Source organism: Strigops habroptila, chromosome 2, assembly GCF_004027225.2.
Source record: "Strigops habroptila isolate Jane chromosome 2, bStrHab1.2.pri, whole genome shotgun sequence".
NCBI lineage: Eukaryota > Metazoa > Chordata > Aves > Psittaciformes > Psittacidae > Strigops > Strigops habroptila.
The window spans coordinates 82,114,663-82,403,020 of NC_044278.2; the positions used below are offsets into that span (position 1 = coordinate 82,114,663).

A 288,358-nucleotide genomic window follows, 5' to 3' on the forward strand; every position below is an offset into this window, starting at 1 on the left:
TCAGAAGGTTCTTGTTGACCCAATTTCCAGCCTGTTGAGGTCAGTCTCAGACCCTGTTCTCCAGCATATAGACTACTCCCCTAAATTTGGTATTGCTTATGAACTTGCCAAGGGATGCTACTATTCTCCAGTTGCCAGCTGGACTTTGCATTGCTGCTCACATTTCCTTGAGCTTGGTGCGTGAGCCAATTTTCCACTCACCTGGTAGTCCATATTTCACCAATTTGTCTATAAGAATACTAAAGGTGAACAAATTGTGAGTACTTCAGATACCAACTAGTATCTTGCCTAAAATAGCTGACAGTCCTTCTACATAATACAATTTACTAATTATTGGGTTATAACAAACAGGAGTCTGCGAAGTTAAACTAGGGACTGTGAATCATATAAAGTATCTATTACAAACTACAAAATCACTATCTGCATATGGGAGCTGTTTCACATGAAAAGAAGTTAATGATTCTATTCACATAAAAATACAAGTTAGATAAAACCCTAGACTTCAGGAAACCAAAGTTTATTCAGGAATGTCTGTACAGGTAGATTTGTGAGCCCAAAGGTTTGTCTATTTTTTCCCCAATGAACATCAGTTAGTCTAGTAAAAGATACTACTTCTGTCTATGCACTTGGCCTCCCTCCTTCACACAGTGCTAATTTTAAACCTGTGATGTGCATTTTTACCTCACTCTCAGAATTAGAAAAAAAAACCCAATAAAGAAACTGAAGTTTACCTGGAGCAGAGGAAGTATTGCTGTGTGTCGAACTGCTGTTTGGAAAACGAAGAAAAGTGTATCTAGGAATCATAAGCTTGATAATATTAAGCTTAGTATTACATAGGAAATAATTGTTTGTGTCCAGGTAGGAACAATGAATCAGTTGAAGAGATACTGTCAGGGAAAAAGGAGGTGAGAAAAAGGAGCCTCCTCTTAAATGAAATCTGAGCAATATTTTCAGTGTACAGTCACTTAAACAATATCTTCTATATTTATGTTATATAAAGAAAGGTACCATATGCAGACAAAAGTGCTTTAAAATATGAGAGACATTTTCTATAGTCTAAATAGATGGTGGAGTGGAATAAATAAGTAGACTGTATTCTTGGAAGATGGGGCTTATTTTCATAATAAAATATGCCAAGTTATCCATTTCACCATTGCATGCTATAATAATCATACATCATTGCCTATTTTTATTATTACACTGATGCAACTATACCAGAGCAAGTGTATCTAGCCCATGAAGAATCAGTGCTGATAATTAAGATGTATTTATTGCTTCTTTAGAATTTTTAAGGCCTGTTTGGTAGAACAAATTAAATAAAATAACAAATTATACAAATTAAGGCTGATGAGAAATTATTTTTTTTTTCACCTGACATGAATTTCCTTCATAGAAAGTAGGATATAGTCTGATGCTAACTCATGTATATATTTTAAATTTTTATGAGCCAGAATAGTTGCAAGGAATGTGGCATGAAACAGAGAGTCCAAGAAAAACAATATAAAAAAGCCGAAACATGCATTAATTTGAACACTCTAAATAACACATCCTTTAAATGTGTACAATATGCTAGTGTTTATTTATCTTTTAAAATTCAAATACATGCTAGTAAAATCATTTTATGTATTATTTCCACACACTTTATTCACATGACAGATCTAAAAATTATTTTATGAAGCATAAGATCATTTGACAGGTATAAAAGAACAGTTAAAACCAAAACAGTTGTTTGCTTCTATGGTAAAAAGGGCATCATTATGGTGAAAAGAACTTTCTTCCAAGAAAATATCCCCGAAGGATTATTTTGAGTAATTTTTGAAAAATGCTATGGTGATGTTTTCTTCTGCAGTTTCTTGTACCATACAGGTGCCTCTTTATTTGTCTGTAAAATAAAGAAAGTTTCAATTGTGAGACAGTGAACGTCAGAAGAAAAACATGCCACCTACACTAAAGTCTCCTTCCGATGTATTTCAGTGATAAGAGAGTTCTTTGCTTAAATACAAATAAATTGTAAACAAGACTATGCATTTAAGGTTATTATTGCTATATATCTGTATTAAACCCTCCCTATTTCTAGTTTATAAAAAGCAGATTATACAGTAAGAAGTAAATGATTTGTTTTAAAATATCTATCAAAATGAAAACATACATCAACTGTGCCATAAATAGATTTCATTTGAAATAGCATCATCTGACTTTCCCAGTTGAGAAGAGGATGGGACTTAAAAAAGAGATCTTATGTGTGCTGTAATTGACCAACACTTTATGCAGAAACATAGTTCTTAAAAATTACACCAAAAAATACAAGAATTCAGCAGTTTTCTGACAGTGTAGAAAGTATTTTAATTGCAGAGAATTATCTGTGAACAACTTTTCTTTGCCTTCATAATCCTATGGGCCATTGCTACACAGTCAGTATTGCTTGATATTCTTTGGCAAATTCAGTGTTTGCTTGTATACAGAAATAAAACTAAAGAAGTGGAGATGGAACAAGGTAAGGACTATTCTGCTGTCAGGGTTGGGTATAATCTCTTGCGTTAGTGAGTACTGTCTCTTTTGTCCGTTGTCCCTAAACCTGTCCCTTTCTAGTTCCATTTTCTGTCTGCTCTCTATTTGTTCTTTCCTCCAAGGCTTAAGATTTAATAACCATTCAGTTGAAAAAACAATTTAATTCAGCTGGCCTTCTGGTGGGGATTCTCGTCACATTTTAATCTCCATCTTTCTCTCATTTTGGAGGTTTCAGTTACAAAAATAAATCTTCCGTATTTGTGCAGGCTTTTAAAATTCTAGAAATTGACCTAAATTGGCAGGATTTTCACAGGACTTATAACTTCTTTCTCCATCTAAGAAGAAACCCTGCCATCTGCCTGTTCTTGGTTCCCTACTCCAACGTCTGAAAAGAATTTTTCAAAGAGAAATTGATCACTCCGTTTCTATATCTCTATGTAAGACAGGACAGATTAAACACTGAAACCCTGGATCATCTACACAACCTAACTGTTAGCTTACATTTTGGCTCTGTTTTGGATCACTGAATAGCTCCATAAAAAACAAAGTTTGGGCAGTATGATTTAGCACTACCAAAAGGATTGTGGATGAGACAACGCTGGGTATGCCTGTGTTTAGTCTCATAACACTATCCAAGCAAGTTTTGAACCCCTGAAATCCCCAAAAGCCCTGATATCACGTCGAAGAGAAGCAACCATTTCCTACATTTTGTATGATAGAAACAGTATCTGATGTGCTGCAATACAAACCTTGTATTGTTTAACACACCGAATTTTAAAGTTTCTGCCGGGGTGGGGGGGGGGGGGAAGCATAGATGTATATCTGGACCAAAAGAGCACGTATGCTATGCTGTAGTGTGGATACAACCAGTCTACCCTGGTAGCCTCAAGAAATGTAAGACAGAGTCATGATTTGTTATGTGACTCAACATTGCAACTTAGCTCTCTTGAATTTATCAGTTCAGACACAGTCATAATGAAAAACTTCTAAACCATTTTCATGAAGCTTTTAAATACTAGGGGCACTATATCTGAAGCAGGCCACTTGAAGTATTTAAAGTCAAGTATTTAGCTTCTAAAGGAGTAAACCAGCATTTTATAGTATCAGGTATGCTTAGTAACAGAAGTGATATCGACACTGGGCATGTATTTTTTATATATATTTAGATATACACATGTACACTTTAATATACATGTATACATGAATATAACTATACATAAATACACCTATTTCCCCCTTCTACTCAATACATATATACACACACACACACGTTCAACTCATACATGATCAGTGTAGATTTAAAATTGTATACATACTCTGTGGATCCCTTTGGCTATCAAAATTTTGCTAACCACTCTTAATATTGTAATATTATAATGGAATTAAAAAAAAAAAATCTAGTTTGCTGTGAACTTAAAATGTAGAAAGAAATGCAAAAACTACCAAATAGCTAACTAACATCATAATCAGTAATTTATCTCTGCAACATTGACCATTCCCATAAAAAGATGCAAGTATTCAGCTGAATTAATTATACATCTCCTTGAAGTATGAACCCACATTTTTCTTTTTAAAAAGTGAGGAGAATTATCAAAAAAACTTACGGCACTTATAGTACTTACAAATAATGTTGGCTTAGGTGTAAATATATTTTCTTCTTCATGTTCTGGCAGCTGTTTTACTGAAGGGCTTGATTTGATTTTTGCAGTCACACTTTTTACATCCGTATGAGACTGACGTTCATAGTGTTTACCATGTAGACTAATTAGAATCTGTTTCATTGTGGCTAGTTCCTATAAAACCACAAAAGAACAATGCTAAGTTATTCAGTAAAATTACATTTGATCCTATTAAATATTTATTTGTTAATAATATATTTATATGCACCAAACTAAATGTGTAAGTGGATGAGTAAATCTAAAAAGCATGAACATACACTTGCCATAATTAATAAGATTACTAACTGGACACAAGTAAAAGTAAGAAAATAAAAAAGGCACATAGGATTTATACAACTCAAATTTTGTATTGCTTAAAGACTGTAAAAGAGAACATTTACAGTGTAATAAGGACCCCAGTATCTCTTTTAACCTAAGCTTCTTTGTTTTGTCAGGCCAAAGGAGTTTACAAATCTAATTTGAATGACTGTGACAAATTGTACTTTGGAGTGCTAGATGTTGCACAGAAGTCTTATAAATACATTACTAGAAATATATATGTGTCTTTCTATCCAGATCAGATAAGGAAAATCAATGAAAAATCCTTAAGTGGACCTATGGCAAAAATGGGATCAGATTGAGAAAGAAATTTTGTGAAAAATGAAAGATCCAAAATGGGAAAAGGAAACCAGAAGTATATAGAAATGCAGACTTTTTTTGATACTCTAACAATTTGCTTTGTAAATAATTTGAATTAATTAAAAAAGTAATCTTTTTTTACTACTTAGCTGAACAAAACAGATTATTCAAAATGTAGAGAAAGGAAAAAAACCCCTAATATTTTGTCACTTTAACTGGACATCTTCTTTTGTCATCTTACATCACCTAGTACCTAATGTTCTTCCCCCCCCCATAATGGATTCAATTGCTAGAAAACAATTGACTGAATTTAAAACACTTATTATTATTAGTAGTAGTAATTGTCCTCTTATTTAGAGCATTCATTATTGCAGAACTAGAACAGCAAGGTTAGTAGAAAAGCCTTTCAAAGTAAATTTTATGACAATTTTATATATTTTTTAAACTATTAATGGTTTTGTTTGCTTGCTTTTTATAAATGCTGTTTTCTTCAGTAAGCAATACTGTTAGTGTATTACCATTCTATATAATTAACATTCTATCTTATCTTTCAGCCAGAACAGGGTGGTAACTCATATTTATAGCTGAATGAAAAACATTTGTTATATCTTACCTATTTCTCAATACTTGTCAGAAAATTGCATTGGTGCACATTCTATTTTCATTGCATTATTATTAACGAGTTAAAAACCCCCTCAGCCTTTTAAAACATTCCTGCCATATACCTTCTCTCTGTCCACTGCTGCCTTTAATACAAGATAGAAAGTCAAAAGAATCATGTTGTTGCCTTTAAATTGTCCCACACTAACCCGGTTATATGAATGAATGTTACACTCCACAGATCAGCTATATCGAGTGTACAAATTGTTCTTGTATCTCCGTCATTTAATATTAACTATTTGCATAATTCAGCCATGTGTGGTGGCATGTTGAAACAGCATGACTGCAGAGCAGCTGTTTAAAAGGACTGCATAGCTGATGCCAACATGTTTTTCAAAGTTGTAAACTCTGCAAAGATGTTGCCAAAGCGACACATAGACAGAATTTCTTGATGAAAATAACTCAAGCAAGTATACAGCAAATAAATACACCATCACAGGAGATTAAATTGTACATAAACAATGTTTTGACATTAACAAGTGTTGTTCCTATACTTAAACTGCGTTATGCTGTGGACCAAATAGCTGCACATTTAAACAAGGCAAACCCCAAAAACTGTCATGCAGCTTTATTTCAGAAACAGAGTTGAAACCTGTGTGTGTAGGGTCAGATTCTCTTGTGTCAAGATCCACTTGGCAGTCTAAGGTCTTCTCTACTTCACAGAATCTGTCCTGTGCTTGGCAACCCTGTCTGTTTTCAGACTTGGAATAGGCTCTGGAGAGCCAGCTCTCACAAGAGCTTCCCCTGTGGCAGGAGAATTCTCTAATGTGAAGCTATGCAAAGGAATGACAGGGAGTGGGGATGACAAATTAGCCCACAACAAAAAAATTATTTTGGCATTACAGCCAAATTTATCATGAGAATTTAGCTAAAGTTGCCTTAGTATTTGTTCTAAAATTCTTCCACATTTAGTGAGAAAGACCTTAACAAGCTTGGCAAAACAGCACAGGAAACACTGACTCCAGTAGAATCACTGGTATGTGTACTGCTGAACAAGAAAAGAAAATTGGCCCAATAAACACATTTGCAAGAGGTTTGCTTTCAACCAAGGAAATACTGTAAACAAAGTTCTGTCTTGAACTCCAATAATTTTACCCATCTCTTTAGATTTCTCTGCTCCAGAACACAATCTTAGTTCTTAGCTTTACTTTAAAGTTCTAAGCAAAGGGTCATTAGCACTACCTGCTACTGTTAGTGTGCTACCATGATTCATCAATATTTTCCAATCCTAAAAATTGGCAAGTTGGCCTAGAAAGCTAGCAAGAAAAAAGCAGCTCTGGAGATTGAGCTTAGCAGAAGTATGTGAACTTGTACAGTGTGAACAGGAACTTGAGAAAAAAGGGGAGGTAAGTATAGGGTTCAAAATAGATGGGAAGAATCTTTTGTGTAGAAGGACATGTATTAGTTTCAGGATAAGCTACGTAAAGGAAGATGTAAAGAAAAATGGATGATTAAAATTTTTATACATTTCTGCTGTAGCATGGTGCTATGTCCAGGCAGAGTGATGCAAATTGTTTGCTTACAGTATTCACTTCAGTTAGTGCACTGTAGAAACAGTGTTGCTAAAACTCTGCATTTCCCAATTTCTCTGTTCAGGTATTTGGTTCTTGCCACGCTGGCTCCTGGATGTCTAAGCAAGCGATGTGTCACTGTGTTGAGGCTTCCAGGTCTGAGGGCTTTGGCGAGCTGGGCAGCAATCCTTCTTGGGAGGACTGTAAGCACTAACACCTCTGAATGGATTCACCCAGGTCTTCTCTGCTCTGGCTTTACAGCTTTGGTCTCCCTGTCCCAAGCTTTGGGAACACAAGCACCTGCTCCCCGCTTACACAATATTCTGTGGGGATGTGGCAGTGCAGACACATGGAAAACAATGCAGTTAACAAGAAAAGGTGGGTTACAACGAAACAAAGAAAAATGCAAGTATGCAGCTGGCACAAAACCACTGTTTATTGTAGAATGACAGAATGGTTTGGGTTGGAAGGGACCTTAAAGATCATTTAGTTCCATCCCCCCTGCCATGGGCAGGGACACCTTCCATTAGACCAGGTTGCTTAAAGCCCCATCCAACCTCGCCTTGAACACTGCCAGGGATGGGGCAGCCGCAGCTTCTCTGGGCAACCTGTGCCAGTGTCTCACCACCCTCATAGTAAAGAAATTCTTCCTGTACATTAGGAATAATGTACAATGAATGTCACCCATACAAACAAGTGCCAGGGCTATACTCTATTATTAAATACTTTGAAAGTCTGTCCACAGAAACCTGTTGAATTTTTTTAAGGATGCTAACCTGCTCTGCCTACCTGCACAAATGCCAAAAAAAAAGTAAAGAGCTGTATGACACATAAAGTGCGATTTAATTCAAGCTTATAACACCTAAATTTATGTGTCTAAACTTAACTATCTACACATGAGCTAGGAATCCAGTTTTCCATTACAGACAGTGTAGCTTGGCAAGTGATTAAACTCATTCAGAAGTGGACATCTATTGGTGTGCCAGCTGAATTGTGCTGTCGTAACATTAGCCATATTGACTAGGCTGCTTACCTCACCACAGATACCTCCATTTAGATACATAAATTTAGTTGTCATAAGCTAAATCTATTTCTCACCTCACTCTCCTTATCATTTACTTTTCTCAGCCTTCTACTTCACCTAAACCAACTTTCATCCAGAACAGCCAAGGTGCAATCATAATTCCCCTTGCACACATATTAGAAGTATTGAATTGCTGCATGAAAAAGAACTGCTCTTTCAGAACAGGCATTCACTCCATAGATCATGTAAGTCTTCCTAAACATACACAGGTTCATAGAATCACAGTATAGTTAGGGTTGGAAAGGACCTTAAGATCATCTAGTTCCAACCCCCTTGCCATGGGTAGGGACACCTTGCACTAAACCATGTGGCCCAAGGCTCCGTCCAACCTGGCCTTGAACACTGCCAAGGATGGAGCATTCATAGCTTCCTTGGGCAACCCATTCCAGTGCCTCACCACCCTCACTGTAAAGAACTTCTTCCTTATATCTAATCTAAACTTCCCCTGTTTAAGTTTGAATCCATTATCGCTTGTCCTACCACTACAGTCCCTAAGGAAGAGTCCCTCCCCAGCATCCTTACAGGCCCCCTTCAGATACTGGGAGGCTGCTATGAGGTCTCCACGCAGCCTTCTCTTCTCCAGGCTGAACAGCCCCAACTTTCTCAGCCTGTCTTCATACGGGAGGTGCTCCAGCCCTCTCATCATCCTCGTGGCCCTCCTCTGGACTCACTCTAACAGCTCCATGTCCTTTTTATGTTGAGGACACCAGAACTGTACACAGTACTCCAAGTGAGGTCTCACGAGAGCAGAGTAGAGGGGCAGGATCACCTCCTTTGACCTGCTGGTCACGCTTCTTTTGATGCAGCCCAGGATACGGTTGGCTTTCTGGGCTGCAAGCGCACACTGAAGCCGGCTCACGTTAAGCTTCTCGTCAACCAACACCCCCAAGTCCTTTTCTGCAGGGCTGCTCTGAATCTCTTCTCCTCCCAACCTGTAGCTGTGCCTGGGATTGCCCCGACCCAGGTGTAGGACCTTGCACTTGGCTTGGTTAAACTTCATAAGGTTGGCATCGGCCCACCTCGCAAGCATGTCAAGGTCCCTCTGGATGGCATCCCTTTAGAACAATCTAACGTCCTGTATTCCACTTACTTATGTATATCATATTAATTCACATTTAATGAAGATTACTTGAACTATAAAAGAATCATTGAAACTTTTGCATACATAACCAGAAAGTAGCTGAAATTCGAGATAAGTGAATGGGCTGAGAACAATGAGAGTGATGTAGCAGGAGGTGAGGTCAGGTAACATGCATTGCATTGTAAATATTATCAGAAGGACGTACTTGCTTATTTCCATTTATTTTTGGCACTGTGATGTATGACCACCTTACTTAAAAACAGCAAAGGTGTTTTTGTGTGCCAATACACAAACAGAGAAGGAAATATTTAGGTGCAGACAAAGGACAGGTACCAATCTTTTCCATGATGTTCATTAATTAAAAACTTTTCTGTTTTGGGATTTTTATTAGGCTGAATGCCATCGGTGTGTTTTTGTGGAACTCTTACAGCCTGCAAAAACTGTATGTCATATTAACATCATCAAGCTTTAAAAGTGTTAAAGGAACCAAGCCAAAGAAGTGTCAATCATATTTAAAAGGTAAAGTAGAAAAGGCAAAATAGTTAGATGCTATCTGCTCATATTACTCATATTTCAGAAGAATCTGAGATTCTTATGACGATGTTTGATCTTGAAGCAAGTAAAAATAAGTTATATTTTATTTACAATTGGTTTTACCTGTTTATTATGGATAATTGAAACAGAACCTAGGAAAATGAAAACTGAAGATCAGTTTGGGAATATGAAGGATAAAATTTGATTCCTTCAGCTAGCAATGCAACTAGAAGATAGAGACAAGCAAATGCAAAAATAAGAGATGCAGCAATATAAAATATAAATGTATTTTGAGTTACAAATACTATAAAGTGATCTCTATTAACATTGTTTTTGTTGCCTTGATAAACACTCAAACATACATGTACCAGAAAGGCATCTTACATTTTCCTGATTAAGTACTACAAACATTCAGAGTTAGTATAATATTAAATATTATAACAAAATCATAACTTACATAAAATGAAAAAGAAGGATACGGAAAATGACTGAGGCATAAAAAGGAATGCTGTTTTATCAAGTAAATAATTGATGAAACATATGAAAAATATCGCCTACATTAAGCACAGCAGGTATTTATCAATGTAGTAATTCCATTTCTTTTAAGTGGATTGTCAACAAGTATAAAGATTTTTCTTCTAACTGTCTCTGTCACGTAACTATAATTAAAGCAAGAAAGAATCCTCTCCATGCACTCAAAAGCTTGCAAAGGCACTTAACATTATATATGTGTCTATAATTATAATAAGTAAATTTATGTAAGCAGTTATATATTTATATATCTGCTCTGCAAGCAGATGCAAAATAACAGTCTCAAGAAAAAAACAACTGAGTTACAGGAATCAATTACATAAATGTCAATTCTTACGTTCTTATGGCAGGGATGTCTTGCACCTTCAAATAATCTCCATACTATGATCTTAAAAAGAAACTACACAGATCAAACTGAACAGCTGGAAATGATCAGTAGGAAGAGACATATACCGTTCTGGTCTGAAGATAATTCATCCTGATGGTAAATTTAGTGGTTTTTTTATGTCACTAGAATCATCACAGAAGAAGCCAACGGGTGTCAAGACCATCTGATTCCTTCCCCACGCAGTAAACCCCCTGGTTATTGCACTCAGATAAGTACCCTGTAAAGCAAAAGTGACCCTAACAATAGCATGTGTAGCTAAAAAAACCTTTACCATGACAAACAGTATTCTACTTTTAGCTTTACACACAGAATTTATGATTGCAAACTTCACCTTGGATTAGAACTCCATTTTGAAGGACAGAACTTGTATTGTGGAAGCTGAACAAGAAATTTCTGTCCTAGAAAATATATCCGGTTCTGGCAGAACCGCTGAATTTTGATGACTGACAAGTGTTCCCAGAGAAGAAAACAGTATAAATTCCCAGTAAAAGAAAGGGAATACAGAAAAGGCACTAAATACTATGATCTTTAAACAAGAAAAGCAATTCTGCTGAAAAAAAAACCCCAGAAAATTCAGCTGAAGGAGGGATAAAACCAGAGGTTTGCTTCCCTTAGAGATGCTGATCAAAACTTAAGTTCTCTTAGAATTTGTGAACCAAGCACTAAGATCATTTTAGATGTGTGTCCCCACCCCCATTCTGTAAGTCTTCTGCACTGTTAGAGTAAAGCATGTATGTTCAAGACCTCATTTGGAATGCTTATATTCCTCACTTTAACTGCCATATGGTCCCCATGTGGTTAAATTACAACTCAAAATAAAAACATGTATTTAGTTTGGAGAAACTCGAGAGATTATAGCACTGTCTTTAGGACCAAGAACAGCTGACTATACGACTCCTCTTGAATAGAGGGGACCAGGCAAAAAATGGCTTCATGAGAGACTTAGTGCACTACACCTTGAGTCCAAAGACTGGAATCTTCTCTATGTGGAAGCCAAATAGTAGGTTTGAGTTTAGCAATCTAGTGACTATTCTGGCTATATTAACTTCTAAAATAACAACAACAACAATGAAAACAATAGCTATAATAGAACATGCAGGTTAGGGAAGACAGCAGTACTGAGATGAAAAACATGTTTGTACTAAATCAGTGCAATCTGTCTTCACATGCACATATCCTCCCATTTAGGCAGCTATTGTAGTCTTCAAACAACAAGTCAGCACAGGGAAAAGCAGAGTTCAGAAAATGAGGTTATGGGTATGCTAAAGAATACTGATTTCAGAAACCTAAACTAGCATTTACGAATGCTATATCCATTTGGTAGTGTTTTGTAAAGAGCACATTTCAGAAATGATTTCTCAGTCTCTCAAGAATTAAAAGTTTGTGTTCAATATCCCCCAATTGTTGGGAGGATTCAGAGGGAAAAAAAATCATTTGATACTTCCTATAATTCCTTCTTCAGAGAAACTAATCTCTTTCTGGAAAAGGGCAGGTTCAGAAGGAACTGTCTTCAGAGTGGTCTGTCTCAGAGTGTTCAGTAGAGTCAAGCTTGATAGGCATATAAGATGATGTATTGTTCTCTATGAAGTCTGTGCATTTTCTTACTTGGATCCCTCTTAGACTCCTGCTGTGATTTTCTGTGAAAGTAAAGGTGTGTTAAAAATTAAGTTCTATCATTTAATAGCTGATCCTAAGATGGAGAGGCATCTTTGTGAGAACTGTTTGCACTTCGGCTTTGGAACATGTGACTGGCTATCTCCAGTAACATTTCAACCTAGGCAGAGTAGCTTGTCTGATTCCTCTATATAGCTGTTGGTGAGAATTTCATGGGTTACAATCAATTTTGCTGATTGCAGATGAGGATATGGTAAATCACACCATAATAGTGCCTGCTTTTCTTTCCTGACTATAAATCCTTATTTGATTTTCAGATGTAGATGTCTAAACTACAGATTTTTAAAATTAGGTGAGATCTATCTCTGCTACTTTCTCACTTAACAAAGAACTTCTCAGAGCATCTTTACATTGGCAGTACTCTTAAATATCATTGGAGTTCACCAGTTAAAATGGAGTAAACAAATGAAGCCTTCTGTACAGATTGTTGCAATAGAACACCAAGTCACTGACATAATTCTGGAGAACAGACCAGAGGACTGAAATAGCACCTGGTTCCACCTTTGAATATATGCAATGACTTGCATACAGCTCTTTGAAGAAAAAGTTTGAGTATGGTACTCCAACTTTGGAATGCAAAGAGAAAAAAGATGTGTCATTATCAAGGAATGAGACTCTCAAGTAAAAAGTCTTAGCTAGAATATCTCCTCTTTAGAAGTACTGACGATTCACACAGAGAATTATTTTAGTACTGTTCTTCATGGGTTTTGTTTCTGCTGAAGGGCTACACCTATAACCTGCAATGAATCATTTGTCTCCTTTTTTTGGCTCAAAGTGGAAAAAAGACCAACACTTAGCACAGAATAAACATCACTGGACATTAACATTAATGATGACAAAGTTTGAAATAGTAGAAAGACACTATAGAAGCTCCATTTTGATGTGACAGCAAAATGAAACAAGTGGTAAGTCAGTCCATTCTACTATTTATGACTGCACATGGACAGGATGCAGTGGCACAAATGGTGCAAATTCAGCTTCAGCTGGGCTTGTGCCTATCAGGAGTAGAACCTACATGTATAACAGAGCTCAAAGAAGATTTTAACAACAACTTATGCAATTAAGAAAACATCACAAGTCATGGTTTAATCCCTCACATAAGGCAGAATGTATTTGACATAGCTGCATCCTTAATTGCAACTGTACTGGAAATACAAGAAGTCAGCAAGAATTCTGGTGTGAGATTTGCACATATGGTCATCATAGGCACATGGATACACACTGTAAAGCTGGAAACTGGAAGACAGTATGAAATGTCCTGATCAAACAAATGAACCTGGTAACTGGATGGTGGAAAGATGCCAGACTATATGCAGGATGTTGATAGTTTCTCTGTACTACACCTAATTCAGGAGTTCTCTATATCCCAGTGCATATAAAAACTTAAAATGAACTGACAGATCTGTGACTATATGGATCTATACACTGCTTCTAGTTTTACAAGGTGAATGCATTAGAACTGTGGCAAAACCAGAATGGCCCAGTCATTGCAGTGAACAGCTTCTGTCTTTTTAGATACCTAAAAATCTATTTCACCCTATTTCAGCTGTATCTTAAATTTGTTCTTAACTGTTAAATCTTTCTAACTTCCTGAGAAGAATAAGAAACAATTTGTCTCATAATTCAGAACATGCATGGCAAATTCTGGAAGTTTTGTTTTTTTTACTGTTTATATTGAAGATCAGAACTGTATTTGCAATTATAACTAGGACTAAATCCCCCAATACTTTTTAATCTGAGCCATTGTGACATTCATTTACTCAAATTTAAGTTTAATAAAAAGTACAATTTCTTGAGTAAATTCTACTTACAGGAAACAGATGCTAATAATGCTATTATGTCAAAACAGCTTTACTCAGACAAATTATTATGTAGAAGTTCCTGTATTTTCTGAGAAAGTAACATTTAAGTTTAATTCTTCCTGGCTTTGGTGTTTCTTAGAGAGTATTCAAATTCACTTTTCACTTGGTAATATTCAAATACTACCATAAAGAGAACAAAAAAATTCTTTTTACACAGCTGGATAAGCAGCAGAGTGTAAGGGAAGTATTCATAGCCAATACAGGAAAAACAAACATAACAGAACATCAGTAAAATGTTCAGAAAATCTGAAGAATTTCAGATTGTCCACAGCCAACAACTTCTTGTTTATATGTTTATTACTTTAACTGATGCTGGCTCTCACAAAAACATATAATTTAAAATATACATGCCACTTCCATCTCATAATCATAAATAAGTTGCATTTTACCTATGCAATTTTCCATTTTTGAGAGCAAAAATTTGTTCATATTTGACTTATATTAAATGACATTACTAAACCCTGTGTTATTATCATGATCTCTAAGATTCTAAAAAAAATCCAAACCAAAAAGCAAGCCCAAACCCCAAAAAACCTTGCTGAGTAGACATCACTATCTAGTACACAACTGTTAAGTGTATACCACTGTGAATGGAAAGATAATTCTTTAAAGAATATATATGAAAACCAGTAAGGCATTCTGAATAATACAGCTCCAAGAAAAGAATGAATGTACCCAACTGTGAAGTCTTTCCTCTTCCTAAATTCATTACTATTTGGAATTCAAGTTTTATTAAAGCTTGACAGCAACAAAATAGATAACAAAAATGAGGAATACTGCTTAGAAGCATATTTTTCCTTGTAAAAATGAGCCAGAAACTTCTCTACACTCATTTAGCAATGTAAATGTCACTTAGTTTCTCCCAGCTTTAAGCTGAGAATAGCTCCAGGGCTTACTTGTGATGCAGAAATGTCCCTGTAATCTACTTAGAAAACATGCAGAACATTAATAGAAACTAGAATCTTGGAACATAAACGTAGCATAAGAAAAATGATAATTACTCTGTGGCTTAACATTTAAAAAGAGAGCTAAGCATTGTACATCAGCATTTTTTTTTTATTATCTAAAACAAGTTGCAACACATAGATGAGCAGGAAGTCATTCACTTTAGAAACACAAATAGTTTTGACTTTATCGTGTACAATCTTTTACACTGAAAAGAGGGAAAAGAGGCAGAGCTAGAGACTGTTTGAAGGCATGTGTTACCAATCACTTCTTTTTAGTCATCTCTTCCCAACCCCTGCAGATACCCCTTCCTTCCCCTCTCTCCCAACAAAGCAGTGTTCTCCTTTTATCCACTAAGCTTCCATCCCTGATTAAACACGTACTGCCCTCCCCCTTATGACTCCAAAGCTTTTTACGAGCCTCTGAACTTCTCTCTACCTCTGTTTTTTGCAGACGGCAGCTGTTGCTACTCTCCAGGTTCTCAAATCCAACACATTGGCTTTCTGTCCTAGGTTACTTCTAGTCAATCTTTTTCAGCATAACTTCATTACAGCTAAGGATAACATTAGCCATACTTTAAAGTATGACTAATAATGAAACGCTGAAAACTCATCTGGAATCCTCAAGGTCATTGCTGAGAAGGAATGAAACTCTAGGCAGAGAGAATATAGCAGTGAGGGGCATTCACCAAGGGGAATACAAAAGAAAGATAAACATGAGAATATGGGAGTAACTGGTGCAAGCACAGATACTTCAGGAGATCTTTCTTCTCCTCAGAAGAGGAAAAGAAGAATAAATGTATTTGTCTTTTCTTCCATTTTTGTGGGCTAGGTAATGGGTAGCTGTTGAGAAGTATCAGGTATTTGTGTAGGATGCTGACTTGAGATGAGTATGTGCAAGCACAGACTGCTACATTCTCAGACACTGGAAACATGAAAATTTTGGAACAAGGTCACAGAATTGCAAATGCTTCTGATAATTCACATGGCCATGTTTAAAGTCTAACATTCATCAAGATTTATATGATCTTCAGGAACCTTAGCCTGATCATTTATAGAAGCTCTCTGAAAAATTCTTATAGCCATTAACAAACTATGCATATCCTAATAGGACTAATTAGTAGCTGTTCCTCCTGCTCGGTTACATGGATTCTCTCCAATCTTACATACACTTAGAAAATATATTTGGCAACCATTTCTCAAAAACAAAAAAAGAAGTCAGATTTCTACATTTGAAAGATGATGAAGTAACTATTTTCTGTTCTTAACATCATTTTTCTCTCTCCTTTGTTCTGTCTTTTTCTCTGTTCTTACTTATTACCAAATAATGCTGCCTTATGTTTATCTCCTTTTCTTGCTCCCCATCAGATCCTCTGTTTTCTTGGACAAAATAAGCTACACTTCTAATCTCATTCACATAAGAGCTCCAGCCTGCTGTGAATTTTCTTCTCTCTTCCCAGAAAATGTAATATAAAAAATATAAAATATTAATGCTATAGTTAAAAAAAAAAATAATTAGATTTAATTTTTTTAAAGAAACTCAGTACTTCGGAAAGTGCCCTTTTTCAGGAGAGATGGATGAAAAAATTAATGTAAATACAAATTCTCAGAATGATGCAAGATGAAAACATAACTTATTTGTGAAACTACTTCCAAATTACAATCAAGAAGATGACTTAGAGAAAAGATAAGATGACTTAGAGAAATATATAAGAAGATGACTTAGAGAAAAGAGTTGATTTGTGTCTAGTTAGGAAAAATAAACACTAAGGAGATTTTCTTTTGGGGCTTTTGAACTGAAACATGTAAGAAGCATGGCTGTGATTAAGATACTGCATTAGGACACATGAACTCTTAACCTCTACCACAAACTCTGGGGAGTTTTGGGTAAACCACCATTTCTTTCATTGTGGTTGTTGCTTCTGCAAAACAGGAGTAGTGACACTTTTCTGCTTGAAGTTGTGAGGATAATATTTGTGAGGTGTTCGGTTACTGTGGTGAAGGCCAGAGAAATATTCAGTTACTAAACAGGATTATTTTGACATATTGTTAAGAAACCATGAAAACCTGGAAGGGGAAAAAGATACATAGTAGTAAAAGAAAAACATTACATTTGCTCATAAATTGTGAATTATACATCAGATTTGGAAAGCTTCTGACTTGCCAATTGGAAAATAAGTTCAACATAATAGTTGCTTAGGCAATTAGCATTTTAATATTAACCTGCTAGACTGTTCTCTGCGTGAACAGCTTAGTAAGAGGTTTTTATATTTTAATACGTTTTAAAAAGAATAGGAGCTTGCAATGGCTAACCTAAATAAATTTTAACCTGGTCTAGTTGAAGATTTGTACCAATTCAGGTACACATTTAGATAGATATAGCACTCGCTTCGAGTGACACAACAGCTTACTGACATAAGCTAACTGGTTTTAAGTAAACAAATAGCAATCAAACCCCATGTGTCTGTATCCATTTAACTGATTGATATCAAAAAAGGTTTATTTGAACTACTACTACATGTTTTCTACTTTGTTCCACAGCAGATAGCCAGAGCCTGGTTTCTGGTTGCTAGCTTCACTTGAAGAGCTTTGGCACAGTAACACGTGAATGTGTCAATAAGGCAGGTGACTAGTTCAGCAAGTTTACATTCTATCACTTGTATGCATAGCTGCTAATCTACCACAAGTGCACAGATGTGTAAAGGAGATAAAATATCAGCACATATTCGTATCTTTTTAACCAGTATAATATTCATGTGCTGATAACTAATCATGTCTGCATAAACAATTGTGTTACAGGAAATTAATGAGTATCATAAACAGCCGTAAGTCGCACTGTTTATATCAAATTTTAGCCTTTTATTTCTTACTACAATAGTTTCACAATATTAGCTTTACTTTTATGGATTAAAGAGTACTGTAATTGCCAGGCTGCATTGCACACAAGCAGTTTAAAAAAAGGTAGTGTAAATTAATTCACTTATATTCATATAAACTGAAACTGATCTTAGCACTTAGAGGAATACCTATTTAAAGCCTTCTATTGATGTCTCTTACACCACAGTCTCATTTTTGTTTCTTTTCATGCCTCCTAGAATATTTCTATTTAAAACATAGGAATGCTTCCACTTGTTATACTTGTTGTTCTCAACCCCACCCCCAAGAACAATGGATTATCCACATTAAAAATATAAACAACAGTTTGTTAATTTTCAAGATTTTAGAAGTAATTTTCTACACTCTGCACTTTGGTTTGGAAAAGTTAAAATAAATAGATTTAATTGTGCATATTATTGGTTTTCTTTCTATGATACATCTGCATCTTAAATACCAAAGTAGTACAATGCCATACATCAAAGCATAGCAAATTTACAACCTCTTAAATGTAACCTCAGAAAATGATTACTAAAACTTCTTGCCAAACATCTGAGTGCTGACAGGCTGCCCTTCCAGGTTTTCATCTGAAGTTTGCAAGCCAATGGATAAAGTCTAAAATTGCACTTCTTATGTTCCAAAATACTAACAACTGCATCAAGAATGAAAGGCAATGCAAGTACCAAGATCACAGAGACCACAGTAAATATTTCTTTTAGTGAAAGGCTGACTGCTGGAAGAGAAGGAGAAAAATCCCCAAACTGGATAAAAGGAAACATGGATCAAGAATTTCAGCTAATAAGATTTAGAGGATTCATCCCACTTAACTTTAGCACTCAAGAGAACTGCACTTTGGTGCCTTTAACTTATAGATTCCCATTATATGCACAAAAGGATAAAGTTTGGATGTAGATAAAAGATGGCACAGAAGTTTGGTGAGCTATACTCAAAAGTTTTGGACACAAAATGCCCTCTTTTTCACAGGTAAGTAATACTGACATATAAATATTTTTACTTGCTCTTTTTCTTGCTGGACCCTTTCCAAAGGTGATTCAAACTGCTAACCTAACAGATAGCAATTCACCTTTGTGGTTTTCCTTTTTTTTTTTGGTCAGGTTAGGTTTCTGCTTAGTGATTTGAATGGTCCCAGTGCAGCACTAGAGATGTGCCGGAGCTGGTGCAACAGGAGGAGAGAGAAGGAGAATCAGGAGCAACAAGATAAAGCAGTGTTAAAAGGTATTGCATCGACTTGGGCACAATGTATAAAGGAACATCATTTTTACTTGTGCTCCACTGACTACATAAAGACACAAGGGCAACAAGGGTCCACATGTGGGGGAAAGTGCTGAAGTTAGAGTGGGAAGAATCAAAACTACAGGTCTTCTTTTTTTGTGTGTGGTTTGGTTACCTGCAGTTAAAAGATAGAGGGTCAAAAATGCAAAGTTCAGCTGATTAAAAAGAGAACACAGACACAAACAATACTGAAAAAAAAAAAATAAAATCTGGATTTGAAATATCCTTTTTTTTTAAAAAAAAGAACACTGTTTACTAGAAGGTTATTAACGGGAGCCCCCATTTTTCTTCCAAACAATGTTTTATGCTTTTCTGATGAAGCTGGAAAAACAATTAAACCTTCTATTGGTTATCTTGACAAAACATATAAAATTTCTTAGTCTGAAACCAGCTGAAAAATTTGGCTGTACTAGCTGTACTTGTTTTCATGCATTGAGGGCTTTACAAATGGCATCGCAACACTGCGTACCCCAGTTCCTTCTGACAGCTCAAAGAGGGCAGCAGCACTGTGAAAGCTTTAATATGAACCCCTAAGAACATAATCTCAGCATGATCCTGGATACTGATTGTTCACGATAATGCCATTGAACTCCCTCTCAAATAGTGAAGTTTGCATTTATACATATTAAGAAATTTTGTTGTACCAGCCAATTCTCAATGATCTAAATGAGAAGCTATATTAAAAAGTTTCCCATATTCATTTACTAATTCAAAAAAAAAAAAAAAAAAAAAAGGAAAGGCAATAGCAGGCCAAGAAACAACAAGGAATTTGGGCCAAGAATATAGCCTAAGGAAAAAAAAGAAAGCTTCAATTTTTCTCCTTCATGAATGGACCCAACCTTTTAAGGATGTGTATAGTCAGATGACCAGTTTTCACTGTAATTTCCCACAGCAAAATATAATAATCATCATCAAATTAGCTGTCTACATAATTTGAAATAATGAACTACTTTATTGCATGAATAGCTAGTGTCATTTTTTCCTGTAATAAAAGAGCTCATGTAAAAGCCCTGTATAAATTCTTCCAAGAGTCAGATTTTAAATATTAAACTTTTTTCTACCAAAATTAAAATATGTGGAAAAGGGAATAAGATTAAGCATGAATGCAAGTTCTTTATTTAGAAAGTGTATAAAATGCTATAATTACCTCCAAAGCAAGCATTATGAATCCAGCTGATATCACAAGGAGATAAAAATGAAAAAACCCAACCCCTCAAACTCTAACATTTCATTAAAAAGAGTTAATACAATCTGAGACCACACAGGCTGGAATACCTTAAGTCAAAACTCTATACTTATTGAAACATGTCACTGTAAGATAGCACTAACGTTGTTTTGGAATTTTGCTTGTACTTTTAACATACCTAAACTTCATTTTATGTTAACTACGGATATCTTGGATTTATCTATTCAAGAATTCCAATGTTTTTACTTGCAAACATGAGGGTAACAAGGTAATTCCTAACAAGACATGACAGTTTAGTGTGTATAATGACTAAACAAGACTGATTGTAATCAATGATAGCATGTACAGAACATATAAGCCCATAATACATATTTTCAAATTGCATAAATCTGTATTTAGAGATTGCATGTTACTTTTATTTAAAAGCACAATACCTTGTCTAAATGAAGTCTATAACTAGAAAATTTGGATTTTCTTTTTTTCCATTAGCAGGGATAGTTATTGTGAAATGGTGATGTTACTGCATATTTAACCTTTTCCTTAAGATGGCAAAAAAAATTTAGTTGAAGACTAACGCGCTGTAAATTAAGTTGTCCTATTGTGTACAAAGATTTCAATACATGAGATAATTGCCTTTTCGAGAAATCCATAAACTGTAAAACTATTGGAAGAGGTCTGCATTAAAAGTAAAAAGTAAAAGGCTGCATTAGGAACAAACAGAAATGACAAATCTAAAACACACACACAAGCCAACACACACACAACACAAATGTGTTGTTTTCACACATTTTCCTAAACCAACTTTACCTTATTTTTGTGTTTCTTAGTGTTTTTTTGTGCATTGTACAGGCATTTCATAATTTTCTTCCCCCAAACACACAACTTCTAATATTTCTTTTTCAGTATTTATATCATTTTCTGTATAGTTGACTTTAAAAGCTGCTATCATTGTTACACAGGTAAAACAATATGACTAATATGGCTTATTTTTAATAGATATAAAAAGAATTTTGACAAAACAGTAATAATTGTGGAAAAAATTTGCTCAATTTCTTAACATCCAGGGTATGAGGAACATTCAAGATGCAGTCTGTTTTAGACTTCAGTATTTGTTTTCTTTTATATAAAGCCTGCCTCACTCAGCCTTGCTTGAGTTATTTGCCAGAGTCTGAAAATTTTACGTGGTCAAATGACACAACATGGGAATAGGCATCAGAAATAAGAGCTATCGAATGATTACTTCTGATGCACCCCCAGATGATCCTGCCAGGTCAATGACACCTGCAGGTTGGGGAAGCATGTTCAATTACTCTTTTCTGTATTTTAATCTCTATGCATGGAACTTCACAAGCACTACAATTCAGAGAGTTAAATGCAAAAAACTATTCTAGAAGGAACCTGCATCAGATAAACATGCAGTTCGATTCAGCATAGAAAGTAAACAACTGAAGAACTTTCTTTTTACTTTTAAGGTGATTGCTTCACATTTCAGATCTGCACTAAGGGAACATAATACAGTTTTTACTTAAGGCTTGCTTAGACTCAGCTGTCAATGAAATTATTTTGGTTTGGTTCTAAGAAAAAATGGTTTTGTAACTGGTCAGCAGAGACAAACTGGTTTGGACCATTACATGGGTTTTGGTTTCCTGATCTAAGAAGAGAATTTGGGGGAATAGCAAGGAAAGGAGATGGAGAACAATTTTGAAGGCGGAGTGAAAGGACTTCAAGAGGTGCATGGACAGTCAGTTTTCTATGGAAATATTGGCATTAGAATGAATGATAATGCAATCTCTGAAAGGATATTTTAGGGGAGTTGTAGAATCTCCCTCCACAATTCTTGTCTCTTCCCAGTCAGAAAATTGAAAGGACATTTTCAGAGAAGTATTGATATGACTCTGATGATATTTCTGAACAGGTAACTGGCTATTTAGGTCCCATCACTGCCAGTATAAAACTTGGGTTGTTTTTCCTCACATTCATAATTTTTGATTCATTAATGTTGTATCTTCTCTGCAAATCCTTGTCAAATCATTTAGCAGCTCTAGGAGATCATTTAAGAGCTTCTCATGATCCACTTTTGGGTTTGTATCTTCAGTATTCTACAGCTTCAGCAACTTTCCATATTACTATTCACGCTTTTTCAGATCATTTGCATATGGGACTCCTTCAGTAAACTTTATTTATTTCTATCCTTTGTTTCAGACATTTAATCTGCAGAAAGGTTTTCTCTCATATTCCATGACATGTTAGTCTCTTAAGATTGTTTAGAGAGAAATCTTGACAAAAGCCTTTTAGGAATCCCCATATAGAGGATTTATCTCTAAATGGCAAGATTTTGCATAGTTTCAGATTTGAGAGTGCATTCTAGTAGCATCCCGACTCCTTGCTTGGATGAAACACATGAAAGTACATAAAGAAGTACCCTGACTTTTGTCTGGATGAAACCTGTGTGACTACCATCCTGTTTCCTCTCCCCATATTTTATTTTGGAGTTGAAAAGAAACTCAGATATGTGTACTGGAAATGAATCGGACAATGCTTTGTCCAGGTTTTTGCGCTCAATGACCAGGGAGTAGGGAGAGACCTAGGCCGTACTGTGGCACATGCAGGCCTTGCAGGTTACATGTGTTATCAATTTCACTACCTTTACATAAATACTCATTAAATGTTTGCAAACGCTGAATACTTTGCAAGGCACATCTGTTGTATGCAGAAGAAAAGAAAGAACAGCGAGACTAAGTCATCAAAAAGAATCCAGCAACTGAGAGTATAACTCAGAGTACAACTGAGAGCCTCTTGAGTGCCCGACAGACATGATTACCTGTGTTTCTGAAAATGACACAGACAAAACCCCAGGAATTCAAACCAAAGTAAACCAACTTTTTCCCATGGTTTAAGGCTGAGGGAAGAAAAACCACACTGATGGTAAACCAAGAAGATTACCTCACGGTGATTTAGAAGTCTCTCCAAATCTGTTGCCATTTGATTCTTGACACGCAGCAAAGCTGTCTTTTCTTTATTTAAAAGACTGGGAGAAAGAGGATAGGAAATGAAGTAATAGCAACAGATAATCTCTTTTAATCTTGTATTCTGGCTGAAACATGCATTTTCTAGAGCTAAATACTGGCAACAAGGAAAATCTGCTCAAGTAATTGTATCAAATGATCCTTCTCTATGTTCAAGCATTGGAATTTTTACATATGGGCCTGAATGTACTGATACATACAAAACCTTATTTTAGTCGAACAGAAATACTATTCAAAATCTTTATAAAATATGGGGGTGAGGGTGGTGTTGATTCTCTGAAGGGTAATTTAAATTATCAGAATCTTCTATCATTATCTTGGTTTCTTCTAGGCAAAATGAGCTCATTTTATAAACAAAGTAAGGCTCTGTATATCTACACTTCTATATCAAAATGTGGATTTCTTTGTTGCATGCATCACTAATAGCAGCACACACTATTCTCTCAGTATCACCTCTTTTTATACTACTGTATTGAGGATTTTGAAAATAACAACTACAAGGAAGAAAAACATCCAGCTCTCCCTTTTAGCTGTGTAGATTCTGCAGAATTTGTAAATTTTTTTCACCCTTTTTTTTTGTTTTATATTCCTGGACAATGCATGGGGTCAAGTTTATCCTGTAAACCAAGCATGAAAACTGTTTTAGCATGAAGGCATGCTTTTATAGCACAATGTCAAGTTTAACTTTAATTGTTCTTTGTTTTCTCAGTTACAGAACACGAACATTTGATGTGTTTAGCATACACATTCTGATTCCAGGCAGCAATTCCAATATAATTAAATGTATTTTTGTATTTAGCCCCAACATCGGTTTCTAACAATAAACGTCAGACTAATGCATGCATAATGCCAGTATATAATCTAGTTTGTTAAAACAACCACAGAGATTTTCTTGGAAGACCAATGTTATATTTGCCATTATCAGGATGTCAGTAAATAGGTTGTACAACATAAATTATAACATAAATGAACAAGTATGCAAAATACAATTCTGCATATGGAATGCAAATATGCAATACTGAATACAGGTCAGGAGTTCAAAAGCAAATGTATTAAAATTTTATAAATGCAATAGAACAATTACATATGTTACAAACACAAATTATTTAATACTCCCAGTATTTAATCCAGAAATGATCAAGAAAATAAATCAACCTTTTCTTTAACTGGCTGTTATCATCCGCTTGCTTCAAATAGGCAACATCATCCTTTGCCCCAGAAATTTTCTGGCAGTTTCTTGCAAGCTCTGTATTGTAAATTACAACTGTCAATTCCTTCTAGGCATTCATTAATTCTCAGAAAACTTGTATGTTTTGGCAAAATTGTTCAGTTGTCTGAGTTATTTAAAAGCAAAGTAGTAACGTTCATGAAAAACTAGAAAAATAGTTTAATATTTTCAAGAGTTTTATTTTCTGTGACATTTTTAATCATGATGAAATTGCAGTACTATTCCCCTGGGTTCATGTGTTGTAACTTACTGATACGTCATTTTTTCTTGGATTTCTGTACTTCCTAATAGCATAAACCAATCCTCTCAGAGACTCACAAACTTATTAGAGAAGCAATAATAGAAGTTCCTTTATGCCTTAAATAGTGTACTGAATAAGCATGAACATTAGTGTTCATGGCTAAACCAGAAGTCCACGTTCAAGGTTCAATTTCATCTACGGAACAGAACCTATTCTAGTTATACCTTCTGAAACAGCATGACATGACTGATCCATGTGGAGCAGTTGTAGTTTTCTTTGCTTATGGTCAAATACAGAAAATAGACTGCTATATGATTCAGTAGCACTCGATGTGTCTTCTGCCATACATATGAATATAGAATTACCAAAGAGTTTACAGACTTCAGATTTAGTAGTTCTGCAATTGCAGAGAGAGGGAAATAAATGCTTCTGAAAGAATACTGCAAAAGAGGCATATATAAACAGAGCAAGAAAGCAGTTACTAGACATCACAAAGTAAATTCACACCTATAATGACCAAGTAAAGCAGAAATACCTTCAAAAGTTCACTTCAGGGAAGAAGACTGACTATTTCAGTCCCTGTTATGAAAACATACTGAACAGGCAGCTTGGGTATCTGCAGTTCTACTTGATTCAGTCAACGAGGTTCTAGCTTTAAACTACCCTACACTTCATTAAACAATAGTTTAACCTAATCCAGTTTTAACTGGCAGTGTAGCAAATCAGAGAGCAGCTTTACTGTTTGTTTTAGCTGACCTAAGTGAAAACTGTTGCTGAAAAATCATCCTTCCCTAATCACATACTGGTAACCTGCTCTTTGTGTTGGTACTTGAAAATTTGTTACCATGTAAGCAGGTCACTTCACTGGAAGCTGGAGTCTTTTTATTTTTCACATGGATCACCAAAACAACTTGATTTACCATGTACAGTGGAAACACACAGCCGAAAGTAAGGATGAAACTGTTCCATTTGGTAACTGAGTGCCTTAACTGTCTTACTGTGATTCTGAAACCACAGTCTCTAAGTCTAGACAAACCAACTTCTCACACCTGAGCTCAAGTGTTACAACTTTCATCTTAAAAGACAAGATCTTCTTGACCATCTTTAACTGACCATACTTGAAAGTTTTCATGATACAGAGATGTATTAATGTACTAGAGTACTAATCATTAAAAGAAATCTTCCAATGACTTGCTCTGGGGTGAAACCATGTAAACACTTGGGAAAAATGGACTGTGTTGAAATGATCCAATATCCCTGGAGCTATTTAACAGCACAAACACCTGTTTTCACACTGCAGGGCATGTGTAGACTAGGCTATGCTCCACAGTCCTGGTCACTGACTGCTCCATCCTGAATGTGGAGAAGGTGGCCTTTGTGATACATCACATAACCAGGGCTTTCAATGTCCAGGTTGGGGAATTAACTGAAAAGCAGTGCAGCTCCTGCTTTCTCTTGTGTGCCTTGGTTTCCAGAAGAAACCAAATGTCTGGGAGGAGATTCAGTTTCATTCCATCATGCTTTCAAAACCTAACCAGGTATGAATCCAGGTGCCAGGAATGCAGGACTTACCATGGAATAGAATACACTTGTCATATACATACACATTGTTCATAGCAACCACTGGCTTGTTTTGTTTTGCTTTACTCAGGATCTAAAGCCAAGGTAGCTTGGATATCATAAGACAGACATTTTTAGGTGACCTGATTTTTTTTTTTTTTTCAGAATGGAGACTAACATTTCCCAGCCTCAGACTGTTAAAACCTTTTGAATTTGGGCAATTAGCCCAAATCTCTGCTCTAAGTATACTAGCTACTATCCTGTTCAAAAACTTCTATTATTCGGTATTCTGGATAATATGCTTATGTTGGACACACTAAATAAACATGGGTTTACATATTACTGGGTTTTATTATTACTTCTATTCAGTTTGAAGAAAACAAGTACGTTTCTTTTTCAGTTAATTGTGTACCCTAAATGCTGTAAGAAATAGGGCCTTTCTGTTAATTTCACATTACAGCAAGATGAAAGTGAAAACAGAAGTCCAATCTTGAGGGCTTTTCTTTTTTTTTTTTTACATTTTATGTTCATATACAAATATGACCATAAAAAAATAAAACAGAAACAGTAGATGTGAAGACTTTGTACATAAAACTGAATATATAATATTGGCATATAGTACAGCTATCCCTTCTCTGCAGAGATGACTACCTCGAGTACTAGATTTTAAAGTCTAAGTCAAATTTTCTTTTTAAATCATGTAGTTAGAGAAGGAAGTATAAAAAATTCTGCAAATAAAAGTTCTTTAGAAGAGAGAATACATAAATTTGTGATCTCTCATTGTGTGGCTAACTAACCACAGATCAGATTTTTAAAGGCATTTAGGAGAGTATTGCTTAATAATGTTAAATAGAAATGCTTGAGATGGCTTAAAAACTCATCCGTGTAGTGTCCAAATTGAAAAGAAATTCCTTTTACAAATTGTAGAAAAAAACCCCCAACAACAAACAACTTTTTAAAAGTTGTAATACAGGTCAGAAAACATTCATTTGTAGAAAAAAATAAATATATTTCTACAAATTTTGTTTGGAGCATTTCTCAGGTAAACTGGAGTAGTGTCGGAATAGATGATGCATATTTCACAGAATGGTAGTGTTCTCATAAAAGCTCATTGCCCATTCTGGGATGGGAAAAACTCATTTAACACTGTATGCTGAGCTTTGTGATGTTTGGATGGCAATTAGAGAACCCAAAATGTTTAAGTAAGGAACATTTCAGTACATAGCTTCTTAGTGAGCAAAATCCTTGTACTGCTTCTGGATTTGCCACACAGTTAGACTTTTGAGGAGTGCTTTTGGGTAAGTGAACCACTTTTAAAACCAGCCATCAGTACTGAGAAATTTGAGTAACTGCATTTAAAATAAATACCCTCTCTTTATGAATGAAGTCCTGTTTAATGTCTCCAGTTATTTATAAACCTAGATGTTTTTAGCAGAAAATTATGTACTAAAACTACAATTACTTCACTACACACATAAGAATGAAGTTCAGAGATTTGTTTTCCCATAGCATGACATAGTTAAAAGGCATTTCTTTTCAAAAGCAGTGCTAAATGTGATGTTTTCATTTCTGGTTAAAGAACTGTATGCTAGAGAGATTTCTTTATAGTAATAAGGAGTCATCCTCATACATACCACCGCTCATATTAAGCATCGCTATTTACTTTTATTAACAAGAATGCTGTGTGGGCTAACATAAACAAGAGGTTACTTAACAGAATATTCTGAGATATGCAGACCACCTATAAATTCACCCTGCAGATGTCCTGTCACTCAAGACCAGAGGTTTTGTTTCCAAACTGTATCTGTAGGTGCATGGCTCAGTGCACATGCAGTGTTCTGCTCCCAAGGCCACCTCGATTCTCCCCATAGCCAAGTGCCAGCACAGCCTGCGGCCTGCCTGGGAGAATTCTAAGGGGAATGGAAGGAGGGTGGTAGTGAACATACATGTGGGTAAGATCTGATAGAACTTAGATTACTCCTAAACAAGCTCTCTTTTTGGGTGGTAATACACTTGTGCCTTCACACTTGAATCTAAGCAGTTACGTCACACACCTGTAATAACCTGGAGATGGGTCCTCAAGTTGTTTATGCAAATAACTAACAACAGTTATAATGACAGCTGCTCAGCTAAACATTTACCACAATACCTTGCAGTTCTTAGTGAAGGTATGGCTAAAGATCCACAGAGATGTGTAAAAGATGTCTAGAACTGACACACTTCTCAGCAAGCCACTGAAGTATCTCCAGCTCTGCTGAAATATACTACTTCAAGACCTTGATTCAGTCTTTTGACTATTCCTCTCCTTTCAAAGAGAGGTTGGCCAGGGCTTTGAGCCACCTAATCTAGTAGAAGATGTCTTTATCCATGGCAGGGTGTTGGAACTATACAATCCGATCTTTAAAGGTCCCTTCCAATCCAAACCACTCTGTGATTATTCTACGATTCAGTTTGACAGCTACTGACACAAGCAACTCCGAGTACTACTTGAATAGTCCTTCCAAGTGAAGAAGTCATTTTGATACAGAGGGTCTGAACAACACCTTTAGCTCTAGAGGTACGATGCTTAAGGATGAAGGCATGTAAGCTGCTCTGGTTATAGTGAACTTTGAAGGTCATGTTGGAAGGAATACAGGACATTGTCCGAGAAGCTAGGGATCAAGTCAGGAAAGCTAAGGCCCAGTTAGAACTGAGTCTTGCCAGGGATGTCAAAGGTGACAGGAAGGGCTTCTATAGGTATGTTGCAAACAAAAGACAGACTAGGGATAATGTGGGCTCTCTCTGGAAGCTATCGGGAGAACTGGCTACCCTGGATTTGGGGAAGGCTGAGATTCTGAATGACTTCTTTGCCTCAGTCTTCACTGGCAAGTGCTCTGACCACATCACCCAAGACTTGGAAGGCAGATGCAGGGACCATGAGAATGAAGACCTTAGGCCCACTGTAGGAGATAAACAAGTTCGAGATCATCTTAGGAACCTGAATGTGTACAAGTCCATGGGACCTGATGAATTCTATCCATGGGTCCTGAAGGAGCTGGCGAATGAAGTTGCTAAGCCACTGTCCATCATATTTGAAAAATCCTGGCAGTCAGGTGAAGTTCCCAGTGACTGGAAAAAGGGAAATATAACCCCCATTTTCAAGAAGCGGAAAATGGCAGATCCAGGGAACTACAGACAAGTCAGTCTCACCTCTGTGCCTGACAGGATCATGGAGCAGATTCTCCTGGAAACCATGGTAGGGCACATGAAAAACAATGAGGTGGCTGGTGATAGCCAACATGGCTTCACGAAGGGCAAATCATGCCTGACCAATTTGGTGGCCTTCTATGATGGGGCTATAGAACTGATGGATAAGGGCAGAGCAGTTGACGTCATCTACCTGAACTTCTGCAAAGTTTTTGACACTGTCCCGCATGACGTCCTTGTCTCTAAACAAGGTTCAGGTTAGATACAAAGAAGAAGGTCTTTACTGTGAGGGTGGTGAGGCACTGGAACAGGTTGCCCAAAGAAGTGGTAAATGCTCCATCCCTGGCAGGGTTCAAGGCCAGGTTGGACAGAGCCTTGGGCGACATGGTCTAGTGTGAGGCATCCGTGCCCATGGCAGGGGGGTCGTAACTAGATGATCTTAAGGTCCTTTCCAACCCAAATCATTTTATGATTCTATGTGTCTGCAGGACTTCTCAAGAGTATTATATCAAAATGATCTGCCTGAATCTGTCCCACTCCGCCTGGAAATAACTGCTGTCAGAAATGACACTTTCATAGAGTGATGCAGTGTGGGGAATCCTGAACACATCTGTTGCCTGTCAAGGGACCACATTATAAGTTGCTTTAGGCCATTTTGTGAAAAATCAGTAAAAATATGGCACAAGAAAATTCACAAGGAGATTGCTGTCACAGAGAGCCATCCTTCATTGCCTTCCTCTTGTGCTGATTTCATTAAGACTGTCTATTTCATCACAAAATCAAAACCACATCCAGCAGCAACCAACAGCTTTTTCAATAGACAAGGAAATACAAAGCACTTATAAGATTGCAAGAAAATGCTGACTCATCATTCTGAGAAATCTGCTGGAATCTAACCACCCTAGGAGTATGTTCTTAAAGATCCTTGACCCTCATCACTGTGCACAGAAGCCCATTATGGATTAAGTCTAAAAAATTAAATTCACGTGGAAATTAGTTCTTGCTGATCCCTCCACACTCAAGTTAAGTGAGAGATGATAAAGAACACTGGCACTGATAACACAGATGCGACTGCTCCACTTAGAGAATCCATGACTTGCATAATGCAGAACCACCTCTCCAGATACGCAGATGGATAAAAACACAACACGAAAAGAACATTCCTCTACCACAGATTCTGCACACCAAACACGAAGGAAGTAAAAGCATGATCACACACTGGGCAGCCATGAGGGTAAAACTAAGTATTCAGTCCTGATTGTCAGGGTGCAGGCATATCAACATTATCTTAATTTTTCTACAATCTGGTACTCATATATAAGATTAAAAAAATAATAAATTAAAAATTTGCTAGTATTTTAAAGGTCTGTCTCAAAACAAGAAGTTGAACACTATTTTTCTTTAGCTGCTACATGTGAAATTGCTTTTTAGAAATAAAATGAATGAAGGTATTGTATGTAAAATTTAAGAAAAAATAATGTGCTTTGTGTAACTGTAGTATAAATTAAAACTGTAGTATTAACTATTAATTATAGGCAATGGCTGAAAAAAACATTTCATTTTGAAATGGCTTTACAAATATTAATTTTTTCCCTTAGTTCTGAGTTAGAGAGAAACCAGGCTTCATAAACTGTGTTTAGTGTTTTCATTGTTACTTTTCTAATAGCACCAACATTACCTGCAGAATTTAGGGCCCTCCTTGAGGAGCATTAATTCTCTGACCTCATCCTCTCAAAAATACTTGACACACAAACCAACAAAGTGCTGTTTAATAAACTAAGACGGATAGGAATAGTGGGCTAAATCTTTTGATCCAGTAGAGCTTCACTTGGCATATATTTAGTAAGGATTATCATTAATTTACTGAAATCCCATTCTGATTCAGTTCTGGAATAGCTGGGAGCTAGACTGGTCCACAAAGTAATCTGAAATCACGTAAGGGATATTTTAATTTAAAACTGTCATCAGCAGATTCCTCATGACAAAAGTGTTATGGAATGTGACGGTTCTCTGTTTAGAAATCCCTTCCTCTAACCGTCTTCTCACTTACAGGAAAGCAAAGGACCAACATTATCAATTTTATACCAGATTACAATTTCTCCTCTACTCCAGGGAATGTAAGTTAACAATTTAGGACATTTGTTTTAAATGTGGAGTTATGAATAGAAACATTTGGGACTACTTTTATGTACCAAAAGCCCTGAGATATTAGGCTGTTTCCAAGAAATTTACTGGCCCATGAAACTACAGCAAAGTTCAGGCAACCTTGTGATAAAGAAAGAGTAGTTATTTTTAGTTTACAAGGAATATTGGAAACTACAGGAAAAAACTTCACCAAAACATTTGATGTGCAACGTAAATGTTACTTTTTTGCTACAAAACCATTAAGGATAAAAATACTTTTTTGCCAGACCACACTTTCATTTACAGAAACATGGACTAGTGGTGAGCACACCCCAGCTCACCACAGTAGAGTACTGCTGGTATGTTTACCACGAATGCTCTCGCTGTGGTGCAGATCCATTTTCTTCCTTAACCTCAGGCACGTTAAGATGCCAAAAATTCCCTTTACAGTTAATGGAGAGTAACAGGCATCTCTAGCAAATGACTCACTCCATCCAAAATCTGAATTGCTTTTTAGAGATGCCACTTCCTCTGTGAACTACTAAGGAAAGCTGATCTAACTAAGTTCCTAATTTAGGTGCCTTAATTTGTATCCTAAATTTAGGAAGACTATCTGGGCATACAGATTATTTGTAATGAACCATAAAAAATCAAGGGAATAAGTGCTAATAAAGCATTTAGGCTCTTATATATTTTAAACAGAAATGACCTCATCTGTTTACTCCCTTTTTTTTCCTAGCTTTTGAGAAGACTTTTGGGCCACTATGTGAATAATGAAAGATGTTTTCATGTTACCATAACCTAAAAATTTAATTTGCTAGTGACCAATTCTTTGATGACTTTTTTTCACAACTGAAAAGTCAGAAACTGCATATATAGAGAGAACATTGTGATTTTTCATCTGCAAAAATACAATTTACCATTGAATTTTTTCTTATATCAAGTCTAGGAAAATATTAAAAAACACTTGATTCTGGAATAAAAAAGGACCTATTCTTACTGAATCAAAGTTAAGTCTTGTGAAAGATATCTTGTCAGGAAGTATGAATGAATATTTCAGTTTATTTCTAAATGTATTGATTTATGTGTAGATTTACTTTGACAATAAGCATTTTCAGGTATTCCTCAATGGATAATGAATACTATCCCAAACTATCAAAACACTCTGAATAGACACATATGTAAGACAGTATGTAGGGTATTTAGCTGAGTCCTAGTTTTTCTATTTTTATTGCTTCAGCGGATTTGTTGGAAAAAACCCTGTATTTTTCATATAATTGCTTCATAATACAATCACATTAATGCTTCATACTTGTTACTGTATGCATGTCCTAAACCAATATACCACATAAACATCTTACTAGTTAAAATGCTAATTCTTCTGCAGTACAGTGCAGCTATTGACTTCCTTGAAAATCAAAGGGCAGATTATAACAGTTCACTTGGGAACCACATGTTAAACAGTTTATGAAGTTGTATGATGGTAGAAAGATGCTCAGTGGTCAGAGAATTCTGACAGCTATATATAACACCAAATCAGAGTCTCCAATAGACGAAGTCTGCTTGAGTTTTTCCCAAAATACCCTTTGCTGGTGGAATAGTCTATTATTTTTCTCTGACTTTATTTCTTTATTTTTACTTTTGTACATCTGGTGTGTCATTCTTTCCTTCTACTCTTCTGAGCTTTCCTCTATTTCATGAGACCTCTTCTCAACTTCAAACTCACTGTAAACCTGACTGTCATTGCTGCTTTTCCAAACTTAAAGCCTCTTTTTTCTGACAGTATGAGAGAAGTCAGAGATGCTAGAATTACAGCATAAAGACCCAACTTAATGATGGAGTTTCAACATCTCCTACTTCATGACCAATAAAATAATTGTTTTCTAATGATAAACACATAAGTGATTTTACTTTCAGTTTAAAAATAAAGATACAGTGATTTTAATTACCTGACATCTTTTTCAAGTTGTGTAATATGTTCTTTCTGTAGACTTATTTGAGAATCTCTCTGTTGCACAGTTTCAATGAGGTATTTGTATGGTTGTTGTACTTGATTCAATAAAGAATTTGCTCTGCCAAGCTGCCGAAAAAAGAAGTATTACTACTATAATTGTTATAATTTATAAAGCACAATTACTTGATTATTGCATATGATTGATTATTACCAATTGCATAATAACATAGAACCCAAACCTGTTATTTAACAACATTACCCTCAAATTACTATTTAATACAGTATCCTCTTACTTTTCAGTTGTAATTATACAGTATTTTCAATGCAATCATGCTACCACTTTCTACACTTCCCTAATCTGCATTTTCTAGAGTTTTAACATAACAACTTCGACTGATGAAAAATGTTAGTATAGACAAGGCCTCTGTTTGTTCACCTTATTGACTACAAGTGACTTTTTAAAAACAGTATACTATTACAATGGAATTTTCAGCTTGGAAATTGAACAGAAATTGAATTGAAAAAACCCACAGTAATACTGGAAGTCCCCTCTCCTTTAATCAATTACTGTATATGAACAATGAAACCCAACAGAATGTTTACAAGAGTAGTATAAAATAGCTGTCATACCCATAAGTAGGAAATAAATTTTACTAGCTCTATTCCCTGAGCAAATTAGGACCACTAGGTTTAAAAAGCTTGCAGGATATGGCTGGCATCTTGAGCAATATAACAAGATCATTCCTTAAAATATGTAGAGAATTAAGATCACACATCAAGATTTAGCAGTTTCAGCAGCTAGAGTGCATAAAAGTCAAGACTACCTACAAGATTCCTTAAAAAATAAAAATATTTCAAAGTTTAGATACAAAAATGTCTAATAGAATGAATTAAATGGAAAATGGTTAAGCTTTCCACTTAGTTTATAAAATTTCTCAATAGATAAATGATCTGCATTTGCCAAGTCAGACTCAGGAACCAGCTGTCCTATTTTGTTTTGTTCCAAACAAGCAGGGGAAAAAACCCACCCCTCCAATAGAACTAGCCCATTTAATATTTTAGGACTTTTCCTAAAATCAGATTTTTCTCCTATTCACAATTCTCAAAACATGAGATTGTGTTTCCTTCTTTCTCTAACTGCATTATCTTTTTAGTGCAGTTTTACCTCTGCCGTGTATACTCATCAAATATGCAATGAACTTACAAAGCAGTGGTTCACATTTATTAAAAAACAAAATATAGACAAAACTTTGCTTGCTCACCTTACTGGCCTTACTAAAAGGGAAGTTAACTCCACCTCATGTTTTAAAAAGTGAAATAAGAGTAATATTGCACTTCTTCAAATTAATGCAAAACCGTAGGTATTATTTAAATACATTATTTCCTTCAGTAAATACCTATTCTAGTGCACAGTGAAATTCCAAGTTTATTTTACAGAAATAAAAAAAAAAAGAGGCAATCACCTTCTTCAAGAACTTAAATATCTTCATTGATAAGTAATTAAAAAGTTCATATTTTTCTAAGAGTACAAACTATCAAAAAAGATAGGAAGGAAGACAATAGAGAGTCTTTAAGTGACAAACAGGTAATTCCAAGACATTGGAATTCCAATTCCAGTCTCTAGGATGGTCTAAAAATTGCAGAGTCAAATCTTGAGGCTGTCATAATAGGAGAAAATTTATCCAACTCATCTCGTTTGGAATCCTGTTCTTGACAGCATAAGAACTTTCAAAGTTCCTCATTGTTCTCACTTATAAGAATTAAAGTACTTCACAGTGGGAAAGGACAAGCGAGGTGGTGTAAGCTTGGTTTGATGCTGCTAATCATCTGTTAACTTCTAACTTCACCAGCTAAAAGCCATGCTGCTGTAATGTAAAAAGGCTATCCCTTCCCGCTCCATGGTCATGCTTCACTGCCTGTTTGACTTTATAAACTTAAAAGAGGCTGTCAATAAATTGTAATCAATTAAGCGTTAAATGAATTTAATGGATCAATTTTACTTATACACACATATGCATATAATCTAAACATTATCCTTGAGCAAAAGCATTATTTTTTGTAAGCAACTTTGATTTCTTTCTGCCTTAATTTATAAGATTTCCTTAAGCACTTCTGTGTCATTCTTTTAAGTGATAAATCTAATACCTTGCAACTGGACATGTATTATTTATCCCTGAATGGTCATCTCTATCAAGCTGAAGGATTTCATCATTGTTCAGCTTGATCTATACTCTCTCATTCAGAGTGAGATGTAAAGTGCTTTTGGTAAAAGTGTTTCAATTGAGGCATACAAAAAGCACAAATACAATGTCATGATGAAGGCTCAAAAAAGTAATTCAACGGCAAGCCAAATATATCAGCTTAGTAAATTTCTTTATTTAGGATATCACTTTTAGTGCATACTGACTCAGTATTTGCTTTTGAAGTCAGCCAAAGAACATATTAGCCTTCTAGGCACAAGAGACTGTCTATCCATCAGTTCTGGCACTGTGTTCAAAAGCTCTGCAAAGTGAATTCATTCCAAAATTTAGATTGGACACTAAATGTAGTAATTGCAGATCACTACTTTGCAGAAGTTGATATATAGTCTTCTACTTACTTAAACTGAGGGTAACATTAAATGAACTGCAGAAGCAATAATCTGATTATCAGTAGATGAGGATCTTTCTTGGATCAGGTAATGAGAATTCCTTTATTCTGTTTATCCTAGACATGGTTAACAATCCTTATGTAGCATGAAGTAAGTCTCAATACCTACTGTAACATTGCAGGCCATTGTTATACAAAGCAACGGAAAGAGGACTTTAAGGGAAATTTCTTTTCTAATGCTGTATCATGATCTGAAAATAGATAGGATCCTGCAGTTAAATAAAGCCTGACAAAATATAATGGGACTGGCAAATTTTTTTCAGCAGCTGAGTTTCCACAGGGTTCCAGCTTTGTATCAGGTTCCACATTGTATCAGACTTCCATCAAACGAATGAAATTAAAGAGAAGTCAGTATCTTCTTCATGGTAATACTGGACTTTCCCAGAAGATCAATATGATTTCTTTCTATAAAGCTCAACAGCAATTGGTTATGGACCGTCCAAAAAAAGAATCTCAGAAAAAGCATCCATTGTAGTTATTGCAATCTCTTTCTTTTCCTCCCTTCTTTAAAGGGCTTAAATAAAAGTTGTATCATAAATACTGCAGTGAAATAGCAGTAAATGCAATTTAAAAAGAATCATAGAATAGTTAGGCTTGGAAAGGACCTTAAGATCATCTAGTTCCAACCCCCCTGCCATGGGCAGGGACGCCTCACACCAGACCATGTTGCCCAAGGCTCTGCCCAACCTGGTCTTGAACACTGCCAGGAATGGAGCATTTACCACTTTTTTGGGCAGCCTGTTCCAGTGCCTCACCACCCTCATAGAATAAAGAAAAGTTGGTCCAATCACCCTGGTATCAGCTTTCAATCCATGTTCTAGATTTCATCCAAATGACTGAACAAACTGTTAATCAACAAATAATAATGGGCTACCTGAGCAAGCTGTAGTCTACAGGATCTCTGTTTTGCTCTTTAAAAAAAAAAAAGAGACAGATGATAGCTTAGAGTAAAAGTCTGTCTTAGCTCAGGGGATGCAGTAAAGACAGCAAAGAGAAGTTTCAGAACTTTGACTGTATAAAGAAAGATAACAGATAGCAATCAGTATAAAATATGAAATACAGAAAATTTACAAGAGGAGCTACAATTCAAGGGGAAAGTTGGTACGTGCAGGCATAAAACTGGAAAAGGAAAAAATATGGGAGCAAAAAAGGAAAAAAATGCAAAAGGAAGAAAATGGGAGCAAATAAATCCTACGAACAGTACAGCTCATTATGTAGAGATATGCTAAAACTATATATAATGCTGAAGACAATTCAGAAGTTTTCAATACAATTTTTTGCGCTCTGTTTGAAAAGAAGTCAGACGATGGGCTTGTATAATGTGAGAATTATGAGCTATATTCCAAGTCCATTAAAAAGAAGTGTAAACTCTTTTTGCGCATATTGAAGGATGGCAAGCAGAATAGCTTAAGTAATTGCTATAAAATAAAATGGCCTATAATCATATGGAAAATTAGAAAAAGGAAGAAAGAAATCTTATGAAGCATTCAGACCTGGATGCCAGACATGAGTTTAATAGAAAGCAGGTCTTAAAAAGATTTTACTTAACCATAGGAGTTTGATGTTAATAGACTTAGTAGCTGTGCATTAGCTATCTACAAGACATTTAACTGAATGATTCTGATTTAAACTATACAATTATATAATAAAAGATCAAGAAAGGGCTACATGACATCTTATGGGAAAATGAAAATGAGGTGAAGATGTTCTAGTGGAATTTTGCAGGAATTTGAATTAAGGTCACTTGTACTGACTCTTTCATCAGTGACCTAGAAGCAAATATAAAACCACTGTAAGAAGAAATGTATTGAAGTGGAAACCAGCAGATTTAAGTGGGAATAAAGCATCAATTTTTATTAACAATAGTGAAAGAACAGTGATAGAGAAGAATACCAAGAATAACATTGGATTCACAAATATCTGATGTCTTCAAGTCAAGAAGATTTGAAAGATATGTTTTAGTCATATATAAATTACTAGGATATACCTAAGAAGAATCCATAAAAAATTGGCTGAAAAACCCCAAAACATTAAAAAATGTCACTTGTTCATGTACCTTTCACTGAAATAATATATATAATCATATATATACACATATAAAATATTTACATTTACATATATTTTATATATGTGGAAACTGACAGTATTTGCACTGTGAACTACTGAATGTAGTTATCCTAATCTATAATTACCATGGCTTTAAAAATCAAACTGTTAACTGCATTCCTGAAACAGTCAGCCTACAAATTCCATAGCAAATAGAAATTCTAATAGCAAATCTAAAAGTTCTCTGGTTCTTAGGAGAAACTTAGAAGAAAATTTAAAAATATTTAAAAAAATAAGTTCACCCTAATTCTGGGAGATTTCAAGCTGAGTTTTGTTTAGCGTTTGTTTTCCATGTCAATGCACCATGTGATTTCAGGTATTATACACAGAATTTTAAAAGATAATGAAATTAAACTCATTGTAACAAAGTAAAAAAAAAAAAAAAAGATTTTAGCTTTTTAAAAAAGCAGCTTATGTTAAATATTCCCTAGATTTGTATATTCAAAAGATTCAAGAACTGCACAACGTAGAAAAGGATTTACAGAAATACCTTCAAAAGTGATTTAGGAGAGGAGCTGTGTAAAAAGTAATGACGTATTCATTGAACGACTAACTATCGAACAGAGCAAACTAGTCTGGCTAGCTGGTATTCTGTTCAGAAATCAGAACACTGTTTGTCTGGCTTACATTCTTGTTTAGCCTGTAAAGTAATCCCTCTTTCAATCTTCATTTCAACATATAAATATAAATTACTTTGAAAACTTCTAACATAGAGTTAAGGTTAATTATGATGCCACTTTTTGACATCAAATAGACAATAAACACGGTTTAGAAAATATTTAATTTTATGAACAGCTGTTCTGCAATGTTTACAGTCTCTACAGATTTGATTTTTTTTGTAGCAGTAATTTACCTCTTGTGAAATCTGTGTTACTTGTTCCTTCTGATGTTCCAGATCTTTTACAAGCAATGAGTTTTGCTTTTCTAGCTGCAGTAACCTCCTTGCCAAGTGAACGCTGTGCCAATAAAAAGCAAACTCAAGTTGATTTTGTTCCAAAATATGCAAGAGAAATTCTCACATTTATACTTGACTGCCTTAATTTTTTCATCAGTGCTTAAATACTAATATATATAAACTACATAGTGAAACATACAGAATGGTCAAAGTTAGAGAACAATGAAAATATTACAAATTTTAACAGCACTGAAATAGCATTCCCACAGTTATGCCATTGTGATAGTTTTTACAAAGTAATTGACTGTATAATTTTTACTATACTACACAATTGCAGAAATCATGTCAAAATGTTTCAACTAATTATAAGCATTTATTTTTTAGCAACTTTAGGGAATCACTGTAATTGGCTTCTCCTTAAATAATTTTTAAAAAAGCACATTAATATACATTTTGTATATTTTGTAGTGGAACACAAACACAAACCAAAGGCAAAATTGTTTTGTCTGACATTTATTATGCTAAATAATTAAATGTTATTGTCATTTTTTAAAAATAATCTCCGATGGAGATCCACAAATTAACTTACAAGTCAAGAGAAAGGATTAGTGAGTTACTTAAACACCCTAGTTAAAAAATTAGACCCTCAATCTCTTGCATGTTTCATGCCCAAATTCAAAAGCGTTTATCATCAATTCCACAGCATAGTTCCATAGGCAGCAATGGAAAGAGTCAGCATGCAATTGCAGAGCCTATTTCCAGACATCTAACCTAGTCTTTCAGCCTGTTACTAATCATTGAGTCAATATGGCATGTAGAGCCTGACTATATTCCACTGAAATGGACTCCTGGATGATGAAGTGGAATGTACTCCAAACTCCACTGACTATACTGATTAGAATTAAACCAGTTATAATGGGAGGTTAGGTGTCTAATCTCCATGTTAAACCTATGATTAGATGTCTAAATTTATGTATTCTGTCATGAATCCTGCATCTATGTAGGATTCAGCAGCTTGGTGGCTTATTATAAAAATTTTATCTAAAGAATTTATCCCTGTAACCCTCCATGTTTAGGTACTTTAGTCACCAATTTATTTCACAACATGGGAAATTCAGAGCTCTAAAAGGAGGAAGATATACAGGGCTAATACCATTATTTAGTGTGCCTTAACCACTGGACTAATGGCTCTCTACAACAATCTATCCTTCCAGTCAAATGTGTGCCATTTTTCAGGAACTTGTATATTGAAGAAAGGGAGAAGTCACTCCAGTGCAGATCTTAGACTCTCAATGCATACCGTCCATAAACTGAAAATGTAAGACTGTTGATCTCCAAATAATGGCTAGGAAAGTGTTAACCAGTTCTTGACCATGATACAGTATTTATAAGAGTGTAAGTGGTCTAAAGCAGACCAACAGAGAGATTCTATTTACCCTTAAGGTGAGGTCTAGAGTGTGTAAAGCTAGATGAGCGTACAAACTTTCTCTGAAAATTTGACCAGTCATAACCTCCATCTTCTCCTCAGTAAAAGGGAATACACTTTCAGATTTGGCAGAAGTCTTAACATTCACCTCTGTTATAAACCTACCCTTTCATAAAATCTTTTACTTTCGCTTTATACGAGAGCAATCCTTAAATTCTCAATAGACTACACTATGAGGCTGGTTTCTAAGTTCCTCCTACAAGGAGCATTAGACTATGTAAACAATGTAGTAGACTATGTAAACAATAACTGAGAAAAAGAAACCAATTCTCCAAACAAATTGTTTGGATTTTTATTTAGGAGATACGAGACGTGTGTTAAGAGTCCATCTAGTGAAAAAGAGAAATGAAACACTTCTCTAACTAGTTAGGGATCTTATACGTTAGCTATTAGAGTGTGAGGGGAAACTTGGATACCTTCCCATGACAACGTTAGGAATGTAGCCTGTCATAATTTTCCCAGCTACAACTATTCAGTGAACTTGACTTGAATTTGCAAGTATTTAAACACAAGTATGTCTTTCAAGTATGCTTGTCAATATGTTTTTTGACTAGTTTAAATTACAAGCGAAGGGACAAAGGAACTGATCTGCAAAGACATGTTATTCTGGAAACTTTGATTCTGACTATACTAGAAAATTATGCAGTGCTCAATAATGTGATAATTTATTGTTAGCAAACCACTAGAGTGCCCCTGGTAGTATTCTGTCATTTACTCATTAACACTCTTGCAAACAGTTCCTAAGCATAGCTGAAGAGTTAGCGTGGGCAAGTAAATCATTGCCAATACATAGTTCACATGCAGCTAACCTACACTGAGATTTTAGTTTTATGGAAGTGGGCCATTTGGTCTGGATGCTTCAGAATGGTCCCAGGCATATGACTACATGTGTACGGTACCTACATCCAAAGTAATTAAATAGTTGTTTCTGGCAAGTATGCAGAGGTATAGACCCCACAATATACTATGCTTGAATAGGTTTTGTACAGAGTTCCAGAGACTGAAGTGCATTCTGTGAACTTACAAGAGCTCTTCATTTAGGATGCCATTATGTCTGGAATTAAAGAGGAGATAATGGACTTCAGAAGAAGATTATTCACATTTGTAACAGATTCTCTTTCCTTAAGCAGAGAGTAGAAAACATATCTGTTTCTTTTATGGCTCTAAACATAAAAGTTGGTGTCACAGAGACTTTGCTTTAAAGCTTAGGGAGCCAAAGGCATCACACACATTTTCTACATGGCAGTTTTCCTTGAGTCAGAACAACAGCAGGTAAACCATACACAGACTTTTACAGCTTTTTTAATCTTTTTAATTTTAAAAGATAAAATATATCATATTATAGAGCCACTCCTAAGCTCAGAAAGTATCTTCCAAGCACATCTGAAATCCTGGCTTATTGATCATCAGATTCACCATTCAAAAGTGATTTAGCAGAATTCTTTTGTATGCAAATGATCTAAACTGAATCTAATAAGGTGAGGATCTAACTGAAACTCAGAAAAGTTCCCAAACTACTGACAGAGGAGGAAGGAACTGAAGTTTTAGGAAATGATGCTATAGAACTCTCAACAGTCTCCTAAAAGAGACTTGCAACAGGGTCACGGAGGATTTTTTTGGTGCCCTGCCCCCCTTTTTGTTTTCTTCAATTTTAAACAATATAAAAAGAAATCTTACAAGGAAATAATCTGAAGACGCTTAAGGATATGAAAAAAATTAAGCCATGGCAACGTTAAGAACTACATAAAATCTTTATGATTTTTGTCAGCAATATGTAACTCAGTGCACAACAGGTCTAATCTGACTGACAATCATATTGACAGCACTTACTTAAAAAACAAATATAAAGGACAGAAGAAAGAGTATGTGGCCTATAAATCTTTGTTGCAAACATGAACAGACCATCATTTGCCCTTAATTCTCATCAGTAACTTTTTATAGAATAATAGAATGGCTAGAGTTGGAAGGGACCTTAAAGATCACTGGGTTCCAACCCCTCTGCCATGGGCAGGGACACCTTCCACTAGATGACGTTGCTCAAAGCCCCATCCAACCTGACCTTGAACACTTCCAGGGGTGGGACATCCACAACTTCTCTGGGCAATGAGGGCAGCCTCACCACCCTCACAGTAAAGAATTTCCTCCCAATATCCAATCTAAATCTACTCTCTTACAGTTTAAAACCATTCCCCCTTGCCTTATCACTACTTGCTCTTATAAAAAGTCCTTCTCCACCTTCTCTGTAGGCCCCCGTTGGGTACTGGAAGGCCGCTACAAGGTCTCCCTTGAGCCTTCTTTTCATGTTACACCTTCTTTGTCATGGAGAAGGTGGGGATTAAGAGGACAAAACCAACTAAACAAACTAATACTTGTAAAAAATAGCCACACATGACAAGAACTGCACTTCCAGCTCCTGAATGCTAGAGATGTGCACTGTGAAGCTATGGTACATGTTCACCCTGTCTTTATACTCTTCTTTGTGTGTCTGCCAATGATGGTGGAGTTTCTCATTTTGGTAGAAGACAGTGTGGCCAAAGGCTACCACTACCGCAAATTATGCAGTTGACTTTCCTGAATCCTAGGTTATGTTTTCTTTTTATACTATCTATACATACGTTTAACAACAACAACAAAAGTTTTGTTGTGGTCACAGTTTAAAAATACTATACATAAATCCACATTCCCAGTGTTCCCAGTGAGCCATTCAAATATCACTATTATTTCTTAAAGACACTGCATAATATAAATTTATTATTTAAAAATTACTATGATCAAGAGGTATGTTACTCAGCCTACACATCATTTTCATCTATTTATCAAATGGTATAGGTAAACTGAATAAATATAATTGGAATCAGATCCTGTATTTGTAAAGATGAAATACTGGTGCTCTGAAACCCTGGCCTTCCTAATTTCCTGACAGATGTGGTTTTGTTACAATTACATACAATTATTTTTAGGATATTAAAAACTTATTTGACATATTATTATATAAATGTAAACAATGTAACTAGTCTGTTTTTACAGCTGTTTAGTTTTATACAATTAAAATTCATCTTTCTGAAAGGCAATGAAAAAAAATCTTTACATGACCTAGAAAAGTATGTATATTGCTCATTTATATGCATATGCCACATTAACAGGTCCTAGTCTTCATTCTATTCCTGCAAACTTAAGTCATTAAAAAACCTCTTTATGTTTATTAAACTAGCTGGATTCTAAGACAAAACATAATGCATCTATTTTCATTTACTTTATCTTGAACAAGTAAATTCAGGAGGCACTTTTACCTTTGTTTTAGTCGTCTTTTGGCTGTTGTAGGAACATTAGCGCCATACCCGTATGAGAAGAGAACCCTTTCAGCTTCAACTTCATCTTCCACTGTAAAAAAATTTGCAGAAAGGTACTATTGAAGAACGTAATTACAGCGCAAGAACTTAAAAACATATGAGCAATTCTATTTATAATTATATACACGGACAAACATTTTTCTAGAAGCTAGATTTTCAGTTGGTGTAACCTGGACTTGAGTGGAACAATTTTGTTCACAGTTAGCATCAATACAGTGCCATACATAAATTTCTTACAACAGTGGCAGGCTTTTCACTTTTTTTTTTTTCTGATTAATGTAAGACTTACTCAATATGAAAGTAAAAGACAAGTGTCCTTGAATAGTCATTCTATTGGTATAGTCACAAAATACATACTAATAGCATAGGTTTCATTCAGCAGTACAGGGTTAGGTTGCTTAGGACTTTTTCTCCTAAATCCTTTTTCTGTGCATACATGCAGAAGTAGAAGAAGATAAAATTAGGGAGTGCTTAAGCCGACTGGACGTAAACAAGTCCATGGGACCAGAAGGGACACACCCACATCTGAGGTTGCTGAGGGAGCTGATATCACTGTGAGGCTGCTCACTTTAATATATGAAATACTGTGGTACTGAAATACTGATAACCTGAAGGAAACAAATGCCATATCCATCTTCAGAGAAAGGCAATGAGAATCTTATGTTTATGCAAAGTAAAAGCATTCAATATAATGTCTCCCTCCACAGATGACTGATTTCTGAAAACATATTTCTAAGGATTTAAAACACATAGGGACTGCTTTGAAAAGAAATCCCAGCAGCAGCAAGATTCAAACATGTACAGATTTTAGTATTTCAGCTTGTGTAATTCAGGTTTCCTCTCTCGTAAGATAAAGTGGACAAGAGGAAAAAAAAAAAGAAAAAACAAAGTGTGTATGTGAAGTAGGCCGGGGCAGAGAGAGGGGGACAGAGAAGAGGGGAAAAGGGGAATAAGAAGAAGGGGACAGCGGCAGGGCTGTAAGTGAGGGAGCATAAGGGAGCACCAGCCCAGGCACCACAAAACAGCTTTGATGAATCAAGTAGTTGGGAACAGGAGAAACAAATTTAGGAACTGACGTGATAGTCCTGACTCATCCTTCCTAATGCTCAAGTGCCTCAAAATCAGAAATCCCTTCTCTCAACAACCTGCACAACGCTATAGCTTCCTCACTTGTCTAATACTCTTTTAATGCTATTTTAAACAAAGATTCTTAAAAAACATTTAGAAAGAAAAAAGCCTCTAGTAGAGCACTTGTAATAAGTCACATCTCCAGTTACAGAAAAAACAATTCCAGCAAATATGACAGGAAAAAGTTTACTGATGTGGCAGTACAAAAGCACCAGAACTTCAGATTTTCAAGGCTTAGTTATAATGGGGAATTCTCCAGTGTCTTCAACACCTCTGGTTCAGAAAAACATAAAAAATAGTTTAACCTGCCTTTGTCTTCTTTTTGGTTATAAATTCAGTGTTGTGTGCCTCAAAAATGTCAGTAAGATTCTGCCCTATAAATTCATATCTGTCAGTAGTGTCCACGTAAATGTCAGATCATGAAGACAAACACAAAGAAATTTGGAAATGTTGAAGATATCAAGCCAAAGTAATGTTCTGCATCAGCATGTGCTTCTTTTATGTCTTTCCAGGCTCTTCGCCTGACTTTGTGATGTAAAATACACATTTTACAAGTTAGGGGACACTTATTAACAACAGTTTTTTACACTACTTAGCAGGAAAAAATAACATTATATAGTTCAACTCCCTTTTCACACCAACAAAATGAGAAAATAAAGTCGCATTTTAACAGAAAGTACATTTGGAAACTCTTAATTTAAGTCATGTTCTGTAGCATAGAATATAAATTGTAATTAAAATACATACTTAAGAAGAAATTAAGAACAATTTAGTTCTGTAAAAAACTTTACTGACGTCCTGCGATACATAAGAAAACGTAAATCAGTATAAATAAAAATTCTGCATTCTGAACTCTACCTCCTCCTTGGAAAAAATTAAGGTGAGGTCCAAAAATTCTGTATTAATACATAAATACTCTTTAGGCAAGTTTATGTATACAATACTTCAAAGAACACGTTACCAACTAGAACATAAACATGCATATAGCAAACATGCTTATGGTCAGACTGAAACCTTTGGGTAGTTATGCTATTCTAACAAGTATAAGCTGCAGTGTACAAAATTAATAAAGTATGTGCAGTCTACTTACTAATGATACCCAGACATCACTGCATCCCAGTAATACATACTTTGCTCTACACTACTGTTTATATACAGAGCTTATTCAATTATCTTCTACTTGGAAAACATTATTTACAATTTTTCTTTTTCTTTTTTTTTTTTTTTTGATGAGCAAAGAAACAGAAAGGGACAAGAAGATATATGAATTAGTTTGAAATCTTAAAATGTTCTACCCTGTTTACACACAGGTTAAAAGACTTGAAGATTAGAGTCTTAGTTTCAAATCAGAAATTACTTGCTTTGTGGATTTATTTAGGCTGAAAATCAAACGAATAGAGATTTCACAGAAATTCTGCCAACCAGAGAAAAAAATTTTCAAGAGTAATCAGGCCTGAATTTAATCCAGGGTTTAATCCATCTGACACAAGCAACTACTCAATGTCTAATTATTATTAATTCAACACAAGGAAGAGCTTTTTTTCTCCCTAATTCATTCAAAAATTCATATTAATCACTGCACTGTATTATGAAGCCTGTAATTGTCAACAAAGAGGGTTTCCTGATATTTAAAATATATTTAAATAGTAGGGGAATTCTAAAAACCATATCTAATTATAACGGATTATTTGAATAAGGAAATGAGAAATGAGGAAAAAAGAAAGTCTAGGATGATTTTTAATATCTATATTTCTTCATTCAGATTTAATACATATTTACAAATCCATTTAGAAACCCACCATTAATATTTTCCATCAAAGTAGTCACTGCATCTTAATTTTCAGGCATAAGGAGGGAGAATGACAGGCACTGTAATACTTTCCAAATGCCATGAGAAACAAGACAACTTGTCATAATGCCAGAAACACCTACAGATACAACATAATCTGTGACAGAACTTACTTTCTGCTGTCTGCAATATTATCTCATCAAGCTCTTTTTCAAGTTTTTCGTAAGTATCGAGCCTTGCTTGAAACTCAGAATTCTGTGTCTGAAGCTCAGTAATTCGTGTTTCACTAGAAGACTGAAGACTATAAAATTCTTTAGTAAGCACCTGTCAGAATGAACAATGGATAGATCAGGGAGTCAGTATTACAGCTATTTATGAAAGAGGCAAAATATAATACATGTAAAATGCTTAGCAGTACGATACTAAATATTTGATGAAACTTTTGCACAGGAAAGATTTAAATATTTAAAAAAACAGTTATTTTTTTAACTGTATTATCTTGCACTTAGTACACTCTCAGGTCATAACACTTATGCCTACCTCCTAAGGCCTTAGTAATTCTAATGATCTCTCTCTTAAAGAAGCTACAAGAATTTTAAAGGAGAATTAGGAAAAGCACTGTAGCAGCAGTCAAACAGTGGAAATGCATTTATTCTTGTTGCTTTAAATAGATTCACATATCAGTTATCTATTTAAAAAAAAGAAGAGTCCTTTACAGAATGGTAAATACATGAATATCAAAATTTGGTATTTAAGATATACAAGATTCTTATTATTTATTTATAATTCTTTATTTTCTTATAATTCAATAATATTACTTATTACTGAAAGGTAATATGTTTTATTGCTATTAAGATTTAGGACTAATGCTATTAAGATTCAGGACTAATGTAAATAGTAATCCACTAAGCTTAAACAAAAAAAGCACATATTCAGAAATAGAAGTTATGAAGGTCTTTATAAGAACTAAAGCTTGATATAGTGCTTGAAAATAGAAAACAGCATTGACAACAAAAATATTAGAAAACCAACTGGAATAAGAAAATTCTTGGTAAGTAAGTGATCTATACACTTTGCAGAAAAATTCCTAACAGAACACGTAAAGTAATAACTAAGTAGTACTGTAGCTACATTTAATACTAACTTCCCAAATGTAAATCCCTAACATTCAAGATGACAGTTGAATATAGATCTTGAGATATAGAAATATACGCACAGTGTATACAGCAGTAATACCGGATTCTCTGTCAAAACCACCAAAGAATGCACAATGCTTAAAGAATCAAGCCACTCAAATATAAAAAGATTAGTGTAGTGTCACAGAAGAATACATGTATAGGTTAAAATCTGACAACATATAAATTATCTGTTTCCTAGTTTTACCATGCATAAGAAGAGAAACTATGCTGAAATTGAAATAAAACCAAGAGTTGCTTCACAAAGCCACTGTGGCTGAGCCACAAGATACTCGTAACTACACTATTAAGATCAATATCCTATAAGAAGAGTAAGAAAAATCTTCTTAGTACATTGATACTATATATAAGAAAGGAAATTTTAAAATTAAGAGTTCAGTCAAAAGGAGCAAAAGTAAAAGCTTCAGACACCAAATACTTAAATTCTGCAAGAACATTTCTTAATGAAAGAGCACTGGTTTCAAAGCTTTTTCTCTTTAGAGAAAAGAAGTGCCAGAAGTGTTAGTAGAATTGAATGCCAAATATTCAAGATGTAACAAGATCAAATAAAGATCCAGAAAGAAAATGGAAATATAACTCAGATTTAACTATCTTATCAAAGTTTAGACATGCCTGTGCAATTAAAAATTTGTTTAGCAACCTCAAAGTCTAGCAAAACTGGCACTCCTAGTGCTCATGACAACTAACCTCATCAGCCAGGATCTGAATGTCCCAATACAGACAAAACAAGAAATTACATTTTATCTAAAACTCTCTAATTGTTTTCACTTTAGTTCCTTTTCATAAACACCATAGGCAGGTTCAGCACTAGAAATGCAGGGACTTGAAGAACAGCATCCTTCTGCAAAAAATGAAGACTGCCACAACTGGCATTTGGAAAAAAAGGATTTTATTCTGTCCTGTCCAGTTTGTACCCTGACATTTGTTTTAGACATGCATACTGCCAATCTCATTTAAATCTCACAAACTGGACTCAGTGATATGATTTTGGGACTAACTTTGCACAGGTGAAGTATTTGTTTTTAAAGTAAGTTTGCTCTGCTAAATAGAATCATAGAATCATAGAATAGTAAGGGTTGGAAAGGACCTTAAGATCATCTAGTTCCAACCCCCCTGCCATGGGCAGGGACACCTCACACTAAACCATGTGGCCCAAGGCTCTGTCCAACCTGGCCTTGAACACCGCCATGTATGTTCTTTGCCACTTTTTCCCCAAGCTTTTCTATTTTACATTCTAATTGAAAACAACTATGTAATGGCCCTTAAAGTGTCTCTTTACATAACATACCTCCAGCTTTCTCTGATATTTCTCACATTCCATTTGGCACTGTGAAAGATTCTTAGCTGTTTCTTGTTGCATGAGTTGTACATGTTCAGTTTCAAAGGACTTTAACTTACTTTGGTGAAGAAGTTCAGCTACTTTGCTTTCTGTGGCAAGCTGCATTTGTCTATATCTAAAATTTAAAAAAAAAAAATAAAAAAGAAGTTTTGATGATTCAAAAAACCAAGCTTAGAATACATGCTAGTTCTGCTCATTACAGGTATAAATTTCAGACGTTAATACAGCATTTCTAAGACTTTAATAGGTGTTAGTATGCTTATCTATGTACCTATTGTAACCTGTATTTGAAACATCATTAGGAAAAATCAATACTATTATACAAACAAAACACAGTACGTGGAAAATTCAGTCCATGACTTTTCTGAATATGTGGTTAATGCACAATGAAATGGCAATGACCTTACATTATACCTTATTTTTAAAAAATGTTAGATTAATGTGAGTCTCTTTCTTGGTGCACAAATGTATGCACATGAAGTCTTTTCATTGGAGAGATACTAAGGAGATGCTGTCTCCTGTCTTCACCATCATGTGTTACACGTGATAGGGAGAAGTGATATTAGGCACCAGTGCTATCAATGGTGCATCCCTTGGGATTTCCCTTTGGGATACCACACACGCCAGCTACACTGCTTTTTCCCATACACAAAGATATGAAGAAACGTCAGACCTCATTGGTGTATTAATTTCCACAGAACCACAGGTCCTTCTCAAAAAGCAAAGATTAAGTATATTTTCGAGAATATCACTATCATCAGGTAATTATAGATGAAAGAAAAAATAATCCACTTAGAAGAGGACTTCATTCATTCTACTCATTACAGTTAACAGGCAATCTCAAACAAGAGTGGTAAAAAAGTTTGTTGATAGAATACTAAATTACTGGACAGTAGAAAATGAGGCTGATGTGAAGAAAAGTAGAAAACCTTATGAATCTTAGCATTAAATAATTCAAAGGAGATATATGCAAAGTAAATCATAGGTTGCAAAAACGATCCTAACCACACGCATACAAGGATGAACTCCTAGCTGACTGTTCTCATTCGCAAGTGAGATCCTGGGGTTATGCTAGATAAACCCATGAAAACTTTTGGCTCAGTTTTAAATAACAGTCAAACCCAATATTTTGCAAATTAATGTGAAAGCAATAGAAAAAATACAGAAATCAGCACATCACAGTTCCATGCTGTTGCCTACACACTGAATGCTGATGACCATACTAGTATCTCATCTCACAAGGAATTTAATAGAACTGGGTAAAGCATCAGAGAAGGGTAACAAGGATTACCTTTGTCAACCAGCAAAAGCATGCACTTCTGCAGTTGCACTGTGTAGATGAAATTACTTAAGCAAGCTAAGGCTCTACAACTTGGAAAAGAGATGGCGTAAGGAAAAGGAAGAAGAGAGGCCTGTAACATCATCATGAGGGGCATGAAAAATAAGAATAGGAATCAACTTTATTTTCCAGTAGATGAATGAGAAGGCATATAATAAAGCTAGCAGATGCAGAATGAAAACAAATAGAAGTCATTCTCCAAATATGAAAGCTGTGAAATTCCTTATCGTAAGATGCTGTGGCTGCTAAAAATTAACACTTACTCAGGAGGATACTTAACAAACTCGTAGCAGTGAAATCCTTTGACAACTATTAAATGCGAGACTGTACTTCTCACATAGAAGTCACTTAACTACAGATTGTTAGAATCGCAGATAAACCTTTACTCTAACCCAGCACGGCTGTTATGTTAGCTGTCATTTGTCAAATAGCAGTTGCAACAACCACAATTCCATCCTATTTAGTACCTGATCTCTAGGTGGGATTGAGAGTGTTTAACAAAAGCAAAGGGATTACTTCAAATATTTTCCCTGAGGATTTCAGATGTAGGAATGTTTCTAAGGCACAATGAGGAAGCAATTTTCACTGGAATTAACTGGAACGGAACAAACAGGTGTCATTATGATGCCCTTTATACTCACTCTGTAGACATCCGTGTATGAGTAAACAGTCCAATGCATGAATGAGATCGTTCCCACACAGGCTGCATGAGCTGAGCAGACATTGGAAATTCTGCCTACTGAGCTCAGGAAAAAGCCGCTCTTTTTACAACAGTTTTATTTTCCAATATTTGTTTTCAAACAGTTACTGCACCCAAACTGCTAAATGCCAATTATCTATCTGGTTATCGACTACTGCTGTCAATTTTGCTTGAGGATGCTTTTCAAGTGCTGATACTTAAAGTATCACTGCTCCCTGACTGTATGTTCTCATTTTCATTTTACCACACAAAAATAGTTTCAGCACTCTCACATTCTCCACACTCTGTAGATGATTGGCTGCAGACATGACACTAAATCTGTTCTGCTGTGCACATTGTTTACAATCCTGGGAAGACTGTTCTGCTCCAAAATGAATAAGTCCTCACAAAGATACATGTCATCCAGTCAACTGATGTGCAGTGCCACACACAAACAAAATTTATCTAAAAGTCATATTTATTGACTGTCAACAACATATTCATATCTTCAGCCTTTACACAAAATAAACAGCAATGCCTTCCTGTACACAGCTTCAGACCTTAAGTTAGTCTGAGGTTCAATCGTCTGTTCTGTACAGAGCTTACACACTGGACACATGCATAAACATAAGCCAATCATGCTTCTCTGGACCTATTTTCTACACTTTCTGCAAGAGTCCATAGTTCTCTGATGATTCTGTAAGTCTACTCAATCAGCTGGGTGTTTCCAAAGTGAGCTTATCAATCCAATCACGAACAGTAACTTCAGAAAGCTTCGTGTACTTTATTTTGGAAATTTGAAGTAGCTTACATGTGCATGATCTGTTTTGTACGGGTAAGGTTATGAAGGGTCAGTTTTCTTTTGACTTAAGTACACTGTTGAGCTCACTAGTAACTCCTCCAGTGTAGTACCATTCATAGTTTCTGTGTCATATTTGCTTTTACTTGGCCAGATAGCATCTCTGATTTCTTGTCTACTATTTCAGCACAAATGTGTGTGCATGTGTGTACAGAGTCATGTAAAACAATGTCAAAATACATTCCTTAATCTGCCTAGATGGTCTCTAAGGGAAAACAAAAGAAAACAAAACCACCCCATGCTTTAATACTACTATTATGGGGAAAAAAAAAAAAAGGGAAAAAAAAAAGTGGAATGCAGGTATGCAGGATTTTTCTCCACCAAGGAATTTTAGCAAGCTTGACATAGTGAGAGAGTAGAGGCTTTTGTCTCACAGAAGAATGAGGGTTCTGACTGAAAGAGAAATTACAGATTGAGCTAATGAAAAAAATGGAAAAAACCCTACATGTAAGAATCAGCTGGAATGAGGTCTCAATTTTGTTATGTCACTGTGCCGTTAGGATGACCAGTCGATAATACCTGAAGTTTGCTAGAACAGAGCAGCCCAATAGTTACCAAAAAGGTTATTTCTGAAGTAGAAGAGAAAATATTCAGAGAGGAACTTAAACTCTGGTTTGCAAGGATGGTTTTAAGATTTATTTCAATCAGAGCAATCTGTTTTTGCAAATGGTAGAAACGATATAATAACTTTTCAAAATGTGCATACGGTGAGAGTAAACTGAAAGATTTCATGGTAAAATCATCTATTAATCTGTATACTGAAGTATGGCAGCCAAATGTTTTTTTGAATGGAATAATTACAAAACACATCCAGCACAGCATAATCTAATATTGATATTCAAAGATTTTTATCATATGTGTGTAAAGTGTGATTTACATAACATTTTCAACTTTTTATAAGCATCCCATAAGTACTGAGATAATAACCCTAATCCATTTTTACCTAACAGAAATAGACTCTCTTTTCTTACCATTGTCTATCCCATTGACAAAACCTGAGCAGTAGTCCTCAATAGTATAACTGAACAATAAAGTACATTAGAAGACAATAAATTTGTAAAAGTAAGCATTCAAGCTTATGTAAGCATTCAAGCTTTCAAGCAGCAGAAAATCCTACTATTAAGCTTATTAATAGGAAAGAATGCCAAGCAGTAAATACAAATAACATCTCCCGAAGGAAATCCTACCAAAAATATAAAAAACACCACCCCTTTTTCATTTTGCAAACTTGATTATATCAACCTAAAGCTCTTTCATATATACTTTAAACATTATTTTCAAATTTAAAAATGGAAAAAACCCCCTAAGTTGTGAAATCATCCTGACTCTACAGATGGGTCAGTTCCAGATCTAAGATATTTAGAGTAATTACAATATACTCTCCTATTTGTATAAATGTCTCTGCTTTGGTTCAGTGCCAAACTTGCAGAAAAATCCAAATGCTACAGACATTTCCTCCCTAACCTGTCCTATTGCAAACCTCCCACTTCTAGCCCCAACATGTCCTCTAATGTTCCTGCCCTCCTCCCTCTCTGTTCCCAGCGCCAGACCAAATTTCTGTTTTCATTCCTTCTACTCAGGGCATCTGTCTTTCTTCTCACCTGTATTCCTAGCCTGTTCAGCTTCCATTCCTATCTTATAGCCCTACTCTCCATCTCCTGGTTTTCTTTCTTTCTGTTCCTATATCACTCTCATAGTTGGGCATCCTTCATCAAATCCTACCCATGCTTCTTTCCATATGAGGCTCAAATCCCAGTTTAGCTTCCTCACCTTTTGCAACTGAGTCTGGCTGTTAAGGCTCCCTTACTTCCCAACAGCCCAAAACTAAGCATGAAAGTACTTTACTCTTCATTGTGCTACTTGGAGTCACCGGAGGAGTAACAGCAGTCGGGATAGACCTAAATTAAAATCAGGCATATTGCAGACTGTGCATGCCCCATCCACACATGTAGCAAACTGTGAGACTCCAGTTCAAACATGAGCACTCAAAGGATCTTGTTTTCACTGGTTCTATTTTTGATCCTCAGCACTAAAAGCTGGTTGGCCTGTTTCTGAGCAATCAAAACTTTCCCATGAATTGAGTTCACACACTACCCACTACATAACTGAAAACGTAGGAACTCTGATCCTTAGCTTCAAACCCTTTCATTGCTCATCTTCTGAAACACTGAACATAAGTCTGATGAGTCATAGATCTGGCTGGTTTCATAAACTGAAAATCTGTTCTAATATTTACTACAAAATGGGTAAAAAAGCTGTTGTTCTTCAATTAAATACACATATTTTATGGAGATTGTTACACTAACTTTATGACCATTTTCAGTCTTTTTTATCATTTATTGTTTCATGAATGTCTATCAAATATGTTAAATTATTTCTAATATGGACTAAAATAAAAGATTGCTTAGTAACAACAAATCTAAATACCTCCAACAAAAAAAAAAAAAAAAGCTCTGAGGATAATGATTAAACAGAAGATGAAGTGTGCCATCTATAAATTGTTTAAACAATGAAAAATTAGTTTGCTGAAATAGTTTAACTTAAAATTTGTCTTCCTCAAATGACATGCTGAGATTTTTTTCAGCACAGTATTCCTGTTTTAGATTGTTATTAAAAAAATTCCAGAAACATATACTTCAAATTCTAAGGGTAAACATGACTTAACATGCAAGTTCTTGCCAGATGTTGCATTTGCTTCGTATCAAGTAATTAAACATACAGTACTTTTGCATGTGGTTTAGTAAAATCTGTTTGAGAGAGAAAGCTTAGAAGCTTTGTTTAAAGCTGCTTGCTTCAATGCAGATTTTTGTGTTTTGCAGCATTTTAAGCATTTGTTATGTATTGGCCTCTGATCCTCATTCTGTCAAAACAGCTTCCTTGGTGGCAACACTTCCACATACTGTTTTGCAGTCTGTAGGAAGTGCTAGTGCCAAACATCCTGATTCGGCAAGATAAACAGCTGTTTTACACAACCTGTACTTTCAGGACACCTAAACCCAAAATTACCTATGCAGTAAGTGGAGCTCTTCAGTATGTAGAAGCCATGTATTCTTTCTGCCCTAACCAGACTAATGCCCAGTGTACACTGGATGGGACACTCTTCCCTGCAGTCTCCAACGAGAACATGCAGACTTCCCATATATCTTTGTGCCTTATGCCAGAGAAAGATAGAAGTTAGTGGTTGCGCAGATCTCACTAACTTGTAACATGACTGGTAAAGAGCAAAGTTAAAGGTGGGGTTGTAGGATATACATATGAAAGGTACATCTTGATGAATTACTATAAAGGTAGCTGCTTATCTTTGTGTTTTTTTCCACTAGTACAGTGACCTAATTACCATAACGGGTGTTCCATCTCCTTTAAGAATCGGAAGAATGAACATTACAAAAGATGAGTCTGCTTTAGATATATCTGCTAAATCATGCTGATGGCAGTGACGGAAAGACATCTTTGTTTCCTTGTCTCTGGACTATGCAATTGTGCTTCCTTTTATTTGACTCTGACTCTGTGAAATTTAAGATTTGCTCCTGCACCGAGACACAGCTTCAACAGTAATGGTAAAGATGGCTTCAGCCTAGTCTAGCCTAGCCTATTGCTTGGGAGTTATATTTCAGTCATGAGAACTTCATAATAAACTTTCTGTTAATCCTGGAGCTCTGAATCCAGCCTTCCACTTCCAGAAAGTGCTCGCTTACTTTTGGGCTACTGTAGAGAACATGAGCAACTCCTGTCATGCTTTTTTTTTTTTTTTTTTTTTTTTTAAATGAAACAGGATGTGGTTGCTACTCTGTCTTAATTCAACGCTGCTGACACATGCTCAGTTTGCTCATAGTCACTTGCCTAGACTGTTATTACGTGGTTAAAGTAATCAGCATCTTGACTGAGTTAACTCTTTTGTTATTTGATTCAATGAAATATATTCAAATAATTTAACTGAACTTTATCAGTATAGAGCTATTAATTACAGCATCCTTAAGGAAAAAAAAAAAAAGGATCTGAAGAAACTAATAAGCATATAATAAGGAATGGAAGATAATTCCTGTTTCCTCCTCAAAAACTGGGTTTTTTTAGATACATAAATAGAAGACCAGAGTAACCCCAGTAATTTTTCAGATTCTAATGGTAGCTGCTTTTCTCTTTGCCTATACATCTTAGTCAAAATACATAACCTTTTATTCTCATTTATGTTTCTGAGGATGATGAATTCTAAATCTAGGAAAAACTGTACAAACATGATACATAGAAATCATCAGCATTGGTCAGAGAATACCTCTCGGATCATTTTTTTTCAGGAGATGTAGGCACAGAGATAGCTAGTTTGTTAATCAAAAAAAAGGAAATTATCACCTCACAACATCCTTTGAATAAAACTTCAAAAGAAAGATTCCTCTTTTTCAAACAGAAAGGCAATATATTAAATAAGTTCTCTGAAACCTAGTGAAGATATACCAAAGGAAATAATTTCGTAGAATTCTCCTAAGTACAGGACAACAATCTAAGAGAGAAACATAGCCAAGCTAAAGGACGCAAACAAAAGCAGCTCTACCTCAAGCCAAAAGCAGTCAGAAGAAGCTGCACAGTTCTATTGTTTCTGGCACAGCCCCAATACACTGCACAAAGCTATCTCTGGCATCGGTGTGCACTAGCACATAAAATGTCCAATCTTGAAAGTATGAGAAACATGCTGAACTGAGGTGGAACACACGCGGACAAGCAGCAGAATAAAGATGATTAGATGTCTCATTGCCTAAATGACATCTTTGCTCAAATAGATTAATGCTCCAATTTTTTAAAAAACTTCACTTTGAGGTGATAGATTGAAAAGGATCCCTGCTCTGCAATATGGTTTTGTCTATTACACAATCCAAGAGAAAACCCCACAAAGTATATTTATTAAAACCTCATTATGTCTTTAGTCGCACTTTCTGTGCACACTATGGCATCTCAAACCACCAACTTTATTAAAACAGTATTTTTATTTCATGGTTTACTTCAGTCCTTGCAAAAATTGCCATGTTAACAGAGCTGAATTTTGTACTAAATCAACAAAAAGTCAGGAATAGTAGACAGACTTATTCCCTAATAATGTATATTGGTTGGTATAGAAAATAATGTGAATTTTAATTGTGAGAGGTTTTGATATGAGGAATATATAACACTGAATTACCTGAATGAAGAAAATGCCAGCAATTTCCTTGGTATAAATACTCAAAAAACCCCAAAGCTGAAACAAAAGTAAGACTGATAATCAAATAAACTTGACATAACTATAACTAAACTATCAAATTTTCGTGACATTTTTGAGGTAAACAGTTTATATTCCCAATATGCTGTAGATCCTCTCCAGGGAATAGACTTTTTTCTTTTTCTTTAATTAATCAATCCACACTAGTGCCGTCACCATGAAAAAGAATACTGCATCCAAATACACATGTGCATGCGTAGGTATACACACATACACACAAAATCCAAACTGAATTCATAAAACCATCCTTGCTAAAGCTAGGAGATGTTTTGACTACTACTTTTTTTTTATAAATATCTTAAGTCACAAACGTTAAACCTCTGCAGATACTGAAAAGAAGCTACTGAAAACTTCTGATATACACATATTGGTAAAATTAAAACCATAAACGAACACAGGGAAGATGATTCAAGGAAATAAACTGTTCATGTTGACAAATTTTGTTACCTATTCTACAACATTAACAATACTGAAATGTCTCTTTCCTTTTAACAAAATCTAAAAAGTACTAAAACCACAGGCAGCTACAAGCAGAAGATGTTTGGAATGCCATGTACCTCCTTAAAACAGTCAGAAATGAACATACAAATATTTAAGGTCTTAATTCCACAAATTTCACTCGTATGTAATTAGTAATATCAAACCTAAAATTCTATTCTATATAGTTATGAAAACAAGGAGGTTTTTTTGATGACCAGCAAGGAAAAAATAAAAAAAGAAAATGTCATCACTGAAGCTTCCCAGAAAATGACAGGAAGAGAAATAAGAAAGCAGGGACAAATCTTTCGAGATAGGACAAAGTGGAAGACCATCAAACAAAGCTCCTCTGACATCTGAAAAAGAAAGATATGTGCAACTACTGTATGAACAGCTCCCCCTCCATTTTCCCCACTGAAAGTCTGGCAGAGGAGGTCATAAGGTTAGGGTTCAAACTGCCATAATTTAGCAAATGATTGGTATGTCCTTTATATCACACATAACAGGTTTGATCTCCTGATAAGCTGAGTTCAAAGTACAGGCATACCTTGTTATCTGTCAAGGATATATTCCTAAACATGCTACAGTTAGCAATGATGGACAGCAAAGCAACTTTTCCCCTAAGAATTAATGTAATGGAGGGCCTTGGTGTTTGCAGTAACTTATGAAATAAACAAAATCTAGATACAAGAGGCCAGCATATTGCTCCATATTTTTCCATTTATTCCCCAGCAAAATTACCCCTTAAAATGAGATCTCAACAATGCAAATGCAAAACAACATTATTGAATAATTCATGTTGGAAAGGATTTCAGGGGGTATCTAGTACAATATACTGCTCAGAGCAAGTTCAGCTATGAAATCAGACTAGGTTGTCCCAGAGACCAGACTGAACAAACGCCCTCCTCAGCCTGTCCTCATGGGGCAAGTGTTCCACCATTCTGGTGGTTCTCCACTAAATTCAATCCAGTTTATCATTATGTTACTTGTATTGGATGTCCTCAGACTGGACATCCCTTGATATCTTGACTATTCTGCTGCTAATACAGCAGGAGTCAGCCAGGAGTCAGCCCAGGATGCTGTCAGGGTACACTGCTGGCTCATACTGAGCTTGCTGTTTACAAAAAGACAAGGATGATGTGTAGCTACACAACTTGCATTTCCTTATTAGAATTTGAATGCTACATAAAAGGTATTTAAATATTAAAAACCATGTACCAAAGACTACTATAACTGTACTTTCAGCAGCTGTTTTATAAGTATGATACTAAAAAAATACATGGATTTCCATCTGTCTTTCAGAACGTAAAGGAACTTCCATTAAGCAGCCTGCAGGCCATCAGGCATGTTTCAGTGCAACCGGGCAGCTTGGGGAAATTTTTGTTAGAAGAGCAAAGGACGGAAAGACGTGATAACAGCTAGCAGAGATGGGTCTTACATAATCACAGGATACTATAGTGACTGACAGTCAAGCAGTGGGTAGGGGCAGCATTACTGGATCTGTCTTCTTTCAAGTCTAAGATATGCAGTGATAACAACTGGGACTCCATTAACATTACCATTAATGGGAAAAAAAAAGGAGATAGCGTGAAGAACTCTCTTCATTTATATGACTTAAAAATCAAGCTCAGCAACTGCAGTTCACCTTTAGAGACAGCTATCAAATAATAAAATATTGTATACTAGCTGGGTTGTTTCAGGTCCTACGATGTAGATATCTGTGTGTATCATTAATCCAGAAATGAAATGGTACAAGTCCTTCAAATCCATCAGAGAATCTTTCGAAGATATTGTAAGAACAATAAACACACTTAGAAAACAGCATCAATAATGTAAGAGAATATGGAAGATACTCTTACAGCCCAAAACAAAAGGAAGGAGCTACAGTCACAATCTGCACACTCTTAAAAGCTTCAAGAAGAGTAATAAATGAGTCCTGAACAGATACATCACTAAGCTGTTTATGACACTAATGAAACACTCTCATTTCTCTTCATTTCTGAGCAGGAAAAGGTCGAATGAATCGAAGTGTTCTTTCTATAAAGCAACCTATCCCAATAAATTCTTCAGTTATCAAATTATCCTATATTACCTGCTGAGGCATGTGAAAAATTAAAATACTTCAAAAATGCAGTAACTATTTTGAAAAATAATCAGTTAACTCCAAGCTGTCTCCACTTTTGAGCACTTTCACAACATACTTTTCTGTATTTTATCAGTTGTCTGACAAGTTTAACAATATTTTTAGACAGACACAACTTTGCTTTTATACAGCTTTTCTACTTTTACTACTCCTGAATTTCTTAATTTGAGAAGAGTAGCACTGTGGGAAGCAGTTAAAAAAAGAGAAAAAATTCCAGGCTTGAAAAGAAGAAAAGAAAGTCAGAATTGACGAATTAGAGGGTACATTAACAGGCTTTGCAATACAAGTTTCAAGCATACCTTCTAACAAGTCTTAGATGTGATATAAACATCACCTGGCTCCTGAGAGATCACAACAAAAAGCACTGAAATTTATTTTAGTGAACGTATAATTCTTAGAATAATCGAGTTTTCTGTTTCTCTGCTTCTTCTAATTATGCCCAGCTCTCTTCTCCCTCCCTACATATTTTTGTATTTGTTTTTGTACTTTCCTCCCGTTTTCTCCATTCCCTCTCACCATTTAAACAATTATTTCTTCAGCTTAAGTATCACAATTCCTGCAATAACCACATCTGAGAAATAATTTCCCTTCTTCTTCTTGTAGTGGACTGTAGAACAAATGTCTCTTCTTCTGGGTTTTTTCCCCTAATGGGACTGGTAGACAAGACACTCCTGATCCTCAAATATTCCGTTCCAACTGAGTATCTGGCGACTATAACCTTTTCTTTTTAACTTTCAGATTATAGTGCATCATATTTTCACTGTGGAATAGAAAGATGAAGCTCCTACTACCCTGCGTATTCAGTGCTTGTATCATTTCATCCCTGACAACATCCATTCTTTCTGCTAGGAGCCTTAGAGTCTACATCTACCACGCAACCAATGAAGCAAATGAAGATGCAATTCTTGTACTCACTGGAAGAGTTCCCTCTAGCATAGCCATATTGTTAACATTAACCCCGTCGATAAAAAGGAACCCATTCACTGAACAGTATGTTAAACCATTGCTTTAACCCTTTGTATTCTTATGGTTTACAAGAAAGACTTCTGTTGAATGGGGACTTAGATGTAGATAGGAAAAGCTTATTTCCCTTTAAACTTAGAAGAATGAACTGTTGCACTTCAGTCTGACCATGCCAGTTACCAGGTTTGTGTGAATACTTAGGTCATGGCTGAAAAACAGTTGTACTTCAGTTACCCTTATTTTGTGTGATGTGCAATTCTTTTGCCTCTTTTATTACAAGATTGTTTTAAGTAGGTGGAGGTGTTTAATATTTTTCCACAGTATTTTAAACTCTGTTCCACACTGAGCTCCATTTTCAGAATTCCATTCCTCCACTGTTAGAAGTCTGAACCAAGTTGGAAGCAGACTCTAAGCTCAATCTAAAACCACTTAATAGGCTAATAGTTCAACTTGCCTTAAGTCAAAATGGAGTCAGTCTCTCAGAAAACAAGAAAATCTGCTTACTGTCAGCTGTTCTTGAAGACGCAGTGTTTGCAGGTACATGACACTGAAGAATGCTTGTCTTAGCAATGCTAATGGGGCACACAGTCTAATACTTTGCTGTTATATAAAGGGGGTGGAGTTTGGCTCATATTTTCACTTCTTCCCAATCTCAGAATTCCTGATAACCATAAATGGGAATTCAAAGGCAAGCAATAAAGGGGGCGCACTGCAAACATGCATATAGAAAAAAATACCTTAAAGAACAGTTACAGGTAAATTTGATTGCTGCTTCAGGACACCCACAACATTAGTGACTCCAGGCTGTATTCCCCACAAAATCACCATGAGTACGGCTAGGGAATCTTCAGTAACAACTGCAGAATTACCATGCTGCAAGCAACCCTTGCTAAAAGCAAGGGTTTCAGAAGTTACATCAGTACAAATCTAACCACATTACCCCAAAAAAGGGCCAGTGACATAGCGATAAAAGAAGTTAAGAAGCTGAACCCAGGACACAGACACTCACACGTTAACAAGTACTTTCTCATCAGGCTACCCAATGCCTGTGATGAGTAAAGAAAACTCTACTTCTGACAATCTAGCAGTACTCCTGATAGGGATCTGCAGCTTACATGACAAGACCCAATTTCAGAGCAAAACTTTCAAGAATACTAGCAGTCTCCTCATCTTCTATGTAGAAAGTCTTATTATAAGAACTTTACTAGTTATATTTCCATTAGCAGAATCCCCACTGTTACAGGTGTCGGGGATTTACCACACAGATGATTCTGGTCACCAAAAGCAACACAGCAAAAATACTCAGCAGCTTTCATAGCTAGGAAATAAAAAAAAAAGCCCTTCTCAAATTCATTCCTAATTCATCCAAATTTGAAGAGAAAGATTTACACCTACAACTTCCTGTTGGTGTCTAAGTTAAGATGACCAGTCTTGTGTTGCCTCCAAGTTCTTTGAAAAGAGCTCTTAAATTATCACTCCTCACTTCATCTACCTGGGAACAAGCAATTCTATTTGCTAATGTGTTCAAGACTCCTGTCAGTTGATGAACCAACTCCATTTGATCAGTTATTCCTAAGTGAGAAGATCTCATTTTGATATTTGTTAGTAAATGATATAAAAACAGTCACCCCATAATTATTCATATAATGATACTGAACTTACAGGCAGGGGACTTTGTGAATATTTTTCCTATTCTTAAGTTCCAGGGATAGGAAAGTGTAAACTGTCCTCCAGAGTGAAGCTTAAGCCTTACATCAGCAGATTACTGGAATGAAGTCCTTAGATGAGGTAAAAGGTCTCTGTCATGGGAGTGAAGATCTTAAGAAATGAAGATCAAAACCCAGGACACCTATCCAAGTTTCCTGTTTTTCTCAAGGAGCTCACAGACTCTTTCAGAAGAGACATTCTGGAATTTTTAATAACAGCTCTTTTTTGTCAATGTTTTTGACCTTGCACAAAATGTCCATTTTCTCTCTTTAAGGCAGAGCAAGCAAAAAACATGAGTGACAAATATGAGAAAGTTACCTTCAATAAGAAAGCTACAGTTGGAGGTGACACCCCTGGAGAAGTGAAGAAAAAGCAGAAACCACAGTATAGTTCCAGACCTGCACCAGTGCAGCTCTGTATCCTCAGCTTTGTGTTGAAAGGGACTAAGTATGAGAATGTAGGACTGTTGATTATAGATGACATGCATCAATACTGATAAACAAACGGAAGTGTCCTTAGACTTGAGTGTATAAATGTGCGCATGTGGAGACAAATACCTAAGGCAATCAGTATTTCATTAAAAAGGTGTTACTTCTGGATGAATGTTGCTAAGATTTGCAATTCGCTTGGCCACAGCAGGTTTTTGAAGATATCTGGACTTTCAATAATAGAGAGCATTTTTCAAGACTCCAGTCAATACAGAAGTTAAGCAGAACAGTAAATCAGTCTTCACTTAGCTTTGTGATGAAACTAATAACAGTGTATGAGTTATTCAAAACCACAGTGAACTGTGTATACACAGCCTTAGATAAAGCTAAAGGTAACCACAGAGTAACCACAGCTTGTTTGACCCAGGTAAAACACAGGACTTTCCTGAATTAATTCTTGTTTGAATTAAAACATGTTGGTAAGAGTAAAGAACATCTATGTTGAGAGAAACAATTTTTAGATACGTGTCAAATTCTGAACAGGGATTATCTGAAGTGGTCCACAGCTTAAACTTTAGCAATTCAAGGGAACTTCTCCCATTCAGAGTAATAAATATCAAGCTAATTCAACTAACATTGGGGAGAAACAGAATATTTAGCATTTTATCCCATCTTAAAATTGCTTCCTCAAAATAAAAGAATTGTTCCCTAGCCACAGAACGTAACATAATTCAACTTGTTTACGTAAAATATAATCTCTTTTCAAAGCCAAATGAGTTATTGGTTATTTGCCACCTTCCACCACACAAAACATTATAAATTGATCAAAGAATAAAACTTGTTATAACTGCAGAATCATGCCTGTTTAACCCATTATGGATGTTTCGACTTTTTTGTTGTCAGTGACAAGGAATACCCTTCTCAAGTTTCATTGCTGGACTGTAAAGAATTACTTGTAGGTTTATAAAGTCAGTGACTTTGACAGATATCAGATGTTGTTACTTCAATGCCACATTTAGGGGCTTGGAAAAAAGAAAAATATTCAGAACAACTATTTTACTTATTGAGATAAAGATGTACACATTTTTAGTACTGGAGAACTAAAATTGTCATCACTTAAGTGCAATAATGTGTGCCAGGATTTTTGGTACATTAAGTGCTGCAACGTTGAGTCTGTGCCATCACGTCTCTTGTGCTCCTACAGTAGTGTGTATTAATACTAGACATGGAATTATTACATATGATGTCACATAATTCAGTACTTTTGTCTTATTAATATTTTTCCTTTACTTTTCAGATTTCCGTTTACTCTATGACATTATATTCTTGCTAAAAATGACAAACTCTCGTGAATTCTCTATAGCACATGGAATGAATTTAAAGGCTCTAGATGATCATGTCAACATTAAAATAGGACAAATATGTTGCTTTGGCACAGTAAAGTCAAATCCAGTCCACAAAAGTTTGGATTATGTACAGACAACTCCCCTCTTCACCATTCCGTGGTATGCTAGCATTTACACATACTCTACAATATGAAAATAGAAACAATGAAAAAAAAAATCTTGCAAATACATTTACTTAAACTGAGGAATAAAAACAAAAAAAAAAGCAAATTTAAAAAATTTAAATTAATAAAAGCAGAAATTAGAACTATTTCTTTCATTTGAATATTGCAGATTTACTGAATTGGAACATAATCCTTAATAGTTTGTACAACCAACATCTACACCTCAAGTACCTTTAACTAGTCTAGCTTAAGGCAATATTAAATTAATTTCTTTCTACTTTGACCTAAGTTTACTACCGTTTGAGTGTTTTCCTACATTTCTCAGCTGTAACAGCATCTGTCATTCTTGGCTTGGAAGCAAGCTCTTGTATGAATGCGAGCAATCTTTTTTTGCTTCTTTAGAAATGCAGGGTATGTTTAACAACTGTACTACGGATCTATAGGAATCTAAAGCATGTGTTTAAAGTAATTCAGTGCATCTCAGATCATGATCAAATACAGCATGCACTATGATTGATAAAATAAACAGCACACTGCATTATTTAGTACTCTTACTAAGATAGAAAATAGGACCACAAACTTTGCAAGAGGAAAGTAAGTAAAATATACAGTAGGAGAATTATAACTTGCATATTCATTTATTTTTATGGATTTTATGAAAAAAGTCTATTGCTCTTGCAAATATTTTAATCAGATTTCATAACTTATTTTGTTATAACAATAAAAGTAACAATACTTAGTGCTCTGCTACTATTCTCCTGTGAATTCCAGTTTCCACAGCTCTAATGGCATGTGCAGTTTCCATTCTGCATTTTTCACTGACTTCTAATTACGCAGCTTAAAAAAAAAAAAAAAAAAAGGAAACGTAGAGGTTGGGCCTGTGCAAAAGAATGCCAAAGAGCAAAACAGATCTTAAAAAAAACCCAAACCAGACCATTTGACATTGAAAGTGACTCAAGAAGATAAAAGAAACCTTTCTAAAGTACTATTTAAAATGTTCCTTTCACTTTCTGTGATTGACAAAATGTGCTGCCATGTTTTGCCACTAAATTTCAATAATAAAATTGTATGCATGGTTTTGGGTTGTATTAAAAATACTTTTTTCTCAAGGCCTTCTCAAAGTATTATTACTTCTATAAGTATTATTAGTTCTCAAAGTATTATCATTATTAGCATGCAATAATGATGAAGTTTCTGAAATTGTAATATGAAAAAACCGACAAAAATAACAAAAGGAAGAGATCTTGAGCACAATTTAGTTGGTAGGGCTAGAACTCAGATTTTCATAAAGATCTAGAAAATCATTTATATGCATCAGTGTTGTATGGCAAAACTATTCTTCTTTCATTTGGTACAATCACATTTCCATTATATTTAGATTTTTTTTTTTCTATTTTAGGAGATTCTCCATTATATTCCCTCCACAGATACACAAACTTAATTTTTATTTTGAAAAACATACAATGGTTCTAATTTTCAAACAAATTTTATTTAGTATTTCAGAAGATTGTTTTTAAACGGTTTTAGCATTAATGTGGGAGTAACAGAAAATGACTGCTTTCTAACCATATTTAAACATCACTGAATTGGTATGAAATGCGCACACATTCAAGATCAACACAATCTTTTTCAGTGATCATACATTTACATGTAATATTTAGATATAAATTTATCCGACTGTCATTTCATAGGAATGTACTAGTACACCAATAAATGCTCTAAGTGTTTGTAGTATGAATCATACGTTACAATTTGTACTGCTGGCATCTTGGCATCAATTTGAATATACAAAGATTTATTTGTAGGGTGGTAAGTGGAGTAGGAAGGCCAAGACAAGTACAAAAACTGCTGGAACTGCAAACATTAAGGAAGAATAATAAGCACTAATATCATAAGAAAGAATTCAAGAATATAAGAAGTGATGCTTAAACCGTCTATTCATTTCACTGACTAGCTCTAATAAGTATTAAAAATATTAAAGTGTAGGCAAGTGAAAGGTAAAAGGTAAACATATTGTTTGACCTGTAACATAATTTAAATTACCCTCTTCCTAGACCTCAGAGTGTATTAAAAAGGCATTCTTACCAATCAAACGTTTTCTGTTTAATAGGACACAAAAGGATAGTCCATATAACAAGTAATTACCAAAACAAATGTGATTAAAACCTACATGTTTCTAAAAGTAATATTAGTCCACATTTTCCATAACCATTAAATCTGGCAGCTGCTAAACAGAAGGTACAGAAGAACTAAAATTTATGCAATTACAAAATTACAGAGAAACTGGTGTAATTTGTGTTGTGCTTTTTCAAGACTAATACAGAAAAGAAAATGCCCTGACAGGTTTGTGTGAATTGTTGAATGATAAAAACAATTACAATTACAGTATTTGCACTTTTCAGAAATGTTATTCTTCCCTGCCCCACCTCAGTAATGCAAGGTCACATTGGTAAGTATCATACACCAGAGCTAAAATTGTAATTTTTGAGACCTAGTTCATTTCTTTTTTTAGGCATTTAAATTTTTACATGATGTTGACACATCATCAAATAGCTGAAGATTTAGGAAAAAAAGTATTAAAAATATAGATTAAAAACATGCTTCAGGAATTGTTGCTTAGGCGGACATATCACATCTCAGTCTAGGGAACAGTGGAAAAGAAAGATGGGATAGGAAAACAGAAATAAAACCTCTTCACAGCCAATCTACTCTTATCACACTAATAAGCTTGGTTTGTATTTCACATCAACTAAATTTTGCTAAATCCAATTCTAAAATGCTTCAGAAGCTTCCTTTATGAAACTGCTGTAGGGCTTAAGTTTGTCAAGATTCCTTGACATTCATGTGACTATCTTTTATTGTATCATTATCCTACCACCTATAGCTTCTATCTTGAAGACTCCATTGTTTACTTAGATGATACAGTTCACTACTACATCAGCTGTGTACATTTAAGACCACTAAGGTGCAGAGAGGGCAGAGCCAAGCTTTTTTCAGTGGTGCCTACTGACAGGAACAGAAGCAAAAGGCACAAACTGAAACAAAGGAGGTTCCATTTGAACATCAGGAAACACTTTTTTTTAAACTGTGAGGGTAACTGAGTACTGGAACAGGTTACCCGAAGAGGTTGCTGAGTCTTCATCCTTGGAGATACTCAAAAGACATCTGGACATGATCCTGCACAACCTAGGCTCTCGGTGGCCCTGCCTGAGTGGGGTGGTTGGACCAGATGACCTTCAGAGGTCCATTCCAAACTCAACCAATCTGTGATTTTTTTTTAAACTATGTTTAGAAAGGCTTAGGCATCTACCTGTAAGTTGTGTCCCCAGTATGAGTGATAGAAATGTAGTCACTGCAGTCAAAGGGTTATAAAGAGAACCCTTTGCAGTTCTGAGGCAGCAACCTTGATTTGGTCAGCTGAATGGCTCTCCAAACCCACTGATTGTGCTTAATAAGTTTTCACTTACTTTAATGATATCTTAGATGTTTGCAACTCCTTTGTAGTACCCATGCTAAGTACACAAGTTTAGGTGAGCTGTGTCTCATGTTGAATACGTAGAGCAAAAAGATTTCACATCTTCCAAGGTGATGTGCCTCTCTGATACATTGGAGAGCATGATTATTATTGCTACATTAGAAGAATAATCACAAAACCAAATAAAAATGTATATACAAACAGGAGTTAAGAGTAGGGCTAGAAAACTTAAAATGGTGGCTGTTTTCATCAGACACTTAGAAGACAGGACAGACTGAGGAAAAGGATCTAGGTTCATTACATGATATCAGGATAACTAAACTGCTAACATGATCCAGCTATGCAAAAGACAGATAGTTCCAGGAATCACTAAGACACATCTAGTGGAAATGATGGTGTCATACAAGACAGAGCAGAAAATTATCTGAAACACTGTTCAGAATTCCAATTATTCCAGTTGAAGGAAGGTCAAGATTAAAAGAAATGGTAGTCAGATGTTCAAGAGAACAAGGAATCTATCCCAGGAGAAGTCAAATAAGCTACAATCTAGGAAAACAAAGTCTGACTAAGATTTTAAGAGGGCAAACCAACAGATGTTTAAGTACTAATGCTAGTACCAGAACTCCTTGTTATAAACCAGGAGAAAGTAATCTTAGAAATTAAAACTCCATCTGAACATAACAACTAGAATAGAATCATAGAATAGTTAGGGTTTGAAAGGACCTTAAGATCATCTAGTTCCAACCCCCCTGCCATGGGCAGGGACACCTTGCACTAAACCATGTTGCCCAAGGCTCTGTCCAAGCTGGCCTTGAACACTGCCAGGGATGGAGCATTCACAAATTCCTTAAGCAACCTGTTCCTGTGCCTCACCACCCTCACAGTAAAGAACTTCTTCCTTATATCTACCCTGAACTTCCCCTGTTTAAGTTTTAACCCATTCCCCCTTGTCCTATCGCTACAGTCCCTGATGAAGAGTCCCTCTCTGGCATACTTGTAGGCCCCCTTCAGACACTGGAAGGCTGCTATGAGGTCTCCACGCAGCCTTCTCTTCTCCTGGCTGAACAGCCCCAACTTTCTCAACCTGTCTTCAAATGGGAGATGCTCCAGCTCCCTTATGATCCTGGAATAGCTTCCACTAGGAACAGTAGAGATCAGAGGTTAACATATGAAAAGACGGTTACATGCAATGACAAAAGAATCAATGATCCAAAAGGCTTATTCTCAAAATTATGTTTATAAACCTTATAGGTAACTACTTTCCTGTCAATATCCACATTTGTAAGTTTGTTTGCTAGTTTGTTGGGTTTGGTTTTGTTTTTTTTTTTGTTTGGTTGTTTTTTTTTTTTTTTAATAAAGGAAAAAGAAACGCAAAAAGGCAATCAACATAGCTTTAAAAAGTCTAGAAGTTGTATTTTAATTGCATTTTCATAATTTTTTTGAGGATTTGTATGAACAGCATTCACAAAACTAATCCCCCAAATTAGTTTATATTTCCTCTTTTGTGGCATTTTGCTTGACTTGTGCATTATGTATATTAACACACTTGTTGCCAATAATTCTGGGTAAAAAACTTCCAGGTAACACCAAAACTTGTTTAAATAATTAGGGAGACTGAGAGGGAAAGGACCAAGGTCTTGAACTTCCTGAGCAAGTGCTCAAAGCATGTTACGAAAGAGGCAAGCTTAGCCATTACCTCCTCTTCTAACAGTGTACTGGAGTGAACTCAGTGCTTTTGAATGAGTTAGCCATGACCTAATAAAAACAGGCCCTTCAGGGACTTGAACAGAGTTCAAGTACCTCCTTACCCATATCAAAATAAACACTTAACTTTCCAAACCAGGAGACTTCCGAGCATGCACAGGAACCTCTACCTAGATGTGCTCCAATTTGGAATGCAGACTGATTTTAAGTGCCTCTGAGGTTAGGTGGTGCTTGAGAACAGGAGGCATTGGTAAGACTTCAGTGGAATCTAGTCAATGAAAATCTGCCCCGAGATATCACTATGACAACCAGCTGGAAAGCCATTAGTATGTGCAAGACCTGTACTTACCAAACATATCAAACCAGTACACTGTGGTGGATTGACCCTGGCTGCACGCCAGGTGCCCACCAAAGCTGCTCTATCACTCACCTCCTCAGCTGGACAGGGAAGAGAAAATACAATGAAAGGCTCATGAGTTGAGACAAAGGCAAGGAGAGATCATTCGCCTATTACCATCACGGGCAAAACAGGGGAAAATGAATTTAGTTCATTACCAATCAAATCAGAGTAGGATAATGAGAAAATAAAAACTAAATCTTAAAACACCTTCCCCCCACCTCTCCCTTCTTCCCAGGCTTGCTTCACTCCCAAAGGACTCAACAAGAATGATGGTAACGCACAAAAGCTCCAAACCCCATGAATTTGTAATGAAGCTATGCTGAACTCACTGAACTCAGAAAAGACAGGTGGGACTCACCTCACCTTGCTTCAAGTGTTTACAAAGTGGGTATCCACATCTGAACCTGTCATGTAAACTCCCTTTATAAGTCAGTGGAAAGGAACAAGTACCTTATGGACATGATTTCATCCTGGCATAGGCATTTAGACAAGACTGATACCAGCCACAGTAAAAGCTGTGCTGAAGTCCATGTAGCATTTACTTTCTTTTCTCAGAAACTAATGTTTGGACTCTTTTGCCTATCACCAATCTTCTGCAAGTTTCACAACAACTTAGACATAATGGAAGGAGAAAAATGTACTTATATTTGTCTGACAAAATGATTAAGACTCTCTATCCCCTAAACTAACTTCTCCCTCTCCTTTTTTTGATTTCTCCTTGATGAATATATTTAAGACCAACTGGAGGAGTAGAGGAAGGGTTTTTAAATAGGTTTCCTTTATATGTTATACGATACAACTAAGAGAAAAAGGATTCCACAATATCTTGAAATGAAAGGCATAGAAATAAAGTTTTAAATGTTTTCCCCATCTTCTGAGTCTAATAAACAGCTAAAGAAATTTTTAAGGATGGTCATTTCAGTAAGAGCTTGCTGATAATATGGTGTTTCATTGTGGACAACAGATGGTTAAAGCTGGGACAGAGAACAATCAAAGTTATCCCTAACATGCATATTAAATTGACATGACAAATGCTGCCAACTGGAAAAAATTTAGGGTGGTATTCAAATCCAGGCTGCAGAAATGTAAGTGTGTCTTAGCATAGGTATCAATATGTGAGCAAAGTATCTAAGATCCCAGATACCAGGAAGATAGGACAAGGAAGTTAAAATAAGAGATATTTTTTAAGTAAGAGATAAATGAAAATAAACTGTCTCACCAATGGAACACTGGTGACTGTTAGCTGGTCTTTTTTTTTGTTTGTCTGTTTGTTGTTTTTGTTTTGATTTTGCCTGGTCTCCCTCTCCATTTTCCCCCCACTCTACCCTCATTCATTACTCCTAAGTCCCTTTTAAGCATATTATTTAATCTTAAGTTCTTTTCTAATATTTGAACTGTCAAGGTAACATATAAAGAAACACATTAAAGTGTGGAATGGCATATATAACCTTAAACAATATAATATTAAAATGGCACTAGATTTATTTTGAAAGTTGTAAAATTGAGAAACTGTAAAATAAAATAGCACGAAATGTTGCAAAATTCAGTCAATATATCTGAAGAAAGCTATCACTTGCCTGGCTAAAGCGTTCCATTTACAACACTTTGCTTGTAACTCTTAAAGCATTTTCACCAAAGTATTCTCTATATTTTACAGAATGGTGAAACCAAAACATGCTAAAGGTGACAAAAGCAAAACAGAAATAAGACCTCTGCAAATGCTTTTAGGCTTATCACAAAGGACACTTCTGCATTCTGAAAGGTCTATTCACAGTCATCATGTTAGTAAAATATTATTTGGAAGCAGTTTCTAAAACTGGATGTAACATTCATTTACATGTATCTGCCAAGTTTTAAAATGTTTTAAAGCTAAACTAAAACATGTTGAAAATGACTCATTGTGGTACCAGAATATGCACTGTAGGAAATAAGAACTCATTTACAAGTGGGAGAAATACACTCACACTTCATCTGTGGGAATTCACTAGACTTCCCTTCCAGTAAACATTATATTTTAGAACAACCATGGAAAATGTTTCTTTTAACTGAGGTTTATGAAAAGATTTAGACAGCTGGCATAACAATAGAGACTTACAAAGATAAATGTAAAAAATATCTTTAAAAATAATTCACAAATAATTCTGCCAAAAGATATCAATTTAGCAATAAAAAGGTTGCAATTATTTTTGGTTATTCTAATGGTCAAACTAAAATTGTTTAATACAGTTGTTCTGTATAAACAGATAACCACTGGAGATGAAGGACAAAAGGAAGATTTGATTATCTTACTAAAACAGAACCCTGGCATGCAAACAAATTACCATAAGGTAGTTCTTTTCTAACTTGTAGCATGTCAACCACTTTCTGCTCATCTGCACACTTCAATAATGCAAGTGCCTCGCAGCAAATGCATTACTTCGAAATTTTTTTTTCTTTCTTTGATAAAAGGCATTCATCTGGCACCAAGAAAATAAACTCAAAATGTACCCCATTTATCTATGTGTATAGAATACTTTGAAAAAAGACCAGAACTTTGTCATAACACAGAAATTAGACCCAGATTTCACAACTTGTGACTGGGAACAATGTCATAAGGGACAAATTTAAAACTAAAAAGTTCAGCCTCACTAGCTTAAAAAAAAAAAAAAAAAAAAAAAAGAGTAAGAGTCTTAAATGAACATGCAACAGACAAAAAAGATGCAATATTTCCTCACATGGTTTTACGTCTAAAAATCTTAGAATTAAGGTATCAGTCAAGGCCTCACTCCACCTATTTCTGGGCATTTCACAGGAGCATGGGATTTACATCAGTCACAGTCACATTGTGTTCATCCTCTACTCTTTAGAGAAACAATCTGTACTGAGTACATTCAGAGATTCAAGAGTCAGTTAATTGCCTGAAGTGAGAGGCATACGAAAACAAGTGAAGGACTAGGATTTCTCATTACTTTAATCTACTTAGAGCACCATTTTTGTGCAAAATGGTACTCTAAGTACCATTAAAAAAAACCCTAAAATTTTCTCTCCTTCCTGCAGAGTTTTGTGTAGGACAAATTCTTCCTCTCTCAACAACCCACAACCAATTCTAATGACCCCAAAAATGTATCCAAGGTAATATAGGAAGAGGTAACTTTTTGAAGCACCTTGATACTTAAGATCTATATATTTCTGGAAAGGGAAAGGTTAAGATCTCAGAGGAATCAGAGTAAACATTAATCAAAATTTCAGAAGGGATGAATCAGTGCGCTTCTATATCTGTTTACCCATGGCAACGAACACTTTCCATGAAACAATTAGAATATCCACAAAAACAATTCCAGATGACAAGTTCCACACCAAAGCTTAAACTAGATTATATACATACGCATGCAGTAGTATTTATGTTAAAATATCAGCCAAGCGTTGCAGCATTTTGACAATATATCCAGTATTTAAATTTGAGAAGAGATATACAAGTAGGCTTGTAAGTGCAAGTGCATACATTTACATTTTATGTGCTTGTTATAAAATCTAACATTTTATGAAAAGATTAAATGACAGACAGGTATAAGCATTTTACATAATGCCCAAGCTTCATCTCAAAGAAACCTGAATTATATTTTAAGTACACTTATTTCTACAACCACACTGCTACTTGATGGAAAAAGTTTACTTCCCTTTAAGAGAAAGTTTCTCATATTATGCTGTTTATATGCATATTTATTCTGTGGGTAATAAGCTGGCATAAGGTGTTGCAATTGGAACTTGTGGCAAATTGGGTACCTGTCAGGGGCACACATACACACAATCCCTACCGTCTCTATGCTGCACGAGAGGAGTTTGCATGGTGATCTGTGCAACATCGTCTTCAGTAGTCCACATTAGCTTCCTTTCAAGTACAAACCCCTGCTATTAAACAGGGCTTATAAGAAAGGGTTGGCCAGTATATGCTCATATTAGCAACATCGTCAAGAATTCTACCTAGTGGTAAAAACTACAGAAGCTCTTTATTACTTGTAGTAAAGCCCCTTGATTTATTCTTTTATATGCACCCTTCCACTCCCTTTCTGTTGGGTTTCTTCACTTCCCAGGTTCTGTCCTTACTGCTTCTCACCACACTCCTCCTAACACAGAATTACAAATCCTCTCACTAATCATCACCAGCTACCATCAGCAACAGTCCAGCATATCTACTCCTCTGAGGGGAGCACTACATAGTGCTCTCCTGAGAGGCCTATCAAGAGCAAATGTTCCCGTCTCACTTCAGTCTTGCTAAAGTTCTGCTTATAAGTAACTTTTTTAAAATTTGTTTAAATATAAAACCAGTTCACACCTGTATACTGACTGATATCTTCACTAACTCAAAGTAGTACCACCCTTTTGGTATCCTCACGAGTCAAATGCCATGTCACATATAAGTGCCACTATGGCTATATGATGTTTGGTAAAACTGCTGTTAACCTGTCACGTTACCAGCCCCACAGCTATCCAGGATCAAGGTATTCCTTAGCAAGCTCTTGAACTCTGGTTAACTATACATTCAACATTAATTGCACATTCATTTTGCTGGTTTCACAGAATAGTCTTACAGAGTTACCCAGATAGCCACATCATAGACACAATTGTGCCTTTAGATTATTTAGCTAGAAACACAAAGCTGTAAAAATTATCTATACAGCTTTGCACTGAGTAAACTAAAGAACATGCCCTTTCCACTATCCAATACGTGATGCAATACTTCAGTGCTGCAGGCATGTAGTTTCAAAAAAAAATTACTGGTCTCCCTGAATGTAAACAACTCTCTGAGCCAACCTTGACAAAGTCTGGGATACATTCTTGAGGAAATCTTATCTAGAAACAAGACCATACAAAGGGAAGTCAGCTCTCCAACCACGGTCTTTCCACTCTTTCCTCATCAAGAAACTGGTCACCAGACAAGCCAATCTCATGCAGAGAAAAAGCAGCAAACAGGCTGCCATGGACTCACATAGTTGTTCCATCAGTTGTGAATGGTGGTTTCCTCAGTTGGGAGCAATACATGTAAATATCGTATGTCATCTTTTGGGAAGTCCTCAATATGATTAATTAGTCACATTCAATGCTGGATGGACTACTGCCCAAGGCAAACAGCTCCCTGTGGCTTACCACCTGAAACTACCTTGGGCTCACCAATATACATTGTTTTGGTAGCATGTTCATGAACAGAGTATGAAGGTCCTTTGTTTACTTGTATTCCTTCATTTATTCATTTATAAATGGACTAGCTACCCTCAATTCCAGAACAATATGCTAACATTTTCCTTATTTGTGAAAATTACTTATATGAAATAGGTATCACCACCATGCAAGTGAGGACCAAGCTGAGAGCAGTAGAGTTAGGCGTCCAGTTATACCTAACATTTTCTCAGCACTTTGAATGTGATTCTGCAAAAGAAAAGCTCTGGCCAAAACCCAGCCCAAAGTTCACTCTCATAAATGTTAGTGCTGCTGACTAACATTTCTGAGTTTCCCGTAAGTTTACTATGAGGTCCGTAAGATTACAGAGCTGTAACTTCCTTTTCAAGCCATGAAAACACCTATTTGGACAGACTGTTCTTCAACAGTTCATTATCCAGGTACAAGCATAGCATCACATCCTTTTCCAGAGGGTATCAGAATGTAACCACAGACTCTGAATGTAATTCTAGAAGATAATTACTATTAAAAGAAAACTTTTATGGTTTTATTAGACTGAAATATAATATTACATATTTAGCCATCATTTGAATATCAAATTTTTTATATAGCCATGCAAAAAATACAATATTCCTGTGTTGAAGAATTTAGCTTTTAAATAGGTGCTACAATTCACAGTTTTGTTAGACATATGCAACTAACAATCACTGCATGCATTTATGGTCATGTGGTTATCTGTGACTTGTTTTTCTTCTGTATTCTAAAATCCAGGTACTTGGAGTTTCCTATAAACAGGTTCTTCTCTGATATGCCATTGAAGTGTTAATGTTTTGGGCTACCAAATGCTGCTAGGGGCTTCACACACAAATTGAATCCTTCAAGCTAAGATAGCTAGACACATTCCAGAAGAAATATTATTTGCATAGACAACCTAATGTGTATATATCTAAATCTTTAAAAAATAAAAATAAAATCACATTAACTTCATCTTCAGATAAGTGCTTTCATTTATATCTTGTCATTACCTCCAGCCTAGACTTTTCAAAGGGACACAAAGCAAACATACAGGTTAAGATGTCTCAGTGTTTCATAGCTTCTGTTCTGTTCTACATAGAATAGCTGTACATAGACTAGTTATAGTGTATCAGACGCAAGGTCTAGGTAGCCTCATAATTCTGTCTCCAATTATAGCCAAAAGTGTGTGTTTTGAGATGAGCCAGAAAAACTTCTGCAGAGATTATATTTCTCCCTAATCCTCTGCCACTAGCATTCAACAATTTCTAGCTCAAGGATTTCCTGAATTGGATGTGGTTTCTACTTGTTCAATAATTCTCAAATTAATCTCTGAGCTTTTTCAGTCTCCTTTTGAACCCATGTAAACTTAGCACCTGAAACATCATTTGGTAATGAGTTCCCCTATTTGCTCATCCTGTCAGTGCCCATCTTTAATGAGAAGCTGTATGCAGTGAATCACAAAAATGTGTATACACGAGGGATACTAACAAACATCGTAAAATCATGGACTGCAGTGGAAGTTTCAACCCTGTAATTCAAGAACTATATGAAGTCTAAGCAGCAGCATCCTTATAACACAGGATGCGTCTTTGAAGGAATTTATAACTCTTCTCAATTTTGTTCTCAAAAGGACACTGATATATTTTCAACCTTTCCAGGTTGACAAAAACACTAAGGACTTAAAAGAATTAATAGTTTCTTAGGTACTCAGCGTAATAGCCCTCACAGAATTTTAACATTTTGCCTTCACTGATCTTCATGTTTCAAGATTAAGGCATTTTTGCTAGTAGCAAATGAACAGGTAAAACAAGAATGTCAAGGCTTAAGGAAAATCTTTATGATATCAGGATATGTTCATATTACTACCTTCCCAAAGCATCCTTCAGAAGCTAATAATATTTTGTGAGAATTATTTCTTAGGAGCTGGGGCAAGGGGAACTAAAATAAAAAGATTTCTAAAGCTATAAATATAATCACTGAACATTCTTTGCACAGTAAGAGAACAAACTTCAAAGCCTGCACTCCAGATGTAATGAAGCTCAGAAAGGTCAGCCATCAGACTAACTTATCATTCCTATGAGTCTTGACATTAAGACATTAAGACAGTTACAGTTATGAGGTAACTGGTTACAGGGCTTAAAGCATTCACTCTGGAGAAACACAATCTTAGCTACAAATATAAAATTTTGAGATCATTATTAGGTATCTAACAACTCAAGACAATGAGGCATGTCCCAGCAAGCGTGCAGTCTTTCTAACATTAATATTTGGTCAAATCAGTTAATTAGGTTTTCTCCTTCCATTTATTAAAATGCAGTTTAATCATCTATTAAGATGTAAACTCCAAATAAATATATCCTTAGAAGGGAAAAAGAGTGGAAGCCTTCCTAGTCATTTCAGTAGAAATATAGGATGCATAGAATTGTTTTTGTTATGGACTTCAGTGCTGCTTCTATAGCTTGGAAACAAATTAGACCCAGTCCCCTGGGAAATGGACTTTTTCTCTGCTTCTCCATCATATTGTCAGTCCTGGTCTTTTACACTGCTGCCTTTGCATTGCTGAAAGACATCCTCTTGGAAGTTCAGAATCAATTTCCATGACATTCACAGCATTTCAGTGTGTTTTAATATAAGGTTACAGCAGCTTTGGCAAAGAAATATTTTGGCCAGAAGTTTTCAGCATGGATTTTTTTTTAATTATTTAAATCTTACTTTTATACAAATACTCTTTAAGAGATAATAGACCCTTGTTTAAATATTAGCAATTAGTCCAGCACAAAAATACACTGACTTAATCATTTTAAGATTGGAATTCTGTCATTGCAGTCAGCAACATCTGGATAAAAACATGTTAATAGAAGGGGCGAATAATTAATTTTAATGTTTCCATTAACAATGAATGTATAATGTAATAAATGCTAATCTAATAATCAAATTCCTGCATACTCAGCAGAGATTCTAATTGCAAAGTAGAGCAGTTATTTATTCAGTAAATTTCCTGAATTATCTTCTTATCTAAGATAATCCTCTAGGCTTGTCTGCAATTAATAAGAAGATATAGGGATCTTAATTTCATCTAATTTAAACACCCACTTTATGAGCAGGATTGATCACCTTTCTACATCACCTACAAAGTTTAAGACAGATGACTAAAATCAGATAGAATTAATCTCACCCCCAAATAAATTCTAAAAAGCACCACAATTGCAAAGAACAAAACAGGGGGAAAAGAACTTCAAATTATAAAGATTAATGGAGAGACTAGCAGAAATCTTCAAAATGTATACATGGCTTGCAGCTAACTGGAAAGCATTAAGTAAGCAAACAAACATACAGAGAACTTTTTGCATACATTTTTAAAACCTATGAAACATAGACAATTGCTATCAAGAAATGTCAATGAATGACTTTTATTCTATTTTGCTTTTTATTTGAGAAAGGCATTTCTGAATAGAAACACTAAAAATACTGCTAAAGGTATTTTTACCTCCAGCAGATGGTTAGTTACAAATCTAATAGTTTTAAATAGCTGAGCTACATACATCAATCCAGAAAGGTTTAAATAAAAATACAAAATCTTTTGAAATCTTTATGAAACAAACCTAAGGCTCTAAACTGCTTTTTGTAGCACTCTTCCTGACTTTACTCAGCCCAACTATAAAAATATTGTTTAAAAATGCTCTTGCGTCATCTATGCATATTAAAATAAGAAAGGAAAAAAAAGTACATACTTCAAAGTAGCCTATTAACTGACAGACAAAGGCAGGAACTTAAACCTCCCTTTAGCTTTTAAAAAACTGAGTTTTTTTCTAAATAATACCCAATGTAAAGCTGAAGGAATAGTACTGCCACACACAATTTTCTTGATTATTTTTCTTCTGTTTACTGCATACCTGTTTGATTTCTCTTTGTTTCTCTACACTTCTCATTTTATCATTACAAAGACAGGAAAAGAAAAATCACCTTGAGTACATCACGTAAGCAACAATCAACTGTAACAGAGAACATTTTTTTTTTTTTTTGGTTTTTTTTTTTTTTTGTTACTAAGAAGATTTTGTAAAATCTCACCAACTATGGATATCCCCTGTGTTCTCAGTAATTCTGGAATTTTTCACCCAGTTTCCATGGATAGAGCTGAGCTATATGGTCTCAGAAAAAGAAATTATACTCCTTAAGATTTAAAGGAAGTGAACAATCAAAGCCAAGAGATGGCTCTTGTAAGCATCCCCTGAGGTGAAGTGCACTTGTATGACCTCATCCCATATTAGACCTTAGAGTCCACTTTGAACAATGGAAACATTTCAGTTTGATGTTGCACATTATATGAAACTAGAAAACTTCACCAGTAGGAAAAAACCAAAAAGATAGGAAACCAGGATGCATTTGTTCTACTTTTTGATGCTGTTTTGCAAGAAGTGAATGACAGATAGACAGTCAATAGTTTGAAAGTAACACTCCAGGAATATTCAAGAGAAAGAAAAGTTGGAACATATTTAGTATCTATGCTTTATTATGTAGTAGATGATGGAGCTTTTACAGAATTGCTCTCTTCATTCAACTCCTAGATACTTTCAACTGAGACAATATAGCTTTAAAATTATAAAAAAGTCCTACTCACCTTACCACAAGTTTAAAACAAGGTGAAAATGTTTCCACTTGGTCACCACATTTTAGAACATGTGTGACACTGACCTCAGTTTAATCCAAAACACCAAGTCAGTTAAGTTTTTTTCATTGTCGCAGATAAACAAAACATGGATTCTCACATGGAACATACAGCTGTAACAAAACTTACATCCTGACATTATAGTGGTCTATTCTGAGGTTGAAACAGCAGATTCTCAATATAACTCTTTCATGGATATTATCACTTTGGTATTTTCTTGGCATATGTAAACAGCTGTTTATAAAAAGCTATCACAAACATCAGTAAGAAAAATGAAAATAACTGCTTGACTAGAATATTGGGTATTAGTTACACTTCTGATCATAAGATTTGCCAGGGGCTTTATTTAACCACCATTCAGGCCAGTCAACATTCCACATACTTCTGAAGCTTTCAAACATGTTTGTTTATACAGATTATGATACCAGTGGTAACTACGATGAGTCACCTTGTTTTCACTAAAGTAGAACGAGCTGTTAGAATCACTTAAATAGAGAATTGAACAACACAGGTATTCATTTTTATCTTAGGGCTTTCTGGTGATACTAGAAAATTTCTTTGTTACAGAACTGTCACATGTCAATCCACAGTAAATTCAGGATTTGGGGTCTTTTAAGTTAAGGCATTTATTCCATCTCATCATGCCAGTGTGTTACTTTGCAGGTCATTTAGGTAGGTGAACTGGAATGTGGAAAAAGTCATGGTCTTAAATCCTGTACCGTGGTTAGAAGTGAGGTAGTTTTAAAGAGAGACACCTACATTTTAAAGAAGGGAAGTATGGGGTTTTCCATTTTCCCAAGCAGAAGTTTTTTTCTCTGAAAAGCATAATCTTCTGATGAATGATCTACTTCTTTGAAGTACAAAAAAAAAAAGTATTAATCATCTTATTAATTTTTGATATCAAGGAAGGGAGAATTTACTTAATTGGAGAGATTATTACTAGAAAAAGCTACAGGAGGAGAAGCATGAGTGTATCAAACAAGATGACAACAAATGGTATATTATTATCATTCTTTTTTTTCCCCTTTTTTTCCATTTGAAAATCTTGTTTCTGATTGTGGGGGAACTTCTCTCCTCAAAAAATAAAAAAAAAAGCAGCAATATGAAAAAAAAAAAGACGTTATATGACTGGGAATACAGCAGAACAAAGAAGTATTTTCTCCATGGTTCTAAAGTTTAAAAATAAATACAGTAAGAATTACAAAGTTGATATTTCCATTAAAAACAACCAAGTTTCATACTCAAATTATCTTACGCCAGCCCTATTTTCCACCAGAGCTTCCAGTTAGATATGAACTCCCCACATGTCATACTCTTATCACAATAAAAGGTGGCAGTCTCATCAGAAAGAAACATATGGTTGGCTCACATAAGCATTTTATTTTGACTCAGGAGATCAGTTTTGAACTAAGTTTCCTGGTTGTCCCCAGTTAACCAGCTTTGATTTGCACATTTTGACTTGCACTGGGGAGCCATCATCTCAGAGTTTGCTAACTGAATTCCTTTTTGAGAATCCGAGAACGCCCACAATGTACTCTACCCAGTAAAAGGCATTCGACACCCTTGGGCCCATCCAGCCCAAACTAGATTACTCTGAAGCCAAACCCCTGAAACTGAGTAGATATCAAGTCCTCTGACCCATCTCGTTCACTCTAGAACTACTCCTACTGCTTCACACGACAAAAAGCAATGACTTTTTTTCAGTCCTTAGGCAATGCTGTTTCTTCAGCAGTATCACCACTGCAATTTGGGAGTTCTACATAAAAATGAAAAGCTTCAATTAATTTGTGCCTATGCTTAAGTTAGCAACATTTTAATGGATTACTGCTTGGAATTAAAAACAATTTCAAGTAAAAAAAAAGTTCACATCTAGTACTTTCTTTGAGTAGATGACTAGGTAGCACAGTTAATGAACTGATCTTTTCACCTTAGAAAAAAGGATGTGGATTAAACAGTGAATCGAGTCCAAAATTTATGACACATAACAAACTTACCTTGAACAGTTTTATTACTATCAAAAGCTTTAAATTACCTCATAATTTACCATAACTAATATTCTAAATTTACAAAAAGATGCTGCAGAACAGGATAGCAAGACTGCTTGTAAACAATCAGAAAAACCAAAGTTTCCTTCTCCATATGAATAGAATAGTATGTTTGTATAGACAATATCTTTGATATTGTGGAATATCAAAGACTGAGAATTCATGGAATATGAAAGACTGAGAAGAGGCAGCAGTAAGAAAAGAAGCATGTAGCAAGTATAAATGTTCATGACTGCTGCTCTCTATCAACACTTTACAAAAACTATTCATTGAAGTCCTCATCCAAGATAATTTTCTGTTTTCAACTAAAGAAAAAACCCAACAGGTTCAGAGTTTGACCACTGCTACTGTACAGTATAAAATCCACATTCTTGCTATGACATGCCTAACTATGTTTGTTTGTCTTTACAAGATTGTAGGAGAAGAATCAAACTTCCATATTGTTACTGTACTGGTAAAAGAAAAAAAAATGTACTACTAAAATTAAATCTGTAATTTCCTTTAAACAAAATGCGTGTAATTCCATTTCTTCTTTATAGGCAGAAAGTCTAAGCAGCCATTCCTCCTAAAGCTCCTGAGATATAAATACCGTTACACCTTTGTATTTTTTAAAGATACTTACTGTTCTAAGAGTTGATCATGTTTTCTTAAAGCATCCTTTTCAGCAATAACTGCTCTTTCTTTTTCAGCAACAGCATTATCTCTCGCTTCTCTCAAATTTCTGAAGGAAAGAAAAGTTATTCTGTCAAGAATCTGTTCGAAAAAAGACTGTTTTGCTGCATGAATTATACTGACTGATCTGCACTTCAATACTACCTTCTTCAATTCTCACAGAATGATATAGGAGTCTATCTAGATGCCTATTCATTATAGAGGCTTTTCTTCAGATTATTTTCATATATACCAGCAAAGTTTCCAGTTCTGAAATTCTAAAAACAATGATCAAACCACCTATGTAGAAATATATTAAAAAGTGCAGAATATTAAAACTACAAATTACTTTATTTTTGTAGGCATCAAGTAAATGCCAACAATTTTGATACTTGATACTTCACTAATAAATAGGGGAATGCTGTCCTCCTAGCTGAGATGATTCACAACTTTTCTGACAGAGCAGGAAAAGATTAGCTAGGCATAGAAATCCTACTTCCACATACAACTAATTGGCTAATTAGTTGGATATATATAGGTTACTGCATGTCATTGCTGTCTTCTTCTGGTTTCTATTGCTAGCATTGTTTTTGATCTGCACAGAACCATAAAATAACACAAGCATTTTATTGCAATCAATCTATACTTTTCCAATTTTTTAATCAAGAATCAGTCAGGACTTTCAAATTAACTATTATTTCACTGACACAAATGAGAATAGTGTGATATGAAGAATAATACATATACTACTTATGTTAAAAAGTTATACAGGTATTAATAGCCTGTTAATCTGGAGTCTGCATGTAGCATAACACTGTAATAAACTGTACTAAGTGGAAGTACTGCTTAGATAGTGCTTATAAACTGTATCTCCATTATCTAGTGCAACACATAACAGCCAATTCGCAGAGGCTGTTGAGGGCCAGACACCTACATTACAACCATTTTTGAGGATACTCCCAGTTTTCTCCTGTTACTTGAACACTCATTAGTGTTTGGAATATATTAAATGATCTTAAAGATTCCTTTCAATTTCATTTCATTTAAGAGGAATCCTGTTCATATGCTACAAATGTGAGCAGAATACCATAAATCCAAGCACAAACTGTGAGGCAATTAAAAACATTGCAAGCATCAATGAGTAGAGGGTTTCCCTTGTCATTGCAAGCAGCAATGACTAAGATGACAAGCAGCAAAGACTAGGGGGTTTCACTTCAAAACTACACTCTTCACCTAAACTAAACTGTTAATGTAGATACAACCACGCTCTTCCTACTGAAGCTATTTGTTCCCCTCTCCTCCACAGGAACTTTTTGAATTAAAGCAAAGTGGAATTACAGTCTCGGGCAAATTTTGAAAAGATAGAAGTTAAGATACAGAAGTAAATGGAAAATTATTAAGCCCATGTAAATGTTATCCTAGGTTGTTTTACTTACACTAAAGGTATCTAATTCTTGGATGAAAGACTACGTTCTAGATGAAGGAAATGTTATCAATGGTATATTTCTGAACTCAAGTAATTCATATGAATAGGAAATAGTTACTTATGAAGAACCAACATCAGAATTATGTAACAGTTAACTGGCTATGAAACAAAGAAAACAAGATTTTCCTTAAAAAATTAGTTACTGGGCTACAGAATTTACTGATGAAATTCAGGGACTGATCTTCAGAGCAGATTCTTTAAAACTGACTCACACCAAAATATAAGAACATTGTAATTATTTTTGTTGACGGCACTAAGATCAAGCATATTATGACTCGGAGAGGAGTACAATATTGTATCCTTCAGGGGAAGCAGAAGCACAAGGGTATCTATATTAGCTTTTGAAATAAACCTCTTGAAATAAACTGCCGTTTATTGCACTTCAGTTCACACCCCTAAACTATTCCAGAGTGCACAAATTGGATTCCAGTCAGCCTGAACAAGTCAGAAGATGTGCTCAGGGACAGCATCTAACATGCTCAAAACTACTAAATCATGTTTGATCTGTAGGAAAAGACTGCAGCTAATCCAAAGTCAAACCTCATGCAGACATTCAAGCGCCCTTTGAATTCGCTCATGCTTGCTAATGCAAACATAGCCAATGCTTAGTACAACCAAGCAAGTGAAACTGATCCCAAATAAATTAAGAACGAAAGCATCACCCTATTATAGATTTGTCATCTCCCTCCCATTTTAGCTTCTTGAACTGAATCATCCAAGTGTAAAATAAGTGCCAGTAAATTCAAGGGAAACATCAAGCTCATCAGGCTTGGCAAAGTGGTAAGGAGCAAGAGCAATTAATATTAGATTAGCTTAGCTGTACTACCATTCCATGCTTCAAGCCTGAAGAGGAAACCAGCATCTTAGCTTTATTTTCAGTCAAAATCAGCATCTTATCACATCACACATTCACTGCAAACTGATTTGCTCACAATTTGGGGTTGCATTTGTCTCGCCATTAAGGGGCACCTCAGATTGGGAAGCATTGTCTCATGGTGGATTTTTTTAGTATTCTGTAGAAAGAGCATATGCTAAAAATTCTTTTTTTGAAAAATATGAAATCAAATCTAAGGGATTTACATTTCAGAAGTAATTATTTCAAAATGAGGAACAAAACTTCTGTAAATTGGTTCCAGATACAAATGAAATGTCTTTCAGCAGTTTTCTCAATGGTATACAGACGCTTGTCAAATCTCCCTGAACAGCGAAGGTTTAAATTCGTAATTTGTAATTCAAAATAGATTTGCATACAGGAAGTGGTGTGGATGTATGTGTATGTGTGTAATATATATATTTTAATCACCCTTGCAAAACTACACAATGAGGTAATTTTTTTAATTAGAACCTTTCAGTTGACTGGAAGACAGACAGCAGGAGTCATGTTCTTTTTTCACTCTTCCGAGCAGTAACAAAACTACCTATTAGAGGAACAGATGCTGATGCCACAAATATCTTTTTACTACAGTCATTTCCTTCTCCACATAAGACACTTTGAGGACATCTGCAATGAAGTTATAATGAATTATTGAATGCTCCTTCCATTTTAAAGGAATAAAAGGGGCAAAAAGCAAGCTCAAAAAGAAATGCAGTACTAAGAGTCCCAATCCTTAGATCCCTAAAGGCTTATGTATGTGCCTAACTCTGCATGTAATTCCATGGAATTCAACAAGATGACACACATACAAAATTCAATATGCAGGTCTCTGCAGGACTAGGATTGTCTTCAAAAGAGATTTTATAATAATTTACAGAAAATCAATGCTTTCTTGAATCGTAATGCTGTAAATCTCAGATAGATTTGTTTTATAAAAACATAAATCTTATTAGTTTCCCTTTTTTTTTTCTGCTTTAATTTCTGCATCAGCACTTTCTCTTCTGGTTTCCTGGCTCAGTTTCAAGATTGCCCATACAGCATGACAGGTAAACCAACACATTTTGTGTTCATTAACTAAAAGTATACATCTGAACAAACTTTTAACCACTCATGTTTATCTACAACATGAATTTTAATAATCATAAAGTCATAGAATGGTTTGGGTTGGAAGGTTATCTAGTCCAACCCCTTGCAAAAAGCAGGGACATCTTCAACTAGACCAGGTTGTCCAGAACCACATCCAGCCTGGCCCTGAATGTCTCCAGGGACGGTGCATCTACCGCCTCTTTGGGCAACCTGTATCAATATTTTACCACCCTTGTTGTAAAAAATTTCTTGCTCACATCCAGTCTGAATCTCTCCTCTTATAGTTTAAAACCATCACCCCTCGTCCTGTCACAACAGGCCCTGCTAAAAAGTCTCTCCCCATCTTTCTTATAGGCCCCTTTTAAGAACTGAAAGGCTGCAATAAGGTCTCCCTGGAGCCCTCCCTTCTCCAGGCTGAACAACCCCAACTCTCAGCATTTCCTCATAGGAGAGGTGTTCCATCCCTCTGACTGATAATACTTTTCATTGACAATGTTGAATATCCATAACAATAATAAATATAACACAATATATTTACAAGCGTACAAGTCTAATTTCATTTTAGTTTTTACAAGATTCTCATCAGTTTTATAACTGAACTTACATTCTCACCTTTTGTTTACCTCTCAACGAGCCAGTCAACTAGAATTATACCTAAGCACATAATAGTATTTGGTCATTTTTGCCCTAATTAGGTTATTGCCTGCATGTTATCTACCTGTTTTCACGTTCATACATCTCTTTTGAAGCACTTCTTAGCTGCTCAATTTCTTGATTTGTTTTCAACCTTATTTGTTCCAACTCTTCATGCAGTCTCTTTTCATATTCTGTTTTATAGTGATCTCTGTAAATAAACAAATACCCAACATGGAAATTGAAAATTAATTGCAATCACCAAAATATCAAAGCTTCAGATACAGCTGTACAAGTAAAGCAAAGCACTTCTTGATTTTACATTTTATTTTTATTTTTACTAATTTTCCTCCCAAACTACTTGAAATACATTTTAGCCTATGTTGTTATGCAAACTGAGCAGAAATTCATCAGGAATAAATAATATTTAATTGGGAATAAACAAAAGCTTTCTGCATACTGTTTAAATTTGTTATAAGTAATTTGACACCGCTTAATCATGCAACATTATGCTTAAGATTATTCCAGAAATTCTTTGTCAGCCTCTACATGAGTGTTTATATTAACTAACCACTTAAACCCCCCAAATTAATTCCTCGCTTTCTGAAGTTTTCTACCGTCTCCATCACTGGGTAAGCATTTATTAACTTGCTAGCTTACGATACTGCCATGCTACTCTAAGACTTCGTTGTGTACTATCTGCACCTCATTTAGGGAAAATACATCACAAGAAACATTGAAGATTACATGCTGTGGAGATTTGTGAAGTCGAAAAACCCCAAGATTTGGAAATCTATCCTGTCAATGTGACATAAAAACTTAAGTATGATTTTTAATTAATTTATAAGCAGCAGGTATCAGAAGATTCCAGGATAAAAGAATTTCATTTCAGAGTAATACTGACATGTTTTTGTGACTTTGGAAGCCCATGGCAGACTATAGGGAATCCTTTAATGAATTTCTCCTACAAAACTATAAGAAACCCAAACTTAAATTCTAAGTACTTAACAGCTAAGGAATGTTAAAATTTTATAGTTAATGTTCAAGGATAATCAATCAGCAATGAAGCAACTGGTAGAAATTACAGGTTTGGAAATAAAAGCATTTTTATGAAGAAATGTGCATTTATAACTGTAGAAGGTTTCAGATTTCTTCCAATTTCCAATTGTCTGATAGCCCATAAGTTTTAGAAATCAGTACTTGAGCTGGCCAAAAACTCCTGCAAGTTAACTAAAAGCCCCAAAATATTTAAATGGCAGAAGGCTTGCTGTCCAGGTTTTCCTGTTTTTTTTGTATTGAGGCACTGAATTTCAGTTGACCCTTTACATTTATCTCCTCTCCTTCCTCAGTTATGCCACACCACAGTAAAATATTTCATGAATATCTCTGACACAATGAAGAAGTTTATAATAAAAGAACCAGAACAAACCCCCAAAACACCCTGTACCACAATGTAAGGTCCCCATTAGAAACTGTTCCTTCTCTTTATGTATTATTTATATGGCTCAACATGTAGAGAAAAAAAGACTGGAAGATCAAGACCTTAGGATACAATTCCTTCGTGCAGAATCAATGAGCATTACCATTTTCTCCACTTTCTTACACATTTGCTATCGCCATTACTACTCACCAAAAAAAACCAAAATAAAAAAACCTAAAAAAATAAATAAATAAAAAATTCTGTCATTGCAGCAATTCCACCTTCCCTCCCATGGCAAGGCTGGTAAGAGTCAGGAAGGTTCCGTGAAAAATTTGAAGAATCTGGAAAAGTCTTAAACACCCGCAGTGATGTCACCAGGAGATAGTTCAAAGGGACACTTATCTTTACGATGACTAAAATAAACAAATGGTATAGTAAAGGGCATATTCCGAGTATAGAGCTTAACTGCCCTGCCAGTGCCTTTTAATAAACACCGAGTTGCTGCTGGAGCAAAGCCCTATCATTTGCAATTTTTATTCCTGCCCTGCTGTTACAGTCTTTTGCTTGAGCAGTAATTAAAAATGTTTTTGCCTTATCAGGTTGTTTCTTCTTCTTCAAGCTGCAGGCTTTAATGAGCTTCTTTCGTAAGGCTTTATACTGTGAATAAACGAAACGTGATCTGAGCATCTCAATGCAACTATGGATTGTGTTTTAAGATTAAACATACAAAGGGAAATCTTTGTTGGTCTGTGCTTAGACATAGATTCCCAAGAACAGTAGCTATGAGCTGCTGCCACTCATCTTGCCACAATCTCAAACTATTCTGTCTCTTTTAAATTTTGGCGGGTTAATCCCTCAAGTCCTAAATTCTGTAATTTTCTAACTACAGTACCCCAACGCCAGGAGTTCTGATGGGAGACCAGAAGGTGAATTATTCTTTACACCTAAAGACAGGTACTTGGGTTTGTTTTCGTAATCTTTATTCCTGAACTACAGCATCGGAAAGAGATCCAGATGTAAAGTGAGTATTAAAAAAGCCTCAAATTCTTCAAACAGTAGCAAATAGAAGCTCATTACCCAAACCGATGTTACTTCCAGGTAGCACTGAGTACTGTAGAATGTCCATCAGTTGTTACAGTTTTCTCCTGCTTTGCTTTTCTACCTCTTTAATTTATCTAACAAATAAATAGGATTCTGTAGAGCTCTCTGTAAGAAACCTAATTCTGTAGATATTTCACCTGACAATGGATGGTTTAAATTGCTGAATGGACAGGAATTCCTACTATGGGACGCAGCCTCACAAGATGCACACAAACCGTGTACATGTGTGTGGGAAATGTAAAGAAGGGACAGCTTCTGCAATATTGCAGATCACAGGCAGGCTTTAGAGCACTTTACAAAAGGATACTATTACCCCCATTTTACAAAAGAAAACTTACATTAACAGTTTTACGTTTTACATCGGATTTTTACATTATGAAATGACTTATTCAAGGTTTGTCAGCAGCAGAATCTTGAATAAAACCTAGGCTGCCCAAGTTGCAGAGCAGTCCTACAAATGCTGCTCAGTACCCTCCACTGTCTTCTCTGCTATGCTATAGTGTCCTTGCAAAAGACAATAATGGTCACTAGAGGACAGCAGACATGCCTGCATTATTCATTACAGTCAATATCTGTCTTACAAAAATTAGCACCATGAAGACAAGTCACCAATACCAATGATATCATGAGAGAGATTTGGTAATAGTACGGAATCCCAATGACAGTATCGAGATCTCTAAAAGCGAAGTAAGGGTCACAGAATTTCTCCTTAGTTGGCATCAAAATACAAGAGACAGAGACCTCTGATGTTCCAGAGGACAGAAAAGCAGGCTTGCACAGTATCCCAAACTGTGATAGAGGTAAGTTACATATGTCTCTTTCTGGGTTACTTAAATGGAGACAGCTCTGTGTAAAAATGCCTCTACATCATTATTACAGGATAAGGATTTCACAGCGGTTTTCTAGAAATAGAAATTTAGCTACCAGAGTCACTGCTTGCAAGCACATTTCTAGAGGAAGACTGTTCAGATCTATGTGATTTTTTTAAATCCCATTTAAAAGCAAGTCTTAAAAATGTATTTAAAATGCAGAACTTCCACGTGAACACAGTTCTGAGATATACACATATAAAACAAAAAATGTTTAAGCGACTGCACTGAAAGGAAAAATAGAATTAAAAGCACTTCTGATATGGGCTGGAACTCCGTAGCTGATAATTTCAGTAGAGTGCTCTTCTATTTCCGTTTAGATAACAATTTGTCTCTTCGTTGTATTACTGGGAAGTCATATTAGCACACCTCATCTTAGTTATACAAGAACATAAGATTTATAAATACTGTTTGCAGTTCCATCTTACTGATTCAAAGAGAAGGAAGTAGCTGAAGAGAAGCTGAACCTAAGGCTTATTCATTCAATCCACAGGTGTTTTTTTTTTTTTTAAGGACACTACCAATCAAAAAAGGGGTTTATATTCATTAATGAAGTATGTACGAGCAAATATTTGATGTTATGTTGGGATATATATTGAAATATTTTTGGCATCTAGATGTAGGGAAAGAACATGAACTGGATAAGCTTGAATTCCTAACAAGAAAAAACTAAATGTGGTTTGAAACTGGACAATGTTCTTAGTCATATAATTTCAGGTAATACTGTGAGAAGCAGAAAGTAGGACTCGATGCTCCTTATGGGTCCCTTCTAACTTGAGATATTCTACGAAATTTTGTGGTATAGCATTACATAGGTAGCAAGATACGTAGCTGAATAGCATAAAGCTTCCTGTTCAACATCCCATACATATCTATCTATACCAATTCAAATAGCATAAGGATTTGACACTATTTACCAGCGTGGCTAGTATACAATGATCAATCTATTTCTCAATGCTACATTTACTCAAGCTGTATTCAAACTTGAGATATGAATGACTGATAACTCTACCAGCTGATATGAAACACGTTGTATCCTATTTTAAACAGCTGTGAAAATTAAATGTATTTTATTCTGCAATAATATCTTAGATTATCTTTCAAATATTGTTTTTAATAAAGGTCATTTGGGGCTTAAATTCCTATATACACCAAGTTGCCATAAACTTTCAATGCTGACATCTTCACTATTATGGTCTAATATCAAAGGTTTAAAAAAAATTTCCTGATACACATTAAGACTCAACAAAAGTCTTCTGTTTCTAGTTTCACAAATACAGACGAGCTTTCTGAAAGCTAAATTATATTTAGTTAAACAGGATTTGTGCAACAAAAAAGGAAAAACAGTCAAATAACTTGTCTACTAATAGAAGTGCACACACAGTAACTTACCTGGATGCAACATATTTTTCATACATTTCTTCCCTAGCTTTTTTGGCATCCTCTAGTTGAATTTGAAGTCTTTCAAGGCGATCTTCCTCATGTGCACAGCGAACACTAAGCTCCATGTTCTGGCGGTTAAGATAATCTTTATCTTTTTGCAACAAATTGAGGGATTGTTGTATGGTTGCCAGCTATAAAAGGCATTAAAAAGTACACTTTAATATGAACTTCAAGATAAGTATTTCACCTATGTACACATATTTTTGATTTCATTTTAATTCTCTTCTGTGAAATTAGCTGAACCAGAAGACTCTATTTACACTTACGTTTAATGTAAGGTGGTAAAGCTTTATGCTGAAAAAGGACTTTAATAAAATTACAATTTTATGAGTTCTTATTATTTATTTCTGGTAGTTGCCACCTGAAAAAGAGGTGAAGTGTCCCTTAATTTACCTCAGTATCTAAGTAGTACTGAAGTACTGAATAGTGATAGTACTGAATAGCACTATGCCAGAAATACTGACGTCAAGTCTTGGTGCCAATCTGTCATCATACTGGCTACACCATTCTCAGAAACAGAAGTGAAAAGTTTAAGGACACCAGAGAGATTATTGCTCCATAAACAAATGGTAAAACTACTAGTTCTGGGGCTGAAGTACGTTATTATTATGTATTATATAATGACATATAATTAATTAATTAATAACTTCCCAGAAATATGACCCCCAAAGCTATAAAAACATTGTGTACATGTTTCAGGTAGAACTTAGCCTTCCTGAGTCATAAAAGGACTAAAGGTTACCTAAGGGAGATACTCAAGTCAAAGGCATGGAGCAACTAGTTAAGCAGATGAAAATTCATACATAAAAAAAAGCAGCTCTTTGAGACATGCTTCTCCATCTGCCCACTTGCTGAGCACCACAGGGGGCAAGGTATAAATGCCTGTCCTATACTTTATTTTATTTAAGAAAAAACCCCACAACTGTCCTCTCTCTGCAAACAACAGGTTATGTACACATCCACAGTGAACACAGACATCTTGGATTACTACATGAACAAAGAAATCTAGGAGTTACTACCCCTCTAACTCCTCCTCCCCTGGAATAAATATTGTGTAAACACAATTGTATGCTCTTCCCATCCAGAACTTGTGATACTGTATGAGCATACACAAAAACCATCACAGACTTTGCAGGAGATTCAAGTAATCACAGTATGAAGTGGTATTTTAGTTTAAATCAGTGCTACTTTTATTCCCTCTCAGATCAATTTAGTATAAAGTTAATGAAAAAACCCATCATTGCTGTTACACTGCAGTATTTGATGCATACATACAAGCTTGATGTACATGACAATATTTTTTTGGCCATTGTTATATGCTGAGAACAAACCTGTATTTTAACATCCTCTTACAATGCTAGAACACTGATGAATAAGCAGCCTAACAATGCCTTCAGACCAATATCAAAAACAAGAATATAAAAAATATTTTCTAATAGAAACTGTTTCTTCCCTAATGTCTCAGAGAATCTCTGTGGCTAGCTGTAAAATTAGCCAGAGGACTACTATCTTTAAAGTGGTAGTTATAGCCACTAATTTATCTGTAACACTGTTATACAGAGATACTAAGGAACACAATCTCCCCTGAATTCTCTCAGGTGTAATTGGTCTCATCTATTCAGCTGCCAAAGTGTTAACACATAAAGATCCTTCAATTGATGCCTGCATGGACCAATACAGAGTCAAGAACAACCTGCTCATGCAGTACCTCCTTCACATCACATGAACACATAAATTCACAAATTAATTCAAAACAGCTAATCAATTATTTTGCTATTGTTTTGTTTTCTGAAAAGATCTCTATACAGAAACACAGCTTAAAAATAGTCTTATTTTTGCATCAAAGTTGCACTGAGCTACAAACTATCAATAATAATACCAAGCTGAAAAAGTTTCTTTCTTGAGATTCAGTAAAAGCCGCTTCTCCCTCCCAAAAAGCTGTTGCAAAGTTACACTGACATCAGATGAAGGAAAAGATACCTTAATGACTTGATAGTTTCAGATGATTTTATCCTACCTGCTTACTTAAGGTGAATAATTAATCCTGGAGGTTCAATGCAGCAATCCTCCCTACGAACAGTTTAGATGCAGAAATAGTGAAAAAGGGTACTCAGTAATGTAAACTTGTACAAAAGTCACATAGATCAAGGCAATGGACTTTGAAACATTCTCTACATATATTACTCTTTGAGTCCCTTGACCCAAAAGTTATCATACATGCTCAGTAAGGGAGCCATCACTGAAGACATTTTGTGACTCCTGGATGAATGAATTACTGAATAGAGAAGCAGCAAGGGACATTTCTCTTGACCTGACACATCTCTGGCTCTTGGAGCAGCAGAAACACACTCCCCTGTGCAAGACTAGTGCTACCAGAACGGCTGTGACTGAGATCCATCACCCTAGTGGACAGCCCTGCCCAAAAGGGAAGCAGCACTGGAATTCCTCGTCAATATGCAGTATCACAGAAAGAAGATGTCCAAGATAGCAATCTCTCTATTCACTACACAGAACTAACTTCTATAAAGGGAAACTGAAGGAAACTTCGTGCAACTGAACTATTACTTTACTAGAGTCACAAAGAAGAAAAACTATGTATTCTATGCAGCTGACATCATCTACCTTGACTTGTGCAAAGCGTTTGATGCTGTCCCACATGACATCCTTGTCTCTAAATTGGAGAGACATCAATTTGATGGATGGACCACTCGGTGGATAAAAAACTGGCTCGATGGCCGCATGCAAAGAGTTGTGGTCAATGGCTCAATGTCCAGTTGAAGACCAGTAACAAGTGGTTGTCCCTCAGGGACTGGTGTTGGGACCGATCTTGTTCAACATCTTTGTCGACGACATGGACAGTGGGATTGAGTGCACCCTCAGCAAGTTTGCCGACGACACCAAGCTGTGTGGTTCGGTTGATAAGCTGGAGGGAAGGAATGCCATCCAGAGGGACCTTGACGCGCTTGTGGGGTGGGCCGACGCCAACCTTATGAAGTTTAACCAAGCCAAGTGCAAGGTCCTACACCTGCAGTCGGGGCAATCCCAGGCACAGCTACAGGTTGGGCAGAGAAGAGATTCAGAGCAGCCCTGCGGAGGACTTGGGGGTGTTGGTTGATGAGAAGCTTAACATGAGCCGGCTTCAGTGTGCGCTTGCAGCCCAGAAAGCCAACCGTATCCTGGGCTGCATCAAAAGAAGTGTGACCAGCAGGTCAAAGGAGGTGATCCTGCCCCTCTACTCTGCTCTTGTGAGACCTCACTTGGAGTACTGCGTACAGTTCTGGTGTCCTCAACATAAAAAGGACATGGAGCTGTTGGAGTGAGTCCAGAGGAGGGCCATGGGGATGATAAGGGGGCTCAACCACCTTCCGCATGAAGACAGGCTGAGAAAGTTGGGGCTGTTCAGCCTGGAGAAGAGAAGGCTGCGTGGAGACCTCATAGCAGCCTTCCAGTAACTGAAAGGGGCCTGTAAGGATGCTGGGGAGGGACTCTTCATCAGGGACTGTAGTGATAGAACAAGGGGTAGTGGGTTCCAACTTAAACAGGGGAAGTTCAGGGTAGATATAAGGAAGAAGTTCTTTACAGTGAGGGTGGTGAGGCACTGGCATAGGTTGCCCAAAGAAGTGGTAAATGCTCCAGCCCTGGCAGTGTTCAAGGTCAGGCTGGACAGAGCCTTGAGTGATATGGTCTTGTGCAAGGCACCCCTGCCCAGGGCAGGGGGGTTGGAACTAGATAATCTTAAGGTCCTTTCCAACCCTAACCATTCTATTACTCTATGATTCTATTGATGTCTAGAAAAAATCATACACAACAAAACATAAGCCATATAGTAGCTCTGCCCTGCTGTCACTATTGATCAGAAAGAGTTAAAGCAAGTTATAATTAGTTCTGTACCTTTTGAGGGATAGAACATACTCACAAGCATTCAGCCTTCACTGGTAAATTTTGCCCTTGGGCCTCCCAGGTTCCTGAACTTATTGCCAGAGTTCAGCAAGCTGAAGCAAACAAAGACTAAGCTAGAGACTGAGAAAAATGGCATGTACGTAATGCCTAAGGAAAAATGAAAAGCACTTGACCAATGTTGAGGGAGATAGCCAATGCTGTTGTGAGCTTGGCCAGCTGTTTGAAAGATCATAGCAAGTGAGCAGGGCTTCTGATGACCAGAATCCACCTTCAAGAAGGAAGACCCAGGGAACTGTGGGTTGCTGAATCTAACCTCAGTCTCTGCAAAGGTTAGATTGTAGGAGGAAACAAATCCACCTGCAAGCAATATCCATGCATACTGAAGGATAAGGTGACTGAAAACAACTAGCACAGATTTACCAAGGCCAAACTGTGCCTAGCAAACCTGACAAGTAAGTTGGCTCTATGGATGGGGGGACAGCTGTTCATGTCACGTAAACTTTTGCATGGCTTTTAGCCATCTCCCGTAACACCTCTATGGAAAAATGGGCAAAATATGGACTGGATAGGCAAACATCAGTGGAGCAAACTAAACACGAGCCAGAAGTGCGCCCTGACAGCAAAGGTGGCCAAGTGCCTACTAGGCTATATTAGCAACAATGAAGAAAATAGTCTCAAGAAAATTATTATTATCCTGTGTTCAATACTTGTGAAACTGTACTTGGTGTACCATGTCCCATTCTGAATTCCTCCCGAAGACACACATTAACATACTGGAGCAAGACCAGAATTGCTCTGCCAAGATGGTCATGGACTGCAGTGCATGATGTACAAGGGTTTGAGAGAAATGGTTTTCTTCAGCCTTCAGAAACGAAATCTGGCTGGGGAAAAATCTTGTTATCTTAACCTATCTAACTGGAATGCATAGAAAGAGCCAGGCTCTTGGAAGTGCATAGTGACAGGATAAGGCAGCAACAGAAAAAACCTGCAACAGCACTGATTAGATTTTACGAAAACATTTTCACAAAGAGGGTGGATAAACACTGGAACAGATTGTCCAGAAAGGCTGTGGAACCTCCATCCTTGGAGGTATTCAAAACCTGACAAAAACCCTAAGTAACCTGACCTAAGCTGGCTCTGCACTGCACGGGAAGGTTGGATCAGCTGGTCTCCTTAGAATCATTCTAATCTAAATTATTCCATGATCCTACAGGCGACCCTGACAGACTTGATTAGACAAAGAATCAAATTCCTGAGGTGAAGAAATAGACAATTACTGAAATAAGAACTTTACCTCTTTTGATAAGTCATTTCTTTCTTTAGCTTGTGCTTTGTGTGACACCTCTAATATTTCATATTTTCTTCCGAGTTCTGACAATTCATGTTCAAATGCATCACGTTCACTGTTAAAATAAAGTGAAACTATTAGATGAATAAAGCGTAACAAACAAGATTCCTGTGCATTTGTAATCCCTCAGCCTTTCAGTTCATGATACTGACTTCTTCCAACCAGTCACTCACAGGGCAACTAGTGATAATCTTACCTTTGCAAGTTATTAACACCTGCAACAGTACCTTATTATATGAAAGAATTTTCTTCATTTCTAAGTATTTAAAAAATAATCCTAAATTATAACACAATAATCATGAATTCCCATCATAAATTATTTCATTCTTCTCTGATAATTATTCCTCAGTGCCACTTTGGGCTATACATTTCTCTTAGCAATGAACTGTAAGTACCCTTGTCCATCCTTTTAGCTTGATGATACTTCCCACAACATGCTCTTGAATCTTTTGCAGCCATCGAAATCTGATGAAAAAGTAAATCTACTTCCTTCCTATCTTCCTAATCAAACAGAAAACAATGTATACTTATTCTTGGTTGCTACTCTCCCTTATATACAGTCTCTTGACACGAGAGGAGGTTGTACTACTCTTTTCATGTTTAAAATATACATGACACAGCTGCAAAAATTACGTTGGTTTCCTGAATAAGAGTGCTTTCCATATGCACAAAGGAGCAGCTCTGTCTCCACTCTATCTGACCCTGTCAGAACAGTGAAATGAATGAGCCAGTATGAGCTTGCAGTTTGGAAAAAAGCTAACCAGTTTTATATTAAGCATAGCATAGTTTTAAAACTGAGATAACTTGTAGTACACCAGAACTAGAAGATTTGACATGGCACTTTTAAAGACAGAAACAAGCCTGGAAGTGATTAACTCCTGCAACGCTCCCAAATATCCTCATGCAGTCATGCCAACAGTGCTCTCCCCTCCCCTTCGTCTGTGCCTACCCAGATGAATACAACCTACTCTCTCAAATATAGTTTTGGCACATTCATTCATACCTTTTTTCAACTCAAGACTATTTTAAATGTACACTCTTAAACACTGGGGCCATTCACATCAACATTATTACAGTTCACTTATTAAGATGCAGTTACACACAGGAAGCAAACCATAGCATCAATCCATCCTATTTGCAAAAAGCTTCCAGGTAGATTCCGAGGTTGTTTTAGTACATGTCTCTGTGAACAGTTATCCAGAATAAAGACTCTCCTTCAAATGATTTAGTGGCAAAGTCATTTGTGTCAGTAACTATGACTGAGTTCATTCAGTGTGAACAACTAAGGAGCTGACAGGGTGTTTTCTATTCGTAATCTCAATTTTTTAATCCATTCCCCAACAAATGTGCCAAAGGCCAGATTTCATGTACTGGCAAGCACATTAAATAAGCCATTTGGGAGCTGGACTGTGAAGTATACATCTATGAATGTATTTATAGAAAGTCAATTTTCATTATTTCGCAGTTGTTTACAAGATGCACATTCAAAGCACAGGCTAGAACTGTAAAATCTGTATTTTAAAAATGAAGATACACTGAAACCTTCTGCAGTTAAACCAATTCACTAAAGTAACCCTACGACAGAGGGTTACTTTACAGTAACAGACTCTGAGTTCTTATAACAGCTTTTTCAAATTCGTGGTTACAAGGCTATCTTAAGTTATAAATATTAATTCCTAAGGTCCTGAACTCTTAATTTGCTGTGTAGTCACCACACAGTAGAGCACAGGGCCTTTTGTTAGATCATTGTTTTTATTCTAGGAGAAAAAGAGTACTTGTTCTAAGCTGCTTGGCATCAGCAGCTCTCATTTCTTTGGTTGCAATGTGACTGGTAGGCTCTTCTGAAAACACAGTAAATCCCTAAATATTAACTTTCAGGGAGATAATTTGGTGCATCAGATTTCAACAGGTTGTTCATCTTATGACTGTAATATACTACAGGAGCTAATTGAACCAGCAGTGGATTGAGGTAAGGAAAAATATCTGTGGTGTACATAAGCCAAAAAATCAAATTAAAAACTCTAGTCAATCAAGGTTGAAGTTTTTCTCTTAACATTTGTATGTAAGTAGAACATTTGAATTATAGATACCTACCATTTTACTTTATCATAGTTCTCTTGTCTGTAATCGCCTTGCTGAATCATTTGCTTGGTATCAGCCAGTTCCAGTGTTAAACGCTGGCATCTAACCTCAAGTTCTGACCGAGTCCTCCTCTCATCTTCATAGGTCTAGAAGGTAAGACATTTTGAAACTATCAAAGCTACACTGATATTTACTTAAAGCAATCACCAACTAAGTTTTGTGAAGACCTCTTATGAACATTCAAGTAGTACTATTTGTATTTGGAAATCCAGCAGGTATCACAAAGTAACCAGCTGTACTGATACTCAACTTGTTTTTATCTTATTCTAAATAGCTGATTAACGTACCTATATTTTCTAACACATCTGTCCACTGGCACAACTTCCAAGACCAGTAAACCTCATATATACAGCTGGTGGTCTACAAACCTATCATAGGAGCACAAAAGTCACACTTGCTTTACAATACTTTCAAACAAGTTTCCCTGTGAAGATACATGCTAGTCAAGTCGGAAATCTCAGCAACTTCTCTCATTACATAGAAAATTTCAGTTACTTCCAAACTGTATCTGGAAACTTATGTTTGCTGAAGCATATTAGAATCATAGAACAGTTAGGGTTGGAAAGGACCTTAAGATCATATAGTTCCAACCCCCCTGCCCTGGGCAGGGGTGCCTTGCACAAGGCCATATCACTCAAGGCTCTGTCCAGCCTGACCTTGAACACTGCCAGGGCTGAAGCATTTACCACTTCTTTGGGCAACCTACGCCAGTGCCTCACCACCCTCACTGTAAAGAACTTCTTCCTTATATCTACCCTGAACTTCCCCTGTTTAAGTTGGAACCCATTACCCCTTGTTCTATCACTACAGTCCCTGATGAAGAGTCCCTCCCCAGCATCCTTACAGGCCCCTTTCAGATACTGGAAGGCTGCTATGAGGTCTCCACGCAGCCTTCTCTTCTCCAGGCTGAACAGCCCCAACTTTCTCAGCCTGTCTTCATGCGGAAGGTGGTTGAGCCCCCTTATCATCCTCATGGCCCTCCTCTGGACTCACTCCAACAAAATATTATCCAAAGCTTTGGTGGAGGAAGTAAAAAAAGGAAAAAGAAAAAGGTGTTTATTTGCTTATTTAATGGTCTATCAGCCTTAATTTCCATTTTCCCTTCTTTGCCCTCCTCATATACTTTGAGAGACTACTATGCAAACTAGAAAAAAGGACCAAAGCAAGACAACACATATAAAGCATCTGTCTTTTAAAACACTGGTTATTCTTTTTGAAGATAACCAGATTTCCTAATTATTATACTCCTCTCTCCCACCCCCCACAGGAATAGAAGACGTCTGTACCTTAATCCCCGATCTATACTCCATTTCTCAGATTTTTCTACAAAGTAGGCATTTATTTTCACAAATTTATCTTATTTGCTTGTCCTAAATGATGTACTACTTGGCAATTTCTTCACAAAACCAATGAAAAAATAATTCTCAGCCACCTTGCTAGGGAAAACCGATGGACAGCACAAAGAATTGCCTGTTAAAACCTTGAGAATATCTTCTGGACATCTAGATTTTTTTTCCATCTTCTGTTTCTCAGAATGCTGCTGAGTTCTGTTTTTTTTCTGCTATGGTTTATACATTGCAAGCTCGATAATGGATTCTTGATAAACAAAAACTCCATCTGGTTTTATCGAATGGACATCACAATATTATTCGTTAAGGTGAACACTGCTTTAAGATGTGATTATTGAACTAACCATTTAGCAACTGCAAATTAAATTTATTTTGCAATGAGGGACATTGTATGAGTGCATAATTTTTTAACATAAACTGAGCGCTATGCTTTATACATTATGAGAGAGGACAGTAATTGTGTCTAGCTGGTGTTTCATAGACAAGAAAAGTTTAGGACAGCAGCATATACATAATGGATGACTCCTAAACACAGCTTTGTAGGAGGAATGAACACAAGGATAATACTCTGGGATAGGGATGGAAACACACAAAGAACACTGACTAAATTCACAGACACCATAAACTGAAAGTCTGACAGAATGCCTTCTTGAAAAAATACACCGAAATTCCCGTAAGACACTACAGAAAAGCTCCCTGAGCTACTAAACATACTGTAAGTATCCTATTGATAAATAAGAATTTTTTGGTCTATATTTTACAAATCACATTAGATGACAACACTGAGAAAGTCTTCATGAGGATTTTGGATGGCATATCATTAAGAACATGTCATCTAAAGACACAACTGTTCATCATCCTAACCTACTGGTATATATGGCTTATTTTTATGTTTACCCTAGTTTATATACATTACGCAAACCAACACTATAGAACAGTTTCTTCTTAAACCAATTACCATGCCACCATTTATGAAAATGGCATTATCATAATGGTAAAGCCTCCATCTGATGTCTTTAAAAGTGTTGTCTACAAGTTAGCTAGAATTTCAAATACATAACACAAGTGCAAGCGTGCAGTACAAGCATGACTCGTCTTGCAATAGGAAATGGGGGTAAGGACACTTAACTTTTAAATGTAAATTGAAAGATTAAGTTTGGATACAATTAGTCTGCAGATATCCTGTGCCATTCTGCTGCTAATACCATGCTGAAATTCATACACCTTTCACAGAAGATCCTACAGTATTACACATTTAACAACTAGAAGACAACAACCAGAAGTACAAAATTAAACTGGTTAACCTCTGGACAAATTTGTCATAAACAGCTCTAAAGCACCAATTTACAGAACAGTGAAATATCTACAAAACCAATGCCTTTTAACACCTGAGACCTAAACAAGTTTTGAATTTTATTTAACAAATCAGTTGCTAATATCATGGTAATGTCATATAACAATATGCTAACTCCAAGGAAGGAGAGAGAAGTTAAATGCTACTTTTGAAAAGTGATACTAAGACATAACTAAAGCATCAAACTGTTAAACAGATAATTAAAGAGGGGATGTTTTGGTTTATTTGTTTTTTAAAGATTTACTGTAATTCTTGAAGAAATACTACACAGGTCATTGTTTTCCAACTATCTAATCTCTTAGGTATCAAAGCTTTATATTAATCACAGGAAGAAATACACAATGCAAGCTCATAAACAGCGTACAGGTTAACACACAAAACCCCCTATATGGTAAGCATATCTCCAGGTAGCAGATACACAAGCTTCTGGACTTCTATAGCAATACATCTTAAAGACATACAATCAAGCTGCCTGTGCTTAGGAAGAATAAGCCTTGCTTTGCATGTAGTGAAGTTAATTAAGTTTATAACAATGTCCATATGCCCTGAACTGATTTTAAGATCTCTGCAAAGGAACAGCATTATCTTTCAATTTATCTTCAAGCGATAACTTGGAAGTCATGATGAACAGCTTTGTCCTGCTGAAGCAAAAAGGGGCTTTTAAAAGGATCAAGATATAGATCACTTTCAAGGACATGAATGAGGTCCTAGAAATAACACCAATAAATAAAAATAACTTAAGCCAGCCCACAAATGTGGAGGAAAAAAAAAAGGGGGGGGGCAAATAGTACTTCCTCACATGGAACACAACTGTGATGATCCTGCCAAAGAGTAACTTTTCTTCAGCTTCTTATTAATTTTTGCTACTACAGAGTAGCAACTCAGATGAGGTGGTTAAAACAAACGAATCTGTCATATGTGAGATGGGTAGGCAAACATTGCCTAAAGAAATTCTTAACAGAGCTGTCCAAGAGACCCAGTATTAACCAGTGAAGGTTGTTTCTGCAGAACACATGAAGCAGTCCCTACCAAGAATCGTTTCCATTTGGTTTACAAACACTGCCAACAGATGGATGTTCTGAGCAAGAAGATTCTGAGCTTGCCAAATGTACGCTATTTAAAAACCAAACTGGTAGAGAAACTAAAGATCTAAGGACAGACCTCAGTTTTATGTTATCCTCCATCTGGAACGAACAGCAGCTTATAGCACATCACTTGAATGAACATCTCTCTAACTTCCAAGTACAAAATTTGGGTGACATACTTTTTGAACAAAGTTAGTGACACGTAATACATGGTAGGGATTAGCTGATCTTTCAAAAAGTCTTTGGGGATAAGAAGATAAACAACAGAATTGCGGGGAAAAGATTAATCAGCCAATCAAGCAGAAGTAGGATGACTTCTTCACACTGTCTACAGATGAGCCTGTGGAAGACAGTGATCCTGCTTTTAAAAAGCTTATTTAAAAGAACTTCATCTTTGAAGGATCACTTACACAAGCCAGCACTTTCTGTTTGTATCCTAAGGTACCTAAAGGTCCTAGGCAAATGTAAAGCTACTATACTATTGTAATGTGAAAAACAATTGCCTCAAGTTATTTGGATGAAGTGTTGCTACTTAGTAAAGATAACATTTTGCTTCAATCTGTTTACACAGTATGTATTCAAAAATTATTGGTCAATACATTATTTATTTGAATACAACTGCCCAGATATCAGGAAGAAGTTACACATAACTGGATGTCGTGGTTTAAGCCAGGACACTGGATAAGACATCTCTTCTAGTATATCTAGAGATGTCTTATGTTGATACGAAATTGGCAATCTGTCAAGGCACTCCTTGCCACTAAAAATTATAAATAAAATGTCAAGCTACTTCCAAAATAGGGAAGCTCTGCAAGAAAGATAGGAAAGAAAAGCTTTGGCACAAGTGCCAAAGAAAGTGGTATATAAAAAGTATATAAAAAGCTCTTTCTCTCTCTGGGTCTGAGCTGTCCAGAATCTTCAGTGAAATATTTTCAGGTGAAAAGCATCTTTGAGATCATTGCATTAGACACTGGAATTAAGCCATTTGGTACTTCTGAATAACAACTAGCAGTCTATATGAGCCATTGGTATACATCAAGAGGTAGAAAGATACCGGGCAGAAAAGGAGCTTTCATAGATACATAAGTTTTCTTGAGACTTAGAAATGTTAAACTGCTGCCCCAAGATAACAGTTATTGGTAGAATTTTTTTATTTGCAGTTTTTTTCATGAACAAGGTAAATATTAACAATAATGAAGGCAAGAAGGCACGTATCCCACCTCAGACTGAGGCCTCATCTGTCCTTTCTAGAGAGAGATGTGAAGACCAAGTAAGCAAAGCACTCCTTGAAAGAATTGGTGTCAGGGGACTGGGGAAGGGTTTTTAAGTGCAGTGTTGAATTACAGATGTGCAAACTTCAGAAGGGATCTTAGGGAACATAGTCCTTCTGGAGTAGCAATGGTAGTCTCAATTTTATAACATTCAGATACATCTAGTGGTGACTGATCCTTTGAGTCAGACTGATCCTTTGAGCAATAGCTTAGTTCACTCTTTGAAGACCATAGAAATATTTTTCCTCCAGCTGGGAAACATTATCACAGAGAAAATTGTTAGGTATGCCTAGCTAAACCTGACAGCTACTAATCCTGATTCAGAGACAAGGTCTTGGAAAGGATCTTTGTCCTACATACATCCAGCTTTGTCTTTAGGCTAACCATAGCTTTTAGATAACTGTCATACTATAAATTTGATTGCAAGTCCTAAAGGCAACTTTACAGGGAAAAAAAAAAAAAACCCAAAAAAAAAAACCCTAAAGAAAGGAAACCTTGATAAAACTGTATCAAGACAGAATTCCAGGAAAACATTGCCAGAAACTCACAGCCAGAGAAGAAAGCAATACTTAATCTTCTAGACCTACAAAGAAAAGCAGAATTTCCTTCGTAGACTCTCTCCCAGTCTTGAGAGAAACACATAAGTAGTAAATTACATCTGTTTGAGGGAAGGTTCTAACCACTTTAGAAGCAAACAACTCTGAAAATAGTACACTGATGTTGACCATGGGAACACACATCAGAAGCTGGTTTTGCTTCTGGGAAGCTCCTGGTAATACAACGCTACAGCTGGACTTCCCTCTATCTGTATCTCTGAAGGTGGTGGTGCCAACATTATTTATACTTCAAGTACTGAGTGCTGTAAAAGAAGGACCAAAACAAGCCTAGTGGAAGGCGTCCCTGCCCATGTCGGGGGGGTGGAACAAGATGATCGTTAATATCCCTTCCAACCCAAACCAGTCTATGATTTGGTAACAGATCAGTCAGCACTGCAATACGAGAACACGGCTTTTACCAGTTCCAAAGCCTCCTCCCCAGTCTGTTGTTGCTGCACCTAGAATAAAAGGAGCTGCACTGGTCTAAGTCATGGATGGAATCGCTGTGTATAGAGCGCCATTAACTCTGTGGTAGTACTGCAGAATCACTTAGACTGACCACTTTAAAAACAGAAAGTGGTGACAGAGATCTTTTCACACTAGCTGTGTTTATCAGATTATGTTCCAGTGCTAGAAATCAGTCTTCACGCTGTTCTCTGCTACCAGTTGTCAGAAACAGCTCCCTATCCTCCTGGGTCTGTTACAGATTCAGCAGGCTTTGATTAAGTGCTAACTCAGAGCAGCAACAGACAATCAACAAGAGAACTTTGTTACCAAGTTGTAAAGTTTTAGTGGTCTTACTCCTAGGATACTAAGAATTAAATGAGTGCTGACAGAGGCTGATACACACTTAGGACCTTCTACCCCTTCTGAACAAACAAAACATATTTTCATATACCTAGAATACAAATACAGGTGATAAAGATTTGAAAGATGTCTTTCATGTCCTAAAGTCAGCAGTTTTGCCTACTACAAATGAATTAATGAGTCGCCTAGAGATAAGAACATGAGGATTTGTCAAGTCTTAGAAACTTAGTTTCAACAAGGCTACAGTGACAATTCAATTTTTAGAGAATGAAGCTTTCTAGCTGATACAGCTGGATGCCTATAAACTCAGTTGGCTGAGAGGCCACAATGCCAGGCCACTGCACTCGCTTTCATGCCAGGTGAGGTCTGTTGTGCCACGAATGAGTTTCTCTTGGTGGGTGTCCCCTCATGCCCCCCCCCCCCCCAAAAAAAAAAGGCAGCATGTAGCAAAAAAAGATTTGGTGGGTTCAAAGACCTTATTTTATATAACCAGTAGTCAGACATATTGGCTCATCATAGTAACATCCAGACAATAGAACTGTGCTACTCTTCTTTCTCACAATACAGTATATAAGGGCTCATGAGCAAAGAAAACAAAATAATGTGCCTTACGTTCATACTCCAAAACAAGAACAGTGAAATTAGAGCTCATTTCCTTTGACCAAATTAAAGGACTACAGCCACCCTGTCACAAAATAACAGAGCTGAAACTAGGCAATGGCTGTCTGATGAATTCATTTCACATTTAAATTTTCCTAGAGTTGGCTTAATATATTAGACAAGTTTGAATTTTCCTTCAAACTTTTTCAGTTCTTTGTTGGCTAGACTTTCCTGAGTCTATGCCCAATTGTCTCGTATTTCTCATTAGCTTATTTCTAGGCGAATATCTACACATATGAAACTTACTCAAACCTAATCTGTCAGCAACGAACAACCAGAAAAGCCCCAAGCCATTAGTAGTTTATCGAAAGATTTGGTCTAAGCATGTATTTTAGTTCCTTTCTATATTCCACAAAGAAGAAAAAAAAACCCAGCATGTTGAAACTCATTAGGAAGAGCGTTAATTATCTGCAATAGTAGGAAGAAAAAAAAATGCTTATTGTAGGAAGTGGTTTATTCTCACAGACAGAAGAAAAAAAAAAAGAAATAGATTGTCTTAACTTCAGTGATGACTGCATTTCAGATATCTGTATTAGTAGTTTCCGAAAGAAGTTTTAAACCCAGAACAGACACGTTGTTAATAAATAATGTAGAGAACAGAAATGTTGCAACTGTTGGAGAAAACTTAAGGAATATTGGATGGGAAATCAGAGAAAGGATATGAAGAGTGTAAGTTCTTTAAAAACAGGAAAGAAGCTTCAGCAACTGTTTCATGTGTCTGGTAATAAAGAATGACTGGAGTACCACAAAAGCAGTAAAACAAGAGTATAAGAGCTTAAGTGACTCTGAATGAAACTGTGCTTTATTTCCTACTGATAAATTCCTTGCAATAAAGCCTAACCTTATTGAAGGAACCCAAATAAGTAAGTTACCCTGAGAGTACACCTTGAAACCACTTCTTCGTAAACTGCAAGAGATGCATACGTACATTAGATTTAGTGTACTAAGCACATTAGAGATTCTGAAGTACCCTCTCGTATTGGTGATATTCCTTATTATCTGAAGCAGTCTGAGGTACCTTGTTACATTGTCACTAGGTCAAATCTGAACTTGTCAGAAGCAAAACAGAGACTTTTAAGTCTCTCTGTACATAAAATACCTCATCTCAGGTCACATACACATCACCTCTGCATAATGGATATGGTGAAGGCTTGGGTGTGGGGAAGTGTTACATATGGAAAAACTGTAGTAAGTGAACTTACCCAAAACCTAAGAATCCTAAGGAGTAATTGTTATTAACAACTGTAAGCCCTATTTTTAACTTGCGACATTTCAACACCTGGATCTCTTCCCTGATTGGTTTTGCTTGGTTTTGGTTGGAGTTTTTCCTTTAAAATGAGGTATTCTTTCTCACTAATTGTCTCTCATTTTAAGCATGATTATGGAAACAGGGTATAAGCATTCAAAGAACCGCCTCAGTTCAACACAGTCAACATTCTAGTGCTTTCTCATCAGCATCAAAAGCATAGTAAACGTCAAACTTTGAAAAATAAGATCAGTAGGAAAGGTGGATACTGCCACCATGTGGTATAAAAGAACAAAATTGTAAGTTTCTATATTAAAGGCCAATGTACCAAGAAAATTGTTTCTAGCAAAACTTTGATTATTGTTATCTACTATGCTGTTACGCTGCTGTATCAAAAATTAACACAGATGTCAGTCAAATCTCAGAAGGCTGAAATCCTTCTGTAGAATTTTATTCAATCAAAGCACATTAAAAGTACAATGAAGGAAAATGCTCAGGTAAATCAGTTAACAGGATTAATTTAATCTCAATTATGGCTAGAGATGATGACACAAAATAATGCTGAAGCACATAAATGCACAAATTTTATTGACTACTTTTAATTCAATCAAAAAGAGAAATGAAAATATTATGAATTTCACAAAGATAATCCCGTATAATTAATTTCTCTTTACAGCTGATTATTCCATAAGTAAATTCTGAAGAAAACAAAAAAAAGCTGTAACTAAAGAATAAGGTCAGAAGTAGTAAACCGACAGTGGCATTCAAGTCCCTGCTAGCCACGACTTGGATAAATACACACTAGGTACCCGAAACTGTCTTATCATAACTCCAGATTTATGCAGAACTAAGCTAAAATACAACTCTTCCTAGCTGTATACGCACTAAGAATTCTATAAATATTCATAAATACCTTAAAAATTATGTTCTTCGTATACTGTTTCAACTCCTTTGCTCTTTGAAAATAAAAATTAAATATATTTAGATAATTTGTTTCTCTACTTCTGGCATCTATACCTTACCTGAAATTATCTTTTTCTTTACTATAGAAATAAATAGGAAATTCAAATGTATAACAAGTTGAAAAGCAAAAGAGAAGATGCAACTCCAAAGAATTCTTTAAAAATGCATTTTTATGTTATCTAAAACTAAAGGTGCAGCAACTCACTACTACTAAGACATCATCATCTTGAAAACTGTACACTGAACCACCACTCTCTATCTACTGCTGGGTGGATCTCCAGTCTCAGCTTCCCTGACTTGAACCTTGCCCTCAGAAAGCACAACATAGCTGGTAAGAGTCTATCCTTAACATTACCATGAGCAAATCTTACAGGGTAGCTGTAATGCAAAATTAGCTGTTATACGAGGACATCTATAGCATGCTTTTCCTTTCCCTCCCACCTCAGCTCTCCTACCCCTACTAATTTTTATACAGCAAAAAAATCTTTTATATCTTAAACATCAATAATGATTTGGAGAATGAGGTTTTTGCAATATACATATATTTATACAGTTTCTTCATTGAAATAATTAAGATGCACAGACCTCTGTCAGATACTTCAGTTGTGATTTGTACCCACTTAGTTCTTCTGTTAGGCTCTCTTTTTTCATCTGTAGATCACTTAACTCTTTTCTTAAGGAATGGACTACTTCATAGAATCGGATCTAGAACAAGACATATATTCAAAATTGAGACTAGCAAAATTGCAATCGCAAAGCCACAATTAAAAAACAAAACAAAACAAACCCCAGCCTAACATTTTATGGCAATAATTCACCAAATCATTTCCAGTGCAAATGAGGAACCTGGTTGGGGCTGGGGAAATGTTAAAGCAAAGACAATGTCTTTCTTTAAGAGATTGACAGCAGTAGCAAAGAAATAATCAGTTTGTGTTTGGCACTGAATAAAAAAAGGAGGAATAAAGGCAAAGATATACATGTCTGTTCAACTAAGGCAGCTCTCAGTCAGGCTGCCCGATTAAAAACCTGCTAATGGACCACATGTTCCCACCTTCTTACTTGTGCCAACCTTAGGGCCTATTTGCGTAACTCTGTAAAAAGGTTAAAAAAAAAAAACTAACATAAAACTCCAGCCTATTTAGCAATAAACCAACTTAACCTGCCAACTGCTCCCAAGCCAATATAAATTTTTATGGGGTGTGTAGAAAGGGAGGGAGATTAGTTTTGTTTTCTGACAGTTCTGTGCGCTGATTCCACAGCAAAATGCAAGAGCAAGCACGGGAAGCGGGAACAGCCCATGATCAAGAAAAACCATGACGCCCCCCCCCCACACACACATACACACACTCTCAGCAGTGACAGGCTGCTGCACGGGTTCAGCTGCATCGTGCAACTACACCTCTGAAAGACTCTGCTAAATTAACACTGGGGAAAAAAAAAAAAAAGGCCGTGTAAAAGGATTTAAAAAAGAAAAGAAATAAAAAAATTCCTGTAACAGATACTCCTCACTCTTCCCCCACTCCACTCACAGGCATAGTCTCAGACAAGTAAGTCTCAAATCCATAGAACTTTTCCAGAACGTTTCTACTGAACAATAAAAAATACTAGTAAAACACAGTAGTAAAACCATACAGCCAGTAGTAAAAACCAAACCCAAAACCCCCAAAACAAAAAGACAAAAGAGACAAAGAAGAAAGAGCTTTTTTTGATATACACCCACACACATGTACACAGATGTTATTACTCCTAGATTAACTTGATACCTTATAATGTTTGTTTTGGGGGATGAAAAGAAAAGAATAGATAATTCAGCACTATTTTCATGCAAAAGCTTCTCCATGCCCCCCTATCATTAATGTTTTGTTTGATATATGATTAAAGAAGAAATACAAGCAAGAAAGCACAGATAAAGTATTCAAGAGCAAGCTGTACTACACTTCCATGCAGAAGACAAATCTGTTTTGCTACCTGTAAACAGTAGAAGACAAAGAAAAGTCCCAGGTATATTCCATATAATTGACAGCATACAGTTCTAAAAAACACAGAAGCCATGGAAATTTGCGATGTAAAGATAGGTGTAGTTCGCTTTAGACAACAAAGCAAGTGTGCAACATGACTGGAAAACTAATAGTAAGGCAGAAAAAGTGAAATTTTCTAAAAAGTGGGTTTTGGGTTTTTTTTGGTTTTGTTTCCAAGTTTTTCCAAATACTGTGCTTGTTGAAAGTTGCAGTTGCTTGGATTTATTGTACTAAACAAGAGAGCTGCACTTTTCATCCTTACCTTTAGATGCAAACCAAACACAAGCTAAAGTAAGACATATGCTATAAATTTGAAGTAACTTTTTATTGAAAAAATGAAAGCTTTCCCAAAACATAGCTGTTATTTTTAAGATGGTAACAAGGGATTTTCAATTCATTATGTCTAAGTTTACACACCAAATGAAATTTAAAGATGTTTTTTAAAACTACAATTCATTGAAAACCAAAACAAGGTATGATCACTTTTGTCCATGTTCTGAAAATTCTGAATGACAAGTCGAACCATCAGATGCTACAGCACAGCTAAAAGTAGAAATTGAGAAAATAGAAATTTTCTATTCTGAAAAGTGAACTAACTGCATATTATTGCTTTTACTGCTTCATTACGATTTTTTTCTTGCATTACTCCAATATTTAAGGAGTTTTTTCATGTCCATCTCTGAAATTCCATTGCTTCTAATGGGTTTGCATGAAAACAAACAGCGAAGTTAGTTTTGTGGCTTCTTTCTAACTTTCTAACTACTACAACAGGCTTCAGCTACTTCAAAGGAGTAATTTTTTTGTCTCTTATCTACAGCTTCCACTGACTACAGTTTTCGTCTGTGTGGACGAAAACTGTGGACTCTTTAAGAACTTGTCTGATTCCATCTGAAACCAAGCAATTGAATTTTAATCAAATCCTCTTTCCTCCCTCAAAAAATATTACTTTTTTTTTTTTTCTTTAAAAATAACCTTGATTGTCATTAATTGGTAATTATTTAAAACATCGTGGGTTTTTTAAACCACACATACCTTTTCCCTTTTCCCCTTAAGTTCTTGTCTTTTTATTGTGATTTCCCTAGGAAACCTAACTTATACCATCATGCCACATTTACTTCCCAAACTGCAACAACCTTAAAACAGATTACCCAGTATCAAACCAGGATGTCATGGGATATAGGTATCCAAATACGTGTATCTGCACAGCCTTCCTGAGAAAAGATCAATCCATGGTAATAAGCAAGTGCAAAGGCATGCAGAGATGAGGGGAAGGTTGTAGTAGAAGTTCAACTGTTATTTAACTTGTCTGATGGCAAATAAACATTCATGTAACTCAGCAGTCAAAGCAAACACATTACCTCTTGTCAAGTTAATATAGCAGCAACAAAGATTAATGGGATTTCAGAAACAACTGCATATCTTAAAAAATACAAATTTATATTCATGTGCTGTAAGGAAAAGGTTATCACTTTCCATGCAATTTTTAAAAAACCTCTTAGCATGTGCCCACCACTTTTTATGGAAAACTAGACTTAAGCTAAAAATGGGTGGTGCAGAGGATGAGGAAGTTGGCTCCTGTTAAATGAAGTCATGTGAAAGTAGTTGCATCAGTTAACCGCCTTCTTAAACAAAGGGCAAATCAGCTGTAGTTAGTAAAATGAGGCCACTGAAAGACATAGCGATTGAAATCGGATTAAACAGAATTCACAGATGCCATTTTTAAACAACTTGGTGAAAAAACTTTAGGAGTACACGAGGCTCACTTTACTGAAGAAATTAAGTGATTCAGCTGCCAAGCAGCAGTTCAATGACCTGAAATGCTTTAAAATTTTGAACATACTGTTTCTAAAAAATCATTCTTATAAACAGTAAAAAAACCTAAATTTTTACATACAAGTTAAAAAAAGTGTGATTTTTAAGAGAAAGATGTTCAAAACATCATTTTTCTTTTATCATCATTATTGGAACTAGATGATCTTTAGGGTCTCTTCCAACCCAAATCATTCTATGATTAACATTAAACAATTGCCTAGTCTTTGCTCTATCATGCACTATTGCACCCCTTTGTGGAAGAACAGTGAAAAACATCTCATTTGTTTTAATTCCATGTCCTGTTTGTCTATACTGCAATATCTCTATATACAGGAATCTGTATTTAAGCACTACCTGCTGTTTGTCCAGTAGACCAGGTTTCAAATAAAGTATAAGCATTATACACACATTTGCTTCTATCCTGGAGAATTGTAAAGCAGTATTTTATAATTGATAAACAGAAAAAAGTCTGGAAATTTCTTGCTCAACTATTCTCTAAGCAAAACTCTTTCTCACCAAGGAGAATTTTACTCTAGTATCAGTAGACTACACTGTTAGTCTGCCCATAGATCTGGAGCCAGAGATTTTATCTGCCTGAGAAATGCACAATTACTCCTTAGGTAAGTAAAGCAGAAAACAGCATCAGAAAAATTACTTTTTCCCTTCCACATCCTTTTACTAGCTTTCTGAAGCCAAATGGATGCATATACAGGCTATACAAAACTATTCTGTAGCTTCTCAGCATCTGTATCAGCTGAATAACTCAAAGTAATGATAAACAATCACTAAGCTTAACCGATATGCTCATGTTCACACTGATACTGTCGCCAAAATAAGTTGGGAGAAGAAGCAGAAAACAGCATCTTACTACAGCAAGATGCTGTTATGTCTTTGTTAAAATGTCTTCTCAAGCAAAAAAAAAAATAAATTTGACCAAAAAAAGGTCAAATTTTTTCAGTCCTTAAGTCCTTTCCAAAGACAGTGACACGTGTAAAGAGGAAAGCAGCTTCACTGAACATGTAAGTAGTGGAGTTTGTGTCACAGACAAAAGTAGAATTTACTGGTTGAATGCAAGAGGAAAAGAAAGGTAGATTAGAGGTAGAAGGTGGCTGTTACCTCTCCCACTTCACATCCTTTTTAGAGCCCCTTTCTATTCACAATTACAGTCTAAGCACTCTAACTGTGCTGTGACACCTTCACTTAGCGCAGCTGGCAGAGTTACTAACTCCGGTATCTGTCCTGCCCAGCTACGCACTCTTTTGCACTGACTGCCAATCAACTCCCAAAGTCCTGTAGCTTCCTGCATGCCAATTTCAAGCAAGCTGACACAGATTTCAGTTCGTGTTAAAAATTTGCTTTTTCAACCATGATGGTGCAGGAATCAACAAAACCCCTCAAATACTTCCGCAGAGGGAAGGGTACAGTAGGCAGCTAGGGGGTAATGACCTCAGAGGCTCCAGCTAAGTGATCTTATTATTCATACAGAGCCTTAAAATTTTCCCAGTACTTTCAAAAGTCCAGTTTTAGAACTTTTAAGAAGATGTTTCCAAGAACATCCTTTAGATAAGAACAAGTTACACATCTCTCTATATATTTAGAGCACAGTATACCATGACTTTCATCCAGCAAGAGAACTCATTCATGTAGCATTTATACCTCAACAAATGCACTAAGCTTTTTAACATGGTATTATTTACAGCTTCTTCAATAACTAGCTCTATAAGTAAATAAAATGCTAATACTTTGGTGGATTAAGGTTTATATGTCCAAATCCTCTTCATTCCCAGAAGGGAACCAGGATGCTCTGGACATGTCCCACAGTCCGTGAAGGCATTGTCTTTTTATTGCAAGCAGAAACCCCCCTGTCCCTCTATCTACCCTTAAGCCACAATTAATAAACTTCTTAAGAAAATGAGTCTTACAGTACTCTTTAAGGTACACTTTATCTCCTGCATTTAGTCAGACAGGAAAGGGCCAGATGGAAAGCATAAGGGAAAGGTAAGAGATGTTTGCAAGAACCACCTTGACTTGTGGTTCTGGCAAGCCAAGTTTCAAATTCCTGTTGAGCCTGCTGTATTTCAGATCATCAGCATGTACCCACCATTTAACTGTAACACCCCATCTGCTTAACCTGCTTAAAATACATCAGCAGTTCTACTCCCTTCAAGACATCAGAGTCTGGGATTAAAAGGTTCCCCTCTTTACTGGAATCCTGTCATAACAGACAGATCCAAAAGCACATCTGCCTCTGAAGTTCCTTCATTTCTAGTTGGGGAAGAGTAAGAATTCTAGGAGTATAGACTGGCTTCTAGTATATGCAGATACCTTTAATTCTAAACAACAGCAATTTATAGCTTGTGGTGGGTTGCCCCTGTCCAGCAGCCAAACACCCATATTGGCTGCCTCCAATGGGAGCAGGACAGAGGAGTGTGAACAACAAAAGCAAGGAAATTCAGGTGTCGAGTTTTCTCAACAGTTTAATTAGTGAAGGAAAGAGAGAAAATCATAGAATACTGGCTGGAAGGGACCTCAAGGATCATCTGGTCCAAACTTCCTTGGCAAAGCATAACCTAGACTAGATGTCTGAGCACCCTGTCCAGCCAAATCTTAAGTGTCCAACACTGAGGAGTCCACCACTTCCCTGGGGAGATTGTTCCAATGGCCATGCAAATACAACCACTCACCACCTCTTGCAAGGAGACGGATGCCCAGCCAGTCTCTGAGCAACAAGCACCTTGGAGGCCGCTCCCCACCCCATCTTTCTTCCTCTACTTCCAGTTTATATTGCTGAGCATGATGTTAGATGGTATGTAATATTCCTTTGGCTGATTCAAGCCAGCTATTCAGCTGTGTCCCCTTCTCAATCTCATGACTACCCCTCGCTTGCTGGGGACAGGGGGAGAAGAGTAAGCCTTGATGCTGTGCAAGCACTGTCCAGCAATAGCCATAACATTGGTGTGTTGCAAACACTGTTTTAGCCAAGCACAAGCAAAGCACAAGAAGATTCAGGCTGCTATGCAGAAAGTTAACTCCATCCTAGGCAAACTGAGGATACAGCTATATTTTAAACCAATACAAAACTCAGTACTCACAGAAACATATTCAGGGATAGAAAGCTGATCTTCAGGAAGAGACTTTAGCTGCTTATAGCAATCATCTGTCAATTCCAAGTCTCGCAAGCTACGACGGATATCTCCAGCCCTCTCCCTTAACTGATGATTTGTTTCCTCCAGTTGCTTCTGTCTCAATAAAATAGTTTCCATTTCTTGTTTCATTAGAGCCTGGTGTTTTCTTTAAGATTGATTTGAAAACAGAAGACATTAAGTAGCAAGTAACACAAGTGACAAACCTTCACAATACCCTGGCAAGGCAGTGAGTTATGCTCACTGTAGCGGGGAAAATTTACAGAGATTAGGTAATTAGCACAACAGTGTATACCAGCAGGATTACACCATCATATTAAATACTGTATCTATAAAAAGCCGGAAACTTCATAGACATTGACAATACAAGGCTGAATCTGAGAAATGTCAATTAGTCTCCATATGCGCTGACTTGAATTGGTAAATTAAGACTAATTTATAAATTCAAAACATTAAAAGCATGAAAAAGCTGACTGTATTTCCACTCAAAACCCAAGGAACTAGTAAATCACCAAACAAAGCAATAGTAACTTCAATTTGTGTCTTACCAAGTTTCAGCACATACATGCTTATGGCCTATTCCACACACAACCCTTCATTTTCTACCCAGTGTAAAATACAAAATTGGGGTCCATTTAAAAAAAACCCCAAAACCACAAAGCACACACCACAAAGATCACTATGCTTAAATAAGCAGCCTTACTGCCAGCCTTAAAATACTACCATTACTATTATCACCAGAGATAAGGTATTATGCAACAAGAGAAAATGTACATCACTTCAAGATGTTTCAAAGTGTTCATTTTATTTAAATCAAATGTAACTGACCTACTTTTTAAGAGGTTTTAGCCATGACTCTTGAAGAAATATTCAAATTAAATCATTCTTCAAAACAAAATGCACCAATTCCTACATTATTTAAAAAGTAATATTAAAAATACTAGCTAGTACTACAAGGCAATGTCTGTCCCACTGGTTTCAAAAAGACAAGAGTCTATTTTCAGCTATAGGTTAACTCAAAATGTTTCAGAAAAGCAAGATGAAAAGTAAGTTTCTACATCATCAACTGAAAGCATTTCTGACCAATAAGCAATCCTAACTGGAAGTGCTAAACATTATCCCCTTACCTTTCCCAAGTCACCAAGGCTGCAGAGTTATTCAAAATTCTGTTTGATTTGATGCAAAATCTGCCACCTCTACCTACTCCTTTTACTCTTTACTAGTTTTAAGAATGTTCTTACTCCCAGTTCCTATTCAGTTTTGAATCCAGGTAACAATAAAACTTCAGTGAGTGAAAGCTGAATTCAAATGTATGCATATGTAAATTAAAGACATAAATTCCATTTTTACAATGCAAAAGAAATCCTATTCCTGCAATTCATAATCATCAGTTTCCATTAACCGACCATGAATTAATTTTAATTCATATTAATAAAATATTAAAGATGAAGTTCTTAGTTTTACTCCCATCGTACCTGGCATCTTCTTGCTGTAATGCCAGCTGACTATCCAGTCGTAAAGACAAGAGCTGCTTTTGATGGACTGCATCATTAAGCTTCTCTTCTAGCTCTTCAATCTAAATACGAAGAATATAAGTATAAAAGGAAGACCAGAATTTACCTTGGTAATTAAAAAAACTGTATAAAAAGGGGGAGAGCCAATGCCCTGGGAAATGCAACAGTGATTGTTTAACAAGACTTCTAAATATGCCAAATAATAAATATCATAAAATACGATACGGATTTAGCCCTAATGAACTAAAAGTAAAAAAGACCTAGTTCTAAGCCTTATTGTTTTCAGCCAAATAGCTACTTGTTCAACTAATTTCAAACCAGGCTTAAACACAGAGCAGCAAGCCTGTGAAAGCCACAATTAGTATATAGCAGGTTGTAAATGTGGACTGCACACAGATGTGGCAAAGCTTTAACAATCTTTCTTAGTTTCATGCACCTTAGTGGGAACTATACACAATCAAATCCCCTCCTATTAGCATGTTGGTATATTCTAGCCATGTCCTCATTAACAAATCATTGAATAGTATTCAGATTACTTTTTCTAGTATTCCAAAGTTAAAAGCCCTATTAAGCTACTTTTATCTGTGACAAAAATATTCCAGAAGAAAATAGGTCTTTCTCCTTTGTTTTTAGAAAAGGAGAAACTAATTCAATCCCACCTCATTCATTTGAAAGTATAATGACTTGTTCAAGTCAGCTAAATTTTCCATATCTTTGTTTCCCTCTTTTCTCATCGAACCAACCCAACAAACAAAAAAACCACCAAAAAACCCTTCAAAAAACAACTAAGTAGGCTTTCAGCATGCAATTCAGAGAAATTTTTAGCAGAACGTAAGTTTCTATCATACCCTAAAAGCACCAGAAACAAGAAAAGATTATACATGAAAGGAACATTTCTTACCTTGGTCAGATATTCTACTTTCAAGTTGTCAATCATCAAGTTTTTCTGAGATAATTCTATTTTAAGCAGCTGAAGATTATGGAGCAACTCTTTCCGTTCAATCAGCTGCTTAGTGATTTTAACAGTACCATCTCTCTCTTCAGAAGAAGAAATATCATCAGTTGGTATTGTGGTTTCTAAGCTAATATCTTCAGACTCCAAAGAGCTAGAAATGTTTACTTTCCTCATTTCCTTAGAGCTCTTAAGTGACATTTTCTTTCACTACTTGAAAGCTTTTTTACATCGTAGTTTGAGATGAGCCCCCAAAGAATCAACTGCAAGAATCCAAACAATTAAGTGAAAGGCATTATGAAAAATTAACCAGTTAAACAAGATCACTAAGCAATACCTCCCAGCATCACATGAATGTATTTTTTTATTTACCCAAGAAAAACATTTTAAGAAGCTCAAGAAGTTGCCCAAGGACTCCGTCGCTGAAGTAATTGTTAGGAAGGGGTTTGACTGCAGTAAGCTATGTACCGGTGTGAATCAAGCTCACTGGTAAGATGTTACAGGTAAATCAGGATGTGCAACCGCCATACCCACTATCAGAAGAACATGCACCAAAAACTCACAAGACCCATGAGCCATACACATAGTATCAGAGAACATCCAATAACGAGCATTAACAAGACTTGCTAGAGAAAACAGTAAAGGAACAGCCTGATGGCCGCTTTTGTCTTCTCTGAAGTAGCAGCTCCGTTATTCTTACCAGGCTAACCTACTCAACAGCCACACGTACTTTACAACCGCTCTGTACAGACCATGGCTTTTAATGAAGAGGTGCACAGACTAACGCACGCTGTTCAAAGCCTTGTAGGGAAAAACAGTGCTGCACTAACACCAGGGTCGCGGAGCCCGCCGGGGCTGGTTCTCCGGGCCACTGCTCCTTCCCTACGGCGGGGCAGCTCAATGGAGGATACGCTGGATGCCCAACCCAGCGGAAGACAAAAGACAAGAGCGGCGGGGCGCGTGAGAGCTAGAGAAAGCTGACCCGCCGGGCGAGGAGGATCCCGCACGGCAACGGCAGCCCCGGCGCAGCGCTCACTCACCTCAGGCGGCGACGGCGGCGGCACGCGCGCGCCCTTCCGCCTTCCCTCAGGGCGGCCTGAAGCGGGACTGCGCGACGCCATCACCACGGCGACCGGGGCGCCGCCGCGCGCCGCTTCCCGCGCGCTCGGCCGCGGTGCGTGCCGGGAGGAAGCGGCGGCGGCGGGGAGAAGGGGCGGTGTTCCTGGCGGCGGCGCGCGCCATGCAGACCTCGCGGACGTTCGTGAAGCGCACGCGGGCGGGCGCCGTGGTGAAGGTGGTGCGCGAGCACTACCTGCGCGACGACATCCCGTGCGGCGCGGCCGCCTGCCGCCTCTGCCCGCCCCGCACCGGCGCGACCGCCGCCGGCCTCCAGGCGCAACCCCGCGGCGCCGCCAGCAGCCTCTGCCCCGGTCCGCACTACCTCCTGCCCGACACCAACGTCCTCCTTCACCAGGTGAGCCGCGGGTGTGCCTCTGGGCCTGGTCGTGCTCCCTGTGGAGCTCTGCTTCAGCCTCGGTTAAAGCGGCTGCGTGTGAGGGGTCCCCTCAAGCGTCGGGTCCGGGCATCGCTCCTGGAGAGGCGCGGTTAGCGTCAGCAGTGAGTACGCCGCCGGCCTCGGGCCTTCTCGTCGTTGCTGATATCCCGCCGGCCCCGGAACGGGCTGTCTTTTCTCTGCCTGCATGCTACTGAGGAGGCCTTCAGCATCGTCGAATCTAGTCTGGTCTTAGACTATAGTCCGGCTTTACATTTTGCTGCCTGAACAGTAGGAATAAATAACAGTACTTGTTCCAGAGGATCACAGAATTCTGGTTGGAAGGAACCTCGGGGATCATCTGGTCCAATCTTGGCAATGCATGACCTAGATGGGATGCCCCAGCACTCTGTCCAGTCAAATCTTAAAAGTATCCAACCATAGGGGATTTGTCTCTTCCCTGGGGAGATTATTCCAATGGCTAATTGTTCTCATCGTGAAAACTTTTCCGATGTTTCCAACCAGAATCTCCTCAGAAGTAACTTACACCCATTACCCTTTTCCATTTGACTCCTGGTGAAAAGGCAGTCTCCATCTTCTTTGTAGCCACCCTTTAAATACTGAACAGTATTTATTTCTTTGCTGTTTGTAGTCTGATATAGGATTGGAAATCAGGCCAGAAGGGTGAATAGACTCTGAAGCAGCATCAGGATCTTCAGGTGGTTACTGCATTTTCGTGGAAACCTGCTCAGTTTTTCAGACCTGTTGTAGGCTTGAGTTCTCCATACTGTGATGCTGATTTCAGGTAATGAATAGAGGCTGCAAAATCATCCCATGTACAACTCTGGAAGCATGGGGTGAACTTTATTCTGCAGCCCATCACTAATTGTGCAAAGGCTTGAGTATGGGCAATGCAGACAGTAAAATTCCAGGCTGGGAGGTACTGAATTCCCGATGTCGATGATTTGCTGTGGGGTTTTTTTGATTGCTTTGGAATGCATCTGTAGAAAGTAGAATAGCCCTGTGCAGACATTGGAGACTGGAAATAATTCATGAATCCTAACATGGATTACCCTGGAGAGGGGCACAACACTCACACGCTTCAACTGTTGCCCATCCCAAAAGTTGTAAGGAATTTTTTCTCAAAACAGCAAATCAAGGGATGCTTTCAGCCTGTTACCCACAGACTTCTTGGTGTCTGTTGGCAAAGTTTGTATATACGTAATGTAGAGCACTCTTAAGAATGTGCCAGAGTACGCTGCCATGAACTGGAGCAGCGGGATTAGAAAGTCTTGGTAACAGCAGGAAGAGGTTTTACCCAGCAGCTGGGGCATGATTGCAACAGTAAGACTTGGCCTGGTAATTCATCTTATACGTAGAATAATACTCGATAACTTGCCTTAGGAACATGGCTCAAAATCTATTAGGTCATTTAAACATCAGATGAAGAGGAGCTTGGTTTGTCATGGCTTTTAATTCTTTTAGCCATGCCCTCTGGAGCCTTATTGCTGTCTTGTGCCTTGGCAGGGGGTTTGGGCTAGGTGATCTCCAGACGTCCCTTCCAAACCTAACGATTATGTGATTCTCTGATTCTGTCTCATTTTGGAGATGGATTTGTACAGTTCCTTGCTACAAGCTTAGGAAATGAAGCTCACATCTTTTTCTCCTGGCGGGGTGCACTGACGTTTGGTGTAGATTTCTCTCTGTTGCACGTCATGGCTGTCAGGAGTTGGCAAAGAAAAGTGCTGAAAATTTTTAAACACATTTCCTCAAAAAAATAGGTCTTTGAAAAGGTGAAGAGCAGCTAACAGAATTCCTGGTGAGTTGAATCTGCAGAAATGAAAACTGGAGTGCAACAGTGGGATTGGTTTTGGAGAACTTAAGCCAACACATGCCACAGGCATGTCTGTGTTAGCTGTGTAACAGTGGTCAGGTACTATTTTATGGTTTGCATTGCTCACAAAGACATATGCCAGAAAGCATTTAAATTATGTTGGATTACCATCAGATTGTGTATAGATGTATTTGGTTTACAAAGGTAATAATTTACAAGAACCCATCCTATGTAAACCAGATTTCTAGTGTACATGTGGCCTTAGATTTGACTGGAGCACACATTGAGGCTGAATTTGGTGGAAGTCAGAATAAGCCTTCCTCTTCATTCCAGCAAAATTCAGGTTACAAAGAGGCTGGAAAATCCTATTTGAACTGTTTAAGTCCTGTTACTGGATAAAATTAAACAACAATTTTTATTCATTTCCATTTTGTTCCTCAGATTGATATACTTGAAGATCCTGTTATTAAGAATGTCATTGTGCTACAGACAGTCTTACAAGAAGTCAGGAATCGGAGTGTACCAGTATACAAGCGAATCAGGGACGTGATTCAAACCCCTGAAAAACATTTCTATTCTTTCACCAATGAACATCATAGGTAAGGTGTGGAATAGGATGTGACAAAGTTGCACTGTTAGCCAGTGGAAGAACTGCAACAACACTGCAACATTTGAACTAGGTAAAAAAATTAGAAAGGGGGGCATAGAATTGTATACTTGTAAGGAATCCTTCTGGGAAACAGGTACATGTTCCAGGAACGTGGTCTGTAATTAGTATAAGCATACATAAATTATGAAAAGGTGTTTACAATAATGGATGAGACTTATAGACAAAACTGTTGCCCTGAGATATGGAATACTGATTTTCCATTTTGGTGTCCTTTTTAAACATATTCCAATTCTTTATTAATATTGCCAGCTCAGTCTGTAGCAGAATTAAAAAAATGGTTAGTTACTGACAGAAAGCTCTAAGAAATAAACATGCAATTAATTTGCCGTTTTTTGCCCTCACAAGCAGTTTCCAATACTGCAATATCGTAGTTCTAGGAATCTTGAATCCATAGTTGTAGCATCTTGAATGCAGTTCTCTTCAATTGTCAGAGCGAAGGTTGTGTTAGAAATTAACACTTCCTTCCTATTTTTCTTTACCCTTCTGTCTCCTGACCTTCAGTGGCCTATAGAGTATTACACATACAAAAATTGGTACAGCAGTGATTCTTTTGGCCTCACAATTTTGTTGCTTCTGAATAGTTTTTGTAAGTATAGATAGATCTTGGGATTTGTTTTGTTTTGTTGTAACCCCCTTCTTTTTGTTTACGTGTTTGTTTATGTGTGTTTGTATGTGTTCATTTATTTAGAGAAACATACATAGAGCAGAAGAAAGGAGAAACTTCTAATGACCGCAATGACAGAGCCATTCGGGTAGCGGTAAAATGGTACAGCGAGCACTTGAAGAAAATAGACGATGAGGAGAAGACTGAAGTTATCTTTTTAACAAATGACAGAATTAATAAGGAGAAAGCTCTAGAGGAAGGGATAACTGCTTATACATGTAAGTAAAGTGACACGTATGTTTAGTTTATTGCTCAGATAAACAATGTCAGCAGACTCTTCATACCTAAATCCAGTGCATCTCTTGCATAAATATTTGTGTGTGCTTTTGTAGGTGAGGAGTATATAAAAAGCTTGGTAGCTAATCCTGACCTTGTAGATCGTCTTGCTTGTGTATCTGATGAAGGGGTATGTTTTTATTTTTTTTTATAAAGTCAATTAATCACAAATGGTTTGCAATATATTATTGGACACTTTATATCAGGCTACTAGCATCAGTTTAGAATATGAGGACTCTGGACTTAGTACCATTTTGGCAATACAACCTTTTGACAACTGAAAAGAAAAAGAGAAATATTGCAGCTGTTTTTACTGCTGCTTATGTGCCTATGAGTAGTTTTCTAGTTATTTGTAAAAGGCTACTTGGCTTTAGGTAACTGGTGTAAAGATGAGAATAATAACGGTTAAAGAAAATGTATAAATATTTAAAAAAATGGAAACGAAATGAAAAGTGGGTATTGCAAACCATTTCAGCCTTTGCTTTGTGTCTGTTACTTGAAAGTTTATGTTAACTTACTGATCAAGTTCTATCAGAAGCTCTGATTTTTGTGGTCAGTTAGGTTGACATAAGTGCAGGCTGCAGCTCAGAGATGAGCTACATCCTCTTTTATTTCCTTGTGCTTTGTGTTTATCAGAATCAAGACGTGTATTTTCACGTAAGACTGATACAACTAACACCAAAAAATGGGACGGTTAATGTTGTCAGAGGTAGTCCCGTCAGAACGGGGTGGGACAGGCAAGAATGGGAAGAAAGTGGAGGGCTTAGTTGATCTTCTCAGCAGTTCATTGTCTGACTGCTCCAAAGTTTTAGTCATAGTAATATATTTTCATAATATTTTATATCGCTTATATTATATGCTTGTACCGCGTGCCATACTCTTTACCATGTAATGCTAGTATATGCAAGTCAGCATGAAAGTGTATGTCACTTGGGCAGTATCTTTTTAAGTAACTGCAGGCAAACAGGAGAAGAAAAGGAGGCATTCCTGGAATTGCCACGTTTCTATGTTTATGCTTTTTATACTTAACTAGAAAAATTACTGCTTAATAATAGGTTTTTATTATTGTGTATATTCATATCTACGCATAGTCATGATTTTGGAGTTTGTTAGCTTGAGTGTCATGTTCCTGAGCTTGGTTTTGGAATAATCATGAGTACAAAAGACTGAAAATTTCTTCTTCTTGTTTTTTGTTGCTGGTTTTTTTTTGTTTGTTTGGTTTGGTTTGCTTTGGTTTTTTGGTTTTGGTTTTGGGTTTGTTTTTTTTTTTGTTGTTGTTGTTTTTTTTTTTTTTGTTTTGTTTTTTTTTTTTAATAAATAAATAGAAAGTGGAAAAATAATTTTCCCAGAACATATTCCTCTTAGCAAATTGCAGCAAGGGATAAAATCTGGTAACTACCTCCAAGGAACTTACAGGGCAAGCAGAGATAATTATCTTGAAGCTACCGTTTGGGTTCATGGAGATGTTGAAGAAAAAGAGGTAAGTTTTTCATTCTGCCTTCATGCTGTGAACTTTAGCCTCAGTAATGACTTAAAATGCAGTTCTTTCATAGTGACATAATGTTAAAATGAGCACTATAGTAATTTTTCCTTTTCTGATGTTTTTTCTGACTTTTTTCTGATGCTTTACTTTGTATGGATATAGGCTACTGAAATGCTGACTGTGCTGTTAATACTTTTTCAATTGACTCACTTTTTTTTTAATTAGTTTGAAATATATGATAAAAGACAGAGACACAAGTTTGGAGGAGGATTTTCAGAGAAACTGTGATGAGCCCTTGTGAGGCTCTTCTGCTTTGTTTCCCCTAATGTTTTCATACCTGATGATGAGTGGATGGACTCTTTCCCTCCAAGCAGTTAACCCACCTGTTTGCCTACTGTTGGTACAGCTGTACTGTTTCAAGCAGCAGCAGTTGCCTCCTTTCTCCCTATTTGTGGTGGCAGCTGGAGATGCTTCTCTGGCTCTCCGTTCCTTTTATTCCTATTTCCCAGTAGTATATGGAGTTCCCTAGCCTGTAAGGATAGAAGGATTGTATGATTATAAACAAAACAAAACATCTATGGAAAACACATTATTTTTGTAGAGGCAATTGGAATCCTGAAATAATATCGTGAGTACTGAAAGAAACCAAGGCAGAGGAAAAAAAATGCATCACAAACGTACCTTAAAATGTCCTTTAGAGTGCAGAGCCTGTTCACATGTATACTCTTCTGATATACTGCTTTGATATGGGTCTTCTGTTGCTATCATTGTGAATGTTTGCATTTTCATTTTGTTTTCTAAAAAAATTCCAGATAATTATACAAGGATTGAAACATTTAAACCGAGCAGTTCATGAAGATATTGTAGCTGTGGAGCTGTTGCCAAAAAATGACTGGGTGGCACTGTCCTCAGTGGTCTTGCAAGATGATGGCCAAAACGATGATGACATTGAAACTGAAGAGGAGAAAGAAAACATTGTATGAAATGAATTACTTTTCACTTCACTCCTGTGTTAAGAGGGAGATTAAATCTGCGTTACCTTGACAGTGCTAGGCTTTAGATGTACACATCCTATTTATACTATTGTGAATATGTAAATTATGAAACTTAATTGTAGTCGTGCAGTTGCATTAATTATATGATGATGTCTAAAATGGATACTTTCTAATTAATCCCAATCAGAAATTGCCATGTTACTTTGTTAAACTTTAGTAACTCCAAAAGTTCCTGGGTGGTACTCAGGTAATAATATAAAGCTATCTACTATGTGCACATTAGGATTTGCTAGAATTAGGAGCAGGTGTTGTGTCATGATGACAGTCAGCTTCTATAGGCAGTGTGTACATTTGGAACCAGCTGTGAAATCTTACGCTTCTTGCAGTAGTCCCGTTTAATGTCCGTGCAGTACACAAACGTATACCCTGTCCAGTAAATACTTACATTTCTTTAAAAACGTGATCTTCCCACTGAATTCTGTGCGTATGTTTTTTAATTACCATGTTTAGATTTACTGCAGAATTTTCAAGCAACATAAGAGGGTTCCTGAAAATTAATAGGTTGTAAAAGAAAACAGAGATAGTTATGGAATAAGCAGAAACAGTGGGACAGGATAGCATTTCTTCACAAGTTTTTCTGCTGTTCCATGATTTTCTGCAATGATGTCCATTAAAAAAACCCACAACTACAATAGTGTAGTCAGGTCACATACTAAAAATATTAAAAGTCATGCAAAGCACAGGGCAGCATATTTTTGCTTATGAAGTCATAATAGAATTTACAGCATTATAGTGACACATGAGATGTTAACCACCAAGGTTTGAGATACATGTTGTAGTCAAGCATGTTAACATGAGTTCAAAGATTTTTGTGTTTTTAACCCTTGTGTGTTCTACCAGCTGAAGGCCTCTGTTATCAAGGACATGCTGAGACCTACAGGAAAAGTAGTGGGCATTATAAAACGAAACTGGCGACCGCTTTGTGGCATGCTTTCCAAATCAGAGATCAAAGAGGTAAGGAAATAATCCAGTTATTGTAAGTGCAGATATTTGGGTTTTTTTTCTTTAACTGGAAATGAATTGTTCCCTTTTCTGGCTGTTAATAGGCACGGCGCCATTTGTTCACACCAGCTGATCGCAGAATTCCTCGCATTCGAATAGAAACAAGACAAGCAGATAAATTGGAAGGACAAAGAATAATTGTTGCTATTGATGGGTGGCCCAGGAATTCCAGGTATCCTAATGTAAGTTTAAGCATTTTCTTATGAACTCTTTTCTGTCTGATTTTTTTGTGTTACTAGGTAAGGTGTTTATTGTCTGCAATGCTGAGTAACCTCAAAAAGTGTTGATGTGAATTTTGAGCACCATTTGATGGTGCAAATTAAGGAAGTCCCTAAATTATTTAGTTCGTTCTTACCCCAAAAAAAGATACGAGTGTATCATACTTGAAAAGCTCACTCCTCCAGTTCTGCAGTGAACATACATGTGCTAACTAAGGTGCTTTATTTAGACTAACCAGGGACCACCTTGTTTTGGTCTGAGTTCCTAGAAATGTGAACCTTTTGCTGTGACTTTGCTCATCCACAGACTGATCACTGTCCTAGCAAGTAGTTTTAAACACCTTGGCCAAATTCAGTCGAATTGACAGTGGGGCTGAGTTACAGGTAATGAAGTTCTTGAAAGATCTTTGTAAATACATAGGAGGCTGTAAGAGAAAATGAGGACTAGCTTTAATTTGCATTGAAAACAAAGTAGGTTTTAAAGAGTCTTCCATTGGCTTGTGTAGGAATGCATAGCTTGTAATGAATGAGAGCACAGGTGTCTCAAATTTAGAGAAATGAAGGAAACTTGGAATATATGGAATGACTGCTAAGACAAAAACAGCATTACTGCAGAGGATGAGATGTGACAGATGTGAGGAAGGAAATAGAGCTGATATGGTATTAGGGAGTGGGCACAACACAAACCCAGAGAAATTAGACCTTACTAGTTTTGCTGCTTATGCAGCAGTGTTTATTCTTAACTGCAAAACTGAATTGCCATGTTTACAATTTTGCAGTCTTTAACTGTGGAAAATTTATTGCCATTCAAGGAAAAGAGGGGAATGTACACAGTTCAGACTTACCGAATCAATTAAATGTTTGAAATTAAATTTCTGTCTTTAAGATGAGACAGCTAGCTGAAGAAAGAAAGATTATTCATACTATGTAGTTTAATATACTAATAACCTATGGAATAATGGTCTCCAAATACTTCTGAGTATTTGAAGAATACTGTTCTGAGCTAACAGCATCGCTTGAGGTGCATGTGTATGTACATTTGTACGTGTGCATATTGTCTCTCAGGGTCATTTTGTAAAGAACTTGGGAAGTGCTGGAGATAAAGAGACTGAGACAGAAGTTCTTCTGCTTGAACATGATGTCCCTCATCAGCCTTTTTCCCAGGCTGTCCTTAGTTGCCTACCAAAAATGCCATGGAGCATTACAGAACAGGTAATAATTTCTAAATTACTGTAATAATATCTATGTCTTCTACTTCAAATCAAATTGTGATGTTCTTGGATATCCCAGTGCACCAGAAATAGAGGAGAAACGTTGTGCAGAACCATTTTGTCTCTCTGTAAATTTTCATCTGGATTTCCTATGGAGACAAAGCCTCTGCAAGTTTGGGGGGGTTGGCTAAAACTGTTTGTTACGGATAGACATTTTAAGATAAAAAGCACATTATAGGTTTCATTAAGAAATAAAAATGTAAAAAAGCTTTTTCAAAGAACAGAGACTACAATTCAGATAACTGTAAGATTACCCCTAAGAGTTTTTCTGTTTTGCTAAATAGCTTTGTAACCAAATGTGGCAGCGTGTGTCATCAATAAAATAATCTGAGGAGAGGAGACTTCAGTATATTCCTGCTATAATCCAGTAAAGTAATTGGAGAGGCTAATGTTTTCAGAATTGCTTATTTTAAATGTAATTAGTGAATTTCGGGTTCTCCCCAGTAGCTTAAGTATGGAGAATGGTTGCTTTAGAACGTATGGAAAAATGTCATCAGGGAACAATTTGAGCATGATATGGTTTTGGGTTGGGCTGGGCTGTTGTTTGGGTTTTGGGGTTTTTTGTTTGTTTGGGCTGGTGTGGGCTGTGGTTTTGTTTGTGCATTTTGTGTATTTTAATTTCTTTGAGGTGGATGGATTTTATTATAATTTATTATCTACTTCTTTTTTGTTGAAAGAGGGTTCTTTGTAAATTAGCTCTCTAAAAGTCAGTTGTCTAGTCTAAGATACCTGAGGTCTTTCTGTAGCCATCTTACAAAGGTAAATATTTCCAAAGTGTGCAGTTCCTTTCAACTGTTGAGACAGCTAAGCCTTAAAAAGCTAGAATTGAGAGCAGGCATATCCTAAATAAATTGCCCAGTGGGACATCAGTCAAAATGTCACTTAAATCTTGATTCCTGGTCCTGCTGATTCTAAGATCATGAGATGATTGTGGTTGTATTAAGTTTGTCTTCTGGTTTGCTGTAAAACAAACAAATTTAAGTATTTGATCATCTCTGACTTACTTTTTCTGTCACTGGAGTTTCTGCGTATCTGTTTTGATCTTATAAATAAATACTATTACAAATCTTGTCCTAAAACAAACAAAAAAAGCACTCTGAAAATACTTGGTTGCTTTGGAAAATCTTATGTGAAGTGCCTTTCCCAAGGGATTATTTTTACTTTGATATGGAAAGTGTTCTTGAAAACAACTTTTTTTTTTTTGTTTTGTTTAATTTCAGGATATGAAATACAGGGAGGACTTAAGGCATCTGTGTATTTGTAGTGTTGATCCTCCTGGCTGTACAGATATTGATGATGCATTACATTGTAGAGAAATAGAAAATGGAAATATAGAGGTATTGTCTCTCTCTCTTATTATCGGGTCATTTATTTACTTTTTCCTTTATTTTACAAACAGTGCAGTAGTGGTAATAGTAAATGACATGAGCAAAGCAAAGCTCCAGATCTGTTGTAAAAGAAATGAATAGTGTTTGCACAACTGCAAGATGGTGATAAAGAAAGGGGACTGATTTGAATTACATCAGTGTCAGAAGTGGGAATTTAATGTCTTCTAAATTCACCCTGCTTTCTGCTCATTTGGCATGGGAAATGAACATAAAACTTAATGACTGCTTTAGCTAAGTATAAACATGGGTATCTACAGCTAGAATAAGGAACTATCAGTGGAATAAGTGAAGCTACTGTTGTAATGCCTAAGGAATTATTATTTTTTGTAAAAAAAAAAGAGCATTAAAAAGCTACAGGCTTAACACCAACACTCTGTCCCTTTATATCTGATTTAGTCAGGTTTTCTTTATAAATTCATTTGTAACTGAATGTTACAGGGTGTGCCAAAATGGAAGGTCTAGCAAACAGAAAACCAAAACCAAGTTTTCGGTGAGCCTTCGAGAAAATGAAAGAGGTTATCTGAGTCCCCAGGCAGGAAGGGTTGCATTAGTAATGAATGTAACTTTCCACTAAATGTACGAACACCCTTATTTTATGTAATTGCTGCAACTATTCATTTTTTTAGTATCGGTACGATAGATTTTTAACTATTCCTATTACTAGATATAGGAGCTGCTGAAGGGAACTGGCAATGGGTAAACTGGGTTGTAAATAAAAACTTGAGAGTTCCTTTCATGATAATCATGAACTATTTCTGTTTTCTGTGATGCTGTTTTTTAGGTTGGTGTACATATTGCAGATGTCAGCCATTTTATTCGCCCAGGAAATGCTTTGGATGAGGAGTCAGTAAAAAGAGGAACAACAGTATATCTGTGTGAAAAAGTAATTGTTTTCTATTGGTTTTTGTGCAACTAAGCAGTTGGGTTTTCATTGCTTTCCTCCTGTAATTCTTGGGAATGTTCTCTAAACTAAATAAAAAAATAAAGTAGGCTCCTTTAGGCTGCATGTAATTTGCCCAAGAGTATCAAAATGGAGGTACTTTCTGTCATTTGGCTTGCACAGCAAGAGGGAGAAACTGGAGTACTGTTGTAATACCAATCTGAAACTGCAGAAGTGGCCTGGTTTGGCTTTTCAATTATTTTTTCTTGTGATAGCTAAATCTTTGTTTTTTTGTATATCTATCTGTCTATATGTTTCTTATGATTTGTATTCATTACAGCTGTAGTCCTGTTTATTTTAACTTCTTACAGACCACAATTTCTTTTCAGAAGTAACTGTTACTAAAAAACTGATGATAAAAATGGATCTTGGAATGAATTTGCACTAAGTAGGTCACTTTTCTCCTGGAAATCTGAGCTTTCTTAGCAAAAAAAAAAAAAATTTCCAAGCATTTAGTACAGTGAAAATTGGGAAATTAAAATATGTTTGTAATGAGTCATGATTTTTATTCTTTACTTTGCAGAGGATTGATATGGTTCCAGAGTTACTTAGTTCCAATTTATGCTCCCTGAGATCTGATGTGGACAGGTATATGTATATGATCCACACTTTGATCTTGATGAGAAACTCCAGATGTTCGTATGTGGATTTTAGCAGATTTTTCTCCCTTTTCCCTCTCATAGGCTGGCATTTTCATGTATATGGGAGATGAACCATAAGGCTGAAATTTTAAAAACCAGATTTACAAAAAGTATTATCAAATCCAAGGTTAGTCACATAAATATTATTATACTTCAGAAAAAAAGCTTGAGACCTTTTTATAAAAACTATGATCAACAGACTTAAAGTTTTCTTCTTGCTATTTATTGATTTTTCTACGTTTTTCTGATGATCCTTGAGGTCCCTTCCAACCTGGTAATCTGATTTTCTTAGAATTAGGAAATGATACTTAAATCCTAGAGAGAGAGAAAATGTTTGATTCTGCCCTGTTCTTTTAAACCTCTATGGCTACAGTGTTTTTTGTACAGTTACTTGGTTCTGGTATTTCATTTAAAAAGTATAAATGTATTCAGATACCTATAGATATACAGAAGTATATATGAAATGGTTGGTATATACCAGCTGCTGATAATTTTCAGTTAAATTCAGTGGATTCTGTAGGTGTTTAATACATTTCTGAAAATTAGACCTCAGATGTATAAAATACACCTGTGATCAGCATAAAAAACCACTGTGAATGCCTAGTATTTCTTGATGTCTTGCATAGATCTGTCCTGTTTTGACCATTATTATTTGGGAATTATATTCAACACCTAAATGAATGTCAAGCTTTGTATTTTTGAACCAACTTTGACAGCAAACTGCAGTTTCTGCAAGACAGAACTATATTTTTCTTTTCCTTCTATTACATATCATGTGTCTCTTTTTTAACCTCTTCAAGGCTTCTCTTACATATGCTGAAGCACAGATGAGAATTGATTCAGCAACTATGAACGATGATATTACTACCAGCCTACGAGAACTAAACAAATTAGCAAAAATTCTGAAGAAGAAAAGAATTGATAATGGGTAAACTGTGCAGTGTCCTTGTTCTCTTTTTTCCCCGGTTTCTTTGGTTGCTTGGTTTTGTTTTGTGTTTTTCCTGGCTGTTTTTTGATGTCAAACTGTATAATGGTCCTCTGTGTCCATTTTTCCAATGAAAATTTTTTTGAAAAGAAGTACTTGCCATTTTGATTTGCATAAAAATGCCTGTCTTCATTTCCCCAAAAATATTAACCTGGGGTGTTAACAAAATCCGTCAATATGGATCTCTTACAGTTGTTATAAAAAGACAATTGGAGGAGCAGCATTTGAAATATTAGGAGCTACTGCTGATGTGTGTCAGCATTATAATCTTGGCTAATTTGAACATTAATTTCCCAATTCTACTTTTAATTCCTGCCCTTTTTTTTTTTTTTAATTTTATTTCTGCTGATTTTTAAATTATGTTTTCATGATAAACCCACATGTTGTGTACAGCCTTGCAACTGAGCTGTTGTGTCTGCTTTACTGCAATTTGCTAATACCTCTTCCTGTCTTCCAGAGCCTTGACACTTTCCTCACCAGAAGTTCGTTTCCACATGGACAGTGAAACTCATGATCCTATTGATCTGCAGACTAAGGAGCTAAAGTATGTGTTTTATTTTCCTCAGTTAGTTAATTCAGGGCAGGGATGGAATTAAAGACATGTTTAAGTAGTAACATCAATAGTATACAGAGTTCATATAATAGTGCAGGACAGTCATAGAATTATAAAATTACTTGGGTTGGAAGGGACCTTTAAAGATCATCTAGTACAAAGCCTCCTGCCTTGGGCAGGGACACCTTCCACTAGATCAGGTTGCTCAAAGCCTCATCCAGCCTGGCCTTGAACACTGCCAGGGATGGGGCAGCTTCCTGGAGAAGCTGACCCTAGAAGAGAGAATTCCTCTGTATTTTACTGTGCTATTTATGAAGCAAGTTTTGAGCTGTACACTTCATATATGAACCTAAGTCTTCACTACTGATTTAATGGAGCACTAAGGTCCAAACTTTCTATACCACACTGGCTTCTCTGTGATGCCCTTCTACTGGTATTAACAAAGGAAAGTAGAACTTGGAGTTATGGATTACGGAAACCTTAACAAAAACAGAGCACTTATTGCACGTTATTGCAGAGTGATACAATCTTACTGAGGAGTTCTAGAAATAGAGCTACTAATTCAATTTCTAAAGATAGTTACTTTCTCTCATACTACTACTTAGTGTCTGTGCTAAAATCTACACTTAGTTATGTAAACTGTCACACCTATGGTGTGCAACATGGTGCTTTCAAACTTCTATGTACAATATTAGAACAGTACTCTTAGGAAGAAATCAAAAACTTATCTGTTGGTATTTTGAGGCGTTTTTAAAGAGCATTTTTCTTGAATATAATTTGTAATTTTAGAATAGGTGTTTTTGTTCTGACTCAGTATCTGAAACTTAATAAATGTTAATGTTTTTAGTCTCTAAAATGTTTGCCTAATTGTATAAATGATTAAAACAACCAGCCTTGGACCACGTGGTTTAGGGCAAGGTGTCCCTGCCTATGGCAGGGGGGTTGGAACTAGATGATCTTAAGGTCCTTTCCAATCCTTACGATTCTATGATTCTATGAATGTTACATAATACTGTTTAGGATGGTGGAATGTCTCTTAATTAGGCACTCAAGTAAATACATAATTTAATGCTTTTCTAACAATATAAAATATTTTATGTTGATAGAGAAACAAATTCCATGGTTGAAGAGTTCATGTTGCTTGCCAATATTTCTGTAGCACAAAAAATTCACAGTGAGTTCCCAGAGTTTGCCTTGCTCCGGAAACATCCTGCTCCTCCCCCATCAAATTATGACATCCTTGTGAAGGCTGCAAAGTCCAAGGCAAGTTTATACCATGCTAATTAAGTGAATTAATTAAAAGAAGCTGTGGGTTTTTTCTCTGGTTGGCCACTTACCCAAGAATAAGGGTTGGAAAATGGTATTTTGAAGGTGTATCAGCTGCACTTTGAAATTGCTGGTACTTGTAGCAAGATTTGGTGTACCTCTAGATGAAAGGAAGAATTTTGTGCTTTTAAAGCCCTTTCTTCAGTAAAGAAAGCAAATCACTCTGGAAGTCTTTCCTATTGTTACTCTTGTGTGCTGTAAGTATTTCTCCAAGCCACATGCAATTTTTGAGCCAGTTTTTGGCTTTGGATCACATACATTATTGATGTACTTATGAATTGGTCAATCATATCAAATAATATGTCTCTCTTAAAGAGTGAGGAAATAAGAAAATGTGTCCATATGTGTTTATAGTTTCCATCCTCTCCTTAGATCAGCTAGAGGTTAATTTAGCCTGAAACAAGTCTTATTTAGTAAGTCTGAACTGAAAAATGACTTTTCCAGTTTCAGGGGTCTTTTATTTGAGCTAATCGTTCTAACTTTCTAGACATTGTGATGTGCAGTCATATTTCCTTTCCCTTCAACTATTCACACATATGCACACCCGTGTGTTTTTTCTAGAAGCAAGAGAGAAACTCCCAAATTCTATCAGTGCAAGATCAATGGATGAGCCAAAACCCAGCCCATTTCATTTTCCTCTGCTATAAAACTGGAATAGTGATAATGATTTCATTTGTACTCTGAAACTTATTTTTAAACTACTATTTTATTTGGAAAGCTAAATTCCTATGCATAGACAAACGTTCTTTTAGTAAACCAAAGTGGCTGTTCACTATGATGCACCATCATGATTAGATATTAATATGCTATATTTTTGTTACACTTTTAAAAATAAATATGTAATTATTTTACCATAATTTGATCTCTAGACCCTGCTTTGTTTTCAGTGGCGTACATAAAGGAAAGAACATTCAACTGATCTTACGATGTGTGACTGGAAATAAAATGCATTCTCTATTTTCTACCTACCTGAATTTTTATCAGTGAACACTGGCAAACAGCAAACAAAATGTCATACAGTTGGTTTTACAAATTACTTTTCCAAGTATAAATTTTAATAACTGTGGAATACGTACAACAAGGTTGATTACTGCTTAATCCTATTCAATAAGGGGATGGAAAAATCAAATCAAAGGAAATAAAATTGTTAATATTAACATAAAATATTTCTTAGTTCTGGATGGATTTCTTTTCTGAATTGCTAGGCTACTGACTTAACTTCTCGTATTTTGCATAGAGTACTAGTAATGATGAGGGAGGGACCTGTGCATGTGTGGATTTATCTGTATATTTATTTGTTGGTAACAGTGGCATTCCGTGAGGTTATTCGGTGTTATAACTGTGCCAGCTGCTAAATTTAGCATGGATGTGGCTGTTACACTTCTGCTTATACTCTGCTAATATTTGCTAGTAATAGCTGACCTTTTTCTATTTTTTTTCCTTCCTTCCAGAACTTGGAAATTAAGACAGACTCAGCAAAGGCTTTAGCTGAATCATTGGACAAAGCTGAATCTCCTACATTCCCATATCTAAATACACTGCTCCGAATTTTGACCACTCGCTGCATGATGCAAGCTGTTTATTTCTGCTCTGGAATGGATAATGATTTTCATCACTATGGTTTAGCCTCACCTATTTATACCCACTTTACCTCACCCATTAGAAGGTATTTTTATTTTAGGAACCTTTCAGGGAACAAAAAGAAATTTTTTATTTGTGAATAAATTCTATTTTACATTGTGGTGTTGTCTGTTTAAAAGAAGATACTGTTTCTGTTCAGCTTTAGATCTCAGTTGAAACAGTGGTGGCTTTAGATGATGATCAGTCTTCACACAAGCTCCCAGGTTCACTGCCTGTGACTCCTAAGATCAAATAAAATCTTTAAAAAACTCAGAAGTACATCCCTAATGCATATCTCTGGCATAAAAACGCACTTTGGGATCAGTTAGCATTATGTAAGTCGACCAAAGACTGAGGCAGAGTTTGGTCTGTCATTTTTCAGATGTAAGCCGTGTTTAAATTTTGAGGAGACTGCATTTTACGTATAAAAGCATTGCTGATTTGAAACTTGCATTGTAATCAAATCATACACCTTGGAAAATTAGAGGTTTTTTCTTCTTTTTACCAAGAAGTATTCAAGGAAAATAATTGTCATATTTTGTTCCTCAGAAAGCTTTCAAGTGAAATCTCTTACAGGAGGATTAAAATTCCTGTGCATTTGTATGGATAATTTGTGGAGCTTCTAGGAGTCTTAATAGTAAATTTTGGTTGCTTGGAGATGTGTTAAAAAGTTCCTGGTTGAAGTTCTATTAGAAGTTATGTACCAAGATGTTAAAGTGTGATTATGCTTCGCAGATGAATGGTATTGAAACACCGTTCTATACTAACTATTTAGTTAGTATAGTTAGTATAGTTCTAACCTATAGAACGGTTAGGTCATATACTGTTGAGTACAGGCTGTTGGTACAAAGAAGCAGCAAAGTACAGGCTCTACTGGTAGAATATAGTAAAGAATTTATGTTAGAAAACAGTACAGTTCATTCTGGCTTTGCAGAGTGTATCTTCGGTCAACGAAAAGAGTGATCTTGGATTAATACAGGGAGTTTTCAGTACACCATCATTATTACAAAAATGTTTTGATCTATAAGAGTCACAAAACCAAAATGATATATATTTGTTTCTTTTTTTAAGTGTGTTTTAATCATTTAATCTCATCTTTGCAGGTATGCTGACATTATAGTACATCGACTTTTGGCAGTGGCCATAGGAGCAGACGATACTTACCCGGAACTTAGAGATAAACACAAACTAGCGGATATGTGTAAAAATCTCAATTACCGACATAAAATGGCTCAATACGCACAAAGAGCATCTGTTGCATTCCATACACAGGTAAGGAGTTCTGAGATGTGAGGATTAACTGTGCACTATTTATGTTGATTTTAAAGGCAGAGAGGGAACATTGAGTTGTGCTTTGTAGAGCAAAACTAAGCGAGTCTGCAGGAACGAGTAAGAACAAAGGCTGCTGCTTTGAGGAAAAGCTTCAACATTGCGTTGCTGGCTCTGAAAGATTTAGAGTAATGGCATCTTGAGGATTCTTTTTACTTTGTGTTTTATATAAATATGATGAATGCTTAATACTACAGTAATTTTATAAACAGTTTATGGGATTTCTTTATTCTGCTTTCAATATGTGGTGTGTAATAATCACTAAGTACAGATTTGTATTTGAATGTTTTCATTTTTTTAAGCCAGTATATATGTAATACAGAAGAGAATGTTCTAGTCTTTTATTCTTATTCATGTATTTTACTTTTGTTACAGCTGTTCTTCAAAAGCAAAGGAGTAGTGAATGAAGATGCATATATATTATTTGTAAGAAAAAATGCAATTGTGGTTCTGATTCCCAAGTATGGGCTAGAAGGAACAGTCTTCTTTGAAGAAAAAGGTAAACCAACACCAAAACTGGATTACAACAATGAGGTATGTTAAATACCTTTATTTTTTTTTATTTGGTAAGTGAGCAGAATGACTAAAATCTAGTTGGTTTTAGAAGAGTAAGAGAGACTTTTCTAAGCCTCTGAACATTCAGGAGTAATTTGTGTTTATTAATGTTATGTGTGAATATAAATTATTTCCTACAAAAATATTTATCTGTAAAAAAACATAAGACATTGTAAGCTGTGAGTATTTATACAATATTTGAACTTTCAGGTACCGTCACTGACTGTGGAAGACACAACATTATGTGTATTTGATAAAGTTAAAGTGAACATTATGTTAGATGCTTCCAACATCCAACATCAGAAAATTCGGATGGTTTTGGTAGAACCAAAGGTAAGGCACAACATTTGCAATTCACAGAAATCATATTACCCTCAGTAATCTTAAAAAATCAGCGTATGCTAAAATTGAAGTTTAAACCAGAAGAAAAAAAAAACCACTTAGCAGCAGATTGTAGCGATTGCTTTGCATCCACTCTCGAGAAGACACAGGTCTGCTTTCACTGGCTGTTGGAAAGAATAAAGGGCTCTAAATTAAATTTCCCTTCTGCGCCCATCAGGGTTATTTCCACTGATGGGAAAGATGATGATTTGCTGAAGTAGTATCTTTTGAATTTCATGCTTCTGTAATCAAATCTCCCTTCTGAAAACCTGCCAAAACTCAGTAAGATCACCTTTGTTCCAGTAAATTACCGTGTAACTGCAATGGGCGGCTCAGAAGGAAACTCTATAACTGCTGGCTGTAAATGGCAGTCCTCTCTTAAAACCGCCACAATATAAAAATTCCCCCTTGATAATGTGGTAAGAACTGTAGTGTCCTATTAACTGTGTCTCTGGTCTTCAGACTTCCCAATTCTAGCTTCATAGTACATCTGGGACATGGGTTTTCACCTGGTCTCACATCTCAGGTCTGATGAGTATTTTGCATGCCATTGAGTACTTTCATTAAGTTACATGTGACTGGGTAAACAGATGGTGCAGTAATTAAGTATCCATAATCATGGAGGAAAAAGAAAATCCAAAATAAGCAAGAGGTCCTTGTTTTTGCAGTCGAACATTATCATTTCTCTTTTTTTTTTTTTTTGCTGAGAAATTATCTGTTTTCAAATGCATCTAAATATGCTTATCGTGGAGCTGTTGTATAGGCTTGAGTTGAAGGCAGTCCTCATGATTTCAAAAAGTGGGAGGTAGATAATGCAAGAAAGAAACCTTGCATCCTGCTGTGCATTCACACGCTGAGCTGCCCACTGCTTATGCTCACCAGTCAGGGTTTGTCTGAGCTGCTTCTGAGGAACACGCTTTGTTCGTTAAAAATGGACACAAATTAAGGCTAATGAAAGCTGGCTTCCCTTCTACTTCTTGTACTAATTCCTGTGAAGGTCCCTTTTTCTACAACAAACCAAATACTATAATTTTAGCTTTTCCCTTGATACAGGAATGGCCATACTAGTTAAGCCAAAATACTTTGTCATCCTGACCATCAGTTACTAGGCCCCCTTCCTTGTAAGGAGCAAGTACAAGAGTCAGATGCACATACAGTGATCATTCCCTTTGTGTCCATTCCAAGCTTCCACAAATTACAACTTAAATACTGTCTCACCCAGATGCACATCTCTGTGTTCAGTAGGATGGAGTCTGTTCTGTGAATTTGTTTTATTCCCAGCTTACACTTTTGACTGCCACAGTATCTTGTAACAGTGAGTTACACAGCTCAGCTTGTATGAAAAAGTGATTGACCTTTCATTTGTTTAAAGCCTGATGCCTCATACTGTTACTTGATGACATACTGTATTTCCTACGCTGTGAAAAATAGTCTGTTATTCCCATTTACTACTCCCATGTGGCCCAATTCTATATACTTCTGTTAGCTCCTGCTTTACCAGAAACCTCCACATCTTTGATCTTCCTCATTGCTTTTATGTTGTTATAGTTCTCTTACGTGATTTTATTTGAGCTAGGAGCAGCTGCACATATGACTCTTGTTTGTGAGCACACCACACATCCATACAGGATCACATCCATACAGAGATTAGGTGCAGGATTGTCTGTGTTGTATGGTGTTATGTGGGAACACTTTGCATCTTTCATTCCTTCTAGTACCAAGACCAGTTTTAAGCAACGAGTTTACGCGCACCAACAGTTGCTAGCTGACAGTTTTACACTTACTTTTAGAAATCTTGGATGGACTGTACCTAGTCCTGGCACTAAAGGAACACTTTCCTCTTACCCACTTTGTTCTAAACTTTTTTTTTTTTTTTTTTGGATAGTAATTTGTCACAGTTTTCTTGATGTTGGTCTTAGTTTTCTTGAGTGCTTCAAATATACTTTCATTACCTGCTTTAGGCTTCTATTATCATCCAGCTAGCCACTGATGGAGGAGCAAGGAGGAATTTCCTGCCTCTCACTTTTTTATTAGTTCTCAATCTTTTTTGCTTGCCTGTTTATTTTAATTTTGTATTTATTTCTTCATTTGGACAAGATCTTCACTTCTTGAAGGATGTCTGTTGACTTGTAATGCTAGTCACTCTACCAACTTCTTTAACCGTTCTCTTGAAATTCTATTGATAAATGGCATGTTCTTCCTCCAAGCCATTTTTAAATTCCATTTCACCCCTGAAAGCATTTTGCCTTTTTGCAACCCCCTTTAATAAAACCTTTATTAAATTCCTTATTGTTGCTCATGTAATGCATTTTAAGGTTTGAGGTTTTTATCACTATTACAGGGATGGTTCTGTGGGTAACCTCCTAAGCAGGTCCTCAGGCATCAGTTGTTTCTCTCTGTTCATGGGTTCTCTGACCAGTTGCCCCAACAAACAGGCCTTTATGACACCTAGAAACGTAGACCCTGTCTTGAGCCTTCTTATGATGCTTACTCATTGAAGGTAATTTATTGTTACTATCTGTTCTCACAGCCTCTCCAATACTCTTTAGCATGTCATCCTAGTTGCCATCCTAACTAGCTGACCAAAACCATAGCCTTCAGCTTATGGCAGTGGTTTTAATGCCAGCATAGGAGTCTGTGACATGCTCATACAATTAAATGACTATTCCTTCTACTGATATATGCTGTTGTCACTTCCACATGATTTATAACCTGGTATTGAAGTCCTAGTGATTGGCTTCCTTGCATCAAGCTTCAGGAGCGCCTGTTACCTTTTCTCATTGGACATTACAGTTTGCCCAGAGACCTAAGTGTAGAGGAGCACACGTATGTCTGGTCTTGGTCCAGCTGTTTTATGGACCTTAATTAAATGAACTGTTACTTCATCACACCTTGCTTTTCTTTCCTCTCCTTGAACACCGCACATGTCCATACTCTCAAAGAAAGCATAGCGTGCTTCCTGATGACCTCTTTAAAGTACAAATAATTCTCTTATCAGCGTACAGGCTTTCCTCTATTTCTGTTGCTCCTTGCTTTAGAACTGGTTTCCATTTATTTCCAAAGTTTTTCCCATTTCTGCCAAAGCTAAATGCCTTCTTGCAGTGCAGTGTTCTGAGCCTGACAGGCGCAGCACTGCAGGAAACACGGCAGTGGTGACTTTTAAAAGCAAAATGGAAATTGTGAGGTTAAGGTCCCTTCTCCCCTCTCACTCATGCCCCTGCCAGTCTGGGCAGCAGAGGTGGTGCTGCTGCCCTTTCCCCGAGCTCTTCCTAGCTTTTCCTTCAGCCGAGTGTTTCTGCTGCGAGTGTTGTATGATGGTAGACCCTCTTTTAGGGGACTAACAACAGAGTTTCTGATGTTGATACAGTGTTTGTAAAAGGTCTGTACAAGTGAACTCAAGTTTCATCATGATGTTATGAGCTAAAATTGAGTTAAAAGTGTTCTGACTTCCAATGCTGTTCTTACTGTAGATACAAGGAAATGAGGTGCCTGCAGATCTATCTACAGAGACAAGCAGCAACGATGAACCAGAGAAGAAGAAAAGGAAGCTACAAAAATAGCTGGATATTAAAGTTAATAGGAAGTCACGCATGAATTCTTTGTATTTACGTATTTTTTCCCCATGGGCAAAATGCTAGAAACAGATTCTGTTTACTTTTAAATATACATTTTAATAATTTGTAAAATTGACTTTTTAAAGAAAAAACTTTTTAATGAATATGTATGTATGCAGCAGAACAATAGTTTTAAAACCATGTATATCTATAGTTTTGTCCTGTGGGTGAAAATAAATGCTTCTGCCAAGTGAAGGAATAGTTGTATTTTATTTTTTAACAGCCTTAAGGCTATTCCAAGAGCCTGACAAAAGTCAGTTTTTTCAATCTGCTAACAGAACTTACTCTTGAATGATGAAGTCCGTAGACTCATGCTGGCAAGTTACAATTATTAGTTAGTTAGAATTCTTATTTTGTGCCTTGAACCTCATGGTTACAGCCCAGCTCCATCTCCTGACTATGTAGTCATAAAGCATGTTTATGTGCTGTGAGGCCTGATGTAGTTTGAGTGAGTGTGCTCCTGGGCTCAGCTCTGAACTCCCCAACCACAGGGACACCAAGGTGGCTGTTACTGAATTCTGCATGTTTGTTTCAGTGAAACTGTAACTCCAAAGCACCTGGGAGTTCCAAGCTCTCAAAGCCAAGAAACTGCAGTCCCACATACTGCAAGTGTTCCTCAGAGATCTTCGGAGAGTTACAGCTCACAAACTTCTATACTAGTCACTTGGTGCTTTCCTTGGTTAATGAGCAGGCCACAGCTGATCAATATGTGGTTGTCACCTGTCCATGCTTATGCAGCTCCCCCAGTGCTGTCATTGTAAAGGACTGAATCAGGTTTATAAAGTACGTATTTACAGAAAGCACCAAAAGAAGACAACTGACTCCAACAACAGAAACACATCCCCCCCAAATGCGATGTTTGAATCCTAGTACAGTTTGGGTACAAGAGACCTTAAAGCTCATCCAGTTCCAGCCCCCCTGCCATGGGTAGGGACACCTTCCACTAGACCAGATTGCTCAAAGCTTCATCAAACCCAGCCTTGCCAGGGATGGGGCAGCCACAACTTCTCTGTTCCACTGTCTCGGCACCCTCACAGTAAAGAGCTGCTTCCTAATATCTACTCTAAGTCTACCCTCCTGTCACCACTACTCTAAAAAGCTTCAGAAACTTTAAAAATAAAAATGAGCTTCACGACAGATGTGCAGAGCACGGGCTCTCTCACTGATACCATGTGTTACAATAACCGAAACCGGTTTTTACCTGTGCATATGAGAGCAAAAGCTCACTGAGCTCCTTCCCTGACCTCCTACCTCTGCTCCCCAACGGCCCCCACCCAAACAATGCATACACATGCGTGTTACTGGCAGCATCAAAGGAAAGATGCTGCAAAATGTAGCAAAGAAATAAATACCAGCTAGGTGTGAAAGAGATGTCTTTATTCTGTTTCACTATTCAATGTATAATTAATACATTTATGTTAAAGGACTTTCCTTAAAACTGTAATTAATTTAATGTAAACAATGACCGTTTTGTGCAACGTGTGCCAACCAACGTGTGAAGTACAACCAGAGAAACAGAATGGTCAAACGATTTCCATGGTAATTTGCACAGCAGGTTTCTTATACAAAGCAGTTACACAAACAACATTAAAACACACGCACGCTTTCATAAAATAAATAATTCCCATCCAATTGAAGACTATAAAACAAGACAGAAAATACAGGCAACTTATTTGGGGGGATCCTTAATTACTTCTCACATTCACTCGTTTCTGCTGTTACATTTCTCTTACCCTTAAGAAAACACTTCTACAGGGTGCAGTTAAATAGCTTAGTGATTGCTTTTTTTATTTGCAAATACTCTGAAAGCCTCTGATCATTGAACACATCAAGAATCAAAAATTTTAATTAAAAAAATAAAACCTAATCTTAAGTACAGCTGTTATGGTGAACAGTTCAGAAACAGATCATCATTTGGACCACCCTGCTTCTCATCTTCCCCTTTAACATTATTCCTACCTTTAGTAATCACACTTGCAAAAATAAATCCTTTGTACAGTCTGGAGATCTGAAATTCACCCTTTTAGTTGATTATTGTTAAAAGGATGCAAAGTCATAACTAACTTTTAAACCTCAGACAAGTTGTGCCTTGCTTTGGAGATAGATACAAACCTTACAAGCTAAAGCTAAGGACGTTATGAAGGCCCTATTCAATAAATTCATCTTGCAGAAGTCCAAGCTCATTCTCTACTTCAACAAAATTCATCCCCTAAAAGTTACCAGTTCAGTGCATTTCCACCTTGTAGGAGGGCACTGCTTCAAGGTGGTGAAACAGATACTTCGGGACATTAGGTTCAATTACTATCGATCCCATATGCATTACTGAAATACTGATTAAACTGCTATGGAGGTAAAACCACTGCATGTCCATGTCTGCTGGTTAGGAATCTAAAGTGATTTTCTTAATTACTACTTTTGCAATGTGAGAACTAAACCCAAGCGATGCTTAGTTGATGGCACAGGAGTTTCCCTTTAAATGTATTTTTCAGAAAGCCTTCCCTGGTGAATTCTTAATGAAACCATTTCAAGAGCTGTTCTATCCATGCGCCACTTGCACAAGTCTCGGGCCTGAGGCATTTGGTTTTAATGCTACACAATTCTTGCACCTCCCCTTTTGAGATTTTCAGAAAACGTCATCACCTTCAAATTTAGGTCTGACCTGTGAACTGTTTTGGGCTTTGGTACAAGCTTTTCTGTGGGCTGCAGAATAGAACAGGAACCCAAACTTCCACCCAGAACCCTGGGACTGGGTGCCCTTGCTACAGACAGCGTGAAAGGCTCCTTCACCTGGGGAGCACCTACTGGAATGGACTTTTGTCTTTGATTAATGCAATAAAGTTCACTCCAGAGCTGTACAAACACAAACCTCAGGATTTCCCTTATCTCCTCTTCCTAGTCACTAGGTCTACAACATTACCATATGGATTCCCTCCCCGCCTCCACATTCACATATAGAACTTCCAGAAGGTTCTTTTAAACAAATCAAATTTAATCAAATCTGATTTGATTAGGCAAAGGGAGTTCTGGCCTTCCAGACCCTCCTCATTCCAGTACTTTTGTTCATCAGTGGTTTTCTTGAAAGTATCACGACTTTTATATTAATACTTTTTGCAGTAAGTGCCATACAACAGTTAATTATATTTCTAAATGTTTATCTATTAAATATTTTGGCAATTTCTGTAAGCAACCTAACAGTTGCTTACAGTATAGTAAGTAGTATTGGGAATTAAACATAAAAGGGAAGTAAGAGTGTAATGGTTTACAAATAGGAAGGCTGCACCACTCTCTTAATGATGTACTGAGACCAACTAACCTTCTCGCACCTTCTTACATTCCCTCAACAGGGTACCAGAGCATCAGTTTGGACAAAGTGCTCTTAGGAGGCACTGGTGGAGTCAGGTGATCCACTTCAAGATTAGTGGGCTTCTTTGGGCATAAACTTTATTTCTAATAAAATTCAACTTCAGGGGTTTGGTTTTTTTTGTAATTGTGGAAAAGTACAAAACTTCCATAACTAGAATGGAGTTGTCATGCAGCTGTTCACAAGGAAAATCTAATTAAAAGAACTAGCCTGGTATTAAAATCAAAGCCCCTGTTTTTAACAGTTTGCAGTCTACTATAAAAATATATATACATTCCAGGGACTCGTTTCTGGGCCATTAGTTTTATTGCTTCCTCATGAAGTCAGAGCCGAGTTCCACCACTACTCCTTTAGACTGACGCTGATGCTCAGCCCAGCCCTGCTCTCCTCACACTCCCAGCAGTTCACTCCTGTCCAGCGACTCTTTCTTGGCACCACTGCTAGCATTCCTGAAGCCACACAATAGATCTGGTCAGGGAAAAAGCAATCGAACAAAAACTAAACGCTCCTTTTTCTCTGCCCCCCTGCAAAAAATTTCCCTCATGCCTTTTTAAGTTGTGCCTTAAAATGTAGGTAGTTTTGCAGTTACACTGGCTCCGATGCAAGTTACCTCAGGTTTGCTCAGCCTATCCGAAATATTCCTATTCAAGCTCAAGTTAGGTCCAACCTTTCAAAACAAGGCTCCTCATGGAATCTATCCTAATCACAGAAAGAACACAATTCGAAAAACCAAACCTATTGTGGTTTCCTTATACCAAGTCTAGCTGCCTTAATTTTCAAAAGGGTTGCTGAATGATACCAGTACATTTGTTCATAAAACCTGATGAACCCCACATTATTTAAAAACCCCCTTAATACATACCAGACAATTTATTACATTTGCATTAAAAAAACCAAATAGTATGTATAATCCAGGTAACTGAGGTCATAAACATAAAAATTTATTAGACAACACAATTTAAACTTCTCCATCACAGAACTACATATTGCTTTTGTGAAATCCCTGAACTTGATTTTCATTTTGATGTTTCCAGGCAGAAATGTTGCAAGTTGCATTTTGACCAAATACTGTACAATGTGGTTTTGCTTTTTGGAAGCAGGATTGCTTCTCTGGAGATTTTGCTCTCAGCAACTGATTGTCCTTATGGTTTAAAACAGAAAACTCCTAGGTTAATAAGGAAAAGTTAATTTTAAAACCATTTTCACAAAAATTCCCCTGAAGAAACAAGATCCAAACTTTCTATTGGAAAATTTCTAATTATAATTAATACCTTAACCTCCCATCTCTCCCCTTATGAAATGAAAAAGAAATGAAAGATGTTTTCTCTGCACGAATCTTTGCTGTCAGCAAGAACCATCTCCTGCCAGAGCACACATGCTCTGAATGAGCCAGACTGGATTCTTTCAGCCAGCAATGCCCATGCTTTTTGGGTTTTATATTCTCTGTAGGTTCTCTGTTGTGAGAGTTGAATGAAATACTTAATGCCACTGCACTTAAATCCTATTCCAAAATGCAAAGTTGGGCTTAGTCAGGATCTAGCAACTGAAAGCCTAGCAGTAGGAAAAGAGAGCTGCATGACATTTGCAAGTCTCTAGGACGGGTTTGAGACTAGGCAACTGATTTTGGTAAGTACCTTCAAATGTATAATCCATGTCCAACAGGGTGACTGGGGCAAGACCTCAGAGTAGGTGGGTACTTCTAGAAGTTTAAGATAAAATAGCCCATCTATTCTTCCTGCAAGGGCACATTTATCCTAATCTTAAATGAGCAGAGTTCAAAATTTCATAGAATCATAGAATAGTTTGGGTTGGAAGGGACCTTAAAGATCATCTAGTTCCAACCCCCCTGCCACAGGCAGGGACACCTTCCACTAGACCAGGTTGCTCAAAGCCCCATCCAATGTGACCATGAACACTGCCAGGGATGGGGCAGCCACAACTTCTCTGGGCAAATGGACATTTGATGTCAATGGTCTATCAGGCACCATCAGTCTGCTCTTTACCTCAGCAGCGCAGTGGCTATTAGCATGTCAGCTACAGAAGTGAAGTCAGGACTGAATGGGCTTACTTGAGGCTTTTCATAATCTGGTACTACTAGTCAGTACTGTCTCTCCTTTAAGGACTGTAAATGATGCTACATAGTAGACCATAAGCTACTAAGTTTATAAGACCACAATTACTAAGTGAGAGGAGATGATCTTTGCTCTCTCCTCCAAAGAAACTAACCTTGCTTCCCACTGTCTAGAAGTAGAACACTTTCCCATCACTCACCAGAGCTTGGGAGCCTTGCTAAGTATGTGCTGTCTTTTGTAATTTATTTAGTTTTAAGACAGGTCAAAGGGCTTGTAATTAAAAGACTGTACTCAAGCAGAAAGTTCCCCACCAAGTCAGCATTGACAGGTATGGACTAGGAAACTCAAGGCTGGTTTATGAAAACAAGTAGCAGAGAAATATTCCCCTAAAATGCGCTTCTCCAAAAGCACACATCTAAAAATTTTGCAATAAAAAAAGCAGCAAGAACAACAGAAACAAGAGACTACGATACTTCAGAAGCCATGAGCAGCCTCACAACTACCTCTCATGCATATACCTCACTTTCCTCTGAAACTACCTCTGCCTTTGTCATAGAACACATTAATTCTACTGCTAGTTTGTCCTGCACTTACTCCTTGTTTTCAGCATAATACTTGAAATGTTACATTAACACAGTCTCTATAACCACCTGACGGTCTCTCGCCTCAGGCTTCCCAAAACTGAGTAAAACAAGGAACAGATGGTTCAGGTGGGAAGCCTGTCACTTCTGTATCACAATTTAACTCCTACCTTTGTTCTAAGCAGCTGAGATTTATTCTGAAACATGTTAGTGTTCACATCATTTTCTCTGCAACTGTTTTGGGCCCCCGCAGTATCCATAATGCTGCTTCCACAAGTCTGTGTACTATAACCACTGTCCACCTGAAATCAAGAAGCAGGGCTTTAAAAATGTACCACAATTTAACACCAATAAACCCCTCATAATCAAATGCAAGCCCTATCAGGTAACAGAACTTAGTCCCACAAACCAACTATCACCAGGTAATAACAAAAGCAAATTGTAAACAGGTCTGTCAGAATTATAGAATCATAGAACAGATCGGGTTGGAAGGGACCTTCAAAGGTCAGTTAGTCCAACTCTCTGCAGCAAGCAGGGACATCTTGAACTAGATCAGAATTACCTTGGATTAAATGTATTACTGTATATAGTAACAAAAATTGCTATGATGACTCCACTGCAAGAGGAAAAAGGGAACGGGGATAAAGGATAAAAGTCACAAATAACCACCTGCATGCCACATCCATTAAGAGAAAAATAGACAATTACTTCCAGAAGAGCATACATATTAGAAGCGATTATGTTGAGCTCAGTTTTAACGATTTTTATGTTTACCTGAATACTACTGTTGTCACATGGAATTGCACTGCTTTCTGCAAGAGGTGACATGTACATGCGAGAGTTTTCAATACTGAAAGTAATCCCTGTCATAAAGCTGGTCATTGGTGCATTGCTATTGCCAATTGTTTCTTTTATCCAAGTGTTTTCCTCTGACACTTCAGCTATGTCAGCCATATCTACAGTATTATTTTCCTTGGAGCCTTCTATATCCTGAAACGATGACAGCCTTTGATGACAAGCTTCTGAGTGATCTGGTGCAATAGACACAGTTGCTACCACAAGATGTGTGCCGTGTGTAAAAGTATCCCCATCTTGCTGGCGTAAGGTTATTCCATTATCCATTTCTGGGAACCGAACTTCTGCTGAAGCAGCATTCTCCTTGTCTTCCCCATCCTCACCGTGGTTCTCAACTGCAATCGGTAACCTAATGACGGAAGTCTGAAACTGGGTAGCTCTTCTGCATGCTCCAAGCCTCATAGGAGAAGACTTTTGAATTGGAGAACAACCATCTATATAAGGACTTTTTGTAGCTGGGGGTGTCATTTTATTTGAGGAAGAAGGAATATCTGGAGAACAAAATGTAAATTTTCTTTGGTCTGTAAAAAACAAAGTTATTCTGTGAGATACCAGGTGGAGATAAAGTCATCATCCTCAAAGCCCTAGGGTCCTTTGAATCATTACAGCCAACCACAGAGTATTTGACTGACTGCTGTCTCCCGGCTCCAAGGCCTGCTTAAATAAATAAATAAATAAATAAATAATAACCAAGCAACAAAAATCCCCAAAACCAAACAAACCAACAAAAGCCCCTAAACAAAAACACACCAGCACATTTAAACTATCATGGTAATGGCAAGTTTTTACCCAATTTTACCACCAAATCTGTTTCCAATGACATGGTTTGCTGTACTGGAAGCCTCACATTTTCGAATGTCAATACTATACAAAAGAAAATGTGTGAAGGCTGGTTCTGTGGCTTTTTTCAGAACAAATATCAATACACATGTTCTGTATGCATTTAAAAAAGAAAAACGATGGGCCAACAGTAAAGTTTTCAAGAAAATCAAACAAGTGAGAAAACACCTGTGTAATCTCCACATGAAATGGTGTTGAAATACCCCAAGGCTCACCAGAGTAAAACAATGTATAAACATGGCATTAAGCCTTACCAGGTAATGGACAGAACAGGAAATGCTGACATCTTTTAGAGCAATGAGGACACAAAATGTTTATAATTTCTTCACTAGTCAGTTTCCTTTCAAATAATCTTCACAGTCACACGATTTGAAAACTCGAGATAAACATTCTGTGTCCAATTAAAATGCTTCAGGTTGGGCCAAATCAGATTATGACCTGACTTTGTTCAGGCATTTAAACCCCCTCCTCAGATTAATCCTTTAAAGGCTGGGGGTTTTTTTCGTTCCTATTTGGTCTCAATTCCTTCTTCAAGGATACTTTGCCTAGTTGATTTTTTGCAAGCAGATAGATTTCACTGTTTCACATCATTAAGGTTTTTCATGGCTAAACAGCAAATGTGTCATATAGGAGGCGACTGCTACTCACTCACAGTAACACTCTCTGAACAGCGAACAGTTCCAGTAAGAATGCAGCAGTTTTTATAATAAAAATATGTAAATCAAGAAAGAAAGCATAACACATACACAGTTAAACCATACCTGACAGTGGTGTCTTTCTTATGTGAAAAGCAATCGGTGAAAAAGCAGGAGAACCATTAGGTGCAGGAGACCCTTGTGGAAACGTGGGACTGGTTATACTTCCCAGACTGTAAATACTTGCTCCTCCCTGAATGGGACTTGATGAAATCTGACCCTTCAGTTTGAGAGAGAGAAGGGGGGAAAAAAAAAAGAAAGAAGGCATATTTTCATAATGTAAATTTTGACTAATCTGTAAATAGAAAAACCATTCTAACTAAAAAGCTTAATATGGCAGCACTGAGGAAAACTAATCCTGTACAATTGCAATCTCTATCATTAGTTTATCTTAAATATTCCAGTTGTAGCTCTTCACTTGTACTTTATGCCTCCACAATAGGAAAAGAGCAATGGACTTAAACTGGCACATAATACCAACTAAAACTGTAACATCCATTGTAATTAAGAACTATGAGAAGCCTTAACAGGGAATTAATGCTATCTGTGTATACAGTCAAGTATTTAATCCCAATTTCTTACTCATACCAATGCAGATGGAGGCCAACCACTATATACATTCTAATGGAATCAGTGTTATCTGAATTTAACTCAGCAGCAGACAAAATACTTCTCCTTAAGAAGAAAGAATAGTGGTTGTGATCTTGCTTAAGAGTATGGTGCAAGAAGTCACTTGAGTAGTGCTGTAGGAACACTGTAGGAATGGTTTACTCGGTTACTACAGTGAAGACTTTCTTTAAGCCACACTCTAGCTCAGGTAGTCTTTTTTTCCACCCACTTCAGCTGTCAAACAGAAGAAACTGTACCACCTAAACCAGTTTAGCTGTGACACTTCCACCTGGGAATAAGATTCATCTGACTTAATTTAAAAAACAGACATTATGTTCTGTGTTCTAATAAATGTCTCTTCATCTGAAATCTCTGGCCAATGGAAAAGAAAAAGGCATATTTAGCACTGCATTCAAAGATCCACAAGTCATTTCCTCCACTACAAATGAGTTTAGGAGTTATAAGGGAAATAATTACATCACCTGTTCATATCAGCTAGTATCTTAGACAGCAGTTCACGGATTTAAACAGGTCTTTTGCTGTATACACATTTTATATATATATAAGAAAGGTTTCAACATGCTTTCAGCAAATCTTGTATATGTATTGATTCCTACTTCCTTTTCGTAAAATTAAAGCATAATTCTTTCTGTACAAGAGAATAGCATCCCAACATAATAGTTTGATATAATAAGAAGTCAGTGATAAATTATTTCAAAACTTTTCTTCACGTTTTTTCCAACTATTGGAATTTGGAGGGGGAAAAAACCAACAAAACCCAACTCACAAAACACACACTACCAAAACCCAAGCCACAAAAGCACCCTTTGGCCTAACACCTACGCTCTCATAAAACAGTTGCAGCTTATTAAAAAGATGACTGTTTCCCTTGTGAAGTCTGTTAGAACACAGAGTCAGGCTGCTGCAAGAACTACTCCTGTGCCAAGCCAGCCACATCCCACCCAGCACCCAAACCAGGTTACTTACTGAACTAGGTGTTTCTAGAGGGCTTCTGCACCGAACTGGAGAGATGTCTATTGAACAAAGCACTCCAAGTGGCTGACTACCACATGGACTATGTGGAGAAATCGACAAACACTCAGACACACTTCCATTTTCTTCTAAAAACAGCTTTCTTCTGAGTGACGAAGAGCTCAGATTTCCCTGAGACTGATCTGAAAATTCATCAGTTCTGATATATTCACCTAGAAATGTCGGGTACAAGTCATTTCCAGTAAGAATGCAAGAAAAAATTCTATTACAGAGACATATATAACTAAATTAAAATATTTAATCCAATCTACCATCAAATAATCGATCTAATTTAGGCACCTATCCCAAACGATCATTTATCATCATTACAAAGAGTCCACTGTGTCTACTAAGGTTCCACTTCTGCCTATTATGATTTAATACTAAAGTCTGCATTTAAAAAAAATACATAAATACTGGCTAACATCTACTTAATGGCCTTTTCACATCTGTGTATTATTCTTCACATCCAACTTGTGAAAAAGGGATTACTATACTACCCAAGCAAAACTAGACCTTTTTTCAGGTCTCCCATATGATTTGATCATAATCATGATACATCGTCCAAAGGCAAACCAGTCAACTCGAAGTCAAGGCAAAAAGCACACCGATGTTAACAAAGACCCATTAAAATACGCTACGATTTACCGTATCAGTTTTTTGCTTTTACTCTATTCTAAATGGATATTCCTTGTAGAATAATTTTTTCCTGAATTCACAAACTATGCATTGATGGAAGCATTCGTTAAGATGACATATGATAGCAATCAATATGGTTCTGATTTTCTGTTTTAATTTTGATGGCCCACAATCACGGCTGCCAATACAGGAACAGGAATGTGCAGCCAAAAACCTCTGAGCTAGCTATACCCGCTATTCCCACACAGAAGCCCCTTGCCTGAGAAGCTGGCAGCAATTGCTTGATAAAGCAGTTACAATCAGACAATTAATTTGGACTCTTGCCTCCCCACTCAGCGGTCACAGCTTTTTTGCCACCACACAACTTCCAGTCATCACCATGGCTTCAGTTCTATGAAAGACACAGACTTATAGCATTGCTTTGCTCGAGGCAAAGTTGGGCTATGAGCCTCGTAGCCAGCAATGTGAAGTTGAACAGATGTAAGTTACGTAAAGGCTCTATTTGGGGGAGGCAGGGCATGCCTTCTGCTTCCTACCTTTTTTGCATTCAGAATCATTAATCACTTTGCAATTGTTCTCCATATCCCTCCTCTTTTATCTTTATGTCTACACTCAAAGCATATCATTTAAGTCAGCTGTCCCATGAAATACGCAGTAACTGTTTATTTAGACCACGGACTTAAAACTTTCACTCATACATTAAGTTTTCAATACTTCATAAGACAAGAAGACCCCAACAAACAATACAAGTTTTCTATTTAGACATTCATAATTAAATTTAGATATGACACAACATACCTAGTATTTTCTCTAAATTAAAATCCACTGGCAAAGACAGTACTGTCTGACAAGCAGCTGCAATGAATAAAACCAACAAAATTAGCTTTCAGTGTCCTTTGACTGAAGCTGTAGAAACAAAAATCCACTTTCAAATTGCATTGCAATTAAGCCGTTTAAGTCACAGTTGCAATAAGGAAAAGAATTAGTTAAAGCTAGGATTCTGATTTGAGAACAACTATGTGCAGCACACTCAGTCCTAGAGGTAAACAAAACAAGGGTTGTAACATAAAAGCCTCTAGAGGGGCATTCTGAACTGAAGAGAGATGTCTCTGAAGAAAAGGATTCAAAAGGAAATGGGAGAAAAGTCATCAAAATACCCTGGGGAAAAGCACTGTTTATTTCTCTAAAATGAAACAGTTTAAAAAGATTTCTGCTATTTATGTGGAAGAGAAAATAATCAAGATTCTCTAACCCGAAACGATCCAACACATTAAAGGCTTCTTAAAACTGTAATTTACCCATAAACCTGAGGCTTAGATTCACTTTTTAATTCAGAAAAGATGCATGCATTGAGTTGAAAAAAATGCACTCCACACTCTACAGATGACTTCAGTTTTTACTTTGGAAAAAATATGAAAGATTGTTATAGAATTAAATTACTATGAGAAACGGATATTAAAAGTAATAGTACCATACACTACAATAAAAAAAAGTATTTCTACAGGAATATTAACAAAAAAATTACTGCCTTTTGAAATCAAATAGCCATTAAAAAAATGGGTGGTTTGCTTCAGAAAAAGCCTGTAATTTCAGACATTGTCTTTTACCCACCATTGCTTTTCCCAGGCTGCAAAGTTAGTTGTCTTCCAATTGGAGAAAGGTTATTTAGATCTATGGCTGTAAAACAGATGATAAGAACTTAAATTTAAGCATGCATTGCATACAGTTTTGAAACCAAGCAGCAGTAAGTTAGAGTATTTAACACAACCAAAGTAGGGAGTACTGAAAAAGGTTACCATTATAGCTGATTAAGAGAATTTCAGCACCTTTCTATCCAAAAAAAGCTTAGCGAAATAGCATCAACTTTGCCTAAATCTTTGTCTCCTGCAGCCTCCTCTACATTGCAGATATTTAAAACAAACTCAAGTTTGTGCTTAGCCAAACAGGCTGTGTTCAAGTAAAACACATTTCCAGAAAATCATGCAGTTTGAACATGAAGACAAAGATGAAGAATCTACTATTCCGGGCTTTTTTTTACACAGCTAAGGAACACATTATACCATCTTTTTTCAGCACGCACTTTCCCTAGGTCTAGGACCATCGCTTATGTTCTCTGCCAAAGAAGTGATGATCATACAGTTGACAATTAAAAATACACTATCCACAAGCTGCATTTCCTTGATAAAAAATTTTAAGTTTAGCCTCTTCCAAATCTTGCAAAAATCCCCACTTACTTCAGAATCTCCTACCAAACAATATTGAGTGCAAACAGCTGACATTTGTCCAACCTGTAATGTATTTACTATGTATTCTATTGGTTATATAGAAACTTTAATAACAGCAGCATTAATAATAAAATCTAATAATGGTATAAACAAAATAAATAGAACACCCACACTACATAACAGTGACAGTGAGCTAGCAGGACACAAAGAGGACAACAGGAATTTTACACAGCAAGTAAGGGTCAAAAAATACAGAACTCAGTTTCCCATATATTTATATTGGCAGGAAAGCAGTCCGAATAATTCAGAGGTGCAGCTATCAGAAGAGTGAAGTAGAAGACTTGGCTATTACCAGTGCTGACGCTGCAAAGTTTTGAGCTTGAAGACAAGTTATGAAAGGAAAAAAACATAAGAACAGGAACCAAAAATAACAAAAAAGAAAATTGTAGAAGATTCTGGATTAAAAAATAATTTTTAAACAAAGAAAGCACTCTGAGAGAACAGCTAAAAATCTACCAGTTGTGCCATCTTTTATCATTGGTTCTTAGAATTTAAATCAAGGTTGAAAAAAAATCATGCTTGATGATTTCTCCAAAAGCTAGGCTAATTGTGGGTGACACACAGAAGCAACTTACATTTACCTGAATTAAACTGTGAAACTTGCTTGCCTTCATGTTCAGTCCAAGGAGAAGGAACTATGAGCCTCTTTGTGAAAAACTAGAGTAGAATAGAAACAAACCATCTTAGCATTTTTAAAAACTGAAGACACTCAAATTTAGCTTAGTACCCTGAACAAGAAAAAATTAAGTCATACCTTTTGCAACTCACAGATCTGTATTTTAAGAATTTTAACTCTTCCTTCCCCAAAACCTAAATCCATTATACCCCAAAAGGTAACCCCGAAGTTCTTTACAACACATACCACCCCAGATCTTTTGAGCCTGCAGAGTGAAAATTGTGCAACAGTTTCATTTAACACTGACTACTCATTTCGAAAAGGGAATTGTCTCTACCATACTTACTGAACAGTAGTTTAACATAATTATTTTAAATTTTTCAGTTTGTTGATTTTGACAATTAAGGCATTTTGCAGAACTGCTGAAGAGACAGTGAAAGGAAGAGGGCAACGAAGGCTTATGGCAACCTTATCGAGTGTATTTGGCTAAAACAGGTTAGCAGCGAAACATTTATCAGTACTGGCACTAAAGTCTCTTTCTTTGAACCAGAAACTATTATCTGCTGTGACAGTCACACTCCAGAACACACTAATGCTGAGGAGATGAACACTATTACATAGCTTCATGAAATACATGGTAAATCCTGCTCTCACAATAAAAGACTCAAAACAAATGAAAACGAAACAGCTTGAAACACCCAACTACTAAAGGCATAATTTTTACCAGTCATGGTTTTAAGCTGTTCAGCTGCATAATTCATTAGTTTATACCTAAAGAAGAATAAATATCCCTTTTAACGCAGATTTAGAACAAAAGAGCATGTTTGCTGCAGGTCAACTACCTAGCACCTTTATCGAATCATAAATCATTTTTTCTTGTTAGAGACAGAAACTCCTAACGGCATGACACAATATAAAAAGGTCAATAACACTATCAAAACCATATTTTAATTGAAATAGCACTGAAGATTTGAAACACTTTTCCTCCTCTGCTAGACAAATTGATGGTAAAAAATAAAACGAAAAGCAAACAGAAAGAATTACAAGCTATAAGAAGAAAGTCTTGCCTCCAACTAAGCAGACTTCGGAAGAAACAAAAAAAATCAAGGTTCTGTTGTATTTTTAAAAACGTAATAAAAGAAATTATGCTATCTCACACCAACAGTTACTGTAAACCCTAAAATACCCAATTTTTAAACTAGAATTAAATATTTTTAAGGATTATCTTACTGCTACATTCCCACAAGCCAAGCAACACAAAAGAAACAAAATCTGCTGATTTGACCTACTGGTGTGTGAAACAAGATGGGAAGAAAAAGACCATGTGGGTTCCAACTACATCTGCAAGTGATGAGGACAGAATATTGCTTTCTTACTGACCAGTCAAATATAATAGGATTCTGGGTTTTGAAATCCTATAATACATGTGGATCTTTTTTGCAGGTATGTAGCTAAAGCAAATAAATACTTGATAGCATAAGAAGTTTTATTACCTCCTCAATGGCTTTTTGCCTTCTGTCTTCTGTCTCCTTATCAATTCTAAGTGACAAATGAAAAACAACTCAATTATTAAAACCACTACATAACTGGGAAAAAAAGTCCAACCATGTAATCTTTACAGATGCTTAAGAGAAACATTATAAATGAAATTGCACTAAACAATAAATCTTACTTTTTACTATCATGTGCAATAATCTCATGCTATAAATACAGAAATATGAATGCATTTCTCTGTTACTCCTGTTCATTTGAAAGATCTGTACCATTTGTAAGTACATATTTGTAAGTCTTCTATTTATTTCTTGTATCGTCAAGTATTTTTGCCTGGACAAAAACTGGACAAAAAAAAAATCATAACAGGTCTTCCAAAATAATCATAGAATCACAGAATGGTTCCGGTTGGAACGGACCTTAAAGATCATCTAGTTCCAACCCCACTGCCAGAGGCAGGGACACCTTCCACTAGACCAGACCTCAAAGCCATGTCCAGCCTGGCCTTGAACACTGCCAGGGATGGGGCAGCCACGGCTTCTCTGTGCAACCTGTTCCAGTGCCTCACCACCCTCACGTTAAGTCTAACCTATACCTTTCAAAGAGTACTGGCTTACCTAGCTAGCTTTCTCAGCTCTACCCTTCTGCAGGAGTCCCGAAGACCAAAGAAGCCTACACTTCATAGGTCTTGGTATGGAACACTCCGAGAAGATAAATTGTGTTGTGACAAGGAGCATAAAAGGTAGCTTGGTAACAATCACTGGCAAGACATTTTCTTGCTTCTGTTGATTGCTTTTATCTGGCTGTCTTCCAAACTGCAGTTAGAGCAGATCAGCAATTCTTAACATTAAAAAGAGTGACACAGAGGCAGCCTCATCTAAATATTATATCTACATTAGGGACACATGAAAATCTATGCTAAAAGATTTGAATAAAATGTCTTCAATGCTGCGCTGAAATGTCAATAAAGCAGAAGAACAGTGTTCTAGTATTCAAGCAAGGTAACTGCATAAAAACAGACTGTAAGTTACCTATCATGACTCAAATACATTGCTTGGCGTTGAACATCTTCCAAGTCAATTTCCACAGGATTTATTACAGCAAGCTGATCAATAGACCATCTAAATTTTCCTGGTGTCTAAAAAAAAAAAACAAAAAAAAAAACCGACATGAACATTTTAGTGCTTGCTTGTCTCAAAAGATAAAAATAAAACCACAGGACAAATCTCAATGGAACAATGCAATCATAACTTCCATATAGTTTCTGTCAGAGACTATCAAAAGTTTCCATTTGAATTATCTATTAAAAGAGTAAGTCAATCCAGCTTCTTTATCCTGGTAGTGGTATTACAATGATTTACAAGATAATATAAAGTGGAAGGCTACAGCTAAAATTTACAAACTGAAGTGTCAAATTCTTTTCAATTTCTGAGGATGGATGTACTAAAGATAGAGAACTTGGGATAAAATTTAGTCACTTCTAGATTGCCACAATCAAAATTGAGGTCCCATGAAAACCCAGTGTCCGCACCTAACCCAAATTATCCAAATAATAGAGCAGCCTTCCTTTCACCTTGCAGTTCCAAGAAGACTTAGGAGTTGCAACCCCATATGCATCTTGCAAAGTCTCCCTTGTAATGCCATGCACAGCACACAACAAAATGCAATTCAGAAATGAAGTAGCTTCATCCCTTTATTTAACATTTAATTACAAAACACTGTCAAATATCTGTTTGAAAAATTATCTACCAAGTCTTGGTAGATCACTCATTAGCACAGCATCATCTCTACTGCTTGTCAGGAAGTAATTCCAACTGCAAACCAGCATATGATCTGCAACTAAAAAATGTTGTATATACACAAAATCATCAACGTGATTCTGTGAATATGCAAACAGCTCATAACAGAAGTGAAATTATGTTTTACTTGCATCCAGCCTGCTTAGCATGTTAGTAGGAACTGGAGTATTTTTCAACTTCAGGTAGGACAAGAGCACCACATCCAACAACTGTTCTTTACCTACTTTGAACTGGTTTTAGCACTTAGCAGATAGAAGGAAGACTGACAATGTTAGTATTCAAAGCAGCATACTCCTGTAATCAGAAGAAATACCAAATGCCACCAAAAATCTTTGGCTTAGCATATACATTAAAAGTACGCTAAATAAAATATACTTTTTAATGCATTTCAAAATATTAGCACTACATCTGTAGAGCTACACAACTAAAAACTAGATCTTACGGGTGAGGGTTTTGTTGATTTAAAGATTGAAGGACTGGAAACAATCTGTTCCTGAAGAGTATAATAATCACTGGGACTTTCAAAAGGATTCAGGATGGTAACTCGCCCTGGAGTTTCTGGCGTTATCTGCATTTTAGTGTCTTTTGTATCACCCATAACACTAAGAGATACCTGGAAAAGAAAGAGGGAGAGAAAAAATGTAAGAAAAAAAAAAAAGGGCAATCATAATTTTGACTTTCTAGGGTCATCCTGAAGGTTTTGGGAAGAGATGATCAATCGTTTTTAAAGAGCCAGAAACATTTATCAGACTAACAAGACCAAAGCTAGCTTTGACATGTGAAGCTAATAAATATGGCTGACAAGAACAACTAAAAATAAATAGAACCTACAAAAAGGAGACAGGAAAGAGCACCGAAAAGGCGATTTAAAATAAACAAAACCAAACCAAAACACAAAACCAAACAAACAAGCCCCCTGAAACAAACAAACAAAAACACCAGAAAAAGCAAAAAAGCGTTGAAGCCAAATACATTCCCGGAGGGCAGGTCACATACACCTAACCCTGGCGCTCAAGAGCTTCAGAAATAAGCCAGGTTGGACGGAGCTTTCAGCGACCTGCTCTAGTGGAAGGTGTCCCCAGAGAGGCTGGAACTAGATGATCTTTCAGGTCCCTTTCAACGCAAACCATTCTATGATTTTAAGATTACTAGAACGGGGGTAGCACGGGGTCGGTCTCCCCTCGGTGCTAGCCCCGCGTTGCCCAGAAGCTGAGCAGCCAGCACAGAAGCAAATGGAGAACCACAACGGCTGCCGGCCACCAACCTGCCCTGCTGGTCTACACCGGCCAACCCCTGAAGCTTCTGGCTGCAGGCAGCTAACCCCGGGCGGCGGGGGGGGGGGAGGGGGGGGCAACAGCGCCCTCAGAAAAGTCCCGCTTCGCTCAGGCGCTAAAACCACCAACCCACCCCAAAGCGCAAAGGGCCAACTCCGGAGTGGCTGCGGGCAGCGCTACCGTTCCCTCCCGCGGCGGAAGGAAGAAGGACGGGCGGGACTGCTGCTGCGCCCCCACCCCATCCCCACAGCCCTCCCGTCAAGCCGTGCCCCAGTAGCTCCTTCACCTGAGGGGGCAAAGGGCTCCCCCAAGGGCAGCCTCTTCTCCTCCCTCCCCCCAGGACGGTGTCACCGAGCCTCGCACCAAACCGCTCTCCCGCACGCCAGCAGCTAGTGCGGGGCTGAGACCCCCAGAGCAGGTACCTGCCGCCGTTACCCGCACACTCATGCTCGCCTCGGATCACTGCGCCCGCCTTCGCCGCACCGGGCGGCTCTTTAACTAGCCCCGCCCCCTCCTGGCCCTCTGTCCAATCAACGCGCGCGGTCTCCTCTGCCTCACCAATAGCAGGGCTCCCCGGTTCTCGAACGGACCAATCGCCAGGGGAGCCGCTGCACAAATTCGAAATCCCGCCCTTTTTCTTCCCGCTGTTGAGGGAGCGGGTTCCGTTTGGAGCGTCACGTGGCGCGGGAGTGTCAATGAACGGGAGGGAGGGAGCGGGAAGCGGCGCGGGGTGTTCCTTCCGCTTCCGGGTGGGAGGAGAGGAGTCGCCATGGCGAGCAACGCCGCCAGCCTGAACGCGGTGCGGGAGACCATGGACGGTGCGTGGCACAGCCGGGGGAAGCGAGCCCTGAACTGCGCTCGCCTCAGCCTCCTGTTCTCGCCTCTCTCCTCGCGCTGCGGGGCCTTGAGGCGGGTCCTGCCAGCACAAGCGGCTCTCGTGTGTGTGAAGAGGATCATGGTTTGCTGAAGGATTTAGCACATGGCAATTTCTTTTTATTTCCTGTTAGGCGTACCGCCTAACACACTTCAAATGTCCATGTATTGCTAGTATCTTTGGGCCTTGTGGGACTTGTCTTTACATTGTATATAGCTGTGAAGTATTTAACTTAGAATAACGTTTTCAATATTTATAAATATATACGTTTTCTATTCTTTCTCATTATTTCACGTGGTTAATGCAAATTATGTTATCTGTTTCTATGCATCTTGGATTTAATCTGGGGGGGAAGGAAGTGCATGGAAAAGAGAGGAAGGACCAACCCTGTGGTGCTGTGAGTGGCAGCACGTGAACTGTGGATGCCTCATGTTAGAAAACCAACATAAAAACAAACAAACAAAACAAAAAAAAAAAACCAAACATACTGAAAAAGTTTTGAGGAGGGCAGTTGATGTTACAGAATTAGAGTAGTTTCTGGTACACAAAAAAAAATCATGCTGTTGTAGGATGGGGAATCATAGGTTCACCTAGGTTGGAAAAGACCTTTATGATCATCAAGTCCAACTTACCCAGGGCTGTCAAGTCCACCACTAAACCATGTCAGTAATGTGAGAGAAGTGTCACTGGGAGTAGCAGGAGATATGCCAGAGATCTATAAGCCAGGAGAAATGTGAGCAGAGTGACTAAAGATCAGGTGTTCACTTTCTCTTCCAGCCTGACTAGGAGGAGTTGAAGCTGACAGGTTCAGAAGGTGTTTCTTAGCAGTGTGTAGTGGGAAACTCTGGAATTCCTTGGAATGGCTATGCCAGAAAGCTTACATGGATTTCGGGCAGAGTGGAAAGCTGCCAGGAAGTCACCTGAGCATCGTTAAATACGAAGACTTTCCCCAGAAATGCCCTGATGAGAGACCAGAGGCTAGGGAGAGTGTTCGGGGGGTATTGCTTTGTGTTTGTTATTTTCTTATGATCTTACCTTGTATTCCAGTTCTGGCTCCTGTTACATAAGGACTCCATAACAAAGACCTTCATGAGTTAAACTGGTGTAAAAATGGGTTTTCCAGCCACTCACCTATTCCCTCTGACCTGCTGCGGGAGGCAAGGCAAGACTAGCAGGGTTATTATGGCTGCTCTGATGCTCCAAGAGAATAAGATCATTCTGTATGGGTGGAGAGAGATTTGGTCGGGAAGGACAGTGATTGTAAGTTCTTGTAACTGTTCTTGACACCTACATTCTCTGCACTTCTGCAGGAATGTTTTAGGTAGGAGGGACAATATGCAGATGTAAGGACAAAGTAGGGCTTTTGAGAACTGCTATGGAAAGTGTACTAGCCTTGAGATTTAGGAGACCAGGCTTCCTGTGTAGCAGTGTGTGTATTTTATTTAGGATAGATGTTCATAATGTAATCTCTTCCTGAGGTCAGGTGTTTTTAGAAGAAAACAAATATCCATAACTTAAACATGCACTTGATCTTTAAATATTTTCTTAGAAAGAGCCTTAGAAACGCCCTCATGTTTGAACTTTCACTGCTCTCCATAAATAAATTGGCTTGGTTTTTTACTGTCAAAATAACAATAATCTTTTGAAATTTGCATTATAAGAATACATATTTAAAGCGGTTTGGTGGAGTAACTTAAAATGTAAAGCACTGACAGCTGTATCCATGTAATTAGATTTTTCTTGATGAGGGCCCATCATAACGAATAGAAAAAATATTTGTAGGATAATTTTTTTTTTTTTTTTTTTTTTTTTTTTACTTTTTAAGTAGAATATGAAACCTGTGTTGTGTCTTAACTTGCTGGATAACAAACAAGCACTGAATGGAAGTAAATGGCTTGGTACTAAAAAAATGTTTTTTTGTAACTTTAGTAACTTAGAAAAGTAAAGTGCTTAATCTAGAATGTCAGATATAAATATTTAGCAGCTGTCTTCTGCAGAATTGTTAAGAGTTCAGATTTTTTGTGGAGAAGCTGCTACATCTCTCTGCCAAACATGCTGCCTCAACACCCAATATTTTCTTTTAGAAACTAGTGACCACAACTCTTGCTGACACAGGAAATAGGAACTAATCTTTAGTTAGATTTACTGCTCTGCCTTCAAATACATCGCATGCTTAGTAAATTTTATGATAAATATTAAGTGGTTAAGAGAGTAAGAACTGTTTATTTCTGGGAAGCTGTCAGTCTTAGGTCTGTAGCTCCTAGTGTTCAATGGCATTTTTATTGCAAATGAATCAATTTGTTGTTGCTTTATCTGGCTGTTGAAGATGCTTTTGTGCAGACAGGATGCACATACGTATTGTGTTTGGAATGGTTGGCTTTCAAGTCAGTGGGAAGAGAAAGCCTTGCTGGGGAGAAGAACGCTTCACTTGTGGCGTGTAGCTAGGGCTTTGGTCTGACAAACTGCTTTCATGTCTTAAACTTATGCATATTGTTAATCCAACCTACTTGTGTGGGCTAGGTGTTATCACACCTAGAGGGGTTTTTTCATAGCATCTGACATTTCTCTCTGACTTCAGTGCAATTGGCTGGATACATTAGGCCTTTGTTATCTTGGCCTCGGTAAGTGTTACTGAGGGTTGCTGCAGTATGTCTTTGGTACACCAAAGTAGAATATTTTCATAGCTGTCAAGTGGACAGTAGTCACCATGCTGCTTTTACGTGGTGAGAAAGACCTACTTCACTTTCTTCTAGCTTGGGTGAGGTTTGATTGCAGAAACCATGAATAACATCTGTACAAAATCAACCTGTATTGCTAGGGGCTTAGCCTCAGGATGGAGCTTACTGGCGCAAACAGAGATAAAACCTCCATGAGTTGTTCTGCTACTTACGTACAAACTGTTTATGAGAATGAAACAAAAGGGGCCTTCCAGGAAAGGTTTGGAAGGGGAGAGAGAAGTCTTTGTTTCTGCACAAAACTAACTGGAATCTCTCCCCCAGAAGGTGTCATGCTGACATGTAGCTGTTCTTGATATCATGTAAAAATCAAATAGTTTTGCTTATCCTTAAACAGTGCTAATATCAGACCTAAAGCAAGGTTTAGTTATGGAAAGAGGTGGCTAGAAAACTCCTGACATGCTCTGTAAAAGCTTTAAGAATGCTGTCCAGTCCATTTTAGTAGGACGTCATCAGTATCTGGAGTTCAAAGCCACGGATTATTCTTATAGCCTACTTCTTACATAACTGGCAAGAATGTTAATTATTGAATTCTTATTTTTGTTTTTAAAACCCATTATCCAGCATTAAGTTTGCTGAACCAGAAAAGCATGGTATTTGTGTTAGAAGCTTTGGCTTCTTGCTTGTGCTGGTAAACTGAACATGAATGTTGTTACTGAGGTTCAGACTGAAAGAGCTTTCCACAACTGCTATGTTCACAGACTCTACTGTAGAAATTAAATTTTGAATAACGTTTTCGATCATTGAAATTTCATAGTCTGTAGGGACTAACGTGCTTTCATTTTTTGTCTGTCGCAGTTCTGTTTGAGATTTCAAGGATATTAAACACTGGCTTGGATATGGAGACGTTGTCTATTTGTGTGCGGCTTTGTGAACAGGGGATAAATCCAGAAGCATTATCATCTGTCATTAAAGAACTGCGTAAGGCTACAGAAGCTCTAAAGGTAATGCTTTTTATAAAAGCTTATAAATTTGTTTTTAAGAGTCAGATGTATGTTCAACTTGCTATCCTTCAATTTGTAAATTGTACTGAGATATGACTCATTTTTACATCAAAGAAAATAACTGTTCCATAGGAAAGGCAATGAATACAACTGAATGGAACATGAAGCAAGAAATGGAGTAAATAAAATCTTTTCAATAATAGCCAGATTAACTCTTTCGGAGGAAAAAAAGACCAAACAGCCAAAATCCACATATTTTTATTCTGGCCATTTGTAGCAACTATTTGCCCCCTTATCTGCATCATATCATAGTTTGCTACTTTCTACTTTAACCCATATCACCTTATTTCTACAACCTCAGGCCTAATAGTATGCAGCAGTACTCGTAAACAGGTACATGCAGCTTGCTAATGTAATCTTCACATACAGCTTTTACCACATTAACCTCTGCTTTCAGTCTCTCCAAAGACAGACAAGAGGGGATGTATGTATATATAGGGCTTTTCAGAATTTAGCATTTACCTGTTTGGCTAGTGGAGAGGGTAACTATGGTTCAAAAAAAAAACCCAAACAAAAAAAACCCAAAAAAGAATCCTCACTTGCCTTTTAAAGGATTTTTATTCTTTACTGACTACCTAAACATCATGATTTCTTTCCCCCTGTACCTTTTATTTGTTTATTTCTGGGAAGGTGGAGGGGAAACCTCTGACTAGTCTGCCTATTCCTGTTCTGCAAGACTGCATTTTGATTCTTAGAAAATGCAAGTTACAGATATTTTTAGTAAAGGCATGCAAGTCAGGGCTATTTTTCACCCGTTTTCAAATGTTTTATCTCATTTTTAACTTAACATTTTTCTATGCTCATGCATATTTTATATTTGTGTACATGCTTAAATGTGTGCATGCATATGTGTTTAACTCTGCATATAAATAATTGAGGGCTGTTTTTACTGCTTCCTTTGCTTTTATTGGTTTATCATCCCCATTGCTGTCCTCTGCCTGTTTGTCCCATAACTGGCTTAAAATCTACCAGTGTCAGTCTCCAACAACTGTACGTTGCTGGCTGGGTTGAGTTATTCGGTAACAAAAATACTTAGTGATGACCTTAATCAAAAAATTGGCAGTGTGATTAATGCAGTTATGATTAGTGGCATTCCTCTAAGTTTTATGTCAATTTATCTGTATGGGTGGGAATAATAAATACTATAAATTGTATAAAGAAATAAACTCCAAAGGAAAAAAAAAAAATCATGCATTTGAGTACTTCTTGAAAGCATTAGGGTAAAATGTACAGAATACAAGCTGCTCACATACAGGATATACAATTTAACACAAGCAAATAGTAATGGCAATGTCAGTAAATGTTAAGCAGTTGACAGCATTTTTTAATTACTTTTTTTTAGAAATAAAAAGTATTCATGAGAGAACAAGACTACATATCTTATAATTTTCCTAAGTAGCTTATTTTTAGACTTTTAGGTTCTCTAGATAAATTAAAATAGTCACAAGACAGGAGTAAGTTTAATCCACATGGTGCCTACTTTTGGTGACTTGTTATAAAGGTTTTTTCTGTTTCTAGGTCGCTGAAAATATGACAGGCTGACACAGGAGGAGATTTCTACGTGAGAAGAATGCCAGGTCAAAGTTAACAGAGGCCTTGAAGATTGCCACTGTTCAGAAAATAAGTGGAAAAGGTGTGTGTGTGAGAAGGTTTCGGAATATTTCTGTAATCTTCTTGAAAAGGATGATGTATAGTATAACTTTGAAAAGTTTTTTAATGAGATAAGTTCATGTGTAAACTCATTACTTGGTATTTTTGTGAACTACTTGTGACTACAGTGCGATTGCTTGTACATCTGCTGAACTTACTAGTGTGTAGCAACAAATATTGTATAATGAGCATAGCTTGTTAGTGCATCCTTTCAAAGTGCTAATATATCCTGGGTTTTATCTCTTGCTTTGAGGAAAAACTACATATACAATTTTAGTTTCATGTTATGGACCAGATAGGAATGAAGTCCATCCTGACTGTATTTTAGTTAGAGTGAGGGTAGTGATTTAAGTCTTAACCTTAAAGTAAGAAATAAAGCACTTTTGATAATGTAGGTAATGAATGGTCCTTTTGATTCAGATTGCTGGGAAAAGTGTTGCGGGAGGGGTTTTTTGGGTTTGTTTGGTTTGGTTTGGTTTGGTTTTTAACTTGGATAACAAAGGAACTTCAGTCATCCATGCAGAAATGTATGTAAATTTAAATGCTAGATTACATGGAATATTTTATGGAGTTGAGAGGATACATTTGTTACACTTGTTCTGACTACTAGACTTCAAAATATTACAGCCGTATTGCTACTGCGTAGTCAGAGCGTACATGAGAAGCATCAGATTTCGCTGATGGGAATCAATGAGTCTTCAACAGTCATTTGGTATAGGAATGTCTTCTCATTCAGCACTAGGAATCTTCACTGATGCTGAAACAAGTGTTTATAGTATATACAGTGAACTGTTTTATTGTGTTACTTACCAGTAAATATCCTTGCATCCAGGAGTTCTACTTCATAAGAAAATGGGTTTTTGTTGATTCTTCATCTGCTACTATTTAAGCTTTTTTTATTTTTTTGTTTTGTTTTTGCTAGCATGGTTTCAAGATGCAGCGTTAATGGGACCTAACTTCCAAGGTTAATAGTTTGGAGCACATTTGGAAATGAATCTGGAATCTTAGTTAAGCAAAACATTATATTTGTGCAGAGAAAAAGAAGCTCTTTCTGCTTTAAGAGTTTCCATTGCATGCAGTCTAGGTCATAGCTCTACAAAAAGTGATCAAAGGGGCTAAATGCTTCAAGTTGCTGGCAGAGAGAATAGAAAAATAGTTATGTTACACTGAATCATTTACCATTATTTCCGGTTAGGCTGGCCAAAAAATCATTCCAGGAAGATGATGTGAAAACTTCTGGGAAGTGGTAGAGTCACCATTCCTGGAAGTATGTAAAAGATGTGTAGATGTGGCACTTAGGGACATGGTTTAGTGGCGGACTTGGCAGTGTTGGGTTAACAGTTGGACTTGATAATCTTAAACATCTTTTCCAACCTAAATGATTCTATAACCAAGCTGGAAACTTCAAATGTTCACGAGTGAGCAAAATGATACCACTTAAAAATCCTGTGTACACTGGTGATGTAACTTCAGATTTATAACACTTCAGATTTAGAATATTGGGTGTAACGGTTTTTGAAAATGCTCAGGTATCCCTAGTATGAAAAGATATAAGCAGTGAAATTTATCGTAGGGAATCTGAAAAGTCATTAAAACATCATGAAAACGCCAGGTCAGATCAACACAAATTATCAATTATCTTTTACACTTAATTTTATCTAGACTCAGTTCTGCATGTCAAAAATGAGAAAAGACTGGGGAGCATTCTTGCTGTTTTCAGGCATCATGTCTAAGCCTGTGAGTTCTCACTTGTGAAACCTAGACTCCAAAAGTTTTGTGTAAACTATTGCAAATGTGCCCAAAATAATTATGATACCTTACTAGAGTGCATGTTTCTGCTGGTGCTTTTCCTTCATTGCCAGATCTTTGGGCAGTACAGGAATTCTCATGACTTTCCTTGAATGTCATTCTATTGATTACTTTGCTTTTATGTATTTCCAGGGTTTTTTCTAACTTACTAGCTTGATTTTAGTTTTGATTCTGTGTCCTTGAAATGCTTAAAACCGGCATGCAAATGCAATATGAGAACATTTTAGATATATTTCTTGATGTTTCTAGTAAGTCGCATTTCACCATCAATAAGCTTACTGTTTTTACGTACTTAGACATTTGCTGGTAGACCTTTTGCCGTGCAGAATTATAGAAGCAGGTCATGGTTTTGACATTCAGAATCCCAAGTTGACATACATAAAACAATGCATTGTTTCCATTATTACATGGAGCTAAATGGTAACAATGGTTATATTTAATAGTTCATTTACAAAAATGCAATCCTGAAGGTTGAATATTTAATGTGTTTGGGCTAAAAGCAGGGAGGATGTTGTTTCTTAAAACTGGCAGAGCTGAGGTTACCTAGAAAGTTTATATACTTTTCCTCAGTGTGCTTGGTGAAGTTTCTTTCAAAATACTGCATGGAACAAATGTGCTTAGGAATTGGTGTAACAGAACTCAACGTTTGTTTTTGATTTGGTGTAGCATCTGCAACAAACACAAGTAATATATTTTTTCTTCCTCCTGGTAAGAAAAAAAGAAGAAAATCCCTGTAGCAGGGAGTTTCATACTGGAAATGTTTCTCTGCTTTAAAATAAGTCTATCACTTTGTTAGCATCCCAGCTATGTGAACATGAGCATTGGTGGTTGAGAAGCCTTGGCTGCATTTGTAACACACACTGCCTTCTACTACATTTAACTAAGCAGCTAAGCAAACAGCACATGCTTTTCCTCTGGGCTCCTTACTTACATGCTCTTGGAACTCTTGAAAAGATAAACATATGAATAGCTATACAGGTCTCAACCAAAAGTTTTTCTAACACAATAGCCTGTCTTTTAGTCAAAAGCAGCTGCCTGAGGAAGGAGAAGAACAATGCAAGCACATTTGGTTCTTTTCCTTCTGTGTTCTCCTGGCTTCCAAGTGTCTTCTATTCCAGGCTTTCCTGCACATCATATGGTTTGTCTATTTAGTAATCCCCAATGCTTCTTTTTCCAGTACTTGTCCGGTTTCCCTTGGACTGTATGTGCTTCCTGAATAACAGCAGCCTTCATCAGTTGATGTCTGTTTCATAAAGAATTGCTGTTACTTGTTTATTTTGAACCTGATTTTCACTAGCTTAGCTTAATGTTCCCTGCACAGTAAACTCTTACCTACCATGCTTGTGCCAGTCATGGTTCTGCAGATACATAACATTCACGTTTAAATTTCCTCTTCTAAACTGAAATGCATTAGTTAAGAGATTCGTTGGCTAATCGAAGGCATGGAGTAGCTTCTGTATTTACTATCCTTTGAAATTTTTCTGGGTCTCATATATTATTTTCTGAGAGGGGAACCAGAACTGCACACAGCATTAGGCATGTAGTTAAGTACTGGCCTGTTTGTTTACTTTCTTCTTCTTTATTCATTTCCTAGTAGTTCCTCATACTTGAGTTTTTAAATTTGAGCTGAGCACCAAGCTGTATTTATGGCATTATCTATTGTAGCCACAGGATCTTACTCTTAAGCAGTAATGATAAGCTCAGAGGCTGTTGATTCGTAGGTGAAAGTACGGTTGTTTATCTCCGTGTATATAATTTTTATTTATCTTTGTTGAATTACATCTGCCATTTTATTTCCTAATCAGTCTTATGTGTCTTTCTGCAGTTCTTCACAGTTTGCTAGTAGTCTTACTACCCTCCCTAACTTTATCCGTGGCAAATTTTGCCACTTCGTCCCTTTTTTGAAATTAATTACGAATAGGTCAAGCAGCACGTGAGCTAGCAAAGCCTCTGCAGAGTGCTACTGGTGACCTATGGCAGGAACTGTTTATTCTTATTCCCATTCTTTTTCAGTGATTATGAATAAAATGCCGTCCTGCCTACCACTGCCTACTCATTCTTATGCCCAGTATCTTTAGTGTCATGTGTATAGCACAGCTGTGGGAGCCTAAGCACAATCATGAAGCCAGCCTGGCTGAGACAAGGCATTCTAGATAACTATCAGGATCAGTGACATTTGTAATAGTATAATTACATTTTAGAAATATAAATTTAAGTAAGAAAATAACTTTACAGTAGCTTGTAGAATACCAGAAAAGCAGACAAGCGTGATCCTGAAGTCTCTATCTTAACATGAGGAGTTTTTATTTCTCAGGTAACTGTGTTAGCCAAAAAAAAGTCTGTTTAAAAAAAAAAGCTGGATGATGATCAGGCCAAGACACTTAATAGATCTGTACCCATGAAAAGTGCACATATATTTGTCAGCTATTTTTCTTTCCCACCTGTTGGTCTCCAGCTGAGCAAATACTAATTCAATCCTAGACTTGCTTTTTAATTCAATCAGCTAGGTCCCTCTGCAATGAACTTGAATGCTGTTGTGGGGAGACTTACTCCAGGGACTGCTCCCAGCAGGCTGTGCCAGGTTAGGTCCTACCATTCTTTCCCAACACTTACCACTTTCAAACACTCCCATGTACTTTTGCATGCTTACAGTTTCATTCTATAGAAACCCTGCACCCCTCATTATTTGACTAGACATTATATTAAAAGAAAAGCACAAAAAAATTACTATAAGCTAAGAATCTGTGGTGACCCATGACAACATGCTATGTAGTATGTCTGTAAACAGCCTGCTTTAGAGAGAGCTGATGCCAAACAGTGTGGCGTTACTTTACTATGCATGGATTCGAGCTAGGGACTTAGGCATGCCTTTAGTAGTGGAGATTCACCTCTTTGAACCACAAATACTACTTTTAATTAAAGTTTGGAAAACCGATTTCCAAAGAGTGAAAGGTGTGCCAAATTAATTTAAACTGTTTAAAAAGCACGGGTGATAACAGAATTGAAGACCAGTCACCCAGCATCAGCGCTTGTAAACAGTGAACCAGTGAACTTGGGATTTTATCAGCAAAGAATGAGACCAAAAAAAATGTACTGAGTTCCATTTGAACATTGCTTGGTGGAAATGTCAGTGGCCTAATTTTTTCATATTTATGGGTTTATATGCGAGATGTTGATGCAGCATGCTTCAATTTATGCAGCACAATTTTCACTTAAAACACACCATTAACATCATTTAATAAAAACAAGTGTACTGTGTTGGTACCCGTTTTGCTCTCTTGTTACCTTGGGAGTGACATTAAAAAAAAAAAAAAGGCTTTAAAAATGTAAAAACCAAAAATCTCAGTTCTTGAAAAATGGTAAACTGAGAAGGATTTTTGAAGCATCATGAACAGTTACTTTACTGCGAGGATTTTGTGAAGTTGTAGGAGGAGTTCCTGTTAGATACAGAAGATGATAGGTTTATTAAGTAGAAACAGTGAAGTAAAACCATAGTGCTATCTGATCGCTGCTTCCAGGCTCACTGTTTATACTTCAAGAAGGTTTTAGAGGCAGGAGGAAAATTTAAATGAAACCTGTTTTGGGACTGGAGAACAAGCCTGGTGAGGTCTGAGAGAACTTACAAGTGTGCAGGTTGTCAAAGAGAAGTTGAGAAGAGACATAACTACCATGGATGTGGCCTTGAACATAGAAGGAAGTCTTGTGGCTACATCTTTTTGACCTGACAGAGAAAACATACCAAATCCAGTAGCTGATACTGGACAAATCATACCTTAAAAATAAGGCACAACTTCACAGAAGTGAAGGTAAGTAAACTTGTTGGCATACTAGGGAAATGGCAAACTGGCTAGTGCTTGTGGTGTTAAAGTGAAATTAAGAATACTTCTAAAAGTCGTGATTTAGTCCAGTTTCTGGAGAAACGTCTGTAATGCCCCTCTGCACGGTGTCAGACGCGCTGATTGTAGCAGTTCCTTCTGCCTGCAGTGTCCATGTAAGGCAGTGTGAAACAGCTCTAAGTAAAAGTAATACGAAGAAAATTAAGAATATTTAGGATGAATATCAGTAATGTTTCTGTCAGTAAGATAAATGGAAGCTTGGTTTCTGAGACATTTAAACATTACCTGATAAGAAAACCCCAAACAACAAAACTATTAATTATCTGAACTGGCAATCTGGAATATATTTGAGTCCAGGCACTTTTATTATCACTTCATAAATATTCCAGTTTTGTCACCTCAGATTCTTACTTGTAAGGAGAGAGCAGCTCATGAAAATGTATCTCTGAAAGAGCTTAATAGTGTCATTGCATGGGCAAGCAGGGGTTTTAACACTCAAATGTAAGTTTCAGTAAAGGAGATGGAAAATGTGGGCATGGAGGAGGTGGCACTTGGCCATGCTGTGGTTCCCAAGAGAGCAGCCAGGAGGACCCCTGGGCAGGGAACGGAGCCATGAGAGGGTGAAGAGGCTGAGGGACATCCCAGCTTGATTTCATTTGGTTATTTTATTTGTACACTAGATCCAAAATTGGTGTCTTTGAAGATAACAGCAGGTAAGAATTATTTAATGGACAGGAGATACACGAGAGAATACGGTTAATAGGTTGTCACATTGCCCTACTCCACACCCACAGGTTCAGTCCCTTTGACAAGAGACTTTATGAGTTAGGTGGGTCATTTATTAAACACTCTCTGCAATGCTGAAGCTGTGTCAGGGTCCTCTATGGGCCTGGGACTCCTTGAGGGCAGCGGGCATCAGGGCAGGGCCTGGCAGCTGGGGTCTGTCCCACCACCCCAGCCAGGGAGACGTGGCCAGGCCCAGCAAGGGGAACCTGGGATGGCCATGCTAAAACATTTTTGACTGTCAAATGTTTCTTTGGCCTTGAAGCTGGCAGTGGTAAGACAATGAGGCTGCCAACCCCCTCTGCCATCACTACCCATTGGCACAACTTGTGAGGACACCACATGGAGGAGCTGAATCATCAGCTATCACTCCGTCCCATCTCCTCAGCTGTTGCTCTGCCCCATCTCACCAGCTATCACTCCATCCCACTTCCCTAGGCTCCCAGAGAAGTTCTTTGTGACATTTCTTCCTGCCTTCCCGGAAAGCTGCTTTGGTACACCCTCTGGTTTTGTTCCCAAGCCACGTTACAGGGCAGATGATTATGAACAGGATGAATTATAATTTTGGCATGGGACAGCTCATTGACGACAGAGAAATGGTCTCATTCCTGTGACCAGCGAACTTGTGTTGAACTCAAAGTGTACTGTGAGCAGCAGCAGGTGGTTATTTACTATTTGTGATTTACAGCTGTGAAAAACCCAGGATGTTACAATAATATGCACATTACCCTTAAAGGTCAAGACTTTATGAGATATAAATGCTGCAAGAACAATGTTAAGGAAAAACATTAATCACTTGCGAATACAGTACTCTGGCATACGTAAGATTTAACGAGGGATTTAAAGGAGAATTATACACTGGTCTTACACATTTTGAAGATGAAAGCAAAAATATCTGGACAAACATTTTCCTAGGACATATGAAAAGAAGCCTTGCTATTATAATAGGGAGAACTCAAGATACAGTCTGAGTTGTATAGGATATTTTATGTGGAGGGATACAAGCTGAAGTAAAACCCAGGCTCTTTTCAGATCAAGCATTTTTCTAATTAAAAAATGGGTGGTTTGTTTAGGTTCACTGTTCAGATGAAACCAATCGAGGCATAGGAACAACTCAGCAAGGTACATGCACAGCTGTTTATTCCTCTGTGCTCTTACATTTGCACTCACATTGAAGGCAGAAAAATATCTATGGCACATACACAGACTGATAATCTAGCCTGTATTTTTAGCGTGTTATCTTGGGCTAAGCATTTCACTGTTAAGAGCGACATCAGTTATAAAGCTGCCAGTCTTAGTCAGTGCTGCCTGCTCTGATGACTTTGCAGCAGCCGTTCCATTTTTAGAAGTGTTGGGCCAAATTCAACATTGACTTGCACCCTCTGAAGTTTTATCAAAGTTAGTGAAATAGCAGTACAGGGCATGAACCCACAGTTCATCTTAACTGTGACCTAATGGAGGATATAAAAACATTATTTTGTTTGGGCAAATCTTTTAACTTTCCCATGGGAGGGCACTCTAGTTAAAACAGGTTGTTTTCCTTTATCAAAATATTAAAAAAACTGAATTAAAATTAAAAATTGAAATAATTTTACTAAAGTTCTTTTTACTAAAAGATTTTAAGATTTTCATTTAGTATGGTGTTATTCTAATTTGTCATTCTAGGTCTTGTGCTTCCATTTCTCTTTGGTGAGCTGGGTTTTCTGCCCAACCGTATCTGCCACAATTCACCATTTTCCTCTCTCCCCTCACCTCTATTTTAATTCTGTTTTAAAGGGGGTCAGGCTTCAATATTTTCCAGTTTTTCAGCAGTCATTTCGTAATATTTCTCCAAGATAATCAGGCACTATTCAATAAAGAGTTTTCTTGACAACTCATTTTTCTCCTGGAAACAGTTTTGATGTAATTATTTCGATTCATCCTAATATGTGCACAGCTGTCCAGGAGACTGGAGTCACGCAATATTCTGCATGGCCAAATCTACTTAGTGTGCTGGTGTACAAACTTTTGTATTTATGTACCCCTAAAATACCTTTAGAGTGTCATAGTGTGCAGTGTAGGTACCCGATGCATTGGCATATGTATGATATGGCATATGTGTATAGAGATATCACATAAATATCAGGCATAGCCTTCAGTCTTCTAAAATGCAGCTTTTATTTGCTTTATGTAATTACTGTCCTGTGTCAGATACCAGGTATCCAAGTCACATTTGGTGACACAGAGGTGTAGGTTTTTCAAAAAATCTCTAGGACAGTATCTCAGGCTGAACAAAAAACAGCTTTGCCCTGTTTTCAATATACTTGTCTTTACTCTAGCCTTTCTCTATCTCATCTGATACAACCTTATTTGTGTTACGGACCTTTGTACGTACAAAGGTCTGCCTATTTCGTCTTTGCAGCAGTTAAAGTTTGCGTTTAAGAATTTTATGAGCATGGTGCCATTATCCTTCATGCCTTTCAAGTTACTTCTGTAATTATTTCTTTAAAAAACTTCCAGTAGTTAAAGCAGGATAAATATTACTGGAAAGGGTTGCATATTCCACTAGATGGCAGACAAACATTTGCAACCACTGCTGTAGCTGTGTAAAACAGCCCTCTTAGTTTTGCGTGGATTCTAATATAAATAGAATTTTATGATCAGTTTCTAGTTTAATGAAGGATCGGTGCAATTTAACCTTTAGATTTATTTTTTAAAACATTCTAAAACTAGAAGGAAGAATGAAAAGTACGCTATTGATTGCATGACCTTGGTTCACAAGAGAGCTGAGGTTTAGGCACTTAACGTGTATTTTATGCATTTAACTTTTACTCATATGGAGTATACCAGTAGTAAAATAGCCACAACTGAGAGGGTTTTCAGCATAGCTCATCAGTAGTGTCATCTTTTTCCTTTCCTTAAGTAATAAAATGTACACATCTGTCTTAGTGCACCAAAGGAAGTTCTGCAACCCTCTGTGGTTCATAGCCACTTTAGTTTTTTGCTTTTGGTGTTTATGTACTTTCTGGCAGTTAATCAGCAATCTACATTGTTTAATACAAGAAGTCACAATCAAGATAAGGGCAGCACGTAGACTAATGTGTGTAGGAAGATATGCCTCCCTGATGAAGATATACCAATGGATGTACCAATACCATAGGAGCATCAAAGTTTTAATCAAATAGCAACTAAATAGCCACATTTATTAATGTGGTAGATTAGGCAAGAATGAAGAAAACTCCTGCCATTTCCAACAGCAAAAAGAGAAAGTAGGCGCAGGATGAATTCTCATGCCTGCCTGCTGGCCAGGAGCTCATTACTGTCTGTCGAATGTTTCTGGATCTGTTTCTTGTCTGTGGTCTCCAAAATGAGAATTGAGTAGAGGAAGGATAGAGATTTCCTAAAGTAGGATATTTAAGGGAGTGGGAAAGAAGTGCCATGTTAATCTCCAGCCTCTCGCCATAGATGACAATCTCTCAGGGACAAGATGTAGCTCCCAGTATAAATCAGATTAGGTTATCAAGGGTTAATTAGTGAAAAGAGAGCTATCCCCATCCCCATCCTCCCCGCAGTTCACCCACTAAGCTTTTCCCAAAATATTTAGTAAAATTGTCATTTTGTGCTTCAGGGTGGTGGTGTTTTAGTGAAAAACCCAGATGATTTCAACTATCCTTAAACCTCTATTTTTCTCTTCAGCCAGCGGAGAGAGGCAAGCTCTTTCAGTGGAGAGGGGCCAATCGGAGCACTAAAGTTATTCTTCATCTCTGAATTGCTCTCTAAAGGAAAATCTCTATTGACTGAAGAGGTAACCCAAGGAGACTAGTATCCTTAGGCTAAGATTAGTCTTCACAAATATTCCCATTAGATCATCTACTCTGACTTCCTGTATTTCACAAGCCTTTGAATTTCACCCAACAGCCTCTCTATTGAATTCAATAACTTGTGTTTAGATAAAGCATATCCAAAAAGACATTTATTCTTGAGCTGAAGACATTAATAGAGATAGTGTATCCATTGCTTCCTTTGTGGGTTTGTTCCATAGTTAATCATCTCCACTATTAAACTTTGTGTGCCTTTTTTCTTCTTTTAATTTATCTGTCTTGAGCTCAGTACACAGCTGCTTGTTATGCTTTTTCCTTCTTAACTAAAGAACTCTTTAGTCTGTGGGTTTTTCTCCTGAGGGAGCTATTATAATCAAGTCACCACCCTATCTTCTTTTTGATAAGCTGAAAGGATTTTCCTTTCTGTAAAGCGTTTTTCTTCTTCTCTCCAGTGGTCTTCTCTGCAGCCTGTGGTGTTTTTGCCTTCCCTTCTGTCTGATAGCAATCTCACCTGTGCTGTGGGTGGAGATAAGATCAGTCTACCCTATTCACTGTTTTGCTCCTCTATCACACCCAAGGTTCCCTTTGAGCTATGCTTTCTCAGAGATCCCTTAAGTCCTTTCTGGAGTTAGTGTTTTGCAGAACATGATCCTTCATTTTTCAAGTACGGCCCAACTTGTTCCAGGTTGTTTAACTTTTCACGTGTCTGTGTTAAAATGGATTTCACCTGAATTAGTCCACCTTACTGAACAGGTCAAAATCCCTCTTTCTGTCTGTTTTGTCTTTACGTTTACCACTCTGCCAACTTTTGTGTAACCCACAAGTCGTATGAGCAACAATTTTTTCATTTAGTTCGAGGTTATCCATGACAAAGTATCAGCACAGCTACTGAACCTTGCAGCATCCTGCTAAAATCAGGATGGGTGCTCCTGCTTTGTATAACAAGAGTGTGCTCTTGCATTATATAATAAGGCCATAGCATGTGCTTGTGTATATGCCCTATCCTTAATTAAATCAAGTCTCAACAATGTCTTTGCTTGTGGAAACTGAATTTTGTAAGATTTAGCCATTTCTGAATCTTGTGAAAGGAGTTTTTGCTGAGATTGTTTAGGCCATAAAAAAAAAAAAAAAAAAAAAAAAAAGCTGTCAGGCTTTCTAAAGTCAAAACTCCCTACAAAAGTCCAAAAGTATGCAGTTACAGATAGAGTGGTGACTTGATTATAAACCAAATTAAGCATGAAGTAAGTTTTATTTAACAAGACCTATTTTGTACAAAGCCATGTTGACCATCATTAATTGCGTTCCTTCCTTTAATTTTTGTATTAATTGAATCCCACATCAGATTATTAGCTTTTCCATTAATTTTCCCTCTGGTTTTTGTGATGATGGTTTTACTGGCCTTAAGTTAGCTGGGTCATCACTGTTGCCCTTTCAAAAGAATGGTAAAATATTACATCTAATTCAAGATTTATCTTATTTATCCAGATTTTTAAATATATAGCACTAGACTAAAGATCTTTTGCTTAAGTTTTCCTTCATCCCACTGTTTTCCTTAACTGTATGTAAGTAGCTTCCTTGTAGTTCCAATTATGTGTATATTAGCATATTATGTCATTGTATTTAATACTTTTATTTTCTATAATTTTTTATGTCTTACACTTTTGACTACTGTTTATAGAAAGTAATCAGAGCACTTCCCTGACATCAGACAGTATCCAGGTATGGAAATTAATTTGTTTTTTCCTGGTTAAAATGAGAATTAAGACATTCGTAATTATTGTGGATACCTTTTGTGCTACAAACTTAGAACTCTTGAAAATAAATCCTGTTATTAGGGCTGACTGTATGGGAGTCACCAGATGGCACTGTTGCAAGTGTCTTGTTGATTCTTTTGTCTAGAGGAGACTATATAAAAATAGGCTTTGCAATATATGCTTAGTTGTTGTTTATTTTTCCCTTACAGTAGCATAGCCCAAATCTGTCGTAAGCTAAATATTTTCTCACAGACATTGTAGTCATCCAAAGGTTTTGCCTATGAACAAGCTAAACATACTTTCAGACTACAAACCTCTCGAGCCAGGCAGCCTAAGTGTTGGCCAAGACTATGACGTTCTTCAATTGTCCACAATGTTTTTGGAAAGTAAGAGTCATTCTTTAGAGGGCAAGAAGTTTAGGCAGCCTAGCGACAATCAAAGCATCCTGAACTACAAAAATATGGGGAAGACATTCCATTATTTGCTGCTCTGGGTCAGACAGAAAGGTAGGGACATTTATAATGTTTCGTTATCTAAATTGAGAAGAAAAGTGATAATGTTGTTTTAATGTAATTCAACTTCTGATAAAGTCCTGAAAAAGTTCATAAGCCAATTTCAAATCTGACATACAGAGAAGAATAGCAAGTCAGGACTGACAAAGACAGTGACAGTAAAAGTATGTGGCTGTGTAATGAAGCTCGTACAGCTCTTACACTGCTTTACTTATCAAACTGCTCATTCTTGTAAATTAATATAAAGCATAAAAATCAAAGGAATATAGGGAATACGATTGCAACTATACATGCTACTTTGGTGGGGTTTGTATTGCATATTTCCAATAAAATTATTTTCATGCGTTAGTAAAGCTCTGAATCTAGCTTCACTTGTTTAGAACCTGTACACTGAAGTCTTATTTATTTATTTATCTGTTTGCTACTCAGTATCAGAATTATGCCTGGTTATGTACATGTGACATATACTTGCCTAATCTTTATTTTGCAACATACATATTAGAAATGTGGAGCCTAGTACTTGACACTTATCTAGGACCTGCTTAAACACCATTAGACTACTTGACACTGACTGTGTGATAGTATTTTCTCAATTAAAATGTCTGTTGGGATTCAATAGAATAAGGATAATCAGTTTCATAGGGAAGGTCCCCATAAAACACCTGTCCAGGTGTAACCTATCCCAGCAAAGCAAAAAGAAATTATATTCATATTTATCAAAATGCATAATCTTTGTATTTTATATATTCTATTCCTATAATGGCTTATTTATCTTAAATTAGACTCACACCTCAGCAGAATTCCCTGAGGAAATATTTGGTACCTCGGCATTCATAAAATCCTTTTTCATATAAAACAAAGCACAGGAATGTTAGTATATACATTTAATGTAAGCTTTGGGTTTTAAAGTCATGTCCAGAATACTTGCCCTGTAAATAGCACAGAATACCATTTCTCTCACTAGAAGATGGAGGCCTAACCAATGCTGCCAGTCTTGTACAAGTGTTTCCTAGAGTGCAAATGTTTAAGATGGAATGTTAAATTAAACAAATATTTTAGTTGCTTCTGTAAGCTTATTCATATCCATTTCAAGTTCACTGGCTTGCTGTGCTGTCAGTGTGACTTTACATTTTTAAGTAGGCAGCCATGTTATATACCAATGATTTTGCTACATCTCCTGCAAAGAAGTAAGAACTGTTATTAGAACACAGTATTGAACTATATATGAAAAAGAAAAATCCCTCATTGTGTCAGGAGCAAAGGGAGGGAGGGAGGAATAATTTCTTTTGGGGCCATGCAACTACCTAGGCATTCAGGAGCATTTCAGGAGCTAACATCTCTTGCAGCCCTGTGCTGTGAGTAGTAGGAGTCACCCTCTGTCTTATGAGGCACTGGGTATAGTTTTCTAGCTCTCCTGGATGTATCTCAAATTACCAGTTTAAATTGATGAATAAGGGCCTTCAGGTAAAGGTACAAAGGTGTTTCAGATACTAAGGAGATAAAAGCCACGTGTAAGCACTTCAATGGATTTCTCGTGTTGTTTGTCCGTAGCTGCATTTTTCCCTGTATCCCTTGCCAGAGATAATCATAGTCATCTTACTCTGTGTTTTTTAGTGGTCATTTACATGCCATCCTCACTACACTTTTTACTCATTTATGTGCTTGCTGTTGCTGGGTTAAGGATAATATTTTCTCAGGCCACAGCTGAAATGCTAATCCATATAGTACTTCTGTCACCTCCAAGGTGGATTATTGTAATTCCTTTCTGGTGCCTACCTGATTGTAAAACTTCACAAGTTCTGTTTTACATAAAATGCTGCGGCTGACATGCTTATTCATCTTAAACCAAATTAGCATATCACTCTGGTCTTTTGATCCATGCCATGGCTGCCAGTTAGAGTAGTGCTTCCTTCCTATATGACCTGGCATGCATTGATGCATGATGATGGATTCCGACCACAAGTATTAACACAAGCATACAGTTTAGTAAAATATTGCCTTGCTTCTTTTGCACACTTTAAATTGTCTTTTTCTTTATGTTGATGTGCTAACAATTCTAATAGCCATGTTTAAGAATAATTAATGCATTCCTAGATATTAGAAGTGGTAATTCCTCAGGCATTCTAGTTGAAGTAATATGTTCTCTAGCTGTAGAAAATCAGGTTGTAAAGTGCTCTTCTAAATGAGGCTTTTACTAGACAAACAGGACTCTGCTGTTTGCTGTTTCCACTTTCAATATGGAATATGGATCTACTTAAGCCTGTGTCTGCCTGACATCATATGGAATAGCATGGTAAGGAAAGAAAGTCACAAGCAGCTTTCCCCAGACTCTATCCAGGGGTTGGGAGTCTTCAGCAATGTAGGAAATGAAGCCCAAATGTAATTTCCCCTGCAACTGAAACACTACCATGGTGAATACCACTGAAGCACAAAACTGTTTCTATTTTATATCTACAGGAAAATAATTTGAATTTCACTGATCATAATGTAATTAATAAACTATTATTATTTGAAATGATCCTGTTTAAGAAATGTTGATGATAAGGAACGAATGGCTCAGAGTGTTAGTGGTTTCTTTCATCTTATATGGTCCATGAAAGTGTTCATCCTGTTCCTGCTTTGGATTACATTCCTGTCTTGAATATGTTTATTTTTCCCTTACGAGTTACAGAAGAATTCTCATGCACTTGAATATTTTGGGATGGAGACCTGTTCCCCTCATGCTAGAACCTGACTTTGCAGATACGTAGCTTGGATGTTCACCTTGACTAACTTCACACTTGCCATAGTGAGGTTTACTGCTGAGCTAGTTGCCTTAGGCATGTTTGTTTGTTGTTGGAGAGATACAATTTTGGGGCACAGTCTGACTTGTTTTAGATTACTGTTATGGGTAAATCAAATTATATTAACCTGCTAATTATCTTTATTAAATTAGACTCAGCCTTTTATTATTGATCAGATGAATTCCATTCTCAAAGGCAAAACTACCATTATTCATGTAGTACTTCTCTGAGTGCAGTGGTCATACGTATATATGTTTACAGGCTGAGGACCTTATACTACAAATATCTGAAAGCTATCTGATTTGGAAAGTGTCTGTAAATCACATAGTAACTAAAAGACACAAGAGGAAATTCACAACTGTTCTTATAATCTGATGGCTATTCAGTGCTTTTTCCATACTTACTGGTGAATTACACCTATATTAGGTGAGCAAAAGAATAAAGCTGCAAAGCACAATGCATATATACATGTGCTTATACAAAATAAAAAATACATGTTACCTGTGTACATAGTACTATGTACTTTTTATTCTAGTCTATAGATTGAAAAAAACCTGCAAAACAGAGGGATGTAGTAACTTGGTATACAACCTGGGTCAAATTCTCATTGTCTTACATGAATATGTGCATGAATAATGAGACCCATTTTTTTTTTGGCTTTCTTTGTAGCAGAACTAAAATTAAAAAGAAAAGCATCTTAAATTCCTTCTGCTATAATGCTGTTCATCTCAGCAAACTTTAGAAACTTGCATGATACAAAAGCCAGCATTTTTATACTTAGGTATAATTATTTGAAAAATTGAATTGAAATATAGCTTTGAAAACAGTGAAATAGACTTGTTAGTAAAATGGTTATGTTATTTTGGTTAGATTGCTCACGCCTCATAAGTAGTGAATTAGTCATATTTACTTTTGCAAAGAAATTTAAGCAATTACATTTTCTGAGCAAGTACAACGTTTCATGTTACTTGGCTATTAAGTTTTCTCATACACACTGCTGTTTAGCTATGAAAACAGAAGAAGGTCAAAAAAATAAGAATTATAGTATAATATAGGTTGAAATTCCTGAAAAGTCAAACATAAACAAGTATCTCTGGAAAATTATTGTGTATTTTTTCTTAAATAAACTCACATACACATATATGCTTAAATATACACTGTGTAGTTAGATGTCTTTGTACTATTGCATAAAGACTGTAGTGCACTGGAACATCTAATGTTTAGCCTGTTTGCCATGAATATTAAATCTTGATGTATTCATAGAGCTGCAATGAAATACAAACATGTATGCACACATATGTACCACCAATTATAAAAACTGATATACACAGTGGAATATTCTAATGGGTTGGTCCTCTGTTTATTCTCAAAATTCTTTCCCTCAGGCTCCATTTCTGCTACTGTACCATCTCAATTGGATTTGAATTTGAAAGCGTTCTCTAGTTTTGAATGTTAATGGATGTCATTGCACTATGGCTTTACAAGACGGAAGAATATTACTATCAAACAAAAACACTACAAGTTTTGAAGAAGATGGTTTTTAAGTCACAGCTCTGATAAAAATGAGAATGCTTTCATTTTTGCACATGAAAACAAATTAATCTTGCGGCGTAAAGAAAATTTATTTATTTATGCAGAAGGTACACTAAAGCTTGTTTAAATGTGTAAAGTAAAGTAATGGGATGAAATTATTATTGATAAGAAATGATAATTTATATTATGTTAAACACCCTGAACAAGGTCAAGACCTATTCTGGGTTCTGCATAGAATGAAAGAAGATCATTCTGGTGGTTCTTAAAATTTGACTTATGCTAGTAATAAATATTAAAAAAAATTAAATACTTAGCCAATAATCCATCCTCAGTGAAGATTCAGTTAAACCTTGTAGCAGAAATTGCTTTTTGGTTCAGCCTATTTATTTCAAATCTAGAACTCTCTTATTTGAGATTTTAGAAGGAAGCAATTTTTTATGGAGATTGCAGTGTAATTAGTGAAATAGTGCCAGTATTTGTTTACATAAGATTTGGTAGAAGCAAAGTATCTGAGTTCATACCAAAGATATCAGCAAGTTGTATGCTATACTGTAAATCATGCTGTACACGTTAAAAGCTTTCATATATTCAAACATTATTTTCAGAAACCAGACACTCTGGGAGAATAGCATGCAGGTCATTAATTTGGTTTTGTCTTTTCTTTGTTTTCATATTAATACTTTTTTGCTTTGTTTTGTTTTGGGTTTGTTTGGTTTTGGGTTTTTTTTTAATTTGATACTAAAGTAATATAAATTATAAATGACTTTGTATTTCAAGAGCTTGGGGTCTGGGTATTTTAGCCCTTGCTTTTATGAGCACTTCTTATTCACACAAACAGGCCTACTGGTGTCTATGAAATTTAGCATGTTGGTATTGCTCATTTTAGAAAAGAAGTAAGAATTGTGCCTTTGGACCTTGCAAATGTGAGAACTAAGCTGTAAGGGAAATTGGTGTAAATCAGAGTTTTAAGAATTTTTTCAAAAGTATGGCAGAGAAAAACTAGTAATATTGAGTGTGGTGCTCACCGAGATGAGAGAAGTAACAATGATATGAGAACTTCGTACGCACTTTGGCATTCGTGTGTAGTGAGTTAATGCTAGAATGCATAAAATGTTTTGTTCTGATTATTTGCTAGTAAAAGCCCAGGCAGTCAATGGTTCAGTTATTCAAAATATTAAATAAGAAGTTACATAAGTATGGTTTTCCAGCTCTCTCTCTGCTTGATCTTTGAAGTGTGTCACTCTTTCATTTTGCCATTCAACAGCCTGACATGCAAAAGCTTTGTTCAGACAGTTTAATTTAATCACTGCCACTGGTTCAACAAGATGATAAAATCCCCTGTGCTGTACAACATCCAACATCCAGCTCACTGTTATCTGATACTGTTTGAAGCTCCTCTCATGAATGTATGCTGATAACACAAGAACTCCAAACATGTCATAAACAATATATTAATACCCTTGATTGAATTCCATTAGAATAAGAACGAGATGAAGTTTAGGCCGTCCAAGCAGGCCAATGTAATAAAATGTAATTTGGACTAATCTTTCCAAAGAATGCCTCATTTTTGAAGCTGACAGTCTCCCATCACAAGCAGAAGTAATTTCTTGTTGAATACACTAGGAACTCCTTTGAATTCTAGCCTTTGTACTTTGTGCACCTTCCAGGTGTCTCCTGCAGCAGACAATCTACCCTTTTGTTTCAGTAGAGAGATGGCAGGATCACAAATAATAAAATAGGCAGGGTTTGTTTTAATGAATGGTGGGAGTCCGGATGGAATTTCTGGGAGCTTAAGACTAGAAGAAGGGCTGTTTGAGGCAAAAACGAAGCAAAGGACTTGATAGGTGATGTTAATTCAAGTAATCTGTTTCCTTAAATTGAAGCAGGAAGAGGTAAGAAGGTATTTTAGCCAGTGCATCCCTACAGATATCAGAAAGAATATAAATCAATCTGTCTCTGGAATAGATCTTTTCACAAAGGAGGAGCAACACCAAGAACTTGCTTAGCCAGAGAATTTAACTGGTTTAAACTGGAATTTTGAGGGTGTGTAATTTGTTAAATTGATATGGTTTAAATACAAAACATTTTTCTTGGCTTTTAATAACTAAAAAGAATTTCTTAGATTATTTCAGAAGCAGTAAATTAAAAAAAGCCAGCACTATGAATGTGTTATAAGTAATCATGAATTTGTTATTAATTTGTTTTCAGCAATTACTACTTTTTATTTAAAAATTGTCAAGCACTGACAATATTCTTCCTGCTATAGAAAAACCTATGAAGGAAGGGATTTTTTATAAATTAAATGCTTAAAGAAAAAAAGAGGAGTCTCTGTTTAGAAGAAATTATAGCTTTACTTTGTTTTGCTCGTTTTCCGTTTAGTACAGCTGGGTCACTTCTAAATCTCCGGAGCTGAGGGATAAGGACAGCCCAAATACAGAGTAATAGGAAACTGGGTGTTTGGACAGCAGTCACTGCAAATGGTTGCAAGTTTATTCATAGATCAGGTCTGTGAACATTTCTATTGAGCTCAATGGCACTTTACAATCTGATCCAGTAAATGCTTTTTTAGTCCTTTTTCTCTAAAAAAAACCCCCAAAACGGAATTGCATCATCATGGTTATGTACGGAGACTGTTTGTTCGCTGTTCAAGAAACATTTAAATCCATATGAGGAAGAGTGTGTTCCCACTATGAGAAGCTGAACTTTTCAGTTTCAGTGTGGACTTTTCCTCATTGGAAATCAGACTGCTGCCATGGGAGCTCTACCTTTTATCCCATTTACAGATTGTTGGTTCTGCTGCTTGCAGAACTCCCTCACAGCTGGTGAATGGTGTTGCAAATCCACCTCCACTCTGAAGAGATAGGTTGGCACCATTTCCCCATTCAGACTTTGTTTTTTCTACCATTTACCAAGCTCTTAGCTCTGTTACGTGTACACCAAAATATCAGCTGAGATTATTGAGATTGCTCTTGTGAAAATACTTGACCTAACCAATAAAATTCAAAAGCATCTCAACAGCTTGGTACCTTACTTCCTCGTAGCAGTTTGTACTGGTGGATTAAATTAATTTATTTTTCTCTCTCCCTCTCCCGTAACTGAGGAAATGCAATATTGTCTTTGGCAGAAGCATAGTTTCAAGGTTGTTCTGTTTGTCTCAGTAAATGCATGTAGTTCTTAGCACTATCATGACAGTACTTTCACCATTTCCTATTCTCTTTCCAAGAGGTTGCAAAATACATCTATTTGAGGAAGGGTAATAGCCGCAATCTTAATCTGGGGCAATTTGAAATAAATACAGCTGGCATCGCACACTGATAAGCACTGATTATGACAGAATTGTTTTCTGTAATATTTCAGCTCCTTTTAGGCTAGAATCTGCAAACACATATGCTCAACTTAAAATCTGTGAAATCAGCTGCACCTCACTGGACCTGCTTGTAAATTTAGAGGAATAAAATGCTTGGGGAAAGCGTGTAAAGTGTTTGCTGGATTAAGACTTTCAGTGCTGTGTTTTGGGTGTTTGTGATATGCACAATATATATCAACAGCCATTAAAATATGTTTCAGGAAAGAATTCTAGAGATTGATTGTTTCTTCAAAAATTACTCCAAAAATCAATCAGAACTGTTTTAGAAATATGCCTACTATGCACCAAGATCTAGTTTTCCTTTTTTTTAACAAAATTTATCAATCCATTAAAGAGGAGACAAGTAAACAAAAATGAATTGTCATTTGTGTTATTTTATTAGTGTCACATGAGATTACAGCATGTTATTGACTTTGAGAATATTTTACCCAAGGAGACTTGTTTTAACATGCACAAATCAAGATCAATACTGGATATGCGTTAATTTTCATAAAAACCTACAAGGCAATTTTTTTTTTTTTACAAATCCTGTGATTATATTTATAGTTCTGTAAAAAAATTAGCATTGTGACCAAAAGAGGACCTAGCTAAGATTTAATTATTAAAAAATGGATTATTATTTGCATTGTTGCTTACTTTCCCAGGTGTATTATTTACCAACCAAAGGTAATTTATGTGCTCACCCAGTTATAGAATGAAGTTAGATCGCCTGCGTAATTTTTGCTGACTTTGCTGCCCTAGTTTACTTTATCAATTCTCTTTTTTTCTCCCCTTTTTTCATTAGAGATCTCATATAGTTTAAGAGCTGTAATCTGAAACCTTACAGCTCTAGTGGATACTTAAAAGACTCATTGATACACTTTGAAACCAAGTCAATTGAACAGCATTAGCAACAGCAGCATCTAGCCATTAGGCTATTAAGATCATTTGCCGAGGCACTAAAATTAAATATAGGGACTCTAGCAATTCCCCAATTATATTGTGTTAGTATAATGGCAGTGAAAAGGATATTATTTTAGTCAGCTCAGTGCCACTATTGCAAGAACCAAGATGCTCTCCATTTTGCAGACATAGATATGTATTGGCCGGGACACTCTGACATTAATTTAATTCCCTTTGCAGGCAGAATAGATCAACACCATGGACAAGATTCAAATACTACTAGTCAATACAGCTTTTCAGAGGCCCCATATTTAATAATTTTTTTTTTTGGGGGGGGGAGAGAGTTCAGCATTTAAAATAGTACATGTAGGTTAAAACACCATCTAGAAAAAGGTATTGAGGAGGCGCAGTAAATGGTGCAGTCAAAGGAAGGAAATTTCTTGCCTCAGTTAGCTGGCTCCTACAGCTGTGACTCTTCTGGTACAGCCTCCCACATGTAGCTTATATCTTCACAATTCCCTGGAGATAAGGCTTCCTGGGAAAAGAGAAAATCTTATCCACAATCATGAAAAAGAAAGATAAGGGAAGTTCTGATATAGGACTAGGAGTCAGCTATAAACACACTTCTTCCACTTTGAGTTGTGTGCAATCGTCTGTTGCAGTAAGAGAGAAGGAAACTATTAACAGTTCAGTCATGAGTTACTTTTGCTTCCCAATACACATCAAAGGCAAGTTGTACTAAAATTGAATGGTGCTAATAGTAATATAAGAATGGCTGTATCGTGCTGAAGCAGAAATCCCATTAGCCCAGTTCCAATACAGCCAATAGCAAGTGCCTAGAGAAGTGCATGAGGTGAAACATGCCCAGCACACCTTTCGCTGATTTGCAGCTCAGGGACTTTTGGACACAATGGTCATATTTTTGTACTTGCTAGACTTTGATTTTTTATTTCCTTAGTTTGTCCATTTGCTTTTTGAACCTACGTAACCATTAAGCATCCACAAAATTCTTGTGGTTAAGTGATCTGCAGTTTAATTATGATTTATGAGAAAAAAAAGTCCTTTGTTCAACACTTGTGATCTGCTAACTTTGTGTAAGACTCTTTCTGTCTTTTATTAAGAAGAACAATGCAGGACTGCTTTATTTCTCCTTGACATTCAGGATTTATAAACCCTGTGGCATGTCTTTTCAGTGCTGAAAGATCCTGGTTTATTTAGCTGTTCTTTGCATGGGAACAATTCTATACCTTCTTCTCTTTGTCACTCCTCCCTCATTTTTAGTGCTATTCTATCCTTTTTGACGCTGGGTTCCAGCACTACATGTACCATTCGGGATATGCGTCCATCAGTGTCTTGGCAATGTTTCAATTTCATTCTTTCCATTCTACAGGTCATGAGTTCAGCAGCTCATCCACTTTTTCCATCTGTACTAGTTAGACTAATAATTTTATTATCTCTGTGTACAGAACCAGATAATGATCACTGCAGTGCTTTTAGTAAAGTCTAACATATATTTATCTGAGCATGAGGTGTTTTTTTCATATCTCTAATACTGGATTTAGATACCGCTATACAGGCAGATTTTTTCACTAACTGTTCCTGAACTATGAAATGGTGCTAGTTTAGACTTTCTTTCAGTGAAAAATAAAAACATCATAGAAGACCTGGTCTTGGATCAAGCAGTCACAATTTAATTCCAATTTAATTCAATGGAAGAAAAAGCTGAAGTGTATCTGTATATATCATATATAGATATATAAGCTAGGTATCTTAATTTAAGTTATGTGGGGATTCAGGCAGTCATATCTACAGCAGACTTCAAATTTCCTTTAGTTAAAAATACAGAAATTGGAGTTTGTATGCAAAGAATATGGAGAGACATGTAGGAAAATACCCCAATCTGACAGGAAAGATTAGAAGTCTTGAAAAGAATTTTAGAGAGAAGCGGAAAATGTGAGAGGTGAAAGAAATTTTCAAGGAAAGAAGCTCAGAACAAAAGTGAATTCTGTAAGCTTAGGAGCCATATTCCCAGTGACAAGTACTTACACCTGGGATAGCAAAAGGCTGGTCTTAACACCTCATGTCATTCCCTCTAGTTCTGGTTTTCTTACTAATGCTGTTATTCTTACTTTTCTCTAACACTGCTTCTCTCCTTTTCATCTCTGTGGCACTCTTCCTGTGTTGTTTATTTTCAACACTCATGCAGGTTAGGCACCTCCACTGAATTTTGGCAAGGAGTTAACTTTCTTCTTTCAACCCATAATAATTTATTTGCTAGCTTATAGTTCTGTGTCTTTTCATTCTTCCTCCTATCCTTTGTCACTACTCTAATTCAATAGCTTCAGAAAATGACCTCTTCTTTTGTCCCACTTCAGTCTTTCTCACACAGTCTTGTTGGTTATAGTTGTAGTCTACATTATTACTGCAGTTAACATTTATTTTGATTTTGGTATTTTGGATTAAAAAAATCCCTTGCCTTTTCTGTAAAACACATTTGCCCAGAAGATGATGGTTTCCAAACACTACTTTCATTTCTGATCTTCCCTTCTGCAAAATACTTAAGAAAATATAATTTCCTCACCTAAGCAGTCATCTCGCAAAACAGCATTAAAAAAACCCAAAAAAACCCCAAAAAGGCAGCTTTCAAATGGTGTTTGTTCTTGTTCTGGCTAAATGAATGGTTTATACAAAAAAAGCTTCAAAAGGCTCTGTTGAAGTGGGAAGTCCTGGAGAAAGAGCAAGGAGAAGGGGGAGGCCTGACACAGTGAAAAGACACGCTGCAAGAAAATACCCTTCTCCCCACTATAAGGTATATACATGTTATATATAATGCCACTTAAAACTGGGCACAGCTGAAAGTGATGAGGCAAAAGAGTTATATCAGGGACTAAACCCAGACTGATGCTTTTTTAAAGGGAACTGATATTCAAACAACTACTACAACAACAACAAAAATCCAGATTTTTACCTTTGTTCTTTAAACACATTTTTATCACTTTTTGTGGCTCTTTGTGATAAAGGAGTCTTTTAATTACTGAAATAATAGGTTGCTTTTGCAGACATTTGAGAGAAGCGTTATTTAATTTATATTTACATTACATTTCAGCTTGACATGACTTAATATTTTAATCTGTCCTGAGATTATGAGTGGAAATAGTGGGTGGGAAAGCTATAGGGCAAGTAAAAATGCCATTCTACTGCAGCGTGGATAAGCAGCATGCTTTGTCTTGTTTGAGAATTTACAGCAGCTCTGAGTTTTCATGAAGTATGTAATCAACCTGTGGAGCAAGGAAGCAATAGAAATGTCTGGATCAATGTTGGTAAGTTTAGTGAGGGGTTTTGGAAAAAGAACATGGAGCTTTTCTGTCAGGAGAGAAATATTATCCTTGTAGCAGACAGCTTTTCGTGGCACTTTACAGCTTTATTTTTCTTTTCTTCTCCTTCACACCATAAAAATAATATTTCTTCCTGCAAACACAACTCAAGAATGTCCTCCAGACAAAAGCTAAATTAAAAACCTTAAAAAGAAAAATGAAAATAAAGTTTGGTTGCTAATGTTGATATACAATGCACAAATTGTTTCTATCTGCCCTTAATGAGCTTGCCAAATCTTCAAGAACAACCAACGCAAACCTTGGAATTATGAAATTAGTTCAGACTAGATCAATGTACTGCGGTAACAGCAGTGGATTTTTCTTCATCAGCAGCTGAATCGCATTGCTCATAGCATTTGCTGGACACAGCATTCATGAACTAGATTGCTGTTTCACAATCATGCACTATTAACTTTTCCTGTAAATGTGTTTCTGCCACTTGGTAATTAGATTAAAAAAAAAAAATCAAAAGGCAGGCAAACCTTTATTGAGGTTTTTGAACCTTGTAGAGAATAGTGAGATTCCTTTTCACTAACTTATAGTGTGGCATACACTGAAATTGGTTAAGTGTGCATAGCTACAGCAAAAATAATTTTGTAATGAGATATAAAGCAAACACGAGAATCTACAACAGATATTTTGACTCCCATATACACCTAAATAAATGGGTACTGAGTCCAAGCCAATCATACTATCTACTGCTCATATTACAATTGTACCAACTACCAAGCTAAAGACATACTACGTGGCAAAGGACCAGAAGGATGTAAGTCATTTCTGTACTTGGATGTGTATGCATCTTGTTCTATTGTGAGACAGCATAATACATACATACTTTAACAGAAACCAATAATGCTATTGTAAAAATCTGTTTGCAAATTGATTTTTGCAGAAGACATTGAAAAAGATTTTACTGTACAAACATGGAGAGCAGAAATAGATGCACACAAAAAAAGGCATCTTAGAAAAAAAAAAGGAAATATTTCAGTGAAATATTTGTGACATTTTCCTACTGTTGCTTTTTGACTAGATTTGTAAAATGTGGAAAGGGCAATACAGAGTAGTGGCTGCAACATTAGGTTGAAATGCCAGAAGTACCTATATTTTAATCCAGGTTTCCTACTAAGTAACCACAATTGAGGTTTTCTTCTCTGACAAATATGAAAAAATGAAAACTTTGGTATTATTTTTGTTTTCTAAGTCTCAGCAATTAAACAGAAGACTTTTGAATGTAATCTTGTGAAAGATATTGCGTAACAGTGCTTTATCTGAATCGGTCTCCCTTTTGTATTTATTTTTTTTTAAATAGCCTAGTACGTAGCCTGTATGAACTTGGCCTATGAGCTTCTGCATATTGCAGTAAATAGAAATCATGACAATTTAGTGATGGCCTTTTTCCAGATATGCAGCATTAATTAATAAAATGCACCAGTGAAAATGTGTCAATCAATCAATCTTCTGTGTTGCGTGGAATTGTATAGAGAATTAAATACACATTAATGAAGGCAGAACTGAGAATATTCTTATCACTCTTCAACAACAACCACTGACTGGATTTGCACAAGCAAACAACAGTTCTGGGGCCTGGGCTTAACACTGTCCAGAATCACCCATCTTGTCCACTTGTGCAAACAAGGACCCATACCAACCACCTCTCTGCCTTTATCTCTAATGATAGCTGGGCAGAGTTCTGCATAAGCCAAGGGCTTTTCTCAGTGAGAAGTAGACAAGCCTATTTTGTTTGGAGGCAAAGCGATTTTAGCTGTATATGTGCAAACAACAGCATGCTTCTAGCCTGCTTCTTGTCCTATCCTGTTATTTACTTTTATAGATGCAATCACAGGCGTTTCTCTTGACTGCTGACAGCAGAAGGGGAATAGCTGTAACACACAGCTCTTGCATGGGCACGGTCTGCTACTGTACTGATCTCAACTGGCTGCTGTCAGGTTGAAGTGACTCAAAGGCCAAGATCCCTCTTATGTATCAATATATACACCTACACCTGACCTAAGTGTCCTAGCTGCTTTTGTACTCAGTGAAGACAAATAAGCATACTAATGGTGTAAGATACTTAGTTCAGAATGGGATTTGTCACACCTTTTTTCTTTCTGTTGGTTGTACAGACAGCTTGCTCAGACACAGCTGTTGAAGCAGGCGACTGTAAAAGTTCAGCCCAAATGAAACGTAAAGTTCGGTCTCTCTCATGCCTACTTAAATCCTTGGGCCAATGGAACTGAACTGCTTTTCAGGCAAAATGTGATTATCCAAAGTACCTGTGCAGAGATGGATTCAAGGAGGTTAAGACTGCAGTTCATGCCACTCTTAGTAGTCCCTAATGGGATATGTGTACCCCAGGTCACTTGGCATGCTAGGGAACCCACTCCAACCTGGTCAGGTCTGCAGTTGGCTGGGAGCATATCAAGTACAATTGTCATCTAGCGACAGATCCACCCACAGAAGGGCCCAGAAAAGGTGTGACACTACTCCTTTGGAGAGTCCAGAAAGTTGCTGAGCTGCATGACTGCTCCATGTGTGAGTACTTGACTTCCTTTAGCTGTTACAGGTGTAAGAACCTGTTCAGCCACTGGTCCCAGTAGCATGAGCTTCTTCACCCCCATGTAAATGATGGAATAACTGGTTTCATCTCTATTTCATTGGAGTATGTATCAGTGCTGGTTCTGTATTCAGCCAATTAAATCACATGCCCAATTGTTGTAGCACACTATTAAATATTAAGAGAAAAGGAAATTAAGTAACACTTCAGCCTTCTTAATAATTTATAAGCCCACCTAAAGTTAATGACAATTTTGAGTGGGATGCGATGTGTTAGGCAGATTTAATGCAGTGCAGGATTTACACTTGGCTGCTGCTAAAGCAAGTTAGTGCCAAGCAGATGTGGGCAGGGTGGGGCAGATTATGTGAACCCTTCATGGACAGGAGAAACTCATCTAGAGAGAGAGCTAAGGCAGTTCCAGCCTGATTCTTTTTAATGTCACAGTTCATTTGCAGAACCATAACTGGAATCAAGAATTAAAAAGCCTTGTATAAAAGTCAGTAACATTAAACCTTTAAGACTCATGTTTCATGTGTCATAAAAAGTCTATGAAAGGATTTTATATTCTGTACAGTGTTTTAGCACTTTCAATCATTTTTTTTCCAACATAACTTTTGTGAACACTTTTATAGCCTCTAAATGAAAAACTAAACTATGTGTCATTCAAAAAAAGGTTTTATGGATCACAGAATTTAATATAAGTTCTGCACCATAACAAGGAACTGATAAACCTATATTAGAATTAATTTAAAATGTTGGAAACTGTTTTAGAAGATTGTGCATCACACATTGTGGTAAACAACACTAGTGAGTAAAAAAATCTCTTGTATACACACACTCTTTGACTGCAATGTGAACTGAAAATTACTTAAAATAACAGAAATGTTAGTGGTTAAAAAATATGTTTGTCATGGATATTAAAATCACAATTTTTCATGCAAATGAAAATGTTTTCCACAAGTGGAATGGAATAAACTCTAAAAAATCATCAAATGTACATGATAATAAAAACCAGGTTGAAACTGTGTCCAAGAATATACAGTATGATATAAGGTCTAATCTTTCTCCAGGGAAAAGATTGTTACTCCCCGGTATCATTAACATTTATGCATTAAAGCTTCCTTATGAAATGGCAAAATTAAAATTATATTCTTCAGGTGCTAACCTTATATTGTGCATCTGTTTTACACTAATGGGGAATCCTTTCTTTAGTACATGATGGTTATATGCTGTTATCAAAGGAAGAAAGTATCGTAGGAAATACATACAAAAGGAACAATTTGCACATTTTGTCCCCTGTAAAATGCTGCACAGACTTAAACAGTAATTTTCCAAATACTTTTGCAAGGTAGGTAAGTATAATCTGCCCAATATACAGACCGTGATGTCTCATTGATATTTTCCTGTTTCTCATGCTGTTTCTGTTCAGGCCTATCTGTTCCTGCTGCAAGAGGGCCAAAGGGGACCTCTCTTCTATGCTTTCTGTTCAGAGGGGCTTTCTCTTTTGGAACTATTTTTCTGCTATTGACTATGACTATAACTCCACAGAACCACACCAGTAATATAAACTATAACAATACATTATTAGTGACAACAAAGAAGTACATAAAATTAAACATCACATTCATTCCTCCTAGTTTTAGCTGTTTGAGAGCTAGTCATTTGGGCTTTGTTTGTGATTAATGAGGAAGCAGTTGTTCATTAGGGCTGAAATTGTGCCTGTTCATTCACCATTCCTGCCTGGGATGTGGAGTTCTGGATATTTTCAGCAACAGTCTATTTCAAGACCTTTGTTTTTAAGTGATGGGCAGTTTGGTCTTGGCTAAAAGGAATGAAATAGGAAATGTGGGAGCCCCCTTGAAGCTCTAACTGTGTACAGTTAGCCTACATTGCGGCATTACAGTTAGCCTACATTACACAGAACCCCAACCATTCTATGATTCTATGATTCTGTGATTCTATGATTCTATGATTGCAGACATGCATACATGAGCTAAGTGTTCAAGCTCACAGTATAGTCAGTTGCCCCATTGATGACCCACGCATACGTGCCCAGCTCTGTTTCAGGTGAGACCTCCTGAAGTAGCAGCGTGATGCTCTGGGATTTGCTGGGATGGCCCAGAGTGACTCAGGTGGCACTAGAAGCTGCAACATATGCAACTGCATCAAGCTCTGGATCTTTGTTGAGTAGTTGAAACTTGGACATCTAGCTCTCAAGCAGATACCAACATTGGATGTGGCTAAATTTAAGTGAGTGAATCTGAAAAAAAATCCTACTAAATCCTACCCTGTGTCAGTGGGAGGAAGAACAGCCATACAAGGAGGAGCACACCAGGAACGTGCCATACTGTTAGCATAGCATGATGGTGATCATAGTACAACAACAAACCGTTTATTGACTTAAGAAGAAGTTCTCTTTAGTTAAGTTGCAAAACCCTATCGGTAGTGTTACCTGTGGCTGGAGACATCTTTTCTTGTGCTGACATGATCTGCCCCATTCTTAAGTTTCCTTTTGCTATCTTTGAGAAGGTCAGGGACACTTTCTGTTTTTCATTATTTCTATAAAGTACAGCTTGGTGATTTTTCTACTCACATAGCTTGCAACTGGTTCACTGCCTTTACATTTTGAAGACAGGAATGGTAGACACAAATTGGTCAAGAGAAGAAAGCAGTGAGTATATGTACTGCTTGTCCTTGGCTTTGCTGTCTACCTGTGCAGACTGTGAAGCAGCAGTGAATTAGCTCACATATTATCTTTGTCAAACTTTGCCAGGGAGCCACATACTTTTTCTTCTTGTGCTATCCTTTTTGATGCTGTGGTGTGCTTAAAGAGTCTTTTTTTTTTGGTCCAGTCATCACAACATCAAATTCTGGTGTATATTTCACTTTTTTGTCCACCTTTCCTCACGTTTGCATTAATATTGCAAGGAGTTATTTCTGCTAAGATAATACCTATTGAACTTAACCACTCAGTACCTCTTATATTAAACATTTAAGCTTGTGCTTAAATTTAAACATATGTCTATGACTTTCCTGTTCAGTTAAACATGTTGAACTTTTGGGCCTAAAGAGTGCTCTTAAAGGTTTTACTGGATTTGTGCCTTAATGAACTGTTCTGCTAGTTACTGCTTCTTGTTTTGTTTACTCCACATCAATACCAGTAATTTCAAGTTGCCATGTGTCTATTTTCTGCTAGCTAGTTTTAATTCACAGGCATTTCATTAGATGTGATTTGACTTTAAAAGAAATAGCCTTGTGGCTTTATGAATCTTCTAGGGAATTTAAGCGACAGGCTTGTTGGCAATGTGTTACTTCCCTCAAAAATCAACCTTGTAACTTGTATAACTATGCCTAACCTTAGCAATACTTTCAAAATTACTTGTACACACGTCAGCTTCCCTACATGTTTTGACAAATGACACATTTCGTTTGGTGCTTCTTTGTGGGTAACAGCGTGTGAGGATATGGTAGTGGCAAAATTTATTACGGTTATTTTGTAGTTGATATTAAAGAACATGATGTATTGTATCAGGTGTCTGACCTTTAAAGATCTTAGGACCCAATTCATTACAACATAAAATTTACATATTATTCAACATTCTATAGTCCTTTTATGAAAAAGTCATGATGCATACGTACATGAGATTTAAAGCAGACAACTATCCCTGCACATTGCAGACATAGAGATTGAAGACAGTGTGAAATGAAAAATATTGTAGGTTGGAAAAGATTCACTTTTTTAACCCATGAAATAGATTACTCTGGCTGCACCTTTTTGTACAAAGTCTTAGGAAAAATAAATGGAGCACACAGAGTCAATGTTATATTGAATATGAGCTGTATTCCTGTGTCTTTTGTAAATCCTGACAAGACCTACCTGTCTCCGTTCCTGAGCGTGAAGAAGTTTTCCACTGATCTGATATATGAAGAGTCAACCTGGGGATTTTGTCAGGAAGAAATTGATGAGTTTTTCTGTGCATTGTGTTTGCACATACTCAGCTGGAACCCACTCTGAATACTATACTAGCATTCCTACCTTCTGTGCTCTGTTATTCATATTTCGGTGGTATGAACACGCATTCTTTGCCACAGGAGATAGCAGCAGCTGCAGTCTACCACTTTCTATAGCTGCTACACCTCAGGTGTGTAGCTGATATTGTGCACCTGGCTGTCGTGCAGTCAGTTGTGGATAACTGGAGATGCTCCAGGTGTTCAGACCAGCATAACTGAGCTTGCTTTTATGCTACATCTGTGCCAGTGCTCGAAGATCTTGCTGTTGGAGAGCACCCTATCCTTTCATACCAGTAAAAGTACAAAGGCAGCATATGGAGTTGGCTAAGACACTTGATACAGCAACTGTAAATTGTCCAAGCTGCAAAATCCATGTAGAGGAGTGGTAATGACAAATAAACAGTACACATTTACTTCTGTTTCAAATTGGGTAGCTCTTTCATTCCAAAATTCAAGTGTAATCTCTTATGAAGGTTGCGCTGGCTTCTCTACTGATTTTTCTAACTTTGTTGTCATTTATAGCATCCTGAGACAGCCTTTTCCAAAGCACTGGAATTTATTGACAGATTTCAGTGTTGTGTCAAAATATATATGCTCACCATGATTTTTGCATGGAGAACGTTGGGTCAAGCACTTTGCTTTCTGTTATTCTAAGGGTCAGACTCTAGGTGTGGAGTGAGATCCAGGCGCCCAGATTTAGGCATTCAGAGTTGCTTTCTGGAACTCTTTAAAACCATCTATTTCTCTCCATTAGATAGACAGAGAACATAGGCATTTATGATAGAACTGATTTACTAGACTCCCCAAAATTTGAAACCAAGCTCAGTGATCCAGCCATATCATGGACTGTCTTATCTAAGAATTACTGCTTACATAGCCCTTAGCAAAGAGTTGGACCTGAGCTTTGAATTTGAACTGATTCTCTGTGGATGGAAAATTCCGCCCTCTGTTACGATACGGAACATGGGTTCCTTTATTGTTATCACAAAATGTGACAATACAGGCAGTAATGTGCATAGGAGATGACAAGGAGGACTGAGACAAGGACATGCCCTGCCAGGATTAAGCAGGGTTTTACTTGCAAAACCAATGTTGAAAGAATGTGACTAAAGTACTTTCAGAAGCTATATAGACTGATATAAGGCTGGGATTATGGTTTAATTTACCCTTGCTGAACATGTGCATTATGAGACTATTTTTATTTATGTGCTCCACATACACAACTTTTGCTGTATTTAGTTTAGAGAGTGAATCTGGGCATGTTTATCAGATTTTTGTGAAGGATGCTGCTGTCTATTTATTTTCTTCCAGAAAACATATACTGGGAAGGATTTATTTTACCATAAGTTAGCCTTCTAAATGCTGGGTGTTTATTCTAAGCTAGTCTGGGATCTTTCTGTAGTCAGAGGGAAAGACAGACACCTACTACCCCATCCATTTATCCTTACAGAGGTTTAGTGATTCAGCCTATATCCCTATTGCCAACAGAGAGGCATGACAATCGGCTCAGGGCTAACTTCTAGGTGATTCAAGTTTGCTGAAACAATCCCATGCATAGTGGCCAAGATAAAAGACTGCAAAAAAAGAAAAGAAGGTGTCATGGTTAAGGGAGCTGAATGGAACTACAGGGAATTTTACTCTATCTGTGCATCTGTCAGGGAATTCCTATGGGATGCTTGGCAAGTCACTGAACAGGTGGTCAATAATTGTGTGTTTCTTGTGTTATGGGTGTCTGGAGTATGATTTACAGAAGCAATAAGCTCTCACAACTGAAATTGAAGTAAATTGTAATTTTATTGTAGAATGCTACATGCTCATAAATACCTGGTCCTGTTGTTCTTAAACTGAACATCCCAAACTAGTGTATACTTTGGGCCCACATTCTTTGTGTCATTATTCCCAACTGTAAAATGGGAATAATGACACCCATCTCCCAGAGGTGTTAGGAAAGTGAACTTGCTACTGTCTAGGAAATACATAGGAAAGTTTTACAAAGAAGCTCTTGAGGAAATTAATAATTCTGTATTCAGAGCAGGATTTGAATGGTATGCAGCAAAACCTTGGGCCATACACTGAACAGCTAGGAGGCAACAATACTGAATACCTGTTTTTTAACTGAGTATTAGCTTCAACATGAATTGAATTAAGCAAGGGGGGGGTGTGTGTGAAATAGAATGTGATTATGCCAATTTAAAGACTTCTTAAAATACAGGCACAGGGGCAAATGAGAGTTCTTGGAGGTAACCTAGATTTTGATGTTTCACAGCCTTTGACTGGCAGACTTTTGTAAAGTTCTTTTACCGCATTTTGGTTTATTTCTAAGACAATAAACTGAAAAAAGAAATATCCCACCCAGACATGTCATTTTATGTCATATGAACAGCCATCAGTAGTGCTTTCTGCATGGTGGACATCAGTCAAAAAAACATTAGCCACTTGAGTTAATGGGTAGGAATACGATTTCTGTATTTGTCTTGTTAGCTTAGTGGGTTCATCCTTTCCACTGAATCCATCCAGAGTTATGTGGGGCATGCAAATAAAGATAGTTTCATGTTGCAGATGTCTTGTAGGGGCAATGTGGTGGATTTCATAGAGGTTGGATCTCAGCAGACCTAGGAGTATTGGGTTTCCTTCCACTCTTACAGAGTAGTGTACTTCTGGGCACAAACAGTGCATATCTCCACCCTTAGTCTGGACTTACATTACCTTCTTCCTCCAAGCTGCACTTTTCTACTTAACACCTATTTCACATCCAGCTCCCTATTTTCTCAACAAATCAGGCTCAGTCTCTTCCCCTCGGGCTTTTCAATAACAGATTGAGTGAATCCTATTTTCTCATCACCCAGTTTCTCATCCAAACTCTTCTCCCAGACTGCCTGCCTACCACCCCTATCTCTACCTCGACTCAGTCCCACCTCCCAATATCTTTTCACATAGTCTTTGTTCTATTTGTCTCTTTGTTTCCTTCCAACAGACTTACTTACACAAGTCCAGCTGCAGTGTAGACACTACCTGTATTAGGTAACCTAAATTCCAATTCCACTTGTAAGGAAAGCCCTTTTCAGTTGTGATGGAGCATGTCTGGTGTGGATAGAATCTCTAGGGAATTAATCTGACAAACCTAGGTCTCTTATAAGAATTTTTGGCATAGTTTCAGAGATTTGATATTCACTCAAATTTGAGGTAGGCTCACTAGGGATGAATGTCCCTGGTCCAATGGTAAAATGAGGTTTAATTGCTCTCTAAATGTCCCCAGAAATGTCTGCTTGGGATTGTGCTTGAAGCAGTCATCCCTCCATGCCTCTCCTGTACCATGACATTGCAGGCTGTGCCTCACTCTCCCAAAACAACAGCTTCAGCCTGCAACAGACAATGAGAAAAGCCCCATGCAGTTCCCCTATCCAGTACAGAAACGGATTTCTGATGTTCTTCAAGAACATCTTTGTTATATGTCAAAGATGATGGGAGAGTTTCCTCACTGCCCTTCCCCCCGGAAGTTGTGCTTCTTCATATGAAGGATGTGAGCTGAAAGAGGAAGGATAAAGCGCAGCAATGGCAAGAAGAAGGTGCTTGACACTGAAATTTTCACCCTAAAAAATTACTTTTATTCTTACAAGCAAAACAGTGTCTTGCAAGGAAAAATTTAGGTAGCCTTAACAGATAGTACCACCATGCCACCTAAAATGTCCTCTTCTTCTCAGGTAGTTGTGCTTGTTCAATACTTTTAAAATTATTTCAGATTATTTTAAGATGCTAAGTATGTTTTACGCAAAGAATCAATGTTTGGTTTTTTTTAATATGCACACTAACCCTATGAAAATTATTCCAAACAACAAAGACGTGTACCCTCTATACTTTTCCTGATCTTTGCAACTAGAGCATTCAACACAGCTTTTTTCCCCAGCTACTATAGTGGGATTTTTTAAGTTTGAGAGAAATAAAGTGATCATGTAAACAACAAGGAAATTAAATGAATGGCAATTTAAACACAAGAAAATACAAAATATTATAACAGTTTTTATTGAAATAATATAAACCGATAATAAAGCTGACAGTACAAGATTGCAAGACATCTTAGCAGAACATATAAGTACTATAGAAAATCTACTGATAATACAAGACATTATTTGCTGTAACCAGGGGAATAAATTGTCACACAGAACCCATTTCAGGTTTTGATGCATTAGCTGTGGTGTGAGGACAGTGTCTGAGCAGGCATTTTATAGATGAAATGTCCGTTTATGTCCTATTACAGACTCTCATGATCTAAGGAACTTTGCTTTTAAGACCTAAGCACAACTTGCAATTCAGTAACCTTCATCCGAGCCAGCAAGGTGTTTCTCAGCACTGAGCTAGCTGGTAGCCATGTTGTGAGCACAAATATTGCCTCAGCCAAGATGCTTTGTCTCCCTAGAAAATGTTGGCCATTATTCTGATTTCACATTTGTCAGATTAGCACTAGTTGCAAACTACTATTTCAGAGCATTTGCTCTGACTGGGTAGAAATGTAAAGGAAAAGCATGCCTGTGAAACCAAGACAGGGAAAATGAAGGGAACTGCTGTGAAAAATAAATGGGAAAAAAAGTTTGTTTTTTGAGAAAAGGATTGATGAAATGATATGAAGGCGAACCCCTTATTCAGCCACTGACTACACCTGCCTAGGACAGAGGCCTAGAAATTTGTGACCTTTTGTAAGTAAAATATTTCTTGTCATTCTAGTGCCCCATTAGCTTGGGATATTACATGGATTTCCAAGGATATCTTTGATCTGGATTCTCCTCATCAACCAGCTGCTCATCTGCATGCCACCAAGAAGATCTCTCTCCTTGACTAAACGCAATTTCTTTGGTGCTGGCCCTGAAATTTGGGTCTTTGTATCAGTGGAAGTCTCTTGCTGCATGGATCTAACCACAGGATCTGGCCTGGATGAATATGCGTAAAACTCACAAAACTTCACCAAACTTTAGCTAAATGCTGAACCAGACTCCCTGGCTACGAACAGGCTTAACTTGTGGGTCCTAAAAGGAAATGATTAAATAAAAACACAAAAAAAGGCCCTGCTGTGCAAAATGGGCAAAAAAGAGCAGGGTGGCTGTGTAGAGGGAGGCACAGAAAGATTACGTGTGATGGAAGACCCAGCACAGGCTGAAAGTTCAAAACCTCTGCTGGGATCAGCTGCCACTGGGATGTTGGTGAGTGTGGAGAGAGGAGCGATGCCCTGCTGGGCTGCATGGAAAGACTTCTTGCAGAGGATAAGTGGATTGTGTGGAACACCCTGAGTGCTTATTTAGTCCCAGAAGTTCAGCAAAGAAGTATGGCTTCACAGGAGCCATGTGAGAATATTTGAGAGAATATTATTGTGTGAGAATATTTGAGAGAAAATCCAGCTGTAAAGGTGGGAGCAATAGAATAAATGAGAATAACGCAGAATTACCTGGTGAGAGATAAGCACCACTTTTCAAACCCGCATCACAAACTGGCCTTGTCTCACAGCCGCTGGGTTTCCATATCCCGTTGCCTAATTACAGCAAGTTTGTTTTGACCGAATACTACCAGTGATTGATTCACTTAGTACTTCCCCTTTGTTAGAAACCCTGTGAAACAATATTGCATTTTGTAGGGTTTTTGGTTTGGTTTTTTTTTTAGCATTCCCAGCTAAGTGTTCGAGACTTGATAAAAATAAAACAAAGGCAGGGAAAAAAAAGAAAAAAAAAAGAAGAAAGGTGATATTATTTTAGGTTCGTGTTCCCGGTGGCAGGTGGTAAGTGGGTGCTGGGGGCCGTGGCGGAGAGGCAGCCTGCCCTCAGCAGAGGGTGCTGTCTTCTCACGCTAGCGCCGGCTGAGCGAGAAGGTCACTCAGCCTATTGATAAATCACTGCGCCGTGATTCCTAACTGACAGCTCAAACTAAAATCAAGCTGGATGAGAGAGAACAAAAGGCCATCAAGCAGCCATTTTCTTGACACTTTTATTCAATCACCAGCAGATTGCTTACGACAGCAATAGCAGCTGTTTTGTCTTCATCTTTCCACATTTGATAAAAGGTGTCAACTCAAATTTTTGTAAATAATTCACTTACCCCTACTGCACACACCAGCACTGCTCAGCATATGTATTCTGTGTGAGCAGATCACTGAGGCAGGTCAGGGCTCAATGATATCAGCTGAAGGTCATCTGTGATCTAAACGGAAGCACTGATAAAGCTACAGTCCCTCAAGGTCAAAGATAAGAACTACACTAAGATATTTGTAATGTGGACAAAAGGTTAAACGATAGAGAGAAAAGTATGGTATTGTTTCAGTTAACACACTAATGATTTTTCTATTGTTCTTTAGGAAACACTGCTCCAGCGGACTCAGATTGTTAACCCTTCCTGAGCACGGCGTACATTTAAGTGCTGGATGTGAGCAATTACAGAATATCACTTCCCAAAGTTGGTAATGTCAGGTAGTAGCTCGCAGCCTTAATATGCTGCTGCTAATACATCTGAACTGCAAATGGGAGCAACAGCAATTTTTATTGCAGGCATTGAAAAGAAAAAGTCAAAAACAAACCACAAAAAATCCAACCAGATAATGTATCAAACAACAATGGTTAAAAAAGGTTAATGCGTTTAAGTAAAATACAGTTTACCTTGAATTTCTCCTTAAAATAAATTTAACTCCCAGACCCGACTAAAATTAGAGAATGTGCCTAACATTTCCTGTTGTAACAGCTTCATTTGCTTTAAAGGCTTAGAGAAACTAATAGAGAGATCTTTGAATTACTGCAATATAACATTCTATCTGGTGTTGGCAGTAGCCAAAGCACTGAGATTAAAAATGATACATCCTTCAATACTAGGTTGGGGTTTTTTTCATCCAGTTATATTACTCAGAAAATAAATTTAAACAACAGATAGTCACTGTTTATCACTATTTGGTTTATACTTTCTAATAGCTGAAGTATATGTGCATTTGAGATTCTGTCTGTGCTCAAACAGCAGGGAATTTATTGCATGTAATTGATGTCTATGAAGATCAGAGAACAGTTGCCTCACATTTTCCTGTTCTTTCTGCCTCAGTGCTATGGTAAAAGCAACTTTCCTTATTCCAGCATACTTGTGATAGAGAAATAACAAAACCTGAATTAAAGAAGGTCTCTTTTATTTTTTAACTAAGCGAGATAGTACAGGAATACTTTCTTGCTGAAAGCAGGAATCCTGCCTGCACCAGTGTCATTCCTTACCTACCCAGTTGTGTATGAACAGAAACAGTCTTAATTAGAATTAAGCAAATTATTTGCAGCAACTAATTTTATTTGTGATATTTGTGATATTTGTGATATTTGTGATATTTGTGATAAATTAGCTTCATTTTCTTCTTGTGGAATATTTGCGTTACAGTTTCTTCAAAGATATCTTTTTCAACTTGCTTAGTGATTTAAAAGGTCTTTAGTGAACCAATTAGGAAAGGTTTTTAGTGAGCTTAAATCCTAAAAAACCAAATTGTGTTTCATGGCACAGACTGGCCAAGTTCATATGGCATTATTTCCCCTTGTGGTGCTGTGTTTAGAAACAAAAAGATGGCTTCAAATAAGAAAAAAAAACCACTAGGATCTGGAATCTGTCATCACATACACAAGATTGAAAACTTTGGAAAACTTTCCATTTTTGGTCTTGCTACTATCTTGCTCAAACTGTCATTCTTATGGGAAAGTAGACCACTAAAAATTAGTGTCTGTCTGAAGAATTAAAATGTGATGTTCTTTCATCACAAAGCCATTGCTCGTGAATGCATGCTCGTAGCAGTGAAAGGTGCAGTTATATTATTTAATTGTCATTGTAGAAAAACACTAGCAAGGATTTATGGCGACACTGATCATTTGTTTTAAGTTGTATTATGTTATGTAAAAGCAGTCAGTGCATTCCATTTACCAGTTTGCTAATTCTGCATTTCCCAGTCTATGGATCCTGACACATAATAACTGTGGAGAATAATCTGTGTGCTTTAAATGTTTGCATCCTTAATATTAGCTTAAACCTCTTCTTCCTCAAGCATTAACACAGGCAAACCTGCATTAGTCTTTCCATGAACATATAAGAAGTAAATTCATGCTCTATATAATTTTGCAAATAGTCAAAGAATTATTTTTCTGACATTTGCTTCTGGAGACAGCTATGTATTATGAAACTACAGTCAGTATAAGTAACTACGTCAGAAATTATCTTCCTGTCCAAGACCAGTTTCACTGCCTATACCTCATCTTGTCCAATACCTGCCAGTCTCTCTGGAATTTTACATGCTGCATATTATACATAATTTCAGAGACAATAATTCCAGGAACAATTGTAAGGTTCTGAGGCTAGTTTCTTAGCCTGTATAAATCAATATTTTTTTTTCAAGGTGAAAGAAGGAAGAGGGTGAAGGTCTGTTATTGAAGCTTGGACTCAAGTACGAGGAAGGGTAACAGAAAAGATAAGATGTAGAGAAATGACAAGGGAACACAAGAGTGCTGAAGAGTAAAGGAAAGAAACATGTAAGGAGCAGAGGCACCAAAATGGGCATGGCAAGTGCTGTGGGACATGGACTCAGGAGACTGAGGCTCTGACCAAAAGAGAGTAGGGCACAGCAGAGGACATAATAAGGTGGAATCTTCCTTCCTTGTATTGAACTTTAACTCTTCCTTTTTTTCTAATTCTGAAACTATAGGCACTTAAAAAGAATTGCCAGGTATTGTTAATTTATTGCGAATAATGTGATTTTGGCCATGACTATGCGATCATTTGTGATAATTGATTCTGGATGAAAATGCCCCTTTCTCATCCCTTAACTTGCACCCAAGGTTAAGACTTCCACTGAGCTCCAAGCCAAAAGATTTTTTACTCCATTTTATGTCCTCCATAATCTTTATTATTAAATCTCTCTCTAGGTAACTATCACTCACTCATTTTACAAATAAGAAAAATAAAAGCTTGACAATGTTGCTGAATTAAATCTATAAATGGAATGTTTCTTGTAGTATAGCAGACTCAAATGCCATTCACTGTACTGCAATTAATATCAAAAGGAATAAACGGAATGATGTGCTTATGTAGCACATACATTTGCATAGTTTTTTGTAAAGAGTGGATCATGGTGCCTAGCAAAAACGCACCATGGGCACTTCAGGTTTTAAATCCAAAACTCAAGGTTTTATCCTTACAGAAGGTCAAGCTTGCATAGCATGTCTGCAATTCTTAGTCCTAAATTTGCTTCCAAAAATAAAACCCCAAACAAACAAATGTCCCATATTCATTTGGCATTTCCAATACTTTTGCAAACTTTGAAGAGAAGTCTGTGTTGTGTCTGTGCAAGGCCAGATCTAAAATGGTAAATTTCGAATATTTTAGGACTGCTCTCTGGCACCAAAGATAATTGATGTAGAATGGCTCACATACATGCTGTTAAAATCCTTACCCTCCAAAACAGCATAGCCACACGTAAATTGCTACCACTTAATCATGGTCCTTGGTGCTTGCTAGGTCCTAAATTATGCCTGGGAATGTCTGGGAGAGAGTTGTTTGGCCTGGGCCAAAACCACAGCAGAATCTTTCTGATAGTGCAGCAACGTGTCTGGGAATATTTCTAGGCAGCTATGGTTCCTGCAAAAGCACAGTAGACTGCTGCTCTCCTTCCCAGTTCTCCATGCACTTATAGTTCCTCTCAAGATTGAAAACATAAAATCTTCTATGACTACAAAAATGTTTTGGTGTGCTTGCGTACAAAAAAATAAGGAAGCTAATACAAAGTCCTTGCAAAATTGGCTGAACTTGTAACTTGAGATACACACTTAGGGAGCAATCTAGGGTAATATTTTTTTGCAATGCTTGTTTACTACTTAATGGAAGTGGATCTTTTAGGAAAAGTTTGAAATATCTAATTGTAGAACATGCCTGGGATTGAAAGCAATGTATATAGGAGATATTACCTTTGTGTTCAGGGGGTGGACAACCTTGCCTGAGTGCTCAATAAAGGTCAAAAATTAAATTAATAAGCTTATCTTTCCAGAAAACAAGCTTCATTCTAGAAGGCATAACATTAGTGCTTACTGGGCTGCCCTAGGGAATCACTAATGATGTACAAAGCTTTCTACCTATAGGTCACTGATTTTAATCCAACCCAGATCAGCAAAGACTAAATTTTTCTTATGAATGCCTTCTGGTTTATGTGTAAATTGAATGGGTTTTCCAGATATGAGACATACTGATAAACATACTTATAAACTTCTAATCTGAAGCTTGCTTGTTTTGCATAATAGAAGCTTTAAAATTTTTCCAAGTGGCTTCTACATCAAATCTTTAACATTTGGATAGCTAATGATTTTTTCATAAAGTATCTAAATTAAATGTAAAGCTTTCGAGTGATAGTGTGTCAGCAACATCTCTGAAGAAATGGTGCCATTAATTAATTAATCTAATTTTAAAAATACCTTATTTCTAATTAGAATTGGTTGTAAAAAGAAGGGTTATAAGTTCAAATCCCAAATCTCAAACTCACCTCCTGTCTTTGGTCTATACTATTAGGTTGAGACACTACCTCATCTCCGATGTTTCTATAAAATGCCTAGTGGAAAACCTTGTATCGGGAACCTTATCACTTAAGCTGTAGAAACTAACAAATAGGAAACAAGCAATCCAAGATATTTCTGGAAAGTGTTGGAGACAACTCAATACACATGATAGGTAAGGTGATGCCCTACTGGAAGAACTGGTGGGGGGTGTGATGATCAGTGGTAGTCTTAGGTGCAGCTACTATTAAGCAATGCATTTCAACATCCTAATGGCAGCGAGGAAGGAAAGTAGCAGAGTACAGACCATGAGCTTAAGGTAACCAAACTTTGGCTTACACTGGGAAAGTGATAGGTGACATCTTGTGGGAGGCAGTATTAAAGGAAAAAGGAGCTTAGGTCATTAAGGGTAACCTCAAGCTCAAGAATAGTCCACTCTGATGCTCAGGTAAGCTGCTTGATGTATCAGGAGACTGGCTTGGCTGAGCTTGGAAGTCATGGTCGAATTCTAGTGCAAAAGGCAGTATAACCGGTGATGTTAGAAAGGACAGAGTGCAAATAAGGATATAGAAACACTGCATGGAAACTATGGATTTGAAACTGCCAAAGGGCATCAACGCAGCAAGTGGAGCTTCTACCACCCCCTACCCTGCTGCTGGGGTTCCTGCTGAGCAAGGGGGCTTGGCTTGAGTCAAGCAGTTAAACTCCGGCAGTGATGGAAGCTAACAGCATCCTGGACAGCAGGAATGTAGATAGATGATAGAAGGAAACAGCTATTTCACAAATCATTAACTTGCATCTGGAGTTCTGCAGCCAGGTTTCGGCTCCCCTCCCCCCCCCAACCCGAACAGGAAAGACATTAATACACTGAGGCGAGTTCAGTGGAAGGCCACCAAGATTGCTGGGCCTTGTGAAGGAGAGCCTCATGGACCAGGGCTTGTTCAGCCTTGGAAAAAGATGGCTGCAGGGGCACCTAACAGCACACCAGTGACTATGGGGTGGTTTTGGAGGGGGTGGACCATAGATAGATATGGTGAGAAAAGGGCATAAATTGAAGCAGAACTTCCAACGAGGTGTGAAGAAAGAAACTGCACCCTGAGGAGAGCCAAGCATTTGAGCAGGTTTCTCTGAGAAGCCATGGACTGTCCTCCCTTGAAACTTTTTGAGGCTTGACTGGATAAAGCCCTGAGCAATCTGGTCTGGCCTCAGAGCAGGTTCTGCTCTAAGCAGGAGCTTGAACCAGAGACAACCTGAGGTCCCTTCATGCCTGAACGATTCTGTGATAGTGCCAGTAAAGCTGGCATTAATTTAGTTGTCAGCTGTTACAGGGTCGAAAGCTTCGAAGATAGAAGTAAACCCCACAGTCCATTTCTTTTTTAAATAATATTAGTGAATTTTGAGGCATTTGACATGATTTTTATAGTTCTGTAGTAAACATGTAGTAAACAAGTGTATCAAAGTGGCAATGGATCACTCTCAGTCCTTAGTTTGAATAAAAAATATTATTCATCACCAGTTATTACTACCTGCTCACATTAGAACAAGCACAAGCTGGTACATAGCTCAATAATCTCAACTGAGCAATCTGGGAGCTAAATGGGCAGGATGCAAAAAAGAGCAGCCCACAGTCTCCAAACAAGTGCAGTTGATGCTTATTATTGAGACAGCGTGGGAAAAATGTGCTCAGCCAGTGCTGGTGATGTACTTGTACTGTGGTTTAATGGAGCACTTCAGTCTTTGGGGCTGTCAATTTCATAAGGACTAAATTTACTTAAAAAAATAACTGACACATGAATTCAGAGAGCGTTTTGTTGCTCCAGCCCTGGAGTGGGGACCAGGAGACCTGGGTTCTTTTCCCACGTCTGTCACAGACTTCCTGGACCATCATCTTACATCTTTGTTTCTCAGTTTCCCCTTGGGCATAATATGGATAATACTTACCCACTTTACAGGGCTTAATTCATTAATGTCTGTAAGGTGCCTTGAGATCTGTGTGCACAAGGCACATTAGCACTGCAAAGCATTTAGTATATTATTTTATTATTTAAGACATCTGGGACCATTTTCACTGATGTGCTTTATCCATTTTGCACTGCTTTGGTGTTGCAAAGCAGCCATATCCCTCTTTAACAGGCCAGTGAGGCTGAGTTTATGACTGGCTTAAAATACCAGCCATTCAAAGCATCTGAAGCCTACTGTCAAATATGTCTCTTCTTTTTCTGATAAAATGGTGACCACTGATTTTTTTCTTCGGAAGGATGTGATCTGTCATGAATTTTGCTCATTTATTGATGGAGATTATCCTGCTATAAATGGTGGTAGAATATTTTGGCAAAGTGAAACACAAGAATGACATAGGTGCAAAAATATATATGTGTATATGCTAGTAACTTCTAAAGGTTAACTTGCCTGAAACTCTAGTATGGATAAGAATGTGGCATCTTCTGGCAACCTGGGATTGGCCTGAAAAACCAGTGGAGACACAGTGGTATAAACCCTGGTGAGTTCCATGCACCATTATCCAATCTTTTTCAATTTTTTCCTTGAAATGGTGATTTTTTTCTACATTGCCTTCATAAATATAGTCACTGAAATTTCTTAAACAAACCAGTCCACAGCAGTTGCCATTTCAGAAGAATAGCAATTGTGTATCATGGGGATTATTCTTACTGAAATAATAAATACTAATTCAACTTTATATGTTTGTTCACACACGTGAACACATGATGTACACGTTTATTTGTTCAGTGTGCGACACAAAAGGAGAGACCTAAATATCAATTAGCCACTCCTAGGTCCGCTGAATGATAAAATTGCTATTCATTTATTTAAAATGACAATAAAAAGGAATGGTTTAGCAGGGTTTTTACCCTTTTGTGGGACACATGGAATGGAGCCCAAGTTGCAGCACAATCTTGATATTGATCTCTCAGAGAGAGAGTTAATTTGTCAATGACTGTAATTTGCCAAGCTTTGTGAATCCATCCTTCTTCCTTTGGAGGAATATTTCTCTTCCAGATCTATGCTATTACTTTTTTTTTCCATGCAGTAAAGATAAAAAATGACCTAAATCTCTGAAGTCTTTCATATACATAGAAGCAAGTATGAGACTGGTAAAAGAACATGGGACTGGAAAGTGTATTTGCAGTCCTCTGTCCATCTCCTTTCTTTTAAGGGCTCTTTGCCATGTAATATTAGTTGTTAACTAATATTACCATACTCCCCTTGGAAAACAGTAATAAGTTTTGCCCTCACTTCTTCTGTAAGAAGGCAATTCCCAAAGCTCAGTACTCAGAAGGATAGGAGACATCTTTCACCTCCCCACCCCTCCAAATTATATCATGTACAGTTCATGTCTGTGTTAGAATTTCTAACCCTGTTCTTTTCCCTGGGTGAATTCCCAAAGAGCAAAGCTGGCAGGTCTGGTGTCCAAGTCCCCTGAGAGAGGTGGGCAGTGTTAAGCAGTCACGAATAACATGTAGCTAGGTTGCTGCTGGCAGAAGTGATGTGTGGACATGTGACCACAGTTTTAGCCTCTTTTCTGCTCTCTCCTCCTCATTCCCCTGGCTATTTTATTCGCCTTTCTCTAGACTTTTTCCATTTGAATTAATCTTTCCTGAGTAAACAGAGCAGCACACAGTATTCCAGGTGAAATGTGAATTGCATGAGATGACATTAATATTTTCCTATCTTTGCTGGCTATATCCTCCCTGACGTGCTCTAGGAACTGGCTTTTTGCAGCTGTAGCACACAGGTACACATAAGTATTCTGTGATTGACTGACACAGCCCATTCCTTCTCCTCCGTCATTTCCAATTTATAAGCTCCCAACTCATAATCCAAATTCTTGTTACTAGTTCTCAGTTGTGTGACCTCCTATTTTTTTTCCAGTAAACCATTTCAGCCCATTTCTTGTATTCCAGCACTGAAGGTCACCCAGTCCTTCCTGTAGGATATTTAAGTTCTCCCCTGGTTTTATCTTACGGCGAGGGCAGAGATGTTGAGCTAGGTGGGAAAGCTGAGCTCCAGTGGTGGCCATACATTCCTGCTCAGAAACATTCACCTGAGGCTTGGTTCTGCAGCTCAGAGGGTACAAGAGTGAGTACAACTGCACTTGTTGATCCAAGCCACCATGACGTATAAGGTTTCTAAAGAAGCTCATAAACGTGCTGTAGTCACTGCAGCCTGGACAGCTGGGTACATTGAATTTACAGAAATTGTCTTCACCTCATGTTTTGACTAATGCATGAATAATTTTTCAGTTATTAAAATCAGTGAGTAGACACTTGCATAGAAAATGTTTCTCTAAGCCAACGTCAAGAAAGATTTTGAAGTGGCATTTGAAGTTATATTGGAAATAAAATTTTTGACTACCAAGCCACTAAAAAAATTAGAGTTGTTCTGGATTGGGCTAAATCCAGATAGGGAATAATCTGTTTGTAAAACCAAATGGATTCCAGTCATGTAATCTGGTCACAAATTCACACCTGGTATTTACCTGAGTGGTCAGTGCACGTATAGTATTGTCAGGCAGCACGCGGGGATGCAAGAAGTAATTGTTGATTGACTTACCTATGCAAGTGAATCTGTCGCAATTAATTTTTGTTATATTTGAATATGATCAGATAGGTAAGTATTACTGAATTTTTGTTGCTATGTTTGCTGACCAAATTGGTACCTTTTGATCTAATTGAAAGATCGTAGATTTAATATTAAATCTCTAGCTCTGACAGCTGCTTGTCACAGTTTTACTCCAAGCTTTTCTTTCCAAAGCTCCTAAAAATACTGATCTTCAAAAGCACCTGCAATTCATAAGTCTATTGTCATGTCTGTGAAAACTGAGATAAACTTCCATCCTGATAGGTCGCTCTACATTTCTTTATATTTTCAAAGTTAGATATTTGCAAAGAAAAGCTCCGGAAATCCACGTTATTAAAACCTGACACTAACTGTAATATTTTTCAGACCTTTGAATGAAGATGAAGGGTTTTGATAGCAGTACATTTTTTATTTATGTTATGAGAAGCAACCGCTCCAACCACATCTTCAGCTTCCGTAGCAAAAAAGGCTGATGAACTGTAGAGTGGTCAAAGGGCAAATGTGACTGACTTTGACCGGTGAGTCAGTTCTTGTCTTGATGTAGACTGCCAGTGTGGAAAGCACAGAGATACTTAGCAACCACAGTCATTAGACATAACCTTCAGTCAAGCAGCAACATTGGCTGTCATTCCCTGAAGCCCACATATTGCTGGTTTTAGAATGAAGAAATTGTAGATGACTGGTGATCTCATACAATACCACTTTATTTTCGAGAGCTTCCATGATATACAGTTCAGAGAAATGTGTGGAACTTTTTATATCAGTCTAACATAGCACCATGATTAGAAACACTGCTTTGTGATATGGTATTGATGTTTAGGTGACATCAAGTAACTCTATCCCTTGCCTGAAAGTGCACATTGATAAGGACAATAGACAAACATGAGATGAGGTGCCTTCCTCCAATTAACGATTTAGCAGTCACACAGTGTTTGATACAACATACATTTACAAAACAGAAATGGATGCAAAGGAGCTCACATGGTAATATTTTAATCTGCCTGTTTCTCCATTATGATAAGATGAACTGCAGCAATGTCATTACATACAGATGCATTATGTATTTGGTAACTGTACTCAGACTGTAATGTTGCTAATGATCAGCAAATTGAGGGTCAATATGGAAAGAATGCCAGTTTTAGGGGCAGAGCTGATCATACTGCTGTATGCAAATGCATATGATCTGTTTCAAACCTTTAAGGACCTGCACATATGGTGCAGGTTTTCACTGAGGTGTGATGGTGCTTTCTCTGAAGTACAGTGAGATTTGTGGGAGACTGTCATCTAAATAATACTTGCAGTGCTTTTTGCAGTTGCCACAGCTGAACTTGACTACATATCCCATGAGAATACCAGTTGCTGCCTAGGATGCACACAAAAAATAAAGTACACACTTGAGGCTGAAGTTTTAAAATGGGTAGATGCACTTAGAGTAATTTTCAACTTCACTGAAAGCACTGCAGTTAATACCTCTTCACATCCACATCTGAGAGGCAGAGATTTTCTTGAACTCCCATTACATAGCCTCCCTACCATAAAATCAGAATTTAAGGTAATTCTTGTCTCTAAGATTCAGTTCCCCTACTCCTACCTTGCCTTAATTCTTGCAGCATTAAAAAACCCAATCAATCAACCAACCAAACGACAAAAGTTTTAAACAGTCTGCAGACTTTTAGAACTCGGCTCAGCTGCCCACACACAGATGTGCATTTACCTGAGATATCTCAGCATTTACCTGAGAATTTGGATTCCAGCAGCTGTGCCAGAAGGATCTGGGTCTCCCACAGGTCCCCTGTCATTTCTCTCAGTCCTGTGTCGATATCTAGGACACCTCAAAAGGGATTGGATGCCTATGAATGAGCAGCTGAGCCATGCCTATGGTGTCCATAGATTGTGGTTTCTATGCTACCACTGTACTCAAAGGAGGTTTATGGTGAGATTTGTGCCTAAAAATAGGTTAGTATTGATATTTTGGATACTGTGAGGGATTTTATCTTATTCCAGTTGCTGATCCAATAGGGTATAGGTCTCCCAGAAGTTCTGTGTCATATTTATCAGCCCTGTGAGGATGTCTCGGATTCATGGAGAGCTCTGAAATGGCCACAAGTGCCTTTCTTTAGGCAACTGAATTTCACCTGTCATGTCTATTTTAGTGTAAGCCAAATAGCTGTCTGGTTTCTATAGACTACACCTGTACTGACTGTAAAGAGATCTAAGACACCTCGGACAGGAGTCAGTTGTCTGGAAAGAGGTGTCTTGTGCCATTTGAGACACACTTGGCATGCACACAGGCTGGCAGAAGTGACATAAGACCCATGGGAGACCTGAGCACCTCCAGAACAACAGCTGGTTCTTCCAACCCAGACACTGTTCAGATGGCACCAGATTTTGACATAGACTAAGCTGAATCAAGCTCCTAGCTTAAGTGGAGATACATACACATAGACATGGATGTATTGAAGAGCTGATCTCAAACCAAATCATAGCCTATAAGCAAAAGTTAGCTGCCTGAGCATGAGACTGCTGCCACTTGAGTTAACCAGGGTTTTCTGCTTAGCCTCCAGCTGCCAATCCAGCCCACACTTTTTTTTTTGTGTCATACCTGTCAGATCTGTAAGGTTTCTTAGATAACTCGGGCATTGCAGGTATTGCTTGGTGCCTCACTTGAGTGGCTGAATGGTGTTGAACGGTTGGTGTTGAGCCTTTATTCCTGTAGTCTATAAAAATCACCAGCTTTTTCCTTAACCTTACATTTGCAAGTCCTTGACCCTTGCTATACACCAGCAACATGCTGAAATGGAATTTTACAAATAAGTTTTTCAGATATTTTCACCTTTTAGGTATTAGTCTTAGTGATCTACATCTGGACCCCTGTGATGCATCTAGGATGGAAAAAATACAAAACAAAACATCCCCCAAATGCTTTAGAAGATTAGTGAATCTTCACAGAAAAAAAAAATAAAATTAAAAGATTTCTTTATTCCTCAAATTCCTAACCTGCTGAGCAGAAAGAACTGGTGAAATCTTTCCTCCTCTGATTTTGATATACAATCTTGATAAAGGAGAAGGCTTTTAAGGAAATGAGCCACAGTATCCTTTCCTCTTTTAACTGAAGATCTCAGGCAAAATATTGTGCTTTTTTATGCAAAAATATCTTCCATGCACCAAGAGAAAGCATAAGCATTTATTCTTGCCAACTCCATGCAAGTAACCAATTTGCAAAGCTATCTGAAAAATATCCCTGAATTGATATCAGAAAGAAGCAAATGGTAAAGATGGAGACAATTAAGATTAGTGTATTAAGGACATGTCTGCATTTTAGAGGTTCATAACTTAGCCATAAAAATTTGCTCCAGGCTGAAACTTGGCATGGAAGGCTGCCATATTTGTAAGTAGGTTATTTCATTTTAGGTTACATTACTAATACACTGATGAAATGTGAGCTGTTATATTTATTAACCTGCATTGATTTTTTTTTCACCCTTAAAAAAGGACAAAAGCACTCTTTTCCTGAACAAGTGGAAACGGCATAGATGAAGCTAGAATTTGCCTTCCCATGTGTCAGCCAAACAGGAGGAAATGGGATGTAAAGATTTAATTTTTTCATACAGAAATGAAGGAAAAGCCAGCGTTTGTTTTCAAATCTGATTCTGGGACATTGTGAATGCACATAAATGACCCTTCTTACTTTGTATTATTGATAAATTTACAGCTCTGCAGGCAGAATTATCTGCATAAAAAAGCTCAAACCTTGCTTTCAAATCACACAGGATATCGGGATCTACTATTAGGTTTTGCAAGATTGTTTTATCTTGGGAAAATAAAAAATATTTTTGAGAAGATACTGAAACAGGTATGAAGGTGTAGGGGCTTCTAATGATAGGAAAGTTATCTTTAAATCCTTAAAAATCTCAATTTTGGATGACTTACTGGGCAATATTGAAACACAATATCTACAACAGATTTCCAGGGAAGGAAAAGAGAATAGAGAAATAGATTTTTCTGGGACTTGCGTAGAATTCTCTAAATATTCAGTCCCTTTCCAAAACACAGGCCAACTGCCTCTCCTGAAGATTTGCCAGGTGGAAGCTTTGCCAGACTGTAATTTTGGTGAAATTTCTGTCACTGGTCCCTGTCATGAATATTTATTTACTTCGCAAAGGAAATCATTGCTCATATGAAAGGGAGTTAACAGTTCTTAATAGCCCTTTCTGATTTGATTGATGTTTTTGTCACTTCCTCCAGTAAATAGGTTTCTATTAGCATACCAAATATGCTATCTGTCCTTTTGCTTCTGCAGGCACTTAACTGACCACTTACTTAAGATTTTAAATATCCCTCCTAGCGGTTTTCTGTCAGTACAGGGTCTGTTTTTTCACACTAGCGGGTGAAGGACTTTCTGCTGTGAGCTTGTATCCCTTACATAGCAACAAATTCAGGTCTATTCAGGTTGGTTATTTGGAGGAATTCTGTAAAACTGACAGAAATTTGTCCATACCTTATACTACAGACTTACGAGGAGGGTAATATTAGTAGCTGAAAAATGTTCATGGACATGTAATCATATATTTCAATTGTCTAAACATATAATGGGATGATCTTCCATAGGCAGAAGATAGGCTGGAATAGGCTTTTCATGGAAATATGCCCCAAAGTCCTGTATCATTTGTATGCCACATGCTAACTTCGAAAAAGAAGTGTTCAGAGCTTGCAATGTAGCATCACTGCTAAAAAATAAACTCTTTCCATTATTATCCACTGTTTTCACAGCTGCAGACTCCTGGTTCCAAAACAAATGCCTCAATATTTCTCAAGCGTTTTTATTACTGCAAATAATGTAAATTTTGGGTATCACAGTTGGCATAATGGAGTTGACATTTGAGTCTTTCCCCTTGTAGAACACTTGGTTGTGTGGGGCCAACACATGTAAATTGGTGCGTATGTGTCAAGCAGAGGGATCTTCTGGATGTTCTAGACAAACCAAAGTGAAACACTTTCCTTTTTTATTAGTGTGAGCAGTTTGAGGGTGAAGGAGGACTTACATCAACAAGTGGTTTAAAGCGCAGTTGCCTACTACGTCATGTAAATATTAGTGTTATGCTGTAAATTTGCATTCTAGTGAAGACAAAAGAACAGAGGAAAATGGTTTATGGAAACAGAAAATAGAATACACAATTGTTTGAGACACTGATTTTTGGATTGTCCTTGTCACTTAGCAATTTTCTGCCTCAGAAATAAATTTCTTGATTGCAAGCAGGGGCCTAGTTCATCCCTGTGAGGAACATATAGGGCAAGATGAGAAAGAAAAAAAAATCAATTGCCTTTTGAAGGGCTCTAGTGGAAAATAGGTATCTAAGTCAAAGAAAAGGAGGCACAAGACCACCAGCTAGTGCTTGAAAGTCCTCGTGTACTCAAGCACGTACCAATAAAGTCAGCTGGGCAACCTTGATTCCTAAGGGCCAAAAGACCTTGCCTAAACTGACAGCCTTGTTCATAACGGAGGGGTTCACAGTTAACATTCCCAGGTCTGCTTTAACCAAATCCTTCACAGTGTAAAATAATTCTTTGAGCTAGTCTTAATCTGAAGGAATAGCTAGGAAAATATTATGGGATACTTTATGAGCAATGGAAACCCAACTCCACTGCAATACAGCTAGTGTAAGGAATAAAAACACTGTATGTAGTTCCATTTGTTTCTGGAAATGGCAGAAGTGTTTATAATTTTGATCAGGTAATTTTAACCTGCTGTGATTCATTTAGTATTACAGTGGAAGCAAGAATAACATGAATTTCATGTTAACAATGATAAATAAGCATCAGTCCTGAAAATAATGTGCATGCTACTGTGATAAGCATTCTGTTGCCCTTCACTCTAGGTTAGACCACATCAACCACCTCTCTCTAAGATAATTTCTTGTGAAGGGGTGTAGTCTAAGTGGCCCATGGCACTTGGCCTTGGAGCAAAGCATTGGTTCCTGACCTAATATTATGTAGTGCGATGGGTATTGTTTCATTCCTCACTTTAGGGCCAATTTCTGGACCAAACCCTTTTGATTTACTATTCTAGATTAGGAGTGGGTTTACTGTTGTAAAAGGGGAGACAAAGTCCTTTGGCAACTAACGCTGTCTAATTTCATACTTACAGCTGCATACAGTGCTGCAAATGGTCTCGATCCACTAAGCAGGGGAATTTTCATAAAATAAACTCTCCCCACATAGGCAAAGACCTTCATTTTTATCTTTTATTAATTCTGCATTTGTTTAAGATACACAAGGGCAGTACATTTGCTATTAATATGGTACATATTCTGTTAGGCTGGAGACAATCAGGATTACCACATTGCCTGAGTTAACCTGGGCAACTGGTTACTGCCAGCATTAATGGTTACAGGCAATTTTCATGACTCACACTCCATGACCCCAAAATACTATGTTTGCTAAATCAAGATCTTAAACAGGATGTAGCCTGTCACTTTTGTTCAATTATAAAAATTTAAAAATGTAGATTTATCATAATCCTTTAGCAAAAGGAGAAACAATCTTTGGTATTTTACAGCTATACCAAATTTCAGTGTAATATGATTTTATCTGGCTAATATAAAATCAAAGAACATGAAATAGTTCTTCATTATACCAATGCTACAGCAGCACTGTAATGTTTTCTGCATTTTAGCTATTTTCCAGTGGAAAAACTAGCAAGCAGTACTTAGGCTAAAATATAATCCTATCATCTTTACATAAAATATTGATTAGGAATAAACACTTAGTATCCCTAGTGTGAATTCACTGGACTTCACGAAACCCTAATGTATGGATCAAGAAAAGTTAACATAATCCTTTTATGGAAACTAAAATCAATTACATGTCAGCTTTGTAGTATTATAAATGTATTTAGTCAGCATAGAATTTTTCCAGCAGTGCTCATTGCAGATTGAAACTGACTAACCAGATGTTAAATATTAAATAGAACTAATCAAAGTATGGTTCAAGAGATTTTAAAAACAATGATCAAAGAGAGCTATTTATTACCTGATTCATGTTTCTATCAAACACTGCTCCTATGATGTTAAATCTACCTGAATTTAGTTTTCTGCAAGCTATTAATTTTTTTCAGTTTAGCATGAATGAGAAATATAATTCAATAAAAGTATGTTAATGCGGTACCACAAGCAGAAAGGCACAAAGCTTGGGGAATTACAAGCAAAATTTGCAGGAGCAAAGTGTATGTTAGGAACAAAGTGAACCTTGGGCTTAATGTGAGGATGACCAAATGTTGAGATATTCTCTCCATCGACTACATGGGGTTTATCTTAGGCCCATTGTAAAAAAGTAGATTTGATATTACTTACATGATACATTTCATGCATAACTTAAGCAATATAGCAATAATAGTAAGAATAGCCTCTGGGTTTGACATGAAAGCAGGAGGCGCCCAGTCATTGAAAAAGAAAATAATTTTTTATGCTTAATTCCAGAACTGTTTTACCATAGAATGTATAATTTTGGGCTCCTGAATCCACAGGAGGACACACAACTAGCCTTTTTTCTTTTTTTCAGAGAGGCTGAGCACTTCAGTGCAGTCTCAACGAAGCCAAGAGAAGTGCAGGTGAGGAGCTGGCTGCGATTCCCCCCTTGCAGCGTGCAAGGACGAAGGAGCTCTCCCTCTTGTCAAAGAGCAAAATTTAAAATGGATCAAAGGAAATGTTCTTTTACACAATGCATAATTAATATGTGAAATACATTATCATAAGAGACAGTGGAGGCCAAGGGCCTGATATTCATTGCAAGAATATAACTTAAAAGCTCAAAACGACTGTGTGTACTGTTGTGTGTGATAAAATCATTTTAGAGTGTCTGTCCCTATCCATTTTATAGTTTAAAGTACAAGTCATGAGAGATGTCAGAAAAATGTGCTTTCCAGAGGAAGTTTTGTAACTGCCCGGTGGGGAGTTTATGTCTTGATTTAACCAGCAGTAGATGCTATCAAAGGCAGATGACTCAAACGGAGTATTGTGCTGATTGTGTGGCTTCTCCTGTGCTGTAACGATGGGCTGCTCCCTGGTTTTCTCACACAGTCGCAAACACCACAGTCAGGAAAAATCACAGCAAATATCGAGCAATTATCTGTCGTTTTTGTTCTTGATGATTCTTTCCCTTTTGAAACACAGCGGTGTGTTAGGAATGTGGCACAGAGCATAGTCCTCCAGGTCCACAGCCAGAGGCGCTTTCTGTTGCTGAGAGGAGGAAAATGACCCACAGATCCCTAAAGTCTTTATCTTCCTTCTTTTGTATTAGAGAGAGGCAGCTGGGCACCTACCTTGAGGAGACTACACCAGAGTCGATAGCTCTGTCAGCAGCTGAGGGACAGATGTGGGTCCCAGACCAGAGCGAGGACTCAAGCCCTTGGACGTGGAGGTTCAGCTGCATCCTGTGGTGGGTGCATAGCAGGCGTGCCAAAGTGCACCTCCAGGCTTCCAGTCTGTAAAGTTTGGTTTGGTTAAAATACGTAATAACCTGAAAAAATCCCATTCTGTCCTTAGAGAGTATATCCAGTGGCACTGCTTAAAGATCTGAAAATAAATATCTCTCTCCATATTGTGTCTTTCTGGGCTGATTCTTGGTTTTCTCCATCCTGTCTTTCCAGACTGGCAAGATTCATTTCCTCATAAAGCTGTGCAAACTCCATGCAAACCCTCTGGTCACAGGAAAAATCCTCCTGCTTTTTGTCACTTCTAAGGCTCTGCAGTGGCATCCCCCAGTGCTGCAACCAGGTCCTTTGCTCCATCAGAAGCCTCCAAGCCCACACTGCGGGTGTCTACATCTTCCCATCTTCATCTCCTTCAAAAACATCCCCAGGAAAGAAATCTCATTCTCAGGAAAGGTGCAGCTCTCTGTTTCTAGATGTTTCACCTCTGCCACAGGGGAGATGTCAGAACTTTCTTTCTGCTGCTCAGGCACACCTTTGGTAATGGTAAAAAAGAAAAAGAAAACAAAATACACATATACCCTTTATAAGGATGTGAGGATATCCTTCATAAGAAAACAAAATACACATATATATCCTTTGTATATGTATGCACATATACATACACAGCCATATGCACATATACATACACAGCCATATGTAAATAATGTATGCACGTACATACATATGTATATGTATAAAACCACACAAAAGTAAGAAGACACAAAGCAAATCAAAAAACATACAATTTCTCACAAAAACATATTTTCATCCCACACTAGGGGTTGTGAAGGTGATTAAAAAGCACAATTAATGGCTAACGGTCCCCAGCCAAATGGGAAAGTTTGTGGAAGACATATGGGGTCAAGTACAGTTTTCATGAATAAAAATCTTCCTCTAATCTTGTTCTGACAAACCTCCAAAGTCCTTTGCTGAATTGCTTCTTCTTCTTCTCCAACAAACAAGCTCTAACCAGGCAGAGGCATAGAAAATTACAGCTTCATGATTCAGCTCTGCCAAAGTTATGAGCAGCTGAAAACAGTGTTGTACTTATAGAAAATACTAAGCATCTTTAATTCTAGGTGGCACTACCTTTGCCACCAGTGCAGCAATTCTCTAGCTACCCTTACACTGAAAAGCATTTACAATCTTCAGCCTTCATTGTTAGCCGGAAAATCATTTATCTTCTGAGTAAAGGATCATTTTAGACTGAGTTTTATGGTTAAGCAGATCAAAAGTGGGTTTTTTTTAAATGTTTTTCTCTCTTTTAGAGTTTGAAAATTACTTAAGTAAAGGATTTTTTTCAAATATTGTGGTAAACCTGCTTAGTCAAACCTAGGTACTCCTTGGGAAACAAAAAGCAAACTAACCACTATTCCTGAAAGCTTCAAAATCGGTTACCTACTACACAAAACGGCCCCAAAGCCTCAGAGCTATGATTCTCCAAATCACTGCTTTCTAAGCTTGACTGATTGATTTAAAAGCTCACATGAGGTTTATAATTCACCATGTAAGCCACTGATTTTATAGTGAAGTCAGAAGACTACTTTTAAGTGGCAGAAAACTTTAGACCTAACATTGGACTCAGCAGGTGATCCACTGTATGCTCAAAATTAAAATGGTGGCATTTCGCTAGTACAAGTGTTTGAAGCAGAGTTTTGAAGAACACACACAATACATTTTATCTAAGATTATTGCAGAAAGTATTGAAATCTATGTCAGAACATTCAAAGCTCCCCCTCTCTGTGTTTAATGTGGTAGGCATGCAAATAGCTGGATGATCAATATTTTTCCACAGTTATTCTCAAAGATAATTTTAAGCACCTGTCTTTTGAGATCCTGTACAGATGGCCAGAATTTGAAACAAGATTAATTACTCTAGTAATTTTGCATTGGTCTAGGAGCAGAATTATTTTCGAGACTGGTTGAGCGTGGGGTAAAGAAAAAAAGGTGGTTCTGCTGTACAGTGGATGTGACAAACCACATACACTCTAGTACTCAGGAGTTAGTGAAAACAGAAAAGAAAGTAGTGGAAGAAGGAATGAGGGTGAGAAATCATTTAAGGAAGACTCAAGGAATTTTAATATTTTTTAAAAATTATTATCCTGAAGTGTAAGACCATGATAATGGCTTTAAACTGGTTTGCAAAATGAACAGAAATAGAAACACCACATATTTATGTGATTTATGTTATGTGATTTTTGTGAAACTTGGATTTCCTATTTTGCATTCATTTGATTATGAAAAATGTTCTGTGACCACAGCTATCCACAACACATTTCAGCACTTTCCCTGTTTTTGCCTCCTGCATAGTGTGTGTTTGGCAGATACCTAGATAAGCACACTGCTTTGCAAGTACATGGACAAGGACCCTCAGGAGGCTTAAGAGAGAGGTTATTGCTATTTCATTTTTACCTGCAGTATCTTCCAGCTTGTAAGTAACTGATATATATTTAGTTCTCAATTATTCTGAGAACCTGGTGTAATTGCACAGGCTATTAATCTCCCTACAAATTGGCTGCAATATCTTTTTCTTTAGAAGGCAGTTTTTAGTCCTTTTATCCCTTTTTAACCCAGGGAGTAATATTTTGTATTTAAAACTTGAAAGCTGAAAAATTAAAGCCTGGATTAAAATACTTCTGGAAAATCTGAAGAGAACTGAATATTTTTTTTCTAAATTCAGGAGGCTTTTATTTTCTGAAATGTTAATGAAATGTCTGCTGCCTGTGCCCCTGCACCCCAAAAGTGACTTATTAGTTCTACATTACACATATTTATTTAGAAAAACGGAATCCACTATGAAAATTATCTATATTAACTGTTTCTCCTTGATGGTTTTTCCTTTCCCTTGTTTAATGTTGCATGTCTGATAGAAGAGACGTCTTAAACAACAATTCAGGACCCGTCATTATTTCAATTGATTTTAAAATATGTTTTATTTTATTTTATTTTATTTTATTTTATTTTATTTTATTTTATTTTATTATTTTGGAACTATTTGAGGCAGGAAGCCAGTCTTGTTATTTGTCTGATGTAATTCTCCTACAGTTACATCTCAGTCCTCATTGGTTTCTGACTGCTCTGGCAATACAAACAATACAAAGCATTTTTTTAATTACAGTTCAAGATTCAGGTCACAAATTATTTGCATTATAGCTTTTAACATAGGCTAGATTTACAGCAAACACATTAAAATAATTAGCATTATTCTTAAATATGAGTCAGTAGAATTGAAAGTGACAGATACTAAGTTGATGAAGGTAATAAAAAAACCTTAATCTAGTTGAGAGTGGCTGAGCAACAAAAAATATACCTTTGCATAGAGCAAATATTTCATGCCAGTGAGTCTGCAGAGAGAGTGTGTCCTGGATGTATTCAGTCTGGGCAGTCACTGCCACTCCTGTGCCTGCCCAGGTTAAGTCCAGGCTCCCTCTAAGCAGACCCAGCCTTTCCATATTTTCAGATCCTCAGGAAAAATGATGGCACAGAGCTGCTAAGAAGGCTCTGTCCTTGCAGCATCTTGGATCAATACTTGTTTTCAGTGAGCTTTGAGGCACACTGTGAGCTACGAGGCAGGAGAGGGAATAAAGCTGAATTGTCAGTTACTTGAGGATAGGGAGATCTGTGATAGATGGCATCTGGTTTATGTGTTTGCTGGCTAGTTTTTCATTAACATATGTCATCTTCCTTTTAAAGAGGTAACCAAGAAAGGCAGCTTTATTTCCTTTATTTTGCTGGATGCAGGGAAGTTATGGGAAACTGTGTAAAGAACAGGGAGAGCTTGGCTCATCCTGGGAGTGAGTTGTGGGAAAACTTTCCTGTGTGCTGCTGCGGGCAGGCAGAGAGCCTGAGGGGCACTGAGCATGCCTACTGCCCATGGAGAGTGGGAAGCCCACATGCAGCCAGAGTGCTGAAGCAGGGACCGCCCCCCACAAGGACTGGAAAGACACACAGAGCTTGTTGCAATAGGAAGGTTTTTGGACAAAGTACAAGGCTGAAGAAAATCACGCATCCTGCCAGTGGGCAAAGAGGTTAGCAGCTTATGAGCTCTTTCATTTCTATTCTCTATCATTTTCACTGTTTTTATTTCAAAAAAACCATCAGACCCTGGATTTGGAATTTAAAACCTTTTTTTTCTTTCTTTTTTTCTCTTTTGAGCTGGAAGAAAAGGGTTTACAAAGATTCACCTGAAAGACTTTGGCTGAGCTGGGGTCCTGTTGGACGGCTGCTTCAGTTAGGAGGGACAGACATCCTTTACATGATGCTATGTCAGCATTTTTTTTTTTTAAGGCAGATTTTTATTTATATGAATTTTTATGTGCACTCGTGCTGCACAGTAGCTTCACACAGATTATGCAAAGACAGGAATCTGGGTCCATAAATAGCGTTATGTGTGAGCTCAGTTAATGTCACCATGCAAATGCTGCGCTGTCCCATCCTATTGTTCCATCTACACTGGCTCTTCTTGCTGCATATGAACCTCCTTGCCCAAACACAGTAGTGTATTCATACTGCCACCTGGAGAAGTGCAGAACAAACCAGGATTTGACTGGGTTCATCCCTCATAAAGCATGAGTCGGGACAGGTGACAGTCACATCTTAATCTTTGCATGAAATAAATAGAAAATTGAGGCAGAGTCCAGACACAATCTTTTCTTTTGCCTGTTGGTTGTTTTGTTTTAACTTAAAGAACAACAAACATTAAGAGCATGCCAGTTTTTTTGCTTCTGAACTAGACTGCATCGAGGATTTCTCTTTGTTCTTTCTAGATTTCTGTAACTCAAAAGAATACCCAAAGGCCTCGGTTGATCTAACACCTCAAACAGCACAAGATCCAAACACCTGATAGCAAGGAGAATTGCTGTGGGAGTCTTTCATATCCAAGTAGATGTTAAGGGCTGATACTGCGTGGCATGAGCTGGGAACCAGTGCAGCTGTAAAGAAATGGGCCTACGGAGACTGCCCTGGCTTATCTCACCTGTGCAGGGGTATGAGCACTTGAAGCAGATGAGAACTGGGAGGAGTGAGAACTGCTCAACCTGTACGATCAAACACAGAACAGAAATCACTCACACTTTCACCGTGTTTTACACACACCTCAAAGTCTGGAAGGAATTCTGTTAACTGTAGCTAAGTTTCAGTGATAAGGAAAAGTAACTATAGTTTTAAGATCAACCAAAAATATGTGTGAAAGAGTGTGGACAAAACCAAGTTGTAGTTGCAAGGATAGGTTATAGCTTCCTTAACAGTTTAGAAACCTGGTCTGTGGGGCTTGAATAGTTAATGAAAAACACAGACATGGGTTTGAGATCCGTCTTGATATATTTTCAGCATTATAGAAAATAAAAATTGGTGAATTTTGAAGGTGAAATTTAATCTTAAATTCTGGTCCTTTTTTTGTTGCATGATGTTACCATAACCCCTAGGTGGTATTCAAACTTTATAAATCACATTTGTCTGTTATTTATTCCATTTGCATAGCATTTGATGTGTAGTGCAATTTCCAAAGATTAAAATGATATATCCCTAATTCTTGGATGCTCTTTGATCATGTTTATTCCTTAACTCCTTTAAACATTGCTGAATAATTGTATATGCATTCACTGGCTGACAAGTACATTCCCTGTTTGATGGGCTAATTATGGAGAGACACTAGTCTCTTCATAGTTAAGTTTGTAACTAGCTTTGAGCAGTAAGGCCAGTTTTGATCTCTTTTTTGACTATACTAGAATAAATCCATGCAATAGAAACTTAAGATGTATGGTACAGCTGGAGAAGATTTTGTGAAGTTTTGAGGTTAACCATATGTTGCACCAGACATAATTTAATACTGTACTGTTAGAAAATTCTTTTCCACCTTGTTGACCTCTCAGAAATATTGCTGATGTCTGTGCTGGTAAAGTGTGTCACATTAATTTTCATACTACTGGATATGTTTAGCCCAATTCTGAATGAATTTGGGACAGCCTGTTAAATATATCAGTCATAGGGAGGGGAATTTCAGCATTTCACTAGTATTCTTTTGGGGATTTTGTACAAGTTTCTGCTAATGTCCAAAGAATAGCAAGCACCCAGACCTTACAGGAGTGCGTTATTCCCTGTACGACCTCCCTGTCTTTGTGTGGAGTTATTCCTCACAGCTCTGTGGAACAGAAAAGCTAAATAAACCTTGCAGAAGTGAGTTCAGAGTAGCAGTGTCACAGAAAAACCTTCAGTATCTCCTGAAATTCCAAAAGAAAAGTGTTATTAAGGCGCAGCTGTGTGAGCAAAGCCAGCCCTGAGTATGTACCTGGTTAGAGACGTGCAGCTTGGCTAAATGAGGATGCTGTAGCTGTATTTAACAGCTGTTAATCTCCCTGGAGTAAAACCAGCTAATGTTGCTGGCAAAGTTGGATCTCACCCGGGAATAATAACTTCTAATATGGTATATAGTAACAGCCATACTTCCTCTGATCCATCACAGGGCACTCTGCTGGGACAGGAGAATAGCAAGACATAAAGCATTTAAGGTGCAGAAACATATTCCCTGTGCTGCAATATATATCTCTATCTGCTCAGGATTCAGCTGCTGGTGTCCTACTGGGTTGCAGAGCCCTTGAGGCCCTTCCAAATTCCTTATGAAGCAGAGCTGCCCAAGGTTGCAGGAACGCTCATTTAAATACCAGCAAAACCAGGCCTGCTGGACGCTGAGTAGAAGATAGGGAAAAAAAAACCCAAACTACACAGAGCAGTTTGTTGGTATGGGAAAAATCCTTCCCATCCGTCACACCTGGCAATCAGCCTTTCCATCTGCAACACAAGAAAGCCGGCAATTAGATGCAGGGAGAGGCTGAAGCAGGCAATTGTAAGCAGCAAACCTTCTGAGGATAGGGGCTCCTGTCAGGAAACTCACTGAAGGGGAACCAGTAACTGGTCCAATTACAGGGTAAAGCTGTTTCTGGGAACTTTCATCTCAGCCTAACATTGTAATTCTGGTATTGTATGAGGTTCCGCTTTCACTCGAGTTCTGTGTTGCTGTTACCTGGTGGAGGGGTCATCTTTATTTTGTGCTAATATACTGATGGACTTAAACTATGGATACAGTTACATATACGCATATGGTAAATGTGTGTGTTTATATGTGTATGTGTACAGAATATATATATAAAAAAGTTCTGTACCAGGGTAATCTCTTTTCATGCTGTGAGGAGTGAAGCATGGTAAACACATGCACATAGGTATACATTCTGATTGCATTCATGCTAGGGTGGGCACTATGCTAGAAACTTCGGCTTGTATTTTGTGCCGGCCAGAATGTGATTCTACTTTTCTCAGTATTTCCATTTTAACAGAAGATGAAGTGTAGAGGCAGTGACAACACCGAAGGAAAATAAACCTGCTTTCACTTGTAGAGCTCCTGTTTGAAGAGTTGGCTTAAGAAATTTTACTAAGTAAAGTGATCTTTTGTCAGCATAAGCTCTATTTATACCGGAAGGGCTTAGTGGAATAAAACAACAAACCATACTTGATCTGGAAACCTCACCAGAGGTTGCACCACTTCTGTTAGTGTAGCTTTTCTGGGCAGAGAAAACCCCAGTGAGGTATTCTTTCATGCCTCTGGACAGGAAGGTTTAATGAAAAGGAGGTATGTATGGGTCTGTTGGTTTGGCACTGAATAAACACCCAGCTAATTATCCTCAATATAGTTTTCCTCATTCTTTTAACCATTTTTGTGTCAAATTATGTAGTTTATTCCACAGACTTTCTTGCTGCTTTCTACTACCCTGTTTGCAAACCCCATTGTTCTTTCTCTAGGAGACCAAATATGAAAAAAAAAAAAAATTCAGTTTTCCAAGTTGCAATGTCATTCTGGCACAATGTTCATTAATACAGAGTGTGGTGGTGTGGTAAGAGCTATTAATTAAATTTCTTTCTTGTGGTCTTCTTTTCTGGGAGAAGCTCAGTCTGTTTCATCTTTTGAAAGTCTAATAAATATTTTGAACAGGTTAGAACTATAAATCTAGTATTGCTAAATCCTACAGAAGAAATTGCTTATGAAATATATTGATTACAACTGATAATGATTTTTTTCCCTTTCTCTTCACCGAAGGCAAATAAATAACTATGGAAGTACAATGGAATTGTCATGGCTGGAGCTTTTGCTTTAGTACCCTATAGAAGCTTGTGAATACCTTTGACAACAAGCCTTATTTTTCAGTGTGATAAAGTTCATTGTCTGTGCTTTTAAGTTCTTACTGAATTTGATAGTGAATGCGAGTGACTAACAATTACATGTCCTCAGAATTCCTGATTTGTTTCCTGTGTCATGGCTGCTAGTCTATTAAGAAGCAATTAGGGAGGATCTCCTTCAAGTCTCCTTCACATCAGGATTCTCCCTTTTTTGGTTCAGTTAACTTGAGGTGGGAGTTGCCTGTGATATTTTCTACATTTCACCTTCTGAGGTTATGGGCACTATTCATATGCCAGCTCTCCCTCTGAGATGAATAAGCACGACTTTTATGAATTTTTCTTCACTTGTAGAATTTAATTTACATGAATAATTAGAGACAGATGAGTTAAAACTCCTATTTAAAGAGGTAGCATCCTTTTGTTAACCTATTGTCCAACTTTGGAACCCAATTGTTTTAAAAAGGATCTGGGCTCTTCTCCATAGGGATTTTCCTCTTTGTAGTTTCTCCTTGATGTAAATGAGCCTGTTGTAAAGCAGATTTTGGGATGAGGTTTGACAAAGAAGAACTGCTATCTACAGAAATAAAGGGACTTTCAATTTTCACTCGGAAATGTTTTCTGGCTTCTTTTTCTGATGTGGCCAGAATTTGCTACCAGATTTATGACAATATTGTTTAATTCATACATCAAAATAAATAAATGAAATGCTTAACTTCATTTAGTTCTTTGTGCCATTTCCTGCGCTGTTAGGACTTTAATGAGCCCAGCTGCTCTGTGTAGTTGCTGATGGTGGAAGTTGGCCTGGGAGGGGAAGGAACAGCTTTGCTTTGAACAGCCGGTGTGGCAGGATCATTAAAGCAAGACTTCGAAGGGGAAATTCCTGTTTCCATTCCTATCCTACTTCACTGGGTTCGATGGCAGCAGTTAAATTAGGGAGCTGCACTAAGGATTTCAGATTCAGCTTCTTGGCTGTTTGATGCCAAGTTACAAATGGGAGCCATGGGGGGAGAGAAGAGGAAAGAAAAGGAAAGAAAAGGAAAAGGAAGAAAAAAAAATGTAGGGAAGAGCAAGATGCTTATAACGGCTCTTTACCCGCACCCAGACCAGAACAGCACCCACTGTGCCTGTCCAACACTCGGTGCTGGAGCTGGGAATGCGAAGCTTACCTGTCAAGATCTGTCAAGATTTGTCAAGATCTGTTTTTCTAACACTGAAAGCAGCCACTGTGAGAGGAGAGGCAGCGCAGCTGTAGCTGTGTTAGGTAAGGGAAGAGGAAGGTGATTCCTCATGGTAAATGGTGTCTCATTGACATTCAGAGGGCCGCAGAGTGTTCAATAGATATTTTAGAGTCAGGTCTTAATTCCAATTAAATTAATTTACAGCAATTCTTCCTTTTATCTTCTTATCTAGTAATGTATTTGCTGAAAAATTATGGTCGAAGTCATTTGCAGTCTTGTATTTGCTGAGGGCAATTAGCTGCCTTCTGTGTTTTGTATCTACCTCTGTGTATGTATGTGTGTGAATAAAACCCTGGATTACTCCTTCCTACTCCTCTTCAAATTTGGAAATGGTCTTCAAGACCCTGGCATCCAGCACTACTCAGCAGGTGGCCAAATATTTGGTCCTTGTAAAGACTGCCTTCAAAGACTTCCATTTATGCATTCTTTTTAGGGTGACTTACCCTCTGAATGTGCTTTTCCTCCTTATAGTTAATGAGAAGATGCTGGATAGCCACTTCAGGCGAGAAATTTAATTTTTAGATAGCAGAAGTTAGCTGAGATAAATCCTTTAACAGTGCCAAGCCTGGAGAAGCAAAGCTGTAATGTTGAATCAGCTGTTCTCAGCAAAGTACCTTCAGAAGGTTGCTTCTTACATCTCAGAACAGACAAACTATGTTGTGGAGGAAAGGAAGGAAAGTAAAGAATACAATAAGATAGTGGTAACAGTGTTATGTGTCTGCCCAGGAACCTCAGCAATCTTGCTTCTTTTTCCTGAATACAGTCATCTTTCTGGTTACCTGTGAAGCGGGTGTTAAGTAATAACAGTATCTTACTACAGGGAAACTACTTAAAGTTTTAAGCTTTACTATAGCTATAGGGCAGAGTGCACTTATTCTTATAAGGTCTTTAAACTGTCTGCTGCACTTGGACTGTGTGCTTTATTTAAATTTATAGGGCTAAACTAACCACTGGATTTAAAAATAACATTTTTTTCTCTCTTGAACAATATTTCAGGGAGAAATGGGTTATTTTGTACCTCTCTGCAGCAGGTTTCATGGTCAACTTTCTTAGGAGCAAGTAGGCAGTTATATTGGCTGTATCTCTGCTGTTTGGAGAGCCCTAGAACTCTGATGGATCTCATGCTCTTTCTTGGACACTTTATAGCTTTGATTATACATTAGCTTTACAATTCATGATAAAGGGAAGGGAACTGTTTTGTGGTCTGTTGGGTGTGGTGGTGCTCAGGCAGATCTCCTTGAACCCAGCGTCTGCTGTCCACAACTCTAGGCACCTAGCATTAGTGATGTGCCTGGTCCCTTCTAGTCCCAGGCTCCTAAAAATTAGATAGCTGCATCAATACTACTGACCTGATGCCTCTTTCCTGATGTGTATATTAGTTATGTTTAAACACGTGCGAAGTGTGGATGGCTTTGCAGTTGTTACATGAATCTTCTGTATGTTTAAACTTCCTTAGTTTAATCAGCAGTGTTCAACAGTGTCCTGAATATTTTTTACCTGCTTGCATTCGGTAAAACTGTGAAGTAGCATCAGCAATTCTTGTGTTCTTTCTTACCACTATAATAGTCAGACAAGCCCTTGGAGTACTTAGTTACATAGCCAAGATGGTTAGATAATGTAAAAAAGTTTGCATCATTTCAAATAAAACATAATTCTTGTGTGTTTGACTTTGCAAAGCTGAGTTCTAAAATGCTCTTTTTATTTTAAGCATTTTCACATTAAATTTGTTTATCAGTGAAGGTTGTTCGTTTTTTTTTTTTTTAAAAAGGGCAACTGTACTACAGATATCAAATTGCTCCCTATGGAATATTGTTTTCTGATCCTTCTGAGGGACTTCTGTCTTCTAGTGGAAAGACCTAGAGGCATTCTGAAAGCTCAAAGGAGTGAATGGAAGATCTTTTCCTTTGATTTTTACACATCTGTAGTACCAAAAACTACTCAGCTCATTCTTTATTCATCTAAGTTTGCCCCAAAATCACAGAAGATACCTTAACTATGTTCTTTGACCTGAATTACAATACAGATAATACTCTGAAATACAATATGCTTCACAACACAGTAACCAGGTAGTATCAATTTACATCATCGTTTTTGCTATACACGAATGTACAAGTCTCTACACTTTTTTTGCCTCTAAGTCTTTGCTTCTCTGGAAACAGTGAATCTGTTATTTTCCCATTCTCATGTGATGCTACAGGTTTTGAAAATTTTAACTGATAGTTTCTTCCTGACTCTTTTTGTTCCTTGATATTTTTAAGGCAAAGGGAAAAAGTAATTTGTCATGTATTTTTTCCTCCCTCAGAACTTCAGCCAACAATGTAAAGAACTTGATGCTTACTTTATAAATCTTTTTATTATTTGGGGAGGGGAAATGAACCAAAGAAGCCAGTTTCTTTCATCATAGGCTTGGTATTTCCCCCTTGGACTTTTGGTGCCACACATATCTGTTTCTACAGTAACCTACAAAACCAAAAACCAAATAACCAAACAAAAAAAATCAATGGTACTTGCTAGGATCTTCCTTTGGTTTAGTTTTTCTCTTTTAATTCTAGCAATGTTTCTTATTTCTCTGTCTTATTTTATGACCTGTTCACATTCCCAATTTATAGGATCTTTTGTCTTGGCCTCACAAATTTGTTCTTATCCTTAGATTCTCAGCATCTTCTTGAAATCTCTGCATGGCATTTACTAGTGATTTTCATTATTTTTGATTATTCTCATCCTACCGGAGAAAAGTATTAGTTTCTGAAATCAACTACCTGCACATCTCTCTCAGCAAACATTTATTTCCCTTCTCCATATATCCATATATAAACATGTGAATGCCACATTTGCAGCTGCTTTGTGACTCTTCATTCCTCCACTCACATTATATAATTTTTATGTCCAGTGACATTGTTATTACCTACAACTGTAACTTTCAATCATCTCCACATTTTTTACCATCTCCATATGTTCAGCTGCTAAGTTGTTTCCATACCTCTAGTTGTCTTTGCTGCTTCAATCGCTATTGGACATATCCCCAATTGCAACTTCAGCACTCTGGCCTTGCTTGACCCTCTTAATTGTTGGCTTCTTTTACCTGCTTATGCTAAGACATAACCTTGACTTTCATATCTAAAACATGTTAAAGTCCAAAGCACTTCTCTTTCGCCTCAAAAAATAATGCTGATCTTCCTCTTTCCTCCTAGAGATAAAATTCTTGCTATACAAGAACAAATTCTCTGATATCTACAGAGTTTCAATGCATGTCATTAAGATAACAATTGGCACAGTGTCCTATACATGTGTTATGTCTTGAGTTGGTGGTTTTATCTGTAACAGTCACAGTTCTAAAACACTTTTCTTCCATGATTTTATGTAATTGCATTAAAAACTATTTCGTTTAATGTAGCTTTGTTTTGATGTGGCTTCTGCAAAATGCAGTATGAATTGCACAATTTAATTGTGTTGTGCGAAAGAATGCTTCCTTTCTAGTTTAGTTTTTTTACCTGTTGTCTAAAAATTAAACCATGGCCAAACACTTCAACACTGTGATTAAGCCTAGGGAAAAAAAAAAAAAAAAAAGTGCAGCACTTGCTATGAAATTATGAAGAGCACATTCGGTCAAAAGTTTGGTAACATTTTTATGTTATTTTGGTTCTTAAAATTCTTTAACAGAATAGTGTGAATAATAGTTAAAAAAAATCATCTGCTTTTAGGTTTTGTTTGGTTGGTTTTGTTTTTAAAGAGATGTATGTGCTTGCATCCTTGTACTTCTGCAGCAAGTGGATTCATTATGTTCATTAGTTTCCTGTGGTGGTGTTACATCAGGTACATTTTCATCAGTACTGCTGCTAGTATCATCACCTAATGTGAAGATTAAGATAAACAGAAGATTATTTCCTTGTATAGTCAATATGAGTCTTAATTTCAGGGAAGATGAAGAGCCAAATCCCAGGAGGGCGTAAGCACTTCCACCTCCCATTTATTCATCCTTTTCAGCCCCTCTCAGGATCTGGATATAGTAATAATGCCACCAAATTGCTGCTTAGATCTGAATGTAGTGCATTAACAGCCTTGGTTCATCAGCAAAGTTTCTTTTTTTTTTTTTTTATTTCTTTCTAATCTAACCTTTTTAGTCCTTTCAGTTCATTACTGAGTCAGAAACATCATTGTCTAGTGTATTTCCTCACTGTCTGCTATCTCTTCCTCTTGCATTTAAAGAAATAGTTACTGATTCGCTGTAATCATTGAAATTTCCCCTGATTTCATTTGCTTCTGTACCACTAGCTGTTTCCTCAATTTCATTATTATCAAACAGCTCTTCAGTGATAGACTGCTGTTTCTCATCTTCATATTGATAATTTTATTTTCACATGCATCATCCTGATTTTCAACATCTTGAGTGCAGTCCTCAGAAGATGAGTCTTTGCAAAAGACAATTTTTCATTACTGGAGTCATCTTTAGAGTCAGAATGTGTTGGTCTGTTCTCAGGGATATTGTTTGCTCCTCTGTGCCTTTCATTATCTCTTAGAAGGGATGTGCCTGATGTACTTGCTTGGTCATTATCCAGATAATTAAAATCAAATGTACTTAATTTATAGATTAAACAAGAACATTTTTTATTATGATTGTTTGTCTTTGAAGCTTTATAAACATCTTAGTATAAATTTTGAACTTAATTTCACTTTCTATTTAAACATTTAATGTAAGAAATATTTTCATTCAATAGGTAAAACTGTTAAATTTTAATAGCTTTGCTTCATGGAAATATACGTGTTGATTTAAAATAATTTTGTAAAAAGTGGAGGAAGATACATGAAAGTGCAGGTTCTGGTAGCTTCTGTATAAAGATTGTCATTTGCATACATTCAGCAGTTACTGGTAAAGGCCAGAAATGGTAAATAGCGAGAAAGTTTAGAGTGGCTGCAAGCTGTATGTGGGTAACATTTCTAGCCAGTAGAAGGCATAGAGGAAAGGGCATATATGTAATAAATTAGAATTGGTAAAGTCTGAGACTGTCCCAGCTAACTTGCCCAGTGTAACCTGGTAATGTTGACTCCCTCTGCAGTCCATGCAGAAAAATTCCTGTGGGACTGTCAGCCCACACATTGTAGGTGTCTGAGCAGAAGACGAATTGCTGTCTGGAGCTATTTCTCTTTGTACAGTGATTATGCATTGAGCCTATATATTCAGCTGCTGAGGCCAGGTAAGAAGTAATCTTCCCGAAGACACATTAGATAAGTTGATGGCTTTTGCAGATGCAGAAGTCCATTACTAACCAGTTGCTTTTGAGGGCTGTGTTCAGCCACCCATTCCTGGAAGGTCAGCTCTATTGTCTAGTTACTGTTAGATTTCCTTTTAAAACTATGTCGCACCAAGCTTTTTCTATAAATGACATGAGGTATGTAAAACTTTGACTTCCCTTGCAGCTTTTCCTCTTTGTCAATAGCTGTGTTTTTTCTTTACATGCCAGTAATATAGGGGTTTTTTTATTACTATGATCAAGTATTTTAGAAATAAGTTTAGTTTTTTACTAGATACTTTTCTATTTAGAAATAATGTTCTTTGATTTTGACATGGTGAACTAGAACAAATGGCAAGCTTTTCAACTATGTCTTCTTGCAAATGGCAAAAATTATGCTAAATCCTATCAAAAACCCATGTAAAATCTTACAACTTTGTATTTACAGCATACCCATCACTTCAGCATCTACTTCATTTGACTTGTGATAGTTCTCAGGAGGATTTGTTCCATGACTTTCCTGGGGACTGAAGTAAGACTGATGGGCCTGTAATTTCCTGGATCCTCCTTTAAGCCCTTCTTGTAGAAGGGTGACATTAGCCTTCTTCCAGTCTTCTGGGATGTCTCCCAAGTGTCCACAACTTCTCAAAGATTATGGAGAGCAGTCTTACAATGACATCAGCCCTTAACACCCTCAGGCGTATATTGTCAGGGCCCATCAATTTGTAGGGATCAAGCTCCTGAAATAGTTCACATATAAACTTTCCCTTCACTGATGTTGTGTCTGTGTTTGCATCAACCTGGATGCTTGTTCCCAAGGTCTGGGGCTCAATAGTGCTGGTAAAAAAGAGGTGAAGAAAGTGTTGAGAATCTCTGTCTTTACAGCATAGTTGGTGACTAATTCACCTTTCTGGGTTTTGTTGCTTTTGTAATCATTTCCAAATCTGGGGAAGTAGATTTAACCTGTGGAATTTTATTATGCATATCTGTAACACTCTTATGAAGATTGAATCAATATCTTCTGTAGTAGTTAATTCCATCAGTGTCAGCCTCCCTAAAATCACTGTGCTTGTATTTTCTTGTACACATTTTGTCTTCCTGACTTAATATTTCTAATACTGTTTGTACAAGATGTTCTGTAGATGCAGCCTCATGGTGCTAATCATGATTGGCTCATTTCCTTGAACTGGGTCCAGAATAACCTCATTTTGCGTTAGGGTTATCCTCTTTGAAGAGTCCTTACATCCGGTGGAGGGATTTAGGGCCTCAAAGAATGTCGTCCAGTTAAGACAATCCCTCTTCATATTTTTATGTAAAGCGGGGAGGGAATTAAGGCACTGTAAAGTTTCAGCTAATGGAAGGGAATTAGTAGATCACAATAAGTTTTGCCAGCATTGCTATATTTATATATATATATATCTTAGGCATTTTTCACTTTCTTTTTGTTAGCCAAATAAATTACTTTTGTGTATTTTCTTGGGCTTTCATTAAAAAAGAAAAAAAAAAAGGAAATAAAACACCTTTAGATCTCTATAGTTCAAGTTAAAACTAACTTGACAAAAGGTTATCCTGTGTCCTTTAATGTACATAATGTACATTATGTAGTTGCTAGGAAAAGAATATACTATGATAGTGAAAATGAGTTCTCCTGACTTGAGATCCGAATACACATTTTGAGAAGAATGGTCATTTCTGTGCTAAGATATACCAAGTTTTGAGGCAGATTTCTGGCAGCCTCTCTTGAGCTTTTGCACACAGGCTTGCTCTTCTGAAAACCAGCTATTTATTTTTCCTTCCTCTATTTTAATATCGAAAAAATCTGTATGGTCTGATTTTTTGCAGGTTCTATACAAGTATATGTAAGTGTAAAGGTGGTGTAACTGAGAGTAGTAATATAAAGAAATAAACTTCATGGCTTTGAAAGTGCCTGAGAAATACCAGCAGACTTTTTTTTTTCATCTTCAGATAAACGTCTGAAAATAATGTGGAATTCAGGGAAAGAATGGGACATTGTCTTTGGAAATATGCAGAATGAAATAAAATAATTTCTGGCAATAATAAATTCTCTAAAAAAAGGGCCAAAAGCTGTTTCTGAATTTGGTGAATGAAATTGAAAAAAAAAAAAAAACAAAACTATTTTTATTATCTCTTATTTTTATGTTTTGCACCTTTGGAATAGAATTTGTTTCTATTAAATAAAAAAAAAAAAAGAAATTTAGAATAAAAAATTGGAGCCTGAATGAATTGAGCCAAGTCAAAACTGAGTCCCATCTCATAGTAACTGGGAATTTTTTTTTATATTAAAGTTGATCAGAGGCATCTGAAGGTTGCTTTTTTTCTTTATTCTGGACAGTATACATTACTTCAAAATGCCCTGTTGGCATTGTCATGCCAATCTGGCCAACCAATCTGCTCAAGGACTAAGCAACTACAAAGGTTTACCTCTCAGCTTGGCCTGAGAGGATGTTGTAGAGCAAGCCAGGGACGTTTTGACAGGTTAACATGACTAAGACATGCAAGATTCAGCACCTGATCCCAACTTTCTGCACTAGCAGCATTTAAAACATCCCAAAAGGCTAAAGTCATTTGACATTTTCTTTGCCTCTAAGAAAGAATGACTATATCCAAAATAATACTGAAAATGCTTCCTTGTAGATGCTATTCCTATGTGTTATCCTTGAGACTGATCCTTGTCAGAGTCTGGAAGGAGCCAGAAATACGGTAACAGACAGTATGGAAAATCATGGAAAAAGTTTGAGCTTTTATGTTGGCCCCATTTTATTTACTAGTAGAGAGACATCCACTATCTCCAGGGAAAAGCTGAATCTTGAAGGTGGACAGCATCAATTTCTTCAGCTTTCTTGCTGTTGGACAGACAAGGGAAATATTGCAAAAGGTAGGAATCTATTCTCAGGAAAGGATTTTGGGGTCCAAACAGCAAATGCTTACAGACATTAGCTGTTTGCCTAAGTTCTTGGAAATAGCAGAACTTTAATGTCATCCTTGTGCTTAGTATTTATTACTGTTTAGGACACTAGAGACCTAGTTCTAAGTAAGATTCTGTACGTCCAGAGAGGGAAGGTGGAAAGCAAAAGGAATTTTGTCTTGTGCACAGTGCTGCAAAATCTTTATCTGGTGGCTATTGGTTGTTTTAGGACGAAAGTCCCCAGTTACCTGATCAAGAAGGAGATCCTGTTCAGAAAACGACAATGAAAGGGTGGGGGAAGCTGGGGCATGAAAGGCTTTGCTTGTTTTCATAGATGTTCCTTTCTTATTGTTCTGCTCCTGGATTTGCTAAAGTGACCTGGTCTGGTGACTGGTCCAGTACTTGGGAGTGCCTGGATAAAGGCAGTACAAGTGCAAGATATTCTGAGTAGGTGACTTTGTGCATCTCCTTCATTATTCTGTGAATCCATACTACGCTTGGGAAGGGAGCTGCTTTTCATATGACTGGTGAGATGATTGATTTTCACCTGTGTTTGAAAAATTCATACATTTTTGGGAAATGAAAAATAAAATACTTTCATGATGGTCTGCTGTAAAACATTGCAGCTATTTGCCATGATGTTGACTTTCAATAACTGAAAATTAAGGGTCTACTGAAATAATTTTGCTCCCCAGTGATTTAGAGACCTGGTCTCACCATAATTTAGAGTCAACTTTTCGTCTCTGCATAGTTCCATGATTTGCAAGCTGTTTCTGGCAGCCATCGTTGTCAAACCAATGATATTTCTTCTTCTCCTCCCCACTTTTTGGCCCTTTTCCCTCATAATTAACTTCTTCGTCAGATTTACAGCTATTTAGGTCTACCTTTCTGAGGAATATAAACTCCTGAACGAAAACACTGTGGTAAGAGTACGTTTTTTAACAATTTCCTAGCATGACATGGTTGTATTTTTTATATACGAAATTGAAATGGAAAATGCCTTTCCTCACAAATGTACCATTTTATTTCATATATCACCATAGTCTTAGACAAAGTAAAACTAAGGACTCATATTCTCAAATTTCAGAGTAAACTGCATGTTAATAAGACTTATGAATGCATCTGGGTTTGCTCATGTACCTCTTTTAATAGCAACAGTTTTCAGGCAAAAATTAGGAAAACGGTAAGTTAATGATGCAGCTTGGATCAAAGTGTTTGGGAAACTGCAGTTAACTTTAATGTTGTTGAATCTCTTTGTAGCAAGCAAGTGGCCTGATGCATGCTGCAAGTACTCCATTTACTGCTGTCCTCTTTTTCATGTGTAATACCTAGGTATGACATATCTTCATGGGATTTTGTGTTTCTAAGTATTAAAAAGACAACAGATCAATCTAGGTTAAAGTAAACATGAAGTCTGATGGAAAAGGGACGAGTAAGTCCTTTGGGGTTGTTTTTTTCTGGACTTATAAAATGGCCCCACCTTTACCTACAGCTGTGCCCTGCTTTTTCCCTTTGAAACCTTCAGCAAATTTCTGGATCCAAAGCTATTGCTCTCCCCTGAACCAAGTCACTTTTTAATGTCATAACTGGGTTCCTGTTTCCAGCATTTATATTGCCAACTGCATAAGGCCAGTTGCTTCCTAAGGTCCTCAAGGGCCTGTGTATGCTCTGGTACACATCTTGATTGCAAAGGAACACTCTTATCATTATCTTTGAGACTTAAAAACTTGTACTTTCATTATGACCTGCAGATGTTCATTTCCATTGAGAGAATGTGATCTAATCAACTGTGAAATAAATCTGATAATTCCGTTTTAGGTGGTGCTCTTGAACACAGTTTATTTCAGAGAAATCCACTCCTGCAGAGTCTGTTTTGCCATCAAACTCAGTGGAAACTGCTGCATAACAGTATGTATCATATAACACAATGCTACTTTATAATTCTGCTGAGATGTAGAGCTCTGAGCCCATTCCTCAGTGACCAATATACTTGTTCATCTCAATCAGCTCCATTTGGTACCTTACAACTTTCATTAACAGTCCTACAAATTTAACAAGTAGGATGGCTATCAAGATACAAAGTCGGATTGAGAGGTAGAAGTTCTAATTTATTTTCCATCTCTGGAGATGTTAGCATGTATGTTCTATAATCTGAAAGTAGGATGTTTATAATCTCATAGACAATGTATGAAACAAAATTTAAACGTGTTCTCATAGGCATGAAAAAACTTGTGTTCTGTTCCCCTTATTTGGATGACTATAAACCACTGCCATGAACCATGTCCCAGTTGTGCTAGGTGCTGGACAAAATCAGACAAAAAGTTGGTGATGGATATAGCAAGTTCTGAATCAAAACTGAAAAACCACAACAGATTGATACAGACAGATGAGGGAGTAGAAGGAAACGATAAGGCAGTGTGATGAGAAATATTGCTAACACTACAAACCTAACTGCTGTTGGGTCTTTCATAGGCCTTGCAGCAAATAGATTTGAAGGTGGATGTTTATGGAGAGATCCCAAGCATGAAGGGTAGCACGAAAGAAAGTGTTTGAGGATGAAACGAATGAATGATGGCCATGGGTACCGTTCACTGGCTGGTGCTGGGAGTTGACACTGAAACAGAGAGGGAAAAAATAGCATGGGAACTAGATCATGAAGGGCCTAGGTGGTAAAAGATGTAGTTAGGGGAGGGATTTATAAAAAGAGGTGATACAGTCAAAACAACAGTCTAAAAAAAATGGAAGGCTTGCATTTGTGATTAAATGTTGCAATAGCCAAAGTCTGAGAGGATGAAACCCTGGGCAAAAATGTATAATTGTGTGAATGTATAAGAAAGACTGTCTCTTAAAGAAGATATGCATAGAAAATGTGCAAGATATTTGGGGTATAGAGTAAAGTTCTGGCTGGAGAAGCTAAAAAGGAATAGCAGAGAGAGAATAAGAATCTTTTTCTAAACCAAATGCTGAAATACTGGAATATGCTAGCATTTCAATAATAGTACATTATCCTTTCTCTTTATAGTTTCACCACAATTTTTTTCAGAGCGTTATTGCAAAAATTAGGCTTAGTGGGATCATCTGTACTAGTCTTATTTCTGTTTCACAATAGATACACCTAAAATTGCTACTTCCCTTAGGACAACTTAAAAATAAAATCTGAAAACTGCTAAAACCCAAGAAACAGTTTTTCTCCTGCATAAAAATTGAAAAATGCCAATTTAAAAAAATTTGCTATACTGAAATTAGCAGCTTTCGGTTTGAAATGGGAGATGGTCTTATTCGAGATGTTTCCTTGAATTTTAAAAAAACCAAACCAAACGTTTTATATAACAAGTCAAAAATAAACCTTCATGGTGATTTAGTAGCATGAACTGAGATTAAGACTTCAAAGACAATTGTAAATGTGATGCAGTTACTGAACATGTGACTCTTTGAAAACATCATTCTGTAATTTCAGAGTTAAATGTCAGTGCTCTGCATTTACTGCTGAATGGTATAGTTGGCCCATGTTCAATGACACTAAGGGAACAATGCTTCATTGTATAATTTTAAATATATTTTCCTCGTGCTTTCTTCTCCCCCACTCCTCTTTCCCTTGTCTCTCCCTCCCTATTAAACATTCAGTGCTAAACAGACATATTACTGTATGGTAAAAGCCTGCTAATGTGAAATATACAGGAAACTAAAACTCCCACCTTTTTTCTGGGAACAAAATAATGAACTAAGAAGTTGAGGCAGTATTCAAGATAAGGGATTTGCTTGTTGAATAGCTGGCTTGATAAACTATTGCTGAATACACATCGCCAAAGAAAACTTAACAATGCTAAATATAGATTAAAAAAACCCTATAATTTTCCAATTTGCTGTTGAATTTTCAAGAATGGTACAAATGCACATACATTTTATTATCTACAGGTTTTTCTTTTTTCTTTTTTGTTTGTTTGCTTGTTTTTTCTTTTTTTTTTATTATGGGCCTGAATTACTGCTTTTTATCTGGGAACATTGAGTGCAGTTTCTACAACGACAATAGGTGAGAAATAGACGTGGTAACATTTCCTCAACGTCACCTCTTGGGAGACTGAATTTACATACTTTACTGCTTACCATACTAAGGATTTCTGCCTCCTTTGTAACATCTAAGTTTAGAGTGCAAATATTGGGAGTCACAGGGTAAGGATGAAAGCTGAGGAACCTTCCTTCCCTTCCTCCTTTTAAAGGAATTCTCTGATATTTTCTTGGCACCGAAATGTTGTTTCCATTTGCCATTCCACCCCACAAATTCCTTTGCAGAGTTATGTTTTAGCAGAGGGTGATTTAAGATCATGACGTTTCTGCTTTGTTCCAGCAAAGGAACCCAACTGCAGGTATTCTCTGGTAGGCTACTTCACTGCTTTAAAACTGTTACACAACTCCCTTCTGCACCATGTCACCAGAAAGATTCATACTCCAGGGCTGGGCAGAGCCACAGACTGTGCAACTTGATTGCACCACTGAGCACAAGGCACACTCCAGGAGTCGGGCACTGGCACAGGGTAATAGCCACAGGTACCTGCCCGTCCTGCCCCAGGAAATCAACACTTGCAGATACCGGTCTCACACATACATTAGATTAATACCAATCTGTCTTTCTGCTTCTTTATACCAGGATAAAAAAGAAGATAACAATGCACATGGACTCTCGGATTATTTTAAATTTCATAAACTATACTCACAGATTTTTCTCCTTTTTAGCATTGTCACAGTAATACCTCCTCAAAACACCACCCAACCTCTTAGGTCCAGGCATGTTTTCCCAGAGGCTATCAGTCAGGTCTGTGCATCAGACTGCACATCTCACACTGCAGCACATATTCCTGAAGTACAACAGACAGCATCATGCCAGCAAAGTTTGCCACATGTTTACTCATTTGCTTCATCCCTTTATTATAGAAGTTACAGCCACTTGCTTTTCCATATGCATTAAATAGAGGAAATCAAGGAGACTCATTCAATAGAAATTGAGGAGTGAAAAACAAATGATTGAAATAGAGTCGGAAGTATTAATTGTGAGGATTTGAGTGTTCAAAGGGCTGAACATTTCTGTTTCCCATTGGTATCAGTGACAGATGTACATCGTGAAGGCCTATTTTCTCAGTATCCATGGCTCTTATGAAAGCTCACTTTTAATTGTAATTTAGAAAACAGGCTCTTTTGCTCACATTTCATTCTGCTCTTTTATAAATGGCTGTCCTGGGTTCAGCTATAGCAGTCATTTTTCTCCTTAGTAGCTGGTGCAGTGCTGTGTTTTTGACTTTCAGCCTGGGAACAACGCTGATAACACTGATGTTTTCAGTTGTTGCTAAGTAATGTTTATTCCGACCAAGGACTTTCTCAGTCTCATGCTTTGCCAGGGAGGAGGGGAAGCCGGGAGGAAGCAGAGACAGGACACCTGACCCAAACTAGCCAAAGGGGTATTCCATACCACAGCATGTCATGCCCAGTATATAAACCGGGGGGAGTTACCCGGCAGGCCCAGATCACTGCTCGGGTCGGGCTGGGTATCGGTCGGCGGGTGGTGAGCAATTGTATCCTCTCCCCTTGTTATTTCACTAATCATTATTATCATTGGTGGTAGCAGTAGTGGTTTTGTATTATACTTTAGTTGCGGGACTGCTCTTATCTCAACCCGTGGGAGTTACATTCTTCCGATTCTCCTCCCCATCCCTCTGGGAGCAGGGGGAGGAAGAAGAGGGGGGAGTGAGCAAGCGGTTGTGTGGTTCTGAGTTACCGGCTGGGCTCAAACCACGACAATGGCTTAAAAGGTAGCCCTATATTGATGAAAACAATGGGTAATGAGAATGGGACATCATACTGTTAAGTGTCTAATTTCCACCCACGCCATCTGTACCTTGTCTCCCTCCTTGTCACTGGCCTAACTATCATACTACTAACCAACATAGGAGAGGAAAGGATGACACGTGGCTCCTTCCCTTCCTGCATAAACATGCAGCAGGAGTCAGTTACTAATCCATAATCTGTTCTTTTCTACGGATTTTTTTTTTCTTAATATAATTATCATTCTACCTAATGAAGCTGGTATCTATGCATTGAGCACTAATGAGCTTGCTTGCTGGAGATAGAAATGTTGCATTTGTGTTATTCTTATATTTGTCATTTTTCCTCAGAAGTGGAAATTCTGGAACTGAAATGATCTTAAAAGCTAATAAGTGCATTGGTCACAGACAATAAGTAATTTCATCCTGCTTGTGCAATCCATGGTTTTGGTCAGCATCTCTTTTCTTTCCCAAAAGAATGATTACATTGCACCATTGTCATCTCTGCACAAATTGACTTCTGTGTAAGATTTCTGAAGCTGATGTAGAACCTGGTGTACTTCTGTGACTGCAATAATAAAATAGGTGAGGTTTACACATTAGCTGCATTGATTTTCATCATTTACCTTGAATCCAAAGATACAGGAGAGGGCACACAGAATGGTAAGGGAGAAAGACCTTTCCTGAGTTTGTTGTCTTTACTGTGTTGTTCCTACTGTCTGCCTGCCGGAATCCTAAACCCTATCATCTGGTGAAAAATTTCCATCCAGAAGCTGGATTTACTGGGAAATAATCCTACATATCATTCCACCCACTATTTTAATGAGCTTCTATGTCATTGATTAGCAAATCTGTCCTTTCTATGTTCTTAGTCCAGATTCACTATGAGTGCATTCAGGCACAGTAAATGGTACTAAAAACTGCCATACGTTGCTTTTGTCATCATCTCTCAGAAGGAGAAGTCAATGAAATAGAAAAAAAAAAGTTTTAAAATGTTTTTTAGTAGTGTTCGTGTGTTCATATTAGTTTATGTTTATGTCAGAACAAGTACATAATTTAACTGACGAAGGTGAAATTCCTGGTGGTTCTTTCTGTGGATGCTCTTTTACAATTCTGGAACTGCCTAAAGACTTCTGAAAAGTGAAGTTTTTCTTATGTTGAAGGAAGTTTGATTGTGCCAAAGAGGAATATTGTCCTCATCCTTTTCTTTACATGATATTCTAGTATGCCTAAGTCTGAGCAATAAAACAGGGAGCAGCAGAAACAGAAAGATGTGTTTGCAGTGATCAGTGTAATGTAAGTAATATATAATATGCATTGTTACATACCTTTTGGACTTAGCTGCTGAAGTCTTTATGCCCAAGTATCACATTGCTGTAGTATAGGCAACATGTGACATGTAAATAATTGAGGCCAAACCACAATTTTTTAGGATGAAATGGAATCACTGAGCCAGCTGGAGAAGGAAGAAAGCATTTTTCATGAGCTTCGCATTTTTCATGAGGTAGGCTCTAGGGAAGCTTTCCTGAGGCTGCACCAGGAGCCATAAATGTCTTTGCTATAAGATAAGATTTTGAGTATATCTTACACAAACCTTTTTCAATTGCTATCCACACTGCCAGCCATGGGCGTTAAAAAAACCACGAACCAGAGCCCAGAACAACCTGGAACTGACTTAAAAATGGTAATATATGTGGGAAAAACCCCCAGGGTTTATGTATCTTTCTGAGCTTCTAGGTTGTTTCATGATTCCCCCTCCTTTAGCTTTCTTTAAGGGTCTTGGATTTCATTAAATGAAAATTAAGAATAGGATTATTTTATGATGCTCGAGGTTCATGAGAAAACCTCAGAGTTCTGGAGGCTGGAATGAAATATGTGGGGTTCTCTGGCACCACAAAGGGGCCTGCACAGGTCTGACTCCTCTACAATTAGCTAGTCCTCGAGTGGACAGCTGACGGAAAGAGAAGGCAGAAGGTTATGAAAATAACCAGTAGAGAATGGCTGCTTATTTGGAAGGCATAAAAATTTCTATCACTCTTCTTTCACAGATTTTATCACTAGGTGAATAAGGGTTGAAGAGCCAGATGATCACGCTACGGCATCTCTAAAACATTGCCACATAGTTTGAAGGAATCTAGCAGAAGGTGAATTATGTGAAAACTTATTGTCATGACAAAGACCATAAAAAGTAGAAAATGAGACAATTAAAGACCTTGTGACAAATTTTATAATGAGCATAGAAAATAACAAAAAGGTAATCCGTAGTGTTATCTTTTCAAGGTTCTTCTTAGATGTTGTAAATAGGGTTTATAGTACTACCTATTTTTTTGCTACTTTGCCATCAATCACCCTGAGGCATTACTAAACTGTTACTTATCTGCTGACAGGTAAAATGAAACTTTAGTGCTGATATTACTCAAGTTTTATTAGTGAGCATCAAGAGCTCGATAGTAACCAAGAGAGAAAAAAAAAAGCAAAGTTTGTTAAAATATTATCATGAGATTTTTCGATTGCTCACTTTTCTTTTGTTCTCATGACAATTTTTTGCTTGAATCATTTGAACTGACTGGAAAGAGAAGATAATTGTCCTTTCAGTTACTCATGGTTGACAATTTTTGTTGTTGTGGGTTGATTATTTGAGTAAGCATTTTGTTGTACTTGCTACCTGATACCTAAAGAAACTTCAGGCTTTGGTCAACTACTCTTTTATAATGGGTATATATTTTTTGTGTTTTTCTTTTAGGTTTTCAGTGTGTCAAAACCTGGTTGCAGGAAAATTTTACAGTAGTTGACAATAATTTAAAATTAAAGTATCTTTATTCTTATTACTAAATCAATAGATTTCTGGAAGAATCAGAAGTTTATCTTTTCATGTTAACTTTGATAACAAAGAAGATGGCTCAAAGGTAGGTATTGCAGAGAACAATAAATAGTTTAACAATACAATAAATAGCTTACTAAATAGAACAAACAATAGTTTAAATAGTGCCACCAAGTCAGGAAGCACCCTGAGACTGTGAATTATACTAAATACAGCTGAAATCCAGCAAATTCCTAATTATAACTATAGAGATTATCTGTTGGTGAAGACCCCCTCAAAATACATCTTGCCCAATCCTCTTGTCTACTTCAGCACAAAATGAAGCTGGCTGAATTTCACCATAATCTGTCTCTGCAAGCATAAATTTCAAACATATTGAAGCTTTATTTTTGCTTCATATTTTTCTCTGAATAAAGAAGACCAAAAATCAATCACATATCTGGGATTTAGCTTCTTCAAATAGAGGTCAACTGAATAAGAGCTGGCTTGGTATTAAAGATGATCTACAATGTCAAGGTAAATGTTTAAAGCAAGCATTTTTAAAAATACTGGTTTTAATAAGATGCGTGACCCTGATGCCTCTTATTTAGTCTTGCACATCTTGCTAACATTAGCTTTTCTAGACTTGGCCTGCAGTAAAGCTACTGTCATTTGCTTCAGCAGCAAATGTACATATTAAGTCTCTTCATAGAGCAATTTCTCAGCATACCAAAGTTCTGTTCTCCTGCTTGATCCAATGACAAGATCAGCCTGCAATTATATCTAACTGAAAATTAAAATTATTTTACTAATCCATTCTAGAACTCCAGCTTTTGACAAGTGTAGTGTATCACTAGTAATTTACTAGTGATATGCACATATGATATGTTATAGCTCTAACAATAATGTCTTTTGCCTTGACTTTGAATGCTTCTGAAGGCATAAAAATTCATATATTTCACAGAAAATGGTAAATTGAGACAGCATATGAAAATCAGCACGTGAAGAAGATAAAGCCATAAAACCTTACAGTGGTTCAAGTATCAAAAGGAAATAAAATTTAATTTATTTTTAAAAATTATTTTGAATGATAAAGAGAAATAGTCTAAATGCATGGTTAAGAAGACAATTTGGATAAAATCCTGAAAATGCTGAATTCTGCAGGAGCTTTGCCATTTAATCAACTCAGCCAATACTTAGCCCCTGGCAAGTAATACTCAAGGAGATCAAGGAATGGTAGATGGCAATAAACTAAGTATGAAGCTGTTGTTTGAAAAAATTTGCTTATGTAGGCACATTGATATGTTGCATGTGTAAATGTCTCCAATAAAGAATACAATCCAAAATAACATATTCTGTAATTTGGTACCTCATTGCACTTTAGCTCCCGTTTCAGCCATGTCATTCATTTTGAACAATGCACTTATCTGTGTGCAATTTTTTGTGTTTCATACAGTCAAGGGTGACACTGCAGTTAGTTTGGATATGCTGAGCACAGCAGTGTGAAGAGGACTGTGCAGACCTTTATGTGATCAGTTCTCCTATCACAGCATTTGCAGTGCCTTTTGAAGTAAAAAACAGTCTGCTATGTAGTTCACCTTGAGTGCTTTTCCTAATGGAAGTCTTGTGGTTTCTGTTCAAAAAAGTCTGTGGTTTCCCTCACGCACTGTTCTGCTCTCTACACCTGAATGCTCAGAAAGTTGGTAAGTCATGCTCAGTTCACCATGCTTTCAAGATGACCTTGAAACCCTCTCATAGAATCATAGAATCATTTGGGTTGGAAAAGACTTTTAAAAACATTGAGTCGAACCATTAGCCTAGCACTGCCAAGTCCACCACTAAACCATGCCCCTAAGAGCCACATCTACACATCTTTTAAATACTTCCAGGGATGGGGACTCAACCATGTCCCTGGGCAGCCTGTTCCAATGCTCGACAACACTTTCAGGGAAGAAATTTTTCCTAATATCCAACCTAAACCTCTGCTGGTACAACTTGAGGCTATTTCCTCTTGTCCTGTCTCCTGTTATCTGGGAGAAGACACTAACACTCACATCACTACACCTTCCTTTTGGGTAGTTGTAGAGAGCAATAAAGTCTCTCCTAAGCCTCCTTTTCTCTAGACTAAACAACCCCAATTCCCTCAGCTGCACCTTATGAGACTTGCGCTCTAGACCCTTCACCAGCTTTGTTGTCCTTCTTTGGACATGATCCATTACCTCAAATGTCGTGAGGAACCCAAAACTGAACACAGTATTTGAGGTGCGGCCTCACCAGTGCCACGTACAGGGGGACAATCACTTCCCTGGTCCTGCTGGCTGTACTTTTTCTGATACAAGCCAGGATGCCATTGGCCTTCTTGGCTGCCTGGGCACACTGCTGGCTCATATTCAGCTGGCTGTTGACCAACACCCCCAAGTCCTTTTCCACTGGGCAGCTTTCCAGCTGGATTTGACTCCATTCACCACCACTTTTTGGGCTTGGCCATCCAGCCATTTTTTTACCCAGGAAACAGGACACCCATCCAAGCCATGAGCAGCCAGTTTCTCCAGGAGAAATAGTGCCAAATACTTCACTATAGTCCAGGTAGACAACATCCACAGCCTTTCCCTTATCTACTAAGCGGTTCACCTTGTCACAGAAGGAGATCAGGTTAGTCAAGCAGGACCTGTCTTTCGTAAGGCCATGCTGACTGGGCCTGATCTCCTGGTTGTGCTGTATGTGCCATGTGAGGGCACTCAGGATGATCTGCTCCATAAACTTTCCCAGCACTGAGGTCAGACTGACAGGCCTGGAGTTCCCAGAATCCTCCTTCAGTCCTGCTTCTAGGTGTCATATTTGCTAACTTCCAGTCAACTGGAAGATTTTCCTTGAAGCCCATTGCTTCACAGCTATGCGTTTTTTCCCAGATAGACTCACAGCATCCTGCAGGACTGCTTGTCATACCACTTTGTTTTTTAGCAAATATATAAACATATTGGTGAGGGAATTACTCTGCATGATCAGTGTACTTCCTGTACAACATCCAGCTCTTCCATTGCTAGTGCCATGAAAGAAGCACGACATCAAAGCTGCACTTACCTGTAGGATTCTCAAAGCCAAAATCACATCCATGAATATAGAGGACTGGAAATTTTCGTGATTGTTTTAGTGTCTCATAGGCAGAAATTCTTATGGTGTTCAAACGTTTTTTTGTTGAGAAAAATTTCCTATGAGTAACATTTGTGTTGAAATCAAGAGAATGAAAAGACCCTTTTTTTGAGATCCAGTGGACAAGTGGTGTGCCCTCCACAGCTAGGCATGGCCTTTTAAAATGCAAGACAAATTGCTACAAGTCTGGGAATGGAAAAACCTGAGGATGGTTTTCCCTGAAAAATTAACAGAGGTGGAGGCCTGGTACAATAATAAGATGAGAAACGTGCTATCATTTTGTTTTGCTGGTCAGAGCTACACCTAGAAAAGTGAAATAGGGAGATCTAAGTAAGCTTTATTTTCATGTCTGTCTGAAAATATTTTGGGATGTACTCTATTAAAAATAACTAGGCTGTAAACATAAAAACACTGTGAGATTTTCAGTCATGTCGGAGAAAACATGTGCAAACCAGGTTTGCTTGTCATGCCCAGAGCATATATTAACATATTGCTTACATACTTCAGCTGAGGAAGAATTGTGTAAACTTTTTTTTTGCAGTTGTTTTCTGTAAAAGAAAAATGAGAGCCCATGAGTACTTGCTTGTGACATTTATGTCATAGGTCCGATACCAAAAGTGCTGAGTTCTTAAGGTGGTCTAGCAGCCAGTAGCAAAAGTAGTCTAGAGCAGTTGAATTGAGCTCAGCAAGCATAAGCAGCTAGTAGTAATCACAGTGGGCAGAGTAGGTAGGATGTTCTTTTGAAATAAAAGTCAAATAATGAAGGTATAGGCTAGAATTTCAGAAACTTCTACAATTCCTAGGAACTCTTTTTAGCAATCAAGCTGTTGGGTTATTTTCTGTAGTTAGTGTTTTAATTTGAGGAAAAAGGAGAGATCTTAAAGTGGTATGGAATATGTTGAATTTTTCAACCAAAAATACCCATTTTATGTCTTCTTTTACCTAAGCAGAGGCAGGATTTAATCCCTTAGGTCTAAAAAAAAAAAAAAGTAAGTTTGGGCAATTTGTATCATGAATCACCTGATTCAGCAGTGTAATCAATAAGAGGTGCCCTTGCACAGTAGTTCAAATAATCTATTTCATATTGGAGGTCTACATAAGAAATATACAAAAGACTTAAAGAGCATAGTTTATAAAGAGAAAATAATTTTGGAAACTGAAAATGCAACGTGTTGCTTGTAACATAACATCCTGAAATAAATGTTGGATTCACAAGCAGCTTAAACTTAATGTCCGTGCTAGGGCCATGAAGAGATTTAAGTGTGTCTTGTGCCTTTTTTTGACAAGTCAGAAGTATATTAACTGCATGCCTCAACAGGACCAGATTAAAGGTACTAAGAGCCTAACTCACGGAATGATTTGAGGTCTCCACCTGTAGAAATGAAAATGCATAAATGTCGTAACTCTTCCTGTGCTCTGTAGCAGAGGCAGCTCCACTGCAGTACCTGCCATTTGCTGTCTGATATATCTAATCTGCCTCAACTTTCCAGACTCTTGCTATGATTCATTTCCTTAATTTGTGTTTGTCCTCACATGCAATTTTGCTACTTTACATAGAGAAGCAGCTCTTTCCCCTGCTGAAATACAACTCCTGGAAAATTTGAGGTGTAAAAATTATATTCTGAAATACTGAAATTAATCAGTATATTCTTCTTTGCTTGTGAGAACTGTTAGGGTTTTACCCATTGTAAATGCACGGAGGGATTCTGTTTCTTGCATCCTATTTAGACAGCTCTGTGATTCTCTTTTTTCCCTCCACCTTTACATCATGGCTCAACACTATCTTCAGTCACAGACTGACTTCCCCTTGCCTTCAGATTTAACTGGTATCTACTTGTTTTCTTTCTGTTTCCCTCATTACAGACCTTAGCTGTTCCAAGTACTACTTTCTTTACAGGTCTGACAAATGTTAATTTTGGTTTTAGCACAACTTTACTGGTAATCATCAGAGCTTTTCTGAAGTGTCAGGTTTTTATATTCAAACTCTCATGAGCAGAACTTAATTTTCATTCCTTTTACTTAACAAGAAGAATGAAGGAAATAAAAGAGTTCTCAGCACTTTAGATTGCAGAGTAAATTTGAAAAATGCAACTTGAAGAAGGTATGAACCTGAAGCCTATAAAGAAAACTGAGAGGTATATTTAGATTAAGGTGTCCTTGTTCCTGATCATCTAGAATGGGGACCTACTCAGAGTATATTGCAATTCCTTCCAACATAGGTGACTGGGAGTTATTCCAGCAGAAACAAAGGTCCACTGGGAAAGAAAGGAAGAAAACATATGCCACTATGTTTTGCCTTCATAAAGGTTTGAAATATGGCAAAGACATGGTGCTGCTCCTGGATCCCACTTAATACTTCTTCAAAAATTACCAACTGTACCCTCACATAGATTTCTTGCTGTCATCCTCACCACCACCATCAGTACTTGCCACCAATCCCTTCCAACCTTCCAATTACCCCCACACCTAGCACTTGTCCTAAATATATTTACCCACAACTCCTGACATTGAAATCTCCTTTACTTTAAATGAGCTTAAAATTAAAATAGTTTCTTACTAGATCCTAGTGAAACACAATATTGCCACCATTTGCCTTTGATAAAACACCGTTTGTCATTATTGCTGAGGCCTCTGTTCCTCTTCCACAAAGTCTGTTGACAGGAAGGAGGTGTTGCCCCCTTTGCTTCTGTCACATGTGTTTCGACATTGGTCTATTTTTTTTTTGTTTTTCCAACCTTTAGGGCTTGCTCAGATGTTGTGTGGGGCATGGTACTTCTTCAGGGGTGGAAGTTTTGCGCCTCTACTTCATCCATACTCAAAGATGCAGAGAGACTGAGAGAAGTAGAACCTGTTCCTTCTTTGCCAATGCTTTGTCCTTCAAAAAGTGCAGAGCAGGAGCAGCACAATACTTGTAATATTCCTGAGCATTTTAACGCAGCTGAGAAATTCAGTTCTTCTCCCACCTTTTCTCCCAGGGATTGATCTCTTCAAAGCTAGCACATTGCAAGAAGGACAAGGGAGCTCTCTGACTTGCATTATCTGCCCAGCTACCAGGGCTGGGTTTTGTTAGTCTATTTTTACACAGGAAAGCATATTATCACCAGCATATAATAACTTAGGCTAGGCATCTTAGACCCCCATTTACTTCAGGAAAGTCTTCACAATTCAGCATTAGCAAATAGGTTTCCTAAGGCAGTTGGTGCAGCAGTGTCTTTTCTTCTTCCTGAGAGAAGCAGCCTGTAGAACCATTTTACGAATTTATCTTGAGATTCCTAGCTAAGGGAATTTCAGTGAAGATTTACTGTTTTATAGACAAAAAGGTTTCAGACTGAAGTACTTTGAGTAGAAAGATAAAGTGTTCCTGAACACATATAAAGAAAACACAGGAGAATGAGGTTTTAAAAGATTTTTTTTTTTTTTCAGTTTTCACTGATACCGTTTTCAGTATGAAACCACTTTTAAAAGAAAAGAATCCAGGCAATATTTGGGAGAGCTCAGAAAAGATGGATCACAAACTATTTAGGTATATCTCTATATAGGTATATCTGTATCTACAACTAGAGTATGTCTGGAGAGCTTGGAATGTCTTCTTTTATTCAGGTCTATCTGTTACAGTGATCTTCCAACTGAAGTTAACAAAATACTCCTACAGGTTTCATTGTGTGATGGATTGAGCTCCAAGGGCTTTGTGTGGTTGTGCAGTCAGGTACTGACTAGTTGTGTGTGTCTGCTAGTTCATTTTTTCTTTACCCATCTAACCTTGCCACACGGAGAGTGTTGGTAAGCCACATAACGGAAAGCATGTAAAACTACTTTTCAGCAGAATATAGCCCTTGTGGGTAAATAATTTAACTCTCTTCCCCCAAGTACTGTGTTAGAAACAATATTCAGCATAAACTGATTGTATAGATAGCCTGATTGTAAAGCAAGATTAATATGAAAAGGCAAGAAGTCTGCAATTATACCTACAAACTTAAATCATCTGCTTTTGTGTACAAGCATTCATATTTAGCAACAGTCCCAAGGCTGAGATTAAAGCTGTTTGGTAGGTTACTTCAAGGCCTTTTGATTGCTAAATCTTATTATGTCTCTAAAATGTAGAAATTAATCACCTGTCATCAAAGCTACAGTGGATTATTGACTTCTAAATGTCTCTACAAAGTGATTCATGACAGAATGAAACAGGAGACTGAACTAGCACTGAAATTCTTTTTGCATGTGATAAAAAGGGTCTATTAAAAGTGTTTGAACAAATGCTGGCTATTAGGTAATCATCACAAAGGATTTTGTTATCAAGATGTGGTGCTTCTTGAATAACCTTATTCAGTTACATAGATTTGCAACACCAAAACTCAAATGGGGAAGTTATCTGGAGAATTTAGGTTGTTCATCTGAGAAGCCTGACATTAGGTAAATTGCAGCAGGATTTTCCAAACTACTTGCAAGCCAGTGATGGTGAAATGTTGTCTGCACTTTCCCCCAGGTATTTTAATCCAAAATCAGGTGGGTATTCCAATTCAGAATCATTGGGTTGTGACAGGAAAATTTCTTATGATTTGGAAGTTTTGCTGTATATTCAATGTCAGTTTTTCTTTGAAACATGTCAAAAAATACCATGAGGATATGCTGCTGAGGGGAAGAACAATCTGGCTTTCTATTAAGTCAAAGCATGTTTCTTAATGGATTAATAATGCCCCCCTTCAGTTATAGATATCATGTAGGTGGATAGCTGTGACAGTAGTGTGATCTGAGGATGTAAGCTGCACTGGCTGGGTGTCTCTGGGAGAAGTCTATAGATCCCAAACTGCTCCTGATAAACCTGTGTTTGTCCTACTCAGAGCTCCTCCTGGACATCAGAAGGAAGTCCTCAGTAAACGTGTGTTGCTGCACATTTCTTTTCTGAAAAAGGAACCACTAAAGTTATTTTCGAAGAAAATCAATATGGAGAACATGGAGATTCTGGACAAGTACCCTAGGTTTTTTAGGCTATAAATATTAGAAGACCAAGTTTACAACAATGTCTTTGGAAAGGTACTTTTTAATGGATTTTCAGAGTTTCCATCAGCCACATTATGGGCCTGCAGAGTGCGACTCAGTGTTCTGCTTTCAACAGGCAGGATGCTAAGCTGAAGGGTAGTTCATCTCAAAGATTTCATAGCACGTCTCTCATGTACTCTTTGCAGGCTGGCAACAAGTGTACCCTAGTTTGTCTGTTCCTTACATGTGATATAAGACAGAGACTCACTGAATTTTCACTTAGAGCTCCTTTGCTGTCTAATACAAGTTAGGGGAAAATTAAGGAAAGATATATTGAGCAAGACTGAGTATTATGCTTTCAAATATGAGATTAAGGAAAAGAAAGGTTATAACTAAAAAAAAAAAAAAAAAAAGGAAAAGAAAGAAACAGCAGGGTTTTTGATCTATGTGCAAAACCAGAAGTTCTCTCTAGGTGATTTTAGTACCCTCATCTGCAAGTTGTTGGGCATATCTTAGCTGCTAAAGCCAATAGTTTTGAGCTCATTTAGTCATCCTGCCTTGTGATGGCTTCCACAACGCTCAGTAACTGCATCTTCCTCTATACAATATCATCTATATTATAAAATACTCTTGCTTGTATTTTCCACATCAATTTGTACACAAAAATGGTGACATTGATTTGGATAAAAATGAAAATGCTTTTGATGGCACCATGTGGAGTCAGGCAATTTGAGCACTTAAAACGATTACCCTTGTTCAATCCGACCTGCTCATATGGGGATTTGTGTGTGCATGTGTCTGTGTTTGCCTGCTTCCTATGGCAGGCAAATGTCTCTTTTTGTAGCTTTGGATTTTGTAAAGGGTTTTGTCTTGCCAGCTTGCTGCTTCTATCCTCACTGTCCTAGTTGGATTGTTCATTTTGAACTCCTATGGCTTTGTTGTGACTAAGAATATTACATGAGACCTCTTTAGATGCGCATACATGCTGTGCATGTATACTATGTGCTCATGGTCACTGCAGCGACCCCAGATTATTGATACAGACTATATAAATAAATTGCTCTACCTGGACATGCCAGTGTGAGCAAATGTTTTGTTCCTGTTCCTGTCCCCCTCGATTTTAACTGGCATTCCTATGTTTAGTAGTAAAACACAGATTGAAACATTGCTGTCACTGAGTTCTTATGAACGTGTTTGCAGCCACAGACTGGCTAGAGAATGTGGCCTAAGATGAGCAAAGATGAGTATGAAGTTTCAGAAATTCAGAGATGCAGGTAACTGCAGAGACCCTGTCATTATCTCCAGGTCTCCCAGGATATTCTGCACGTTTTCATTTCTGATAGGCACTCTCTTTCCTGGCTTTTGCTTCCCTTTTCCTGTAGTAGCTAACAAAATTGTGTGAAGAAGTAGGAAACACAAACTCAGATCATCTGCAATAGAACACCTATGTGATAGGGAAAAAAACAGTTGTTGGAGAAGGACTTAAGAAAGGGAGAATGAGGATTATAATGATAGTACAGATGACTCCCAAGTGATGTTTTCATCATTGGATGGATGTATGCATGTGTATGTGTATCTGTCATGGGAATGGGACATGCTTGTTCCCCTTGCAAACACTTGCATACCAGGTGTATGACTGTACTTAAAATTGCCTGTGCTGAGAATGACAAGAAATAAGCACAGTGAAAGCTTCTTGTGCTGTATTCTCTAATGCAAATGTTATTGTTAATGTGTGTATGAAAAAATGGGACAGGTAGTGATATTTGTTGAAATTATAGTTTGAACAAACTGGTTTTAACAAAATTCTTGTAAAATACTTTGTGTGTGGAATATTTAGTCACACTTTTTGCGCTCTTTAACAAATTAGTTGCTGTATAGTGCACGAATTCCTTGGGAAAATAAGAGTTTAGATTCACAGCCATGCTGTGCAAACAGAGGTTGTTCTTCAGAGCAGAAGTCACTTGCAAAGTGGCGCTAAATTCCAAACTTTATTCAGAGACCAGATTCACTATCAATCAGTGGAAGAAGGTAGGCACTCCCGAGAGCCTTTCAGGCCCTCTTCTCTGCATCACTACCTTCTTCGGCTAAAGAAGTAGCTAGGCTCCTATATAACACAAGAAACTCTCTCAGACCTTGTCCCTCTCAAAGAATAGTCATCTTCGTAACATGGGGGACTTTCAAGGCACAACTTTTTCCTCTAATGCTAAAATGGCAGCTAGGAAAAGGGTTTAGGTAAGAGTCCCTAAATCACAGTGATCCCTCTCTTATTACAGTATACCTATCTTAATCTAAATACAGCACCTTTGCAAAGAGAATCCGCTGGCAGTGCATCACAAAGGTGCAGTTCATGAATGGTTTTACTGAATGGAATATTAGCCTGATGTGAAATATGTATAAGTGAGATCATAATTAGGTTCATTAAATTAACTAATAGCTACCCTAACATCTCATAGTCCCGTGGCATCTGGCACTAAGGTACATGTTTTATTAGATAAGTCAAGGGTGGGGATGTTTGTCTGTTTACTCACAGTTCAGCAGTTCAAAAGAGAATTTCTGTGAATACATCGTGTATATTTGTGCCCCCTGAGGCACATTCTCCTTAGTTTCCCTTACACTAACCCATTGTAACATCTCTGATGTCAGATGAGTTATTTGTCCAGAGAATGACGTTGTCTACTGGATACTGGATTTATGGAGCGAAAAATTTGGGTGTCCATCCTTACAGTCTTTGCTTTATTTCTTTGCAAGTTAACTTCTTGCTTCATTTTTGGTGGCATAGTTGGTGATCCCTGAATCCTTTTGCAGAGCTACATTTTTCACTAGTAGCATATGTCTATCTAAAAGGTGGAGCAGACACTGTACAAATGAAAATTTGCCTTTGGGTCTTTTCATACTTTAGCTGCTGTGAATTTGGCTGTTGCATTTACTGTTCTAAACTTGGTTATTTTTTTTACTCATCTTCATCCAACACATTTCTGATGCATCTGAACAAGTTCAAAAGATTGTAACAAACTGAAAAGCCCTCGTGTACAACTTTGCTTCTTGTTTCTTTTACTACTCCTCCCCCTCTGATATCATGTTGTTTTGGTTCATGATACCCTTTTAGGTGTGGCAGTAACTTTTTCTTGTCTCCTGCCAAAGCTATCTAGGCTCCTTTCTCAATGCCTTTCCTGCCTTGCCTCAATGTTAGATCACCATTTGGATGTGGTATAGTTGCCTTATCTCCTGCTTCTTTAGAGCAGGAAAGATGGGCAAGACCCTGAGCGTTTCACCAGTAGCTCAGAGGAGCCATTGACCTCACCAAACAGGATAAATAGGGTGGGCTAAGGACTACTTTGCATTGCTAGACTCAAGACAAATAACCAGTGAATCTGACCCATATCTTTATACATGTGTACAGCATCAAGCATACTACTGGGACTTTACAGACAATAAGATAATGGATGCGTTAAAAATACCTATGACAAATTCAATATAAGAATTGAAATACAGGGTGAGTGGAAAGGTGAAGTGTTGGTGAAAGTCTTAAATCTCAAGCTGACCTTTTTTTTTACCCACAGGACTTGCCTTTGCAACTTTTGCTGCTCTGTGGTTGCTTTAATTTATATGACTAATGACATGAAAGATGTAAAATCTGTAAAAATACGGTGTTTGGCTGCTTAAATTAAGTTTATGAGTTTTCCTTAAGCCTGCCAAACAACTTAAATATTTCATGGCTTTCACAGGCTACAGTTCTAATATTTATAACTCTTGTGTGCAGATTTCAAAAATTATAATTACAACTCCCAGGATCCCAGATATAGCAGATGTTCAATATTTTGTATGATGTTGGCAGAAATGCTTTTCATGCTCTTTTTGATCTCAGTACCCCATGTATTGTAGCTGCTACAACAAGCTGTTGATAAGAGAGTTTATTGTTATTTCCCTGTAAAAGACTCTGTAGGGCAGATTCAGGATGGCACATAAAGGAGAATGAATGGGGATTCAGCCCTAATGAATAATGAGGAACCCTGTGCAGTGTATTCTTTCAAATGCCGTCCTAGTAAATGGCACATAGGATGTCTCTCATTGCATAGATCCACACAGAACTTTTGGAGTTAATGTGACCCTTTCATTTTAGGCTATACATCCTTGCCCCTTTCCCCTGTATTGATGGATCATGTCATTTCCCATTCTTTCTTGTATATTCACCCCCATGGTGACTGTGTTCCCTCTATGAGAGTGCAAGAATAGCCTTATTTGAGTCAGATGCCAAAGCCCATATATATGTTTTTATCAGAGTGCTGGTGTGTGAGATAAAATTATGGCACTGACTCTGATTTTTCTAATGATCTGTTTGCATGAGGAGAAGAGAAATGGGCTTTAAGCAGCTGGGCTTGTCTCAACCCTTGCCATGTTTTACTTATATTGTATTCCTTATTATTGTAATGGGGCTTTTTTTCTTGCAACCATATTGGGTACTTAGTTAAATAGTTAAACTTAACTGTCACTCAAATGATTGCCCCAAATTTACAACACTATAACTGTAATCACAGTCTACCCTTTATAGGCAGATATTAATGCAGCCCACAAAGGTTAAAAAGAAAAAAAAAGGGAAGAATATCATATTAGTAGGTTAATACAATATCCTACAGTATTACTGTAAATGCATAACAGTAGCAAATAGTAGAGGTCATTATATAAATGAAATTGAATAATTTTAATTATAAAATCATTAGTTTAGGTCACAATTAGAAATGTACAGAAAATATCAAAATTCACACTGTTATTTAAGGATAGTTCATAAAATGTTCACATTAGGTACCTGGCATTAGATTTGCAGTATTACCTTAAAATATCCATGCGGATATAACGAATAGATTGAAAACATCACGAAACTTGAAAACAGCATCATGTAATGATATATGGACCTCTTCTATTACCCCTGTCTATAGTACAACTGTGAGAAAACTAATATACCATGTTTTCAGGATCTTATTTAGTTATTTGTGTTGAAGTTTGTTTGTTTGTGTTTTGTTTTTGTTTTTAGTTGTTCAAACAATGAAAAACTCAAACAATGAGAAATATTGTCATTTTCCCTTTTCAAACAAGGAATCTACCGAAACAGCTTTTGTACTATAAAGAAAATCCAAATATAAGATACACCCAGTATGGGAAACCATTGAAGCTTAAAGAGATTGTCTGGAGAAGACAATGGCTATGTAAAATGTCATTTCAAAATTGCTGGCTTCAGATCTGGACAGCAGTCAGCTGTAGGTGATTGCATGACAGTTAAAGTAAGAGATAATTTTGTGAGTTTGAACACCACTATTCCAGTAGTAATAATAGATTTAAAGTTGTATTACTTAGGGAATGTTTAAGTGCAATATTTTATACACTAAATGTAAGTTGAGTTTAAAAAAATAGTTCCAGTGACTGTGCAGATAACTGAGGAAGTGAATTCAGTTAGATATTTTGTACTTGTCCATTAATGGGACAATATAGAAATCAACACTGTGTTTTGGAATTTGGTATCTGGAACTATAGCAAAACTTTTCAGCATGCAGCCTTTCACTAGTTTCCCTTTCTTAACGCCATCTCTTTAAACCTCATGAAAGTTCAGTGCATTTACTAACTTTCACATGTTTAGATTAGGTTCTCCTTTTGCTTCTTCAAGCTGCAAAAGGGTCTTCAACACAGATCTAAACATCAGTGTTTTCTTTGGCACAATTGCAATACTTTTAGTTCTGTGTTTTTGGTATCCGGTATTCGTAAAAGAAAAAGATAACTTGTCTTCTGAGCTGGGTACTCCTTCAAACTGTGAGCTACAACAGTGTTTTTAACTCTGTCTCTCCAGAAGATACATTACCATCCACAACTGATGCAGAGGAGTTACTCAAAAGCCTGTTAAAATTTACAGCATAGCCATGGGCAGTGCACTGAAAATGCTAATTAATGTAGCATTGCGGGCGGTGGGATTAAGCAAAATTCATAATGTCCTGGCTCTGCCACTTAGTTCAGTTCTGGAGATTTTGTATTTTAATGTAACTGGACCTGTGTATCTGGATGAACTTTGTTAAATTTGTCTGTTCAAATTTTTGTTAAATAGTCTGTTCAGAGAACATTTTCACATACTTCTGTGGAGATTAAATGCCTTACAGAAGCCTCTAATTTTCTCTGGACAAAGTTGTTGTTTATGAGCATTGTTAAACCCATGCTTCACTCTGACAGATCCAATTGTTTCCACATTTCATCTTTGTCCAATTCTAAGTTACAATTTTCAGTTGATTATTATACCAGACTTGAATTTTCTAGGCTGTCCTTTGCCTAGAAGCGAGTGTTGCTGGGACGTCAGAACAGAAAAAGTTCAGGTATCTGTAAGCACCCAGACAGTGATTTTTTATTTATATTTTAGTATAAAACTTTAATACTTTATCTAAGATAGATACAATCTTACACATTCTGTGGACTGATGTATTATGTCAGTAAGTGATTAATAGGAGTTGACATTTGGAAGGAACAAGCTATGTTTTGTGGCTTTTTAGGATCTTCAAAACATATTTCTTTTTTATGCACTGAATTTTTAACGGCAGATCTCTCATTTAGTACCAATGTTAGTTTGGTAATAGTAAACATGCGCAGTATCTGGGGAAGCCTGTAAGTTCTGCTGTATCTTTGATTACTGAAAATTGTGCAGATGTGAAGAATGAAGCCACAGCATTGTGAAGGAAGACTTTCCCTTGCACTTGTCATCAAAAGGACCATCTGTAATAAAGCAGATGCTGTGTTTCAATGGAACAAACAATTGAAAATTCAGATTGCATTCCTGCACCCCAAAGTGTTGCAAGCATGCGTGTACCCGTTAATGTTTGAGAGGTTTTCTGACACTTTCTAGATGTGTTGTAAAAACAAATCCTATCACGGAAAACAATACATTTTTTTGAAGTGGGGCTTGGATGTTGCTCTGTAAATGAGGTATGTGCTTGTATTCTGAGATATGATGCTAACAGGAAACACAGAACAGCTGTATTATTTATGGAGCATTGCGCATTTTGTAGACCAAATGTGGAAATTTTTCCTATGGAAATATATTGTCCAATTTTGTAACAGAAGACTCATTAAAATAAACATATCAAAAGAAACAATGCAGTTTTTAGGATTAATTTCCTGACTTTTGATGATTTCTCTTTGCAACTCTGAAGTAAAATTTACTATAAGAAAAACAGCCCTCTAAACACAGCCTTCCAAATGGGTGAAACTAGTGTAACCAGTTACGCTGGTTTCTTGGAGAGGTATTCAGCCCTTCACAGAACATACTCAATTGTTGCTGAGATTTCACATTCCTTTGCTCTAGATAGTAATTAATCATGATTTTGCAGCTCCTTTCTAATTGTGTGATTGATGATTTCTGATATGTCAAGAGAAAATGAAACAAATGGAAATCAATTGGAAAATGAAGCTGGGAAAAAAAACAAACAACCAACACTGTGGGTACCCAGGGTGTTGCACAGAAGCAGAAGGGGTGGTGGAGGAGATAAGCTTTATATTACATAGAATCCTTCTATTATTATAAAGGCAATAGTTAAAAGTTAGAACTGCAGCTAATTAAAGTCCTTGTCTTCTCATAGCTGTAATCCCATTCTGTGTAGACGAGCTTGTTGCTCACACCTACGATTACAACATCATGAGTGACAAAGCATTACATGGCACAAGGGACTTGTCTGGAACCTTTCATTACTAATATCCAAGGTTTCTTTAACATTCTTTCTCCCTACCCTCCTCTTCCATCTCCACTCTGAGACTGTAATAAGACTGCTGTTGAGTGTTAGTTGACTCTGCTCTAACATATTTTCATTGTTAGCTTTAAAAGAAATGTTGGGAATATTTATCTATTGTGACCAGGAGAGGGACTACATTATATGGTAATGGGTGAACTCTCTTACTCTGGAAAGCAAGATTAATATCTCCCAGAGTGAGAATAGGAAGAGTTTTTGTATATGATGAACTTTAGAAAGCAAGTAATAGGAAGCTCATGAATGCAAGAAATTCAAATGGGGCTGTATTCTAGGGAGCAAAAGAGAGGCCAGCAGAGCCATTGTTGGCTTCACAATGTGAGCCTTAAAGTTAGAGGAGCAGAGGCAGTTCAGGATGTTGGACACATGTTGTGCTCTCTGTTTCTCGTAACATCTTTGAGAAAGAGGTGAAGGAAAACAAAAAGAGTAAGGGTCACAAAGACCACTGCACACACTACAGCTAAAAGGAAAGCAAAGACAGAAGTGCAAAAGGCCACTGGCAGGGCACATTTTTCTATTTTAAATAGGAGGGTAGAAGTGATGAGCAGCAGGAGTCTCATAGTTGTGGGGCAGTGATCAGCAGGAGAAAGGGAACCAGCTCTAGATGGAATGGCTGGCCAGTCAAACTATTTTACAGTCTGCTGGGAGGTCTGGCCTCCTCTTTTATCTCAAGGACCTTGTAAGAATAGTTCTGAAAAAAAGATCACTGGATAGAGGTGTTGCAAAGTCTTTCCTCAGTTCTGCTGGGACTGCTTTAACTTGTTTGGGTTTTTTTGTGGACTTGTTCTTTTGTGGATTTTGTTTGCTTGGATTTTTTATGTGAGCGTCAGGAGGTAGTGTGTTGGTGTTATTTTTCCTTTTCCCTCTTCCGAGGTAACCTAAAACCTTGATAGGTGATTTGAATCATGCTTTGGAAAAAGACATGTCTAATACACCTATATCTATCTTTATTTCTATAAGCCAGCATGTTCTGAAAGTTCCTGCTGACACACAAAACTTGTGCCTAGCTTGGAGGAAATTTGATTCAAACCATTCACTTTACTATTGAGATGATGTTATCAGTGGTTTCACAAGAAAAATTTCTTTAAATGGCTGTATAAATCTCACAAATGGGAAAAACAGTTGCTCTGATTTGTACTTGGTATAATAGTAGATATTCTGTGAATAAAGAGATTACTTTGCTACAGGGTAGATATCAGATCATTGACATTTAACCTGGTGACTCTTGAGCCTAATAGGAGGTCACTGATGAAAACACATTTGGTAATTTCAGTTTATCTTCTTTCTGATGGAAGCTTATATCATCCAAAACAGTTACATATACTGTGTGTACATCCATAGCTGGCACAATGTTACATACAAAGATGACTCTGAAAATACTCTAGATTAGAAAAGTCTATAGTCTATAAAAGTCTATAAAACTTTACCATTGTATGTCATTGGCCTAGTGCTAATGCTGGAGACTATCTGAAGGAATGGAAAACTCAGGGGATCTGTAATAGACAGCAAAGTCTCTCATCCGTAACTCATAGCTTCAATCAGTTCTGGTCAGTTGCAGGCAAAAGTTGTCACTTGACGCATATCTGTGATAGTCAGCATACGATGAGCTAATGTTTTTCTTTTGGTCAAATGAAACAAAACCGGTAAGCCAAAATCTGCTGGCCTCACCCATCTGAGGATGTCAACAATCCCACCACTGCCAGAGTGACCACACAAATAAGGCATTGAAGGTGTGGCAATGAAAGTCTGCACAGTTGGAGTCAGGACAAACCCTGTGAAGCTAGGCTTCTATAGACCGACGGCTGCCATCTGGATTCTCTGGGATCCAGCAACTTGGGAGCTGCTTTTCTTGTGACTGGAGCAGTCCTTGCAGCTGTCTTCAATGTGGGGTCTTCTTATATTTAATGGAGATAAGTTGCCCTCACAAACTTATCCTGAATACAGACATTAATACTGATCATTTCCCACATGAACGCAAACTCCAGCAGCTTTATCAGATTGCATATGATTGAAACTACCAGTGGCTCCAAACGTCTAGGGACCCAGACAGCAAGGACTCATGCTGATACACAGATTAGATAGACTGTATTTTTGGATATTGAAATGAAAACTTCATTTTACAAGACTGGAAGTATACTGGCAAAATGCAGTAGGAGAGATTGATCTTCTCTTGACTTCGTTAGGCCTTTCTGTGATCTGTAAAGATGGGCATTTTTGTTATTTGATTCAAGTGGAATTGCATGGAGGGACTACTTTGGGTTCCTCTCAACAGGAAGTAAAGGTGAAGTGCAGTGGCTTCAACTAACTCCTGTCACTTTGTGTGGGAGTACGAAAGTGTACCTCTCAGCTGACAAATGGTGTCTGCAAGCTGATGAAGTAGTTTCTTTAAGCCCTTCAAAGCAGATTAAAACCCTCAATTTTTAATTTTGGGGAAATAAGGCGAAGCAGGAGGAACAGGGAGGAAAGATCAGTGTATTGGGCTACCTGGTTGCGAGGGAATCAGGCATGTTTCTTGTAGGTCACTTTGACTCTTCACAGTGGCAGGTTTTCTGATTATTAAAATGAAATAACTAGAGCTGAATAGTATCTGCTGAAGTTCTGTCAACTGCCTAACACAGTTGTAAAAGACAAAAATAGCTAATAGCTGGTCTAATGACAGAAGACAAAGGTAGTACTGTAGCTAAAGATGGTGAGAAACAACAAAGCAGAACAGATAGCAACTTGCAAGAAAGAGGCCTGAGGTGTAAAATATAAAAACTGAGCCAGATAGTGACAGTCCTTGCTCCCTAGCCCTGACTGTGCCATGGGCTTCTCCTTTAACATTTAAGTGAATCAAGTGGCTGTATCAGCAGGGTGAAGTAGTTCAGCAGGATGAGAGGAGAGAAAACTATATTTTTTTTTTAATTTTGTATTTTTCAGACTTTGTTTTCCACTAGCTTACTGTAGAATCATAGAATCATAGAATCATAGAATAGTTAGGGTTGGAAAGGATCTTAAGATGCAGTGAATCAACTTATCCTGCAGACACTTGGTTATCCAGGGGGAGAAAAAGAAGGAACATGAAATTGTAGCCTTTCCCGCAGCAGCTTGGACTTAATTTGGCGTAACTGTATTGTTAGCATTGGCCTACAGACATTGGAACAGAAGCAAAATGATTTATAACACCTAGGTAAATCCATTGCTTATGTGTACTTGCCGTATTTTACCAGATTAATTCTTGGTTTCATACACACTCACTATTTATCTCTAGGGAAGCACTACCTTTTAGATATAGAATCATAGAATCATAGAATAGTAAGGGTTGGAAAGGACCTTAAGATCATCTAGTTCCAACCCCCCTGCCATGGGCAGGGACACCTCACACTAAACCATGTCGCCCAAGGCTCTGTCCATCCTGGCCTTGTACACCGCCAGGGATGGAGCATCCACAACCTCCCTGGGCAACCCATTCCAGTGCTTCACCACCCTCACTGTAAAGAACTTCTTCCTTACATCTAATCTAAACTTCCCCTGTTTAAGTTTGAAGCCATTACCACTTGTCCTACCACTACAGTCCCTAAGGAAGAGTCCCTCCCCAGCATTCTTATAGACCCCCTTCAGATACTGGAAGGCTGCTATGAGGTCTCCATGCAGCCTTCTCTTCTCCAGGCTGAACAGCCCCAACTCTCTCAGCCTGTCTTCATACGGGAGGTGCTCCAGCCCTCTTATCATCCTCGTGGCCCTCCTCTGGACTCACTCCAACAGCTCCATGTCCTTTTTATGTTGAGGACACCAGAACTGCACACAGTACTCCAAGTGAGGTCTCACGAGAGCAGAGTAGAGGGGCAGGATCACCTCCTTTGACCTGCTGGTCACACTTCTTTTGATGCAGCCAGGATACGGTTGGCTTTCTGGGCTGCGAGTGCACACTGAAGCCAGCTCATGTTAAGCTTCTCATCAACCTGCACCCCCAAGTCCTTCTGCGCAGGGCTGCTCTGAATCTCTTCTCCTCCCAACCTGTAGCAGTGCCTGGGATTGCCCCAACCCAGGTGTAGGACCTTACACTTGGCTTGGTTAAATTTCAGAAGGTTGACATCAGCCCACCTCACAAGCGTGTCAAGGTCCCTCTGGATGGCATCCCTTCCCTCCAGCGTATCAGCCGAACCACACAGCTTGGTGTCATCAGCAAACTTGCTCAGGAAGATATCTATTTTTTCATAGGTGGTTGAGTAAGCAAGAGTGTGTGTATGTGTGTGTGCGCGCGCACATGTGTGTGTATGTGCGTGCACGTGTGTGTGTGCGCACACACGCATGTATATGTGTGTGTGCTCACTTCAGGATGAATCTGGGGATGCTTGAACCCACTACTTCCTCCTGGTGATCGTACCATCAGAGATGTATCTTAGGAAGACAAACATTGTAAAATAAATGCCTTTTTTTTGTATTAACCATTATTAAACATCAGTGAATTATTTAATATATAACGTAATTATTTTTAGTAGTTTAAGGTTATTTTTTTAATGTTTTCTATAAAGCTGTCTTTTCTGCATATGATCCCACCTTCATTCTGGCAGTATCCAAAGTATTAAAGAATACAAACAACAAAACATTTTTCCCCATCTTCCTTCCAGGTCTTGGGGCAAGTATCTTAGTTACGTTAAGATGCTTGTTTGTGTTTTAAGTGGTTTGTGATTCTGTTTGAAGAACGTATCAAAGGAAACTTGAATAAATGAAAGGCGATTTGATGTAGCAAAAAGGATCTAATGGTTGTGATCTGTGTTTGTGTGTCTAACGAAAGAAAGAAAAACCAAAGGAAATGAGATGAAGCCAATAGCTCTCTGCTGATGTCTTCGCTTGTGTATCAGTATCTTCTTTAATGAAAAATCAAAGCTGCTATTGCATCTGTAGGAACAGCTTTTGGGGGACAAAAGGAAAATGCAGAAACCAACATTTCTTTTTGGAGATGATTACAGGAAGAACAATTGCAGGTTTAAATCTCAGTACTAGTTTTTAAGCACACACTTGGGGACTTAAAAACTTCCAAGGTAACAAGCATTTCTTCACATTCATATGATCCTATCAATCCTATCAACTAAGCTTTGGAATATACTGCTCAGTAAAGAATTTTTGCAAAGATAAACAAAGGTGCAGTGTTGCTTTCATCACAGTCTGAGGTGCAGAAAATTCAATCCAGGCTTGGATGTATAAGAAAAGAGACCTCCAAATCTGTTGAAAAATAATTGTTTTTACTGCAATTTATAACTCTCTCTCCTCTTTCTATCTAGATAACCTACTGCTTTTACAATATGTTGCTCCCTTCATGTGCTAGAACATAGCTGAAGAATAGAGTTATGCATATTTTCATCACAGTGCTCTGAAGAACTCTTTTAATCATATTTTGTTCACAGGCTTAGGGAAAATTTCCATAATCTTTGTTGTTAAATTGATATTTGACAAATTGGTAATCATGGCTATCTTGATTAAAATATGATTAAAATACTCTTCAAAGTAGGGACAAATATGTATATTTTCATGGCTTACATTGCCTATACATTTTAAGATCATTTAGCAGGAAATCAGTTTAACCTCCTGAAAAATCCTTGGTAATATACTGTGTATTATTACACATCATTATGCTCAGCTCTGCTCATTATAGGAATGGAATTCATGAGCACTTAAGCTACCCAACATGTTCAAGTGCATGGGTCTTTTCACAGAACTGCATAGGACTGGGCAGTACGAAATGATATGAACCTAAGAAGTACGACCTAAAGAAGTGAAAGAAATTTGTTAATTGCAGGTTGTCCTTATGTTCCTCTCTCTCTGGTCCTATAAATACTTAACTATACAAACTAGATGAATTTCAGAAGTGAGTGTGAGAGATCCAAATTTTGGAGTAGCCCTTGCCATTGAGATGAGGAGATGAAAGATCCAGCTATGCACCCATAGCTTTGTTATTCACCTATTTTGGGAGAGTATATCCATTGCCTCTTCTGTAGCCACATCTAAATCAACAAATGAAACTGGCCTTTGATGTTGCATTATGATTCCACTCAACAATGCATGTCTCCCCTCTTCTCACCCCATACCAAAAATGCCATAGTGACTGTGTTTGTAATGAAGCCCATAGCCCTGCTCTCCCACAAAACAGACATGATCATTGCTTGGGAGAACTAAGAACTTCTTTATGGTGAGGGTGACAGAGCACTGGAACAGGCTGCCCAGGGAGGTTGTGGAGTCTCCCTCTCTGGAGTCATTCAAAACCAGCCTGGATGTGTTCCTGTGTAACCTGCTTTAGTTGGCCCTGCCTTGGCAGAAGGGTTGGACTACATGACCTCCAGAGGTCCCTTCCAATGCTAAAGACTCCGTGGTTCTGTGATCTCTGCTTGGGATAGATCAAACTTGCGATTTTGATGATTTATTGTGGACAAGGCTCAGCCATATGCTCAGGCTTCATTAGCTGTCATCCTTCTGACCATCACTTCTGCCCTGGACCACCTATCAGTTTTTGGGTTCCTGGTTATGTTTTTTGAGCCAGCCACACAGGGCTCCATTTGGCCGGATTATGAAAGACAGGTAAGAGATAGGGAATATGTGAAAAAAAAGTGAGAATCCCTTAAACTGGGAAACTGAAGGAAGTCCTAGGAAGTAGCAGGGAAAAATTTCTATCAACTCAACTGAAAAATAGGTTAGCAAACTAGATATCAAAGTAGCACTTGACCTAAACTATCAGCAACAATGAAAGCTCTGTGCTGGCATTTATAGACTATGCCCTTATGCACAATGTTCTGTATGGAAGATACTGTATCAGTCACATTGTAAAAGACCTAGATCAACTTAAAAAAATAAAACCCAATAGAATGATTACAGCCGCTGTATAGAATGACAAGCATTATCAACAAAAATTAATCAGGCGCATCTTTTAGTGAACTCAATTAATAATGTGCAACAACAGGGTCTCTTTTCTTAAGATGAGAATTAATTAGTGGAAGGAAGGTCACTTGGAGATGCTGACATCACTCATCAGAATGCTCTGGCAGCTCTAATTATTTGTCTTCCAGGCTTGGGTGATCAGAAATTATTGCAATACCTGAGCAACATTTTGAAAAAGCTTTGTGCATGGCTCTTTTAATTAGACCTGGTATTTGATTAATGCAGTGGAAGCGTTTAGATCAGCCTCTTATCATTGACTGACTTAGAACTTTTAGGGAATTATACTGTGCAAGACAGGGTCATGACAGTAGATTTTTAATTCAGACCTGAAAAAAATCAGCTTTAACCACTTAAATGAACATATATGTCCTTTCTTTTACTTTATCATTACCTAGAATGAAATTATACATTTTTCAGCATCAAATGAGGTAAACTGCACACTGTGTGAAAATATAATTCATGTATGCATAATAATACATGATTTACACTTATATATATAAATTTAAAAGCACCTGCTAAATTTGTGCAAGCTGGATTTATATAAGATTATAGCAAAACACAACATTGAGCTACAATGTGTAATCTATATTGCATTGACATTTCATTTATTTTATTTTTATTTATATACAGAAATACACGCACTTGTGTGGATGCATGAATATGTAAGAATGATTTCCAGTTAGAACTGTGTGAATAATTCAGAGCAATTTTCAAAGTCTTTGAGACCAGGCATTGGCTCTTGTTCTGCTGAGCCTATCCAGTGGTACAGGTCATACAAGCAAGGGATTAGCAGGCAAACACAAAGAATGTGAATATTATTAAATGCAATAAACGAAATAATTCATAAATAAAAAGATTACACAGTAAGAGTAAGAGAACAGTGGTAAAAATAATATTCATCAAATATCACAATTAAACAGTAAAATGCCATCATGGGCACTTAGGGATCACAAACACCATTAGTTGATGGCAGCTCTCCACCTTCTGTACCTCTGAAGACCTGCCAGTTACTCTGGAAACGCAACTTGCTTTTTCCATCCATGGCTCCTCTCTGGCCAACAGATCTAATTATTCTGAAGTGTTCCTAGAGCAAATCGGAGCTTCTAATATAACTGACTGTTATAAGTACTAAAAATGTGCAAAATACGTTGTGTATTGTTATAAATTGTTCTTTTTCCTAATCAATTTTAATTAGGAATAAAGTTTAAACATAAATCGTATACAGAATACCACTGAAATACAGAATACCATTTCATAGGCAAGCAAGAAAGCAAATCAGTAGCATATTTTCTCCTTGTTTTTAAAAGAAAATGGACTCTCAAATGAGCACAATTCTGTGGAAGTTAATGTAATTGTTCTGGCTGAAAAATAGATTTGGCCCATTATGTTACATTCTCTCTCTGATTTCCTCCCAGCATGGCTTTATTATGACACAGCTTTAAATCATAAACTTATTCACTCTAAGAGACTATAAAATAGCGTAATCAATTTTTATTTTTTATGTGTTTGGTTATTTACAGCTTCATTGTCCAGCTGGGGAATATACAGCACTGATATACCACCGGTGACTTCAATAGAATTATACCCTTTTATACAGAGTCTGGATTTGGCAATAACAGCTAAAAATGAACATATCCAGAAAAGATAATAAATTGTAATTTTTCATAAAACTCTATGAAATAAATTGCTTGGAATGTCCTATTACTTAAAGTTCTAAAAAAAAATATATTGGACTGTATCAGATGTAGTGTGTTAGTATCATCCATAAGGTAAGGGGTCTAGAAATTACTTCATGGGTGGAAGGGATCATATCCCGAAACAAAAATATTCTTTCAGACTAATTTTAAGAACAGTCAAGACCACAGTGGATAGTTTACCCTGAAGTTTATGTTATGGTAAGTCTGTTTCATTTTGCTTGCCAGCTGAGATGACTTTCAAGATGAAAGGGTGTGTTTCTGTTTCTGGGACCTGCAAAATTTTCCAAACATTGACTTCTCATTGTCCACCAAAGCTATTGTCATAAAGCAAGCATACTTCTCTGCAGCAAGGCTATACTAAAGAATAGTTTTTAGTGAGATTTTAATTTATTTTTTGTAGTCAAAATTTAGTATTGAAATAAAGTCCTGTGCTACTAAATGCATACGCAATGAAAACATCAAGATTTTCAGATCCAGCTAGTGCTCTGAAATGTATTTTCTGTGAGGGAAGACACTCTTTCTTGTGATTTTATTTAGGTTTACAATGTATACAAATTGGGAAGAGCTGTTTGGCTTTTTAGACAATGCTCTGGAAAATTTCATAAACACTTGTGAAGCAAATCCTGGAAGATATCATATTAAATAGTGCAAAACATTCCCTTTTTTACATCAGATGGACATGTATAAAGATGCTAAGATGTGTAAAAAGTTACCTTTGACAGAATAGAGCTAAGCAAAGAAAAATGTGGCAAAAGAATACAAGCTAATTTCTTCTCACTGCTAATTTTGAGCACTTTAAGATTGATCTTTCACAGCACTGCACCAGCTACTAAGAAAAATGACTGCTACTGCTGAACCCAGGACAATAACCTAACTTGCCTGAATATCATTGCTTTGACATTTTACTGTCCTACCAATTTTAAGTTACTGTAGTTCTTCAAGTAGTACACAGTCACACGTGTTTGCATGAAACCTGTTTCAAATTTATGGGTAGAATTCATCGCACACAATAGGGGCATGATTTAGCTGCTTACTCAGAGGAGTCTAACATCATGCAAGATCCCATATGATATCTCCTCCACCTCCAGCTGCTATTAGTGCAGATATCTATACCACAAGTCTTGACCCAGGCAGATGCAGACATTCAGGGTAACCTCCCTCAAATGGTATTAGGTTTCTACGCTAAAAGACCCCAGTCACACTCTAGCTGTCCTGGATAACAAATTCAGCATCTTAAGATGGACGGGTCTAGCCTATGTGACCATCTGTAGTAGATTTAGGTAGGGCAACTAGGTCTATCCTAAGGTAAGTGAATGAGTCTTTCCCTTGAAGTGACTGTTGCTCATCAATGACTTCAGAGCTTAGTTTAGACTCCTGGCAGTCAGTTGTTTCATGACGTAAATCCCACACCAACGTCTATCTATTATTTTACTGTAACTGAGATCTTAACTTGAAGGGAACGAAAATTCACAACCAAATGTTGGAAATATACCAAATTCCAACACCAGACAACACTTCAGAATAAATCAATGATGGAAATCTCCTTGAGCTGCACGCAAAACATCAGGTCCCTGAAAACTCAGATAGATTTTATGGTAGTTCTATTTAGCAGTTGTTTCCAGTCATTTTGTGTTTAGAAATACATTGTATGTCTTTATTCATTTGTAGCTCTCTTATTAATTTTTCTTTATCACTTATCACTAAGAAGACACTCCTAGGACTTTATAGCTAAATATTGATGTCAATTAACTTAGGTAAATTCTGGGATAACATTAATCTAATTTACAACTGTAAACTAGAGAATAGAATTTAATCTCTATAATGTGGAGAACTTCATAGGCACATGCCAATAAAAAATAGATGCAGGAAAGTGAACTAAGCCAAACACTTAGGTTCTTTTTACAGTCGCTATTAGTTACATTTTTATCCCCATGCTTCATTGTTCGTGAATAGATAAATTTCATAAAAAAAATACTTGTTGATTTTTTATGAAAAATAGTTGAGTACAAAATATTGTTGCTTCCAGATTTTAATATGTCATAGCTGCATTTGGCACATATTTATGTGAATGTATATTATGATGCTTTCTTGAAGTAAATCTATGAAATTTTTTAAAGGACTGTCTTTGCTCCTTGTTTAAAATGAGTTCCTTTGTACCAGATGTCTGGTGTAATTTATGTTAATGTTAATTAACAATATTTGAAGCAAATCATGATAAATAGATGCCCCCCCAAACATTATGCATCTAGTTGTCTAAGTAATCTGATGAGTAACGAATCAAATTAGCACAAGCTTTGCCAGTGTTGAGACATAGGTCTTTATTAGAAAAAGGATACATCATTCCAGCTGTGATATTTCTTATGCTTATTATTTTGATCAAACCTGAATCACAAAATTACTCTAAAGAAATTTACTGCCTTTGGAAACCCCATTTATCTCTGATTCTGGAGGGTAAGCTTTATTTCTCCTTCTTGCAAACACAAGACTAAATTACTCTGCATTTAAAAATTAATGCAGTTTGTTTTATACCAACCCTTTGTTAAAAGGCTCTCAGCTTTCCCAATAACAGTAAACCCAGATTTTACCATCTGTGTCTAAAACACACAGAAGTCCCCTCTTGAACTGCTTTAGCAACATAACGATATCGGGAAGCTAAATTTTTAAGTGTTTTTATTTTGACCTCCACACCAAATGTTAACTGACGGAACGTACACATATATATAAGTTGTGTCAGTATTGTATTTTATAGCAATTAAATAAATATTAAACTAATTCCTACCACCCTTTGTTTGTCTATATGGGGCTCAGCTGTGTTTCTTCTAACCCTAACTACATCACTTCAAATTACCAGTAAATTAACAGAGTAACACTTTCAACCTCAGAGCAGATTTGATCCAAATAGTCTTTAAATGCCATTTCTGTTCCTATTAACCTAAAGATTGGCATAGCAGATATTTTCGTAAGGCTACCCAGCAGTACAGGGCATTAATGGCTAAGTTGTGACAGCACTTTTCATGATGATTTATGATTCAGTGTTTAACTTGATTACTCCACTGCTGACTCTGAATACTATTTCAATTAGTGCACAGAAGGTCACATCACAAATATTCCTCTATAATCTATTCCTATTAACACTAATACACAGAGTAACCAAATCTTTTCACCCTTGTTGATTCAAACCATCCATAGCACTAACTGCAGTCTTGTTTACCAGTTTACTGCTCTGGACACATCCGAAATGATAATTTTCAGTCCTTTGAGTATCATTAATAGCTGTACCATGACATCGTCAATAAAGCATCCCTCTGCTGCTGTGTGTGCATTAATAATTATCAAAGGCTCAGGTATTTTAAATGGAAGGTACACTTTGAAAAAGAACCTCCATCTAAATTGTTATTTCACAGCTAATCATGAAGGGGAAAATAACAAGTGCAAATAGTTAAGAAACATTACAGGAGAGGTGAGTAAGTAGAATTCAGGGTGATGTATAAAGCTAAAACACTGGGGGTAGAAGGCTCTGTAAAGATGGGACTTGGGAGCCATGTTTGCCTGATGGATATCTTGCACATTCCTGCATACAACTTTGGTGTTGAGGGCAGTAAATGAAGAGCAATTTAAGCTCTGAAACCTAAAAAGGGACGTATGAGAAAGCTAGTAATCTCAGCCAGAAATCTTGACCCTCCTGGTCCTGCTCATATCTGCCTTCTGCCTAAGAGTCTTGAAGAAATACTTTAGTGCCTCAGACTTCAGTAGGAGAAGTCTGAGTGTTTCCAGTTCTGCTTCTGGCTGCCTTGCTTTTGGCAGGATGGACAGTCTTTATCTGTTTCATGTTTAACTTTTGTTGTGATCACTAAATATAATTTTTCTCTTTCTATCTTCTCCAAGGGACATACATCAGTGGACATTTTTAACAGGCAGTCTCTACCAAAACCACAGCAAAGCTGCCATCCCATGTTCTTTTGAAAATGTGGGCAATGCCTTTGGGGCTATTATTTTAACAGCTCAGGGCTTAAAGCACTCAACTAGACAATGGGAAATTAAAGTGCAGACCCACAGGGAATGCAAGAAATGCCTCCTCCCCCCCAAACTTCAGCCATCCATGTTACATCTCTTTTCTGAGTTAGCTCTCCTAGTTCCCCCCATAGCCAGTGAGTAGAGAGACTGTGAGGGCAATCCGTGCCATGCTAGAGTAATTCCCAAGTATTTAGGGTCACTTGAGATTCCTAGAGGTGTCCTATTGCGGCTTCCGTCTACCACTTCAGTAGCGTGCAGGTGTCCTGCGATGTTTACACTACTTCTACTAGCCCTGTATGCCTTGGATCCTCTGAGACACTTGAATTGGTAATGGACAACAATGTTTAGGCAGTCAAATCCCACCTCAGATTCCCAGCTTTTGGTTGCTGCAGGTGGAGTGAGATGATGGGCTTTGCAGATATGATACAAGTTCTCTAGATAAAGGTCTGCATTAAACAAAAAAAACATAAACATGAGCAGAAAATGGAACAGCATTCCCATGGGCAGGACACTGACTGAGCAATAGGGTGGGACTACTTCCCAGCTCCTGTTCCACAAACCATTTCTGCATTTAATACAAGTCGAGATCATGTTAATACCAAGTAGGACTAGACACCCTTATGGAAATAACCTGGATTTCTAGCCTTTCAGGAGTTTTAAAAATACAAATATTAGTGTTGCTTAGAAGAATACATTCACAGTCTTATTTCTTGAAGAAAAAAATTTTCTGGGTCTGTGGACAGGCAACGCTTTCAGTTGTCTGACCTTAGTGGATGTGACTGCATTAATGTTTTAACTCAGATCAGGAATACACTTTTAAAGTCAGTATCCAAATTGTTCTCACTTTCCATGTTGCGGTTGGTATTGCAGAGCAGTTTTAGAGTCCATGAAATGGATTCCCTTTTGGATGGAACTAGCACAAAGGATATGATCTAGGAATCATCAAATGAGCCTCAGCTGCTAATTTGTGTTCATCTTGTGGACCAGATTAGAACAAGTCCAAAGTAAAATTCCCCCCAAATATTTCTGTGTACATCAGGTTCTTAGCGCCAGCTCTTTTGCTCTAAAGACATTGTTTGTAGGACAAATCAAGTGTGTCTTTAGCCATTAAAGAGCCAAAATTAAAACTTGAAGTTAGTAATTAATATTTGATTTGCAAGAACTGTATACACCTGGAAGGTAATAAGAATGTTTTGAAGTTGAATTAAATTACTTCATTATTATTTTTTTTTTTTATGTATAAGTTTCTTCTTTTTTTTTCCCCTCGTAAATATTGCATTCACAGTTAGCTTACACAAATCTGTTGCTAATTTGCACACAGATGTCACTCTCTGCAGGACATAAAAACAAAGCAGAGATAGCCAGCAGTACTATTTGTTGTGGCATCATACTTACAGAAGCAGCCTGGCTTTCATGTATGTTTTTTATAAAACAAAAGCAAGCTCTCCAGAGAGAAAACGCACAAAGCTCTGATTTGCTGTTCACATGTATTTATGTAGATATCTATTTATTTGCTGTCGTACATGTGCTCTTTTTGAAAACATAGAATTGCTGAAAAATTGAAGTGCTGGAATTGTTTTTAAAACAATGGTACTGTTTCCCACTGTGTTGCAAAATGTGCCTGACTACAATTTTGGACAATCTTTTTCAGGGGAATGAAATGGTGACTTTTCCTTTTCCAAGTTTTACCATGCTGAAACTTCCAGCAAACATTCTAAAATGAACCACAGTGATAATCTCTTTTCTCACATGGCTGGTATGAACTGGATTGAGATCTAGTAGTTTACATGGATATCTGAGAGCTGTAAGAAAAGAATTTGCTTTCAAGAATTACTGCTTGAGAATAAGATGTGTAGTGGTGACTTCCAGAAAGAGGTTTAGATCAGTCATCTACTGACATCATACACCTCTGGCAAAATGCAAGTAAGCTTACATGGATTTATTAAAGTCCTTAAATCTGTAAGTAACCTATATAAATAGCCTGAACTTCTAGCATCTAAGGATGAAGAAATACATTCTTATATTAATTACTATGTAGAATAACATTCTTTGTCTCTATTGTAAGAATTTTGTCTCTACTGTGATCAGTGTGAACAAGTATATGATGGTATAAACAGCACCATTTTTGTACTTCACCCCTGATATTTGTGATTACAGCAGAATACAAGACACCAGAAGAAGTATTAAAGGAACAGCGTGCCCCGAGAACTGCAAAAACTGTAAAAGTAAAGCTCTGACGTTGTGTAAGAGCAATTTTCCTTTGACTAACTGAGTTCGATTACATAGGGATATATGAAATGCTGTTGCAACTCAAATATCACATCATTATTCCATTTTAGTTTTAGAATACAGTTCACTAGGTTTCTTACAGATAACAGGGCCTGGATTAGGGAGAGAGCCACTAGCAGGTACAGTTGAGTATTTGTGACCTGATTTGCATGTATTAAAGCATATCTGGTAATAATGTTGCTTATGAAGTGTCACTTACACAACACACAGTGTTGTAAGCTTAAATTGTATTTTGAATATCTGTCCATATTGGTAAAATATGAATTCAAGGACTAGTAAGGGTTTCTGCAGATACTTCATGACAGAAGAATTTGATTTATTCTTCTATATTAACCTTTTCTTCTTGTGATAAATATAAAGGGATGTCAGTAACAAAAAGTCTTTTACATCTTTTGTACCCTCTGTGAACTCCCTTATTATTCAAATTCCTCTTTTTTGTTGTATGAAATGTCCAAAAAGGATCAAATTCTACCTAGAAAACATGCAGGATAACTGCAACTAAATGACAGGACTTAATTTCCTAAAATAAGCACTACTGTAAGTCTCAAATACAATGGAAAAAACCCCCAAACAATTAAAGAAACCAACATTCATCTATTTCTTGCTCAGTGTGAATTCTAAAATGTCTTTAGACAATTCAGCATTGCATGTAATAGGTACCCAAAAGAAATACTTGTAAATACATCTACAGGAAAGGAATTGGTGTTTACTGGGATAAAGCAAGCCTCATTACTTCTATGTGGATTCTAAGTGAATGTGGGACCACACCTGACACATGTAACAAAAAGTGCTGGTCTTTTTAGCTTGTATTTAACATCAAAAGTTATCAGTATGGAAGATACTAGTTTTTTAACAAATATACCATCATTTTCAAATGTCAAAAGTGGTCTGAAACAATGCAGAAGAGAGGGAATGAAAACCAGAGAATGGCAGGCTAGAGGGAACATCTACAGAGGTGGACAAAGGAAAAGAGAATTTGGTAGGAATAGAGAGAGAAAGGACTGGCACGGGTGAAGAAGGAGACAAGCTGTGTGTGGTCATTGTCAAGGACATGGAAGGAATGCCTGTAAGCACTAAAGGCTGCTTCTCTCCAGAGCCTGAAACAGAGTAGGTGGTTTGCAGCATCCCCCAGGTGTATGGAAAAAGGCTGCACAACTGAAAACAGAAATCTCACTCCCACTGGAGACTTGTTCACAAGGAAGAAGACTGTTTTCACTCTTCATGGTTTTGCATGATGTGTTTTCTGGTTGTTCCTTTTCTTTTTCATTGTTTTAATTTTCAATTGAGAAACTGCATGCTTAAGCTATGACAAATTTGGAGATTTTTTGGTCTACAACCTATGCAGAAAGAAACATGTGATAGTTTTCACAGATACAATAACTTCCAAAATTAACACTGTTGAGTTCAAGAGATGTAGAATTTGCAAGTGACATTAACAGCTGCTTAGAAATTTGCTTTCCTCTAATATTTGATGTTACACAAATCTATTCATTGGTGGGTGGCATCAGGAGGAGAACTTTGGGAATTGCCAATGTTCAAACTATTTTAATGACCCTCAGCAAGGGTGCTGAATTAAGGTTACACAGGTACCTTGCCATTCCTTAAATCTTACATGAATCTTCAGGAATTAATTTTTCAGTGACCCACTTTTTGTAGGTAATTATCCTTTCTGTTTTTTTTTTTCTAGTGGAGGGAATACCTCAGCTAAGAATTTCGTCCTGAGATTTGGCATAGCTGTTTCCAGTCATCACTACAACGAGGAAACAATGAGAAGCACAAAAATTGGTTTTGGAAATTGCTGACTTTATCAAATATTACATATTCAATGGCTTTAACTTTTAAACAAAGAACCACAATATTTTTACTTATCTGGGTTTTGCTGCTCATAACTGAAAGTAAATAAATGCATAAAGCAGCAAACAGGGAAAAACTTCCTTCTACAACATGAAAATCATCTTTGCCAACAACTTGATTGTGTCCTAGAGACATGCAGAGATGGAATTAAAAGGAAAGATCCTCTATTAGCTCCTTTTTGTTTGTGTATTGTTTGTCACTGGATCTGTTTATTAGCCTGGAGATAACGTGACAGTTGACTCCAGCAGTAACACAGCACTCATTAGTAAGCTTGACAGGGAGGTGCCAGCAGCTACTTGAGATTATATTTTATCAATCTTCATGGCTCATTTGGGAAGCTCCCTACACTGTGATCTACTCCCAGTGCTCACTAGGACAGGGGCAAGCAACCACAAGTACTTCTAAGAATGGGGACTTGAAGTTCTGTGTGATGAGATAATCTCATTTTAGTCAAAAAATGTAGTGCTGACCTAACAATTCTGCAACTTCTACCTGACAGATTCAATGCCAAATTTAGACGACTGGTATAGAGGTTTTGTTGTAAATTTTCTAACATTTCTATACCCCTTAGGATAGTTATTTGCAGAATTGACTCTAAAATAAAAATGGAAAAGATGAGTACAAACATTAATGCCATTCTTGAAACTGTTATCAATCAAAAGAGGCAGCGACAATACTTTACAGATTTAAATGTTTGCTCTCTCCCGACTTTTCCCATGATATTTTTGGTAGATTATGATAACTTAGGAGTAATTTAATGCTTTCTTTTTAATTTTAAGATGCTATTGATTTGTAGCACTGTGATTCATCACAGTGGTGCCAATCTCCAAATTAAAAGATTTCGAATCATGACTTCTGCAGATATTAAACTGTGGTAAATAATGTGAGATAAAATAGAAATGAAAAAATCAGTAGTTCTGCTTTCCTCTCTGTATGTTGAGCTTTTCAGGGGCATTAGGAACATGTTTTCAGTACCCCAGAAAAGATAGTGACATATTCATAAAATACACACAAACTAAGTATGTAATTAATTTACACTGTTCATGAGTGAGTACTTTGGGTAAAAAGTAAACTGTTATATGATTCATGATAAAATCATGACATTTGGCAAAACTGGTGCCTGTTGTGTGTACTGGTGAAATATTACGTGTTGATACAGTTTTCTACTCTGTGTGTTAGTAATGTCCCCTAGATTACCAGCCAGGAAAACAGAATGTCAGCTTTTGTCATGCTAGAAGAAATGTTTTAATCTGTTTAGGAGGTTGGTGCAGTATGAATTACTGAGATACCATACGTCCTCTGAAACACATGGCAAATTCATCTTGCCTGAAGAACAGCAAGGAAAAAACATTTAGTTGCGTGGTTTGATAGTGGGTATTAAAAAAAAAAAACAAACAAAAATGACTATATGCTTATGCATCATCTTTGACAATAAATTTCATATATTGTTAAGAATGACATTAAAAAAAGTAAAGAACATGTATAGAACAGTCTGACTTCAATTACTCAAATCCTTTTTGTGCATTTACATAATCTTGAGATTTCCTTTTTTTCACATTTTTGAATATTTTATCCATACACAGTTTTTTTATATCTGCAAAATCAAACACTTTTTAAAAAAGGATTGTATCACCTCTGTACTAGACAATGGCTAAACACAGATTCCTGTAATAAAAAAAAAAAAAAGAAAAATGCCTCAGCTCAGTCAGACTCACTGAATAAAGAGAGCAGATACTGAAGGTGACATAACTCAGGGACTTGAATAAGCGAGGGAGAACTGAGGAATACAGATCAGGGAAAGAAAAATACAAGGCTGGATGCCTGCTTGGAGATCATGCATTCGTGTAGAAGGAGAAGATTTTGAAAAGAACAGAGGTAGCCACTCCTTCAGCAATGATGAACTCTGACTACAATTTGAAGCATAATAAACGCAGCATTCACTATGGTATATAAAATTATACTCTTTGAACTAATTATGCTCTTTTTGTATTGATAATTCATTCACCTGTTGATACTTGTACATATTTTGGTTTGAGATTCCATAAATACATATAACCTGAATTTCAGCTTTCAAAGCTGGAAATCAACACATGAATTAATTCTCTCAACAATATCATCATCGAAGTAATGTTATGCCTGTAGCAGAAAACCATAAAAACAAGAAAATTCACTGCTAGGGCTGCACCATGCCATATGTCCTCTAATACCTAATTACAACAGGGGCACAAAAAGCAAGTCATTAAGCTTGCACCCTATTGTGCATAGGTATTAGAGTACATATGGTGCATTTCAAATAAAAGTATGATATTCCATGCATTTCTTTTATTTGTGGCAACTGTTTTTAACATAGGAAACTTTTGTTGCTATTTTGGCTTTCTAGCAAAATTGCCAATATTACAGCTTTTAGTAAAAATGATTAAAAAACCCCCAAACCCTCAAACCTCTGGAACTTGCATTGGTTATTTACCTTAAATATGCATCAATTTTCTTATAGATGTCTGTGAAGTTTTCTATATTCAAAACTTCTGACAATATTTTTCACCATTTAAAGAAACTGAGTTGACACAGGATAGGAATAAAGGTTCCTTTAGGAAACTTGGTTAAAGGATAGCAAAGGACGTGCTTACTAGCCCCTTTTCAGAATAGAGATAAATTCGTACTGAGGTACAACACGGCTAGTTGGTTGGACCAGTTTTATTGAACATCTTCATCAATGATTGCAGAAGGAACTAGGCGAAACAATCTCTAAATTTGCAAATGATACCCTTTTGAGTAAAATGTTACACTAATGATAAGGAACTCCAGAACGACTTGAAAAATCTGAGTCAGTGGCAAAAACATGGCAAATGAAGTTCAAGGCAGATAAATATAAAGTGTCTAAGAAAAAAGAATCTAAAGACATCTAACCTATGTCTTTAGGATCCTGATCATAGACCTAGAAGTTACAGCTATAGGAAAGGTCAGTTCTTGAAATCATCAGCTTGGTGGGCAGAGGAAGTCCAAAAAGAAGCTTTCAAAATGGTCATCATCAAAAAAGAAAGGGAAAAACAGAAGCTCTCATTTTCCTACTGTGTAAGACTTTGTGGCTCAACATTTTGAGTATTGGAGGTAATTCTGGAGTCTCCGTAGACATAGCAGATTTTAGAAGAATATAGAGAATTAGGAGACAGAGTAGCTGATTTAAGAGGAGAGATTTGAAAGGCTTGTGTTCTTCAGTTTGTAGAAGAGAAGACTGAGAGTGATAAAGCTGAGATTCACAAAATCATGACAGTGGATAAAGTGCAAGTTGGTTGATTAAGTTTATACATAGCTGAACTTTCCGCTTTCAGATAGTCCCACAATTAGAATAAATCAGAAGTTATAAGATGGCATTTCAAAGTGTGATTTCAACTTCGAAGATCCCTTGAAAGAGAATAACAGCTTAAACTCCAGGCTTGAGGAGTTTCCTATTATTACAGTCGTTATTATTATTGTTATTTTATGGCACTTTTTTTAAATTTTGAATTTTTTTCTTATTTCTCAGTTGCAAAATTCTTACTTGATGTCCACTATGTAGATTTTGATTCTTCATTAAGTGCTGACAGAGTAGTCAGTGTTAAACAAAACATAGGAACTAATACAATCCTTTATGGTCTATAGTATCAGAATGTGAACTAATCTAGGTAAGGCTGTAGTTGACACCGGACAAGACTTTAGCGCAACACTCAGAAACTTATTGGACAGCTGTGCACAATTCAGAGCTAAGTAGGAACTCCAGATACAGTCTGAAAGCCTTGTATCTATATATTAACACCACCACAGGTTTCTGTGATATTTGTATGCTTGCTGTTTTCACTTTCCCCTGATTTTAAACAGCTTTACAGGCATGAATCCACTTATCTTCCTTTTATTTTTTTTTAAAGGGTTCCTTGGACAAATATCAATCTTTTCTCTTAATGCAACTCTTTCTATAGTTTCTGTATATGTACAATAAAGGATATATTTACTTTCCATGGCAGAGTATCCTTAGCACAGACTTTATGAGTGTAAAAGAGGAGGAAAATAGAACCCAATTATGTTCAAGTCTCTTTGAAGTACAATGTAATAAAGCAAAAATTGTGCTATTAAAATGGACTCACTCCTGTGTTAACCTAGCTCTGATTCAGGCTCTGTTTTCAAAGTGGTTTTTTTGTCTGTTGTGCCCTCACACAGACATTTGAGATATACAGAACAGTAATACGAACTTTATGAAATGTCAGTAATTGCTGTGCATGCACATAAACTTGTTGTTTTAAACAAAAAAGCCTTCTTAGATTTCACACACACACATACAAAATAGGTAAAGAGATTAGCTCACATTAAGGTCCAGTGGCTTGCAAAATGAAAACTGCTGGAGCAGAAAAAATTCCTGATCAGATATTTTAAAATCTGAACCACAAGATCAACAATGGGCTACCAATAAATATCAGAGGTTTGGAACAAATAATTTTATCCCCCAGGATTCTTAGTGTTAAAAGAATATTTCAGAACTCAGTAAATATCTAGCAACAGTATATGAAAAAATTGGTTAACTACATCATTTGGTCCACTAAATGAAGGCTCCTTGAGGTTTTCATAATGACTGAACTATCTCCAAAACTTTTCCATCATTACCATTGTTTCAACATAATATGCTAAATGCATGCACATGTACATGTGTACCAACAGAACTCACATTATAAATGTCTATATTGCTACTTTTCATTAATGTCATGGAGGATGCACAGAGAAAGAAAAGTGCCTGCACTGAAAGCATTGTGAAAAGCAAATATCTGTGAATGTAAAAATAAGAGGTTTTTAAGTACAGGAAATTCACTTGCAGCCTCAGAATTGAAAAAGTTTGCATTTCTTTCACAGACTACATGTTCTTACAAGTAGGACCTCCAATTATCTTGTTTTATCCTGTATTACTAGGCTGATGGTGATATTCTTTAGCAGAAGCATGTTTTTCATTGTCATTTTTATTCAGATTTTTTTGTGATATTAGTCATGCCATTGTCATACAAATTTCTACTTGTTATTGGTTTTCACATGGTTGGTTGCTACTAACCCATAAAATTAAGATCATGTGAGAAGAGGTAGCACTGTAGGTAAAGTGTCTGGTGTTGTAGAAAAGAGAAACATCCTGAAAAAATGCAAGTTACCAAAGAGATGAAAATTATTCACATGGGAAAGTTTTCTTTGTTTGCATGATATATATTTTTATTACACACCAGTTAAATGTCAAATTAAAAAAAACCCAAAAACAATCATACCCTGCCAAGTACATTATGATCTTGACTAAAACGTACTAATCTGATGTTGGAGATGACAATGCCCTGATACAGAGATAGTCCCTGATAGATAAGTTGCAAAACTTTCCGCAGTGTTTAAAAAAAATCAGCAGCATACAGCTTAAATTTTAAGCAGAAAAATTGTTATTACAACAAATGACTGAATAAAAACTTAGAAAAATACAAGTTTATCTAGTAATGTTGAGGGTAAAATGCCAAAAACAAATTTACCGTGTCTATTATTTTTGTCTTTGGCTGCTTGAAAGTGCAGTTGGGAAAACAAAGCTGTCTGAAATCAAAGAGTACACAGACTTTCAAGTATTCAAATACTGTTCATCCTCTAGCTCATCTGTGACAAATCTTGGATTTTTGTGTGTTTAGGGAGGAGTGGTTTGTAATTATTTTGTTTTCAGGGTTTGCTTGTGTCTTTTTCTTTTTTGAAATTCACAGACACAAAATGATATTTTAATGTTTAGAAACTTCATTTTGGAAACTTTTTAGTTTTGGTTTTAGCCTTAAAATAAAGACTATAAATGATTGATCTATACTTTGTAAGAGAAATAACTCAAGCTTGAACTGGAGCTAGAACTCAAGGTTCTAGCCAACATTTAAAAAAAATACTGATTTATGGGATGGATAATTCAAATTGCCTTTAAAGTGTCTGTTTTACATGAAATATTCTGAGACATGCATTAAACTTTGAAATGTTTTAGACTGTTGGCCAGAATCACAAGTAACCTTTGACAATAGTGGTAGGGTTTTTTTCTGAACACTATTACCTTCTCACAGCGCAAACACTACAACAAAACTTTTTTCTTAACAGTGTCATGTTATCTGCTTTGAAGCTTTATTTGGTATCTCTTTAGATATCTAATCCCTTTGTTGGATGAACTGTGTGCTCTGTATGAGCTGGAACAAAGCTGCTCAGGAAACCAACAAAAAGCTGTCATGCTAACCTGTCAGTTAGCTAACCTTTGCAGAGGAATCACTCAAAGTGTTATTTGAGAGGGTAAGGAGAGGGTATCAGCTATGACACTAAAATCCATAAGAAACTGGGCTTGCTTAGCTCTGGTACTCTTAAACTTGTGTATGAAAGTATTACTGAATCTGTTATGTATGAGAGTGTGCATGTGTATATCCCTTCAGTTAGATGAATGCAAATATTGTTATTTTCTAAATGTATAGTAGCAAGAATGCATTGGACACTGCATATATGGCTAAAGACAGGTATTGCTTTGCAGACCTAGCAGTCCTGTGGCTACAACACTGTTACAAGTAAACTTGGATTCAATTGTAAATTTTAAAAGAGTTATATTTCAAATTGTTTGCTAGAGATCTCATATTGCATTTTGCCTACTATTCTTTCCAACTCTACAACAACCACATAACTTTATATAGCAAGATTTACTGTCTCTCAATTCAGATTACTGAGTGTTCCTGGTTCCATAAAATATTGTGCCTACAACTGCACTGTGGAAAAGAAAGCTAAAAGGCAGAGAGGAGCTTCTATCTCTATTATGTTCCTCTCCATTTTAAAAATACCCAGGTAGGTAGTATCACATAATTCTTAGCCACTGATGCTGTTTAACAGAAAGTTTCTCCATTTTATGTCTGGCAATGGGCGTCTAAGTTGAGCAGTCATGAAGAAAAATGGATGTTTTGTAACATCCATTCTAGGATGTTCTAGGATGTTTTGTAACATGAGAATTTCTTGGAGACTTTGTTAGGGTTATTGGGTTACTTTTTGCTTATTTACCAGTTATATCCATTTGATTTACTGCATAGTGTCTTTTACTTATTGCTTTCATTTTATCTTTGGAGCAAAAAACTTGTCTGTCATTCTATTCACAACTTTTTAACCTTTGACGTCTGTAACATACTTAGAGAGTCTGAGCAGCCATGTGCTGTTAAACTAACAGATCAATTAAGTTAAGGATTTTAATATATCCCCATTTTTTTACACCATCTCAAAAATAATGTAGGGCTTCTATAACTGAATTAACTAAATCTCAAGCTCCTAAAATGTGTGTCATCTGGACCAGAAGAACTGAAAAACCATCAGTCATTTAAAGAAATGTACTTTCTTCCCGTTAAGGTTCTTCTGTTACAGACTCTGGCCCAACCATATTAGCCAATACTACCAAGATGTTAAATGAAATGGAATCAGAGAATGTTCCAAGCATTATCTGTGAATATTTTAGATTGCTTTTGTTTGATGAAAATCAATTTGAGAAGCAAACTTTGCTGAAAAAGTCTAAAATCACTAGTTTGTAAATGAAAAGCTTTCTATACGAAGTACTAGTTATTCTAACAATACATTGGCTCCATTGTGCCCATTACACTCTCTACAGAGTAAAACTGCTCAAAGTGGGGAATCGGTAGCTGGATTGGTAACGTATATCTATTCAGTTCTTTCAGTGTATTTCAGAGAAGCAAGGTATAAACGTTCAGCATGGAAAACTTCCATTTTGAAAAACAGGGTTTATAGTAGAAACAGCAATAGGCTGACCCAACGCTATTGAGCTGTGCAGTAATGAATGTTTCCCTCTGCACTGGTGGGTCCTCTCAAGTTGCAGGGAAGGACTTGGGAGCCCTATCAACCTTCACTTCTCCAAGTGCTTAGCCAGATCAGTAATATTGCAATGTAATTCAGCCTATTCAAATAATCATAGCTGAGCCCCCTAGAGGTTTATGTTTAAAACCAGTTTCTACAAAAACACCAATCTGAAAGTACATATTTTTTCAGTGGTTCAATGAGTGTAAGAAATTACTTTTGTAATGAGGTAGATTTTTCCTTCTCCATGAGAAACACTGGTGGAAATCACAATAAAAAAATAAAATGTCAGGTTAGAAAAAAATGTTGTAGTTTCATGTTGTTGGTTTGCAAATTGAATTTTTACATAAAATTTATACTGAATGGAACCTCATTATACAGTGATGAGGTCCAGTAAGATCCAAATCATTGAAATCACTGTACTGCTTAATGATTCACTAAGTGGTACTGCAGTGCCATAAATTTAGCACTAGTTTCATGATTCAAAACACCAGACTGAGACACCAGCAAATCGTATGTGGATCATTAAATTTACAATGAATGTCAGAGATGAAATAAGGGGAAAAAACACTTTGAGAGATAGGGATAATATGTGCTCTAAGGTGACATCCATCAAGATAAATGATCTTGCACCACTTCTGCTTGGATAATAATGGGGGGTTGTTTTTTTGTTATTCTTCATTTCATAATTTCTAAAGGTGTTGGAAGTCTAAACCCTTAAAGAATTAAAGTAGCTGTCATTTTCTGAGTACCTTGTGATCTATTTTATTTGTGTTTATACGATATACATATGCCACTGTATTCCTCTCTGACCTCATTTGCCCAGATTCTCCTCTTTGCAGGATCCACAATACTGGATTACAATAGCATAAATTGCACACAGTTGGTACTATCAGAACCCCAGAAAAAAATTTGTGTAGCTTTTTATATATATAATCGCTTTCTACTGTAATAAAATGTCAAAGACATTCTTTTGAATAATAATATTACAATTACTCTTTTATATTGCATTTGTAAGCACATTCTAACTTGCATGTGCAAATATAGAAAATGTTTTCCAAAGGAGTAATATCGTTTTATTCAAGGTACAAGCATGGAATACTTCAATCTTTCATTCTTATGAAAACAAAAATTTAATTTTTGCTTTGATTGAATTGTTTTA

The 288,358-nt window shown here is 37.0% G+C and overlaps 4 protein-coding genes across 10 annotated transcripts; 2 read left to right on the forward strand and 2 right to left on the reverse strand.

Moving 5' to 3' along the window:
• Window positions 1–496: 496 nt before the first annotated feature.
• Window positions 497–119,391, reverse strand: PIBF1 (progesterone immunomodulatory binding factor 1). Of its 5 annotated transcripts, XR_003990270.1 has the most exons (19): window positions 119,257–119,372; window positions 118,166–118,479; window positions 117,226–117,326; window positions 115,700–115,898; window positions 109,363–109,482; window positions 99,399–99,532; window positions 97,251–97,359; window positions 92,006–92,187; window positions 87,309–87,434; window positions 83,116–83,214; window positions 49,634–49,799; window positions 47,323–47,473; window positions 44,173–44,263; window positions 39,355–39,457; window positions 33,742–33,872; window positions 24,609–24,699; window positions 23,371–23,455; window positions 4,131–4,301; window positions 497–1,882 (listed from the first exon to the last, which is right to left on the reverse strand). XR_003990270.1 is itself a non-coding variant. In XM_030477527.1 (18 exons), the coding sequence occupies exons 2-18, from the start codon at window positions 118,415–118,417 to the stop codon at window positions 1,826–1,828; spliced, it is 2,277 nt and encodes a 758-aa protein (XP_030333387.1). In that variant the 5' UTR covers window positions 118,418–118,479; window positions 119,257–119,391; the 3' UTR covers window positions 497–1,825. The 5 variants fall into 5 exon arrangements, 3 of the variants coding, with proteins under 3 accessions (XP_030333387.1, XP_030333386.1, XP_030333385.1); XM_030477527.1 differs by lacking the exon at window positions 24,609–24,699 and having other exon boundaries at window positions 119,257–119,391; XM_030477526.1 differs by lacking the exon at window positions 24,609–24,699 and having other exon boundaries at window positions 44,173–44,260.
• Window positions 119,392–119,400: 9 nt separating this feature from the next.
• DIS3 (DIS3 homolog, exosome endoribonuclease and 3'-5' exoribonuclease) lies at window positions 119,401–141,486 on the forward strand. Its single transcript, XM_030477528.1, is given in 21 exon segments — window positions 119,401–119,690; window positions 121,984–122,141; window positions 122,901–123,094; window positions 123,209–123,281; window positions 124,467–124,632; window positions 125,448–125,612; window positions 126,531–126,644; window positions 126,737–126,874; window positions 127,976–128,122; window positions 129,402–129,518; window positions 130,351–130,452; window positions 131,033–131,097; window positions 131,193–131,277; window positions 131,951–132,078; window positions 132,593–132,679; window positions 133,795–133,951; window positions 135,466–135,680; window positions 136,738–136,906; window positions 137,339–137,497; window positions 137,729–137,851; window positions 141,370–141,486. Coding segments are annotated over 21 exon segments (2,886 nt in total). The 5' UTR covers window positions 119,401–119,456; the 3' UTR covers window positions 141,460–141,486.
• A 1,387-nt stretch (window positions 141,487–142,873) lies between these two features.
• Window positions 142,874–160,158, reverse strand: BORA (BORA aurora kinase A activator). Of its 3 annotated transcripts, none has more exons than XM_030477531.1 (12): window positions 160,085–160,158; window positions 158,831–159,001; window positions 157,621–157,727; window positions 156,592–156,637; window positions 155,064–155,139; window positions 153,809–153,874; window positions 152,996–153,052; window positions 151,514–151,731; window positions 149,984–150,137; window positions 148,302–148,873; window positions 147,698–147,829; window positions 142,874–146,039 (listed from the first exon to the last, which is right to left on the reverse strand). In XM_030477531.1, exons 2-12 carry the CDS (start codon window positions 158,984–158,986, stop codon window positions 145,854–145,856), a joined length of 1,770 nt encoding a protein of 589 aa, XP_030333391.1. In that variant the 5' UTR covers window positions 158,987–159,001; window positions 160,085–160,158; the 3' UTR covers window positions 142,874–145,853. The 3 variants fall into 3 exon arrangements, with proteins under 3 accessions (XP_030333391.1, XP_030333390.1, XP_030333392.1); XM_030477530.1 differs by having other exon boundaries at window positions 148,302–148,903; XM_030477532.1 differs by lacking the exon at window positions 153,809–153,874 and having other exon boundaries at window positions 148,302–148,903.
• A 236-nt stretch (window positions 160,159–160,394) lies between these two features.
• Window positions 160,395–169,535, forward strand: MZT1 (mitotic spindle organizing protein 1). Its single transcript, XM_030477533.1, has 3 exons — window positions 160,395–160,480; window positions 164,070–164,215; window positions 165,794–169,535. Exons 1-3 carry the CDS (start codon window positions 160,432–160,434, stop codon window positions 165,815–165,817), a joined length of 219 nt encoding a protein of 72 aa, XP_030333393.1. The 5' UTR covers window positions 160,395–160,431; the 3' UTR covers window positions 165,818–169,535.
• Window positions 169,536–288,358: the final 118,823 nt, after the last annotated feature.

Coding starts and splice junctions, on each gene's coding strand:
- MZT1 (XM_030477533.1), top strand. CDS start 160,432: ATGGCGAGCAACGCCGCCAGCCTGAACGCGGTGCGGGAGACCATGGAC. Junction 160,481..164,069: donor GGTGCGGGAGACCATGGACG/GTGCGTGGCACA, acceptor TGTCTGTCGCAG/TTCTGTTTGAGATTTCAAGG. Junction 164,216..165,793: donor AGGCTACAGAAGCTCTAAAG/GTAATGCTTTTT, acceptor TTCTGTTTCTAG/GTCGCTGAAAATATGACAGG.
- PIBF1 (XM_030477527.1), bottom strand. CDS start 118,417: ATGTCACTTAAGAGCTCTAAGGAAATGAGGAAAGTAAACATTTCTAGC. Junction 109,483..115,699: donor CTATCCCTGAATATGTTTCT/GTGAGTACTGAG, acceptor GTCTTGTTCTAG/ATCCGATTCTATGAAGTAGT. Junction 47,474..49,633: donor AATATCAGAGAAAGCTGGAG/GTATGTTATGTA, acceptor TCATTCTGACAG/GTGCTTACTAAAGAATTTTA.
- BORA (XM_030477530.1), bottom strand. CDS start 158,986: ATGGGTGATACAAAAGACACTAAAATGCAGATAACGCCAGAAACTCCA. Junction 150,138..151,513: donor CTCTAGAAACACCTAGTTCA/GTAAGTAACCTG, acceptor CTCAAACTGAAG/GGTCAGATTTCATCAAGTCC. Junction 148,904..149,983: donor AAGAAAGACACCACTGTCAG/GTATGGTTTAAC, acceptor TGTTTTTTACAG/ACCAAAGAAAATTTACATTT.